Raw genomic sequence first — 288,358 nt, 5'->3', positions numbered from 1 at the left:
AGCACAAACCAAACAGGCTGAAAGGAATGTCTTTCACTCCACAATTAGTGGAGAAGTTTTCTGTTTCTAATGCTTGGTTTGAACAAGGGGAGCATTTTTGCCTCAGTTGTCGCTGTTAGTCATCTTGAAATTTCATGAGAAGTCAGCCTAATAATAAAGGTAATATCTACAGAATGTCAGAGATATGGATCCAATATTTTATTTGAATCATGTCTGAAACCCACCTATACCTGACTTTCTATTATATAAGATAAACATCTTTATTGTTAAAGCTAATTTGAGTTGAAGTCTCTCTCACATGCAGTCAAAAGCAACTTAACAGGTAAAAGGGAAGACTTTCAGTTCTAGGGGACGCCCTCTTGACCTTAAGCCAGTAATTTTATTGAAACCCCCACCATAGTGAGTAGGTCAATATTAGGCACATTAACAGGTATTTAATATGGTTAATGAGATCCAAATCTAAATCTTGAACATTTGAGGAAGTAGACTTTCTTTTCATTTCCCCGTAAATATTAACGACAATGTACCCAGTTCCAATCTCTATTGTCAATCATCTTGATGTGCCACAAAAGAATCTGCCTAGGTTAGCCATGAGAATGCTCTTGCATTCTCAGGAACACGCGTGAGAGACAGCCTCAGGTGTTCACTTTGAGATTCATTTCTGGGCTTGCCCCAATATCTTGCCTCCCAAGGACAGCTTCCCATCAATGACTGAGTTCCTAAGAGACATAAAACTCTTTTGTTAGTTGACTTTAGTTTAAAAACTTCCAAAAAACTTAGCTGAGCCTTCTTTCACCTGCACAGCTGTTAGGACACCTTTACTCACCCCCACTCTGTTTGCAGTACTGGGGTCTAATGGCTTTTCAGACACTCTCAGCTGACGCACTATTTGCTTTCACACAGGCACTTTTCACTTTTCACCTCTCCTCGCATGTTTAATCTCATCTTGCTGTCAGCTTCTAAGAACATCTGAACACTGCCTGAACAAAGTCATGAAATAGAGAGAGGAAAAAAGAAACTGGAACTAATTACATTGTTCAAATACTGAATTGGCCTGGCATGGTGGCTAACACCTATAATCCCAGCACTTTGGGAGGCCAAGGCAGGCAGATCATGAGGTTAGGAGTTCAAGGCCAGCCTGGCCAAGATGGTGAAACCCCATCTCTACTAAAAATACAAAAATTAGCCAAGCATGGTGGGAGGTGCCCGTAATCCCAGCTACTCAGGAGGCTGAGGCAGGAGAATCGCTTGAATGCAGGAGGCGGAGGTTACAGTGAGCCGAGATCGCACCACCGCACTCTAGCCTGGGTGACAGAGTGAGACTCCTTCTAAAAAAAAAAAAATTAAAATTAAAATAAATTTAAAAAAAAAACTAAATAAATACTTGGCTAAAGTCATATCTTCCCCAGGACTGTTGAATTACATAAGCCAATAAGTTCAATAGAAAGCTAATTCGAGTTTTCAGTACCTTGCAACAGGAAGTGTTCTAAATGATAGTTATGTCTCTAAACAACACTAGATCTAGTATATTTCAGAGTGAATTTTCACTGTATGTGAGATCAACATCCTGATGACAACTAGATTTTTAGTTTTGCAGGTCATGAAAGCCCAGAAACAACCATTTTTTGTTTTGTTTTGTTTTTTGAGATGGAGTCTCGCTCTGTCACCCAGGCTACAGTGCAGTGGCATGATCTCGGCTCACTGCAGCCTCTGCCTCCCGAGTTCAAGCAGTTCTCCTGCCTCAGCCTCCTGAACAGCTAGGATTACAGGCACCCACCACCACACCTGGCTCATTTTTGTATTTTCAGTAGAGACAGGTTTTCACCATGTTGGCCAGGCTGGTCTCAAACTCCTAACCTCAGGTGATCCACCCACCTCGGCCTCCCAAAGTGCTGGGATTACAGGCATGAGCCAACGCACCCGGCCAAAACAACCACATTTTTTTTTTATACTTTAAGTTCTACAGTACATGTGCACAACATGCAGGTTTGTTACATATGTATACATGTGCCATGTTGGTGTGATGCACCCATTAACTCATCATTTACATTAGGTATATCTCCTAATGCTATCCCTCCCCACTCCCGCCACCCCACGACAGGCCCCGGTGTATGGTGTTCCCCACCCTGTGTCCAAGTGTTCTCATTGTTCAGTTCCCACCTATGAGTGAGAACATGCATTGTTTGGTTTTCTGCCCTTGTGATAGTTTGCTCAGAATGATGGTTTCCAGCTTCATCCATGTCCCTACGAAGGACATGAACTCATCATTTTTTATGGCTGCATAGTATTCCATGGTGTATACATGCCACATTTTCTTGATCCAGTCTATCATGGATGGACATTTGGGTTAGTTCCAAGTCTTTGCTATTGTGAATAGTGCTGCAATAAACATATGTGTGCATGTGTCTTTATAGCAGCATGATTTATAATCCTTTGGGTATATACCCAGTAATGGGATCGCTGGGTCAAATGGTATTTCTAGTTCTAGATCCCTGAGGAATTGCCACACTGACTTCCACAATGGTTGAACTAGTTTACAGTCCCACCAACAGTGTGAAAGTGTTCCTATTTCTCCACATCCTCTCCAGCACCTGTTGTGAAACAACCACATTTTTAAAGGAAATCTTCACACAGGAAAATATAAGAGTCTTCACTTAAAATAAGACAAGACAATGGCCAAAATTATCTCTTCATTTTAAAGTTGTATGTCAAAGTTAAGAAGGGGCTGCAGTCTCTTCTTTGCATAACTCACAACAGTAAAGAAGGGGACTGGTCAGAGACAAGTATGGAGCTGCCCACTGAATTTTCGTGGGTCATGGACACAAACTTCAGAAATTAAGAAATCTGGGTGTGTTTGTCATTTGTTATGTTGCCAGGCATAAATGGTCCATTCACTAACTACATTAGAAAAATGACAAAGGTTCATATCATTAAATCCCTTCCTTTATATTGTAGCATCTCAATGTTTTAACAAAATTAGTTTAAAATGCACATGCACTAACTACATTAGAAAAATGACAAAGGTTCGTATCATTAAATGCCTTCCTTTATATAGTAACGTCTCAATGTTTTAAACAAAATTAGTTTAAAATGTACATACTGGCTCTTTCAAAGAAGTCCTGCTAGGAGATTAAATAATGTTTCCCATGAGGCTACTATTTTCTCAGAAAGGCTTTGAAGTTTTCTTCTTTGGGAAATGCCATCATAGCCTTTGACAAATTCTTTTTGACTACTGTTCATCTCAACAAATTTTCTACTGAGCTTGGAATCAGTTTATGAAAACAACCCAAATTTATTCAGCACCAACCAAGTTTTTTGAATGAGAAGATGATGAAGTTGGATAACACTATTTTTACTCAACAACTGAAAGGAGATTATGAAGAAGCTATGTGGGAGTATTTTTTTCCTTGTTATTTGAGTTGAGACATGAAGATTATATGGTTCCCATCCTTGAGGAAAAAAATTTCCTTTAATTGAAACAACAAATCAATTAAATTTCCTCCACAGTTTATCAGAATGCCAGCTTGCCATGAAAGATATATTTTTTTAATTTTTTTTGAAAGCTTTTTGGCTTTTAAGAATTCCCGAGGAAAACATATCTGTTTATAGGGTGGTGAAGACAAGTCATCTACTGAATTCTGATACTCTATCCAAGATAACATGGTGGGGAAGTGGGAAGTAGAGGGGATTAGCATAAAAAAGGAATTTGTTTGAAAGAAGATGGGAAAGTCTGTTTAAAAAAATAAAATAAATCTTATTTGAAGTTTCACAAAAGCTCCGCCCATGCTATAGGAAAAGAGTAGATTTTGAGTGCTCTGAGAAATGGGGAGAGAGTTCTTCCAAGTAACTATAAATAATAGAATTGATTAAAATTTACTTTTATTAACTTAGAAGATTTCTCTTGCTCTCTGCATTCAGAAATAAAGCTTCTTCTTATAAACCTTCTTTATACTACTGGTGATAATTGTACCTTTTAAATACCATACAACATAGGTTGCTTCAGACTTCATTCTCACAGCACATTACATATTTTCTGGGGCCTAGGGGAAACAAAGAATGATTTTTTTGTTGTGGTTTGCTTGTTTTTGACTGATAGAGAGCTATAAGCATTTTTCCCAGAACTTCCAAAATATTTTTCTAAGAATTTGTGCGGAATTTCTTTCTGAAAGTATAAGAGAGTCCTTAAAGATTGTACTATAGTGAGATTAAAAATATATATCTATGGCTAAATTGGACTTGGGTCCATTTGACATAAAATAAATACATGAGTAGATTTAAAGCATTTGGGCAGTGATTTTGGCTTTATTAGATAAATTTCACTTTCTGACAAGTACAAGCAGACTTATTCATTTGTATAGAGATTATTCTTCCCCACTAGAGTGAATCTCCAGCAGGAATTTAGCAGGGGGCCTTTGCTAACAAACTGAAGGACGTTGAGCTTTGTATGATCAGCCAGGAGCATGTGCAATAAGAAAAATGACTGAATGCTTTCCTTAGTCAAATAAAGAGAACTCTGTGCAGTAACTGAGAATTCCCCAAAAAAAGCACATTGATCAAAACCAAACAATGCTTCTCAGTATTTTAGTTATATTTCTAAAGTCAGAAAGAGTTCAAGTTTTTCACACTTTCTAATCCAACAAAAATTTGTTCCAGATGATCACATTTTTTAATTTCTTGCTCTTCAGATTGAATCTTAACTTTGTTCCTTTAGCCTTGATAATGCCAAGAAAGTCTACTTTCTGAATAAATAGAAGGCACAGCACATATATAAGTGGCATACACAAGGTTCCACTCAATTTGTAACAGATGTGAGAACAGAGTATATTTTCTGATTTTTCTTCCTGGGACTTGGTTCTAGCAACACCCTCCTTCTGGATGTTATTGCTAAAAGCCAAGCCCTGTATAAAAACGGAGTTTCTTTTTCAAATACATTCTTCTCTATGAAATATGGATTTCCCAGTTAGTGAATTCACTAGGTGTTCCTTTCAGATGAGAAAGAGATTCAGAGGACACAGATGGGTTGTGACCTTCCTTTATGTAGAAACAAAATCTATCAATGACTTCTGTCCACCCTCACTGTAGCAGAAAGAATTCTAAAATGACCCCAAAATGGTCCTTGCCCCTTCTTGTATAATTTATTCCTCTTGAATTTAGGTAGAAAACGTGATTATGTTATTGCCATGGGGAGTTATGTGTATGTTATTTTCTTAAGTATGGGCGTGTTATTATATTCTGTGGCACAGTTGACCTTATGATAGGGAAATTATCCAGATGGGTCTAACATAATCACCTGAGCCCCTTAAAAACAGTTTTCTCTGACAAGTTGCAAAAAAGAAAGTCAGAAAGATTAGAAGCATGAGAATTCAATGCATCTTCACTGGCATTAACAATGAAAGGGAACCACATAGAAAGGACTTAAGAATGGTCTGTAGATGAGAGCAACCCCTGACCAATAGTTAGAAAAAAAAAAATCAGGAACCTCAGTTCTAAAGCCACAAGAAACAAAATTCTGACAACATCTGAATGAGCTTGGAAGTGAATTATTCCTCAGATCCCCCAAATGAGAAAGTATCTTAGCTAAAGTTTTTATGACAGACTTATAAGACTCTAAGCAGATAATCCAACCATGTTCACCTGGACAGTAACCTAGAGAACTGTATAATAAAAAATGTCAATTTAACATGTTGTTAAATGTTAGCCAAAAAAAAAGTGTTGTTTTAAGCCACTAAGTTTGTGGCAATTTGTTATGTTGCAATAGAAACTTAATACACACAATCTATCAGAAACACTGAATTTTGCAACCATATACATACGTATATATACACACATATGTATATATATACGTATATATATACACATATATATATACACACATATGTATATATACGTATATATATACACACATGTATATATATGTATATATATACGTATATATACACACACATATATGTATATATGTATACGTATATATACATATGTATACATATATATTTTTCCATAATTTGACTCAAATAATTAGTAGAGAACTTGAAATAATTCAGAGAAAAAAAACTAGCAAATTATATGAGAGTCCAGATCCCACAGATCGAGAGAATTTGCACCATACTAAGTATTTTCTTTTAATATATGGCAAAATATTAATAAGTATATAGAATGTCTATCTCAAAAAAGTGCTTAAAACATATTGCTAATCATTTTCTAACATCCTCCATACAAGTCTTCGATATCGTATTTCAGAACCTTTGAATTCTTTTCCTTGTTTCTGATATCTAACTATTCAGCAGGAGTCTCCATTCATATGAAGAAATGCCCAGAGACCTTTATTAAGTCATCTTAATTTAAATTAACTGGTAAGAGGCAAGCTCTCAAATCTTGTCATTATCTCTGTTGGAAAGCCACTAAAGAAAATTTATTTTGCAATCTATGAACCAAACTTATTTCCAAATCCCAGCTGTAATTTTCACTGGCTCATGGGAAATTCATTCAAGAAGACAGAGCTATATTTCTATTTATTTGTTCATTTTCCAGTTAATTAATACACTTGATCATCAACCCACAAGTACAGTACTAGCTGTATTTCCACTGTGTGCCTTCCACAGAGTTAAATGAGATGGCCCATATCTTCCCTTCTATAATCCTATAGCAGCTCTCATTAACTTCTCTTTTATTTTTAATTCTGGTAAAATATACATAACATAAAATGTATCGTCTTAACCATTTTTAAGTGTACAGTTCAGTCATGTTAAGTACATTCTTTCACATTGCTATGCAGCCAATCTCCAGAATTCATTTCGTCTTGCAAAACTCAAACTCTATACCTGTTAAACAACTCTGTATTCCCTCCTCCCTGCAGTCCCTGGCTACCACCATTCTACTTTTTATCTCAATTATTTTGACTACTCTAGGTACTTTGTAGGAGGAGAATCATACATTATTGCCCTTTTTGTGATTGGCTTATTTCACTTAGCAATGTCCTCAAGATTCATATATGTTGTTACTTGTGTCAGAATTTCCTTTCTTTTTAAGGTTAAGATTTCATTGTATGTGCATATGCTTTATTTTGTTTATCCATTCATTCTTGAGTTGCTTTCACTTTTGTCTATTGTGAATAATGCTGCTCTGGACATGGTGCATAAATATCTTATTAACTTCTTAGCTGATATTATAAATAGCTGTTTATGTCTTGTCTCACGTGTTGTGATTTCCTTTGACATCTTGTTTAGTGTGTATTTCCAGGTTTTAACCCAGCACCTGTTCAATAAACATTTGTTGAAAAAATAAACATCAATTGTTATTGTAGGCAATGGGAATGAGGATATAAAAGAGAAGTTCATTTGCCTTCAAATAGTTCAGTCTCCAAGAACACACAGTGCAAGAAGTACATTATTACACGTGTGAGAGTGTAACTACAAACAGGATGTATAAAGGGGCACCTAACAATCAAGGAAATAATCAGAAATGGTGAACAGAGGCTGACCAAATAAAGGAAAGGAACATAAGCATTCTAAGAAGAGGAGACAGCAGGAGCAAGTGTGGGGAATCAAGACATAACTGAAACATTCATAAAAATATATATAGTTCACTATGTCAGGATGGAGGAGTTCACAGTGAGGGATGAAGGTAGAGAGATATGTAGAAGGTAGGTCATAAAAGTTTTAGTAGGCAATGTTGAGAAGCTTGGACCTTGTTCTTAGGATAATGGGGAGACAGTGAGAAACTTTTAGTTGGATATCCACATGAGAATGTTGTCTGGTACCCACAGTGCCAGGCTGCTCAAGTGACTGATGGTTGTGAATTCTGGCAAGAAAGAAGAGAAGCTAATCTGGCAGAAGGACAACTACCGTAAGTCAAGGCCAAGAAATATACAGAGACCCAGGCTACATGGCAGGAAAGGTCCGGGGTCTGACAGTTCAGCTCTCTTCAACACTGGGACTACCTCAAGGTCAAGACTATTTCTTAGGAACACTTCAGAAAGCAAAGAAAGATCCCAGTTTGTTCAGAATGAGGCGGGGACTCCGGCTCAAAAGAAGATAAACTCCTATTAACCAATCAACATCATTTTCAACAGAATTAGAAAGAACTCTTCTAAAATTCATATGGAACCAAAAAACAGCCCAAATAGCCAATCCAATCCTAAGCAAAAAGAACAAAGCCAGAGGTATAACGTTGCCAACTTCAAATTATACTGTGAGGCTACAGGAATTAAGACAGCATGGTACTGGTACGAAAATAGACACGTAGGTCAATGCAACAGACTAAAGAACCCAGAAATAAAGCCTACAATAATCTAATCTTAAACATAGTCAACAAAAATAAACAATGGAAAAATGACTCTCTATTTAATAAATGGTGCTAGAATAACTGGCCAGCCATATATAGAAGAATAAAACTGGACCCTTACATTTCAACATATACAAAAATTAACTGCAGCTGGATTAAAGATTTAAATGTAAGAACTCAAACTGTAAAAATACTAGAAGAAAATCTAGGAAATACTCTTCTCAACATCAGTCTTGGCAAAGAATTATGGCTAAGTCCTCAAATGCCAGCCGCAAAAACAAAAATTGAAAAGTGGGACCTAATTAAACAAAACAGCTTTTGCACAGCAAAAGAAACTATCAATAGAGTAAAGAGGCAACCTAAGGAATTGGAGAAAATATTCACAAACTGTGCACTCAACAAAGGTCTAATATCCAGAATCTATAAGAAACAAATTAACAAGCAAAAACCAAACAACCTCATTTTTAAAATGTGCAAAAGAACAGACACTTTCCAAAAGAAGATATACAAGTGGCCAAGACACATGAAAAAATGCTAATCATTGCTAATCATTAGAGAAATGCAAGTCAAAACTACAATGAGATACCATCTCACACCAGTCAGAATGGCTATTATTAAAAGGTCAGAAAAATTACAGATGTTGATGAGGCTGCAGACAAAAGGAAATGCTATACCTTATTGATGGGAATGTAAATTAGGTCAGCCTCTGTGGGAAGCAGTTTGGAGATTTCTCAAAGAACTTAAAACAGAACTACCATTCAACCCAGCAATCCCATTTCTGGGTCTATATACCCAAAAGAAAATGAATTATTCTACCAAAATGATAGATGCACTGATATGTTCATTGCAGCAGTATTCACAATAGCAGAGAAATGAAATCAACCTAGATGCCTATCATTGGCAGATTGGATAAAGAAAATGTTGTACATATACAGCATGGAATACTACACAGCCACAGAAAAGAACAAACTCATGTTGTCTGCAGCAATGTGGATGGTGCTGGAAGCCATTATCTTAATGAATTAATGCAGGAACATAAAATCAAATACTGTAGGTTCTCACTTACAAGTAGGAGCTAAACATTGAGAACACATAGACATAAATATAAGAGTAATGGACACTGGGGACTTCTGGAGGTGGCAGGGGGGTGTGGGTGAGGTCTGAGGTACTATCTATTGAGTACTGTGCTCACCGCCTGTGTGACAGGATTATCCATATCCCAAACCTGAGCATCATGTAGTGTGCCCATGTGACAGACCTGCACATAAACCCCCAAATCTAAAATATAAGTTCAAATTCTTTTTTAAAAAAGATTAAATTACTGCTGTTATTGGAACTGAAGGGAGTACAATGTGGATAGGGGTGATTTTTCACAGAAACAAAGTAGAACTCATTCACCAGAACATGGTCAGAACTGAATTCCTATCAAAGCTAGGAAATTTAGGAAACCCTGAATCAGGGTTATGTAAATCCTCTCTAAAGGTATTAGTGAGTTTCTGCTAGGTAACAAAGCATCTCAAAAGTTAGTGGCTTAAAACAATAACCATTTATTTAATTTAATTCTGAAGGTCAACAGCGTGTGTTCTCCTGCTGGTCTCACTATGTTCACTCCTGAGTCTGTGTCAGTTGCCAGTCTGAAAGCTATGCCTCTCGGGTTTGGTTGGCTTTTGGTTGGACCATGTGCCTCTCGTCATCCAAAAGGCTAGCTCATGCCTATTCTAATGGCAGCTCAGAATTTCAAGAGAGCCAGAAGAAGCATAAAGAGTCTCTTGACACTCAGGCTCAGAACTCAAACAATTTGTTTCCACCTTATAATGTCTAAAGAACTTAAACAAATGGACTAGTCAAAAGACTAGTCCAAATTCAAGGCATCAAAAAATAGACAACACCCTCTTGATAGAAGATGCTGCAAAGTTTTATTGCAAGGGCATGAAAGTAGGAAAGAGAATTTGTGGCCATTAAAAAAAAATCTTCCACATTAACTAAGATAAGGATTAATCCCAGATGTGCAAAGGAGAGTAGTTTTTAGGTGAGTATAGATGAAGACCAGAGAATCTGATGGTCTAGTCCAGACAATCCTTGCCTGCATCTTGGGCTAGACTAATCCAGAAATGCAGTAAGTAGCCAGCCATACAGTACTAACCGAAGGGGCATTTAGAGTCCTGTCTAGACCTAAGTGTAGTCTTCTTGGGCAACTTTAAAAAGATTTATGGGCTATAAATAAAATAGAGAGGACTTTTTAATTATCATCCTAAAAAAAGAGCCTGGAAGAAATGTGATACAGAAAGAAAAAGTTTGAAGTAGGGGAAAGAAGAACAGGGACGTGGGAAAAATATTATTCTAACCTTGATCCTCAAAGTGTAGTCCACCAGAACAGAAGCATCACAATACCTGGAAGCATATTAGAAATGCAGAAGCTCAGGCCCACCCCAGACCTCTTGAGACAGAATCTGCATTATAATCTGATCCCCAGATAATACATATGTATATTAAAGTTTGAAATGCACAGGTCTTATGGGATAGCTGACTAGATATTTTCAGTATCCACAATGTACCAAAAGGGCTCTGAGATTTTATTTAGTGTGAGTACATGCATTAGAGAGAGGACAGAGAGAGAGAGATGGAAATGTGGTTATAAAGCTACCAAAAGGAAAGCCAGCTGAATAGCAATGCCAAATGCCCCATTTTACTTAGCAATTTGCACTGATTCTTGATCAGACCACATATTAATTTACATATTGATTCAAATATTTGGTAGAGTAAAAAGGGCACTGGTTTTGAAGTTAAAAGATTGTATTAGACCATTCTTGCATTGCTATAAAGAAATACCTGAGGCTGGGTAATTCATAAGGAAACATGATTTAATTGGCTCACGGGTTTTTTTTTTTAATTTAATTGGCTCATGGTAATTCATAAGGAAACATGATTTAATTGGCTGTACAGGAAGCATGGTTCTGGCATCTGCTCAGCTTCTGGAGAGGCCTTGGGAGGCATACAATCATGGTGGAAGGTGAAGGGGGCAGCTGCAATTTCACATGGTGAGAGGGAGCAAGAGAAAAATGGGGGGTGTGGAAGGTGCCACATACTTTTAAAGAACCAGATCTCATGAGAACTCACTATCTTGAAGACAGAATCAAGGGGATGGTGCCAAACCATTCATGAGAAATCCACCTCCACCATCCAGTCACCTCCTATCGGGCCCCACCTCCAACACTAGGGATTACATTTCAACATGTGATTTCGGGGGACAAGTAACTAAACTATATCAAAGAGCTTATTCCAAATTCCAATTATATTGCTTACCAATTAGATTTTAATTTTCAAAGTCTTCACTTATACATTGAGCTGTATCCATCAGGGTTCACTGCAAAGAAACAGGAACCCCCTCTATGCTCTCAAATATAACTAGACTTGTGGGAAATATAATGATTGGTTCTTCACACCTTTAACATGATCTCCTCATTAGCAGATCATATAGGTTGCAACCTTGTGCTTTTCTCCAGGCATTCCTGGATCCATGGTGCTGACCCTTAACCAAACCTAAAAAGAATACACAAACAAATGATTAACATTGCTCTGTGCTAGAGTCCAAAATACACCAGAAGGAAGCCTGTGCAAACTTGTCAGGATTATTTACAGGAAATGTTTGATTTGGTGGTTTACATCTGATTTTGATTATATTATCTGAGTTTCTCTTATTCAGCATGATCAGACAGGTTTTAGCTATCGACCAATGGGATATTAAAATTCTTCTTCAGATGAAACTGGCTTCTTCGAAATTAAGGTCACTCACATGTATCTTGGTGATCCAAAGGCCAGGTTTATCCTGTGCAACTTGGCCCTCTCAATTATTTACTTATGCATTCTTTCTCTTGCTTCACTATACCATTCACCATTATTAAAGCCTTGCATCACTATATTCTGTAGAGGCTTATAAGTCTTCAATAATTTGAACACCTGTGATGAACACCATTATCATAACCTCTCCACAAATTATGCTTAGCTCTTGAGCTTGGCCATATGAGTTGCACTGTTCAATGAATGGTATGTAGATAAAAGTAACAATGTACCAGTTCTGAAACAAGAGTTTAAGAGCCCTTGCATATTCCTGTCTGTCCTTTTGTACTTCTGCCACTGCCATGAGAAGAATTCCTCTTCAGGTAGCTAGCTGCTGCCTCTTCCACAGAGACCCAAGATTGAACATACATGGAATGGAATTGCCCCAGCCAAGCCTAGCTGGATCAACAGCTTGAAGTGGAGCCACATTGCCAAATCCAGCCTAGGTCAGTCAACTCCTGACAATCTGCAGATCTACAAGAATAGGTGACTGTTGTTTTAAGCCCATGAATCTGTGGGCAGGATGGCTTGTTATGCAACATTTGTGAAGCAATGGCTAATTGGTACAAGTTCGATTAAGGAAATTAAATGTTTACAATTTGTTGGAAGGGCTGAGAAGTCTCTGAGCACTAAGGAATGTTCAAAGAAGATGCAAGCCAAAGATTAGGAAGCTGATGAATATCTAGATGTCAGAAAGCTTCAGGAAATTTCTCTATAGCCCAAAATCAGTCACTGATAGGAAAATAATGAGATTTATTGCTAAATAAAATTCAGTTCTGCTAAAGCTCATGAATGTTGGAGGAAAAACAGCTGCTGCCTCTCTTCCAACTTCCAAATCTTCTTTAACTGCAACTAACTGGCAAACCCTCCTGACAAGAGTTGGGAAAATGTAGTTCTTGGACTTCTAGTCCCTACACAATAGACACTGGAAGGTTATGGGAATAAATGTGGAGTGTGTGCCTTTTCCTGAAGAAGTGCTGTAATTATCTTCTCTATGCTGTTCTTGTAAGAATTTAATGGACTATATATACATACATATATAAACTGTTTATAATTTATAATTATGTAAATATAATAGAAGGTAAAAACAAAATGGCACCATTTAAATAGAACCTATCTTAAAACTGATATTCTCATTTTGCTAAATATTGTTTTAGTTTGGAAAGACCGGTTTTGGAGCATTTTGTTTGAGAGTAGAAGCCCTGGACAAATATGGACATAAGAACTAGAATAAAAAGAGAGTTAAATTGCTTGATTTGAGTAAAATAAAGCATATTTGTAATTTGATTCATATGAACTCAAAAAGAAGAAAGTTTTGTTTGTTTTTGTTTGCTTCAGAGTTTGGAGAAAATAAATATGTAAGAAAGGTGCAGTGAGTGGTGGGTGGAGAGAGAGAGAATGAGAGAGAGAACCTGAGTCCCGGTAGCCAGGCCTTTAAAAAGGAAACAACTAACTTTCTGGGAAGAAACTGAATGATGAAATTCAGAATGTCTGATATTGTTTTTGTTTCTTTTCTGTGCTTAAGTTCCTCCATTATCTACAAATCTTCAGCAAAAGATTTTTACACAATAGTCTTGTGTACACGCTACTTTAAGGCATGAAGGTGAAGAGGCACTTGAAGAGCAAAACAAAGTGGGACTGCAGACCTGAGAGGTAGGTGACAGACAGGAATCACCAACTGAGTTAGGAAGACGTATTTAAGACAAGTAATAGAAAACTACCAAGAAAAAGTAAGTGCTATCCTTAGAATCCTAAAGAGAGAGAGAGAGAGAGAGAAGGAGTTTGAGCTTTCCATTTTTGCATGACATGAAGCCTGAGTTATTTCATTTGGACATAAAAGAAAAGGAAGGCCCCAGGATACTGGAAGACTTGGGGATTATTAGACTACATAAGCTACTAGTCCATTTATGAATAATTAAAGAGAATAGATTTCAACAGATCAGAAGTGCTTGAGGATGAGCAGACTGTGTTTTATCCTTTATTTCCTATTATCAAATTACATAGAAAAGAAACAGGCAATAATTAATATTCAAGTAATATTTATCTTATTAACAATTTAGGCATAAAAAGTACCCCAAATATCAGAAAATATTTTAAATTTGTCCCATATAGTATCCAGGAGTAACATTAGAGATCTTGTCTCTTATAGATATTACCTTAAAAATAAAAAATAAAAGACCTAATTGCCTTAGAAACAGCTTAAACGGGGAATTGTGGATCTTTTAAGATTTCAGATCTTCAAGAACTGAAAAATGTATTTTTGTATAGGGAACAAGGGGAAGAAAGAAGGGCATTTTTAGCCTTCATTAAAAATCTAGGAAATATAGCCAGAGGGATGTGCTATAAGAATAATGACACATTGTGTTGTGACCCTAGATCTTTAGATAACAGAGTATAAAAGTCACAACTCATTCAACCCAAAGTGAAAAAGAATAATTCTTCACCTCAGTTTTGAATTTAAAAAATGTCTCGCTTGCTCTTTCCTGAACCAAGGGTAATTTCTTGGAAGCAGATAAAGCAGTTGGGTGATAGCCAGTTTTTCTCTGGCTTCCACTCATTGATATTAAAATTATATTTGGGTTTTGAGTGCACTTTGGGGTTCAAGAAATACTGGTTAGAAATAAAAGGACAAGAAGCCAGAGTGTTCTCAAAATGGATAATAAGTGTTCAAGGTAGAAAGGATATTTCAGGAGAGATCTTTGTCCCACTTATAGTCTGACTTCAATTCATCTTTGTAATTTTTAATAGCTCAATTCCAAATAAGTTTCTTAATGTCATTTCTTTTTTGCAGAGGAAATGAAACTTTCTCAGTTAAAAAACAAAGAAAAGGAAAATAAGCTGTTCAGTCTTCATCTAAGAGTTCCCACACACTGATTTCTCATCTTAGACATCCTCATTGTCTTCTACTGATAGCTGTGTTATTATTGCCCCTTAAAGTCATGAAGCACTATTTTATCTTTCTTCTTTGCCAGTGTCCAATATGCAGTAAGAACTCAAACAACTTCTGTTGCTCAAGATAATGGACTTTGTTCTATTGTATCATGACTTTCTGTCTTTTCTTACTCTCATCCTTCTGCCTATTAAAATGTCAAAATTTTCTAAGTCCAACATCTTGATCTTCTTTATTTCTCTTAATATACCTTAGTACCTCTGTACTAAAGAAGATGCGTTTCTATTTTAGGACCATAGTTTTATTAAAATATGCTAAAGAGAAGTATATGAAACAGTTTTTTCATCGTTGACCTCACTGTTTGGAGCAATTATGAGAGAAGGCAGAAAGAAAAAAACAGGTTATCAAAAAAGGAGCCAGACACTCAGATTTTAGGAGGAAAAATACTGAATGTCATCATTTTTTTCAAATATTGTTTTATTTAGCTGTCTATTGTACACCTATCTCAGCCAACTTGACAGTTTGTAATACCAAGTACTTCAGGGCAAATATCAGTGGCTTCTGGTGATTAGAAGAAAGAGGAATCTATGCATCTCCTTTCTCAGTAATCTCTTTGGCATATTATACTGAAAGCAAGTGTTAGAGCAAAGTCTGATGCACTTACAGACATTTATTAGCAAACAGACATAAAACAAGTATGTAACCTGTTCTTTTCTCCTCAGGCACTAAAAAATCTCTATCCATATGCATTCCAACAAGCCCACTGCATGAGACCCTCATTCTAAAGCTTATAACAAATTTACAAGAAAAAAACAAACAACCCCATCAAAAAGTGGGCAAAGGACATGAACAGACACTTCTCAAAAGAAGACATTTATGCAGCCAAAAAACACATGAAAAAATGCTCATCATCACTGGCCATCAGAGAAATACAAATCAAAACCACAATGAGATACCATCTCACACCAGTTAGAATGGCCATCATTAAAAAGTCAGGAAACAACAGGTGCTGGAGAGGATGTGGAGAAATAGGAACACTTTTACACTGTTGGTGGGACTGTAAACTAGTTCAACCATTGTGGAAGTCAGTGTGGCGATTCCTCAGGGATCTACAACTAGAAATACCATTTGACCCAGCCATCCCATTACTGGGTATATACCCAAAGGACTATAAATCATGCTGCTATAAAGACACATGGACATGTATGTTTATTGCGGCACTATTCACAATAGCAAAGACTTGGAACCAACTGAAATGTCCAACAACGATAGACTGGATTAAGAAAATGTGGCACATATACACCATGGAATACTATGCAGCCATAAAAAATGATGAGTTCATGTCCTTTGTAGGGACATGGATGAAACTAGAAACCATCATTCTCAGTAAACTATCGCAAGGACAAAAAACCAAACACCGCATGTTCTCACTCATAAGTGGGAATTGAACAATGAGAACTCATGGACACAGGAAGGGGAACATCACACTCCGGGGACTGTTGTGGGTTGGGGGGAGGGGGGAGGGACAGCATTAGGAGATATACCTAATGCTAAATGACGAGTTAATGGTTGCAGCAAACCAACATGGCGCATGGATACATATGTAACAAACCTGCACATTGTGCACATGTACCCTAAAACCTAAAGTACAATAATAAAAAAATAAAAAATAAAAATACAAAAAGCTTATACAATAATAACCTAATAGGCCATCCAACTTCTTTTGTGTCAGGCAACAGGAAAAGTGCAGGGTACACAATATCAAATTAATCTCTAGATCTGTAACACTACACCATAGGTGCTATGCACCTAGGTTTAATGAACTCTTATATCTACACCACAGAAGATGATGGTGCCTATATAATCGTTTTAGCCAATCGTGTATCCTGGACTTCACTCATTTAGCCAATGGAAAATTATTTCTAGCATTCCTATGCTAACCAGTGACTCCTGTAGAGAAGATTACTATAATATTTAAAGAATATATGAAATCATAACTGGAAAAGAATTACTGATTAAAGTCTTTCAAATCCTACTAGTATACTATAGTATATGCTATAATATATGTGATGTTATATATTAAAGTTAATATACTAAACAATTTATATTACACAATTTAAATGAGGTATTATGAAGTAAATTACCACATAAGCAATATAATAGTCTTGAATCTTAATCTGCCTTTGATCACCTTGAGATAGTAGCTATATTTTTTATTTGTTTCATATTCTGTCTGTGGAAGCACTGTTATTCATATATGGATTACAAACTATTTCTGTCTCAAAACACTTTTTTGGTAGTGGACATACAACAAAGTAACAAGACATGATAAATAAGGATGTAACAATTGGGCTGAGAAAGAACCAGAGCCTCTCAAGGGCCTACAACAAGGGTTCTTATAACAGCAATTTTGGTTCAATTAACAAGCTTTTCTTGGCAGTGAATATGGTCAACCTTCTCTTGACCCTCTTATATTACTTTATTTTTATGTTTTCATATTGCTTTATTATATCTGATTTTTTTGCATTTACTGTTTTAAGTAACTTTTGGAAAAGAGGAATTAATTATTTTAAAAATTGATTTTCTGTGAAGTGTCCTATAGGCAGAAACTGTGTATCTGGTTTCCCCGATGAAAACTTTGAGCTATTTCACCTGTTGTTATTAATACTTAGAATGTCCTTCTCTATGCTGGCAAACTGTGTACTTGTCATCTTTTGGTATACGTCCTCTGTGATCTTTTTCCAAATTAATACTTCTCAAATGTTTTCTTTTCCTACTCCTGAATCCCAAAGCCAAACTTCTATCTCCTATATGCATTTAGCTGTCTCCCTCAATAAATAATAAATGCCTCAAGGAAGGTGCATATTTATTATTTTTTGTTTTAATTTCACTATAGCAACAATACATACAAAAATGATATTGAAAGACATTATCTAAAAGTAATTCGTATTATTTTCTGGCTTTTTAAACAAAGGGTCTGAAATTCATCTTCATATTTATGAATGGTTCACACTATGCATACTTATTGAGCGATATAATAATAACTTATATTATTTTATATTTTATCTTAAAAATAAGGCAATTAGTTTGGCATTATTATGTTTGGAGAAGATAAAGCTTAAAAAGGATAAATAGTTTTCACCATGTCACAAAGACAATAAGTGATGGGTCCTTCATTCTAACTCAAGGCTATTTTACTCCAAGGCTCATATGCTTATACTGGACACTACACAGAAACAGAGAGTTTAATATTTGGACAAGTACAATTTGTTTCTTACATGACAGAAATTCAAAAGCACCAAATATAGTTCAAAGAAAACTTACAAAGAACAAAATTAAATATACTGGAGACAAAGAGTTAAGACATGATCAAGAATAACAAAAATGGAGGTAAAAAGCCCATGACCCTGCTATCTAAACAGTTATGTAACCATCGGTAAGATACTTAATCTTTGTGTTTCAATAATTTCACCTGTTCAATAAGGTAGCTGAACTAGATGAACTCTAAAACTCAAAACTTTTTATAACTCTGAAAGTCCACAGGATTTTTAAGAACCCAGCTCAAGTATAGAAAAAGAAAATGTTTCCTCAATGATTATTGTCAGTAACCATATAGATTTAACAAAATTATAATCAAGCTATCTTGGGATTTTTGTGTATATTTGTGTAATGGCAAACCTTGATGTTATTATCCAACCTATATTTATGATTTTTATGGTTTAGTTCCTTACTCTACACTCCTGCTGCGGGACAAACAAAATAAAGCTGAAGTTAAAAACACATAAATATTTGTCTTTGGTAACATTGATTTTCAAAAATAAGATAATATTCCTTAGAATTGCTGTGACTTGATAAGTTATCAAAAATATCCTCTTACAATGCTTTATCACACTCACTTAGGCTTTGAAATCTTAAAATAAATTTACACATACATAAACATTACATCAGAAAAGATTAAAAACTATTTTTCTTTCTGTGGAGTGATTCATATTCTGAAAAAATACATTTTATTCAGATCTAAAGAAAAAATACATGTTACTTTAAAGTTTAAAACCACTACAACAACTAAAATAATATCCTATGCTATAAATAATTATAGCTACAATCACAATAAATTGGTTTTATAAAAAGTAAACCCAAGTTTTAGTCAATAAGATCTCCAAAAATAATGTGTCTATCTTTTAGTGGATTATTATTTTAAGTCTTTAACTCTACCTGATATTCCTGGTTAAATAATTATTTCCCAATGAACAAGGATGTGTCAATAATATTTTTAAAATAATACCTACTTTCTTCCTGAATTTAAGAAAATTTATGTAGAGTTTTTAGTTTATTTCAAAAAACATATATTTAATGACCTGAGATGTATATTGTCAAAATGATAACACCATTTAAAGTGGAACTGAATAATACCTGAATTCAACATACAGGTGACATTTTATGCCTCATTAATATCATTGAGGGCTGGTTTTTAACAAAGATCTAGATGATGGCATTCTGAGTATGCTCATTACATTTTAACAACCATAATAAACTAGAAATAGGGTAAGAGAAGGCAAGCAGTACATTTTGAAGATATGACCAAGAAGTAAAAATGATATTCTTCAATTAAAGAAACACACAGATAAGTCTTGTTTTAAGGAGCTAAAGGTAAAAGCAAGAACTGGGTATGTTAGCAAAGTGTCTTTAAGATTATTGAAACTTTTTATATAGACATATATTGCCACTTATTCTTTCCCTTTCTCCTTCCTCCCTCTGATAAAAAAAAATCAGTCTCAACTAAAACATTAAAAGTTAAAGAAAAATATCAAGATTGGAAAACTGGTATCATCAAAATAAGTGCTCAAATCCCCTTTTAGATGGGTGGTAAAAGTAGTATGAATGTTGAAGAGCACTTTGACCAATGTTATCAATTAGAATTGGGGTTTTTTTAATGAAGCTAGTTTAATGCATACTATAAAACACCATCTCTGGCGAATGTTTTCAATCGAGTTTTCTTTTGTTAAGTCACTCAAACCAAGTGACCTATTATGAACATATTTTTTAAGCCATTTCTGTTTCAAGTTTGAAACTTTCAGAAGTTCTTTTATTTAATTTATGCTTGGTGTAAATTCTACAATAGATATCTGGAGTCTGATTCACAGATGACTGCTGAAGAGAGTGGAGGAACTCTGGAAGAGAAAAGGGTAGAAAAGGTATCCCCAAATTTTATCCACCCACATCTCTGACTGACCCCTGAACCACATACATGCAGGGTAAAGTCAATTCAATTTCACTAAAGGAAATGTTTTAAAAACAATATTGTAGTTGCTTGTCAAAAAAAATTCAGTTCAATCAAGATAATTACTTGAATCTATATTCATCAGAGAAAAATAACAGAAATCAGGAATTCTACAATTTAGCATTCATAATATTTAGAACACAGTCTAAAGTGGGGATGGTTAATGGGTACAAAAAGAATAGAAAGAATGAATAAGACCTAGTGTTTGATAGCACAACAGAGTGACTATAGTCAACAATAATTTAATTGTACATTTTACAATAATTAAAAGAATACAATCGGATTGTTTGTAATACAAAAGATAAATACTTGAGGGGATGGATAGCCCATTTACCATGATGTGATTATTAAACATTGCATGCCAATATCAAAGTATCTCATGTGCCACATAAAAATATACACCTACTATATACCTACAAAATTAAAAATTAAAAAAGATTATATTTAAATAAAGATATAAAAGGCCTGTACAATAAGAACTACAAAATATTGCAAAGGGTAATTAAGACTTAAATAAATGGAGAGATACACCATGTTCATTGGCTAAAGACTCACTACTAAGATGGCTTTTCTCTCCCATAATTTTTTCATAGATACAATGCAATCATAATCCTAGCAGGATTCTTTTATTTTTATTTTTTAAAATTTTAATTTTATAATGTTTAAATGAATTGATAAAATATTGCTAAAATGTTTATCAAAAAGCAAGGGTGTGGAGCCAAGATGGCCAAATAGGAACAGCTCCGGTCTACAGCTCCCAGTGTGACTGACACAGAAGATGGGTGATTTCTCCATTTCCGTTTGAGGTACCGCATTCATCTCACTAGGGAGTGCCAAACAGTGGGTGCAGGACAGTCGGTGCAGTGCACTGTGCACGAGCTAAAGCAGGGCTAGGCATCACCTCACTCGGGAAGCACAAGGGGTCAGGGAGTTCCCTTTCCTAGTCAAAAAAAGGGGTAACAGATGGCACCTGGAAAATCGGGTCAGTCCCACCCTAATACTACGCTTTTCCAACAGGCTTGGAAAACGGCACACCAGGAGATTGTGTCCCACACCTGGCTCAGAGGGTCCTATGCCCACGGAGTCTCGTTGATTGCTAGCACAGCAGCCTGAGATCAAACTGCAAGATGGCAGCGAGGCTGGGGGAGGGGTGCCCGCCATTGCCCAGGCTTGCTTAGGTAAACAAAGCAGCCAGGAAGTTCGAACTGGGTGGAGCCCACCACAGTTCAAGGATGCCTGCCTGCCTCTGTAGGCTCCACCTCTGGGGGCAGGGCACAGACAAACAAAAATTCAGCAGGAACCTCTGCAGACTTAAATGTCCCTGTCTGACAGCTTTGAAGAGAGCAGTGGTTCTCCCAGCACACAGCTGGAGATCTGAGAATGGACAGACTGCCTCCTAAAGTGGGTCCCTCACCCCCGAGCAGCCTAACTGGGAGGCACCCCACAGTAGGGACAGACTGACACCTCACTCGGCCGGGTACTCCTCTGAGACAAAACTTCCAGAGGAACGATCAGACAGCTGAATTTGTGGTCTCACGAAAATATGCTGTTCTGCAGCCACCGCTGCTGACACCCAGCCAAACAGGGTATGGAGTGGACCTCTAGCAAACTCCAACAGACCTGCAGCTGAGGGTCCTGTCTGGTAGAAGGAAAACTAACAAACAGAAAGGACATCCACACCAAAAACCCATCTGTACATCACCATCATCAATGACCAAAAGTAGATAAAACCACAAAGGTGGGGAAAAAACAGAGCAGAAAAACTGGAAACTCTAAAAAGCAGAGCACCTCTCCTCCTCCAAAGGAACGCAGTTCCTCACCAGCAACGGAACAAAGTTGGACAGAGAATGACTTAGACGAGATGAGAAGAAGGCTTCAGATGATCAAACTACTCCGAGCTATGGGAGGAAATTCAAAACAATAGGAAAGAAGTTAAAAACTTTGAAAAAAAATTAGACGAATGGATAACTAGAATAACCAATGAAGAGAAGGGCTTAAAGGAGCAGATGGAGCTGAAAGCCAAGTTTCGAGAACTACCTGAAGATTGCAGAAGCCTCGGCAGCCAATGCAATCAACCGGAAGAAAGGGTGTCAGTGATGGAAGATGAAATGAATGAAATGAAGAGAGAAGGGAAGTTTAGAGAAAAAAGAATAAAAAGGAACGAACAAAGCCTCCAAGAAATTTGGGACTATGTGAAAAGACCAAACCTACGTCTGATTGGTGTACCTGAAAATGATGGGGAGAATGGAACCAAGTTGGAAAACACACTGCAAGATATTATCCAGGAGAACTTCCCCAACCTAGCAAGGCAGGCCAACATTCAGATTCAGGAAATACAGAGAACGCCACGAAGATACTCCTCGAGAAGAGCAACTCCAAGACACATAATTGTCAGATTCACCAAAGTTGAAATGAAGGAAAAAATGTTAAGCATGGCCAGAGAGAAAGGTCGGGTTACCCACAAAGGGAAAACCATCAGACTAACAGCTGATCTCTCAACAGAAACTCTACAAGCCAGAAGAAAGTGGGGGCCGATATTCAACATTCTTAAAGAAAAGAATTTTCAACCCAGAATTTCATATCTAGCCAAACTAAGCTTCATAAGTGAAGGAGAAATAAAATACTTTACAGACAAGCAAACGCTGAGTGATTTTGTCACCACCAGGCCTGCCCTAAAAGAGCTCCTGAAGGAAGCACTAAACATGGAAAGGAACAACCGGTACCAGCCACTGCAAAAACATGCCGAATTCTAAAGACCATCAATGCTAGGAAGAAACTGCATCAACTAACGAGCAAAATAACCAACTAACATCATAATGACAGGATCAAATTCACACATAACAATATTAACTTTAAATGTAAATGGGCTAAATGCTCCAATTAAAAGACACAGACTGGCAAACTGGATAAGGAGTCAAGACCCATCAGTGTGCTGTATTCAGGAAACCCATCTCATGTGCAGAGACACACATAGACTCAAAATAAAAGGATGGAGGAAGATCTATCAAGCAAATGGAAAACAAAAAAAGGCAGGGGTTGCAATCCTAGTCTCTGATAAAATAGACTTTAAACCAACAAAGATCAAAAGAGACAAAGAAGGCCATTATATAATGGTAAAGGGATCAATTCAACAAGAACAGCTAACTACCCTAAATATATATGCACCCAACACAGGAGCACCCAGATTCATAAAGCAAGTCCTGAGTGACCTACAAAGGGACTTAAACTCCCACACAATAATAATGGGAGATTTTAACACCCCACTGTCAACATTAGACAGATCAATGAGACAGAAAGTTAACAAGGATACCAAGGAATTGAACTCAGCTCTGCACCAAGCAGACCTAATAGACATCTACAGAACTCTTCACCCCAAATCAACAGAATATACATTTTTTTCAGCACCACACCACACCTATTCCAAAATTGACCACATAGTTGGAAGTAAAGCACTCCTCAGCAAATGTAAAAGAAAAGAAATTATACCAAACTGTCTCTCAGACCACAGTGCAATCAAACTAGAACTCAGGATTAAGAAACTCACTCAAAACCACTCAACTACATGGAAACTGAACAACCTGCTCCTGAATGACTACTGGGTACATAATGAAATGAAGGCAGAAATAAAGATGCTCTTTGAAACCAACGAGAACAAAGACACAACATACCAGAATCTCTGGGACACATTCAAAGCAGTGTGTAGAGGGAAATTTATAGCAGTAAATGCCCACAAGAGAAAGCAGGAAAGATCCAAAATTGACACCCTAACATCACAATTAAAAGAACTAGAAAAGCAAGAGCAAACACATTTGAAAGCTAGCAGAAGGCTAGAAATAACTAAAATCAGAGCAGAACTGAAGGAAATAGAGACACAAAAAACCCTTCAAAAAATTAATGAATCCAGGAGCTGGTTTTTTGAAATGATCAACAAAATTGATAGACCCCTAGCAAGACTAATAAAGAAGAAAAGAGAGAAAAATCAAATAGATGCAATAAAAAATGAAAAAGGGGATACCACCACCGATCCCACAGAAATACAATCTACCATCAGAGCATACTAAAAACACCCCTACGCAAATAAACTAGAAAATCTAGAAGAAATGGATAAATTCCTCGACACATACACCCTCCCAAGACTAAACCAGGAAGAAGTTGAATCTCTGAATAGACCAATAACAGGTTCTGAAATTGTGGCAATAATCAATAGCTTACCAACCAAAAAGAGTCCAGGACCTGATGAATTCACAGCCGAATTCTACCAGAGGTACAAGGAGGAACTGGTACCATTCCTTCTGAAACTATTCCAATCGATAGAAAAAGAGGGAATCCTCCCTAACACATTCTATGAGGCCAGCATCGTCCTGATACCAAAGCCTGGCAGAGACACAACCAAAAAAGAGAATTTCAGACCAATATCCTGGATGAACATTGATGCAAAAATCCTCAATAAAATACTGGCAAACCGAATCCAGCAGCACATCAAACAGCTTATCCACCATGATCAAGTGGGCTTCATCCCTGGGATGCAAGGCTGGTTCAACATACACAAATCAATAAATGTAATCCAGCATATAAACAGAACCAAAGACAAAAACCACATGATTATCTCAATAGATGCAGAAAAGGCCTTGACAAAATTCAACCACCCTTCATGCTAAAAACCCTCAATAAATTAGGTACTGATGGGATGTATCTCAAAATAATAAGAGCTATCTATGACAAACCCACAGCCAGTATCATGCTGAATGGGCAAAAACTGGAAGTGTTCCCTTTGAAAACTGGCATAAGACAGGGATGCCCTCTCTCACCACTCCTATTCAACATAGTGTTGGAAGTTCTGGCCAAGGCAATCAGGCAGGAGAAGGAAATAAAGGGTATTCAATTAGGAAAAGAGGAAGTCAAATTGTCCCTGTTTGCAGATGACATGATTGTATATCTAGAAAACCCCATCGTCTCAGCCCAAAATCTCCTTAAGCTGATTAGCAACTTCAGCAAAGTCTCAGGATACAAAATCAATGTGCAAAAATCACAAGCATTCTTGTACACCAATCACAGACAAACAGAGAGCCAAATCATGAGTGAATTCCCATTCACAATTGCTTCAAAGAGAATAAAATACCTAGGAATCCAACTTACAAGGGATGTGAAGGACCTCTTCAAGGAGAACCACAAACCACTGCTCAATGAAATAAAAGAGGACACAAACAAATGGAAGAACATTCCATGCTCATGGGTTGGAAGAATCAATATCGTGAAAATGGCCATACTGCCCAAGGTAATTTAGAGATTCAATGCCATCCCCATCAAGCTACCAATGACTTTCTTCACAGAATTGGAAAAAACTACTTTAAAGTTCATATGGAACCAAAAAAGAGCCCGCATCACCAAGTCAATCCTAAGCCAAAAGAACAAAGCTGGAGGCATCACACTACCTGACTTCAAACCATACTACAAGGCTACAGTAACCAAAACAGCATGGTACTGGTACCACAACAGCGACCTAGGTCAATGGAAAGGAACAGAGCCCTTAGAAATAATGCTGGATATCTACAACTATCTGATCTTTGACAAACCTGACAAAACAAGCAATGGGGAAAGGATTCCCTATTTAATAAATGGTGCTGGGAAAACTGGCTAGCCATATGTAGAAGGCTGAAACTGGATCCCTTCCTTACACCTTATACAAAAATTAATTCAAGATGGATTAAAGACTTACATGTTAGACCTAAAACCATAAAAACCCTAGAAGAAAACCAAGGCAATACCATTCAGGACATAGGCATGGGCAAGGACTTCATGTGTAAAACACCAAAAGCAATGGCAACAAAAGCCAAAATTGACAAATGGGATCTAATTAAACTAAAGAGCTTCTGCACAGCAAAAGAAACTACCATCAGGGTGAACAGGCAACCTACAGAATGGGAGAAAATTTTTGCAACCTACTCATCCGACAAAGGGCTAATATCCAGAATCTACAATGAACTCAAACAAATTTACAAGAAAAAAAAACAAACAACCCCATCAAAAAGTGGGCAACGGACATGAACAGACACTTCTCAAAAGAAGACATTTATGCAGCCAAAAAACACATGAAAAAATGCTCATCATCACTGGCCATCAGAGAAATGCAAATCAAAACCACAATGAGATACCATCTCACACCAATTAGAATGGCCATCATTAAAATTCAGGAAACAACAGGTGCTGGAGAGGATGTGGAGAAATAGGAACATTTTTACACTGTTGGTGGGACTGTAAACTAGTTCAACCATTGTGGAAGTCAGTGTGGTGGTTCCTCAGGGATCTACAACTAGAAATACCATTTGACCCAGCCATCCCATTACTGGGTATATACCCAAAGGACTATAAATCATGCTGCTATAAAGACACATGCACACGTATGTTTATTGTGGCACTATTCACAATATCAAAGAGTTGGAACCAACCGAAATGTCCAACAACGATAGACTGGATTAAGAAAATGTGGCACATATACACCATGGAATACTATGCAGCCATAAAAAATGATGAGTTCATGTCCTTTGTAGGGACATGGATGAAACTGGAAAACATCATTCTCGGTAAACTATCGCAAGGACAAAAATCCAAACACTGCATGTTCTCACTCATAGATTGGAATTGAACAATGAGAACTCATGGACACAGGAAGGGGAACATCACACTCCAGGGACTGTTGTGGGGTGGGGGCATGGGGGAGGGACAGCATTAGGAGATATACCTAATGCTAAATGACGAGTTAATGGGTGCAGCAAACCAACATGGCACATGGATACATATGTAACAAACCTGCACATTGTGCACATGTACCCTAAAACCTAAAGTATAATAATAAAATAAAATAAATTAAAAAAAAATAAAAAAGAAAAATCAAAAATGCTAGAGTAGCCAAAACAATTTTGAAAAAAAAAAAAAAAGAATGAGTTTCAAGGACTTACTCTGCCTCATGTCAAGGCTTATCTTATCTTCAAAGATCTAGAGGTAGAAATATCATTTGACCCAGCAAACCCATTACTGGGTATATACCCAAAGGAATATAAATCAGTCTGTTATAAAGATACATGCACATATATGTTCATTGCAGCACTATTCACAATAGCAAAGACATGGAATCAACCCAAATGCCCATCAATGATAGACTGGATATAGAAAATTTGGTACCTATGCACCATGGAATACTATGCAGCCATAAAAAGAAATGAGATCATGTCCTTTGCAGGAACATGGATGAAGCTGGAAGCTATAATCCTCAGCAAACAAACGCTGGAACAGAAAAACAAAACCCATATGTTCTCACTTATATGTGGTAGCTGCATGATGAGAACACATAGATACATGGCAGTGAAAAACACATGCTGGGGCCTGTAAGGAGGGTCGGGGGAGGGAGAGTATCAGAAAGACTAGCTAACAGATGCTGGGCTTAATACCTAGGTGATGGGTTGATCTGCACAGCAAACCACCACGGCACACGTTTACCTATGTAACAAATCTGCACATCCTGCACATGTGTCCCAGAACTTAAAATAAAAGTTGATGAAAAAAAGAATCATGATATATCCATACTGTAGAATGTCTAACCACAAGACAAATAAATAAAATATTAAGGTAAGCAACACTATGAATGAACCTCAAATAAAAGCTAAGTCAAAAAAACATAAAATACTACATAATGAATCTAAATTTATACGAAATTATAGCAGACACAAACAGTAGGTGACAGAAAGCAGATCAACAGTTGCCCGAGGCCCAGTGCTGGTGGACAGGATCAACTACAAAGGAGCAGAAAGACAGTTTCTCAAGAGACAGAAATGTTCTGTATATTGTATATAATGCTAAATAGACAAATAATTTCAGAAGAGAAATAAAACTATTTAAAAAGCAAATGAAAATGCTAGAAATGAAAAGTACAATTTTCAAATTGAAAAGTGAACTCATCTGAGGGCATATCAAGACTAAATATGGCAGAAAAAAAGTGAAATTAAAGAGGGGTCAACAGAAATTACACACAAAATTTCTTTTAAATAAATGAAAAAAATGAAAGTGTCAGGATTTGGAGGACAGTATCAAATGGTGTAATAGATGAACAATTGGAGGCACAGAAGGAGAAGAGACAAAGAATGGGAAAAAATTAATATTTTTAAACACAACAGCCAAGAATTTTCCAAGATACAAAAGACAACAACCAACAGATTAGAAGATAGGCAAAACCAAAGCAGAATATATATATATATAATTTTAATACATATTCAATATATATTTGGACTAAACATACACATATATTTAAAAGGCTATTATCTAATTTAAAATAAATGTAGTAACACTATACTGTGGGGTTTATTACATGTAAGTAAATTATTTATTACATTTTATTAAATGTAAGTAAATATATGACAAGAACACAAAGAGCAGGAAGGGAGGAAATGAAATCATAAAGGTGTAAAGTTCTGACATTGTGAAGCACCTTAAATATTAGTTGAAAATACATGATAAGTTAAAGAAGTACATTTTATTGTCATAACCACAAAAATAATTCAAGGTTTAGGATCCATCTTTCATAATGTATACGTTGGAAATGTGACAAATCCCAGGCAAAACAAACCCAAATCCAAATATCAATTAACATTCTAAATCAGCCTTGGTTCACTGAATTTTATTAAAGCATATGAAAAAATCTGATTACTTTTTAAAAATTGACCATCTGCCAGGTACTAACTGAATGTCTAAATGTATTCTCTCATTTAATTTCCATGATTTCATAATAGAAAAAAAAAACTGAAGTACTGAAGTCACATAGCTAATTACTTGGCGATCCAGAATTCAGACCTAGGTAGTTTAATTTCAGCCCATGTGCTTTTAGTCACTGGTATGCAGTTTCCTAAGTCTATGTAACATTTTATTCCAAGAGAGAAAACTGGGTTAGCACAAGCATATTGCCTGGGCAAAACCATTATATTGGATAACTTTCATTATTTGTCTAATCAGGCACTAACCAAAGTTTGTTTACCATTTTTTTTTTTTTTTTTTTTTTTTTTGGTGAAAATCACTATATTTCCACAGTCAGAAATTTTTAAATTTTTTTTTTTTTTTTTAATTATACTTTAGGGTTTTAGGGTACATGTGCACAATGTGCAGGTTTGTTACATATGTATCCATGTGCCATGTTGATTTCCTGCACCCATTAACTCGTCATTTAGCATTAGGTGTATCTCCTAATGCTGTCCCTCCCCCTCCCCCCTCCCCCCACCCCACAACAGTCCCCGGAGTGTGATGTTCCCCTTCCTGTGTCCATGAGTTCTCATTGTTCAATTCCCACCTATGAGTGAGAACATGCGGTGTTTGGTTTTTTGTCCTTGCGATAGTTTACTGAGAATGATGTTTTCCAGTTTCATCCATGTCCCTACAAAGGACACGAACTCATCATTTTTTATGGCTGCATAGTATTCCATGGTGTATATGTGCCACATTTTCTTAATCCAGTCTATCGTTGTTGGACATTTGGGTTGGTTCCAACTCTTTGCTATTGTGAATAGTGCCGCAATAAACATACGTGTGCATGTGTCTTTATAGCAGCATGATTTATAGTCCTTTGGGTATATACCCAGTAATGGGATGGCTGGGTCAAATGGTATTTCTAGTTCGAGATCCCTGAGGAATCCAAAAAAGAGCCCGCATCGCCAAGTCAATCCTAAGCCAAAAGAACAAAGCTGGAGGCATCACGCTACCTGACTTTAAACTATACTACAAGGCTACAGTAACCAAAACAGCATGGTACTGGTACCACAACAGAGACATAGATCAATGGAACAGAACAGAGCCCTCAGAAATGATGCCGCATAGCTACAACTATCTGATCTTTGACAAACCTGACAAAAACAAGAAATGGGGAAAGGATTCCCTATTTAATAAATGGTGCTGGGAAAACTGGCTAGCCATATGTAGAAAGCTGAAACTGGATCCCTTCCTTACACCTTATACAAAAATTAATTCAAGATGGATTAAAGACTTATATGTTAGACCTAAAACCATTAAAATCCTACAAGAAAACCTAGGCAATACCATTCAGGACATAGGCGTGGGCAAGGACTTCATGTCTAAAACACCAAAAGCAATGGCAACAAAAGCCAAAATCGACAAATGGGATCTCATTAAACTAAAGAGCTTCTGCACAGCAAAAGAAACTATCATCAGAATGAACAGGCAACCTACAGAATGGGAGAAAATTTTTGCAACCTACTCATCTGACAAAGGGCTAATATCCAGAATCTACAATGAACTCAAACAAATTTACAAGAAAAAAACAAACAACCCCATCAAAAAGTGGGCAGAGGACATGAACAGACACTTCTCAAAAGAAGACATTTATGCAGCCAGAAAACACATGAAGAAATGCTCATCATCACTGGCCATCAGAGAAATGCAAATCAAAACCACAGTGAGATACCATCTCACACCAGTTAGAATGGCCATCATTAAAAAATCAGGAAACAACAGGTGCTGGAGAGGATGTGGAGAAATAGGAACACTTTTACACTGTTGGTGGGACTGTAAACTAGTTCAACCATTGTGGAAGTCAGTGTGGCGATTCCTCAGGGATCTCGAACTAGAAATACCGTTTGTTTACCATTTTAAAACTTGTATTTGAGTATATAACCCATATATCAATAAGCCCCTTCAGCCTGGGGGAAAGTGTAATCATATTAGCCATAATAAACAGTATTTCTGCTTTTTGTTCCTGCTCATTATTTCAAGCCCTCTAGCTCTTTCTAAGGCATGTTTTGGTATCTCCAGGGCATTTTTCACATGTGTTCACAGAGGTGACATTTGTCCCTTTATCCCTCCCCGAATGGGGAGCCCCTTGACTATGTATGCAGCAGAGGATCCTGCTGTCTAGGGTGCTGTGTGAGCCATCTCACTGCCGCCACTGCTCCTGGCACTTGCTGATGGCTATAGCCCAGATGGCCATATCAATGGCATAGTCCTTTAACATTCCTAAAGCCATGTGGGGGCCTGCTGTTCCTGGAACCGTCTATCTCTGCTGTATACTGGAAAGCTGGATGCCTGTTTCCCCCAAGGTCTAGAGGGTTCCTCTATTTAAGCTCAACTGACCACTGGAGTCAGGCCCTGTTATCCCAGCTCATAGCGCACTTTGCCTACAGTCTAACAGTAGTGATTCTACATATTATGGTATTAGTATATCACAAGCACAATAGACCTAGTTCCCACAGGCCCCTTGGTAGTGCTGAGGTATATTATTGCCAGGACACATGCACACACACACACACACACACACACAAACACACACACCAGGTTATAGAACCTTGATGTGGGCCGACCTCCTGGGCCCAGGAGCTGTTTGTAGGTAAAATAAATGCAAATGCAATCAATGCAAACAAAAAAAAAAAAGAAGGAATGGAGTCTTTGGGGAAAAGCAGTTGTTTCACGAAAATGCATTTCCTCACCGAAGAATCAAAAAGCATTTGACATGTTTGATCTGTAGATAAGAATATTGGCTAGCTCTTTAAATGCCTTGTTTGTCTACCTCTGCTGGAATCAAGTTTTATAAAATTCATTTTAGCTTTAATATAATTAGAATGATGTCTTTCTAATGCTCTTGTTTTAACAACATTAATTCAGTGACCAATTAGTGAAAAAAATAGCTTGGACTATGTTCTCCACTCCATTTCAGCTACTGAAATATTGAACTGAGGAGAGCAATCTCTTGTATCAGAATTCCCATCAATTGTCTTTCCAGCTGCCAGTGGGTATCATTAACTAAAATGCTTATATAGGATATAAGTAAAAAAAATTCATTTAAGTTCTGCTGAACACTTCCATTTTCATTTATTTCTACAATATAGGCCCTCTGTTCAATATTGGGTAGTCTTTAGTAAAAATTGAACAATAAGGAAAGCGACTTGCTTTTTCATGACAGCATCACATAAGTGAAGTCAGAATTCTAGGTTGGAGAGAAAAGAAGCCTAAGTAAACTGTGTCTTTCATTAGGGTAATCCTAAATTAGGGCTCGCATTAGACCACATATCAAAGAAAACACACTTAGAACCCTGCAAAGGGAAAAAAAAGCCCAGGTGCTATGATAGTCATCAGACAATTAATAAAGTCAGAAATTATTTTCTGTGCTATTAGCATTGCATGAAGGGTCACAGCAATGGAAGAACGCAATAAGAGTGCCTGATTTCTTTACTCTGTAAGAGGTGCCAATTAGAGATTTCCTTAAACCAAGTTCAGTTAGGCCAAGAGGGTTACAAAGTCATGCCAACTCAACATTTGATGCCTTGCTAACTTGGAACATTAACTGTGCCAATGGAATCAAAGAATGTGCTGTGACTTCTGACACTTTATGGTCTGTTTCATTAATCAGAGTTTAGTTCCAGAAAAAGTAGAAATCCTCTTTCTAGAATTGAAATGCTAACTGGCATTGAAGGAGAGAATGTCTTAAAACACCAGCAAGGCTGCTTGGAGATAAACTAGGCACTGTTAGTGGGACACGGTAGGAGCAAGACTAGCCTCACCAGCTGCATGGGAGCTAGATGAGGCCTACCGCTAGCAGGTTTCCCCCAGTTCCCTGGTGACAGAGGCAGCCATAATCCCCTCTGGAACATAACCCCATTGGCCCAAAAACCATCCCACCGCCCATCCTCCACAGTGGCTGCAGCAAGCCCTGCCCAGGGAGAGTCTGAGCTCAGACCTGCCTAACCTGCCCCTCCCTGATACCTGGTATTTCTCTACCTGCCCTGGTAGCCAATCACAAAAGACATAAACTGTTGGGAGCTTTATGGCCCCACCTATCAGCTGAGAAACCTGAATACTTATCCTGGCCAACTTAGGGCAAGCTTATATCCCCTTCTACTGTTATACCTGGCACTCTTTTAAAAATGCCACCTCCTGGCTGGAGGCCAACACACTCAGGACATTACAGCAACTCATAACACAATAATCCTGCTCCAAGGAAGGAGAAAACAACAGCTAATTCCACTGCCTTCAACATCCTGGCTAACCAGAGGTCCTGAATCTGTCTACATGACAACTTCACTGCTAGCATAACCAGCATTCTAGAAAGCCAGCACACTAAAAATACTTGCAACCAAGGACAGGACTCTCAGTCTACTTCACTCCCCTGCCACCTCCACCAGAGCAGGTGCTGATATCCATACCTGGGAGACCTGAAGATGGATCACATCACAGGACTCTTTGCAGACATTCCCCAGCACCAGCCTAGAGCCTGGTACCCCTGCTGGGTGTCTAGACCCAGAATAGCAATAATAATCACTGCAGTCCAGCTCTCACAAAGCCCCCTCCCTAGGGGAAGGGGGAGCACATCACATCAAGGGATCACCCCCTGGGATAATAAAATCTAAACAGCAGATTTTCTACTGAAATGGTCTACCCAAATGAGAAGGAATCAGAAATGTAATTCCGGTAATATGACAAAACAAGTTTCTATGACTCCCCTAAAAGATCACACTAGCTCCCCAGCAATGGATCCAAACCAAGAAGAATGGCTCTCAATGGATCCAAACCAAGAAGAAATCTCTGAATTGCCAGATAAAGAATTCAGAAGGTTGATTATTGAGCTGCTCAAGGAGAAATTCACACAAAGGTGAAAAGGAGAAACCATAGTAAGGTGAAAACCAACTTTGAAAAAAAAATTTTAAATACAGGATATGAATGAAAAATGCTCCAGGGAAATAGATATTATACAGAAAAAATAACCATAACTTCTGGAAATAAAAGACACACTTAGAAAAATTAAAAATGCACTGCAAAATGTCAACAACAGACTAGAACAAGTAGAAGAAAGAACTTCAGAGCTTGAAGACAAGGCTTTTAAATTAACCCAATCAGACCAAGACAAAGAAAAAATCAGAAAAATGAACAAAGCAGGGCTGGGCATGGTAGCTCATGCCTGTAATCCCAGCACTTTGGGAGGCCAAGGCAGGCGGATCACCTGAGGTCAGGAATTTGAGACCAGCCTGGTGAACATGGTGAAATCCCCCTATCAACTAAAAATTCAAAGAAAATAGCTAGGCGTGGTGTGGTGCATGCCTGTAGTCTCTATTTGAGAGGCTGAGGCAGAAGAATCACTTGAACCTGGGAGACAGATTGTAGTGAGCCGAGATCATACCACTGCACTCCAGCCTGGCCAACAGAGCAAGACTCCATCTCAACAACAACAACAAAAAAGAACAAAGCCTCCAAGAAAATTTGGGGTTAAGAGGCCAAACCTAAGAATAATTGCTATTCCTGAGGAAGAAGAGAAATCTAAAAGTTTAGAAAACTTATTTGAGGAAATACTCGAGGAAAGCTTCTTTGGCCTTGCTAGAGATCTAGACAATCCAAATACAAAAAGCTCAGAGAACACCTGGGACATTTATCACAAAAAAAGATCATCACACAGACACATAATCATCAGGTTATCTAAAGGTAAGATGAAGGAAAGAATCTTAAGAGCTGTGAGGCAAAAGCATCAGGTAACCTATAAAGGAAAACCTAGCAGATTAACAGCAGATTTCTCAGCAGAAATCCTACAAGCTAGAAGGGATTGGGGTCCTATCTTTAGCCTCCTCAAACAAAATAATTGCCAGTCAAGAATTTGTATCCAGCAAAACTAAACTTTAGAAATGAACAAAAAATACAGTCTTTTTCACACAAACATGCTGAGAGAATTTGCCACTACCAAACCAGCACTTTAAGAACTGCTAAAAGGAGTTCTAAATCTTGAAACAAAACCTCAAAATACACCAAAATAGAACCTCCTTAAAGCATAAACCCCATAGGGCCTATAAAAAAACAACACACTGGGAAAAAATCAAGGTATTCAGGCAGCAACTAGCACAATGAATAAAACAATACCTCACATCTCCATACTACCATTGAATGTAAATGGCCTAAATGCTCCACTTAAAAGATACAGAATGGCAGAATGGATAAAAATCCACCAAACAAGTATCTTATGTCTTAAAGAGACTCACTTTGAAGTGGGAAATTAAGAAAATAACAGAATAATAGCATAAGTAATAATAGTAAGAGAAATAACAATAGCTCATAGAATAAATTACTGTATTAACCAAGGCTGAAAAGAATTTAAGTAGCCCCCTCTAAGTTAAAGTTAGAAGAGAATATTAACTGCCTGTCCCAAGAAACATTAACCATACCTATCTTCCACATATTTTGTAGGCTCTGTAAACTCCTACTTCTTTCTTCCCTGCATAGCTGCAAGGTCACAAGACAGATAAGCATAAGCTGCAAACCAAGTTCTCACAGAGATGTAAGACATGTTGCCAAAGGGTCACAGCAGCCTTTTGTTCTCACTTCTGTAAGCCTGCTTCATGTAGTTCCCACCTCAAAATGGTTAAAAGGGACTCATTTTCTTTGTTCTGGGCTCAGCCTTTAGGACCCATGTCTGCTGGGCCAGTGTACACCTTAAAATAAACACCCTCCTGCACTGTGTCCGGTCTCCCTGCCTCCTTATGTCCCGCTTCAACCTAATGCATAAGGACTCACATAAACTTAAGGTAAAGTGGTAGAAAAAGATATTCCATGCAAATGGAAACCAAATGTGAGCAGGAATAGCTATTCTATCAGACAAAACAGATTTTAAAGCAACAACAGTACATTAATCCATTTTCACACTGCTAATAAAGACACACCCAAGCTGGGTAATCTACAAAGAAAAAGAGATTTAATGGACTCACAGTTCCACATGGCTGGGGAGGCCTTGCAATCATGGCGGAAGGTGAAAGGCACTTCTTTCATGGCAATGGCAAGACAGAAGGAGAGCCAAGTGAAAGGGGAAACCTCTTATAAAAACATCAGATCTTGTGAGACTTATTCACTACCATGAGAACAGTATGGGGGAAACCGCCCCCACGATTCAATTATCTCCCACCAGGTCCCTCCCACAACATGTGGGAATTATGGGAGCTACAATTCAAGATGAGATTTGGGTGAGGACACAGAGCCAAACAATATCAAATGGTTAAAAAAGACAAAGAGGGACATTATATAATGATAAAAGGATCAGTCCAACAGGAAAATATCACAAACCTAAATATATATGCACCTAATACTGGACCTCCCACATTTATAAAACAATTCTCATTAAACCTAAGAAATGAGATAGATGGCAACTCAATAATAGTGGGGGATTTCAATACTCTACTGACAGTACTAGACAGGTCATCAAGACAGAAAGTCCTGGCAGGGCACGGTAGCTCATGCCTGTAATCCCAGCACTTTGGGAGGCCGAGGCAGGCAGATCACAAGGTCAGGAGTTCGAGACTAGCCTGGTCAACATAGTGAAACCCCATCTCTACTAAAAATACAAAAATTAGCCGGACATGGTGGCATGCGCCTGTAGTCCCAGCTACTCGGGAAACTGAGGCTGGAGAATCACTTGAACCTAGGAGGAAGAGGTTGCAGTTAGCTGAGATCATGCCACTGCACTCCAGCCTGGGCAACAGAGCAAGAATCCACCTCATAAAAAAAATAAAATAAAATAAAGACAAAAAGTCAACAAAGAAACAATGGACTTACACTATACCCTAGAACAAATGGACATAACAGATATTTACAGGACATTCTACCCAACAACTGTAGAATACATATTCTTTTTATCAGCACTTGGAACACTCTCCAAGACAGACCATATGATAGGCCACAAAAAAAGTCTCAATAAATTTAAGAAAATCAAAATTATATCAAGTACCCCTCTCAGAACACAGTGGAATAAAACTGGAAATTAACTCCAAAAGGAACGCTCAAAACTTTACAAATACATGGAAATTAAGTAATCTGATCCTGAGTGATCATTGGATCAACAATGAAATCAAGATGGAAATTTAAAAATTTCTTGAATTGAACAATAATAGTGACACAACTTATCAAAACCTCTGGGATACAACAAAAGCAGTGCTAAGAAAAAAGTTCATAGCATTAAATGCCTACATCAAAAGTCTGAAAGAGCACAAACAGACAATCTAAGGTCACAACTCAAGGAACTAGAGAAACAAGAACAAACAAAACCAAACCCAGCAGAAGAGAAATAACAAAGATCAGAGGAGAACTAAATGAAATTGAAACAAACCAAAAAAATATGAATGATAAATGAAACAAAAGCTAGTTATTTGAAAAGATAAAATTGATAGACAATCTATTGTGTACCCATAGCTTAGCTCTCACCTATAAGTGAGAACACTTATTAGTTGCTGTGAAAGACATTATTTTCTTTTTTATGGCTAAGTAGTATTCCATGGTGTGTGTGTGTGTGTGTGTGTGTGTGTGTGTGTGTGTGTATACACACATTTTCTTTATCCACTCATCAATTGATGGGCTCTTGGGTTGGTCCCATATCTTTGCAATTGTGAGTTGTGCTACAGTGAACATACATGTGCAGGTGTCTTTTTGATATAATGGCTTTTTTTCCTTTGAGTAGATACCCAGAAGTGGGATTGCTGGACCGAAGGATAGAACTACTTTTAGTTCTTTCAGAAATCTCCATACTGTTTTCCACAGAGGTTGTACTGATTTACAGTCCCACCAGCAGTTACACTCACTGATATTCGACCATGAACTTGATTTATCTATTCCAAAAAAATTTTAAATAAAAATAAATAAGTAAAAAACAATTGACAGACAATTAGTGATATTAAACAAGAAAAGAAGAGAGAAGATCCAAATAAGCTCAATTAGAAATGAAACTGGAGATATTACAACAAATACCACTGAAATACAAAAGATCATTCAAGGCTACTATGAACACCTTTCCACATACAAACTAAAAAATCTGGAGGAGATGGATGAATTCCTGGAAATATATAATCCTCCTAGATTAAATCAGAAAGAAATAAAAACTCTAAACAGACCAATAACAAGTAGCAAGATTGAAACAGTAATTTTTTAAATGCCAACCAAAAAAAGTCCAGGATCAGATGGATTCACAGCTGAATTCTGTCAAGCATTCAAAGAAGAATTAGTACAATGTTACTGAAACTATTCCAAAAGAGAGAGAAAGAGGGAGGCCTCCCTAAATAATTCTATGAAGTCAGTATCACCCTAATACCAAAAACAGGAAAGGACATTAAAGAAAAAAAAGAAAGAAAGAAAACTGGCTGGGCGTGGTGGCTCACGCCTGTAATCTCAGCACTTTGGGAGGCGGAGGCGGGTGGATCACAAGGTCAGGAGATCGAGACCATCCTGGCTAACACGGTGAAACCCCATCTCTACTAAAAATACAAAAAATTAGCCAGGCGTGGTGGCGGGCACCTGTAGTCCCAGCTACTCAGGAGGTTGAGGCAGGAGAATGGTGTGAACCCGGGAGGCAGAGCTTGCAATGAGCCAAGATTACGCCACTGTACTCCAGCCTGGGCGACAGAGTGAGACTCTGTCTCAAAAAAAAAAAAAAAGAAAGAAAGAAAGAAAGAAAACTACAGACCAATATCTCTGATAAACATAGATGCAAAATCCTCAACACAATACTAGCTAACCGAATCTGACAATATATTAAAAAGATAATCCACCATGATCAAGTAGGTTTCATACCAGAGATTCAGGGATGGTTTAACATACACAAGTCAATGAATGAAATATATCACATAAACAGAATTAAAAACAAAAATTACATGATCATCTCGATAGATGCAAAAAAGCATTTGACAAAATCCAGCATCCCTTTATGATTAAAACCCTCAGCAAAACTGGCATAGAAGGGACATACCTCAAGGTACTAAAAGCCATCTATGACAAACCCACAACCAACATTATATTAAACGAAAAGTTGAAAGCATTCTCCCTGAGAACTGGAACAAGACAAATATGCCCATTTTCACCACTGCCATTCAACATTGTACTGGAAGTTCTAGACAAAGCAATCGACAAGAAAAAGAAATAAATGGTATCTAAATTGGTAAAGAAGAAGTCAAACTGTCACTGCTCACCAATGATATAATTGTATACCTAGAAAACCCTAAAGACTCAGCCGTAAAGCTCCTAGATCTGACAAATGAATTCAGTAAAGTGTCAGGATACAAAATCAATGTACACAAATCAGTAGCACTGCCATACCAACAATGACCAAGCTAAAATAAAATCAAGTACTCAACCTCTTTTACAACAGCTGCAAAAAATAGTAAAAAAATACTTAGGAATATACCTAAACAAGGAGGTGAAATATCTCTACAAGGAAAACTACAAAACACTGCTGAAAGAAATTACAGATGACACAAACAAATGGAAACACATCCCATGCTCATTGATGGATAGAATCAATATTGTGAAAATGACCATACTGCCAAAAGCAATCTACAAATTCAATGCAATTCCCATGAAAATACCATCATCACTCTTCACAGAACTTCAATTCCAAAATTTATATGGAACCAAAAAAGACCTCGCACAGCCAAAGCAAGACTAAGCAAAAAGAACAAATCTGGAGGCATCACATTACCCAACTTCAAACTATACTACAAGGCTACAGTAACCAAAACAGCATGGTACTAGTATAAAAGTAGGCACATAGACCAAGGAACATAATAGATAAAACAGAAATAAAGCCAAATACTTATAGCCAACTGATCTTTGACAAAGCAAACAAAAACATAAAGTGGGCAAAGGATACCTTATTAAACAAATGGTGCTGGGATAATTTGCAAGGCACATGTAGAAGAATGAAGCTGGATCCTCATATCTCACTTTATACAAAAGTCAACTCAAGATAGATCAAAGACTTAAATCTAAGACCTGAAACCACAAAAATTCTAGAAGATAACACTGGAAAAACTCTTCCAGATATTAGCTTAGACCAAGAGTTTATGACCAAAATCCCAAAAGCAAATGCAACAAAAACGAAGATAAATAGACGGGACCTAACTAAACTAAAATGCTTCCGCACCGCAAAAGAAATAATCAGCAGAGTAAACAGACATCCCACAGAGTGGGAGAAAATATTCACAAACTATGCATCCAACAAAGGACTAACATCCAGAATCCACAAGGAACTCAAACAAATCAGCAAGAAAAAAAAATCAAATAATCCCATCAAAAAGTGGGCTAAGGACATGAATAGACAATCCTCAAAAGAAGATACACAAATGGCCCACAAACATATGAAAAAATGCTCAGCATCACTAAGGATCAGGGAAATGCAAATTAAAACCACAATGAGATACCACCCTACTCCTCCAAGAATAGCCATAATTTAAAAATTTTTAAAAAACCAGATGTTGGTGTGGATGTGATAAAAAGGGAACACTTTTACATTGTTGGTAAGAATGCAAACTAGTTCAACCTCTAGGGAAAACAGTGTGGAGATTCCTTAAAGAACTAAAAGTAGAACTACCATTTGATCCAGCAATGCCACTACTGGGTATCTACCCTGAAGAAAAGAAGTCATTATATGAAAAAGACACCTACACATGCATGTTTATAGCAGCACAATTCACAATTGCAAAAATAGGGAACCAGCCTAAATGTCCATCAACCAAAAATAAAAAAAATGTGGTGTATATATACCATGGAATACTACTCAGCCATAAAAAGGAATGAAATAATGGCATTCACAGCAACCTGGATGAAGTTGGAGACCATTATTCTAAGTGAGGTATCTCAGGAATAGAAAAATCAAACATCTTATATTCTCACTTATAAGTGGGCACTAAGCTATGAGGACACAAAGGCATAAGGATGATATAATGGACTTTGGGGACTCGGGGGAAGGACAGGAAGGGGTAAGGAATAAAAGACTACACACTGGGTACAGTGTACACTGCTCAAGTTATGGGTGCACTGATATCTCAGAAATCACCACTAAAGAATTTTTCATGCAACCAAACACCACCTGTTCCCCCAAAAACTATTGAAAAATAAATAAATACATAAATATTTTAAAAGAGTTTCCATTAAAAAATAAAATAAAATTTATCCAATTCAATGTTAGAACAGGGACTGTCTTCATGAAATGGCAAAAAAAATCTATAATTAAGAATGACAGCTTGATAGATGAAATACTGCCCATGGTCAGGATCCATCACCCCATATTCTTTGCCTCCCTCTCCCTATGATCAAGTCCTTTAATTGCAGAGAATTTGAATAGGAAAAATTAAATGCATCTAGGATGAACCAAATTTAGCTATTTCAAATACCTTAAAAGGTGACTTTCAGACTTTATCCATCTGTAGTGAAATCTGAATACTTCAGATTTTTGGGAAAATTGTCTAAGATTGCACTTCTAATTAGTTGCTACATTATTTAATTTGGTGTTTTAGGGTTTTGCATTAAAAAAAGAAAGCAATGGCTTGTAGTTTTGCTTTCATGAGTAAGACAATTATATCATACCCCTCTCCTCTCCTATAATTCCCCTTCAAAGAAACCTAGGTCTTCTTTATTTTGTATTTCTGAAAGCCTCAAAAATAGACAAATAGTTTAACATTAATAGTAACATCACACGCTTTCTTTTTATTTCAATGTGGAATAGCATGTTGTCTTAATGGTTGCTAGAACTTCATACTTACAGAGTCTTAGACATAAGAAGAAAACTTTAAGTAACTAAATATTAAAGTATCTTGTTGGCAATTCCAATTTAAAAATGTTTTAATTTTTAATTATAATTTATGTCTGTATATACACGTGTGCACCACAGAAATTTTGGAAAATTTGTCATATGACAAAGAAACTAGCAATTGCTTTGCAATCTCACTATCCAGCTCACCATCCAGAAATAACCACTATTGACATTTTGGTACATATCCTACCCTATTTTCCTTCATTTTATTTATTTTCTCTGTATACAACAAGTTTCATCCTCTGCGTTGAGGTTAATATAATAGCATTTAAAGTAATAAGAATAGCTGTATTATGTTGCAGAAACAAAACCCCCAAATCCTAGTGATTGAGGATATTGAATCTTTACTTCTCTAGCATGCTAGAGGAACCATAGAAAACAGCAAGGGGTTGCCTCCTCCGAAAGGCTCTCCAAGAACACAGGCTGGAGAAAGCTTCATCACCCTTAGCTGTGTTGTCTGAACATGTGGCCACAGCAGTTGTCATGGTAGGAGAAGGAAGAATTGCTATCATGTATAAGCTTTTCACTGCCTCAGTCTGGAAGTAAAATATTGTTTCTGCTCTTGTGAATAGTCACATGGCCCCCCGGAGGCTGTTGGGAAAGCCCATGTGGAAAAGCACATGGAATACTCGGGGAGCAGCACTATTTTTTGCCACAGACATTTTTCACATCAGTGAACATTCCTCAAGTATATGATGTTTATTGTTAGGGAATGTGCCATTGTTTGTCCAATGTAAGTTTAAATTTACAATGTAAGAGCCATCATTCCCATCTGTAAGCAAAACCAAAAATAACCAACCAGGAATGACTCTGTGCCTCTTGTGAATGACAAACAAGTGGATATTTATTTAAGTCAGCCAAGTATTTCATGATAATACAAGAATCTGGGGAGGAAGGGGCTTGGTTTTCGCTTGAAGTGTAACAAACTACCAAAAACTTAATAGCTTAAAACAACACACATTTATTACATCACGGTTTCCTTGGGTTGGGAGTCTTGGTACACTTAACTAGATTCTGTGCTTCTCAGTCTCACTAACAGCAATCAAGGTGTTAGCTGAGGCTGTGTTCTCATCTGGGATCTACTGGGACAGATCCACTTCCAGTTTGCTGACAGATAGAAGTGAGGTCCCTGTGTTATTGCTGGCTGGTGTCCAGGGACCATCTCAGCTCCTGGTGGCCACCAGCAGTTCCTTGCCATGTGGGTCTCTCTAAAGGCCCTCAGAACAAGGAAGCTCACTTCTCCAGAGCCAGCAAGTGGTGTCTCTAGTCCGTCTGCTAAGAGGAAGACTTATATAGGGAGTGACATCCCATCACCTTTGCTGTATTCTATTGGTTAAAAGGAAGTCCGGAAAAAAAAAAAAACCACCAAGTCAGAGGTCCTGCCCACACTCCAGCAGCAGAAAGGGTTATACAAAGATATGACTCACTAGGGGTCACCTTAATGTATGTCCACTACAAGAAGCTATAGATACATTCATATAACTAAAAAAAAATATGCATCATACTCCCTTGGAAAGTCAAGGAAATGCCAACCTGAATGGATACACAGACATGGTAACTCTTTACTCTCTTGGAGAAACATCACAAGTTATGTTTCCTCTAATACTGTACCCATCTGAATGTGTGTACAGCCTCTCTCCTGCTCTAAATTGCAAGCAGCAACTTGGAAGCTTAACTGTAAATTAATTGTACCAGATGGCAGGTGCTGTCTGCCAGCTGCTGTTGTAGCAAAACTAAATACCCAATTTCAGTCTGAGAAATTATTTAATTGTCTCTATGTTAAATATGGTTCATTTATAGTTTGAGACATTTCCCAAACCCCAACCTCACCAAAAAAAAAAAACTAAGAATTGAGAAAATCTAGCGCACATAGAAGCCTAAAAGTTGTAACTTTTAAGAGGATAAAAATTCTTACTTTATCGTATGTATCCAAACGTGTTATTGATCTCTGAAAAGAGATATAAGCTCTCTTCATTAGGGAAACAGCTGAAGAGGACATCCTATGTTGAGAAATCACTTGGTGTCATCAGAAAACTATCTGTTCTATTTATGACCATTGTAGCCTCATTATCTGAAAGGTCAATAAGCATTTTTATGACCCTATCAACACAGTGTAGTAAAGCCTTTTTTCAGATTCTGAAATGTAGCTTTAATTTTACCATGTTTAAATGCAATTTTGGATAATCAGAAGTATTCATTCATTTTTTAGGAGCTTAAAATAATTTGAAAATTAAAGAGAAGGACTTGGAGAAATAATTTTCAAATGATATGAAAGGGAAATTAATCTTTGAATCTTCTGTCAAATTACTGGGCTATAACAGCTTGTATACAGTATTGCCTAAGGCCATGGGAGTAGCTATATAACTGTTCAGAATTGCTTCTAATCCACACCTTCACAGAATTGAAAAAACTTCACTGACATTTTGATAAGGAATATTACAAGCCAAAAAATAAGTTTTCCGCTGCCTTGCATCTATAATATGACTTTGTTTTTGTTTTAATGTTCTTAATTTTTTACTTTGAAAAAATTTCACACTCACATATAAGTTGTAAAAATAGTATAAAGAATTCCTGTATACCCTTCATAAACATTCCTCAAATATTAGCATCTTATATAACCATAGTATAATTATCAAATGAGAAAATAAATATTAATGCAATAATAATAGCTAATCTAACACAAAGACTTCATTCAAAGTTTTTCATTTGTCCCACTAATGCCCTCTTCTGTTCCAGGATCTAATCTAGATCCACCTTTACACTATGTGTCATGTCTCCTGTCGCTCCTCCAATATGAAACAAGTCCTCAGTTTTTCTTTATCTTTCATGACTTTCACACTTACGAATGATACTGGCCAGTTATTTTATAGAATATCCCTCAATATGAACTTGCCTGCCATTTCATTATTATTACATTCAGGTTATTCATTTTGGGTAAAATCTCACAAATGTGATGTTACCTATTCTTGTCATTGTCAGTAGATACTGTTCCATTATTGGTGACTTTGATCACTCATTTAAGGTTTTGTATTAGTTTTCAAAGGCTGATATAACAAAGTACCGCAGAGTGAGTGGCTTAAACAATAGAAATGTATTATCTCAGAGCTCTGGAAGCTAGACATCCAAGATCAAGGTGTTGGCAGGGTTGGCTCCTTCTGAGGGCTATCAAAAAGAACCTGTCCCATGCCTCTCCCCTAGGTTCCAATGGTTTGCTGGCTATCTTTGGTGCTCCTTGGCCTATAGAAGCATCACTCCAATCTTGCCTTCATTTTCGCATGCATTCTCCCTGTACATGCATGCATCCATGTCTAAATTTCCCTGTTTTTTAAGGACACCAATCAGATTAGATTAGGCGCCCATCCTACTCCAGTATGACTTCATCTCAACTAATTACATCTGCAATGACCCTATTTTCAAATAAGGTCACATTGTGAGATTCCGGTAGTTAAAAATTTAACGTACGAATTTAAGAAGGGGGAACATAATTCAACCTATTCCAGGTGGAGTCTGTCTGGTTTCTCCATCATAAAATTATTATGTTTACCTTGTAATTTATACATATGTTATAGGGAGAAAAATTGGGACAACATGGTCTCGATATTCTGTTTTCTGTCACATTTTCGGCCACTAATTTTAGCATCCATTGATGACTCTTGCTGAAACAATTATTAATGTCGTGTTTGCCAAATGAAAATTTCCTCTTCCCACTATTCTTTTATACTTATTATTTGGGATGTTACTATAAAGAAAAGCTTTGTTTTCACTCCCTTGACTTTTAAAAATTATTTATATCACTCTTGACTCGGATTCACATTTTATTCAATGGATTATAATCCATTATTATCACTACTTATTTTGTTGCTGATTTGGCCATTGAGATTGACTTCAAGTTGGCTCCTATATCCTTTAACGCAGGGGTCCCAACCTCCATGCCACGTACTCGTACCCACCCGTGGTCTCTTAGGAACTGGGCTGCACAGCAGGAGGCTAGTGGCTAGCAAGCAGGTGAAGCTGCATCTGTATTTACAACTGCTCCCCATTGCTCACATTATTACCTATGCTCCACCTCCTGTCAGATCAGCGACGGCATTAGATTTTCATAGGAGCACAAATCCTGTTGTAAACTGCATACACAAGGGATCTAGGTTGTGACCTCCTTAAGAGAATCTAATGCCTGATGATCTATTACTGTCTTCTATCACCCCCAGACGGGACCATCTAGTTGCAGGAAAAAAAGCTCAGGGCTCCCACTGATTCTACATTATAATGAGTTGTATAATTATTTCATTATATATTACAATGTAATAATAACAGAAATAAAGTGCACAATGAATGTAATGCACTTCAATCATCCCAAAACCTACACATACACCTTGTCCATGGAAAAAATGTTTTCCACAAAACTGGTCCCTGGGGCGAAAAAGGTTGGGGATCTCCACTTTAACATGTCTCCACCATTTTTTAGCACTTTTTTATTTTTTGGGACCAGAATATGTTCCAGATTAATCTTGTTCTTTCCTTATTCAAGCCCTAAAATCAACCATTTGTCCAAGGAGTTTTGGTTCCTTTCATTAGAGAGTGGTATTTAGAACCAAGAGCTGGGTGCTAACTGTTCATTTGTACTCGGGTTTTATTGCTTTAAGTCCTGCTCAGCCCATAGGCTAGGATATATATAAATGCATATACACACATACCCCAATATATTCCTATATCTATCTGCTTTAACATTTATCTTTATATCCAACTGTTTGAAAAGCCATCAGAGCATACCGATGCCTCAACTTCTAATCCAACACCACAGGGTTTATTTTGGACCTAACCTGCTTCCTTAATTTGTAACCCTTTTTCTGACAGTGAGAAACCTGAGTGAAAGGCAGCTCCACTGAAACCTGGGAGAAATTTTTCCCTTAAGTTAATCCTGTGCTCTTAATGCAATCTGTGCACATCAGAAAGCTTATCCACCATAATCAAGTGGGCTTCATCCCTGGGATGCAAGGCTGGTTCAACATACGCAAATCAATAAATGTAATCCAGCATATAAACAGAACCAAAGACAAAAACCACATGATTATTTCAATAGATGTACAAAAGGCCTTTGACAAAATTCAACAACCCTTCATGCTAAAAACTCTCAATAAATTAGGTATTGATGGGACATATCTCAAAATAATAAGAGCTATCTACGACAAACCCACAGCCAATATCATACTGAATGGGCAAAAACTGGAAGCATTCCCTCTGAAAACTGGCACAAGACAGGGATGCCCTCTCTCACTGCTCCTATTCAACATAGTGCTGGAAGTTCTGGCCAGAGCAATCAGGCAGGAGAAGGAAATAAAGGGTATTCAATTAGGAAAAGAGGTAGTCAAATCATCCCTGTTTGCAGATGACATGATTGTATATCTAGAAAACCCCATTGTCTCAGCCCAAAATCTCCTTAAGCTGATTAGCAACTTCAGCAAAGTCTCAGGATACAAAATCAATGTACAAAAATCACAAGCATTCTTGTACACCAATCACAGACAAACAGAGAGCCAAATCATGACTGAACTCCCATTCACAATTGCTTCAAAGAGGATAAAATACCTAGGAATCCAACTTACAAGGGATGTGAAGGACCTCTTCAAGGAGAACTACAAACCACTGCTCAATGAAATAAAAGAGGATACAAACACATGGAAGAACATTCCATGCTCATGGCTAGGAAGAATCAATATCGTGAAAATGGCCATACTGCCCAAGGTAATTTATAGATTCAATGCCATCCCCATCAAGCTACCAATGACTTTCTTCACAGAACTGGAAAAAACTACTTTAAAGTTCATATGGAACCAAAAAAGAGCCTGCATCGCCAAGTCAATCCTAAGCCAAAAGAACAAAGCTGGAGGCATCATGCTACCTGACTTCAAACTATACTACAAGGCTACAGTAACCAAAACAGCATGGTACTGGTACCACAACAGAGACATAGATCAATGGAACAGAACAGAGCCCTCAGAAATGATGCCGCATATCTACAACTATCTGATCTTTGACAAACCTGACAAAAACAAGCAATGAGTAAAGGATTCCCTATTTAATAAATGGTGCTGGGAAAACTGGCTAGCCATATGTAGAAAGCTGAAACTGGATCCCTTCCTTACACCTTATACAAAAATTAATTCAAGATGGATTAAAGACTTAAATGTTAGACCTAAAACCATTAAAATCCTACAAGAAAACCTAGGCAATACCATTCAGGACATAGGCGTGGGCAAGGACTTCATGTCTAAAACACCAAAAGCAATGGCAACAAAAGCCAACATTGACAAATGGGATCTAATTAAACTAAAGAGCTTCTGCACAGCAAAAGAAACTATCATCAGAGTGAACAGGCAACCTACAGAATGGGAGAAAATTTTTGCAACCTACTCATCTGACAAAGGGCTAATATCCAGAATCTACAATGAACTCAAACAAATTTACAAGAAAAAAACAAACAACCCCATCAAAAAGTGGGCAAAGGACATGAACAGACACTTCTCAAAAGAAGACATTTATGCAGCCAAAAAACACATGAAGAAATGCTCATCATCACTGGCCACCAGAGAAATGCAAATCAAAGCCACAATAAGATACCATCTCACACCAGTTAGAATGGCCATCATTAAAAAAGCAGGAAACAACAGGTGCTGGAGAGGATGTGGAGAAATAGGAACACTTTTACACTGTTGGTGGGACTGTAAACTAGTTCAACCATTGTGGAAGTCAGTGTGGCGATTCCTCAGGGATCTACAACTAGAAATACCATTTGACCCAGCCATCCCATTATTGGGTATATACCCAAAGGACTATAAATCATGCTGCTATAAAGACACATGCACACGTATGTTTATTGTGGCACTATTCACAATAGCAAAGAGTTGGAACCAACCCAAATATCCAACAACGATAGACTGGATTAAGAAAATGTGGCACATATACACCATGGAATACTATGCAGCCATAAAAAATGATGAGTTCATGTCCTTTGTAGGGACATGGATGAAACTGGAAAACATCATTCTCAGTAAACTATCGCAAGGACAAAAAACCAAACACTGCATGTTCTCACTCATAGGTGGGAATTGAACAATGAGAACTCATGGACACAGGAAGGGGAACATCACACTCCAGGGACTGTTGTGGGATTGGGGGAGGGGGAAGGGACAGCATTATGAGATATACCTAATGCTAAATGATGAGTTAATGGGTGCAGGAAATCAGCATGGCACATGGATACATATGTAACAAACCTGCACATTGTGCACATGTACCCTAAAACCTAAAGTATAATAAAAAAATAAAATAAAAATAAATAAAAATGCAATCTGTTGTGGTACTTCGCAAAGGTTTTTATTTCAAGACATATATAGCAAATGACAAAATTCAATATTATGCTGGTGTAAACTGGTGGTGATTTAGGGGAATATTTAGATGGTTTGATGCAAATTTATTCTATTTCTTTACATTATACAATTATAAGAAAAAAAGACTATTAGGGAAGATGTATAATATTAAATATGTATAAAACATTCAAGCAAATACTTCAAAAACTTTAATAACTTTGAGCTTGATTCTGCAAACACAAGTTTGGGGTTTGAAATGGCTATACACAGTCCATTATTTAGAATATTCTCTTCATATTCTGAATACTGTCTATAGATGAGAAACATTGTTTTATAAGACAGAGACAAAAATAAAACTAAACCTTCAATTCAACCTTAAGAAGTTACAATTGAATTTTTTAAATCTAATAGTTCTTCTTTTCATCCACTGACAAATATGGTGAAAATTATTGTGATAATGTGAATGGACACAGAATTCAATCAAACTTTTTTAAAATCAGGTATTTTAAAATATGGGGAAGCTTTAATTTACAAAATATATACTCACTGTCAGACTAGCCACTCCACAACTTAGTCAGCTTAACATCTCCAGAATGAGGCAGAAGACTGAAGAGTCTTGGAGGGCAAAGAAAAGTATCAAATACAATATTCTTAATGAATAAGAGTTAATTTTTTTTCCCAGGGACTCTCTAACTTATTCCACTTCTCCATATTGAAAAGAATCATCTAATAGTGGTTATAGATGGATTTACCCTTTTCCTTCCACTGAAGGCTATCCTTAATGAGGCCAGTGTGGATTATGGCAATCTACATGGTGTTTCTTGCTTTGACAAGTGTGGGATACACTATCTCTTGCTGGTTTCCCTAAACCCTGACCATTTATTTCTTGACATTCTTTTTTTTTTCTTTTTTTTTTTTTTTTTTTTTTTTTGAGACAGAGTCTCGCTCTGTTGCTCAGGCTGGAGTGCAGTGGCACAATCTCGGCTCACTGCAAGCTCCGGCTCACTGCAAGCTCCACCTCCCAGGTTCACGCCATTCTCCTGCCTCAGCCTCCTGAGTAGCTGGGATTACAGGCGCCCACCAGGGCGCCCAGCTAATTTTTTGTATTTTTTAGTAGAGATGGGGTTTCACCATGGTCTCGATCTCCTGACCTCGTGATCCACCTGCCTCGGCCTCCCAAAGTGCTGGGATTACAGGTGTAAGCCACCACGCCCAGCCGATATTCTCTTTATTTTTTAAAATAATTTTTATTTTTAATTTTTGTGGGTACACAGTAGGTGTATATATTGATGGGGTGCATGAGATATGAGATGTTTCATATCAGCATGCAATGTGTAATAATCACATAATGGAAAATGAGACATCCATCCCCTCAAGCGTTTATCTTTGTGTTACAAACAATCCAATTATACTCTTAGTTATTTTAAAATATGCAATTAAACTATTATTGGCTATAGTCAGCCTGTTGCACAATCAAATAGTAGGCCTTATTCATTCATTCTATTTTTTGTACCTATTAACCATCCCCACATCCTTCACCCCAACACCCACGTTCTTCCCACTACCCTTCCCAGCCTCTGGTAATCATCCTTCTACTCTCTATGTCCATGAGTTCAATTGTTCTGATTTTTAGATCCCACAAATAAGTGAGGACATGTGATGTTTGTCTTTCTGTTTCTGGCTTATTTCACTTAACACAATGACTTCCAGTTCCATCTATGTTGTTGCAAATGATGAAATCTCATTCTTTTCATGGCTGAATAGTAATTCCATTGTGTATAAGTACCACATTTTCTTTATTCATTTATCTGTTTGTGGACTCAGGTTGCTTCTAAATCTTGACTATTGTGAACATTGCTACAACAAATATGAAAGTGCAAATATTTCTTTGATACACGGATTTATTTTCTTTTGGGTATATACCCAGGTGTGAAATTGCTGGATTATATAGTAGCTCCATTTTTAGTTTTTTGAGGAACCTCCAAACTGTTCTCCATAGTGTTTGCACTAGTTTATATTCCCACCAACAGTGCATGAGGATTCTTTTTCTTTCCCATTCTCACCAGCATTAGTTATTGCCTCTCTTTTGGAAAAAGAAGCCATTTTAATTGAGGTGGAGATGATATCTCATTGTAGTTTTTGATCTGCATTTCTCTGATGATCAATTATGTTGAGTACCTTGCAATATATTTGTTTACCATTTACTTGTCTTCTTTTGAGGAATGTCTACTCAAATCTTTTGCCCATTTTTTGATCAGATTATTATATTTTCTTCTATAGAGTTGTTTGAGCTCCTCATATATTCTGATTATTAATCCCATTCAGATGGGTAGTTTGCAAATATTTTCTCCCATTCTTGGGTTGTCTCTTCACTTTAACTGTTTCCTTTGTTGTGTGGAAGCTTTTTAACTTGATGTGATCCCATTTGTTCATTTTTTGCTTTGGTTGCCTGTACTTATGGAGTATTACTCAAAAAATCTTTGCCCAGGTCAATGTCCTGAAGATTTTTCCCAAAGTTTTCTTGTAGTAGCTTCATAGCTCAGGGTCTTAGATTTAATTCTTTAATTTTCATTTGATTTTTGTATATTGTTAGAAGTAGGTGGTCTTCTTCTATTCTTATGCATATAGATATTGTTTTTCCAGAACCATTTATTGAAGAGACTTTATTAAACTACAATTACTCTGAGTGTGCCATCTATCATAATGTATTGAAGGTTCAGGAGAAATATTGGTCCGGTGAGCCTCTAGAGAGGGTTTCCACATGTGTGATGTCACTAAAGCTGCAGTTTGTATGGCTGAAGTATAGGACCACAAGGGTATGATTAGACTCCCTAGCAGGATTAGAGACATATACAAAAATCTGGACCTATAATAATTCATCTCCATGATGAAAAATACTATCTATTAGATGATATAGGGCCAGTCATCTATACTAATAAAAGACATAAAATACATTCTGCTCTACAAATGTAAGGAAGTATCATCTGCTAAGATTTTTCCCAGTAAAGCAATACGCAGGTAAGTAGTTTATAGTTTGTTTGTAGGAATCAGAATCCAAATAAGGTACACATTTCAAATCAGTTTGTTTCTTAATTTTCTTTTAATCTATAACTTACTCTCTTTCCTTCATTGAAATTAGTTTGTTGAAGAAACTGGGTTACTCCTTCTACAGTTTCCCAGAGTCTTAATCTTGATGATTATACCCACATTGCATAAGACAGTCCCCTATCATGTGTTTCCCACAAATTCGTAGCTAGATCTAGAGGAGTAATCATATTCAGGGTTGAACTTTGGCAAGAATATTTCACAGGTTATGCTGAGCACAATCATAAGGCATAAAATATCTGGTTGTTTCTCATTTTGCAAGTTAACCTCTGCTGATAATCCTTGATTACATTCATTACTTCATTAAGGTTTCCAAAATGGTGATGCTCTGAATCTATTGTTCCTTCTTCAGTTGTTAGCTGGAAACTTCTATATAGAGAAATGTTCTCTCATCAACTATTCGATTGTCCTGGTGTATTGATTTATAAATGAAAGGCAAGAGAAATGCTCAACTATTTCCCTTTATTTACCATTTTTGAAAATAATATATCATCTCTCTAGTATCCTCCAAATGTGACCAATGATTTTTAGTAGAATAAAAAACTCATGGTATTAGTCTTAGTGACGTTCAATCTATTTCATCTTTTGCCAGTGGAAGTCTCTTAATAATGGCTTCTGAGTCCTTTGATCATTTTCTCAGTTTTGTTTAGCAAGACATTCAAGGCTCATTTTATATACTAGACATTTCTCCAAACACCCCTGATTTCTTTCATAGGTGATGAAAGAACTCATGCAATAGGAGTGTGATATGATTTGGCTCTGTGTTTCCATCCAAATCTCATCTCAAATTGTAATTCCCATATCTTGAGAGAGAGACCTGATGGGAGGTGACTGGATCATGGGGGTGGTTTCCCCCATGCTGTTCTCATGACAGTGAGTTCTCAAGAAACCTGATGGTTTAAAAGTGTTTGGCAGTGCCCCCCCCCCCGCCACCCCACTGCCTCCTGCCACCATGTGGAGAAGGTCCTTACTTCTCCTTCATCTTCTACCATGACTGTCAGTTTCCTGGGGCTTCCCCAGCCATGCAGAACTGTGAGTCAATTAAACATTTGTTTCTTCATAAATTACCTAGTCTTGGATAGTTCTTTATAGCAGTGTGAAAATAGACAAAATACAGAAAATTGGTACCAGGAGTAAGATACTGATATAAAGATACCCTGAAAAATGTGAAGTAACTTTAGAACTAGGTAGTGGGCAGAGGTTAGAATAGTTTGAAGGGCCAGAAGAAGACATAAAGATGTGGGAAAGTTTGGAACTTCCTAGAGACTTAATAAATGATTGTGGCCAAAATGTTGATAGTGATATGGACAATAAGGCCAGGCTGAGGTAGTCTCAGACGGAGATGAGGAACTTATTAAAAACTGGAGCAAAAGTCACTCTTGTTATGCTCTAGCAAAGAGACTGGTGGCATTTTGCCCCTGCCCTACAGATCTGTGGAACTTTGAACTTGAGAGAGATAATTTGGGGTATCTGGCAGAAGATATTCCTAAGCAGCAGAGCATTCAAGATTTGACCTGGCTGTTTCTGAAAGCACACAGTCATATGCATTCACAAAGAGATGATTGGAAATTGGAACTTATGTTTACAAGGGAAGCAGAGCATACACATTTGGAAAATTTGCAGCTGTACCATGTGGTAGAAAAGAAAAACCCATTTTCTGGAAAGAAATTCAAGCCTGCTACAGAAATTTGCATAAGTAATGAGAAGCAGAATGTTAATAGCCAAGATAATGGAAAAAAATGTTTCCAGGACATTTCAGGGATCTTCACAGAAGCTCTTCCCTAACAGGCCCAGAGGACTATGAGGGAAAAATTGTTTCATGGGCCAAGGCCCCCCTGCTCTGTGTAACCTTGGGACAGGGCTCTGTTTTAAAGGGTGAAAATCCCAAGTCTTGTCAGCTTCCATGTTGTGTTGGGGCTGTGGGTGCACAGAAAACAAAATCTGAGGTTTGAGAGCCTCTGCCTAGATTTCATAGGATGTACAGAAATGCCTCCATGTCCAGGCAGAAGTCCACTGTAGAGGTCAAGCCCTCATGGAGAATGCCTGCTAGGGCAATGCAGAGGGGAAATGTGGGATTGGACCCTCCACACAGACTCCCTGCTGGGACACTCCCTAGTGGAACTATGAGAGGAAGGCCACAGTTGTCCAGACCCTGGAATGGTATATCCATTGACAGCTTGCACCGTGCATCTGGAAAAGCCACAGGCACTCAATGTCAGCCTGTGAAAGGAGGCTTGGGGGCTGTATCCTGCAGAGCCACAGAGGCAGAACTGCCCAACACCTTGGGAACCCATCTTTTGCATCACTGTCCCCTGGATGTGAGACATGGAGTCAAAGGAAATTATTGGAGAACTTTAAGATTTAATGAGTGCCTTGCCTGGTTTTGGACTTGCATGGGGCCTCTGACCACTTTGTTTTGGCCAATTTCTCCAGTTTGGAATGGGAACATTTACCCAATACCTGTACCCCCACTGTATCTTGGAAGTAACTAACTTGTCTTTTATTTTACAGGCTTATACGTGGAAGGGACTTGCCTTGTCTCAGGTGAGACTTTGGACTTAGACTTTTTAGTTAATGCTGCAATGAGTTAAGACTTTGAGGGACTGTTGGGAAGGCATGATTGGTTTTGAAATGTAAAAAGGATATGAGATTTGGGAGGGGCTAGGGGTGGAATGACATGTTTTGGCTCTGTGTCCTCACCAAATCTCATGTTGAATTGTAATCCCCATGTGGCAAGGGAGGGACATGGTGGGAGGTGATTGGATCATGGGTGCAGCTTCCCCCATGCTGTTCTCATGATAGTGGGTGAGTTCTTGTGAAATCTGACGGTTTAAAAGTATTTGGCAGTTCCCCCCGACCCTCTCTTGCCACCATGTGAAGAAGGTCCTTGCTTCCCCAACCTTCCACCATGAGTTAAGTTTCCTGAGGCCTCCCCAGCCATGCAGAACTGTGAGTCAATTAAATCTTTTTTCTTCATAAATTACCCAGTCTCAGGTAGTTCTTTATAGCAGTGTGAAAACTGAATAATACAGAGTGATCTTTGCTACAGTGTTGGCCATTGTTTTGGGGCCTTTTCATTAGATGAATTACCACTAATTTATCCACTTAGAGGTAAGTGGATGTTTGACTTTTGCTTTGTTTAGTCCAGTTTTTAAGATGAAATGTATTCTGAGTTCATACTAATACTTAAAATTCAAATTCAGAACTACAGGGTTTACTTAAATGCTGATATTACACCTGGATAGCTGATATGTTTTGGCTGTGTCCCCACCCAAATCTCATCTTGAATTATAACTCCCATAATTTCCACATGCTGTGATAGAGACACACTGAGAGATAACTGAATCATGAGGGTAGTTTCCCCCATACTGTTCTCATGGTAGTGAATAAGTGTCATGAGATCTGATTATTATATAAGGGATTTACCCTTTCACTTGGGTCTCATTCTCTCTTGTGTGCCACCACGTAAGACATGTCTTTCACCTTCCATCATGATTGTGAGGCCTTCTCAGCCACATGGAACTGTGAGTCCATTAAACCTCTTTTTCTTTATAAATTACCCAGTCTCAGGTATGTCTTTATCAGCAGCATGAAAACAAACTAATACAATAGTCTTTCTCCCAAACTAAAAATTATTGTTCTCCTGATTATTCATTCGGCTTATCCTAAAGTTTATATACAATGGCCTCAGAATAACAAAACCAAAACTATGCTAAATAGTGTGATTATAGAAAACAGTTTCTGGTGTTTTATAGTTCTTTGTCCCTGAGATGAACAATCAAATTATCATGTTTTAAGTAACTTGAAGTAATTAGTCCATATGGTTTTACCATTAACTCAACATTAAAATTATAATTTAAAAAAATAATAGTGATAAAAGTCAAGGTATAATTTTGTAATTATGTAATTCAGTTACAGTAAGTCCTCAAAACGTCAACAACAGTTTCTTGGAAATTGCAACTTTAAGCAAAATGACATATAACACAACCAATTTTACAACAGGCTAATTAATATAAACAAAAGTTCCTATGTCATACTTCTGGTCACAAAAAAACATTACCAAACTTCTAAATGAAGACCTAAAACACTTTTAATATTAAGCACTGCAATAAATGTGAGCTATACATTCATTGAAGAAAGATCAATAAAAACAAGTTAGATAATTATTTACTCAATTTTTGTTGATCCAGTAGTGAGTTTCTTAAATCAAGGAATAAATGTTTGCAAAGTGAAAATTCTAAGGAGCACCTCCTACCACCACACAGTTCAAAAACAACCACAAATATGGAGGGATTGATGAGCACTTTCATACCACATCATTTATTGTCATGCATTTGTGTGATTACTCTAGACTTTCTGAATTTTTATTTTACAATCTTTTATATTCATTCATTCATTGATTTCCCAACCCACTTAATCCATTTCAGGGTCTTAGGTGGCCAAACCTATCCCAACACCTTAGGGTGCAAGGTAGGAACCCACCCTGGACAGGATTCCATCCCATTGCAGAGCACTCACACACACCCATACTCATTCAGTCTGGACCATTTAGACAGGCTAGTTAACTGAATGGTCACATCTTTGGAATGTGGGAAGTAACGCGAGTACCTGGAGAAAACCCACACGTATGTGAATAGAACATGAAAACTCCACATAGACAGTGGCCTCAGCAGAGAAACAACTTTTCTCATCGATGTTAAAACAAACTGATGTTGAAGGAAACAATGTTATTCAAGGACCTTCTATAGAGTGATATAATTTTAAAATATATATATAATATATATTATATTATATATAATAGTGATATAATTTTTAAATATCACTTTAGAATTTAAAATAATGATACAATTAAAATTATACTTTACTAAAATAACCATAAAATATAAAAGTATAATTTTATTTTAGAATTACTTCCTTTCATTTTGTCTTGCCTAAAACTAATACTCCTTTTTCCAAACTCCCAGATTTTATAAGAAGTAGGCTCCGTTCATGTATTCAATCAGCTCTACCCTCAGGATGAACCCAAAAATAGTTCAGCTAAGTAGGATGCAGAAAATAACAATTTTAACAAACTTGAATCAGTTGTTCATGTTCACATTCCTAAAACTCAGTCTTTCTTCTATTTAAGATATTTAAATGGGATTTAATTTATATGCTGAGGCAAATTATAAGAACACACACTAATAATGAAGGGTACCTAGTGTCTCAAACATCCCAGTAAGGAATCTATTCTGAATGGAATGAGATATCTCCCTATATCCCCAGAGAGCAGAATCTGTTCAATAAAGTCTACATTAGGAGGTTGGAGTACTGTTCAGCAATTTAAATTTTCTGCCTTCGCCAGAATAATAGAATCAAATGACTGACAATTATTCAAATTATGTTAGCCACAAGGTATTTTCATTCTCAAGCCTTCAGTGGAAACTGGTAGAAATTCATCCTTCTATAGATAGAACCAAGCTTTTTTGTCTTTTTTACTCAGTTAATTGGGCTTTTGTTGTCAAGACAGAAACCTAAATAATTTGGCTTTCATCATCTTTAGAACAGCAAAATTCAGCTATTGAGAGTGATTGTGCTTTGAGAAAAAGTTAGGGATGAGGCAAATTATTTCTGAGGAAAATATACTCAAGAGGAATTTTGCCAAAGACAGGATTCTACATCTCCATCTCCTACAAACACATTATTCAAAACTTTGGGCAATTTATTTTATCATTTTCAGTATCTGTAAAATGGGGAGAAGCATTTTATTGGCAACCTTAATACATTTTTGAGATGCAAAATTGAGATCAAGAGTCTAAGTGAGTTTAATAATACTTGTCAGTGTCTCAGTGTTACTGAGATGCAGAATTCTCAATTCCTATTCCTGTCTAACTTGGGGGAAATTATTCAGCCAAGAGACAATTAGTAATGTAAGCAAAAGAGTCATTAAGAAGATAAGAGTACACTCCTAGAGAGGAGCAGGTTGACTAGGCTGGGAGCAGCAGCAGTAGCAGTAGCAGTGTTTATTTAAAAGGGCAGTATACTCTGAAGGATGAGACAGAGTAGGCTGTTGAAAGAGAATGAGTCAGCAGCCCTGAGAGTTCTACATAGGGTTTTTATGATGTCTGATTTTTTCCTTGAAGTTCCTGCCTCTGTCCTAAGTACCCACCTTTTTTGTCTGGTTTTCCCACTCCTGCCCTAAATCCCTGCTGCCTTCACCCCTGCCTAGTTCCCACCCAGGCTTTGTGGGACTCTTTCTCGCTATAAGTGGGTGTGCATATGTGGGCACAGTGTTGGATATGAATTCTACCTCATGGCTGCCTTGCTCATTACCCCCACCCCAGGAAGTTTGTACAGCAGTCAAATCTGTACTTACTGCACCTGCATATCTCTTAAGAATTTCTCCTTTGCCCTCTTTCCGTCCTTAGCATCACGGAGCTATCTACATTCTGACAGGTTAATTGCAGAGCAAGTGATTACTGGGCATCTTAAAGGGCATTCCTTCCTGCATAGGTATTTTCCCTCCTCCCTGCTCATATCTAGCAAGAATGTCTTGGGTGGTCTCTGGGATGAGATTTTCCAGACCTCCTTTTTTTCAGGTGCTCCCCATCCCTGCTCATGTCTAGCTATCCGCCTATTCTTAACATCGGGATTATGGACAATTAGATTATTTCTTAATTCTGTTACATGGTTGTGTCAAAGACAAACAAAGCCAAACACTAGTTAAAGTGGGAAGGGCAGATTTTAACCCGTAATATACCATCGCAATAGGGAAGAAGTCTAGGTGCGAACTAAACTCAACTTTGATTTGTACAGAGATGTTTTAAAGAGAGAATGAGGGACTAGAGAAGGTAGTAAACAGGAGCTCAGTAAACTTGGAGAGTTGACAAAATTGCAAGGGCTGGTCAGCGTAAATGCTGATCAGCCCAGCTATGTCTATTAAGTGGCAATTACGGAAGTTAAGGTTCTGTCCTCCCAAAGAGACTGGGAGACAGAGGCTCTATCCTTCCTGATGATTACATTTTAAAGGAATAGCTAGCAGGTCTTTCAGAAAGACAATCATGAGTTTTAGGAGATACATAAACATCTCAAAGGGACAAAGGAAAGATTTGCAGTTGTAAGCCCTTTTGAGTAAATGCTCTAAGAAAAGATGGTCAGAGAGACATCTTCAGCTGTCGGCTAGAACAAACAGCAAACTTTTGGCAGCCTTAAGTTTTCTCAGGGAGTCACTTTAAGGAGGGGTAGGATAAATCATTCCAGAGATGTGGATTTGAGCCGCTAGAAACAATGTTAGCTTTTTAAGTCTTGCAATGTGGTGGCAGGGGAGTGTATGAAATCATTTGTGCTGAGACTCTATGGTTCTTACAGAGAAAAATATAACAAATAAATGTGCACAAAATAAAAGGATTAATATGGTAAATATATAAAAAGTTCCCACAAGGTAATAACAAAAGTCTAAAGTCTAAGAAAAAAATGGGCAAAATGAACAGAAAATTCATAAAAGAAGAAATTGAGAAAAGGAAAGTCCCCTCAAAAGAGTTCAGAATTGTACGCATGGAGTAAAATAACCTTTTTATCTATTATATTGGCAAAAATGGAAAAAACAAAAACATCCAGAGCAGGTAAATGAGAGAAGGATGGTTACTATTCTGTGTTCATTGTTGGTAGCAATTTCAAATGTTCTATTTCAGGATATATTTTCTCAAATTGAAATATGTATATAAGTTTTAACACAGCAGTTTCAATTCTGGGAATTCATCTAGAAATAAAAATGCTGTGATGGAAATAGAATGAGTATTGAACAACGACTGTCATGGCAAACCCTTTAGAATAATTTAAATGTCCAAAATTAGAGAAAGCATTCAATAAAATAAAAGAATAAAACAATGCTACAGTTATTAGCCTGGAAGGACTGTTAAAGTTAAAATGTTAAGTTATAGAATATTTGCAGCATGAATCCATTTTTATTTTTAAAATTCTCAGTACTGTCCAGCCACGGTGGCTCATGCCTATAATCCCAACACTTTGGGAGGCCGAGGTGGACGGGTCACCTGAGGTCGGAAGTTTGAGACCAGCCCGACCAACATGGAGAAACCCCGTCTCTACTAAAAATACAAAATTAGCCGGGTATGGTGGCGCATGCCTGTAATCCCAGCTACTTGGGAGGCTGAGGCAGGAGAATGACTTCAACCCAGGAGGCAGAGGTTGTGGTGAGCTGCGATCACACCATTGCACTCCAGCCTGGGCAACAAGAGCAAAACTCCGTCTCAAAAATAAAATAAAATTGTCAGTGCTGTAACATGAATATATGATGATATGTGTGACTATGATAAGGAAATAGTAGCAATGTAAATAGTTGGGAGGGGGTTTATGTTCACTTCATTTTTGATACTTTATGCTTTATGAATTATGCAACAAGTATATATTACTTTAGTAATTCAAATGGCTAAGATTTTTTTAATATAAATGGTATTTCAGAAATTGTAAAAATAAAACTTAAAATTAAATAAAAAGCTAAAGGTAAATAGTGCAAAATTTTATACTTGTAAGATAAAGGACTTTATAAATATCATACTAAAATTGTGAATTTTCTTCCTCCTCTATTTTTGTTTTTTCTCTTTGACTTATCAGTCTCTTTGTTTATCTAAAAGCATATATTTCTTCTTCTTTAAATTTGTATATTTATTTCAATAAAGAAGGGGAAAGGGTTTGCCATGTAAAACTTGGCTTATAGTTTTTAAACATGAAAAGCATATGTTGTGTTTTCTCTGATTTTATAAAGTTCGTATTTTAGGGATATAGCTACAGCTTTTATTTTAGTAGGATAAGTAGCATTACCAGTGATTATTTTGAATAAATATTTAAAATAAGAAAAGAATAGCATGTAGATGACCTTCCAGAAACAGGCTGGACCTTCCATCACCCCACACAAAATTGATTCAATGGATCTACAATCAGTTGACTTTAAACAAAAAAGATAATCTTTGATATCTAGGTGGGCTTTATTTAATCAGTTAAAGCCCTTAAGAACAAAAACTGAGGCTTACTGAAGCAGAAATTCTGCCTCAAAATTGATGACACCACACACACACACCAGGAGTGTGCGAAGAGATTTATTACTCACATAATGAGGATTTCTAGAAAGAACAAGGCAGACCATCAAGCAGGTCTGACTGGAGTTATAGCAGAGAGGCACCTCTGCACAAGGATCTCTGCACAGGAAGGATGGGGCCATTCAGGATGCTAGTTTGTGTTAGCAGATGCTCCGAACGCCTGAAGATCTGCCTGAGGTTGGAGTGTAGAGGGCCTCCTTGCACCACAATCTATGCCCAGGAAGGGTATGGTGGCCCAGGCTCCCCCAGAAAAGTGGGTGCTCTGAATGCCTGCCTTTCTGCCTGGGGGTGGAGCAGAGTGGGCTCCATTGCACCATGATCTCAGGGGAATAAGCTGGGGCACCCAACAATAGCACACATAGACCAATTCCAGGTCACCAAGATGGCCTTGAGTGCAAGTCTCATTGCCCAGGAGAAACTGCAGCTGTACCAGCTCTCTTCCTGCCTCGGGCCTGTGACCAGGAAAAGCATAATTCTAGGGCATACTGCTGAGGCACTTTTCACAATTCTGGCTATGGAGGCCCCTACCCCACTCCAGAGCAAGCATTCCAATCTCTAACCCAAGACAAAAATACCTGCCCACCCATGCTGCCAGTTCGAAGAATGACTGAATTTTTATGCACCTGGATTAAAAATGGCATCCTGCTCTTGCTCCCAGGACTGGGAAAATGTCTGCAGCTTTTCCCAGTGTCTTTCTGTCTTAGCACCTCCAAGCCTCTGTCCACGTTAGCTCCAGGGCTTGATAAAAACAAAGTGCTCTTCCTTGGCCTGGCTTGCTTGGATCCCCAGTGGAAAGGTGAGTTGCAGAGGGAGGCCATTTACCTCTCTCATGTACTGGGGGCTTCTTCACTCACTTTTATCAGCCAGATGCCGTCATAGGGGCTGTTCACCTGTGTTCTCCTCTCCAGGATCTAGGATGCCCTTCATAATTGCAGTGGATTCCTGTTTCCCTACTTGAATTAATAACTTGTAGAGTTGATCTTTATGCATTATCTTGCTATTTCCAAGTGGCAAAGACATGCTAAAAAAGCCTCTAGTTTGCCATCTTGGGGGAAAAAGAAAAGAAAAAAAAACCCGATGGTATTTTGGCAATTGTTAATAGAAAACTAAAATTTAAATTTAAAACTAAATGTAAATATTGCAAAATTTTATCATTGTAAGGTGAAGGACTTTATAAATATTATACCAAAAATGTGATTTTTCTTCAACTTCTAAATATTCTGTTTTCATTTTTTCCCCGTTAGCTAATTACTACCTTTGTTCATTTAAAGGCATGTATTTCTTTTCTTTTTTCATTTTTATTTCTATTCCACTAATAAAGGAGGGTGGGGATTTTTGCCTTGAGAAACTTCGCTTATAATTTTTAAACCTAAAAAGGATATGCTGTGTTTCATTCAGTAGGATAAGCAGCATTACCAGTGATTATTTTCAGAATGAATTTTTAAGAAGCAAACATGTCATGTAGGTCACCTTACAGAAGCAGGCTGGACCCCCTCGCACTCACCCAAAATTAGTTCAGATGTCAAAATTAATGACACCACACACCCACCAGGAGGGTATGAAAAGATTTATTACTCACATAGTGAGAATTTCTGGGAAGAACAGTGCAGACCATCAAGCAGGTCTGAAAATGACATGAGGGAGCAAGGAGTGACAACTGGCTTTGGCTTTTATTGTGGTCAAGGGGTAGGGCTATAAATGAGGGTTCCTAGGCATGGATGACAGCTTATGTGGTTTGAACGTCCAACCCGCACCAAAGAAGGAAGCATCTGGGCGTTCTTATGAGCTTGCCCACATCTGAGGCAAAAGAGGAAGAGAGACGGGTGGGCTTGAAAGTCGTTAGTAATCAAACATCAAAATGGAGTCAGACTTCTTATTACAGACATAAAATCCAGTTGCCCATGGACATGATATTTAGAAAGCAGACTGAAGTGGCACCAGTGGAACACATTTTCTTCTGACCTAATGGTTTTAGCGGTTGTAGTAATTGAAAAATGAAAAATATATACCTTTTATAATATATAAAAATACATAAATATAAATAATTTCTGTATATGTAAATACATAGTTATATATACATATATAATAGTTATACAAACGTATACAGAGATTACTAAACAATGTGTTTTGTTAGGTATCCACATTTAGATAAATTGGCATTTCTTGGAGCCTAAAAAGATGTGCTAATGATAAAAAAAAATTGATTTGTTTAATTGAAATAAGCATTAGGTCAGATGGTGCTGCTCTTTAACGTTACATAGTACTAGCTTAGAAGATGATAGAGACAAATGAAAAGACCTGAAGGATATCTGCTATGTTTTATGTGTCAATTTGGCTAGGCTGCTTGTTACACAGTGATTTAATCAAACACTAATCTCTAGGTGTTGCTATGAAGATATTTTGTAGATGTAGTTGACATCTACAAACAGTTGACTTTAAGTAAAGAAGATTGTCCTTGATAATGTGAGTGGGTTGCATCTTGTCAGTTAAAGGCCTTGAGAACAGAAACAGAGGTTTCTGCCTCAACACTGCAACATCAACTCCTGCCCGAGTTTCCAGCCTGCCAGCCCGCCCTACAGATTTCAGACTTGCCAGTCCCTACAATCCTGTGAGACAATCCTTAAAATGCTTCTCTTCATAGGTAGGTAGGTAGGTAGATAGATGATAAATACATACACACATAATACATAGATCCTAGATATGCATCTCTATCCATCTATCCATCCCTATATCCTATTGGATCTCTTTCTCTGGAAAGCCCTGACTGATACATCATTATCATAATCTGGCTTCTTCTTGGGTCTACTCCCAGAAAGTTATTTCTTAACAGTCTGCATCTATTCTGCTTAGCATCTAATTTGGAAAAAAAAGAATTAACAACATACTGTCATTTAAGTTATTTTTGTCCCATTTCTGGGAGCCATAACACTTATCCAACATACTCACAACCCTCCTCATTTCTCTTATCCAAGAAAAGAAAAATCAACTAACAAAACATATATATTTTGGGGGGTTTCTGATTTCAATTTTTTATTTCAGTTTTTAATTCTATAATTAAAATATAGATATTATAGGTAGAACATCCCAAATCAAAAAATCTGAACTGCTTTACAATCTGAAACTTTTTGAGTGTTGACAGGACTTAAAAGAAATGTTCATTGGAGCATTTCAAATTCATATTTTCAGATTTGGAATACTCAATGCAAATATTCCAAAATCCAACATCCAGTTCTAGTCCCAAGCATTCTGGGTAAGGGATACTCAAGTTGTAATAAACATAATCATACCCAGAGAATGATGTGATAAACATCTATGTATTCTTCAAGTAGTCTTAACAAATGTTAACATTTTGCCATATTCTTTTCAGATATTTTCATTTTCGTTTTTATACATCACAGATAGAGTTGAAACCGGCCACGTTCACTCCCCTAATTCCATTGTGAAGCTCTTCCTCAGAGAAAACCACTATAACAAGTTGATGTTATTTATTTGCATATTTTAAACATTTATTACATAGCCATTGACCCATAAAAATCCATTATCATTGTTTTGCATGTTTTTAAAATAACATACATTATGTTTTATGGAAGCCAGAATGCCAAAATGGCCTTGTGACCTCTGACCTTGTGCAATCCTCTCTTGAGTAAGGACAGGGGCTGTGAATATAATAGGATACCATTTCCACGATTATGTTACATTATATGGGAAGGTAAAGGGATTTAGCAGACACAATTAATGTTCCTAATCAGTTAACTCTGAGTAAATAAAAAAGGAAATTATCCTGGATGACCTTTCAGAACCTCTCCCTTCTGTTGTCCTTGAAGAAGCAAGATGCCATGAGTTCCACAGAAAGCTGCAAGGAAATGAATTCTGCCAACAATTATGTCAGCTTGAATGAGGACCCTGAGGTTCAGATGAGACTCCAGACCCACCTGATATTCTGCACACAGCCTGTAAGACCTGAGCAGAGGGCCCAACTAAACCATGCCTGAGTTCATGGAAATTGTGAGACAATAAATATGGTATGCAGCAATATTGTGTCAGTTTCCTAGGGCTACTGTAACTAAGTACCACACACTGGGTGACTTAACCAACATTAATATATTGTCTCACAGTTCCTTGATATCAAGGTGCCAGTAGGGCCATGCTCCCTCTGAAACCTCTAGGCAAATCCTTCCTTGCTTCCTCCCACTTCTGGTGGTTTGCCCCCAGTCTTTGGTCTCTCCTTGGCTCCAATTCTTCATCTTTATGTAATATTCTCCCTGTGTCTCTGTCTTCACATGGCCGTCTTCTTATAAGGACACCAGCCATACCGGATGTGGGGCCCACCCTATGCCAGTCTGACTTCATCTTAGCTAACTACATGTGCGGCAACCCTATTTTCAAATGAAGTCACATTCTGAGGTACTGGAGATTAGGATTTCAACTTCTCTTTTCTGAGGGAGAAGGAGGGGGACACAGTCCAGTTTATAGTAAATATAAAATCAATACATGTGTTATTGCATTATTTGCATTTTTTAGTCAACATATGTTTTGGAGACTTAGCAATGAAGACACATGTAGTTCTCTTTCATTTATACAGAATTCCCTTAGAGGAATACCCAGGCTGAAGCATTAGAGAGACAACAGGAAATATGCACCGTGGTGTGTAGCCATTTCAAAAGCGATTTAGCAATTCCATACAGTTGAGGTGGCTGTTTGGATATATAGTTTGTATGCTTAATCTTTGGCCTGCTTGATCTAACACTGTTAATACATCTGATTATGCTCTCCGATTATGATTACGATTTTGTCAATCTCTCTTCTTAATTCAGTTGGTTTTCATTTTAGATTCTTCAAGGAAATGTTGATGGGTACATTAAAATTTATTCCCTTTTCTTGGTGGTTTTACCTTATATGTTTAACTAATGTTCTTTTTATTCCTATTAATTTTTTTAACCTCAAAATTTATTTTGTCAGTTATTTATATGAACCTTAGTTTTCTTTTGGATAGTATTGTCCTGGCATATTTTCTTCTTGTTCTATTCTATTAATTTGTTTTTAATTACATTTTCATAGTATCTTTTCAAAATAAAATATTACATGCATACAATAATATATTTATGCCAGTTATAAATAAAGTACAATAATATAGTTTACATCTAGGGACACAGCAACCAAACCAAAAATTGGAACACCACTAAAATGTACATCAGTCCGTGAGTTTCTTCACTATTCCAGATCCCTGCTAACCCCAGAAGTAATCATATTAGTGATGTTATTGATAAATCATATGACTTATTAGATTATATATACACATTATATATTAGGAATATATGATATATACTACATAACATATTGGTCTGTATATTACAAAAACTATATATATAAACTATTATATATGTATAACTAAATACTTATACTTCAAGTATATCACGTTTAGTTTTGCTTGCTTTTTTGCTTTATAAAAATCAACAAACATTATGTTTTTAATGTTTGTTTTTGGTGTTAAATACAGCTGTAATTCAAACATTTTAGTCTCTGTTTCATAATATTGCAGTTCATGAACACATAACTTTATTCACCATTCTTTTATCAATATTTTTGTTTCCATTTTAATTATAAACCAGGCTGTTACGGCTATTTCTTCCTTCCTTCCTCCCTTCCTTCCTTCATTGCCAAGTTCATTTGATATAATATTATGGCTATTCTTACAATGCACAAGAAGTTTCTAGAATGTACACTCAGAAAGGAAATTGCTGAGTCACAGGCCATGTGACTATTCAAACTTACATGATTAATGCCAACAACAAATTTTTACGCCTATCAAAAGCATATAAGCATTGTCATTGGCTCACAGCTTCTCCATCACTTGGCCTTGTCATTTCCTAATTGTAGTCAACTACATATGTAGAAAAAATGTCATTACATTTTTATTCTCTGCTTATTGATGAGAATTGGCAGCTTTTCTTATATTTATTAACCATTTGTTAAAATCTTCTGTGAAATGCTTATTCATGTCTTTCTATATTTTTCTATTAGATTATTTTTTTCTTAAGAAATTTTTGGAATTCTACATTTACATATTCTTGATAAGACACTATTATATATTTTGCAAGTTTCTTTTTAAAATTTGTGGCTCATCTTATTTTTCACTTTTTTTAACTTAAAGGTATTCGGTTTAGTTTTGAAAATTCCTTCCTGTCTTAGAATAATGCAGATTATCTCATATTTCATTCTAAAATACTAATATTTTGTTATCACATTTTATTATATCTGGAATTGATTTTTGTACATGGTGTGAAATTCAATGTTATTTCTATATAACCAATTGTGCTAGCAACTTTTATTGAATATTTCCTCCTTTCTCCACCGGACTACAATGGCAACTCTGTTACCTATCCAAATTGCATATAAGTCTGAGTCTCTTTCTAAGTTCTTTGTCTTTTTCACTTGGTCTATTTGTCTATTTCTGTGCCACTATCTTAATCATTATGACTTTAAAATGGGGCTTGATATTTGGTAAGGCAAGTCTTCTCCATCTTACTCTTTTAATTCTCAAGTATATTATTGGCCCTGTGCTCTTTTAAATACATTTTAGAATCAGCTTTTTAATTTTCACACACATAGGGAATTTGCTCGATTGTATAAAACCCACAGCTTTAGGGGAAATTAGCATCCTTACAATATTGAGTTTTCCTATTCGTGAATATAGTACATTATCTCTTTCAATTCAGTAATGCCAATTTTTTAAAATTTCCTTATACTCTTCTACATACATACTATTTACAGTGTTCATTAAAATTATCCCAATATAGCATATATAATTATATCTATATAGAGAGCTTTCTTAATAAATTTTGAATTTATAAATTACATGTTCAACCTGATTGTTGCTGGCAGGAATTCTAGGGACCATCTTAAAATTCTGCCTCCACAAGTTCTCTGTTCTCACCCCATTCATAGCTTTTCTAAACAGATCTATGCACAACGATAATTAAAGAGAGCAAATGCAAACATTTTCAGACCATAAAGTGAACTTTTTAAAAATAACCTATTGAAGTTTAGCTATAATGAAATAATCACTCACTAGAGCACAGTGTCTGTAGCTTTCTTAACTATTTGATCAGTCTTTGCTATTCCTCTACTAAGCCACTTACTCATCCCAGAAGAGTAGCTTCTGTTCTTCCACAACACTGGAAGTCTTCTACTCTGAATTTCAATTAAGTAAATATTATAAAATATGTGACATTAGGACAATGCCTCTGTCTTTAAAATAATAACAATATTTACTCATCTGTTTGGCAAGCATGCATATTGTGATCATGAATAAAGTATGAAAGAGTAAAGTGGAAATTAATTGATCTTTACCCTGTTTGTGTAACTGCAGTTATATCTGTTTTGCATCAAAAATAGAATCTTAAGTAAAATACAAAAGGAGAAAAATTGATTTGATTGTCACAGATACTAAAAAGCAAAGGGATAATATTCTATCAGGATTCAAGAACAGTGTTAGCCACTCAATTTTTAGAAGTTCTTCATCCCCTCTAATTCTCAATAGCTAGTAAGTGTCAGCATTAGATCTTAATTGGCAATCAGGACTTTAGTCCAGCAGGCACTGTTGAATTTAATCTGCAAGTGCTGACCTAATTTCCCAGACGTTTGGCAAGTATCATTGTCTTGCTGCTTTCTAGTATACATGGGCTATAACGAATGCTCCTTTAATTGCTGTCCTACGGCTTTGACTAACAGATTGCTTCTGCAAGAGCCCTGCAGGAGAAAAGCCAGCTTGAGAACTTAAGCTTCTACAATTTATAATAAAATTTATTATTCCACCATTAATCACAAGTGATTTCTGGTTTTGAATCTAAAATAGACCAGACATATCCATTTATTCTGTGGTTGTCATGCAGAACTGCAGTACAAATTATCCCGCATATCCTGCTCATGTGGTATTATCGAAGTCCTCATACTCATTACAAAGTTCTTTTGCCAGAGAAATTGTGAGGGTCAAAGATAATATCTTCTTGCCAGTTGTAGAAACTAACGACGTTTACACTCCATTCTTTTCTGCTGGGAAAGCAATGTGATGTAATTCTTTTTCTCCATATCCTTGCTACTCACAGTGTGTTATGTTATGGTCAGGGGACTCAGCATCATTGGCATCAACATGGGTCCCAATCCACATGTACTGAATCTGCATTGTAACGAGATCCCAGGTACTTCTCATGCACATGTAAGACTGAAAAGCATTGCTCAATGGACCAGGAAGCTATCAACCATCTCTGACTATAATTACAATTACTGCTGTAAAATAGTTATAATTATAATTATCAGATGTAATTGTTAATAATATGGCACTTTTTCTGAGGATCTATATCCTTTAAGATAAGGGCACACAGAGTGGGTGATTTCTTTAAAGGCTCAAACCTGGAGATTTTCAAGCGCTATTAAGCTTTGTTCTCCTTTCCCAGGGTTGGAGATAAGGAGCACTCCATCACCCAAGGCACGTAAAGGAGTGAATTTTCTGTAGTTTCTACTATAGTCATCTTTCTCCATATAATATTTTGCCTTGGTGTTGACCCTACAGCATCAGAGTAGATTCCTACACGACCGAGGTTTCATGGACTGCTTGGGGAAGAAAAGCAATCTTGAGCCAGTTTAGCCGGGCTGGGTCTAGAGAGTCTAGAAAGGATTGAGCGACTCACAGATCTTCCTGCCTTAGAAGGGGTGGATGTCACAGAGCCCGATGCCTGAATGCATACATGTTAACTAAAATTTCCCTTCCCAGAATCTGTAGTCCCTCCCCATCTCATTTTTCACTTCCTGCCTAGCAAAAGACCATTTTAAATTCACTATAATATCAGATATTTCTAGGCTTGACCACTTTCACTGAAGTACGTAAAATAAACCAATACGTAAAACAAAGTCTACTCTTTCCTAGCTCATTAGGGCCTTCCCACCTCAGGATAAGATCCCTTCTGTTACTTCCCTCCATCTCCCATCAAACCTACTCTGAATTTGCACATTCACGTTAATGAATACATGTAAAATAAATATCAGTGCCCTAAGCCAGTTGTTCTCAAACTTTAGCATCAGAGTCCCCTATATAGCTTCTTAAAACACAGATTACTGGGCCTCATCCACAGAATTTCTCATTCAGCAATGGGGCTACAAATTTTGTACTCCCAGGAAGTTTCCTGGTGATGCTGATACTACTGGTCTTGGCACCACACTCCAAGAATCAGTGTTATCAAAATGAAATTCCAGGCATTGGGAATAGAATTAGAAGTTGAAGACTGGCCAGGTGCTGCACAAATGTCACTTCTGTACATTAGGTTCACCTGGGCCTGCTCATGCCCGCTAGGTTAGCCAAGGTCCGCCAAGCCCAGGATTTACATAGCTAAAGCAGTGATGTGCAGAAACATCCTTCCTACAACTAGTCTCCTCAACCAGGCATCCCTTTGTCCAGCCACTTCATGCAAAGACAATAAATCACTTATACAAACACATTTCACAGATATGGAACCTAACAACCACTCTACTAAGTGTTTATGTTTGAAAGTGACATACAGATAATATGGCTTTCTGCTTTGGATTTTTAATGGGGAAGGCTGGCATACTAATGGCAGAAAATGGTTAGAGTTGAAATAGCACCACTGGTACATTGTTTGGTCTCTGAGACCCACACATTAAGCAACTATCAAAGAAAAGTGGAGTTTTTTTTCTTTACTAAGATGGGTAAGAAAACCATTTCTCCCTTTAGCAAAGAGAATGAAGAGGGATGATCTATTTTGCCATCTAAGATATGTATTTTGAACTATTATATATCAATTAAGTATGTGTTGTTTTCTGTAATAACATAAGAAATTACTGTGCTTAATATTGAGTAAAAATATACAAAGTTAAATGTTTTATATGAGCATGATAAGTGCAATATTTTCTGCATTCACTCAAAATACACTCATTTAACAATTATTTACTGAGTCTGGTATGTGTCAGGAAATGTGCACAGTTCAGAGACTACAGAGGTAATATGGTAATATTTTCTCATTTCTCAGTACTAGGATATTTCTTTTGCCAGAAATGCAGGAATACCTGAATTCACCCCTGCAAATCTTTCCTCCTTTACTGGGAAATCTAAGCAGTATGTTATTAATGGCAGTACAAATGCTTCAGAGACTGACTCCCAGTTAAAATTGCATTAGAATGTATGGGTTTATCCTAAAAGCATAAGCTAACTTCATTACTTTATCAACCATAGTCCTAGCAGGAAACTAGTATAAATACAAAAGGTTGAACTATATTGAATTAAGGGGCTATCTACATAAGTATGGACAAAGTTAAGGAAACAAGAGAAAGTGAAGCACCCAGGGAGGGACTAGCAACCATAGGAAGCTCCTGCCACTCATAGGCCTGATAGGCCAAGGGAAAGAATGGGTATTAGCAGAATTCAATGAGAACTAGAACTTTTTAAAAAGAGACTGACTGCAGTTGGAGGAAATTCAGCCAGTGCCCAAACTATGGCCAATCTGGCCAAATTGTCTTTGTTCCTACGAAGGCTGGAAGCAACCTCCTACCAGTGCTTCCCATTGAATAAACCCAACCAGAAGCCCAAGTGATAGGATTTGTAGAGTTGGCCTCCTGAAGCCTGTAGCAGGGCTGAGAATAGATAATTTACGCACTCAAGTCATCCTTCCTCCCCAGCTGTAAATTACGGGAATGGAAAATCCTGGAGTTCACATGGTATTTCCATAAATACCCATGAGGACAGAGAGAGAAAGATACCCTGGCCTCCAAAACACGGAGGCCAACTCCCTTTAACAATTCTGCTGCAATAGATGGGAGATATGTCACAACCAAATGGGCATCCTTCCCTGAGGAATCAAGTGCTATCTAAAACAGGAATGCACAATGCAGATGTGTATCACAGAGACCATGCTCAGTGTAAACCAAGGCTAATCAGTGGCTCGACTCCAACTAGAAATCCCTTCTCTTTTGCTGGAGAATATGTGAGCATAGGGCTACTGGAGTGATTAAGGTGAATTTGCTCCTCTTTTTGGGGATAAATGTAATTAGTAAGTGGGGCTTATTTATGTAAAATATATCAGTCTTTCAAAATCCAGGAAAAAAGTATGGCTATTTTTTTAAAAGCACATAGGTCAACATATGTGGTTTTTAAATTCTGCCTCAAAATGTTCCTGTCCTAAGCTTCTTTGGGAAATAAAACAAGAATCTGAGTTATAAAGTAGTTTTTTAAATGGTTCATGCGATATGATCACAAATTAGGCAAACATCTGCAGCAAGGATTCAGTGAACCAATTTTCAAAAATAAAATATTTTGAAAACAGCAGAACTAAGCTGGTCTATATACAGAATAACTAGGGGAAAATGTTCTTTTTCACAATGGGTTTTGATACACTGAAAACTCTCAGTTATGTATCACAACCAGTAAATGTAGTAATCAAGTATTGATGCAGCAGATCTGTCTGGTTCCAAAAGCTCACATCACACACTGTGGCCAGGGCCTCTCCCACCAGAAAGCTGGGCAAGTGCATGCCCCAGGGTGCTTTGCATGAGCACAGCCTTGCCCAGAGTTGTTAAATGAACCTCCAAAGTCAGACAACAAGTATGTGGCAGACCTGGGACTGGGACCCCAGGTTTTTAACTACATATCTGCTATGAGTAAAACTGAAAATTTTCTTGTGCCTTTCTTATCATTTGTTGTATAAATTTAAGAACCATGCAAAAAGAAATGTAGAAAATAAGTTCAGGTCATAAAAATATTACGGACATACATACATACAAAGCAAACAGGGTTTCGGAGTGTGTTTCTTCTCTTTTAAGGTTATTTAAAAAGTGATTATTTTCACCCAAATTAGGATTAATTAAACTATGGAATCATATTCATTTGCTCTTACCTGTTTTATACTCTGGGGTTCCTACTAATTTTTATTTTGAAAGGAGTTTGATTGCTAAAACAAGAATTTAGAGAGAAATGGGAGGGATAATGGCACAATCAAATCTGATATTTACAATCTGGAATCATGTGTGTAAATGATTAGTAGTTTGAAATAAATACAAAACACCCTATGATTATGAAACTGTAGGGGATATCCCAGGAATCTGAAAATACCAAGAATTTACAGCTTATTCTTTTTAACTTTCTAGTACAGCATTTACCTAGCAAGTGGTATCCAGTTAAAGTGTGAATCATATGCACCTGCGGACAGTTGTCTAAATGCCCGGAGTTCTCTGCTACACATGGGATTTTACAAGCATTCAGGTTACTGCCAAGAGAGGAACCAACAAAAACCTCAAAACCTAATAAGCAAGACTCATAAACACTTCAATGTTCTTTTCCCTAAGACCAAAGACCTGTTTGGGGAGTGCTGTTTGCTGATTAGTATCATTATGAGCTGTCAAGAGCTTTTCTCACCAGACTAATAATACCTCAGGTCCAGCATCTCTTTGTAAACTGCCAGGAAAACGGGCTCCTCAAATTCTTCTGTCAGAGAGCCACCCTCTGGAGCTCTGATTTCATTTCTGACACTGATTTATGCTTAATCTAGGCTGAGATTCTGCATTCGACTTGATGAAGACGCTGGCAATTATCTGTGCAAAAGGCAATAATTGTGAGAATTTTATCTTTGTGCAGTTTCTCACATCCCTGACTGTGCAAAGAGAATCCTACAGTTCTTCCCTAGTTCTGACATTTGTAATGCAGAAAATGGGAAAGATGAAGAAAGAGATAGAACTGTGGAGTGCAGAGAGCCGGGAGAGGGAGGAAAAAGGCTACATGTCATGGCTGAGCTCCCAAGCATGGGGGAGGAGAATTAACAGCAAGCATTCTGAAAGAGAGGCATCTTTCACAGCAGCCTCAGAAGGAGAGAGGCTATGAAGAGGAAAAGAGATTTCAGGAGGGGTTGCTGAAAATGAGACACCTTTAATATTCTTTCCTGATCCTCTTCCTCCTCCCATCCTCTACCCTCCGAAAGGCCCCATTGTGTGTTGTTCTCCTCTATGTGTCTATGTGTTCTCAATATTTAGCTCCCACTTATAAGTGAAGACAGGCAGTATTTGTTTGTTTTCCTGTGTTAGTTTGCTAAAGATAATGGCCTCCAGCTCCATCCATGTCCCTCCAAAGAGTATTATCTCATTCATTTTTTTTTTTTTTTTTTGAGACGGGGTTTCACTTCTTTTTGCCCAGGGTGGAATGCAGCAGCACAATCTCAGCTCACTGTAAACTCTGCCTCCCGGGTTCAAGTAATTCTCCTGCCTCACCTCCCAAGTAGCTGAGATTACAGGTGCCTGCCACCACACCCAGCTAATTTTGTGTTTTTAGTAGAGACTGGGTTTCACCATGTTGGCCAGGCTGGTCTCAAACTCCTGACCTCAGGTGATCTGCCTGCCTCAGCCTCCCAAAGCGCTGGGATCACAGGCGTGAGCCACTGAGCCTGGATGATCTCATTCTTTTTATGGCTGTATAGTATTCCATGGTATATATGTACCACGTTTTCTTTATTCAGTCTATCATTGATGGGCATTCAGGTTGATTCCATGTCTTTGCTATTGTGAACAGTGCTGCAAAGAACATATGTGTGCATGTGTCTTTATAATAGAATTACTTATATTCTTTTGGGTATATACCCAGTAATGGGATTGCTGGGTCAAATGATATTTCTGTCTTTAGGTCTTTGAGGAATCACCATACTGCCACAATGGTTGAATTAATTTACATAATAGAATATCAGCATTCCTTTTTCTCCACAACCTCACTTTTTTTTTTTTTTTTTTTTTTTTTTTTAGACAGAGTCTGACTCTGTCACTCATGCTGGACTGCAGTGGTGCAATCTCAGCTCACTGAAACCTCTGCCTCCTTGGTTCAAGTGATTCTCCTGTTACAGCCTCCCAAGTATCTGGGACTACAGGCATGCACAACCATGCCTGGCTAATTTTTGTATTTTTAGTAGATATGGGGTTTCACCATGTTGGCCAAGCTGGTCTCGAACTCCTGAGCTCAAGCAATCTACCCACCTCGGCCTTCCAAAGTGCTGGATTACAGGTGTGAGCTACCGTGCCTGGCCTGGACTTTTTAGTAATAGCCATTAGTAATATTACTTTTTAGTAATAGCCATCAAAACTGGAACCCTTCCTTAGACCACATACAAAAATAAAGTCAAGATGGATTCAAGACTTAAATGTAAAACCCCAAAATATAAAAATCCTGGAAGACAACGTAGGCAATACCATTTAAGACATTGGCACAAGCAAAGATTTCATGAGAAAGACACCAAAAGCAATTGCAAGAAAAGCAAAAATTAACAAATGGTATCTAATTAAAGTTAAGAGTTTCTGTACACAGCAAAGAAACTATCAACAGAGTAAACCTACAGAACGGGAGAAAAATTTTGTAAACTATGCATCCAACAAAGGTCTAATATCCAGCATATATAAGGAACTTAAACAAATTTACAAGAAAAAAAAAACAAAAAAGCGGGCAAAGGACAGGAACACTTTTCAAAAGATGACATACATGCAACCAATAATCATATTTTTAAAAAGCTCAGCATCACTGATCATTAGAGCAATGCAAACCTTTAATGTTCTTTAAAAGATGTGAGTAATGATGCATTTCCTTAAATGCAACACTGAAGCCAGGGCATAATCCTGATCAAAGATGATTTACTTTCTCATTGTGCAGAATATAAGGTGATGATCACTGTGCTTATATTAAACATTTCATTAGATTGTGTCTATGGAACAGCAAGCAGCAGACCTTAATCTTATTAATTTATTCCCAGTACAGCTGCAAAGATGGCAGGTAAAAAAGTGGGAAAGAAAAGAAGGAAGAAAGGAAGGAAGTTTTCTCAGCACCATTTACTAAAGAGACTGTCTTTCCCCACTGTATGTTTTTGGCACCTTTGTCAAAAATGAGTTCACTGTAGGTGTGTGGATTTACCTGTGGGGTCTCTATTCTGTTCCACTGATCTATGTGTCTGTTTTTATTCCAGTACCATGCTGTTTTGATTACCATAGCTCTGTAGTTTAATTTGAAGTCAGGTAACATAATTCCTCCAGTTTTGTTCTTTTTGCTTACGATAGCTTTGGCTATTCTGGGTCTTTTGTGGTTCCATATAAGTTTTAGGATTTTTTTTCTATTTATGCAAAGAATGCCATTGGTATTTTGATAGGGATTGCATTGAATCTGTAGACTGCTTTGGGTAGTATGGGCATTTTAACAATATTGATCCTTCCAATCCATGAACATAGAATATCTTTCCATTTTGTGGTGCTCTCTTCAATCTCTTTCATTAGTGTTTTATAGTTTTAATTGTAAACATCTGTCACTTCTTTGGTTAATTCCTAGGTATTTAATTGTATTTGTGGCTATTGTAAATGGAATTTTTATTTCTTCCAGATCTTAGAAGAAATGTTTTTAATTTCTCCCCATTCAGTATGATACTAGCTGTGGGTCTGTCATATATAGCTTTTATTATGTTGCAGTATGGTTCCTTCTATGTCCAGTGTTGAGGTTTTCACCATGAAAGGATGTTGAATTTTATCAAATGCTTTTTCAGCATCAATTGATGAAACCAATCGTATGGTTTCTGTGATCATAAGGTTTTTGTCCTTCTTTCTATTAATATAATGTATCACATTGATTGATTTGCATATACTGAACCATCTTTGCATCCCTGGGATAAATCCCACTTGGTAATAATACATTATCTTTTTAATGTATTACTGAATTCAGTTTGCTAATATTTTATTGAGGATTTTTGCATCAATATCCATCAGATATATTGGCCTGCAGTTTTCTTTTTTTGGATGTGTCATCGTCTGGTTTTGGTATCAGGGTAATACTGGCCTCAAAATGAGTTTGAAAGTATTCCCTCCTCCTATATTTTTCAGAACAGTTTGAGTAGAATTGGCATTAGTTCTTCTTTGAATGTTTGGTAGAATTCAGTAGTGAAGCCATCAGGTCCTGAGCTTTACTTTACTGGGACACATTTTATTACAGCTTTGGTGTCATGCTTGTCATTGTTTTTTTCAGGTTTTGGATTTCATGTTTCAATCTTCGTAGATTGTATAAGTCTAGGAATTTGTCCATTTCTTCTAGATTTTCCAATTTATTGGCATATAGTTGCTCATAGTAGCCACTAATGATCCTTTGAGTTTCTGCAGTATCAGTTGTATTGTCTCAGTTTTCATCTCTGATTTTATTTATTTGGGTCTTCTCTCTTTTTTTCTTAGTCTAGAGAAAATTTCTCTATTTTATCTTTTTTTAAGGAAACAACTTTTTATTTTGTTGATCTTTTGTATTGTTTTTATCATTTCAATTCCATTTATTTCTACTGTGATCTTTATTATTTCTTTTCTTCTGCTAATTTTGGGTTTGACTGGCTCTTGCTATTCTAATTCTTTAAGATGCATCATTAGGTTGTTTAATGAAGCTTTTCTCTTTTTTTGATGTAGACACTAATATCTATAAACCTCCCTCTTAGTAGCGCTTTTGCTGTATCCTGTAGGTTTGGGTATGTTGTGTTTTCATTTCATTTCTCTGAAGAAACTTTTTAATTTCCTCTTCAATTTCTTCATTGATCCATGAGTCACTCAGGAGTATATTGTTTAATTTCCATGTGTTTGTAGATTTTGCTCTTGTTACTGATTTCTAGTTTTATTCCAGATGCTTTATATTATTTCAATTTTTTGAATGTTTTAAGACTTCTTTTGTGATCTAACACATGCTATCCCTGAGAATGATCCATGTGCTAAGGGAAAGAATACATATTCTGCAGCTGTTGGATGAAACGTTCTGTAGATATCTATTGGGTCTATTTGGTCTATAGTGCAGATTAAGCCTGTTGTTTCTCTGTTGGTTTTCCATTGGAATGTTCTGTCCAATGATGGAAATGGGATATTGAAGCCACCAGCTCTTATTGTTTGGGCCCTATCTATCCCTTTAACTCTAATATGTTTTGTATACCTGGGTGCTCCAGTGTTAAGCGCATATATATATTTACAATTGTTATGTCCTCTTGCAGAATTGACCCCTTTATCACTATATAATGACCTTGTTTGTCTCTTTTCACAGTTTTTTGTCCGGAAATCTATTTTGCCTGATAAAAATATAGCTACTCCTGTTTTTTTTTTTTCATTCTCATTTGCATGGGATATCTTTTTTCCATTTCTTTACTTTCAGTCTATGTGTGTCTTTGTAGGTGAACTGTATTTCTTGTAGGCAGCAAACAGACATTAGGTCTTGTTTTCTTATGCGTTTAGCCAGACTGTCTTTTAATTGGAGAGTTTAGTCCATTTACATTCAATGTTATTATTGATAAGTAAGGACTTACTCCAGCTATTTTATTATTTGTTTTCTGGTTGTTTTGTGATCTTCTCTTTCTTCTTTCCTTCCTTCCTATCTTCATTTTAATGAAGGTGATTTTCTCTGGTGGTATGTTTTCATTTCTTGCTTTTTATTTATTGTATATTTGTTATTTTTTTATTTGAGGTTACCATGAGGCTTGCATATAATATCTTATAAGCCATTATTTAAAACTGATAACAACTTAATACTGATTGCATAAACAAGCAAGCAGAGGAAAAACTAATAAAAAATCTACACTCTAAATTCGTCCTGTCACTTTTTAACTTTTTGTTGTTTCTATTTATATCTTTTTGTACTACGTCTTGCAAAGTTGTTGTAGATATTATTTTTTATTGGTTCATCTTTTAGACTTTCTACTTAAGATACGAGTGGTTTACACAGCACAATTATAGTGTTATAATATTCTCTGTTTTTCTGCGTACTTACTATTACCAGTGAGTTTTGTACCTTCAGATGATTTCTTATTGCTCGTAAATGTCCTTTTCTTTCTAATTGAAGAATCCTCTTCAGCATTTCTTGCAGGACAGGTGTCAATGAAATCCATCAGCTTTTGTTTGTCTGAGAAAGTCTTTATTTCTCCTTCATGTTTGAAATAAAATTTTGCCATATATGCTACTGCAGCATAAAAGTATTTTCCTTCAGCACTTTAAATACGTCATGCACTCTTCCCTGGACTGTGAAGTTTCCACTAAGAAGTCTACTGCCAGATGTATTAGAGCTCCATTTTATGTTGTTTCTTTTCTCTTGCTGCTTTAGAACTGTGTGATGCAAAACACTTCCTTGGCTATTCTGGTTGATATGTTACTAGGTCACATGCTCCCCAGGACTACTGGCTCCAAGCTCAGCAGAGCACAAGCACTTGCCCAGGAATTGCAGTCCTTGTGGCTCAGACTACCTTTCGAGTTTATTTAGAATCCTAGAGCACTTTGGACTGCAGTGGTGAGACTTGCCAGAACTCAGCTTCCAACCACTGGGATGGGCAATTTCCCTCTGGCTAAGTTTAGTCTAAATGCTCCCTCTGTGGGCAATGGCTGAGTTCCTCCTGGTGTTGCTTTCCACTGTGACAGGGCAACACTGAGTTCCAACGCAAAGTCCCACAATCACAGCACTCTACCTCCCCCAAGCACACAGATTCTCTCTTCATGCCAGCTGGTTGCTGTCAGGGAATCAGGGAGGGGGTGGTATAGGCAATTCAAGACTGTCCTTCCTCTCCTCTCAGTGCTTCTTTCAGGGATATGAAATTAAAACCAGGTACTGTGATCACTCACCTGAGTTTTTATTCTTATGACGGTGCTTTTCTATAAGGATAGTTGTTTGATTTGGTGTTTCTACAAGGAGAATGATTGGTGGAGGTTTCTATTTGGCTATCTTGCTCTGTGCCTCCCTTCCAAAAGTTAATTTTTAAAGTTTAGAAGTTGATATAAATGTTGATATTATTTTAAAATTTATTATAGCCATAAGACACACTTATATGTACACTTTATTGAAATTAGCAGACCACCATCTCCGAAAAATATAATTTTTGTAAGTGTGCTATTATTTTTTGCCATCTTCACTATATATGTGCATGTATATGTACATACATATGTGTATATATGACTGTTGTGCATTTTCCAAATATGTGACTGTTGTGCATTTTCCAAAGATCATCATCATAGTTGCTTAAAGTTTTGCTTTTCTGGTATTCACTGGGCAAATTTAGTTTTGCCTGGAAAATTCCCAGGTCCTAGGCTGGGTGCTGCTTTTACTGCCCAGGAGCAAATTCTCCCTCCCTACTCTTTTCATTTATCATAATTTAAATATGCATGAGCCCAATTTTTACAAAATGAAGGGGAAGTACAATGTTTAAAATTGTTTAACTTCTTTATTTTTATTCACTTTTTTTTTTTTTTTGAGACAGAATCTCACTCTGTTGCCCAGGCTGGAGTGCAGTGGCACAATCTAGGCTCACTCCAACCTCCCGGGGTTCAAAGGATCCTCCCACCTCCACCTCCTAAGTATCTGGGACTACAGGTGCACACCACCAAGCCAGGATAATTTTTGTATTTTTTGTAGAGACTGAGTTCCACCATATCGCCCAGGCTGTCCTCAAACCCCTGGGCTTAGCGACCTGCCTGACTTGGCCTCCCAAAGTGCTGGCATTACAGGCCAACTGTGCCTGGGCTGCTTCCTTATTTAAAAAAAAAAAAAAAAAAAAAAAAAAAAACAGCAATATGTCCTAAATATCTTCCATGTTAGTACACAGAATTGTCTCATTCTGGTTAATGACTAAGTAGAATAGTTAACCAGTTCCCTGTTGTTGACTATTTTGCTTCTTTATATTTTCTTGTTATTACAAATAATGCTACAGTGAACATCTTTGCACCTATATTGTTTGCAAAGGATTCCCATATAATAAATTCTTGGTGTTGGGATACCAAGATCAGTTGGGATACTTTCAGTCACAACTAAACATGTTACATACAAAACAATATTAATTACTTACCTCTCTTTATAAGAAATTTGAAGGTGGTTCTAGATTATTTCAGTGCCTCAACTGGATCAGAATCCTGGATATGTGTCTCTGCAATTCTCTTGTCCTTCTCATGGTGTCAAGCTGGCTGTAGCAGGCATCTTACCCATGCACAGCAGCCTCCCAATCTGGAAGCAAGTAAGAGATGAGAGTGACAAAATGAGCTCTTTTTGTTGTGACATATGCTTTTTACCAGTAAAGAAGTCCCCAGCAGACACTCTCTTATCTCTCTTTGGGCAGAACTGGGTCTTGTGTCTAGTTCTACCTATAGAGAAGCTGGAAGAGATATGAGAGGCAGTCACAAGATTAGAGTTTAGAGTACTGGGAGTGGCCAACCAGCAGCTCAAGCTTACTGCCCGTGGTTGTGCAGTATACAATTCTAGGGGCACTGTTCATACCATGAGTATCATAAATTTCTGGTAAAGGCCATAAAATATCTTGAAGAAGGACCACTTTTTCTTGTCCACATAAAGTTCTCATGTTGTTAGAGTAGGCAGATAACTATACATGAACAGGACGGGGAGCCTCTGAGAAAAAGGGAGATCTGGAAAATCTCACACCCCAGAGACCACCCAAAACATGCGCGCTAGATAGGCGCAGAGAGGAAGGCAAATACCTATGCAAGAAGGAGCGCCCCTGAAGATACCCAGTATTGCTCACGCTGCAGTTAACCTGTCAGAAGGTAGCTAGCTGCGTGCTGCTAAGGAGGGAAAGAAGGCAAAGGAGAAATTCCTAAGTGATAACACAGGCCAGGCGCAGTGAGTATGGATGTGACCACTATACAGCCTTCCTGGGGTGGTGGGGATGAACAACACAGCCCTTAGGTAGAATTCATGCCTAACACCAGGCCGGCACATCAACTGACAGTAAGGGAGAATCCCACAACCCTGGGACGGGAACCAGGTAGGGAAAAGCAGGGATGCAAGGCAGAAGCAGAAAAACTAGACAAAGAGAAAAGTAGGAGACTTAAGACATAGGTGGGAACTTCAAGAAAGAGTCCATTATAATGAAATCCTCAACACAGAACTCGTGGGTCTGCTGGCTCATTCTCTTTCAGGAGCCCGCTCTACCTCGTCTTTCAGAGTGTACTGTCCCTTTAAATAAACACCACTACGCCTGGAAGGCTCTTTCCCTGCAGTGTCAGCCGCTCCTCTTTTGGAGTACACTCATTTTTTTTTCCACAATAAACACTTTGCTTCCTGTTTCTCTTCAATAAAGCCCTCTGCTATCTCTGAACTGTCTCTTGGCTGAAATCTTTCTCTCAAAACGACTAAGAACCCAGGATTACCAAACTTCTCAGTAACGATATGAGTTAGCAGTGGCCTCAGAGCAGCCTCTGCCACAAACTTTATGGATAATTCCAGACTGCCATCCTAAAATCTTAAAACCCTACCCACTACCCCAACAGCATATGAGACTATGAACTGTCTTCTCCATACAGCTGTCAGCATTGTTATCAATCTGTGAAAAAAAGTTTTAAATTACATACTTTTATTATTCACGAGGCACATATGTTCTTACATTAATTGGCTATGGGTGTTTCTTCTATGATTTGCCAATTTATATATTCTGATCCTCTACTCTTTGGGTTTCTATTTCAGCATTCCAGGGGACATCATTTATCCTGATTCCTATCTCCAGCCTTTTCTTTCAAGATTACATGACAATTATTTATTTATTTAAATTGCAAGTTGCTTTGAAAGGTAAACTGTTAAGTTTCTGAGAATAGTAAACTATTTGGCCATTTGTGGAATGAAATAGAGTTCCTAGAAAAGAGATGAGGTTAGGAGGAGAAAATAAACATGGGGGGAGGAAGCTTGAATATGTCCAACCTCCCCGCCGCCCCCATTCATCACCCCACAGTATCTGCCCCTTCTGAGCTAAATTGCTACTGGCAGCAGCCAGATATGGGTAGAGCCTCCGGTTCAGGTGGAGCTCGACAGACAGTAGATGCAAGAAGTTCTCCCCTCTGGACTTGATGAATCCTAGAGACAAGCATGTGAAAACCCAGAAAAGAAGACCAAAAGGCCGGGAATGCTGAGGAGAGCCTGTGTAGGCTTGATGCACGGACAAAGTGGTGGGGAAAGTTGGTTTCATCCTACGTCACGTGCCTGCTCTCCACAGAACCCGCAGAAGTGAGAAGAACAGATATTCCTTCTCTAGCTGACTCCAACAGGGAAAACCAAAGCCTTTTATCCAGGTCTCTATGCTTCTTCTAACCTCTGGAACTCAAGTCTTTCACCAGCAAAGTATCTTAATTAGATCCGTTTCTCCCAACTTTTGTCTTCCTTGCTGTAACTGAAATCTGCCATGTCCTTAATAATAAGATACACCCTGCAGCTCTTGGCCGGGCGCGGTGGCTCACGCTTGTAATCCCAGCACTTTGGGAGGCCGAGGCGGGCGGATCACGAGGTCAGGAGATCGAGACCATCCTGGCTAACACGGTGAAACCCCGTCTCTACTAAAAAAATACAAAAAAAAAAAATTAGCCGGGCATGGTGGCGGGCGCCTGTAGTCCCACTGTAGTCCCAGCTACTCGGAGAGGCTGAGGCAGGAGAATGGCGTGAACCCGGGAGACGGAGCTTGCAGTGAGCCGAGATTGCACCACTGCACTCCAGCCTGGGCGACAGAGCGAGACTCCGTCTCAAAAAAAAAAAAAAAAAAAAAAAAGATACACCCTGCAGCTCTCACAAAGGAAGCCCGCTTTCCTCTCACACCTCAGCTCCTGCGAGCTGCAATGGGAAATCTTTCTGAAACCTCAGTGATGCTTCTGGATCATTTCTCTTTCCTTCTCCCTCAAAAATCCAGCTCGATTCAAGCACATGCACCAGACTATGCTATTCCCTACCCCTCTTTTTGTCAACTACCGATTTTGTCTGTTTTGGCTTTTGCACTTGTCTCAATGGCTTCTTTTTTACCATCCTCCTGTTGTTATTCTTATGACTTGAGCATCCCCATGGAGGCTGTACGGAATCTCAAGCCTCCACCTATTGTTTTTAAGCTTAATCATCCATTTGCGGTCATACCTAGACCTCACCTTCACAAATAACTACACTTCCTCTCAAATCTTGATGTGGGCATCCCGTGAATGAGAAAGTCAGCTCCTCTGTCTTGACAGCACTACTCTTACAAAGTTATTGAAGGAAAGTTAGAGGCTCAACGAATGTTTCACAGGACAAACACCCTGACTTCTATCTTTTTTTTTTTTTTTTTTTTTGAGATGGAGTCTCACTCTTGTTGCTCAGGCTGGATTGCAATGGCATGATCTCGACTCACCTCAACCTCCGCCTTCTGGGTTCAAGCGATTCTCCTGCCCCAGCCTTCTGAGTAGCTGGGATTACAGGCATGCGCCACTACGCCCAGCTAATTTTGTATTTTTAGTAGAGACAGGGTTTCTCCATGTTGGTCAGGCTGGTCTCAAACTCCCGACCTCAGGTGATCCGCCCGCCTCGGCCTCCCAAAGTGCTAGGATTACAGGCATGAGCCACCGCGCCAGGCCCTTGACTTCTTTCAAATGTAATTTATTAGCACTTTTTCAAAACAGCTGTTTTGTACTTCAAGACTTTATCATTTCACCTCCCCTCTCCTGCTGAGAATCACTAGATTTCCTATACTCCTGCTTTTCCAAACACAAGCCAGTTCTCAGAGAAGATCAAAGTTATAATGGCACATATGGGAAAGTCAGGCGTGGTGGTTATGATCTGCAGGTGATGAGCGTGCCCCTGCTTTGTTGCTGCAAAGAAGTTGTTTAAAGTCCTATTCTGAAATTTTGAGATTCTTCAAATTTTTAATATTATTTTCTCTAGTGACCACTATTCCTGCAATTTTTAACTCCATTTTTACTCAAAGCCCTAGCATTAATGCCACTCTTTTGCTTTTGTTTATGCATTCTTCCTTACCCAGCTGAGATTTTATGGTTCATCACTATATTATCTTCTTCACATTCACTCCTAACTTTCTCTCCCTTCTCTATCTTACTTGGACTTTAAAAATCCACCCTGGTGAAATCCCAATAGCTGTGTGGTTCACCATAGCTGTACCCAAGCAACCGAACATGGCTGGAAAAAAAGATTTTCTCATCTTTTAGTGCATGACCACAAACCTCAAATAGACACGTAGCACTGATTTAGCAAGCCTAGTATATGATCCAAATGAGTTGAGTTTCCTTCTTTCTCAGATAATTTGAAAGCTTCTATCTTACCCTTCCTTTTTGTCTCACTCTTACTGATGCCTTGCTTCTAATTTCACTGAAAAAATAGTACTTACCAGACAACAACTGCATCATCTTCCCAAACCAAATTTAGCAACCTTCCTTTTGGTTATAACGGAAGAAAGACGCCTCACAAATTGGGGGGAATAAATGCCAGGTGGGTGGCTTCAGGAACTCTATTAGTGCTGACAGTGATTTCAGCTGTCTGCAGCACTAAAGGGGTGATTCCTGTAAGTATACTAGAAGAACCTGGAGGACAACTTTCAACTCAGTATCCCTTACAGATTATCAAAGGCTCAATTAGGAAAGAATTTAAAATGTAGGGGGGATTGCCTGGAGAATTTGCACCTGTGCTTGTATTCATCCAGCTACGTGAAAATCTATTCTTGAGTTAACCAGACCTGTGCAAAGTTTTGTGGCTAGCTGCACAATTACATCTGTCCACTTTCATAAAAACAAGCTTTGGTGCCTTACCACCAACATAAACTGAGTGATGTGACAAGAACATCTTCATAAAATTTTCTGCTATATTTACTCAAAGGAGGATTGGGGAGGCAGTGTTTACTTCCTGCAATTGTTTTAATGTGTTCTTTCATTTCTTCCATTATTTTTTCATTTCCACTGCATGATTGCACAGTACAAATGGTATAAAATCTCTTATTTTGAAAAGAAAAACCTTTCTTTGTCCACCCATTCCCCCACCAAATACTCCTTGATTTTTCTGCTCTATATAAAGCAAAAATCTTTAAAACAGTTTTTTCTACTTGCTGTTTTCCTCTCCATCTGTTCTTTTAAACTCTCCCCAATCAAAATTATGTCCACATACTTCCAATTCAAGTGTTCTTGTCAATGTCACCAGTGACTATAACTTCCACTTAACCAATACAATGGTCAATTCTGAAGGAAATCAAAACATTTTACCCCAACATATATTTCTGTGACATATGTTGAAATGGCTGCTGCAGGGCCAGCAGACTCAGGTGGGGGAAATTTGCATCTATAGTGAATCTCTCTTAGGACCAGCCAGGCCTTCCTGTTCTAGGCCATTTCTGGATCTAGAAAAGATTAACTGAGAATCCGGAAAGAAGCATTTACCATCTATTCTTTCTGAGGACTACTACCTATGAGGATTCATCTATATAACAAGGCCACCTATGCTAGCCAAGCCTCTTCCTTTCTCCCTCCCATGAAATGTCTTGCCATTGAAACCTGTTTGGGCCATGCTCTAATTCCCCATTCTTTCCAGAACCTTGAGATTCTATATGAGCTTCTTCACCTCCCCACAGAGGTGAGTCTTCATTCTGAAGTCTCCTGTGCATACAAATAAATTTGTATGCCTTTTCTCCTGTTAATCTATCTACCTCATATCAACAATTTTCAAATAACTTTGAGGGGGCCCAAGGGTCTTAGTTCTTAGTTTTCAACTTGCTCTATGGTTGCCCACTTCCTCCAAATTTTAAGTTGCCACAGGATCTCAGTCATAGGGCCCCTTCCCTTCACTATCCACATGCACTAATTTCCTTTGGCCCCATACTTTAAAGAGAATATACATATTGATGATTTCCAAATATATATCTCTAGCTTTGATCTCCCTTCTGACCTTCAAACTCAGGTAATCATCTGTCTCCATCACATGTCCACTTAGACGTCTAATCAGCATTTCCAACTTACTATCTCAAGCCTTTAAGAAGTTTCTTCCTTCCCAATTTTCCCCCATCTCCTGATCAATGGCATCTCTGTCTTCCAGAGGCTCAAGCCAAAATCTTTAGGTCATCCCGGACACTTCTCTTTCTCATCTATGCCACTCCCAATTTCTTGGCTCTATATACAAAGAATATTCAGAATCCAACCACCTTGCCTGCTACTCTTTGATCTAAGCCAATATGTCCTCTTGTCAGATTATTTTTCTAGAACCATAACTGATCTGCCTGTTTGCACTTACTCCCTTAAGTATAATCTCAACACAGCAGCCAAGGTGATCCTTTTAGAGTATAAGTTAGATCATATCATTTCCTTATCTCACCCTTCCAAATGGCTTTTTATGTAATTCAGAACAAACTCTTTCACTCTCCTTCTGTACATCCTCACTGGTCTTATTACTGTTCAAAGTACACACCAGGCAAGGCCGGGCGCAGTGGCTCACGCTTGTAATCCCAGCATTTTGGGAGGCCGAGGCAGGCGGATCACAAGGTCAGGAGATCGAGACCACGGTGAAACCCCATCTCCACTAAAAATACAAAAAAATTAGCCAGGCAAGGTGGCGGGCGCCTGTGGTCCCAGCTACTAGGAGAGGCTGAGGCAGGAGAATGGCATGAACCCGGGAGGCGGAGCTTGCAGTGAGCAGAGATTGCGCCACTGCACTCCAGCCTGGGTGACAAAGCGAGACTCTGTCTCAAAAAAAAAAAAACAAAAAAACAAAGTACACACCAGGCATGCTCTTACCTCAAGGCCTTTGTACTTGCTTTTTCCTTGGACTGGAAAGATTTTTGCCTTAAAAACCACATAACTTAATCCCTCATGTTTTTCAGCATGGGTTGAAAACCTGTTATATCATCAGAGAAACCTTCGCTAACTACCAGTTTGTTATCTACCCATCCTCCTCTCTCCCACTTCTCTGCCTTTCTATTTATTTATTTATTTATTTGAGACAGAGTATTGTTCTGTTGCCCAGGCTGGAGTGCAGTGTTGCAATCTCGGCTCACTGCAACCTCCGCCTCCTGGGTTCAAGTGATTCTCCCGCCTCAGCCTCCCTAGTAGCTGGGATTACCGGCACGCACCACTATGTTTGGCTAATTTTTGTATTTTTAGTACAGACGGGGTTTCACCATGTTGGCCAGGCTGGTCTTGAACTCCTGACCTCAAGTGATCCACCTGCCCTGGCCTCCCAAAGTGCTGGGATTACAGGCGTGAGCCACCGCGCCCAGTCCCTTTCTTTTTTCTTCATAGGCTTATCACCATTTGACACACACAAACTTTTTTTATCTGCTGCTTTGTAATAGAATATAAACTTCATGAGAACAGAAACTCCTTGCTTTTGTTCACTGTCGTATCCCCAACATGCAAAACAGTGCTTGACATATAGTAGTCACTTAAATATATTTTGGGAATGAATGAATCACATAGTATCCCTTTATAAGCACCCAAGAGAGAAATTTTTCTGTGTACACACATTAGCATCACTCTTCCCATTGGCTTCTAGCATTAGAAAGTCAAATTTGGGGTCTGCCTTCAACCTCAATCCCAATTTCATCCCTCCTTTTTATTTTCTTTTATGTCATGACTTTTCCATTAACTTTCTAATTAACTTTCTTTTTACTTTATAATTTTGTAATATTAATTTTTGTTACCTCCCTTAATTCCATCCATCAGATTTATAAAAGATCAGCAAGCATGTAACATGTTTTATGGTTAACAAATGAGAGAACCATTAAAATATGTCCATTTTTATTTTGTGATATGCAGAATTCCAAGAGAACTCTTCAAATCACTCATAAGATCCCTTTAAAAACCTTCCAAAAAGTTTTTAAAATAATGAAATTAGAGTTAACTTATGTAATTTGGTTTATTTCTGCAAAGATCATGGAAAGACCACTTTTAGGGCAGTGTATCTAAACCCTATAGCAATATTAAATTCCATAAATGATCATTTTTCATTAGCTGGAATAATTGCTAATGGTCTCCTATTAGTATTTTCTGCTAATATATTTTAATAATGTCAGAGACTCGACTGGCTTCCTTGCTCCTCAGCTTGCACATGGCCTCTTGTGGGACTTCACCTTGTGGTTGTGTGAGTCAATACTCTTCAATAAACTCCCCTTCATATATACATCTATCCTATTTGTCCTGTTCCTCTAGAGAACCCTGACTAATTCAGCCCCCAAGATTCCCACCTACTATTGTCCTCACCCAGTATAATCCCCTCCCTTTGAGTGTAGGTAGAATCTCTGATCATGATGGGATTTCACTCCCATTACTAGGTTAGTAATCAGTTGACTTTCAAGTAATAAAATGGGAGATTATCCTGGGTGGGTATCATCTAATCAGAAAAGCCCTTCAAAGAAGGTGAAGTGCCAGAAAGATGCTCTCCTTCTGACCTCTAAGAAGAAGTAAGCTTCACTGAGCTTTAAAGCTGCAAGGAAATATATACTTCCACATGAACATGGAAGAGGGCTCAATCTCCAGATAAGAATCCAGGCCCTCCTGCAACACCTTGATTGCAGCCTTGTGAGATGCCCTAAGGCAGAGAACCCAGTTAAGCCATAACTGGATTCCTGATTCTCAGAAACTATGAGATAATGAATGTGTATTTTTTTGTTTGGTTTGGTTTGGTTTGGTTTGGTTTTTGAGATGGAGTCTCACTCTGTCGCCCAGGCTGGAGTGCAGTGGCACAATCTCAGCTCACTGCAAGCTCCGCCTCCCAGGTTCATGCCATTCTCCTGCCTCAGCCTCCTGAGTAGTTGGGACTACAGGCACCCGACACCATGCCCAGCTAATTTTTTTGTATTTTTAGTAGAGATGGAGTTTACCATGTTAGCCAAGATGGTCTCAATCTCCTGACCTCGTGATCCGCCTGCCTCAGCCTCCCAAAGTGTTGGGATTACAGGCGTAAGCCTCTGTGCCCAGCCATGAATGTATATTGTTTTAATTCCCTAAATTTGTGATAATTTGCTATGAAACAATTGAAATCTAATACATGTGTTGAATTTGAATGTTAATTTGATAAGTGCAGCAGCCTAAAGACAAAGTTAAAATTTTTAACAGGTTATGGTTAGATAAGGGAAAAATAATTAGTATTGTGATAAAAAGTAATTTAAAGTTTAGATCAGCTATTGAATGGCATTCTATATATTTTCTGACTATTGAAAAGGCAAAATAAAAATCATTGGCATATTTCCATTTTAAATTTTTAAATAATTTTTAAATGCTCACAGCAGGTAAAATATTTTAAAAGCCAATTAATAAATCACAATGTCTCTAATGAATTAGTATAGCAATAAACTCATTTCTAAATGAATTCGAACACATCATAGATTTTATTGAATATTGAGAAACTAAATACAATAATTATAATAATTTTGTAAAATAGGGTGTCAGGGTAGATACATTTTTCCAGAACTAAAAAAAAAAAAAAAAAAAAAAAAAATAGCTATTTTTGCTAGTAGGAATTCTCTTTTGGTAGAATCTATATTCAGATTCTTACCTGGTGGAGGGTCAACCCAAAATGGCAGGCTTGTCAGACTGAATGAATTACAATCCTAGCTCTGATTTAAAGATTATAACTTTTAACAGGTCTCCCTTCCAACAGAGTTAGTTTTAGAATCAAGTAATTATGCATAATTCTGTGCACGTGACAGACATTACACCATATAAAAGCTTTCACTCTCTAGAGGGCTAGAGTCAGTTAGGATCAACAAGGAAGTTAAATTTGACAGGCTTCCTAGATTCCAGCTGTGACCTAATCACAGGTATTTTTAAGGGTCCAGCTCTCACATTTCTTAAAATAGTTCTAAGAAATGTCTCCTGCTGAATACATTCATTTTAAGACAGGCTAAGAACCAATGACACACAAAGAAAATTCTAGAGAAGAGACTAGTTATAAAATAGAACTATGACTCTGACTTTCCCATTTTAAATTTCCCTTCTTACCTTTGCTCCTTTCCTGTCTTCATCGTGGATATTTATGATTTGCATGTGAAAATAGTTCTTTATCATTCATTCCCAAGTATATACAGGTACGTGTGTTTTGCAACACTTCATATACTTGTGATTATTTAATTTACTTATCATCCATCTTCTCTTCTCCAGGGCTCAGCCAGGTCTGCATCTGTAGTATCTGCCACAGTTTCCCCAGTGCCAAGCACAACACCCAGCACAGAGGAAATACTGTATAAAGACTGGTTTATAGACTAGTCTTTTTTGTTTGTTTGTTTTGTTTTTGAGGCGGAGTTTTTGCTTTTGTTGCCCAGGCTGGAGTGCAATGGCACGATCTCAGCTCACCGCAACTCCGCCTCCTGGGTTCAAGCGATTCTCCTGCCTCAGCCTCCGGAATAGCTGGGGTTACAGGCATGCGCCACCACGCCCGGCTAATTTTGCATTTTTAGTAGAGACGGCGTTTCTCCATGTTGGTCAGGCTGGTCTCAAACTCCCGACCTCAGGTGATCCGCCCGCCTTGGCCTCCCAAAGTGTAGACTAGTCTTTAAGTACTGTTTTTATAAGGTTTGGTTTTCCATTCAGCCTTTCCTCTGATTTCATCTCCATAAAAAATATCGGGTCGGGTGCAGTGGTTCACACCTGTAATCTCAGCACTTTGGGAGGCCCAGGCGGGCGGATCACGAGGTCAGGAGATGGAGACCATCCTGGCTAACACGGTGAAACCCTGTCTCTACTAAAAATACAAAAATCAGCCGGGCGTGGTCCTGAGCGCCTGTAGTCCCAGGTACTCCAGAGGCTGAGGCAGGAGTAAACCCGGGAGGCGGAGCTTGCAGTGAGCCGAGATGCCGCCACTGCTCTCCAGCCTGGGAGACAGAGGGAGACTCCATCTCAAGAAAGCAAGCGAGCAAGGGAGGGAGGAAGGAAGGAAGGAAGGGAGACAGACAGACAGACAGACAGACAGACAGAGAAAAGGAAAGAAAGAGAGAGAGACAGACAGAAAGAAAGAAAAGAAAGAGATCAGCAAATGAGAAGAAGCATAACAGTGATTTCCACCGGAACTCAAATTTTTCTAAGAGAGTAGTTCTTTAACTAGGACCATTTTCTTTAAAATACTAATTCCCAGGTCCTATTAATCAAAATATCTTTGAGAGAGGTGGAGATTGAGATATAAGCAACAGAATTTTTTAAGCCCCAGATGATTTAGCTAGCATTGAGGACTACAGCTCTAAGCTGTGTTTCCCAAACTTTAACGTGCCTAGAATCACCTGGGGTGATGATTAAAAAGTCACATTTCCTAGTCTCATTGTTTAGCGCTAGATCAGATAAATATTTCAGTTCTCCTCTCCCTCCACACCTTTGCCATGTAAGTATGTGGTACCTTTCCACTGTAAATGGGGCATAATCCCCCACTCCCTGATTTCTTTTGAGCCACATGACCTGGCCTGCTTTGGCTCATAGGATGTTACCAGATGTGGCAGAGGCACAGGCTTGAAAAGCACTTGTGTGATCAACTCTGCACACTGGCACCTCTGCTATTACTGAAACTGCCTTTGCAAAAAATCATAACAGTGGGAAAATTATGACAGTGAAAGAGATCTGATCTAACCAATCTTCATCTTGCCTTTAAACTCCAAACTGCCCTTGGTCATTCCTGGGCTTGGGCCAAGCTAACTGTAAGAGAAATTTAATGTATAGTTTAAATGATAACAGCTGTACCCCAAAATTAAGCCACCTTTGTAAAACTAATGAAAGATCACCAGTTTAGGAGAATGACAGGAGCTGGAATTCTGCTAAGATGTAGGCGCAAATGATTACCAGGCATTACCCCAGATGTCACAGGATTTGCAACTTACTCCCAATTACTCCTGCAGATAACATCACTATTGTAGAACCCAAGATTGGCCTTTTGAAATGTCTTTTCAAGTTTTTGCATTTCTGATGACTGACTAGCCCCACTCAGGCCCAAGACTCTTGACTCAACTAGTTCTGTGGCCCCCACCCAGAAGTGGACTCAGTTCACAAGGACCATTCTTCACGCCCCTATGATTGCATTCCCAAACATCAGCAACACTCATTTCTTTGCTTGCCAAACTATCCCTGAAAAACCCTGGCCTCTTAATTTCCAGAGAGATTGATTTGAGTAATAAACTCCAGTCTCCCGTTCAGCCAGCTGTGTGAATGAAACTCTTTCTCTATTGCGCTTCTCCTGTCTTGATAAATCAGTTCTATCCAGGCAGCAGGCAAGATGAACCCATTGGGCAGTTACATTACCATAAGAACAACATGCCTGGTTTAGCGAGCTGGCCTCAGGAGAAGAATGGGACACTGGAGCAGAACCAAGTTAATCCAGCCAAACCCAACCTTAATCAGCCACATCTCTTCCACCCCCGAACCCAGTGAGTGATAAAGCCCAGCCAAGTCATCAGAGCTGCCAGCCAGTTAGCTTAGATCAGATGGGCCCTGTCAACCTGCAGATATGTAAGCAAAATGCTGCCTGAAATTTATTGTCCATTTGTAATGTAAGTAATAGATAATCAACATAATCTACACAAGAAACTCTGATTTGGTGACTACTTTCGACTGGTTTTCTTTGTTTATGATTGATAGAAAGCTAACCCAAACTCACTTAAAAATAAAAGAAAATGTTCTGAATTACAAAATGAATAAAAAAGGGAGTCAACACAGCTCCAGGAATGACAGATTCCAAGTATTTAGATGGTACTGTAGAAAATTTGACTCTCCAACAGAGATGCAGCTGGAGGCTGTCATCCTAAGTGAATTAACACAAACAGAAAACCAAATACCACCTGTTCTCACTTATAAATGGGAGCTAAACATTGGGTGCTTGTGGACACAAAGATGGCAACAATAGAAACTGAGTACTATTATGGGGGGAGGAAAGAAGGAAAACAAGGGTTGAAAAGCTAACTATTTGAGTACTATGCTCAGTATCTGGGTGATGGGATAAATCATAACCCAAACTTCAGCATCATGCAATATACCCAGGTAACAAGTCTGCACAGATACCCCCTGAATCTAAAATAAAGGTTGAAATTATTAGAAAGAAAGAAAGAAGAAAGAAAGAAAGAAAGAAAAGAAAGAAAGAAAGAAAGAAAGAAAGAAAGAAAGAAAGAAAGAAAGAAAGAAAGAAAGAGGAAAGAAAAATAAATCTCTCTGCACCTCTCTGTGTTGGCTTTCTTCTCATGGAGCATCTCTATAAGTGATGAAAAAGATGGCCACCAGGAGCTCCAGGTTTGAATTCTACCAAATATGCCATGCTAGGGAAAAGAAAATACTACTTTCAACAGAGTTTTAAGAGAAGTCCAAATGCTGTAATTTTCACTGGTTCTGAATCACCTAACAATTTCAGAACTGATTATTACAACTCTGATTAACCAGGCTAGTGTATCATGCCCATTCCTTAACCTGGTGTGGCATTATTCAAAACAAGCCACATGGACTGAGTGTAGGAGGGCTGGTTTTGCAAAAAAAAAAAAAGGAAAGAAAAAAAAATCTAGGTGCTGTTACTGAAAGAAGAAATAAATGCTGAGCAGCCAAACATAAGGGGTCCACAGCAGTAAGTCTTAAGTCTTGGTTGGGGATAGCACACCAGGTAGTTCTACTTTGTGGAACTCCAGGAGCATATTTTTAAAGATCATTATATAATGGATAGGATCCTCCTACTTTTAGGAATACTCAGAAGAGGCATGATGTAGCCAGTTTAAAAAAAAAATCACAAACTGTTTTATATGCCGAATTCATTAAGAAATCTTGGGAGTAATGATTAAAGATTTCAATCTAACTCCTGGGATTTTACAATTCAGGTGTTGGGATGCTCTAAATTCTTATTTCTTGGTCATGTCTTAGGCTTTAGAGAGTTTATGTTTGTTTGTTTGTTGTTTTGTTTTTGCTTTGTCTTTTTTTTATTTGTTTTTGATTAGTTTTCATGGACAGAGAGAGGATGGAGAGCCTCTTTATTATCCTGACCACTAACATGTAGTTTTGCTACATTTGGTAGGGCAGCTTCTTTCTCTCTGCTTGACTCAGAATAACCACAAGTTGAAAATCAAGCACTAATGCCATTTAGAATGGAATTTCTATTGTAAGATCCGTGGGTTGAAATCCTGGAGTCACAAGCCTAACATACTAGTTCATTTCTTCATTCACTGGAGAGACTAGTTCTTCTGTTTCAATAAAAGGGTAAAACAAAAAAGAAGCAAAGAATAAACAACTCTCAGGTTAGATTAAATTCAATTAATAAATGGCTTCTCCACAGCAAACCCACGTTGCCCAGCAACAGCATTCACTTCCCTCCAGTTCTATTTTCTTCAATTCAAACCTAGACACCAACCTAACTTTCTTCCTATCAAATGTCACTCAATCAAACCTTCTCTTGAATTGTACTTTTAAGTAGATGATGTCTCATTTAAGATTCAATAAAACAGAAAATTTTGAAACAATTTTTATGATGCTTTTTAAAACAAAAAATGAGACAATATAAATAGCAGTGATTCACCTAAAGTTATTATTCTCTAGAGCAATGACACAGTGTTTCATCAAAAGTCCTCATAACAGTTGAGTGGAACTAATCAGTGCTATATTCATTGTCATAACTGATAGGCAGCTGGGGCTATGGGACATGTACAAACTGCCAGACTCATGATTTATCTCTACTGTTGCATATTATTGATCAAAAGAGAATCGTGGAGTCGACTCAGATTTGAGGGAAAGGGATTACACAAGGCTCAATTAACAGGAGTCAATACATAGTCATTTTCAAAAATATGGAACAGTAGACATATAGCAGTTACTATTCCATAGCAATTCTGAAACCTAAATGGACATATGTCACTAATGCCTCTAATGGACCCCTGTTATGCTACCTAAGAGTGGTTTTTCATGTTTCTTTGCTTGACCCTTGGCTCCTGGCTTTGAACTCTGAGTTATTCTTCCTTTTCCATAAAAGATGGCCCATACTTCCAACTAAGTAACAGTCTGTCTACATTTCTTCCTGACAGTTGAGGTTCCAGAGGCCTCTGTTACTTTGCACCCATTAAGGTGATTCCTTGTGTTATAAAGTTCTAAGGATTCTGACAAATGGATAGTGTTATTTGTCCACCATTAAAATACCATACAGAATAGTTTCACCATCCCAACAAATCTCCCATGCCTCACCTATTTAATCCTGCCTACTCCACACACCCCTGGCAACCACGGATTTGCTTATTTTGTCTCCATGATTTTATCTTTTCTAGAATGCCATATATATGGAATCCTTTTCAAACTTTTTTTTTACTTAGCAATATGTACTTTTTTACTTAGCAACATGCACTTAATATGCATTTAAGAATTTATCATAATTTTACATGACTTGATAGCTCATTCATTTTTGGAATGACTAGTATTTCATTATAGGATATACCACAGTTTGGTTATCCACTCATCTACTGAATGAAATCTTGATTGATTCCGGTTTTTGATGATTATCATGAAGTTTCTATAAACATCCACATGCAGGTTTTGTGTGAATGTAGGTTTTTCAGATTATTAGGGTAAATAGGAGCACAATTGTTAAATCATATGGCAACACAAAGTTTAGCTTTGTAAAAACTGCCAACTCTCTTGCAAAGCAGCTAAAACATTTTGCACTCCCACCCACCAGCAATAAAAGACAGTTCCCATTGCTCTGCATCCTCACATGCAATTGATATTATCATGCTTCTTACATTTTAGCCATTCTAATAGGTGTAGAATTGTATATCATTGTTGTTTTAATTTTTATTTCCCTATTAACAAGTAATGTTGAACATCTTTTCATATGCTTACTTGCCATCTATATATCTTCTTTGGAGAGGTGTCTTTTCAGAACATTTTCCCATTTAAAAAATTGGATTTTTTATTTTTATGTTGTCAAGTTTAAGAGTTTGTTGTAAATTTTGGATACAAGTCCTTCAGCAGATATGAGTTTTAGAAGTATTTTTTTTCCTGTCTGAGTTAAAAGAGAACTACATGAATGTCAGCAAAAATGATGAAATAGGAAGCCCTGGAGTCCTCTTTCCCCCATGAACACACCATGGAATCTTGTTCAATAATGAAACACAGATTCCTTTGGTGAAAAATCCAGAAACTGCTTGAGTGGCTCCCATACCCTAAGCAAGTGTGAAACCAGCCACATTGAATCCAGTAGGGAAATTTGAGATAGCTGCTCACCATAATTCCTATGCTCTCCTGAGCAAAATATGATCAGGAAAAAACTCCCAAAATCCCTGCTTCACTCTGAGAAGGGAAAGAGACCATACATCAAACACTGCAACTTCCCTGCGTATTCTTCAGAAGACTGGCTTTGGCTTGTGTTTCTTGGAGTGCTGACAGGAACTGACATACTCTAGCTGCCTGGTGACTGGTGATATCAGAGATCGTAGTTTGAGCAGACAATCACCATAGCCTATACCCCCAGGCACATAGAGCAAGCAAACAAAAAGGTACACCTCCCAGCTTTCCCCTGAAGGGAGAAAGAGTTGGATCACACATTCATTGCTCCAACTTTTCCAGCAGGTGCACAAAGGGCTTACTTCTGTATTACCTGTTTTGGAGTACTGATGTATCCAGCATACTCTAGCCAGCTGGGGTCCAGTGAGATTAGAGATGGTGGCTCAAGCTAGCAGTAATAATATTCCCTCCCCATAGCTCAGCACATAGTAAGTGGTTTAAAAATCTCAGCTCTCAACTTTTTCCTGGAGAGAGAAGGAGACGGTCTATGTAAACATCCCAAATTTTCCAGGAGCTGTCTGAGGAACTGGCTTCAGTCTCACTTGGCTGGACACACTGATGGGACCCAACATACCTTTGACTCCTGGGAGATGCTAAGAACAAAGAGCAAGTTGAACTAACATGAAGATACAAACATCCCCAGGATCTCTGGTTGGGTTGCTTGGTGACTTCTCCTATACAAGTCCAGTTCATAAAGACTGGGAGAAGTCATAAAGAGTGTGTATTAGAGATACATCTAATGTGCAGATAACAACACAAAGAATCAAAGAAAATGAAGAAATAGAAAATTATTTCCCCAAAAAAGGAACAAAATAAATCTTCTGAAACCAACCCCAATGAAATGGAAATATGTAATTCATCATATAGAGAATTCAAAATAATGGCCATAAAGATGCTCAAAGAGATCATAAGAGCAATGCATGAACAAAGTAAAAATCTTAATAAAGAGAAAATAGTTTTAAATATCAAAAATCTTGGAAATAAAGAATACAATAACTTAATAAAAAAATTTACTAGAGGGGGTTCAACAGCAGACTAGAACGAGCAGAATAAAAAAATCAGTGAGACTGAAGACAGCTTATTGGAAATTATCCAGTCAGAGAAGCAAAAAGAAAAAAAGGATTTGAAAGTATAAATAAATCTCAATGGGCTTATGGGACACCATTAGGTGGATCAATATATGCATTTAGGGACACCCAGAAGTAAAAGGTATGGGGGAAAGATTGTATTTAAATAAATAATAGCTGAAAATTCTCCAAATGTGAGGGGGGTGGGGAATGTACATCCAGATCCAGGAGGCCCAATATATCTTATATAAGAAGAAGCCAAAGAAATCCACACCAAGACACATTATATCAGATTGTCAAAAGTCAGACAAAGAGAGAATTTTGAAACCAGCAAATAAAAAATGATTTGTCACATATAAGGAAATATCAGTAAGACTATTAGTGGATTTCTCACAAAACTTTGCAAGCCAGAAGACAGTGAAATGATATTTTTCAAATGCTGAAAGAAAAAACTGCCAACGAACTGTCCTTCAAAATGAAAGAGATACTTTCCCAAACAAAATCTGGGGGAGGTCATCACCACTAGACATAAATGGATAAAAGATGATCTGAATGGCCGGGTATGGTGGCTCATGCCTGTAATCCCAGCACTTTGGGAGGCCAAGGCAGGCAGATCATGAGGTCAGGAGTTCGAGACCAGCCTGGCCAACGTGGTGGAACCCCGTCTCTACTAAAAAATACAAAAATTAGACGGGTGTGATGGTGGGCACCTGTAATCCCAGTTACTCAGGAGGCTGAGACAGGAGAATTGCTTGAACCCAGGAGGCGGAGGTTGCGATGAGCCAAGATCTCACCACTGCACTCTAGCCTGGGCAACAGAGCAAGACACAAGACTCTGTCTAAAAAAAAAAAAAAAAAAAAAAAAAAACAAACACGATCTGGGCCAGGCACAGTGGCTCACACCTGTAATCCCAGGACTTTGGGAGGGCAAGACACGTGGATCACGAGGTCAGGAGATCGAGACCATCTCCTGGCCAACATGGTGAAACTGTGTCTCTACTAAAAACAAAAATTAGTTGGGTGTGGTGGTGGGTGCCTGTAATTCCAGCTACTAGGGAGGCTGAGCCAGGAGAATCGCTTGAACCCGGAAGGTGGAGAATGCAGTGAGCCGAGATTGCGCGACTGTACTCTAGCCTGGTGACAGAGCAAGACTCTATCTAGGAAAGAAGAAAGGAAAGAAAGAGAGGAGAGGAGAGGGGAGGGGAGGGGAGGGGTGGGGAGGGGAGGGGAGGGGTGGGGGGGGAGGGGGGGGGGGGGAGGGGAGGGGTGGGGGGGAGGGGAGGGGTGGGGAGAGGAGGGGTGGGGTGGGGAGGGGAGGGGCGGGGAGGGGCGGGGCGGGGAGAGGAGAGGAGGAGAGGAGGAAAGGCAGAAAAAGAAAGAAAGAAAGAAGGAAGGAAGGAAGGAAGAAGGAAGGAAGAAGAAAGAAAGAAGAAAGAAAGAAAGAAAGAAAGAAAGAAAGAAAGAAAGAAGAAAGAAAGAAAGAGAAAGAGAAAGAAAGAAGAAAGAAAGAAAGAAAGAAAGAAAGAAAGAAAGAAAGAAAGAAAGAAAGAAAGAAAGAAAGAGAGAAAGAGGAAGGAAGGAAGGAAGGAAGGAAGGAAGGAAGGAAGGAAGGAAGGAAGGGAAGGAAGGAATCTGTACATACAATGAAATATTACTCAGCCTTAAAAAATAGAGAAATCCTGCATTATGTGACAACATGGATGGACCTAGAGGACATTATGCTAAGGGAAATAAGGGAAATAAGCTATTTACAGAAAGACAAATACTGTATGATCTCACATATGTGAAACCTAAAATAGTTAAACTCGTAGAAGCAGAGAGTAGAATGGTGGTTGCCAGTGGCTGGTGGAGAGGGAAAATTGGAAGTTGCTATTTAAAGATATAAGGTTTCATTTATGCATAATGAATGAGTTTTAGAGATTTGCTGTACAATATTATACATATAGTTAACATTACTGTACTGTACATTTAAAATTTGTTAAATATAAAAATATGTTAAATTTAAAACACAACAGAAGAAGGCAATTATAAACACTAGTTTATAAGCCTAAATGTTAAAGATATAGTGGGTATAAAATTAGTAGCATAAGTGCGGAGGAAATTGAGCTATAATTGAGCAAACATTTTATATATTATTGAAATAAAGTTGATGTTAAACTGAGCTAGATTGTTTTAAGTTGGGATTTTAATTATAACCACCATAGCAATCACCTAGGAAATAACTAAAAATATATATAGTAAAAGAAACAACAAGGGGACTCAATGAAATACAAATCCTCTGTATAATACCGAAAAAGGCAAAAATAGAGAAACATTGGAACAATGAAGATATAAGACATATAGAAAACAAATAGCACAATGGCAGACATGAATCCTGCCTACTGCATGTATGATGGTGGTCCCATAAGATTATAATATCTTTTTACTGTGCCATTTCTATGTTTATGTTTAGATAGACAAATACCTACCATTGTGTTATAATTGCCTACAGTATTCAGTAGAGGAACAGGCTGTACAGGTTTATAACCTAGGAGCAATAGGCTATACCATACAACCTAGGTGTGCAGTATGCTATACCATCTAGTTTTGTGTGAGTATGCTCTATGATATTCACACAAGGACGATTGCCTAATAATGCATTTCTCAGAATATATTGTTGTCAGTTGATGCATAACTGCATGTTACCTTGTGTTGAAAGACAGTATGGTACAGTGTTTAACCGCACATTTTATGAATTTAGACTGGTTTGTATTCTTCTGGCTGTGTGTTATAGGGAAGGATTATTGACCTCTCTGTTCCTCATTTTTTCTAATCAGTAAAACAAAAATAATGATAATACCTATTTCATGGGGTTGTTGAATTTAGAAAGTTAAATTTGAAAACTTTGAACAGAGACTGACATACAGTATGCCCTTAATAAAAGTTTTCTACTCCTACTTACCTATTATTAAGCCCTGAATTAGGGTTCTTCAGAGAAATACACACACACACACACACACACACACACACACACACACCCCACACATCTGAAGAGACTTATTATAAGGAATTATAAGGAATTGGGTCACTTGATTATGGAGGCTAAGTCCCAAGATCTGCAGGGTGAGTTAATAAGTAGGAAATGCAGGGAAGCCAGTGATGTAGCTCCAGTCTGAAGGTTAGGAGGCTTGAAATTGAGGAAGCGCCAATGTTTCAGTTCGTCCGAAGGAAGGAAGAATTATCTCGTACTCTGTGGAAAGGTCAGCTTCTTTGCGCTATTCGAGACTTCAGTTGATTGGATGAGGCCCACTCACATTAGAGAGGACAATCAGCTTTACTCCAATCTCTCTGATTAAAATATTAATCTCACCCAAAACACCCTCACAGAAACACCTGGAATAATGTTTGACCAAATATATGGGCACCCCATAGCCAGTCAAGTTGAAATATACAATTAACCATCACAAGACTTTAGACTGACCTTTACTTTGAACAAAAATAGAACTACTCCTCCACTTACCAGAGAGACTTCTCCCCAGTCACTCTGCTGAGGTTTCTTTCCTGTTAGTAGACAACTTTTTTATAGGATCTCTTTGATTTCTGCACAGCTTACAAGCAGAGGCACTGGCATTTTGTTCTAGGATATCTTTTCAAAGATTCTGCATGGCAAACAGCCTTGGAAGATTAAATAATGTCTCCATCTGGACCACAGGGCTGATATGCCTACTGTTTGTTATAAAAGATTTGAGCTGGGCCAGGCTCAGTGGTGCACGCCTGTAATCCCAGCACTTTGGGAGGCCGAGGTGGGTGGATCACCTGGGGTCAGGAGTTCGAGACCAGCCTGACTAACATGGTAAGACCCCATCTCTACTAAATAAAAAAAAAAAAATTAGCCGACTGTGGTGGCACATGCCTGTGATCCCAGCTACTCGGGAGGCTGAGGCAGGAGAATCGCTTGAATCCAGGAGGCGGAGGTTGCAGTGAGCCAAGATCGCCCCATTGCACCCCAGCCTGGGCAACAAGAGTGAAACTCCATCTCAAAGAAAAAAAAAGATGTGAGCTTAGGCTCAGGGTTCTCCTCCTGTGATGCAACCTCCTGGTATGCAGGCATTCATCTGGGCTCATATACATCACCCCTGTGGGGCTTGGGGCTTGGGGCTTGGGGCTTGGAGGCAAGGGGAGCTGATGCAAATATTTTGATATCATAATAATAAAGTCCTTTGTCTCTGACTCCTGTTTATGATAGCAGCCGTGAAACTGGCAGGCTACCTTGTTAGCTTGCAAGTAGGATAAAATCGCATCTTTCACAGTTTTTTAAATTCTTTTTTTAAAAATTTAGATTCTCACTGTTTTTCCCATCCCCTACAACCATGGAATATGACTACCCACATTAGTGAATCACCCCTTCTGAAGTAGATTTTCGTTTTCTTAAACTATGTACTTTTACAGGCACCATCTTATCCCTCTGGGGTCACTGATGATCTATGTCTACTAACTTAGTGTTATGTAAGTTCTGAGCCAATTCCAGACTTGAATAGAAGGATGTAGCAACTTCAGGCCATTATATAAACATTTATTTAAATCATATTTTAACCATTTAAATATTCAGAGGAAAAGAACTTTGCTCCTTTTAGAAACGACTAACCCTTCCAAAAACTAGCTAGATATTATAAAAAAGATGTTTTTATCGTACATGAAAGATAAAAAGGAATAAAAATATAATTATTTACTTTGTAAGTATAAACAATAAGTGCTGAATAAGAGAAAATCATCATGAGGACACTGGTATATTGCAATGATGACCCTAACTCTTCATACCCACTGTCTTTCATATTCACTCCAGTTGCCATATGACTTTGTAGTTCCTCTTGCTAAACAGGCTAAACATACTCCTTGAGTGTGTTCTGTCCTTATGCCTTTCTATGACCTTGTCTATTCATGATTATAAATATTGGGTCAATAAATCATTAGTCTAGATTTGAACTATTTATGTTACTCAAAAACACAAAGATTCCAAAGCCCTTGTCTTCAAGAATCTATGTTACACAGTGTGAAACTTTCCCTGGGCTCTTAGAATAATGCATTTCCCTTTCTTTTTTTTCTTCCCTGAAGGAAACAAAGCACAGAGAACTTTGACTCAAATTTTGATTCACATAGTGAATTGATCAATGAGAAATCATTACCTTTGGCATAGAAACTCACTGGTTATGTAGGTATCAAACACTTAAGAGGTAAAATGGATATCAATGTCCTGGGATATGCAGCCTGGCTTACTGTCCTAGATAATAAGTAATAACTGCATCTCTGCTTTGTAAGGAAGTATAAATAATAAAAGAAAATCAAATGTATCCAAAAAAGTAATTTCTAAAAATCCACTGATGGAGATAATAGCATTGTTGATTTCAAAATTGGCCCATAAGTATTTCCTCTCTGCTGTATCCAAACTCCAGTGTAAATGAATAACCTTGACCAACCCCTTTTATAAAAAGTTTATGATATTTACTAGCAGAAAGTCCCAATCTACAAAATGTCTTTTAGACACCTAGATTGTTTCATGTACATAAACCTACAATTTTTGGATTCATGGAGTCTGTCTGGTTGGAGAATGAGGTAGCCATGTAAGCTGTGTGATTAATGAAGTATAGAATGGAGGCTCTCCAAAGCAGAATATCTCTTTTTGGGAACAATATTTCTGTATACGTTTCTCAAGAATTCTAAAATCGAAACAGGTAAAGCAGAAAAAAGAGGACACTGGGGGTACTGAGTCTTATGGTTTCAGGATCCTCTAGGAAATAAACATTTCATCAATGCCCAACCAGTTAATTATTATAAAATTTGATATTGGGTAAGGTGACCTTTCATATGACTTTTCTTTGACAATTAACATGTCATATTGACATGCAAAACAATTTAAGAAATACAAAATAATGAAATATAAGTTTCAGCACTACTCAAAGTATCATGTAAACATGTCTCGAGGTCCACCAGGAAAAAGTTACACCTTTCCTCTCTCTTTGGGGGATGCAGCCAGTTAAAACTTTCCTTTTCCAGTTTTATAAATTTTGATTGCATATAACATGAAAATAATTAGTGACAAAAACGACAACATAAATCAAGGGAAAACATTCTACATCACATTTGGTAGTGGTCTAACAGAAATTGTGTTTGATCAACACAAAATTAACTAACAGGGTTTTTAAATTATCATCATTGTAAAGCATGTAATTAATGTCAGTGAGTAATTGCAATTTTATCTAATGTAAACAACATGTAAGATAGCGAGGTACTTTATGAGTAACAGAGGTCAATGGTAGAGAGAGATTTAGATTTAAAGCCTTTGAGATGATAAAACGTAAGATTAAATTAAATGCCGAAAGGGTCCAGTATTTTGGTATTTTAATTACTGGTAAATACTTATGTTTGTAAAAAGCAACAGCGTCTTAGTTTTTCAAAATATATTTTGTTTGGGAGAAAAACTAAAGGTAATACAAAAAAATTCCCTCTAGATTGGTAATCAAGAGACCTGGAGATTTTATTCCTGGCTCAGCTGCACACAAAATGTATGTTCTTAGATGGGTTGTTGCCTTAAATTGGGTTCCCCCAGAATCAAACCCTGAGAAAAGTAATTGCAGGCAAATTGTTTATTAGAGGGGATCAGGAAGCACTTCTATGGGTGGGGAAGTGTGATAGGGAAGGGAAGGAAGACAACAGGGGGGGCGTTATTAAGCAGGTTACTCCCCTGGGCAAATGGGGTCAATCCTGCTGAGGAATTTTGGTAGACTGTGTAGAACACACCTTGGAGTTTATTCTACCAGGCAGGTGAAGAAGCTGGGGTATGTATTCACCAGCTTCTGTCTTTGCTTAAGTCCTGCTCCTGGGGTGAGTTTACTCCCCAGCACTCCCAGCAGCCAGAAAAAGCCTGCAAGCAAACAATTGCAGGCGCCTCCAGCTGGAAGCCATGTGATTACCGTGCACAGGAAAGGGGACTCCAGAGGAGACATAGGCAGGCAACTGACAGCCTCTGCTACAGGTTTTTTACTTCTGTGGTCAGTTTCCTCACCTGTAATGTAGTAATGGTATTTCTGAGTGTACCTACCTTTTAGTTAATGTGAGGATAAATATGATGCATGCAAAAGACGTTTATAAAGTTTTGACCTGAAATTCACATTAAATAGCATGTGCAATATTAATAAAAAACAGCTAGATAATTCCTAGATCTCTTTCATGTTTGCATTATATGATTCATTGCTTTTCCCATAAACTCCAGACAGCTGGGACTGGTATAACCTGAAGAATAATACAAACTAAATTGAAAAGGTACGTATATGATTCTTACTGATAGGGTTTTAAATTTTATATTAGGAATCCATCTTTTACATGTGACATCTGGAAACATTTAACTGCTACATCCCGGCCAAATGGAAGCTATCTATATGTTTGTGATTTATTCCCATCATTTTAAACAAAAAAAAATTTGTTTAATCTGTATCAAAGAGATTGGTATCTAGAGTTGCCTTTCTATTGCTTATGTGACATTTAATAATTATCTGGAAATACATTATTTATTCCTAATCAGAACATTTTCATCTCTACCACAGATATTTGCAGTCTCCCTGAATTTTGACACATAGTTTTTTGGTAAGTAACCTACCTTATAATATACCTATCGTGTCAGCAACTGACGGAGAAGTTTTAGGATTCTGAATCTCTAGGCAAACACGCTGAAAATTAGGGTTTAGTCATGGCAGTTTTAGCTTCTTTTCTATCAAAATAGACTATTTTTATTTATTTAAATAAACAAGAAGACAAAATATATATTATTGTTGCATGTATTTGCTTTTACCTCTAACTTTAAGTAGAAGTGATGGCTCCTTTGCCATTTTCCTGTTACATTTTTATTTTTTACTTTCTTAAAGTGCTTTGGATTTTTTTTCATATTCAGAAATATACAAAATTAATTATAAGAATTACTTGTCTTTGGTATGAGTTGCCAATATTCACTTTTTGCTTCATCATCGATCATGCAGTGCAGTTTTTTTTTGTAATAGAGATAATTAACCTTTACTTTGAGTTGTTTTGGCTTTTATATCAGTTAGAAAGGCGTTTTTTACCTTGAATAATAAAAACAATTCCCCACATGCTTTAACTTTTTAAATAATTATTTGATCAATTTTGACTTTATTCTAGTATAATGTATGACACAGGAATCCTGTGTTTGCATTGTTACCCAGAGTCATAGTTTTAAAGTTTGGTCCTTTTTGTTCTGTGGTTGAATACACAATTATTCATGTAAAAGTAACACAGTAAAAGGGATGCTGTTTTCACGGCCTTCATGTCTCCCATCTTTGCTTCAACAGTGTTATGATTATGAAACCTATGCAATTAATCATTAGTATTAACACAGCCATCTTTTACCATTTTCTAGTCATTCATTTTCACTGAATACTAAGGTGAAATAAACTAAAACGTTCAAAACCATTGCTTCAACAGTAGTACTATAATGCCGGCACGCTTAATTATTCTCAGGCAGATGCAACTCTAATTCTAAAAGTACATAGGAAAGTGTTTCAAATGAACTATAAGTACAATAAAACAAAACTCTGGAATTCTGTTAAATATAAGTAATTCCTCCACATCAGAGAGAAATGAATTTCCCAGATTTCTTTGAAGTCGACACATCTCAGGCAAATCTAATGATTGAATAAAGATAATTCTTACACTGCCCAAAGTATCTGTGTGTTGGGAATTTCTTGCTTCCTACTAAGCTTGCTTCGTTTCTACTTCCCTCTGTGTTACTTCTCCCAGTTCTTATATCTAGATAGCAACTCTACGGATGCCTCTGAACATTGTTTTTGGGATATACAGTCTCCATATTAAATGTAGGATTTGAAGTTCTGAGATGACTCACACGTCTTTAATTCCACATTGAGATGGGCTTCACCATTTCTCCCCTGACCCTATAAAAGAAGCTTTTCTGGGGAATTTAAACTTTAGCCTAGATGATAACAGATAAAATCCGGAAATAGTCCTACCAAACCCGAGAGAGAAAAGGGAGAAGCAGAGACAGTCTCGACCACCATTTTGTCTTCCAGTCAGAAATAGAGTCAAAGTTTTTGACTCAGCTCCTTCTCATATTGGTTCCACATTCTCTAAAACACTCATCTTTTTCCAAGTTTCCTTCTGAACAATCACCTCTACTTGAATTGAACTAGTGAGTTTGTATTAAATTTAATCTTTCTCTTCAAAAAATTAATGAATGGAAAAATAAACATAAAGAAATAAACTGTCACTATATGTGGGCATTGTAAGAAATTGTCCATGGAGATGTATTACAACATCTTGGTGAGACAGTTTTTATAAGAGAATAGTCATAGAAATACAGCCAAATTTCCAATACAACATGTTTTTGAAAATCTGATCATCAGTGTGATGGCTAATATTAGGTGTCAACTTGATTGGATTGAAGGATGCCTAGATAGCTGGTACTGTTTCTAGGTATGTCTGTGAAGGTGTTGCCAGAGGAGATCAACATTTGAGTCAGTGGACTGGGAGAGGAAGATTCACCCTCAATGTGAGTGTGCACCATCCAATTGGCTGCCAGCTCAGCTGCAAGAAAGCAGGCAGAAGAAAGTGAGATGAGCTGGCTTGCTGAGTCTTCTGGCTTTCTTCTTTGTCCCGTGCTGGATGCTTCCCACCCTTGGTCATCAGACTCCAGGTTCTTCAGCTTCTGGACTCTTGGACTTACACCAGTGGTTTTCCAGGGGCTCTCAGGCCTTCAGCCACAGACTGAAGGCTCTACTATCAGCTTCCCTGCTTTTGAGGCTTTTAAACTCTGACTGAGCCACAATTGGCTTCCTTCTTCCTCAGCTTGCAGACAGCATATCATGGGAATTCACCTTGTAATTGTGTGAGTCAGCTCTCCTCAATAAACTCCCCTTCATATAAACATATGCCCTATTAGTTTTATCCCTCTGGAGAACCCTGACTAATAATCCAGAAATAATTAATAGTGTTAAATATTTACATGGAGGAATAAACTGTCCAAAATGTTTTCCATTAGTTCTCCACTAATTGCAGAGTTAACAGACTAGAAAATTTACCTCTGCTTCTTACGTGAGGTCATTGAATGTATTAAGTTGGTGCAAAGGTAATTGCAGTTTTTGTAGTTAAAAGTAAGGCAAAAACCGCAGTTACTTTTGCATCAACCTAATATTTAGGAATAGTGTTGAAACTATGCCCAAAAGAGTTAAACACACCAACGACTAACAGAAATTCTTGAGTTTGCAAGATGATAGATAAGAAAAGAAACAACTTGCAAAAACACTGAAATTGTGTCTGCTTGTAAGATAACACAACTAGCTAAAATTGGTTGCAATCAATATGGCCAACTAGATTCTGCACAGAACCAGCTTGCTGACATCACAACCCGAATTTGCACTGCATGTTTCATACTAACTCCTCCCCAAATTTGCACATGTTATCCATGAGGTAGTGTGAAGAGATAACTGAGCATGCCCAAGAATTTTCCAGACCTCCCTTTCGTTCCACCAAACACCTATTAATCACAGATTCCACCACCTGAATCTTGTCTAATCAAATTACTTCCTTAAAGACAGCACAGGGAATAAATTTGAGCTGGATTCCTGTCTCCTTGTTGGCCAGCTTTCAATAAAAGGATTTATTTTTCCCAAAAATCCTGGTGTCATAGTATTGGCTTCTAGCACATGTGGCAACAAGCTGGTTAGGCTCTGTAACAATGTAGGGATAGGAGTTTGTTCGTAGCTGATAACAAAACATTACTTCAACTACTTACATTTTCTTTCACACAGAATGTTGATGAGTTTCATAAGAAATGACTCTCGCATGGGGAAGGATGAATTCTTCTGTTACTAAGGAGATTGAAACCAAATCTCAGAGATCACAACCAGATCTCAGATGGCAAAGAACATTTAGAAACACACCCAACCCAACACTTCACAAGCATAGCTTTAAAAATTTTGAGCATCACATCCTCCAGAGCAGATTTTCAATGTGAATTTTACTGTGGACCAGCAATGTTTCTACACCCTCTACCTCAGACCTCAAGAATGAGGAAAAGATGGAAGGAGAAAAACTGAGAAGAGTCGTAACATCTATATCTAAAAGGGAGTTGCAAGAGGAAGCACAACAAAAAATATGACTTTAAGACACATGCACTTGCATGTTCATTGCAACATTTATTCGTAATAGCAAAGACATGGAATCAACCTAAATGCCCATCAATGATAGACTGAATAAAGAAAATGTGGCAAATATACACCTTGGAATACAATGCAGCCAATAAAAAAATGAGGTTATGTCTTTTGCAGATACATGAATGGATTTTGTGGCCATTATCCTCAGCTAACACAGGAACATAAAACCAAATACTGCATGTTCTACAAGTGGGAGCTAAATGATGAGAACACATGGACACATACAGGGGAACAACACGTCTGGGACCTATCAGAGGGTAGAAGGTGAGAGAAGGGAGAAAATCAGAAAAAATTCCTAAGGGTATAAGGCTTAATACCTGGGTGATGAAATAATCTGTACAAACCCCCATGACACAAGTTTACCTGTGTAGCAAACCTGCACATGCACCCCCGAACTTAAAATAAAAGGTTTTTTAAAAGGAAAAATGCTAGAACTAAGGAAATCCAAATAAAGTATGGACTTCAGTTAATTAGGAAAAAGTAAAAGAAGCTACAAGACCTAAAAAAAGGGCTGACTACAAATGTGTGTTAAAATACATGGTCTGTGAAAGTCTTGAAGAACCTCCAACCTCCCATGTAAACATCTCTAAAATCAAAATTTGTGGTATCTGGCTTCACATCTCAAATGATCCCTCGGATTTGAGTTCCTGGTCTTTATTCTGCTCCCAGCCTAGACAATGTACCTTCAATACTTCTCTCTTGGAATGTTTGTGGACTCCTCCTAGCCCCCAACATCATGGGAAGAGGTCCACTTCCCGGTAGCTGGGTTTCCTTCCAGACACCTACACGTGGCTCAGCTCCCATCAAAAAGGAGAGAGATCAGGCAATTAACCCCATTTAACAAAGGAGAAAATAGGTTTGTGAGAGGTTAAGTAATTTTCCCACTGATGTTCTCTTTTTTTTTTTTGAGATGGAGTCTTGCTCTGTCGCCCAGGCTGGAGTGCAGTGACGCGATCTCAGTTCACTGCAAGCTCCACCTCCCGGGTTCATGCTATTCTCCTGCCTCAGCTTCCTGAGTAGCTGGGACTACAGGCACACACCACCATGCCCAGCCAATTCTGTTTTTGTATTTTTAGTAGAGATGGGGCTTCACTGTGTTAGCTAGGATGGTCTCGATCTCCTGACCTCGTGATTCGCCTGCCTCGGCCTCCCAAAATGCTGGGATTACAGGCGTGAGCCACCGCGCCTGGCCAATGTTCTAATTTTTTTTTACCTGTAATTGGAAAGATTTTGAAATGGTTGATATTAAAAAATGAGAAAAATTGAATTCAAATAGAACATGCCTTCTCAACTAGAGCAATATTGCCCCCCAAGGAAGTAAGATCAGTTCTTTTGGTGGGGACAGGGCAGCAAATCTTGCTAGGTTTGTAACTTACCCAGGAAAATATTATTCTTTAGTATTCAATTATCTTATTAGGTAAAAGGTAAACTTAAATTAAATTTTTTCTCTATATGGGGCTGATAATTTAAAAAAAACAGGCTGAGAAACACTGATACAGGATAATAATTTGCTAAATACAATATTTAATCTGTGTACAATATAGTTAACTAGATACCAATACTTACAAATGATATTGACTTTAAATCCTGCATCATTAAGGATTACCTGGCTGAAGAATTTGTCTTAATACTCTTTTTTACGATTATATAATTTTGCTGGTCTGCTTCTATAATCTTTGATGTTCTTTGATCATCCGCACAGTTGATCATTGCAGTTTTTATTAGGGAATTTATGAATGACAGAAAAATCTCAGTTTTTGCTTATGACACTGCTTTAAGTTCTAATTTGCATAATAGGAATGACATTTTTCTTTGTGCATTCCTGAAGCTTATTCTCTCTCTCTCCCACTTGCTCACTCACTCTTGCTCTCACTCTCTCGCTCTTTCCCTCTCTGCCCCTTCTGACTGCTGGCTTTGTTTTTTGAAACATATACTTCTGGTGTATGTGGCAGTTTTCAGCTTTAATTCAGTTTTCAAAATGCTCTTCCATTAGGCAGAGCTGTAGATGCCATAATAGCCTCTCTGTCAGACTGTTAGACCAGCTTTCCCTACGGTTGCTGATTCATTCCTGACCATTTTACACTTACTTCTTTGTAGGCTACACCTACTGTTGAATTGGTTTTGAATTTTAAACTTTTAGGTTTAAAATTTTTAATAAACAGTTGTTTTTTGGAAGTGACTTCTGAAAGGGACAAAAAAAAAACCCCAGCTGTTCTTAAACCTGAAATAAGTTTCGCCCAAACTTACTAAAATCACTTTAAAGTGACTTTAAAGTGGGGATGAATTTGGAGGTCTAGATGTGGCTGATTTTACTGACTTTTTAAGCGAAGAACCATTTTTCTAACTCTCTGATTTAAATCAGTCATCCATCTCTTTGTATCATAGCAATTTTATTTAAAGTTCATGAAATAAATATTTCACAAAGATATTGTGCATTTTTCCTATTTCTTGAGAAAGTGGGAACACAGTAAGCAAAACACACAAAAAGATGTTTAAATTGTAACCTTTGATTTGGGGGAAACAATTTTTAAAAACTCAATTCTGAGAAGACATATTTTCATTAAGTATAAAGAGTAAGAGGACTGTAGAAACAACTTAGTCCCATAAGTCTTATCATTGTTTTTGCAACTTCACCCAAAAGAAACAATTAGATTTATTAGATGTAACATTAATTGTACCAAGTTTTATAACACCTTCTAATTCATTTAATAAGGGTTGTTTTATACCTACTATAACATATTTTGTATTTTAGGGACCATTTTTTTTCCTTTTCAACTTTTGTTTTAGAATCAAGGGGTACATGTGCAGGTTTGTTACAGAAGTATTTCTCACGATGCTGAGGTTTGGGGTATGGCTGAACTTGTCACCCAGGTAGTGAGCATAGTACCCAATAGGTAGTTTTTCAACCCTTGCCCCCCTTCCTCTCTCCCTCCTCCATTTTTTTTTTTTTTTTTTTGAGACAGAGTCTCGCTCTGTCACCCAGGCTGGAGTGCTGTGGCGTGATCTTGGCTCACTGCAACCTCCACCTTTTGGATTCACGCCATTCTCCTGCCTCAACCTCCTGAGTAGCTGGGACTACAGGCGCCCGCCACCACACCCAGCTAATTTTTTGTATTTTTTAGTAGATACGGGGTTTCACCATGTTAGCCAGGATGGTCTTGATTTCCTGACATCGTGATCCACCCGCCTCGGCCTCCCGAAGTGCTGGGATTACAGGCGTGAGCCACTGCGCCTGGCCTCCTCTCTCCCTCCTCTACTAGACCCCAGTATTGGTTGTTCCCATCTTTATGTCCATGTGGACCTGATGTTTAGCTCCCACTTACATGTGAGAACATATGGTATTTGGTTTTTTGTTCTTGCATTAATTTGTTTAGGATAATAGCCTCCAGCTGCATCCATGTTGCTGCAAAGGACATTTCATTCATTTTTACGGATACATAGTATTCCACAGTGATATGGTTTGGCTGTGTCCCCACCCAAATCTCATCGTGAATTATAGTTTGCATAATCCCCACATGTTGTGAGAGGGATCCAGTGGGAGGTAATTAAATCATTGGGGTAGATTTTTCCCTTGCTGTTCTCATGATAGTGAATAAGTCACATGAGATCTGATGGTTTTATAGAGGGTAGTTCCCCTGCACACAGTCTCTTGCCTGCTGCCATGTAAGACAAATACCTTTGCTCTTCCTTTGCCTTCTGCCATGATTGTAAGGCCTCCCCAGCCATGCTTAGCAGTGAGTTAATTAAACCTCTTTCCTTTACAAATTACCCAGTGTTGGTTATGTCTACATTAGCAGCATGAGAATAGACTAATACAGTAAATTGGTACCAGTAGAGTGGGGTGCTGCTATAAAGATAACTGAAATTATGGAAGCAACTGTGGAACTGGGTAACAGATAGAGGTTGGAAAAGTTTAGAGGACTCAGAAGAAGAGAGGAAAATGTGGGAAAGTTTAGAACTTCCTAAAGACTTGTTGAATGAATTGACCAAAATGCTGATAGTGATATGGACAATAAGATCCAGGCTGAGGTGTTCTCAGATGGAGATGAGGAACTTGTTGGCAACTGGAGTAAAGGTCACTCTTGCTATGCAAATAGACAGGCAGCATTTTTTCCCCTACCCTAGAGATCTGTGGAACTTTGAACTTGAGAGAGAGAATGTGAAATTGGAACTTATGTTTAAAAGGGAAGCAGAGCATAAAAGTTTGGAAAATTTACAGCCTGACAATGTTATAGAAAAGAAAAACCCATTTTATGGGGAGAAATTCAAGCCAGCTGCATAAAATTTGCATAAATAACGAGGTGCCAAATGCTAATCACTCAGACAATGGTGAAAACATCTCCAGGGCATGTCAGAGAACTTTGAGGCAGCCCCTGCAATCACCGGCCTGCCTGCTCATAGTCCTAGGAGGAAAAAATGCTTTCGTGGGCTCGGCCCAGGGCCCCCCTGCTGTGTGAAGCCTATGGCCTTGGTGCCCTGCATCCCAGCCACTCCAGCTGTAGCTAAAAGGGGCCAAGGTACAGCTCCAGCCATGGCTTCAGAGGTTGCAAGCCCCAGCCTTTGGCAACTTCCACATGGTGTTGGGCCTGTGGGTGCACAGAAGTCAAAAATTGAAGTTTTGGAACCTCTGCCTAGATTTCAAAGGATGTATGGAAACACCTGGAGGTCTAGGCAGATGTGTGCTGCAGGGGTGGAGCCCTCATGGAGAATCTCTGCTAGGGCAGTATGGAAGGGAAATATGGGGTCAGAGCCCCCACACAGAATCCCCACTGGGGACTGCCTAGTGGACCTGTGAGAAGAGGGCCACCATCTTCCACACCCCAGAATGATAGATCCACCAACGGCTTGCACAGTGCACCTGGAAAAGGTGCAGAAACTCAACACTAACCCATGAAAGTAGCCAGGAAGGAGGCTTTACCCTGCAAAGCCACAGGGGTGGAGCTGCCCAAGACCATGGGAACCCACCTCTTGCATCAGTGTGACCTGTATGTGAGACCTGGAGTCAAAGGAGATTATTTTGGAGCTTTAAAATTTGACTGCCCCACTGGATTTCAGACTTGCATGGGCTCTGTAGCCCCCTTTGTTTTGGCCAATTTCTCCCATTTGGAATGGCTGTATTTACCCAAAGCCTGTACTCTCATTGTAGGTAGGAAGTAGTTAACTTGCTTTTGATTTTACAGGCTCATAGACAGAGGGACTTGCCTTGTCTCAGATAAGACTTTGGACTGTGGACTTTTGAATTAATGCTGAAGTGAGTTAAGACTTTGGAGGACTGTTGGGAAGGCATGCTTTGTTTTGAAGTACGAGGACATGAGATTTAGGAGGGGCCAGGAGTGAAATGCTGTGGTTTGGCTTTGTCCCCACCCAAATCTCATCTTGAATTGTAGCTCCCATAATCCCCATGTGTCATGGGAGGGACGTGTTGTGAGGTAATTAAATCACGGGTATGGGTTTTTCCCATGCTGTTCTTGTGATAGTGAATGATTCTCACAAGATCTGATGGTTTTATAAAGGGTAGTTTCCCTGCACATGCTCTCTTGCCTGCCACCATGTAAGATGCCTTTGCTCCTCCTTTGTCTTCTGTCACGATTGTGAGGCATTCTCAGCCATGCTTAACTGTGAGTCAATTAAATCTCTTTCCTTTACAAGTTACCCAGTCTCAGACATGTCTTTATTAGCAGTGTGAGAACGAACTAATACACACAGTGTATATGTACTGCATGTCCTTTATTCAATCCACCATTGATGGGCCCTTGTGTTTATTCCATGGTTTTGCTATTGTGAATAGGGGTGCATGTGTTCTTTTGGTAGAATGATTTATTTTCCACTGGGTGTATACCTAGTGATGAGATTGCAGAGTCAAGTGTTAGTTCAACTTTTGGTTCTCTAAGAAATCTCCAAACCACTCTCTATAGTGGATGGGCTAATTTACATTCTCACCAACAGTATATAAGTGAGGGGCAACAAATTTAAACATAACTTTCTATAGGGTATTCATAATTTTTGGACGAAAATAATCCAGACTAGCATGAAATAAATAAAAGGAAGATAACTTGATTCAAAAAAGAATTTGGATGCCTAAATGCAGTAAATAAATAACAAATAGCAACTGCAAATGGGAAATAAAGGTGGTATAAAAATGAAAGCAAGTATCAAAATAATTTTTTGGTCATATTTAGAATACAAGCATATCTTGGAGATATTGCAGATTTGATTCCAGACCACCAAAATAAAGTGAATATTGCAACAAGTGAGTCACATGAATTTTCTGGTTTCCCAGTGCATACAAAAGTTACATTTACACTATACTGTAATCTATTATGTATACAATACTATGTATAAAAAATGTACATGCCTTATTTTAAAAATACTTCATTGCTAAAACATGCTAACAATTATCTGAGCCCTGAATGATTCATAATCTTTTCGCTGGTGGAGGGTCTTGTCTCAATGCTAATGGTTGCTGACCGATTGGGGGTAGTTGCTAAAGATTGGGGTGGCTGTGGCAATTTCTTAAAATGAGACAACAATGAAATCTGCTGCATGCATTGAATCTTCCTTTCACAAAAGATTTCTCGGAGCAGGCAATGTTTTTTGATAGAATTTTACTCACAGTAGAATCTATTTCAAAACTGGAGTCAACCCTTTCAAAGCCTGCCACTATTTTGACAACTAAGTTTATGTAATATTCTAAATCCTTTGCTGTCACTTTAACAACATCCACAACATCTTTACCAGCAGTTAGTTTCTCAAGAAATCACTTTCTTTGCTGATCCACAAGAAGCAACTCCTTATACGTTCAAGTTTTTTATCATGAGATTGCTGCAATTCAGTCACGTATTTAGGCTCCCCTTCTAATTATAGTTCTCTTGCTATTTTCATTCCATCTGCAGTTACATCCTCCACTGAAGTCTTGAACTCCTCAAGGTCATCTATGAGGGTAGGAATAAATTTCTTCCAAACTCCTTTTAATGTTGGTATTTGACCTCCTCCTATGAATCGTTAAAGTTCTTAATACATCTAGAATGGTGAGTCCTTTCTAGAAGGTTTTGAATTTACCCAGATCTATCAAAATAATCTCTGTTTATGGCATCTATAGCCTTACAAAATATATATATATCTGAATTAAGACTTGAAAGTCAAAAATTACTCCTTGATCCTTGGGCTACAGAATGGATGTAGCAGGCATGAAAACAACATTCATCTTCTTGTACATCTCCATCAGATGTACTCTTGAATGACTAGGTGCATTGTCAATGAGCAGTAATATTTCAAAAGACATCTTTTGGGCAGGAGGTTTCAACGGTGGGCTGAAAATATTCAGTAAACCATACTGCCAAAAGATGTACTGTCATCCAGGCTTTGTTGTTCCATTTATAGAGCACAGACAGAGTAGATTCAGCATAATTCTTTACGGTCCTAGGATTTTTGGAATAGCAAATGTCCACTGGCTTCAACTTAAAGTCACCAGCTACATTAGCCCCTAACAAGAGACTCAGCCTATTTTTTGAAGCTTTGAAATCACTCATTAATTTCTCTGGATCTGTGAAATCTTCGATGGCATCTTCTTACAACACAAGACTGTTTCATCTACACTGAAAATTTGTTATTTAATGTAGCCACTTTCATCAATGATCTTAGCTAGTTCTTCCAGATAATTTGCTGCAGCTTCTCCATCAGCACTTGCTGCTTCACCTTTCACTTTTATGTTATGGATGTGGCTTCTTTCCTTTAACCTCACGAACCAACCTCTCTGCTGGCTTCAAACTTTTTTTTGGCAGCTTCTTCACCTCTCTTAGCCTTCATTGAATTAAAGAGAGTTAGGGCCTCACTCTGGATTAGGCTTTGGCTTAAGGGAATACTGTAGCTGGTTTCATCTTTTATCCAGACCACTAAAACTTTCCCAATATCAGCCATAAAACTGTTTCACTTTCTTATCATTTGGGTGTTCACTGGAGTAGCAATTTAATTTCCTTTAAGAACTTTTCTTTTGCATTTACAACTTGGCTAACTGTTACAAGAGGCCTAGCTTTCATCCTATCTTGGCTTTCAACATGCCTTTTTCACTAAGCTTACTTGTTTCTAGCTTTTTATTTAAAGTGAGAGATGTGCAACCCTTCCTTTTACTTGAACACTTGAGAGGCCATTGTAGGGTTATTGAATGACCTATTGTCAATATTGTCATGCCTCAGGAAAGGCGGAGGCCAGAGGAGAGGGAGAGAGATAGGGGAATGGCTAGTCAGTGGAGCAGTGAGAACATGCATATTTGTTGATTAAGTTGACTGTCTTCTAAGCATGTGGTTCATAGCACCCCAAAACAATTACAATGGTAACATCAAAGATAATTGATCACAAATTATTATGAAAGATGTAATAATGATGAAAAAGTTTGAAATATTGGGAGAATTACCAAAATATGACACGAGACATGAAGTGAGCACATACTGTTGGAAAAATGGTGCTGATAGACTTGCTCAATGCAGGATTACCACAAATCTTCGATTTGTAAGAAAAACACAATATATGTGAAGCATAATAAAGTCAGGAACAATAAAAGGAAGTGTGCCTGTACTCATGACCTTTCACTCTCTAATTCACATAACACCAAGGGAACTATTTATTTGGAAATGTCATTGTTAATTTAATTCATATAGAAGTTTGAGTCACACAACTAGAAAAAAATATAAATACCTTACATTCTAAATATTTTCATTTGTTTTTTAGCAATGATATTCTTAGACTTTCACACCAATGCCATGAAAACTACCTTGAAATATATATGCTTGAGACAATAAACCCAAAAATATATTTCCTCAAATTCTTATTTTAAGGAAAAAAATTAGTTTTCTTCTGCTTTAGTTGGTAGATGGCATGCTCTAAAACATAAAATCTGAAACTTTTTGGTTTCAGATTTTACACTCTGATTTTACCTTTTACACTCTTAAAAATCAGGAACCCAAAGGAATGTTTACTCTGTGTCAGTTATATCCATCAATACTTACCAGATTTGAAATTAATACTGTGGCATCTAGAAATATTTACTTATAAATCATTATACAATAAAATAGTATTTATTTATAAATTATTATACAATAAAAATAGTATATATTATGTACGATATACATAATACAAACATTGTATTAAAATGACTATATTTTTAAAAGAAAACCAGTTGTCTTAACATTTTGGAAACAGCTACTTCATGTTGTGCTTAACAAAAGACAGTTGGATTCTTATAACTTTGGTATCCAATTTGTTGTGATGTGTTGTTTTTGGTGGAGGTATATGAAGAAAATCTGGCCTCACCCAGATATATAGTTGGATAAAAGAGAACCTTGTAAACTATGTGAAAGTGCCTTAGGGACACCCTAGTGGTCCTAGGAACACCCTAAGAAGAGCCTGAGGCAGGCCAGCTGAAACGGAGGAATTACCCTAGTTTACAAAATAAGAGAATGTTTTCTACACCTGTAGTTCTGAGTAACCATTAAAAATTCTTGTTAGCAGGACAAGTTGTGTTTCTAACAGCAAAATTGGAGGCCCTGTATTTGCTCACTTTGTCGTGTTAGTTGGGGGCAACTTTTGCATAATTCCTTTGAGTGAAGTGTCTGCTGAAAGAGTGAAATGACTAACTGCAACATGTGCTTTCAAGTTTCACTAACTTTCACAGAAATGGAAAGCAATGTGTTGCATCTGTGTAAAGAGATATTGAAGAGGAGAAAAGTGCACAGAAACAAAATAACCCATGGGAAAAAAAAATCACCTATAAATGGAGTTATGGAACAATTTTGCTTATTAGGGAAAGTGCATTTAGCAATATAATAAAATACTGTAGTAGATTTATACTAAAACATAGTTATTTTCAGTCTTCATAATATCACAATTTCCTCTTTGTAATGTGATTTCTGCTGAGAGTGATATAATGAACAGAATCATCCCTAAGCATTCTATCCCTAGTTCAGAGGAAGAAAAAAATCAAAATCTTGACATATGCTTAGAAAAAGGAGCATTAAAAGCCTTCATCCACGTGCACTATTTTCATGAGAGGCTTTCCACTTTTTTCCTACTTTAAAATCTCTTCCTTCCTCGATTTAGCAAACATTTTATAATAAATATCTACTTCATTTAAAAATGTGAGGCTTTTGAGAGATGAAAGATACATTTAGACTTCCTTCATTTTTATAATAAAATAGTACTTAGAAGAGTAACATCAAAATCAAAAATTATTGTTAATACATACAGAACACTTTTATTAACATGTACACACAAGCATACATACAAACACCTCTACCTCAATCTTATTAATCCATCTACAAAATACTATTATATTCAAATTGACAACAGTCAAAGACAAAGGGAAACCAAGCTTATCCTCACTCCCTTGAACCTAATATCGAACATTATCCCTTGGCTTCAAAATGGAATTTTGATGGCCCCGTGTTCTATGAAGTGGTGTCAGAGGGTTTGTCAGTAAATTTTCAAAAGGAAATTGTTTTTTCTACATATTGACATCAAAAGAAGAGATTCATTGCTTCAACAGAAAAAGTATTCGTTATATGTGCTAATAACATGACATTCATACTCTAAAGCTTATTGATTGCAGCAGCAGCCAGTCTGGAGTGGCCGCTGCCATCATGCAAGCTGCAGCAGGGAGGCACAGCCAGGGCTGCACACTCTGTGGAGCCAGTGACAAGTGGGAGGCCTGCCCCTTATGAGTTGCTGGGGCGGGAGTTCCCCGGGTGCAGCCACAGCTGCCCAAGTCATGGCTGTGGACCCGGGTCTCCTGCTCCATGGAGCAGGTAGGAGCCCCGCTCCCTACACAACTGCAGCTGCCCAAATTGCAGCTTCAAACCCAGGCATCCCTGAACTCTTGGGGGCCTGGGAAGGCCCTCCCTGCCCTCACCGGCTCAGAAATGTCATGCCACTGCACTCCAGCCTGGGTGACAGAGCGAGACTCTGTCTCAAATAAAAAAAAAAAAGAAAGAAAAGAAAAGAAATGCCTGCTCCCACTGCCTTGCTTTTCCCTGATGTCAGCACCTACTCAGATCTTAGAGCAAAGTTGGGACTGAGCCCAGGTGCTGTCACAGACCAGCAGGGTATGCACACATTCAGGGCAGTGCTGACACACCAGCCCTCTGTCACCTCAGCTCCCTCCAGACTTTGGCCATGGATGAGCATGGGCGGGAAGCCAAGGGGGATGGAGGGCAACTCAGCACTGGCCTGCAGGTGCTCCTTGGCACAAACAGCCTGGGTGCCATGAATGGCAGCCAGAGGCAGACAGACTCCTGAGCAGAAAAGGGCAGGTCTCTGGTGAGGCCCCACCTTTAGGGCAGGCACCATCAACCTTGTGATGCCTTTTCTGGCCTGCCCATGGTTGCCCATGAACCAATCAGCATGCACTTCCTCCCATAAAAGCCCTGGACTCAGCCAGAGCTCAGCAGATGTGGGGATGACCAGCTGCAGAAAGGAGGTACCCACTCCAGGGCCTTCTCTCTCCTGAGAGCAGCAGATGTCAGGATGACTAGCTTCAAAGAGGAGCTACCCACTCCAGGGCCTCCTCTCTGCTGAGAGCTGCAGACATTGGAATGACCAGCTGCAGAGAGGAGCTACCATCTCTGCTAGGAGATGAACTCATGATGGGACACCCTGGCTGAGGAAAGGAGCTGCCCCCTGTGGGTTTCCACTGAGCTGTTCTAATGCTCAATAAAGCTCCTCTTCATCTGGCCCACCCTCCGCTTCTCTGCGTACCTCATTTTTCCTGGTCACAGGACAAGAACTCAGGAACCACCCAATGGCAAGCCTGAAAGAGCTGTAACACAAACAGGGCGGAGACATGCCCCTTGCTTGCCATGTTATGGGCAAAGAGAAGGAAAAAATAATTGCAGCCATTTGGGGGTCCCAGACCTGGGAGCTCCCCAAGCCAAGGCTGTGACTCTCTCTTTGGGGCCCTGGGGTTCCTGGCATCTCCAAGCTTCCGGGTGCCACCGTGTTCCCCAGTGCCAGTCATGAAAGCTGTATGTGGGGCACCTGGTCCAGCCACAGCCTCACGGAGCCGGCACCCATGCTGACACCTGGAGCTGCCCACCCCACTGCAGCAGCCAGCATGTCTGTGTGCAGCGGCCGGGCTGCACACTCACTCACACACCCCTCGCTGTTCCACGCCTGACCCACCCTTTGCAGGCATGGGAACCAGGCCGGTAGCATGAGCCAAGCTCAGCCTGCCAGGCCAAGCAGGTGAAATGAGCCCAGCAGGCCTCCGCAAAACTCGGGCAAAGACACCACCAGCCACAGAGGTTTCCAGCCAGAATCCCAAAGATCCCATAACATTATCATTGATCTTTTTTATCAAGAAATATTCTAATAAACTGTGTTTTATAAATTCTGATTTAAAGCAACCAACTATATTTGACAAAGTGTTCAATTATTATTCATCTATGGAGCGGTGGGGCAATCTAAAAACTAGGCAAATGACTATATCAGGGCAAACAAATATTTAAAACCTCCAGTATGATTGTGCAGTCACTTACTGCCTGGCAGAGGCAATGTCCTTTGTTGCTGCCCAGAGGCATACCGACTGTGCTGCAAAAAAACTCCCGCTCTGCGCTCCTGAAGGACTCTTTTTATTTTGTCCAGCAGTTTCTCACCCAGTAACTGTTAGTGAATATCCAGGCAGGAAGTCGAAGTCTCCCATATGTCGTAACATGACACTAAAACTTAACTAGAAAATACACTGCTAAGTTTGTTATTTTCTCAAATTGTTTTCCAAATGAAAAGATTAAGTATTATCCAGATAAAATATTTCACACATAAATATTTCGGATGGAAAGTTTGAATGTGGGCTCACTTGTTTTAAAATGGAATACCTTGCAACCTTATGAAGGCCACCTGGCAGGCTTGCTCCAGGGCTGGAGTAGGACAAGTTGTGTGGCTTTCAGCCCTGTGTAGATTCTATTTAAATGAGAACAGTTCCTTCATTGCCTAGGTTAATTCCAGTTGAACAATTTGCAATTATAGCAAATTAATCATCAATATGAATATTATCAAACCTTATGGATAATAAAATTTAAATCCTCCCTGTTTACACTGTGGGCATGAATTCTATTATGGTAAAGTAGGTTTACAGTGACAACACATACAAAGCGCTAAGCAGCTAGCTAGCATAAGACCTTTCCCCAATAACTAGTACTATTTACTTGCACGATTGATTTGCTTTATAGATAGGATCCAATGGTATTATTATAAATATTGATGTAAAAGGAGGCGATATTTTCTATCTCAGCAACAACTCCACTAAGCCTTGTGTTTTTATGTCTAGTATAGAACTCTGAACCCAGCAAGAATTCAATAGAACTGATTAATGCAGGATGAAAATATTGTCTTCCACTTCAATACTGATAGGCTATTCGATTTAGGGACTCTCTGAAATAGGCACTCATCAGTCACATCTTTAACATTTAAATACATTTCATATTTTATTCCCCATTCATCTCAGGCACTTCATTTTACCAAGTTTTGATCATATTCTTGAATGAAGGGACAACACAAAGAGGAATAACTTACCAGTCCTCATAACATCCTTATCATTCTGATTCATTGCTCTGATTCAGGGAAAAATGACTATTTTTTGTAGATTCTTAATGTCACTGTTTGTGAATATGTGCATGTATTCCAGTATCCTGCTTTAATTTTAATTTTTTTATATTTAACAGCATCTTCAAAAGACATTAATTTAACATTATGCACATTTATCTGATGAGGATATATCATTTCCCAATATAAGATCATGATAACATGCTCTAGGTGCTTGAGATTATTAAATCTATGAAGAAATTTTAAAAACTATTCACTGTTATTATGAAAATATTCTGACTGGTTGTGACAGCTCTTTAATTAATTTGAATGTATTTCTGCATTAATTAGGCTTTTGGTTCAATTTTCAATTAAATCACTACATATTTACCCTGCCTATTTCATTGACACTAAATTTGATAAATAATATACAACTTCATTATCTATATCCATAACTTCTACCAATTTCATTCACAAATGCATAAAAGCATATAAAAATGTATACACACACACCTATACCTACACACACATGCACACATGCATACAAACACAACAAAAATGAGGAAGAAGGAAATGGTTTATGCCTGTTTCCTTTGTGTCTGAGTTTAGCACTTACTAATTTAGGGTCATGGCCTCCTTCCATTACTATAATGATTATGTGTTCTTTTATATAACTCATAACAAGTACATGGACTTTGAATATGAGACCTCACTAGATATGAAGAGTAAAATGATGTTCCTTGACATGTCTCAAAACCTCTTAATCACCAAGTTCCTAACATATTGAAATCACCGTTCAGTTTTAATACATAATATACCTACTTCAATGTGAATTATAAATAATTTGCGCCTATATTTGTTCACCTTCAAATTCTAAATGCATTAGGACAACATTCAAGTCTTCACTTTCATGTAGCTTAAGAGACCTTCTAACTTACTAATCACCGTAGGTGAGTGTCTTTACAAAAAGAAAAAAAAAACCTGCCTTATCTTGCCTGTTATCTCTGAGAAGAGGTTGTGTGAGAGATTAGTATAGATCATGTTGTAAAATATTTTCTTGAGTTGCAATTCCAAGTCTCACTATATTCATTTCCTCTCTTCAACTAGTTTTCATTAGGATGTTTAAAGAATATGCTTTATTGTTTACTCAGCCATTTTCACTACTTTCTCTTCAAGAGAATTGTGGTTGTAAAAATGTTACCATGGTTACACATGGCTCAGAAATCAGTTGGTTGTGTTTGTTTTTTTAAACTTTCTATACACCAAATAATGATAGGATTGAAGTTTACAAAATGGATGGATCCTTACATCTCAGGACTTTCAGGCAATTAATGTTTCTCTACAAAATTCACGCAACTCCTCACTGTTTATTTAACTTTAGCAGAAGTTTCCTATTTGACAATGCTTACCCCACATCCTACTTCTTTCAAAAAGCCATTCCCAATGACCAGAAACCTATCTCTCCCTTGTCCCCTTTAGAACTATTTCTGCTCATTATTTCTCAGGTGTAAGCCACTGTACTATCCTTATAGGAAGCACCTGGAATGGTTAAGTGAACCAGTTCCTAGGTTTCACCCCAGACCTAATAAATCAGAATCTTTATGGTGGAATATGGTAATTAAATATTTAACATCCCAGATACTTAATATGCACACTAAGTCTGGGAGGCTGAGGCGGGCTGATATCTTGAAGCCAGGAGTTTGAGACCAGCCTGACTAACATGGCAAAACCCCGTCTCTACTAAAAATACAAAAATTAGCCAGGTATGGTGGAGCAGCACCTGTAATCCCAGCTACGCGGGAGGCTGAGGCACGAGAATAGCTTGAACTTGGGAGGTGGAGGTTAGAGTGAGCCGAGATCACACCACTGCACTCCAGCCTCAGCGACAGAGGGACAGTATGTCTCCAAAAAAAAAAAAAAAAAAAAAAGTGGCTCACACCTGTAATCCCAGCACTTTGGGAGGCCAAGGCGGGCGGATCACGAGGTCAGCAGATGGAGACCATCCTGGCTAACACGGTGAAACCCCGTCTCTACTAAAAATACAAAAAAAAATTAGCCTGGCGTGGTGGTGGGCACCTGTAGTCCCAGCTACTTGGGAGGCTGGGGCCGGAGGATGGCGTGAAACCGGGAGGTGGAGCTTGCAGTGAGCCAAGATCGTGCCACTGCACTCCAGCCTGGGTAACAGAGCAAGACTCTGTCTCAAAAAAAAAAAAAACAAACTTGTTTTTTTATTGTACACTTTCAAATCATTCTATATGTCATAAATATAGAATGTCTATATGTCATAAATCTCACAATATATTATTGTTTGCTTTAAATAGTGAAATATCTTTTAAAGGAATCTTATATGTACATTTTTTTTTGAGACAGAGTCTCACTCTGTTGCCCAGGCTGGAGTGCAGTGGTGCTGTCTCAGCTCACTGCAATCTCTGCCTCCTGGGATCAAGTGATTTTGTACCTCATCCTCCTGAGTAACTGGAACTATAGGCATGTGCCACCATGCCCAGCTAATTTTTTTGTATTTTTACAGAGACAGGGTTTCAACATGTTGCCCAGGCTGGTCTTGAACTCTTGAGCTCAAGAAATCCACACACCTCGGCCTCCCAAAGTGCTAGGATTACATGCGTGAGCTACTGTGCCAGGCCTTATATGTACAATTTTAACAAATGTATGCTACTGTGTAACCTATACCTTTATGATGAAATAAAACATTTCCATGTCCTCAGAAAATTCTCTCATATCAATTTCAATCTCCCCTCTCCCAGAATTTGGTTCTGGATTTGATTTTAATTTTTTCTGTGGTTTATATTAGTATATGTACCACCTGAGGTAGTTTCTCCTGTGGATACCTGAGATAAAAGCCACTCCAACTCTTTCTAAGAATATGTCCGTGGCTTTTCCCTGGCTGACAGGAAAAGCTGTTTTCATTCAAAATCAAATTTTAATTAAGAACTCAACCATCTCAGCAGATGTGTTGGATTTGGGTGCAAATTGAGTGTGACTTACTGCCTTTCAAAAAATTTTACTACACCTGCTTCCTTAATCATTTCCAGCTGATAATTACATGGATTATTGAATAACAGATGGGTGTATCTTAAGGTTAAAAGCATCTTATGTAAGATACACAAAACTCTCACTGACAGTGCTAATAATGGGTGCTTCAATGACTAATATTAAAATATTGTAGTGCTAACCATACAAATGCTGATATAACTCTATATTAACTATAATTAACTCTTTAACAACAGCAGAATATACATTCTCTTCAAGTGGATGTGGAAGATGAGCAAAGATAGACCATATAATAATGTTCCATAAAACAAGTCTCAATAAATTTAAAACAATGGAAGTAGTTCAAAATATGTTCACTGATCACAATAAAATTAAATTGGAAACAAACAACAGAAACATATCTGAAAAGTCCCCCAAGTATTTGGAAATTAAACAGTACACTTTTAAAACATATATTTAGGGGATACGAGTCCAGGTCCCTTACATGCACATATTACATAGTAGTGAGGACCGGGCTTTTATTGTACCTGTGACCTGCATAGTGAACATTGTTGAACAGTACACTTTTGTCAAAGAGAAATCACAAGGGAAATTAGAAAATAGTTTGAAAAGAATAAAAATGAAACATGACATATCAAAATATCTGCAATGCTAATAAGCAGTGCTTTAAAACTTCGTAATTTTAAATGCTTATCTTTAAAAAATTTATTTTTATAATTATTGTGATATAATAGTTGTACATATTTACAGGGGCATGTGATATTTTGATATAAGTATACAATATGTAATGATCAAATCAGGGTAACTGGGATATCCATGACCTCAAGCATTTATCATTTCTTTTTGTTAGGAACATTACAATTCCACTGTGTTAGTTATTTTGAAATATACAATGAATTATTATTAGATATAGTCACCCTATTGTGATACCAAACCCTAGATCTTATTCCTTCAATCTAACTATATTTTTGTACCCATTAACCAATTTCTCTAAACTCATAAAGATAGAAAGAGTAATGATAACCAAAGGCTGGCAAACGTAGTGGTGAAGGGGTAGATGCTTAATTTAAATGCTTAATTTTGAAAAACAGAAAGTTCTAAAATGAATGATTTAAGTTTCCACTTTATAAAGCTATAAAAATAGGAGGAAATAAGCACAAAATAGAAAGAATAAAATAATAAAGAATAGAAATCAATGAAATGAAAAATGTTCAAACAATAAGAAAATCAAAGAAATTAAAAGCTAATTCTTTGAAAGGGTTGAAAATTTTCATAAACCTTTAGCTGGACTGAATAAAAAATAAAAAATTAGCAATATAAAGAATGAAAAAAAGAACATAACTACAGGCATTAAAAAGATAATTAGGGGCAGTGTGTGTTGGCTCATGCCTATAATCCCAGCACTTTGGGAGGCTGAGGCCTGTGGATCACCTGAGGTCAGAAGTTCGAGACCAGCCTGGCCAACATAGTGAAACCCTGTCTCTACTAAAAATACAAGAATTAGCCAGGCCTGGTGGTGCACGTCTGTAGTCTCAGCTACTTGAAGGCTGAGGCAGGAGAATCACTTGAACCCGGGAGGTAGAGGTTGCAGTGAACGGAGATTGCCAATGCACTCCAGTCTGAGTGAAAGAGAGAGACTCCATCTCAAATAAAAAAAATAAGATAACTAGGAAAATATTGTGAATAACATTACACTAGTAAATTTGCCATCTTAGATTAAGAAACACTTTAACAGACACAAATAATCAAAACTGAATCAAAAAGAAGTAAAAAAGCCAAATAACCCCATATCAAATTTTTAAATAACTGACTTCAAAATTTAAAGCATTTTCACTATGAGAACTCTATATACAGAGGCTAAACATGTAAGGAAGAAATACCAAACCTACACAAATTACATCAAAAACAGAGAAAAAAGACAGACTTCCTAACTCGTTTTATGAGACCAATATTGCCATGATACCAAAACTAGACAAAGATATCACAAGAGATGAATGGATAAAGAAAATATGATATATGTATACACAATGGAATACTATTCAGCCACAAAACTCCTGTCATTTGTAGCAATATGGATGGAACTGGAGGACATTGTTAAGTGAAATCAGCCAGGAATAGAAAGTTAAACACCACATGTTCTGTTATATATGGAAGCCAAAAAAAGTTAATCTTGTAGAAGCAAAAAGTAGAACAGAGGCTACTAGAGGCAGGGAAGAGTAGGAGAAGGGGAGGGATGGTCAGAGATTTGCTGAAGGATACAAAATTACAGCTAGATAGGAGGAATAAGTTCTAGTGTTCCATAGCACTGTAGGATGACTATAGTTAACAATAGTATGTATTTTCAAATAGCTAGAAGAAGGATATTGAATATTTCCAACACAAAGAAATAATAAATGTTTGAGATGACAGATATGTTAATTACCCTGATCTGATCACTGTACATTATATGTATTGCAACATCCCTATGTACCCTATAAGTGTGTACAAATATGTGTCAAAAAATGTTTTTAAAAAGAAATGAAAGCTGGATGAAAAAATGAAATAAGCAATTCAAAAAAAGACTTTATAAGAACACAAGACTCTAATCCTCAAGAATTTAGATGCTAACATCCTTAAGAGCAAGAAATAAAAATGATAATATACCAGGGGCTGGCAAGATGGCTGAATAGGAGCAGCTCTGGTCTGCAGCTCCCAGCGAGATCAATGCAGAAGGCGGGTGATTTCTGCATTTCCAACTGAGGTACCTGGCTCATCTCATTAGGACTGATTAGACAGGGGGTGCAACCCACGAAGGGTGAGCCAAAGAAGGGTAGGGCACCGCCTCACCCAGGAAGCGCAAGGGGTTGGGGAACTCCCTCCCCCAGCCAAGGGAAGCCATGAGAAATTATACCATGAGGAACAGTGGATTCCAGCCCAGAAACTATGCTTTTCCCATGGTCTTCGCAACCTGCAGACCAGGAGATTCCCTCAGGTGCCTACACCGGCAGGGCCCTGGGTTTCAAGCACAAAAACTGGGCAGCTGTTTGGGCATACAGCAAGCTAGTTGCAGGAGTTTTTTTTCATACTCCAGTGGCTCTTGGAATGCCAGCGAGACAGAACCGTTTGCTCCCCTGGAAAGGGGGCTGAAGCCAGGGAGCCAAGTGATCTAGCTCAGCAGATCCCTCCCCAACAAAGCCCAGCAAGCTAAGATCCACTGGCTTGAAATTCTCAGTGCCAGCACAGCAGTCTGATGTTGACTTGGGATGCTGGAGCTTTGTGGGGGAGGGGCGTTTGCCTTTACTGAGGCTTGAGTAGGTGGTTTTCCCCTCACAGTGTAAATAATGCCACCAGCAGGAAGTTTGAACTGGGCAGAGCCCACCACAGCTCCACAAAGCCGCTGTAGCCAGACTGCCTCTCTAGATTCCTCCTCTGTGGGCAGGGCATCTCTGAAAGAAAGGCAGCAGCCCTAGTCAGAGGGTTATAGATAAAACTCCCATCTCCCTGGGACAGAGCACCTGAAGGAAGGAACAGCTGTGGGTGAAGCTTCAGCAGACTTAAACGTTCCTGACTGCAGGCTCTGAAGAGAGCAGCATATCTCCCAACATAGCGCTCGAGCTCTGCTATGGGACAGACTGCCTCAGGTGGATCCCTGACCCCCATGCCTGCTGACTGGGAGACATCTCCCAGCAGGGGTCTACAGACACCTCATACAGGAGAGCTCTGGTTGGCATCTGGCAGGTGCCCCTCTGGGATGAAGCTTCCAGAGGAAGGAACAGGCAGCAATCTTTGCTGTTCTGCAGCCTTGGCTGGTGATACCCAGGCAAACAGAGTCTGAAGTGTACCTCCAGCAAACTCCAGAAGCCCTGCAGCAGAGGGGCCTGACTATTAGAAGGAAAACTAACAAACAGAAAGGAATAGCATCGACATCAACAAAAAGGACATCCACACAAAAACCTCATCCAAAGGTCACCAACATCAAAGAACAAAGGTAGATAAATCCACAAAGATGAAGAAAAACCAGTGCAAAAAGGCTGAAAATTCCAAAAACCAGAACACCTCTTCTCCTGCAAAAGATCACAACTCCTCACCAGCAAGGGAACAAAACTGAATGGAGAGTGAGTCTGACAAATTGTAAGAAGAAGGCTTCAGAAGGTAGGTAATAACAAACTCCTCCGAGCTAAAGAAGCAAGTTCTAACCCAATGCAAGGAAGATAAGAACCTTGAAAAAAGGTGAGACGAATTGCTAACTAGAATAACCAGTTTAGACAAGAAGATAAATGACCTGATGGAGCTAAAAAACACAGCACGAGAATTTCATGAAGTATACGCAAGTATGAATAGCCAAATCGATCAAGCAGAAGAAAGAATATCAGAGATTGAAGATCAACTTAATGAAATAAAGCATGAAGACAAGATTAGAGAGAAAAAGAATAAAAAGGAATAAACAAAGCCTCCAAGAAATATGGGACTATGTGAAAAGACCAAACCTACATTTGATTGGTGTACCTGAAAGTGACGGGGAGAATGGAACTAAGTTGGAAAACACTCTTCAGGATATCATCCAGGAAAACTTCCCCAACCTAGAAACACAGGCCAACATTCAAATTCAGGAAATACAGAGAACACCATTAAGACATTCCTCGAGAAGAGCAACCCCAAGACACATACTCATCAGATTCACCAAGGTTGAAATGAAGGAAAAAATGTTAAAGGCAGCCAGAGAGAAAGATTGTGTTACCCACAAAGGGTAGCCCATCAGACCAATGGTGGATCTCTCTGCAGAAACCCTACAAGCCAGAAGAGAATGGGGGCCAATATTCAACATTCTTAAAGAAAAGAATTTTCAACCAAGAATTTCATATCCAGCCAAACTAAGCTTCATAAGTGAAGGAGAAATAAAATCCTTTACAGACAAGCAAATGCTGAGAGATTTTGTCACCACCAGGCCTGCCTTACAAGAGCGCCTGAAGGAAGCACTAAATACAGAAAGGAAAAACCAGTACCAGCCACTGAAATAACATACCAAATTGTAAAGACCATCAACGCTATGAAGAAACTGCATAAACTCACAGGCAAAATAACCAGCTAGCATCATAACGACAGGATCAAATTCACACATAACAATATTAACCTTAAATGTAAACAGGCTAAATGCCCCAATTAAAAGACACAGACTGGAAAATTGGATAAACAGCCAAGACCCATCAGTGTGCTATATTCAGGAGACCCATCGCACGTGCAAAGATACACATAGGCTCAAAATAAATGGATGGAGAAATATTCACCAAGCAAATGGAAAGCAAAAAAAGGAAAAAAAAGCAAGGGTTGCAATCCTAGTCTCTGATAAAACAGACTTTAAGCCAACAAAGATCAAAAAAGACAAAGAAGGGCATTACATAATGGTAAAGGGATCAATGCAACAAGAAGAGCTAACTATCCTAAATATATATGCACCCAATACAGGAGCACCCATATTCATAAAGCAAGTTCTTAGAGACCCACAAAGAAACTTAGACTCCCACACAATAATAGTGGGAGACTTTAACACCCCACTGTCAATATTACATAGATCAATGAGACAGAAAACTAACACGGATAGTCAGGATTTCAACTCAGCTATGGACCAAGCAGACCTAATAGACATCTATAGAACTCTCCACCACAAATCAACAGAATATACATTCTTCTCAGCACCACGTTACACTTATTCTAAAATCGACCATATGATGGAAATAAATCACTCCTCAGCAAATGGAAAAGAATGGAAATCATAACAAATAGTATCTCGGGACACAGTGCAATCAAATTAAAACTCAGGATTAAGAACCTCACTCAAAACTGCACAACTACATGGAAACTGAACATCCTGCACCTGAGTGACTACTGGGTAAATAATGAAATTAAGGCAGAAATAATTTCTTTCAAACCAGTGAGAAAAAAGACACAATGTACCAGAATCTCTGGGACACAGCTAAAGCAGTGTTTAGACAGAAATTTACAGCACTAAATGCCCACAGGAGAATGCAGGAAAGATCTAAAATTGACATCCTAACATCACAATTAAAAGAACTAGAGAAGCAAGAGCAAACAAATTCAAAAGCTAGCAGAAGACAGGAAATAACTAAGATCAGAGCAGAACTGAAGGAGATAGAGACACAAAAAACCTGTCAAGAAATCAATGGAACCAGGAGGTGGTTTTTTGAAAAGATTAGCAAAATACATAGACTGCTAGCCAGAGTAATAAAGAAGAAAAGAGTGAAGAATCAAATAGACACAATAATAAATGATGAAGAGGATGTCACCACAGATCCCACAGAAATACAAACTATCATCAGAGGATACTAGAAAAAAACAAACAACCCCATCAAAAAGTGGGCAAAGGATATGAACAGACACTTCTCAAAAGAAGACATTTATGCAGCCAAAAGACACATGAAAACATGCTCATCATCACTGGCCACCAGAGAAATGCAAATCAAAACCACAATGGGATACCATCTCACACCAGTTAGAATGGCGATCATGAAAAAGTCAGGAAACAACATGTGCTGGAGAGGATGTGGAGAAATAGGAACACTTTTACACTGTTGGTGGGAATGTAAACTAGTTCAACCATTGTGGAAGTCAGTGTGGCGATTCCTCAGGGTTCTCGAACTAGAAATATCATTTGACCCAGCAATCCCATTAGTGGGTATATACCCAAAGGATTATAAATCATGCTGCTATAAAGACACATGCATACATATGTTTACTGCGGCACTATTCACAATAGCAAAGACTTGGAACCAACCCAAATGTCCAACAATGATAGACTGGATTAAGAAAATGTGGCACATATACACCATGGAATACTATGCGGCCATAAAAAATGATGAGTTCATGTCCTTTGTAGGGACATGGATGAAGCTGGAAACCATCATTCTCAGCAAACTATCACAAGGACAAAAAGCCAAACACCGCATGTTCTCACTCATAGGTGGGAATTGAACAATGAGAACACATGGACACAGGAAGGGGAACATCACACACTGGGGCCTGTTGTGAGGTGTGGGGAGGGGGGAGGGATAGCATTAGGAGATATACCTAATGTTAAATGACGAGTTTATGGGTGCAGCACACCAACATGGCACATGTATACATATGTAACAAATGTGCATGTTGTGCACATGTACCCTAAAACTTAAAGTATAATAAAAAAAAAGCCCAAACACCAGAAAAAAAAAACCTCTATGCAAACAAACTAGAAAATCTAGAAGAAATGGATAAATTCCTGGACAAATACACCCTCCCAAGACTAAACCAGAAAGAGGATGAATCCATGAATAGACCAATAACAAGTTCTGAAATTGAGGCAGTGATTAATAGCCTACCAACCAAAAAAAGTCCAGGACCAGATGGATTCACAGCCGAATTCTACCAGAGGTACAAAGAGGAGCTGGTACTATTCTTTCTGAAACTATTCCAAAAAATAGAAAAAGACAGACTCCTCCCTAACACATTTTATGAGGCCAGCATCACCCTGATACCAAAACCTGGCAGAGACCCAACAAAAAAAAAAATTTCAGGCCAATATCCCTGATGAACACCGACGTGAAAATCCTCAATAAAATACTGGCAAACCGAATCCAGCAGCACATCAAAAAGTTTATCCACCACAATCAATTCAGCTTCATCCTTGGGATGCAAGGCTGGTTCAACATACGGAAATCAATAAATGTAATTCATCACATAAACAGAACCAATGACAAAAATCACAATTGCCTCAATAAATGCAGAAAAGGCCTTCAATAAAATTCAATAGCCCTTCATGCTAAAAACTCTCAATAAACTAGATATTGATGGAACATATATCAAAATAGTAAGAGCTATTTATGACAAACCCACAGCCAAAATCATACTGAATGGGCAGAAGCTGGAAGCATTCCCTTTGAAAACCAGCACAAGACAAAGATACCCTCTCTCACCACTCCTATTCAACATAGTATTGGAAGTTCTGGCTAGGGCAATCAGGCAGGGGAAATAAATAAATGTTATTCAAATAGGAAAAGAGGAAGTCAAATTGTCTCTGTTTGCAGATAACATGATTTTATACTTAGAAACCCCATCGTCTCAGCCCAAAAATTCCTTAAGCTGATAAGCAACTTCAGCAAAGTCTCAGGATACAAAATCAATGTGCAAAAATCACAAGCATTCCTATCCAGCAATAATAGACAGAGAGTGAAATCATGAGTGAACTCCATTCACAATTGCTACAAAGAGAATAAAATACCTAGGAATACAACTTACAAGGGATGTGAAGGACCTCTTCAAAGACAACTACAAACCACTGCTCAAGGAAATAAGAGAGGACACAAACAAATGGAAAAACATTCCATGCTCATGGATAGGAAGAATCAATATCGTGAAAATGACCATACTGCCTAAAGTAATTTATAGATTCAGTGCTATGCCCATCAAGCTACCACTGACTTTCTTCACAGAGTTAGAAAAAACTACTTTAAATTTCATACGGAACCAATAAAGAGCCCATATAGACAAGACAATCCTAGGCAAAAAGAACAAAGCTGGAGGCATCACGCTACCTGACTTCAAACTATACTACAAAGCTACAGTAACCAAAACAGCATGGTACTGGTACCAAAACAGATATATAGACCAATGGAACAGAACAGAGGTCTCAGAAATGGTGCCACACATCTACAATCATCTGATCTTTGACAAACCTGATATAAACAATGGGGAAAGGATTCCCTATTTACTAAATGGTGTTGGGAAAACTGGCTAGCCATACACAGAAAACTGAAAGTGGACCCCTTCCTTATACAAAAATTAACTCAAAATGGATTAATGACTTAAATATAATACCTAAAACCATAAAAACCCTAGAAGAAAACCTAGGCAATACCATTCAGGACATAGGCATGGGCAAAGACTTCAAGACTAAAACACCAAAAGCAAAGGCAAGAAAAGCCAAAATTAACAAATAGGTTCTAACTAAAGAGCTTCTGCACAGCAGAAGCTAGCAAAGATGCTCTGATGGTAGCAAAGGAACTACCATCAGAGTGAACAGGCAACCTACAGAATGGGAGAAAATTTTTGCAATCTATCCATCTGACAAAGGGCTAATATCCAGAATCTACAAAAAACTTGAACAAATTTACAAGAAAAAAACAACCCCATCAAAAAGTGGGCAAAGGATATGAACAGACACACTTCTCAAAAGAAGACATTTATTCGACCAACAACACATGAAAAAAACCCATCATCACTGATCATTAGAGAAATGTGAATCAAAACCACAATGAGATACCATCTCATGCCAGTTAGAATGGCAATCATTAAAAAGTCAGGAAACAACAGATGCTGGAGAGGATATGGAAAAATAAGAAAGCTTTTACGCTGTTGGTGGGAGTGTAAATTAGTTCAACCATTGTGGAAGACAGTGTGGCAATTCCTCAAGGATCTAGAACCAGAAATACCATTTGACCCAGCAATCCCAGTACTGGGTATATACTCAAAGTATTGTAAATCATTCTCCTATAAAGACACATGTACACATATGTTTATTATAGCACTGTTCACAATAGCAAAGACTTGGAACCAACCCAAATGCCCATCAATGATAGACTGGATAAAGAAAATTTGGCACATATACACCATGGAATACTACGCAGCCATAAAAAAGGAGGAGTTCATGTCCTTTGCAGGGACATGGATGAAGCTGGAAACCATCATTCTCAGCAAACTAACACAGGAACAGAAAACCAAACACCACATGTTCTCACTCATAAGTGGGAGTTGAACAATGAGAACACATGGACACAGGGAGAGGAACATCACACACTGGGGCCTGTCAGGGAGTGGGGGCCCAGGGCAGGGACAGCATTAGGAGAAATACCTAATATAGATGATGGGTTGGTGGGTGCTGCAAACCACCATGGCACATGTATGCCTACATAACAAACCTACACATTCGGCACATGTATCCCAGAACTTAAAGTATAATAAAAAATAATAATAATAATAAAAATGATAATATACCATGACCAAAAAAAGTTTTCTTAGTGGTTTAACATCAAGGAACCAATTAACATAATTCACCAATTCACCATTTTGTTGAATAAAATATATGTCTATATATGATCTACATCTCAATAGATGCAGAAAAAAATATATTTGACAAAATGTAATATCTATTCCTGATAAAAACTCTCAGCAAACTAGAAGAAAATTTTCTAATTCTGACAAAGGGAATCTATGAAAAACCCACAGCTCACACCATGTTCAATGGTGAAGGAATGATTCCTTTCTAAGACTGAGAAAAAGGCAAAGATGTCTACTCTCACCACATCTACTCAACATTATTCTTGAAGTCCTAGCTATGGCAATTAGGCAAGAAAAGGGAAGAAAATACATACATATTAGAAAGAACAAAGTCAAACTGTCATTATTCACAGCTGACATGACTATGTAGAAAGACTCCTTTATTTGTTAATGATATCTCAATAAAGCTGGAAAAAATTATGTAAAAATTATAACTCTCAGTGTGTATAGTAAGGTTGCGGAATACTAGGTTAACATTCCAAAATCAAAATATTTCTACAAAGTAGCAATAAACACTTGGAAATTCAAATTTTTTAATGTCACTTACAATAGCATCAAAAAGCATGTAATTGGCTAGGCGCAGTGGCTCACACCTGTAATCACAGCACTTTGGGAAGCTGAGGTGAGTGGATCACCTGAGGTCAGGAGTTCAAGACCAGCCTGGCCAACATGGTGAAACCCCATCTCTACCAAAAATACAAAATATTAGCGTGGTGGCAGGCACCTGTAATCCCTGCTACTCAGGAGGCTGAGGCAGGAGAATCACTTGAACCTGGGAGGTGGAGGTTGCAGTGAGCCAAGATTGCACCACTGCACTCCAGCCTGGGAGGCAGAGTGAGAATCTGTCAAAAAAAAAAAAAAAAAAGCATGTCATACTTAGGGATTAATTTTACAAAATGTATGTGAGATCCATGCACAGAAAACTACAAAATATTGCTGAGTGAAATCAAAGAATATGTAAATACATGGAGAGATTTAATACATTGGTGGAGCAGAAGACTTAATATTATTAAGACACCAGTTCTACCCAAATTAATCTATAGATTTAATACTATTCCAATCAAAATCTTAGCAGTCTTTCTTGCAGAGGTTGAAAGTTGATCCTAAAACTTACAGAGAAATGCAAAGGACTAAGAATAGCCAAAGTAATTTTGAAAAAGAACAAAACTGGAGGAACAAAACTCTTGCCTGGTTTTTAAAATGTATTATAAAGCTTAAAATAAAACTTATTTTTGGCATAAAGGTAGATATATAGATTCATGAAACAGAATAGAGAGTACATAAATAAACCCACAACAGCATAGTCAATTAATTTTAAACAATGCTGCCCAGGTAATTTCAATGGACAAAAGAATAGTCTTTTTCAATAAATAGTGCTGTAACAACTGAATATCTACATAGGAAAAAATAAGCACTGAACAATTCCTCATATCATATACAAATATAAACTCAAAATGAATTGTAATTCTTAACATAAACCCTAACACTCTTAGAAGAAAGCATAAGAGAAAACCCTTGACTTTGGGATAGAAAAAGATCTCGGGCCATAGAAACAATTAATCAAAAAAAATTGACAAATTGTACTTCATCAAAATTTTGAAGTTCAGCTGTTAAAAAGGCATCATTTAGAAAATAAAAAGATTAGTACAGAGAAAATATTCACAAAACCACAAAACGTATTTCTAAAAATAAATTGTATCCAGAAATATTAAGAATTTATACAACTCAACAATTAAAGGACAAATAACCTAATAAGATGAAAAAATAAATATACCTTTTGTATATCTTCATAGAAGAAGATATATGAATGGCCAATAAGCACAAAAAAGGATAAAATCATTAGTCATCGTAGAAATTCTAATTAAAACTACATTGATATATCACTGTGTTGCAACTCAAACCAACATCTCTTGATTTTGAAAATGCCAAGGTAGCCATTTCCACTATAGAGAGTAGGGCAACAATCTTAGCCACAAGTTCCCCTTCAGGAAGATACTGAACATGGGGAGGGAAGGCAGCTTTGAGGTTGCAACTGGCTATCAGCAGCAGCTTCTCAGCTAGATGCAGAGCCATGTCTTCAGTGAACTCCTCATGCTACCTCATATCCATTAAGAGGCCCTCCTTCCACTGGTCCTAGAGATGGATACCACCTGTGTCATCCCCAGTGACCAGAACATTCTCATCCACCAGCAGAGAGTTGTTGATGGGGGCACTAGAGACACAAATGCAGAAATTCTTGAAGCATCTTCCTCCCAGTGGGGACCTCCCATTCCTTATCCCTCACCTCTATGCACATACACATAACTGGCTCCCCTTACCCACAAGAAAAAGAAAAAAAATTAAAATCACATGTTAATTTAATAGACAATCAATTGTTGACAAAGATGTGGAACAACTTAATTTTCATATGTTGCTAATATGAGTATAATATAACACAACCAACACTACTAAGTAGTTCTTTATATAGTTAAACATACACTTAAACATACCACCTAGCAATTCCACTCCTAAGTATTCACTCAAAAGAAATAAAAACATATGTTCACACAAAGACTTGCTCCTAAGTGTTTTTACCAGCATTAGTTATAATGACTGACAGCTGGAAACAACTCATGTCAATCAACAGGAAATTAATTTTGAAAAAATTATTGTATATCCATGCAACAGAATGGAATACTATACAACAATAAATGTAATATGGTGTGGGTCTGTGTCCCTGCCCAAATCTCATGTTGAATTTTAATCACCAATGCTGAAGGTAGGGCCTGGTGGGAGGTGATTGGATCAAGTGGGCAGAGTTCTCATGAATGGTTTAGCACCATCCCCTTGGTACTGTCCTCGCCATCATGAGTGAGTTCTCATGAGATCTGGTTGTTTAAAAGTGTGTGGCACCTCCCCCTTTTCTCTGTCTTGCTGCTCTGGCCATGTGATGTGCTTGCTCCCCCTTTGCCTTCCACCATGATTGTAAGTTTGCTGAGGCCTCCCAGAAGCTGAGCAAATGCCAGCATCATGCTTCCTGATAGCCTGCAGAACCATGAGCCAATTAAAATCTCTTTTCTTTATAAATTACCCAGCTCAGGTATTTTTTATAGCAATGCAAGAATGGCCTAATACAGAAAATTGGTACTGGGAGTGGGGCATTACTATAACGATACCTGAAAATGTGGAAGCAACCTTGAAACTGGGTAATGGGCAGACATTGGAAGAGTTTGAAGGGATCAGAAGAAGACAGGAAGATTTGAAACTTCCTACAGACTTGTTGAATAGTTGTGAGCCAAATGTTGAGAATGATAGAGACAGATGGCCAGACTAATGAGGTCTCAGGTGGAGATGAGGAAGTTATTGGGAACTGCAGCAAAGGTCATGTGTGTTATGCCTTAGTAAAGAATGTGGCTGCATGTGTCCCTGCCCTATGAATCTGTAGGACTTTGAACTTGAGAGTGATGTTTTCGGGTATCTGGCAGAAGAAATTTCTAAGCAGCAAAGTGCTCAAGAAGCAGCCTGGTTGTTTCTAACAACCTATGCCCATATATAGGAGCAAAGAAATGACCTAAAGTTGGAACTTATATTTAAAGGGGAAGCAAAACATAAAAGTTTGAAAAATTTGCAGCCTGGCCATGTGATAAAAAAGAAAAGCTCATTTTCAGGGTAGGAATTCAAGCAGGCTGCAGAAATTTGCATAAGTAAAAAGATGCCAAGTGCTAATAGTTAAACCAATGGGGAAAAGACCTGAAAGGCATTTCAGAAACCTTTGGGGCAGCGCCTCCCATCACAGGCTTGGAGGCCTAGGAGGGAAGAATGGCCTGCTTCCCTCATTGGCCAGGTCCATGGCCTGCTGCCCTGCAGAGCCTTGAAACACTGCTTCCTGTATCTCTGCCACTACAGCACCAGCCATGGCTCAAACAGACTTAGGTACAGCTCTGGCAGCTGCTCCAGAGGAAGCAAGCCATGAGCCTTGGCAGCTTCCCCATGACACTAGGCCTGCAGGTGCACAGAGTACAAGAGTTACGGCTTAGGGGCCTCCACCTAGATTTCAGAGGATGTATGGAAAAGCCCGGAAGTCTAGGCAGAAGCCTACTGTAGGAATGGACTTGCCCAAAGCCTTGGGAGCCCACCCCTTGCCTCAGAATGCCCTGGATGTGGGACATGGAGTCAAAGGAGATTATTTTGAAGCTTTAAGATTTGATGACCGCCCTACTAGGTTTCAAACTTGCATGTGGACTGTAGGACCTTTCTTTTGGCCAAATTCTCCCTTTTGGAACAAGCATATATAATGCCTATAACTTCTTGCATCTTGGAAGTAACTAACTTGTTTTTAATTTTACAGGCCCATGTGCAGAAGGAACTAGCTTTGTCTCAGATGAGACTTTGGACTTTTGAGTTAATGCTGGAAGGAGTTAAGACTTTGGGGATTATTGGGAAGGTATAACTGGATTTTTAAATGAGAAGGACATGAGATTTGGGAGGGGCCAGAAGCAGAATAATATGGTTTGAATCTGTGTCTTTTGCCAAAGCTCATGTTGAATGAGGTGGGGCCTGGTGGGAGGTGATTGGATCATGGGGGCAGAGTTCTCATTAATGGGTTAGCACCATCCCCTCAGTGCTGCTCTCATGATTGTAAGTGAGTAGGTTATCATGAGATCTGGTTGCTTAAAAGTGTATAGCACCTCCCCCTTCTCTCACTCTTGCTGCTCTGGCCATGTAATGTGCTGGCTCCTCCTTCGCCTTCTACCACTATTGTAAGTTTCCTGAGGCCTCCGCAGAACCCAAGCAGATGATACATCATGCTTTCTGTACAGTCTGTGGAACCACGGGCCAACTAAACCTCTTTGCTTTATAAATTACCCAGTCTCAGGTATTTCTTTATAGCAATGTGAGAACATCCTAATACAAAATGGAACAAAGTACTGATACCTTAACGATGTGGATGATTTTCAAATACATTATGCTGAACAAAAGAAATAAGCATGGCATGGAATTATATTCATGTGACGAACTCAATGATTACCCAGTTGCAGTGAGGAGGGAGTATTGACTGCAAATAAGCTTTTGGGGATGATAAATCTTAATAATTGTGACCATGGTACATAGGAATATGCTTTCATCAAAACTCACTGTACTTGAAAATAGGCACATTTTTACTAAATGTTAGCATTTTTTAATGGAATCACTAGGAAACCTGGCATGAAAATGTGAGTTTTCAGATTTCTTCTCAGTTTAGTTTACAATAGTATAAAGACAAACCATTTTAAATTAAATTATGTTACAATCACAATGGAATCATTTGGAGACAGTAACAAGTTAATCACAAAGAAAATAGATTGCACTGGTTCAGCAGTGGCTTAGGAAGGAGTTTTACATCACCCAGTCCTTTCTCCTCCTGTTAGCATTTCTCCCAACTGTGTTACAGGTAGAGGCATTTGATTATAGAGGCAAAGTTCATGTTTAAAGTGGTATTGGTAAGTTATGCAACAAAATGGCACATACAGTTTATCTTTGTTTTTCTTGTCTTCCTATTTTGACATATTTTTTCATATTTACACAAATTCAGTACACACTGAATTTTAGCTTATGTTTCATAATTTACATGACTGAATGTATATGTTATATTTCATGCATAATTGCCTTTTAGAAACTTACATACTATTTATTTCTTTTGAACATCATGGCTTTTTATTGTGATCCCTATGTTCATTACATGCTCCTCATTTCTCATGCTATTCTATTAGAATAAAGAATAAAGGAGGTGGCATTTAATTGAAAGAACTATTTATTAAATACATTTAGATGCATCAATATAAAATTCATACTTGGATGTCTATATATGGATTGCTACATGATGACATTAGAAACCTAAGGAAAAATAAATATTAAATGAGGGAAAGTAAGGCGAAGTTAATTAAATTTGTATTCATTTTCCTGCTTGGGCAATGGTTAGGATTGGTGTGAAATACTTGTCTCACCATTCTGAATGACAAAATAAAATGAATTTTGATATATCCAAGCTTTCAAACATTTTCACTATTTGGAACTGTTCCACAATTGCTCATTTTGCTTTCAAACACTATTTTCATAATTATAAAATTACGCATGTTGATAGTACAGTGTCAATCTTGCTTCAGTGACTTGCATAAAATAATCATTAATAAATATTTGCCAGTGGAAGATTGAAAATTATCTTGTTTATCTCTCTCATCGATTTTCTAGTATTCTGTCTGATATTCATATAAGAAGTTTCTTCTAACGGACTGATAAAAATTTAAGGCTATTTCTCCTGGATTTCCTAATTGAGAAGGCAGATATGTGTGCATGTGCAAATTTCTCTAGTTGTTTCTTACCATCTATCTGCTAGCCTGGCTTTAAGTTTCTTTAAAAAACTTATAGAAAATCTCAAACATATAATCTTCATTAACATCATTAGAATAGTCTTTAGATTCTCTATAGAATTCCCAAATTTATTGTTGCAAACTTGAGACTATCCTAGAAGATGTATATATAAAAAGTTATATTGATGAGCATGCGTGTGCTAAGACCACCAGCAACTATGACAACGAATAATATATCAAATTTGATGACATTTCTGCAATTTGGTAGCAAATAAACATTAGCAATTTAAAAAACTACTTACAACCCAGCAAGTGGGAGCTCAATTTTAAGGAAAGAGGTTTAGGTCTGAGAAGGTCCCATGAAAAATGTAATGGGATGCGCAGTGGGAGTGATAGTCCTTCGTGGAATTGGTGAGGAATGTGAGGAGATGAATTTCAAGTTTGGAACACTAAGAAGACATCACAGAACTGGGAAGTTCGTGAGATTCTAGAAGTTGTAAGTGAGAAGAACTTCAAATACTATGAGATCTTCTAGAATAAGAATTCTGAGTTATTCACCCCTTTATTTGCTGTACCTATCACAGAACCTGGCACATAAACAGCATAACTTTTAGTTGAATGATTACTATGTGAATGAAGCAGGAATCCATCCTCATCACCAACCCATAATTGGTTTAAAAGAGAGGGTAAAATGTGTTCACAAGACAGTCATGTGAAGCTCACCTCTCCAGTCATATCTTTTTCTTGCTCATTCTCTTCAAATAATACTGATTTTCATTATGTTTTTAGAATATCCAAAGCTGTTTCATGCAGAAGAAGTTTCCACTTATTGTGCCATCTGCCTCAAATATATTTCCATAGCTAGTTTTGTTTTCCATTTTTTGTGTCTCAACTCAGAAGCAACATCCTCAGGAAGAAGCCTTCCCTCAGTTATGGTATCTTAAGCATTTCTTCCAGCATTACCCTCAATCACATCACCCTATTAATTCTCTTCACAGCAGTCAATGCAATCTGAAATTATTAGTTCTGTATGATAACAGATTCAGGCACATGTCTTAACACTCAGCCCAGCAGGGAAAAGTCTCTTCCCCAGAAGCCCAATCTATTTCCCCTAGATTATGGCCTCATTGCCAGCATTTTATTTCTTTACTGTTAGTACCGTCTTTTCCCAAAGAATACAACCATCTTGAGAATAAAGATCCTATCTATCTTGTTCACTGCTTTAATCTCAGCTTCTTGAACACAGCCTGGCACATGCTACATGCTTGTTGAATAAAATAAACTTCTAAATAAAATGTGACATACTTATATATCAAAATCCTTTCAGTTGAAAATGACAGAAAAACTTTGGCAAAAAAAAGTTTATTGGTTTCATCATTAAAAAGTTTATATGTGAGAAGGAGGAATTCGTACCTCACACAATGTCACCAGGATGCACACATCAGCTTTGCCTAGCTTGGGCTGGCTCTACTGCCAAGCTCTGTATGATGACAGATTCAGCCACATGTCTTAACACTCAATCCACTAGGGAAGAGATCTCTTCCCCAGGAGCCCAAGCTATCTTCTCTTGATTATGGCCTCATTGCCAACCCAATAATTGTCCAGAGGGAAGGGATAAGCTGCTTGACTAAAGTGTAACAGGTCCCACCTAGGACTTAAACGTGGAGCCGATCTCACCTAAATCACCTGCCTGAACATTAGGGAAAAGTGGTTTCCTAAAATAAATTTGTTGCATTAATACTAGGAGAAGGAACTGATGCTGAGAAGCAAACAAAAATGTCTTCTACAGTATGTCTTCTAATCCTTTAATTGCCATCAGTCACAGTTTGAATAAGACCTATGTTTTATTTAAATGTTATTTAGCCTTACACAGTTGTTATATTTTTATCAGAGTTAAAAAAAAACAGAAAGGAGTGCAGAGGGTCTGTTATTTAATATCCTTTTATTGTTATGGATATTTCTACAGCTCCTAATGGCTGGTTACTACTCTGCCTGAATGTCTCCAAACACAGGAGAGCAGCACCTCTATCAAGGCTCATTCCTCCCTTTAACAGCCTTAAATTAGTAAACTGTGACTCTTTTCTTTGAGCCTATTAGATAATGTTTAGGAAAGTCTCAGTGGTATAGCCAGCAGAGCTCTAGAGAAATAGGCTGCTCAGCAGGCAGGGTGGTTCACTGCTGGGGCTAGGGATTTGCTGGAGCCATGATATAGAATCTCCCTTCAGAGGTAATGTCTTCACCTTTCCTTCAGGTCTCATCCTCGGCTACTTTAACTTAAAGAGCTCTAATAGCCCAGTTTTCATTAAAAAGTGGAGCTTTTCTTTATTGATTAAGAAAGTATTTTCTGCAAAAGCTACTTTATTGCTCTCTGCCTCAATTACCTCATCTGTTAAATAGGGATAATAGTATTTATCTCAGAAAGTTGTCATAAGAATTTTGTATGTATGTATATGTGTGTATACATATATATATACTCAAGAAATATGTATAATTAGAATATTCTCTGTATGTGTTAACTAGTATTACAAACTGACTTACCCAGGCAGTTGCAGTCACAGATATTGTGTGGAAAAGTAAGAATTGTGTTGTTTCAAAAGTAAGCAATATTTCCAAATAGATCACACATGGTGAGTGCTAGTAATTCCAAATATTGTTTTAGTAGAGCTATTTCTTCTAAAATTAATAAATTAATTGACTTTCTGAATCACGGTTTTTGTACTAAATAGGCCTACTATCTGATAAGACCAGATAGCAGAACCTCCACTGGCAAATTTGTCTGATAATAGATAATCAGGCTAGGCTAGGAATTTAGTCATAAATGGCATCATACAAATGTATGATTAAATTCTAAAAAACCATCTGGAGAAGGTGAGCAGAGCCTAGTAAAGGCACAGTTCTTGTTAGTGTTGCAGCTGTTCTCTTTACTTGAGTGGTCTACTGGCCAGAAGCAGCACAGGTGCAGTTTGGCCACAATTCACATGTACTATGTGTGTGACAGGAATGTTGGAATTATTAGATAGGAAATGTAAAAATAAATGATTAATATGCTTTGGGATCTAATGGAAGAAGTAGACAGCATGGAAGAACAGGTGGACCGTGTAAGCACAGAGATGGATATCCTAAGAAAGAACCAAAAGAAATGCTAGAGATCAAAAACACTGTAATAGAAATAAAGAACGTCTTTGATGGGCTCATTTGTACACTGGATAAAGAAGGAATCTCTGAGCTTGAGGATATAGTGATAGGAAACTTTAAAACTGAAAAGGAAAGAGAACAAAATGTGGGGGAAAAAGAGAACACAATGTTCAAGAACTGTGGGATAACTACAAAATCTGTAAAATACACATAATGGGGATACCAGAAGGAGGAGAAAAATAGAGAAATATTTGAAACAATAATTATTGGGAATTTTTCCGAAATTAAAATCAGACACCAAACCACAGATCCAGGAAGTTCATAAAACACAAAGCAAGATAAATTCTAAGAAAAAAAGAAACCTCTACCTAGGCATAACATTTTCAACCTATAGAAAATCAAAGATAAAAGAAAAGTCCTGAAAGAAGCTGGCAGGGAGAAAACATTTTACCTGTAGTGGAGCAAAGATAAGAATTAGATCCAACATTTCCTCAGAAGCCATGGAAGCAAGAGGAGAATGCAATAAAATATTTAGTGTTAAGAAGAAAAAACCCACCAACCTAGAATTCTGCATTAATCAAAAGAAAGTGGGAGTAGCTATATTAATTTCAGACAAAGCAAACTTCTAAGCAAAAAAGTGATCAGGGATAAAAAGGGACCATTACATAATAATAAAGAGGTCAATTCTCCAAGAACACAAAACAATCCTCAACATGTATGTGCCTAACAACTGAGCACTAAAATATGTGAAGCAAAAACTAATAAACTTGCAGGAAGAAATAGACTAATTCACTATTATGGCTGACAACATTAACACCCCTCTATTACAAATGAACAGATCTAGCAGGCAGAAAATCAGTAAAGATGTGGTTGAATTCCACAACAACATCAATCAACTAGATATAATTGACAAGTGTAGATTACTTCATCCAACCATAGCAGAATATACATTCTTCTCAACCTCACATGGAATATTCCACAAGAGAGACCAACATTTTGGGTCATAAAATACACCTTCACAAATGTAAAATAACAGAAATCATGCAATGTCTGCTCTCAGACCATAATAAAATTAAACTAGAAATCAATGGCAGAAGTATAACTAGAAAATCCCCAAATACGTGAAGATTAAAAGCAATACACTTCTAAATAACACACGGGTTAAGAAGAAATCTCAAAATAAATTAAAAAGTATTTTGAACTAAATAAGAATGAAAGCACAATTTATCAAAATTTGTGAAATGTAGCAAGAGCCGCACATAGAAGGAGACTTATAGCATCAAGTGCATATATTAGGAAAGAATAAAGATCTATAATCTACTGTCTAAGCTTCCATTTCAGAAAACTACAAAAAGAAGAGTGAATTAAATCCAAAATAACCAGAAGAAAAGAAATAAGATTGGTAGTTTGATAAGAATAGCATTGAATATATAAATTGCTTTGGGCAGTATGGTCATTTTAACAATATTGATTCCTCCTATCCATGAGCATGGAATGTGTTTACATTTGTTTGTGTAGCCTTTGATTTCTTTCAGCAGTGTTTTATAATTCTTGTTGTAGAGATCTTTCACCTTCTTGCTTAGCTGTATTCCTAGGTATTTTATTCTTTAGGTGGCTATCATAAATGGGATTGTGTTCTTGATGTGGCTCTCAGCTTAGATGTCATTGGTGCATAAAAATGCTACTCATCTTTGTGCATTGATTGTGGATTATCACCAAAGCAATCCTAAGCAAAAAGAACAAAGTGAGAAGCATCATACTACCTGATTTCAAAATATGCTACAAGGCTGCAGTAATCAAAACAGCATGGTACTGGAACAAAAACAGACACATAGACCAAGGGAACAAGACGGAGAACCCAGAAATAAAGCTGCATACCCAAAACCACTTGATCTTCAACAAAGTTGACAAAAACAAGCAATGGGGAAAGGTGTCCCTATTCAATAAATGGTTCTGGGATAACCATTTAGCCATATGCAGAAAATTAAAGCTGAACCCCTACTTTTCACCATATTAAAAAAAAAAAGCTCAAAATGGATTAAATGTAAGACCTCAAACTATAAAAACCCAGAAGAAAACCTAGGAGATACCAGTCTGGATGTTGGCTTTAGCAAAGATTTTATTACTAACTCCCCCCAAAAAATTGCAACAACAACAAAAAAACTGACAAGTGGGGTCTAATTAAACTAAAGAGCTTCTGCACAGCAAAAGAAGCTATCAACAGAGTAAACAGACAACATACAGAATGGGAGAAAATATTCAAACTATGCATCCAACAAAGGTCTGATATCTAGAATCTGCAAGGAACTTAATTCAATAAGCAAAAACAAATAACCCTATTTTAAAATAAGCAAAGGACATGAACAGACATTTTTCAAAAGAAGACATACATGCACCCAACAAACGTATGAAAAAGCACTCGTCACCACTAATTATTAAGGAAATGCAAACCAAAACCACAATTAGATACCATTTCATGCCAGTCAGAATGGCTACTATGAAAAAGTCAAAAAACAACGGATGTTGGCAAGATTGTGGAAAAAGGAAACAATTATACACTGTTGGTGGGAATGTAAATTACTTCAGCTTCTGTGGAAAACAGTGTAGAGATTTCTCAAATAACTTAAAACAGAACTACCATTCAAACCTGCAATCCCACTACTGGATATATATCCAAAGAAAAATAAATCATTCTACCAAAAAGACAAATGGACTCATATGTTCATCACAACACTATTCATAATAGCAAAGATATGGACTCAACCTAGATGTCCATTAATGTTGGACTGGATTTTTAAAATGTGGTAAATATGTGCCATGGAACACTATGTAGGCATAAAAAGGAAGGAAATAATGTCCTTGCAGCAACATGGATGCAGCTACAGGCCATTATCGTAAGTGAATTAATGCAGAAACAGAAAACCAAATACCACACGTTCTTACTTACAAGTGAGAAAGCAAGAGGTAAGCACTGAATACACGTGGACACAAAGATGGGAATAATACACACTGGGACTCCTTGATGAGGGAGAGAGGGAGTGGAAAATGGGCTGAAAAACTACCTATCAGATACCATGCTCACTACCTGGGTGACTGGATCATTTGCACAGCAAACGTCAGCAAAATACAATTTACACATGTAATAAACTTGCACATGTACCCACCCCGAGTCTAAAATAAAACGAAAAAGAAAAAATAAATTTTAACATCTATTTAATGTAAAAAAAAAAGAAAAGAAATAATAAAAATTAGAGCAGAAATCAAAGCAATTGAAAATAGGAAATCAGTCTGACAAAAACAAGCAATGGGGAAAGTATTCCCTGTTTAATAAATGCTGCTGGGAGAACTGGCTAGCCATATGCAGAAAATTGAAACTGGACCCCTTCCTTACATCTTATACAAATATTAACTTGAGGTGGATTAAAGACTTAAATGTAAAACCCAAAGCTATAAAAACTCTAAAAGAAAATCTAGGCAATACCATTGAGGACATAGTCAAGGACAAAGATTTTATTTAAAAAAAAAAATCAAAAGCAAGTGCAACAAAAGCAAAAATTGACAAATAGAATCTAATTAAACTAAAGAGCTTCTGCACAGCAAAGAAACTATCATCAGAGCAAACAGGCAACCTACAGAATTGGAGAAAATTTTTGCAATCTATCCATCTGGCAGTGGCTCATGCCTATAATCCCAACACTTTGGGAGGCCAAGACAGGTGGATCTCTTGAGGTCAGGAGTTCGAGACCACCCTGGCCAACATGGTGAAACCCTGTCTCTACTAAAACTACAAAAATTAGCCAGGTATGGTGATGGGTGCCTGTAATCCCAGCCACTCGGGAGGCTGAGACAGAGAATTGCTTGAACCCAGGAAGCAGAGGTTGCAGTGAGCTGAGATCGCACCACTGCACTCCAGCCTGGGTGACAGAGCAAGACCCTGGCTCAAAAAAAAATAAAAAGTCTAATATCCAGAATATACAAGGAACTTAAACAAATTTACAAGAAAAAAAAAAACAACCCCATTAAAAAGTGGGCAAAGGACATTAATAGGCACTTCTCAAAAGAAGACATTTATGTGGCTAACAAACATAAAAAAAAAAGCTCAACATCACTGGTCATTACAGAAATGCAAATCAAAACCACAATGAGGTACCATTTCATCCCAGTCAGAATGGCGATTATTAAAAAGTCAAGAAACAACAGTTGCTGGTGAGGCTGTAGAGAAATAGGAATGCTTTTACACTGTTGGTGGGAACATAAATTAGTTCAACCATTGTAGAAGATATTGTGGCAATTCCTCAAAGGCCTAGAACCAGAAATACCATTTGACCCAGCAATTCCATTACTGGGTATATATTGAAAGGAATAGAAATCACCCTAAGATAAAGATACATGCATGCATATGTTCATTGCAGCACTATTCACAATAGCAAAGATGTGGAATCAACTCAAATGCCCATCAATGATAGACTGGATAAATAAAATGTGGTACATATACCCCATGGAATACTATGCAGTTATAAAAATGAATGAGATCATATCCTTTGCAGAGACCTGGATGGAGCTGGAAGCCATTATCCTCAGCAAACTAACGCAGCAACAGAAAACCAAACACCTCATGTTCTTACTTATAAGTGGGAGCTGAACAATGTGAACACATAGACACAGGGAGGGGACAACACACACTGGGGTCTGTCAGGGCTGTGAGGGGGAGGGAGAGCATCAGGAAAAATAGCTAGTGCCTGCGGGGCTTACTACCTAGGTAATGGGCTGATCTGTGCAGCAAATTACTATGGCACACATTTACCTATGTAACAAACTTGAACATTCTGCACATGTACTCTGAAACTTAAAAAAAATAAACAAATAATAGTTTTAAAAAAGGAAAAAGGAACTCAATAGAGAAAATCAGTGAAACCAAAAGCTAATTCTTTAAAAAGATCAATAAAGTCTATGAGCCTCTAGCCGGGCTAAGAAAACAAATTACCAATATCAGAAATGAAAGAGGGAACATCATTATAGGTCTCGTGCCCATTAAAAAGATAATAAAGTAACAACTCTATGCCCACAAATTTGATAACCTAGATAAAATACACCAATTCCTTGACAGGCACAACCTGCCCAAACTCACACAAGAAGAAATAGACTATTCGAATAGGCCTATAATCTATTTAAAAAATTGAATCAATAATGAATAACTTTCCAAAACAGAAAGGACACAGCCCAGACGGGTTCACTGGTGAATTATACCAAACAATTAAGGAAGAAATTATGCCAATTCTCTACAATCTCTTTCAGTAGATAAAAGCAGAGGAAATACTTCCCAACTCATTTTATGAGGCTGTCATAACCCAAATACCAAAACCAGACAAAGACATTATAAGAAAAGAAAACTACAGATCACTATGTCTCATGAACATTTATGCAAAAATTCCCAACAAAATAGTGGCAAATCAAATCCAACAATATATAAAAAGAATCATAAGTCACAACTGAATGAGATTTATCCCAAGTATTTAAGGCTGGTTTAGTATTCAAAAATCAGTTAATGTAATCCATCACATCAACAGGCTAAAGAAGAAAAAGCACGTGATTATATCAATAGATGCAGAAAATTCAAACACAAAATTCAATACCAATTTCAAAATAAGGAACCCTCAGTAAAGTAGAAATAGAGAAGAACTTCCTTAACTTGATTTTTTAAAAATATACCAAAAAAACCTATAGTAATATTGCACTTAGTGGTGAGAAACTTGAAGTTTTCCCACTAAGACTGGTCAAGGTAAGGAACGATGACCTTCTCACTGCTGCTTTTCAACATCGTATTGGAAGTCCTAAGTAATGAATTAAGACATTAAAAAGAAATAAAATGTATACCAATTGGAAAGAATTAATAAAACTATCTTTGTCCACAGATAACATGATTGTCTACGTAGAAAATCTTAAAGAATTAACCAAAAAAAAAAAAACCTGCAACTAATAAGTGGTTATAGTAAGGTTGTGGGATACAAGGTAAAAGTCAATTGCATTTCTATATGCCAACGATAAATAAGTGGAATTTGAAATTTAAAACATAATGACATTTACATAAGCATCAAAAGAACTGTAAAGCTCCCAGAACATAACATAAAAGAAAACCTTGACAACCTTGGGTATGGTGATGACTTTTTAGATATGGAACCAAACACATGGTCAATAAAAGAAATAATTGATAAGCTGGACTTCATTAAAATTGAAAATGTCTACTCTATGAAAGACATTGTCCACAGAATGAAAAGATAAATCACAGACTGAGAGAAAATATTTGCAAAAGACGCATCTGATAAAGGGCTTTTATCCAAGATATACCGAGAACTCTTAAAAGTCAACAATAAGAAAATAAACACCCCAATTAAATAATGGGCCAAAGACCTTAACAGAAACCTCACCAAAAAGTATACAAATGGCAAATAAGCATGTGAAAAGATGCTCCACATCATATGTTGCTAGGGAAATGCAAATTAAAATAACAGTGAGATACCAATAAACCATGCTCTGTATGATACTGCAGTGGTGGAATATATCATTACACATTTGTCAAACCCCATAGAATGTACAATACCAAGAGTGAACCCTAATGTAAACTGTGGACTTTGGGTGATAATGATGGCTTAATGTAAGGACATCTACTTTTAAAAATGTACCACTCTGGTGGAGGATATTGACAATGAGAGGCCATGCATCTGTGGGGACAGGGATGTATGGGCTATCTCTGTACCTTCCTCTCAAAGTTGCTGCAAACCTGAAACTGTTCTAAAAAAAATGAAGTCTTTAAAATTTTTTTTAAAAAACTGTTACTTAGACCTGTCAGGGATTCCTCACCACCTTTACTGGCATAGTAGGGTATAAAAGCCCTTCCCAATCTTCTTCTCCCCTGCCTCTCCAGCCTTGTTGCTTATGTCTCCTCCTTCCCAGATCACATTTCGTCATGAAACCTTTGCAGTTCCCCAAACGTACTAAATTATCCCACACTTTTGTAGCTTCCCATCTAAATTTCAACTACCTGGAACGTCTTCCCCACTTCTCTGCCTGCTCATTTCTTATCTCTTTTAGGGATTCCACTTTACCTCCCCCAGGAAGTCTTCCTTTTACTCCATATCTAAACCAATTTCCCCTCCTTTGCACCCTCATAACTGTCTTCTCTCATAACAATTTTTAAATTCAACTGTGAGCATTGCAAAGGTATGGAATCAACCTAAATGCCCATCGACCTACGAATGGATGAAAAGTGTGGTATATATACCCACCATGGAATACACTCAGTCATAAAAAAGAATGAAATAATGTCTTTTGCAGCAACTTGAATGAACTGGAGGCTATTGTCCTGAATGAAGTAACTCAGGAATGGAAAACCAAATAATGTTCTCACTTATAAGTGGGAGCTAAGCTATGTGTATGCAAAGGCATACAGAGTGATATAATGAACACTGGAGACTCAGAAAGGGGGAGGGAAGGAGGGGCTTGGGAGAGGATAAACTACCTATTGGGTACAATGTACACTGGGTGTCCCCAACCCCCATGCGGACTAATACCAGTTCACGGCCTGTTAGGAACTAGCCCTCACAGCAGGAGATGAGCAGCTGGCAAGCGAGCAAAATTTCATCCGTATTTACAGCCACTCCCCATGGCTTACGTTACTGCCTGAGCTCCACTTCCTGTCAGAACAGCGGCAGCATTACATTTCATGGGAGCGCAAACCCTACTGTGAACTGTGCATTCGAGGGATCTAGGTTGTACGCTCATTACGAAAATCGAATGCCTGATAATCTGTCACTGTTTCCCATCAACCCCAGATGGGTCTAGTTGCAGGAAAAAAAGGCTCAGGGCTTCCCTGATTCTACATTATGGTGAGTTGTATAATTATTTCACTATATATTACGACGTAATAATAATAGACTGAAGTGAATAAATGTAATGTGCTTGAATCATCCTGAAGCCATCCCCCCACCCCTGACTCTAGTCAATGGAAAAAAATGTCTTCCACAAAACCGTTCCCTGATGCCAAAAATGTTGGGGACCACTGATGTACACTATTTGGGTAATGGGTACACTAAAAGCCCAGATTTCACCACTATACAATTCATCCATGTAACCAAAAACCACTTGTATCCCTAAAGCTACTGAAATTTTTTTTAATTTAAATAAATAAATAAATTCAACTGTGAGCTTCTTGAGAGCAGTTGAATTTATAAATCAGAGAGCAGTCTGTTATTTCTGTGTCTTAAACTTACAGTTTTTAGTCAGAGTTCAATAGGTGTTGATTAAACGAAAGAATAAATTGACATACCCCTGTTGCTCAGTTGGCAGTTTCAAAAATCATAAACATACAGCCTAACACTCTACAAAGAATAAATTCTCCACCTTACTTACCTCCAACTCTAATCAATAAATGTGTATGTGTATGAAAATTATAATGAGAGGACAATGGGATTATTGTAACTTTTATTTACAAAGAAAATAATGTAAAATAGATTGCATGATAGAAACTGATAACTTCACAAAAGAGCAATTGTCAAACAGGAAATCTGCAGAGAGGTGCTTGTGATATGCTTGATGATATTACAAATATTACAACAAATACAAAAAAATTATAGGAGCTGAACTCTAAATATGACATTTTACCAACTACTTTTCTGTGTAATAGAAATTCAGCTAGAATAAAAATGGCATTCAAAAGATCTGGAATGTGGGAGGTGGCAATGAAGCTTTACCAAAAATAATTGTGATGAAGGGAAGATTCCTAAAGTTAAGGCCACAGACTACACTTTCAGAGTTTATCATTTTTCCTCAAGGGCCTCAAAACCCTTACATTTAAATAAAACATTGCTAAATTCATCTAAGATATAACATCATGCAGACAAATTAAAACTGGAAAATTTATAGTGTAGTTACTGAATTTGAAAGAGGCAGAAGGCTTGGTATGGGAACAGCTAAAAATAAGTATTTAACCTTTTCAGATAAAAACATTCAGTAATTTTTAGTTATTCTCAAATGTAGAATAGATATTGTATATATTTATTAACTAAAGAATCTTGGTGTGTGATTTTTGTGACATGTCAGCCCAATCATATCAAATATTTGATATGGAAAAACTCAAGTGGATCTGGACTATAGTATTCACGATTATTTACTAAATTTATTCCTAAACTGCTAAAATGAGATTTTTAAAAATAAACTTCTTATTTTGGAATAGTTTTAGATTCATAGAAAAGTTGCAAATATAGTACAGTTTTTTATATACCTGACCTCTAGTTTCCTTCATGGTTAACATTTTACATTACCATTATACTTTTGGCACATTGCTAACAATTAAACTCCAGGCTTCATTTGGGTATACCAGTTTTGACATTAATCTCTGCTTTCTGTCCCATCACTCCCCTAAAGTAACAAATGTACTAAGTCTAACATTTAGTTGTCATGTGTTGCCAGTCTCCTCTGACCTATGACAGCTTCTGAATCCGTCCTTTTTTTTTTTTTTTTTTTTTTTTTTTTTTGAGATGGAGTCTCACTCCATCACCCAGGCTGGAATGCAGTGGTGAGATCTCGGCTCACTGCAACCTCCACCTCCCAGGTTCAAGCGATTCTCCTGCCTCAGCCTCCTGAGTAGCTAGGATTACAGACACCCACTACCACGCCCAGCTAGTTTTTGTATTTTTAGTAGAGATAGGGTTTCACTATGTTGGTCAGGCTGGTTTCGAACTCCTAACCTCATGATCTGCCCACCTTGGCCTCCCAAAGTGCTGGGATTACAGGCGTGAGCCACCATGCCCAGCCATCTATTCCCTTTTTTCCTGACCCTGACAGTCTTCAGGAGTACTAATCAAGCATCCTCAATATAAGTATGACCAACTGTCCCTCAATCTAAGTTTGTTTGGGTTTTTTGTTTTGTGTGTGGTGTGTGTGTGTGTGTGTGTGTGTGTGTGTGTGTGTGTTTCATTATTAAACCAGAATAAAATAAGACTTTTTTTTTTAAGGGAAATACCACTTGTTTAAATAGTCCTATGTTAAGAAGTCATTTTACGTGGGAAAAAAAAAAAGCTGTGAAAACCTTCTTGCTTTATTCTGCTCATAATCAGACCCCAAAACTAGATCCAACAAGATTAAATCAGGCATTGCAGTTTTTGAGGTACATGCAGATTTTAAGGACTTCTTATGACTTAGTAAGGCATTCTTTCCAAGTTACTCTGCCTTTGAAAATGTTAGATGCCCTGCCAGCCAATTGGAATGGAGCTGGAAAAGAGTGCCTCCAGTGCCCCTGAAATTAAGCTGAACTGGTGGTGCTTGGCTTTTGCCTGCTCTGGCATTTTTCTGAGGCACAGATTTCTGTTGCCATGCTCTGGAGAGGTCAAGCAGGGCAAATGCTGGAAATATCTTTGGTCAGCAAGAATCTACTGTATGTCCTAGAGATGGGAAAAAATGTGTGCAAATGACACCTTTATGTACTAATCTTGTTTTTGTATTTCACCATTTAAATCATTAATCAAATAAACCATATAAGCTCCCAAAATAAAATGTAGTTTTATAGAGATTAGGTGTCTAAACAGGAATGGAATTTAAATGTTAATAGTATTAAAATAAGAGTCAGTAAGGGATAAAAATGTTAGCCCATTTTCCCTGGCTTCTGCACCATTTATAGATATTCCATTGCCTTGGGTAGTTATTATAATAGTGAATAAATGGAAACCTACATAAAAGCTGTCTTTAAATGTGATACAGATGAGTAATTTAAAGATAAAGTTGTTCAAAGTTATTTTTACAATACGTGGGCAAATTTCCATGGTCTTATGACGCAGTTTAAGAACAGAATTTAGATTTTTATATCTAGTTATACATTTTGGATGGGGTTGAAAGGAGAATTTAGATTTAGTGGTTACTTTTTATTCTTATAGTCACAAAATACTGGGAGATAAGAATGTTTATATCTAAAACTATAATTATGTAATTATTGATTTTCACATTCCCATAATTATTAGTATATCATCAAAATAGTTCAAATGAATACTTATTTTCTTAATGATTTGGCTTATTATTACACTTGTCATAAAGAAAGTAAAGACCACATAGGTGGGAGAATGATCAGGGGTCTTGGAGTCAAACAGAACTGGGTTCAAATCCCGACTCAGACACTTTAATCTGCAACAAGTCATCTAGCCTCTCTAATTGTTTCTACACTTTTGAAATGGGGATAATGACACCATTGTGTGTTACAATCATTATAAGATAAAATATACCCAAAATACTATGCTCAGTTTCTAAAATAAAGCAAGTTACATTAATTTTCTATTTTATTCCTAAACAACCACAGGGAAGCCAATTTTTTAGCCTAGCACTTCTCTGGATGCACAGTAAGAGATTTACTGAACAATTGATTCCCTGTGTGTCTTAGGGAGAGGGCCTGAGACTTGAATAGGCAGAGCCAGTCTAAAGAGAGAAGAAAACTGCTATCCATCCCATAAAATAAGATGTTTTAAACTCTTTAGAAAAGATGACAATGTCTTCCACAGGTAAGTACCTCAGAGTGATGATTTAGAAAGTGAATTTTTTTTATTATTATTATACTTTAAGTTCTAGGGTACATGTGCACAACGTGCAGGTTTGTTACCTATGTATACATGTGCCATGTTGGTGTGATGCACCCATTAACTTGTCATTTACATTAGCTATATCTCCTAATGCTATCCCTCCCCCCTCCCCCCCACCCCATGACAGGCCCCAGAGTGTGATGTTCCCCTTCCTGTGTCCAAGTGTTCTCATTGTTCAATTCCCACCTATGAGTGAGAACATGCGGTGTTTGGTTTTTTGTTCTTGTGATAGTTTGCTGAGAATGATGGTTTCCAGATTCATCCATATAGAAAAAAATACAATTGACAAGAAAATAAAAAGCTAAAGTATTGAATCTAGGGATTTAAAAAAAGAATCTTTGAATAGCGTGGTTGGTATCTACATTACGAATACAGAAATGGTAATGGGTTTCCCTCTTAACAGGCTCATTTAAACAGAGTAACTGTTGATATGTCAAGCTATAATTAAATTCCATTATACCTAAGGATATTTGGTTGCTTGATTTCATTAGTAAAAATGATAAACTGTATAGATATCATTCCTCAGCAATATTTTAGAAAATGATTGCTTGGTTGTATATAAGTGCATCATCTAGATCAGAGGACACAGAACAGCTAGAGTTACGTTTTATTCTGACAGTCACAAAATACTGCCCAGTGCCCACCTGGCCATAGTGGAGCTCTTGACCTGTCTGAATAGCTAGCCATCAGTCAAAACCAGCTCATGGTTGTCTCATTAAATCCTCGGGTATTTTTATAAGTCAGGAAGTGTAATTTATGAGAAATAGCTGAAATTTTAAATGTTGGCAAGTAAACATTTTCAAACCCCTTGGCACAGCAAATAAAATATAAGTATGAACCAAATTTAGCTCATGAGCCAGTAGTTTGCACCTTTGGATCTACATCAGCCAATCCTCAATAACTGTCCAATATTTTACAAGAAAAATCAACAGACTGGCATAACTTATTGTCTGTGTGGTCTAATTGGATGCAGACATTATCAAAACCTAGAAGGAAAAATGCCTGTGCACAAAGATTAAGCCAGGCACAGTGGAGTACGCCTGTAGTCCCAGCTACGTGGGAGGCTGAGGTGGAAATCCCTTGAGCTCAGGAGTTTGAAACCAGCCTGGGCAGCATTGCAAAACCTCATCTTTGAGAGAGAGATTAAGAGCCCTAGCAACTAAGTTTTTTGTTCCTTGAGAAAATAGATTACACCTTGTTCTTTTTTGTGGGTCAGCACTTAACATAGGATCTGTTCCATAATAGACTCTAAGTAAATGTTTGTTGAATTAACAAATAAATAAGCTTTAAGAAAAATCTTGGTAACTCTGAGGGCTTTGTTATACTTGTTAATGTAAAGAAATATTCTGTCTTCAAAGGCATCAAGAAAATAGAAGAAAAGGAATAGTGGTGTAGCCTTAGAATTTGGAGTTGGCTTGAAAAGTAAGAACTCTGTGTTTTCTGTATTATCAAAATATATCTATTCTAGTAATTCTATAACACTGCAGTGACTAATGAGAGCTTTTATAATATAAAGGGGTAAAATGAGATTTAACTTAAAACAAGAACCTAACAAGAACCCAAACCAAGTATTTGTATGGAAATTTTATATTACAAAGTGACTTCAACATGTTATTTTGCCTTAACACAGAACATCGCTCTGAGCTAGACAGATACTGTGTTCATTTTAAATATGGAAAAATTGAACTATATAGGAAGGTAAGTGATTTTATAACGCCTTGCATAAAATTAGCAATAGAACTTAATCTCTGCCTCAGCTCATGATGGTTCTCTCCTAACAGGGAGGTACCATTGGGAACTAACAATATAGAATTGAATCAGGTGAATTACATATGCACAATGGCACCTTCGTAAACAGAAAGGGTGGGAATGGCCTCTGCTATGGCACAGAAGAGGAAGGAAAGAAAAAGCATGGAAGGGAAGTGTAATATTTTTCAAGAGGGTTTGTCGATATTGGAGCACCTTATTCATCATGAAACTACTTGCCTATTGGTTAAGTCATTCAGCAAAATGACATAAATCAGCCTGATCCATATCATTTTATCTGGAAACATACTGTTCTGTGATTTTTTTTATTTCCTAGGTGTATGTCTTCTCCACTTGGTGGAAATTTTATAAGGATCAGAAGCTAAAACATACTACAGTGCAAGACTCCAAAGCACTCTCTATTCAGAATTCATTGAATTCTTTTTTTTTTTTTTTTTTTGAGACAGAGTCTCACTCTGTTGCCCAGGCTGGAGTGCCATGGCACAATCTCAGCTTACTGCAATCTCTGCCTCCCAGGTTCAAGTGATTCTCCTGCCTCAGCCTCCCAAGTAGCTGGGACTATAGGCATGTGCCACCACACCTGGCTAATTTTTTGTATTTTTAGTAGAGACAGGGTTTCACCATATTAGCCAGGATGGTCTTGATCTCTTGACCTCGTGATCCACCCACCTCAGCCTCCCAAAGTGCTGGGATTACAGGCGTGAGCCACCGCGCCCAGCCTTATTGAATTTTTGATGGGTTAATAGGCTACATATATACTGGTGACAATACAACATAATGATTAAGAACATGGGACTTAAAGTCAATAGAGCTGTCAATGACCAGCTGTGTGACTTTGGGCAAGTTAACTCCACCTCCACGAGTCACACTGCCATCTGTAAAAGGGGTGACAGTAATAAGACTTACTCCAGAAATTATAGTGAGAATTAAATAAATGAATGCTTGTAAGAACCTAGTAGCATGCCTGCTGATACATAATATGCCCTCAATACATGTTTCCAAACCTACAACATACTGAAATTTCAAGTTGAGTAAAGTACAAATGCTAAATGTTGATATGTATACATTTGGAGAAGGGAAGTTTGGTGTTTCTCAGAAATAAAGTGAGATGTTGAAAGAAAAATTTTAAAAAGTGATCCAAAATGTATTTTTAAAACACATTTTTAATTGATCCCACATGCCAAGTACAATGTAGTAATAGCTCAAATAAGAAAAGGATATAGATGCAGTGTGATTTGCTATCAAAATAAATTACAAACAAAATCAATTTGCAGACACAAGCTCACTAACTGAGGAAATCTTTCTACAAGACATGGTTTACAAAGAAGAAAGAGTGAAGACCTGAGGTCTGGCTGGTCACAAAGAGGACATTCAAAAGAAGGGATGTGTGAAATATTCTTTTTTGAGAAATTTTCCTTGTTCCCAGAAACACGTGTAATTGTTATAAATGCATTATTTTATCAATGTCCAGCCAACTAATTTTCCAGCAAGTACTTGTTCTTAGATCTTTTATCTTCCCATATTTTTTTTAGATCCTAATTGCTCCTATGCACAGGCAAAATAAATGCAATGATAGAAGTACATTAAAGTAACAAATAAGAGAATACTAGTTTCTAAAAGGAAAATGATACACACTAAATGATCATCATTATATTTAGGGTGATATATATGAGAGAAAGCTACAGCCAAGCAATTGCATCTTTTTTCTACCCAAAGGAGCAGAAAAAAATGAACAATCACAGAGCAAATACCATACATTAATTTAGAGGAAAACTTGATGCCAATAGAAGGTAATAAACCACTCCATTGACACTTGCCTTTTCATGTCTTTAGTATTTACAGGAGCCAATTCATGGAGCCTAAAAACTTTTATTAAGTAACACCTTAACTCTGAATTTTTAGCCTTTGAACATAGGGAATATCAGCCAAACCCTCTCACACAACCAGCCATTGGACCAGCCCATGAAAGTCAGCCACAAGTGTCCATTCAGAGAACATCTTCAGTTTCTCCTTGGCATCCTTCAGTGTCTGGGTTAGATTCCATAGGCCTGGAAGACTTCTCCATCAGAATATCATCTCCCTGCCTCCCACTATCTTCCTTGGTCTCCTCATGGAAAGAGTGTGGCAGGCAGTCCTGCTCTGAGTTACTCCAGACATAGCCAGGTAAAGTGATGTGGCTGTCAGGCTGTCTGCTGGCAATCTTGGCAGCTTTGCCAGAGATAAGCACCATGCGTGTGCTGGCCGCCACCTGTGACTGGCTGCTGGTGCTGTGCGTCACGGTGGTGAGCACTGAGCCGCATCTGCGGCTGCCACATGGCGGTGTCCTTTTCCAGTCCACGGAGAGATTCCACCGACTCCACATCTTCTTCACCTCTGCCTGAACCTAAGCCATGAGAAACATGTTGTGCATGAGAAATCCTAAAGGAGACCCTGCAGCCTTGTTACAAGGATGTTTGCCTTGATTTCAATGACAGCAACAATCATTGATTGAGGTTCCTCTACGTGCCAGGGACTTTATCTATGTATTTTCTCTCAACCTCAGAAAACTTTTGAGATAGGTGTTAGTTTTGGAGGTGAGCAAATCGAAGCTTAAAGAGAGGTAAAGGGACTTGTCCAAGATCAGAATTTAAATAGAAGCTTAAATGCAGCCAATAGAAATATCTGACATGTGGGAGAGGAAAAAAGGAGATTCTGGGTTGGAAGAGAAACTCAAGATAAACAGTGCCAGTGAGAACTTCAGAACTCTCGCTTGGCACATGACAGGCCCATTGGAACCCCTGCACTGAGACCTGCCCAAACTCAAGCATGGTTCTAGCAGCACAAGGTGGCATCCCTAGGATGATCTCAGCCATTGATAGTGCCTGCCTGAGAAAGCTCAGTGCTGCCAGGAGAATTTACTATTTGCTCTAGCCAGCACACACCTGATGATAGGCCCATGACTCCCCTTTCTTAGGGCATTTACTAAAAAGGGCTCACAATTGTAAATATGCAGCTCTTCTAACTCAGAAGCATCTCTGTCAAGGACCTGAGAGCCATCCCTTCAAAATATAAAAATCAAGAGGGATAAGGCCTCTTGTCTCCCAGTCTCTGTGGGAAGATAGAATTCTATCTTAAATAACTGCCTGCTTGCTAGCACAGCTGGCCTAAACGTGTTTATACTGACCAAATATTTTTTCACTTCTTTGACTCTACTGAGCCCTTACACTCCACCTCCCTCATTCTCCCTTTAAAATGCCCAAATCACCTCTGTGTGAAGTGGAATCAGGCTCAGCTCTTTCCCCTACTGTCAGTAGTTACTGAATAAAATCTGTTTTCACCACTTAAATTGCTGATGTCTTTGGCACCAGCTGAGGCTGAGGAATGGCATAGAAGGTACTCAATCTGAAATGTAACTGTCATGCTATCAATCTACATCGGCAGCCTGAAGGAGTCAGAGTGAGAAAAGAAGGCTCGTGGATAGAAAATCAGGCACTGCAAATGCATTCTTAATAGGGTGGGGCTCTTATTTCCATTCCTACTACTGAAGATCCATTTCTACTTCAATTGCCACTTTTCAAAAGAAAGTATATTTGGAAGTTCCATGGGAAGCAGTGGAAACCTGGTATGCTGATGTCACCTGAAACAACAAACTTCTATCTGTTCATCTTGGCAAAAAAAATCAACACCTGACTGACAGAGCAGAAGCACCATCATCTTGGACAAACACCACCACTTTAAGTCCAGCTCCCTTTCTAACCTCATGCATTTTGAGGAAATCACTTCCCTTCTAACAACAAGCAGCCAGAAAGAGCAGACAGTAAAACACTGATAAGACAGCTCGGGCACAGAGGAAGTGGAGAAAGTCTCCTGGGTAACCACCAAACTTCACAGTCTACAATGGACCCCAGTAAAACAGTGGGTCCTAATAAGCACATTCCTTTCCCTTTAGGTGCACCGAGATACGGAAGCTAAAAGCAGACTCGGGGGGCAGGGGGTAGGATGGGCTGTGCCTGCAGCTGCAGGAAGATGTATGGGAAAAGACACAAAAATTCTCCCTCCCAGATAAGCAAGACAAAGAGACACAAAAGCAGTCCAAGCCTGTGATAAGCTCTCCCGCCCTGAACCCTTAAAAACTCTTAGTCTGTAAGACAGAAGGCTCTCTGACCTAACTTGGCCAGAAGCCCCTCCCAGGTTTATTCTCCAAAATAAACCCATCTTTGACTGTTGAGTGCTTTTTGGGTTTCTTCTTCTTTCTTTAACTCTTAAACTGACCTACTTACCCCTCCTGCAAAATAAGGTAAGAACAATACAAAAGTAAGTCAGGAAATTAATTTAAGCTCTTTCTGCAAGCACTGGACTAGCATGCCACAATGTCCAAACCCTAAACATGGTCAGAAGCATCAGCTGGTCTACCACAATAAAAGTATCCATGCACTTCTGCGGCCTGCAGCAAGTTTAAAGTTTGAGAGAAGAAACACGGCAGCTCATCCAACAGCAGGGCATATTAAAAGTTACAAGGTAAAATGTACTATTATCTAGTGTAGTTACTTCTCTCCAGCCAACTCCTAAATGAACTGAAATTGTCCCATCATCATCTTATAGTTCAAAAAACATCAAAATATTTGAATGAATTTGTCCCAAGGAAACTTTTATTTGAGTTTTGTACAGAACTTGAAATGGAATAGAAGTTTAACTGGAATATGATGTTCACTGTCCATCCAAGTGTCGGTTTGTATTCCAACAAGTTGCTTTTTAATATCAGAGTGTACAGATGAGTTCACATTTAAAAGTGCTAGAAGAGGAAGACTTTAGGTTATTTACACTAATTCTTTCTTTTCCAAAATAATTTATGATTAAAATTATTGTAATAATCATAACCCGTTCCATCCTGGAAATCCTGGAAATTCTAAAGAGATTCAGGATACATTGTGATGGCCATTTACAAGCTGAAGTGAGACCTGTCCAAGGTTCCTACAAACCTACCTCTCCATTGCAGTAGCAGTAGATGATAGACACAAAGAAACCCTGCAGACAAAAGAGAAAGTTAGCCCACTGCCAACTCACGAAACTCACAGCACTAAAGCATCTTGTGCCAAAATGTGTACGTCCAAAAATTGTTTTTTATGATTCCTTCAGAGAATTACATACAAATTATTCTCTCCTAGTGTTTCCAAATCCTTATGTTTACATTAAATTTGTTTGACGTCTTTCCTTGGTGTCAGCTGAACCAAATAAGTCACTAAATAAAACACTCCAAGATACATAAGGAATAGGTTTCTATCCTATTAGTTTCATTTATGTTGTGACCCATGGATCACATGATACCTATCCTCTGCTTGGTAAGAGGAAGTTATAAGCTGTAAATGCTGAAAACTACAAACATAAAGTATCATATGGTAAGAATACAAAGAAACCTTTTATTTCATTCATTCAAAAATATTTATTGAGCTTATGCACTGTGGTAGCTGTTCAGCATGACAAGGGCAGGGATAAACAATGTAAACAAAAGAGACAAGTTCCCTGTTCTAGAAAGGAAGAGACATGGATAAAATATAAACAAATAGCACATGAGAAAAGTGCAAAATGATAAGGGTTATGCAAGAAAAGAAATGAGTGATTTTAAAAAGAGTAATGTAGTGGATATCTTAGATGAGCAACTCAACGAAGTATCTCTGAGAGTGATATTCAAGTGGGTTTGAGTGACAAGAACAAGTAGCCAGCTGTGTAAATATTTGGGGGAAAAGCAGTCCAGGCAAAGGGAGTACAAGTGTGAGCCCTGGAGGCAGAGGTGAACTTAAGCAACAGAACGTATGGAAGCAATACTGTGCCCTAACTTAATGAGCTACATGGAGGCTGGTATGATACAGGGTGAGAGGCAGACAGGCTCCACGACATGCAGGGCTGTGTATGCCAAACAATGGTATGTGAGTTTTAGTCTGACTGCAACTGGAAAGCTTCAGGTATTTCTGGCAAGTATATGACATGATCAAATGTATATTCTTAAGATTCTCCAGACTATGATATGTGGACTAGCAAATGAGTAAGCAGGACGAAGAGTAATCCATGTGAGAGATGATGGTAATTACAGCTTTAAATGAGATAAAATGTGTGCCAGCAACTTCTTCCTCAGTTTTGTCTCCCCTCCCCACTCCTTTTTGCTCTTTCCTGCCTTCACCTTCTTTTACTTTTATTTATCTTCCATACACACAAGCAGAGGTCCTCATTCTTATAGGTGTTACATATTTTACAAGATGTTTCCTTATCTCTCTGCCCAGGCTTTTTTGCGTGAGGAACAGCTCCAGAACTGCTCCTGCTGTGAGCAGAGGATTAACCTGACCTCTATAGGACAGAAAAGCACAGGCACTATAGAATATTGACCTTTCTGCCACCCCCGACTCCCCGGACAGGTGCATCAAAGCCAGAGAGAGGGCAGAGAAAAAGGTTGCAAGGGACCAAAAAAAAAAAAAAAACTGCAAATTACAAGAATCAGATGACTAGGCAGCACCCTTTACCTGAAAGGAGTTGAAGAAGAGCTCACAGTGCATGCGGATCTCCCACCCAAGCCCAGTGAAGGAGTGAGGCAGGCATACGAACACGATGTAATGCACTCCAAAGACCAGGACCAGGACCAGTGTCGATTTGGCCAGTTTCCTAAAGGAGAACAGCAAGCCTTTTCATTCATTAACTAGAGTGCCTTTCAGTAGAGACAGCGTGCTGGAGGAAAAAAAAAAAACTTAGCAGAGCTAATGGGGGTGGGGCTGACCCTTTCTTTTTATCTTTTCTTGAGACAGGGTTTCACTCTATCTGTCTCCCAGGCTGGCGTACAGTGGTGTGATCACAGCTTACTGCAGCATCGACCTCCTGAGCTCAAGCAATCCTCCTGTCTTAGCCTTCCAAGTAGCTGTGACTACAGGTCCTTGCCACCATGCCTATTTTTTTAATTTTTTTGTAGAGACAGGGTCTCACCATGTTGCCCAGGCTTGGGCTGACCTTTCTCTATCTCTTTGGATCCCACTGCTTCTACTAGTTTTTTCCCTTCCCTCCTCTTTCTGTCACTTACATACTAAATCAGGTAGTTTATTCTCACTCCCTATAATTGCTAGCCCCTAAATCTCTCCAGTCTTATTTCTACTCTTCTCGCTTAAAGGAATCTATTTACATAAAGTTGTAAAATGCCTTTTTTCTGTCCTAAGTTTCCTTTAACTTCTATATTTGAGACTTAAAGAAGTATTACTTCCATCCAGATTAACTGCCTTTACTTTCATAGAAGTAGTTTAGCTTATTTTGTTCATTTTAAAATCAATTACTCCCTTTTTTCCTCTTACATTTGTATCTCCATTTTTCACTGATGATGCTTATTTTGGGAGACATTTTATATTTTTCTATGAGCCATATGTGGTCAGTTCATCTTGCCTTCTCTGAATATTCTCTGCCAAATACTCTGTCTCAAAGTGCCTTTAGGTCTATTTTGTCTGTTTTTTTTGGCAAACCAAGTAGTTTGATATAGTTTCATCATTCTCCTTAACTGCCTCTTTCTACAAGTTTTCTTAAGTATTTGGAAGAATTCCAGGCTTTCCAATATGATGGTTATTCTAAGTGGGCCTCCATGATCCCCCCTCCTGCTATTTATGCCCCTGTTTTATCCTTTCCTTCTAATGCAGGCAAGACCTGGAACTTGTGTCTAACCAGTAGATTATAGCAAAGATGACAGCGTCCCACTTCTGAGATTACATTGCTTAAGGCTGTAACTTTCATCTCACTAGTAGACTGGCTCTCTTGCTTGGTTTGATGAAGCAAGCCACCATGTTGTGAGCTGCTATACTGAGAGGCCCATGTGGCAAGGAAAGGTGGCATCTGGACAACAGCCAGCAAGTAACTGAATCCTACCAACAATCACATGAACTTAGAAGTAGATTCTTCCCCAGTCCAACCTTAAAATAAGACCACAGCCCCAGCTGACAAATCAATTGCAGCCTGGTAAGAGATCCTGAAGCAGGGGATCCATACCCAGATTTCTGACCTACAGAAACTGAGAAATAGCAAGGGAGTTGTTTTAAGCCACTAGGTTTGTGGTCATTCCTTTTGCAGCAATAGATAGCTAGCACCCTCAAGCATACTATTTTCTGGGAGATTTTCCTGGAGTGGGTGAGGTTATACTTTTTATCCAAGAAATTGCCAAATCTGACTTCTTCTTTCATACTTATTGCAAATATCTCCCTTTCTCTGTGAATTATTTACACTCTAATAATCTCAAACAATTGACCCTCTTCCTTTCTCACTAGTCTTTCCTCCAGCTGCTTTATTTGTTTATCTGTTTTTCTTCTTGGAAGTAAGCTGTGTGAGTGAGTAGAGATCACGCTAGACTAAGGCTACAGAGATCTTGATTCAGGTTCCATACTTGATATTAACTACCTATGTGAGTGTGATTTAGTTTTATCTCCAAAATGAGGAAATAGGGCCTAGAAGTCCATATGAGCTATAATATTCTCAGGCTTTACTGGGAATCGTCTTCCATGTACATACACTTTCCTATCATAACCCTCTTGACAATAGGAGCTAAAATGTCCCATAAAATCATGTTGAAATCATATTGAAATGCCTAATGTAGATGTACATGGAGTTGTACATTTCCTCCACCTTATTGTCCTCTGCCTGTCTTATCTCTCACTAGTGCCTGAACCATCTGCTCCACCCACTCATCCTCACATTCAGAGCTTCCCTGCAGCCTATGGGCTTTCTCCTATGCTGCTCCTGGTCCTCACACCTCATACTTTGAGTTACCTACAGCCTATTCAATATGAAGATTCTACCTTAAATCTGTTCCATGTGAGGCAAGATCCCTGATAAACAGTGGGTTCCTCTGACCTAACCAGTCTTTTCAACTGTCAGGGCTCCCTGGGATGTGTTTGTTCTCCTGAATCCTGATGGTGAGTGCCCTCTTTCCATCACTGCCTATGTGGGCAGGACACTGAGTGCCTTCATGGCATTTTAGTTCAGCCTAATCAGATAAAAGGGGACAGAATTAACTCACTTGCAAAACCTTGAAAGAAGTCTTGTCTAACATCACTCTGAAACAAAAATTATATTTCCTCCTTTAAGATGAAAGGGTAAATCCTCCCAGAGACTGTTCTCAAAATCAAGCTACTGATTTTTCCTACTGTGTATGACTAGGAGCCCAAAATTAAGTTAAAAAAAAAAATACACCAGTGTAGCACATTGTGAAATTATCACAAATGTAAACATTGGGGACAGTTTGGTTCAATGCAGAATAAGGAAAAGTTGCTTTAGGCAACCAAAATGTAGTAGGTATCCTGCAGGCTCAGCCATCTGGGTTTTCTCCCTCTTTTTCTAGGACTAAGCTCTTTTATAACTCCATGGAGATAGAAGTTAGTTTATTAAAAACAGGTAGTAATTATATTCATTTTCTATTGTATAACAAACTAGTATGAATTTAGTGGTTTAAAACAATACTCATTTGTTCTCTCTCAGTTTCTATAGGCTAGGAGTCCAGGCACATACCCTGGGCCCCTGGCCCACAGTCTCTCAAGGCTAAAATTAAAGTGTTGGCTGCATTCTTATCTGGGCCTCAGGGTTCATTTCTAAGTTCATTCAGGTTGCTTGAAAAATCTCAGATTCTTGCAGTTGCGGGGCTATTTGTTGGCTGTCAACCAGCGGTCACTCAATACCAGCAGGCTTTTCTCAGGTTCTAGCTACAGGCCCTCACAACACGTCAGATTGCTTCCTCAAAGCCAGTAGGAGAATCTCTCTCCAAGCTCACAGGATAGAATCTTATATAACACATCATAATCACAGGAATGACTATCCTAACATCTTTGTCATATAAAGTAAACTAACCAATGGAAAGGCTACCCCATCACAGGTCTTACCCACACTCAAGGTGAAGGGTATTGGGGGAGCAGGATTTTACAAGGCTTATACACCCACAGGCAGGAATCTTGGGGGCCAATATAGAAATATGCCTACCACAGTAATGCAAATAATTCCTGCCCATAGAAATACAAATTCTGTCCAGTGGAATGTAACTAATTATAGCCCTGTGAATATTGATGAGCTTTGCTAGTTTGCATATGCCAGGCAAATGTGTACATGGGTCATGGGTCTGGCTGTTCACTTAAAATGGACTTTTACTCTCTATTCAAATCATGTAGCAATCCTGGGCACTGATTTTTTTCAGCATCCATATGGTCACCCATGCACATTGTACATTTTTATACCCTGGCTCTCTGAAAATGCACAGCTGTCTAATAAGATGGTTCAGGGATGTACCAACTGATAGCGGTCTTCTGGTTTGCTGGAAACATGGTGTGCACTGTGTCCAAGGGCAAAGCCATGAGAGGAATGCAAAGAAGTCAGGTGGTTTTAGGACTCAGTGTCCTGTTTAGAAAATAGATTCCTAATTCTGTGCTCTCTCTCCCTAGGTGATGTCTCTCCAGGTGAGCAGCTCTAGAAAATCTCTGATTTTCTTTTAAGAATCAATCTAGCTTTAAAAAACCACTATTGCTCTTAAGCCTTTCTTGATTGATCCCCATGGCCTTGAATTAATCCTTCCCTCTTTTCTGTATACATAGCACTTTGTACGGGCATCTCTGTTGGTACTTTCCCCATTTTATTTAATTAAATCAATCATAATATCTATCTCTCCCACTCTCTCTGTCTCTACCCATCCCCACCTAAATTGGGGGTTCAAGAAGGGCACTCAGCAAATGACGCTACTGGCCATTAAGCACCATGCTCCTGTTACATCCCATGCTGGTTGCTTCATTTTATTCTAACAACCATGGGAGAGAGCTACTATTATCCCATTGCCAAGAGAGGATAGAGGCTCACAGAGAGAAAGTATCCATTCAATGTGATGCAGTAAGTGATGGATGCAGCCTTAAAACCTCTCCTCTTTACTCTCGTGCTATGTAATAAATACTGGTTGGATTTATTATAAAAATAATAAACATTAAATATGAGTTTTGTCTGACATTAAATGGGGAGTGAAATTAGTCAAAACATTCAAGTATTCTTTTTCACTGAATCTTGCATTTTTTCATATCTGTTTTTCCAGGCCTGGCAATCTCTTCTTGCTTTATGAAGTAATTGAGTTGTAATTTAAAAGGAAAAAAATGTATTATCCATGTTATTAAATCTAATAGATGATTGAATTTTATTCACACAATTTTGTTTTAGGGTAAATGATTGTAAACTATAGTTATACACTATGCCACCATTGAGGGAAACTGGTTAAAGGATATATGGAATCTCTCTGTGTTATTTTTGCAACTGTATGTGAATCTACAATTATCTCAAGATAAAAAGTTATTTTAAGAACTGATTCATTAACTCATTTCCATTTTAAACCACCATGACAACTAAGGGATTTTATGTACTTTTCAGAAGTCTTTCTTATTTGTGTGTGAGCACACATTCACCTGGAGAGATTATCTCAGCTCTGAAAGGTGTTTTCAGTTTTTCATAGTAGTATGCATGGAAACATGCTCTGTAACTGTTTTAGATGCCACCATTTGGAAATTTTATATTGTTTTATTTTAGCAAGAATATTTGAACATTTGTTAGACAAAGGTGATAACAGAATGGAAGATAAGTTTAAAGGTACAAAAATTAGCTGATATAAATTTAAATACTCAACCCTCATTGTAGGAATGTCACTGAGACAGGGACACAGATTTAATTTTCCTAAGCCTATTTAAAAAGTGAGATGCTATTTAAACTTGAAAATCTAAGGCCTCAGAAACAGAATATGGAACTGAATTCTCAAATTGGTGTCAAGCAGGTTCCCACATTTTTCTCTGAAAAAAGAGTCACTCTTCACTACATTTTTATCTGTGACTTAACTTTGGACATAATTAAGGATATTAAATATGTTTCAGCCATTAAAAAAATGTATTTGGCTGAAAAATACTTTTTCTGACTTCTATTAGTCTAAACTGTTCTAATTAACAATTTCGTACTTGAAATCTTCTGGGCACCAGATTATTTCAAAGTTATTCTGAATTCTGAGTAGTTGATTATTTCAATCCTTGATAAATTATTCTCTTCAATTATTCTGGGAAATAATCCTCCATGAATTAATTCAAAATATTGTCTATTCCATCCATTTTTAAAGATAGTCCACACTTTGTTACCTCCAAAATTTACTTTACTAAAAGTATTAGTTCATGTCATTCAGAACTATAGAAATAAGCAGCTTTGTTCAGAACTAGAGAAGTAAGTAGCTTCTAAACACCACTACACTCTTCCACTTTATGAAGAAGAGTGAAAAGTTATTTACATTTTTTATTATTCTATCCTTTGGCCTATGTCTTCTCAGATGGGATGTGACATGAGAGACAAGCTATATTAGTATAGCATAGACCTTTCACCGTAAACTCATGCACAATGTATAATACTACCACTGACAGCATATTAAAAATAACTGGCACTAGCAGCTGCTGATTTGTTAATACTGTGCATCCTATGGGCATAGGATACTGTGAATCCTGCAGGTCATACCTGTAGTCTTTGCCGCTCAACAGTAAATACTACCTGTAGGGAGACCCCCTGAAACTATTGCTACGGAATAAAAGATGAAATGTTCCTGATTATTGTAAATACAAAGTTGCATGCAGGATTGTGTAAAGATAACGCCAGGTTGGACTGCCAGAATGAGCCAACAGCACGTGATGTGCTTCCCCCTGCAGAGAGCCTATGAATGGACGTGCAGTCAGGGAGGTTTCACATCACCAAGATTCCTATCCCAGAAAAGCAGATGTTCATAGCTCTGGGAGTGGAATGCGACCCTTGCAGAGAGCCTATAAATGGACGCATGAGGGGCACCTGTCCATTTGGATAAGATAGGGCTATAAACGCCCTCATCTTGCCACGGCTCTTCTAGGCCTCTTTAGGGTTAAGGCATACTCCCTTCTGAGAATTTCTGGTCTAACCAATTGTCTAGCTTCACGTCCTGTTTCTATGGATTGTTTGTAACCAGCTTTTGCTGCAACTGTTACTGCTGATTAATATCTTTTTAATCATAGGTTATGGAAAGACTGTGTTTCTGTTTTAAGGCTCTGTTAGAAATTACTGATGCACACACTATATTGTAAATTCTTATCTCTGCATGCTGTACTTCTGCATACAGATGTTATGTTGAAGAATTACTTCATCCCCATGTGACCATCTCACCTCATAATCAAATGACCCTAAATCCCTCACTAATCTACCCCCACCCTCACTAACCTTAATAATAAATACTGGTATATCCAGTGCATTGTTGGCACTGTGGGACCAGAAGGCGGTGACCCCCCTGGACCCAGCTTTCACTATCTTGTGTGTGTCTATTATTTCTCGACCTGCCGATCCGCCTGGGAACAAAGAGAGAGACCCGTTGCATTGCAGGCTGCTGGCCAGATCCCGCAATAACTACCTAAATGGTGGAGAGGACTAAATCAACGAGGACTTATGGAAGATTTGTGAGAGATCAAAATGCTGACGATGATGTTTTTCCTTTGTGTCTGAGATAGCATTTCATAACAATCTGAGACAGAAATAAATAGTTAACTGGAGATTATAAAGGCAAATCCACATCTACCTGATTACTAGATGTATGTGTCCAGTTGGATAGATGCCCCTAATATTCAAAATTTCCAAAATGATCATTATGTGAAATGCACACAACCTTAAGATAGTTTGATAATAATCACGAACACTTGATTTGTCCTTTTCTTCATGAAAGGCTGAAGAATGGACCTCTCTCAATCAATACATTTGCATATTTAGTGAGAGACAATTTGATGTAAAGATTAGAAACAATACAGCAAATCCACTTGATCTTTTCAGTTATGACATATTTGTAGAATGCAAATAAAATTGTCTGCCAAGATCATCAAGATATTTTCTGGGAGTTCATATATAATTGATGGGAACATCCCAATCTGCTAAAAACAGATTTTAAAATATACTTAGAATTTAAGCACAAGGGGTAGCTTTTGGGGTTACTTATGTTTTCTTAATACATATATGCTTTTCTGATAAATCACACAATAAATATACATTCATAAACTTAATCTCTTAAAGATATTTCAAATCTCTTTATATCTGTTCTTTACTTGAAACAGTAACCAAAGGCAGGACACGGTGGCTCATACCTGTAACCCCAGCATTTTGGGAGGCCAAGGCAGGTGGATCACCTGAGGTCAGGAGTTTGAGACCAGCCTGGCCAACAGGGCAAAACCTTGTCTCTACTAAAAATACAAAAATTAACTGGGCATGATGGCACACACCTGTAATCCCAGCTACTCGGGAGGCTGAGGCATGAGAATTGCTTGTACCCGGGAGGCGGAGGTTGCAGTGAGCCGAGATTGTACCATTGCACTCCAACCTGGGCAACAGAGCAAGACTCTGTCTCAAAAAAAAAAAGGAAAGAAATAGTAACCAAAATATTTCCTCTGATGGATGCCTGCCCTGAAATTACCTGTATTGCTTCCTTGTATCATGCCCAACTGCATTGGTCTCCCAGATTTTGGTAGCTAGAACTCTAACCGTATTCAGAAACAGGATAAAATTCAGCTGAAAAAGAAGGTTAAAAAGATTACAAAGAATTATTGTTAGTCTTCAAGATTTTTATAAACATTTACATAAATTGAAGTTTTTTCCATTCAAATAAGAAAAATTACCCATTTCATAAATGTGAACAGGGGAACCTGAGATCAGATATTGGAAGGCTAGTGATTCTCGATTCACCCTCATGAAAACACAAAGAAATATAAAGTTTCAACAACACTGAAAGTACCAGAGGATGATCTGCTCGGATCCACAGGAGCTTTCTAAACTGAAGTTTAGATGAAACCCTTTGGCAAACTGGCAGGACAAACGGTAATAGTTATTATATAAATGTAATCAACTGTCCTCTTTAAAATGAATTCCCAGCTACGTCTCTACTTTACAGAGAGGAATAATAGAGCTATTTTGGGGATTCTCTCTGTCTATGATGTATGAAAAGTATTAGGTGAAGGTGATATGAGGTGTTTTTTTTTTAACAGGAAGTAAGATGCTATATAAGAAAAGGCTCCCAGTGTACTTAATGAGATTGATTTTTTAAATGTTATAAGTGTGAATACCACTAGGGATAATCAAGTTCTGGCTTTTAAAAGGGGAGGGACAGGAGTGTTGAAAGAATAAGCCCCTTTCTGTCTGAGGACCTCAAGGATCAGTGAAGACATTCCAGATGAAGAATATGTCTCCAGGTCTGGGGTCATAAGGGGATGGAGGCCTGAAACTCTGGGTCCCTCCATTCAGGGAGATGTCTTCTTTCCAGAAAGTGCTAGTGCTTAGGAATAATGGAAATGTAGATTGCCAACAGTAGGCACTTGTCCCTGCCAGAGCAGGGGCAGAAGAGAAAGCCATCAAGTCCTGCAGTCCTGGGGATAGCTTGTCTGGCAGAGTCCTCAATCATTTCTAGAAGTTAGAGAATTTTGGTTATCAGAGGATTTGTGTGTCTCAGTCCCAAACTCAGCTGACTGTATCAGCCCTGAACACCCCACCAAACTCTCTGCTATCCAACCACTGACAACCCTGTGAGCACCTCTCAACAATCACAACTTTCTACAAGAACTGAGGGCTAGGTCTTGAGCCCGACACCTGGGCAAAAGACAAAGTTGTGCTGTGAGCTGATGAAAAGAAAGGGATGTTTCCAGGCTGATAATAGCTGCCATTTATTGAACATTTTCTAATTTAAAACCTTACATGAACATGGAGGAGACCCTTTAATTTTTTTACATCCATTTGTTATGGATGAAGAAACTTTAGCTCAAAGAGATTAACTGTTTTAACCTGGAATATCCACCAATCGGCTAGAATTTGAACCAGGTCTATGTGAGTCTGTATTGTGAATCCTTAACCACCATCTGATACCTTCTGTTCAGGAGGACAAAAAGATGCAAAATGTGAGAGTTGAGGATTTCCATCTTCACCCACTACAACTCGCAGCTCTCAGACAGATTTTGTTTTAATAAGGTGAAAAGCTACTTGAGTACTGCTCAGCTCACTGAGAAAGAAGCACGTGAGTGCTACTTTCTGAATGACAAGATTTATTTCATGCCCCATTAATTCTTGTCTCTCTAAGGCAATAGCCCCCGGCAATATGATGTAGCTGAGGTGAAGATATTGGGGAGTGATGCGTGGAACTGCTGGGTGAAGGACTAAGTGCTAGGAGCTGAAGCTGGAAGAGCTGTGGGGCAATACCAGCTGGATTGCCATTTGTCATGCCTTATCCCAGAAAAGGAAGAAGTATAGATGGCTTCTGATGAGCCAACCTTAAGCTTCACCTTATTAAAAGGCACAGGACCAAGCACTCTGTCCTTTAGTAGACTACACTAAATAAATCTGCACCCCCCACCCCCAGAAAATTGACTAAAGGAAATACATGCCAATCAGTCCATCCATTTAATAACTGAGAAGATATGTTCAAGGCCAACCAAATTGATTATGGAAAGAATTAAGAATTTTAAAATATTAAGACTGAGTAAAACTTGATGTCTTAAAAGATAATTAACAAAACACACACAGGACATATATACACACATATTGATACATGCAACAACAGCTGGATGAAATTCTAAATAATTATTCTGAATAATTTAGGAAAATATAGATTATGGGTTAATTAGAAACTAAGTTACTGACTACTAGCTATGGTAAATGAATTGACTCGGTCTCACAGCAGCTCTATGAGACAGGCATTTTCTTGTTCCCATTTCACAGATGAGGAACCTGAGGCACAGATTCCACATATTTTGCCCAGCCACACAGCTAGCAAGTGGCAGGGCCTTAATGCAGCCCATGCGGCCTGGATCCACACTGTACACCCTTAACCACTGCACTATAGTGTCCCTAAAATAGAGTTGAGTTAATAGTAGACCGAGATGGAGACAGAAATTTAAGAGCAGGATGGATTAACAAAAGATTATAAGGAATCTAAAATATAACCAAGTTTTAAAATCAATATTAGAACAAAAAACAGTAGATCTGACAAAGTAAGAAAATGAATTTGGCAATTTAGGAGACACTTGAAGAATCCTCCCAAAGGGAGGGAAAAAGAACAAAGACTTGAGAGTTTGAGAAAGGGCGTTCGAGTGAGGATGTGGCCAGGGATGTAAGAGAGGAAATTGCTACACTTTTGGCTTTGATGATGGAGGAAGGGACCAAGAGTCATGGAATGCCAGTGGCCTCTAGAAGCTGAAAAAGGTAAGGATTCCCCCCAGCACCTCCAGAAGGAAGGCAGCTCTGCCGACACCCCGATTTTAGGACTTCTGACACCCAGAACTGTAAGAGAACAAATGCATGTTATTTTAAGCCACTAAAGAAAGAAACGAAGAAGAACAAATACTGGTGTGAGGAGGTATATGAGGTATAAGATGCCTATCTGGAGGATGTGGCAGATTACTTCTCTTTCTGGAGAAAAGATAACAACAAATAGAATGAATCAATAAAAACATAACAGAAGAAAAATCTTGCACTAAAGGAAGACTTGAGTCTGCAAATGGGAAGGTTATATTTTATACCAGGCAAAAGAAATAAAAGAGAATAAGACAAAGAGGAAGTTTCTGGTGAGATTTTAGTAGTAGAAGTACTAGTAGTAGTAGAAGTAGCAATAGTAGTAGTAATTTTTTTAAATTAAGACATAATTCTAAGAAAAAAATCATTAAAAGTTTCTTGCATATTTCATGTAAACTTCCTGTAGGGAAAATTTTGCTTGAAGCAAACTACAGACAAAACAAAGCAAAGAAATTTAAAAAAAGAGAGAAGGCTTAGAATAACATGACCTTTAATAAACATTAAAGCCAATAACACATAGAATGAATTTTTTGTAAATATGGTTTTAAAATAATGCAAATATAGAAATCAAATTATTCTGCAATTAAAGATTCATTTTTTTAATTCCAATAGTTTCGGGGTAGAGGGAGTTTTTTGTTACATTGCTACGTTCTTTAATGGTGATTTCTGAGATTTCAGTGCACCCATCACCTGAGCAGTGTACACTGTACCCAATACGTAGTCTGCAATTAATGATTTAAATAAATGTAAAGATTTGTTCAGAGTGAACCACAGATGAACTAAAACAAAACATTTCAGCCATGGAAGCGCTGGCTGCTCAGTCTGTCCTGTCTTGAGACTTGGTTCCTGGAGTTTTCTTTGCCTGGATCCTTTACTCTCTCCACTCACTCGCTCTTCCTAGGTCGGTTCTCAGGGTTCAGGCTGAATGTCACTTATTCTCAGAAGCATTTTTCATGTTTAAATGTTAGTCTCACTCACTAAGCTTTAGCTGTGGGAGAAGAAATTGGTGTCTATCTTCCCCTCTACTCTCTCCTCTCCATTGCCTCACACAGGGCCTGCAACGTTCTTGGTGTTTAATCAAGATTTGTCCAATGAGAGTGAATAAATAGGCGAATGAGATATGTGCGCTGTAAACACTACTTATATTGAGGTAAATCAGCACATCCCCCTTCAATGTAGAATTTTCACTTCTAGGCATAACTCGCAAAAATGTAATCATAGAAAGAAGTCAAAATTTAGGCATAGAAAAGGTAACTTGCAGTGAGCAGACTTTCTCTGCAGCATCTCCAGGGATAGGAGCCTACTGCTCAGCATCCTGTGCCCAGGTGGGAAGATCCTGACTAATTATGGGGTTCTTCAATAGACCCACTTGTCTAACAGACCTAGGGTCACATCATCCACCCCAGCCTCCCACAGCAATAAGGTTCTCCCTCACTCCTTTGCTTTATATCTTAACATGTTTAGAATCAGGGCAGCCAAGAGGGATGCTATGTGTTAGTTTCCCTCAGAGACACTCTAAATACATCATATCTGCTCACCCCACATATTGGCTTATTTTTCAATATCACAAACATAAGAATTTTTTTGCACTGCTTATTTGCATATTGGTACTAAATGCTGAACTTTTACATAACAGGTAATAAACTCCCTGGTCTCTATCAAATACTATAATTTGATTATCTGTATCACAAATATAAAGACAAAATATATAGTTCATTTCTAATCAGTTGGAATTCAATTTATAACTTGGAGACAGTTTCTATGGCAAATGTTAGAGCTTTAATTTCATTTAAGGTTATATTTCTAACTGATTTAGAAAAGAAAAGGAGTTCTGAAGGGGAGATTTTTCTCTGGGGAAAAATCAATTTGGTATTTATAATTGTGTCAATGATCAGAGATTAAATTCTATCCACTTTTCTTAAAATTCCTTCCTTCCCAGTCAACCCTTGTTTTTGGTGACTGCACCTCTCCCTGCAACTGGGAGAAAATGAATCACTCACCCAAGAGCAGCTGAGAAGCATGTACCTTGTTTGTCCCTTTCTTTTCATATTTTGAAAAGTGCACTAGATATAATATTTTTAAAACTTATCACCTAAAACATTTCCTAAAGGCCTTTATTAGAAATACCATCTTATTCCTTCTGCCAGAGCTCCTTAAGATACCCTGTGACAGGTATGCAAAACAAAACATTTATTTAAAAAAAAATTAGCTCAGTATTTAATGCACTCTATGTAGTACGCAGCTTCCTCAGGAGTCACCTACTTGCTTAGTCATTCAATGTCATTCAATATTCAAATTTGATCATTACTGATAAAATGAGCAAACCCATGAAAAACACCACAAACTGTTTATTGACCAGAAAGATTAGTTCTTAGCTTGGATACACAATGATGATGTGAGACATGGCGAAACAAACATCTAAAAGTAAGTAAATATATGCCAATAAAAAGTGACCTGAAAAAGAAATAATCACCACTGCCCCATATATTCCTTATACCCATCAACATCTCTAATGCAAATCACAAGGTGTCAGTTACATTAGTTCTCTGGAGGGTTATTTAAAGGTCAAAATGTCTGCAATAATGTTGTCAGATAAACACTGGACAAGATATCCCCAAAATGCTTCTCAACTTGAACATTCTTTGATTCTATGAATTATTTTTATGGAGTTGCCAGAAAAGGAACTACTGCCTGAACTACTGCAAAAAAATAAGCATATGACTTCTAAAGTCTCAATGAGTGACAGACCCTAATTCCCTAATAGGTTTTATGGTTTGTTTGTTTTTTTAATGCCAGTTAAGGGTTGCTTTAAACACTGAGTTTAGGATTTTCTCTTTTATTACTCCTATTCTATAAGCATAGCTTAGACGTATGTACTATAAGAAATGTGACCCTGGAAGAAATTTCTATTATTCAAAGATAAAAGATATGTCATTAAATTAGTTATACATTTACATTTTATGACAATATTTACCTTTTCTTGGTTCTTAAAAAAAAAAAGTTCTCCTTATTGCACATTCACATTTTAATTCAGCTAAGATGAATCAACTCATTATAAAGGAAAATATTTTGAGACTTTACAGCATCTCCAAAGAAATGGATTTAAATCAATGGAATATGTGGGACTAACTCTCATCAAATAGCAAAAACCATGGATTGCCATCACGCTCACTGCCCAAGCTCACCAGCTGCTGCAGCACTGATCTCCTTCCATTACTCACATCAGCAGCTGACAGTTATTTATGGTTGTTACCATTTTAATAAAACTCTTTAATTCCTGTCTCTTTCTTGGAAGGTTGCATCAAGGGTACAGTCTCTCATACAGATGTCAGAATCAATCAAATAGGACTATGCACTTAAAGGTGAATAGTATCTCTCTTAGACATTTGCGTCTCCAAGCTAGTTCATCTTATCCATCCATCATAATACCTCTAGAGTTTTCTTTTTAAAACTCAAATCTGACCCACTTACTAACCTGCTTAAAATATTTTGATGTCTCATCACAATTTTAAGGAAAATTCCAACATGCTTTAGCATGACATGTGAGTCCACTCCCATCAAACTTCACAGCCTGATCTCCTGCATATTCTGCAGATGCATTGTTCCTTCCAGCCATAGAAAACATAACATGCCCACTTGGCATGGGCTAATCTCTAAGCCAGGAAAACCCTTCTCTGTGCTTTACCTATTAAGTGATTTAGGTAAGTGATTTCTACTCTTCCTTCATACTTTTAGTTCAAATCTCACGTTCTTGTTGTTTCCTTTATTAAGCCCTCCAGACAGAGTTTGGTGCTGTCTCTTCCCTATTCTGAACTTCACGATGGCGTCAGACAGACTTGGATAAGCTTATATCACTACTACATGAACCACCATTTCTGTTACTACACCTCTACTATTACCATGCTACCACTAGTAGTAGTATTACTAGTATTACTACCTGTATTATAGGCTACTATTTACTCAATGCCTTTCATAGGTTATACTAAGCCCTTTAATAATCTTACATAGTCCTCCTAATAACCCTATGAAGTAGATATTAGAATATCCAATTTCCTTTTTAGAAAACTTCATTTTAAAAGGGGCTAAATCATAGTACAGTCAGCAACTGGTAAGAGTTCACACAGGATTCATACACTTGTTCACACAATTACCAACCCTATAATAAAAACTATTATGAGTTGCACCTCCTCCACTAATGACCTGTATGACCTTGGATATGAGTTTGACTGCTTGTAGACTAGTAAAGTTAGTAAGACTCAACAAAATCTAAGATACCCCCAGCTCCAAAACCCTATAATTCTAAGTCAAATATTTCTCTGTGTGCCAGTATTGCCAGTCATAAAATTGAAACAATAATATGGATATATTTATGTCAGTTAACTATGAAGAAAACTATATTTTAAATGATTGTAAGGTACCTACATGTAGCATGCTTATCAAATAATCTTATGATCCACTATAAGTAATATCATTAAATATATATTTATATTTTCATTCAGTCAATATTTCCTAGGCACCAATAAAGGACAGGCATTCTAGAAAAATAAAAGAATAGATCATCCCTCCCCATGAGGAGCACACAGGGAAGACAGAGCTAGTAAATAAAATGCAATATGGTACACTTCTAAAGTGTCTGATCACATGAAACACAACTAGCCTCCCACAACCATGTGAACGCCCACTGCTTACACTGGCCAGGACTTTTGTGTAATTTCAGGTTTCATTGTTAAAGGAATTTGTCCAATCCAGTGTTCTCCAAATAAGTCATTTAGGGTGCCATCATCGTGATTTTGCCATATTGATATTATTTACCTACTATTGTCTACTTCATATCTTTCTTCAATCAACTTTCATTAAATTATTAAAATTCATATTTCATACCATTAAACATAAATAAAGAACCAGTAGAAGCTTTTATAAATAAGAGACAACTGTGAAGTACATATGATGGAAACAAAAAGCCTTATGAAATGTTATCTAGATTGGGTTGCCTGTCATACCTCCGCCTACCCCCAAAGAAAGACACCACACATGTGAGTGTTGTTCAAGACCAGGACCAAAATAAAACTTTCTCCTTGATGTGTTCAGAAGGGTTGGAAAGTGATCAATATTCATATATGATTCAATATTGCTTAATGACCTTGCATATACCACCTAAGTCATCTCATGCACCAGGGTATGTGCCCCTACATAAGGAAACACTGCTCTAGCTTAAATCCTATTGCAAGAAAGAGCAAAAACTGTGGGCTCTGGCATGGCATTGCCTGGGTTTGACCTTGGCTTCAGCATTTTCTAAATGTATAACCTCAGGCAAGTTATATAACCTTTCTTGAACCCAAACTGGGAATAATAAAAATACCTACTTAAAAGTTATTTGAGGATTAATGCAAAAAAAAAGACTCTGAAATATGCTTGAAACAAAAACGGACTCAAATATTTATTCATCAGATGATTAATAAAATATAGATTAACTTTGTTAAGAGACAAAGGAAGACTGTATTAGTCCATTTACATGCTGCTGATAAAGACATACCCGAGACTGAAAAGAAAAAAAAAAGGTTTAATGGACTTACAGTTCCATGTGGCTAGGGATGTCTCACAATCATAACAGAAAGTGAAAGGCACATCTCACATGGCAGCAGACAAGAGAAGAGAGCTTGTGCAGGGAAACTTCCCCTTATATAATCATCAGATCTCATGAGACTTATTCATTATCATGAGAATGGCTCAGGAAAGTGACCCCATGATTCAATTACCTCCCACTGGGTCCCTCCCACAACATGTGGGAATTCAAGATGAGATTTGGAGGTGAGGAACTTGTTGGGAACTGGAGTAAAGGTGACTCTTGTTATCTTTTATCAAAGAGACTGGTGGCATTTTGTCCCTGCCTTAGAGATTTTTGGAACTTTGAACTGGAGGGAAATGATTTAGGTATCATTCCACTACTGGACCCTCCCAAATCTCATATCCTCAAATTTCAAAAGCAATCACACCTTCCCAACAGTCCCCCAAAGTCTTAACTCATTTCAGCAACAGCTCAAAGTCCACATTCCAAAGTCTCATCCAAAACAAGGCAAGTCCCTTCTGCCTATGAGCCTGTAAAATCAAAATCAAGTTAGTTACTTCCTAGATACAATGAGGGTACAGGCATTGGGCAAATACAGCCATTCCAAATAGGAGAAATTGGCCAAAACAAAGGAGCTACAGGGCCCATGCAAGTCTGAAATTCACCAAAGTAGTTGAATTTTAAAGCTCCAAAATGACATCCTTTGACTCTATGTCTCACATCCAGGTCACGCTGATGAAAGAGGCAAGCTCCAATGGCCTTGGGCAGCTCTGCCCCTTTGGCTTTGCAGGGTATAGCACCCCTCCTGGCTTCTTTCACAAGCTGGCATTAAGTGTCTGCAGCTTTTCCAGGCACATGGTGCAAGCTGTCGGTGGAGCTACCATTCTGGGGTCTGGAGGACAGTGGCCCTCTTCTCACAGCTCCACTAGGCAATGCCCCAGTAGGGACTCTGTGTGACAGCTCCATCCCCACATTTCCCTTCCGCACTGCCCTGGCAGAGGTTCTCCATGAGGGCCTTGCCCTTGCAGCAAACTTCTGCCTGGACATCCAAGCATTTCCATACATTTTCTGAAATTTAGGCAGGTGTTTCCAAACCTCAGTTTTTGACTTCTATACACTTACAGGCTCAACACCACATGGAAGCTGCCAAGGCTTGGTGCTTGCACCCTCTGAAGCCATGGCCAGAGCTCTACATTGGCCCCTTTCAGCCATGGCTGGAGCAGCTGGGATACAGGGCACCAAGTCCCTAGGCTGCACACAGCACAGGGACCTTGGTCCCAGCCCACAAAACCACTTTTTCCTCCTAAACCTCCAGGCCTGTGATGGAAGGGGTTGCTGTGAAGACAACCTCTGATATGCCCTGGAGACATTTTCTCCATTGTCTTGGGGATTAACATTTGACTTCTTGTTACTAATACAAATTTCTGTAGCCAGCTTCAACTTCTCCTCAGAAAATGGGATTCTCTTTTTTATTGCATTGTCAGGCTGCAAATTTTCCAAACTTTTATGCTCTGTTTCCCTTTTAAAACTAAATGCCTTTAACAGCACCCAAGTCACCTCTTTAATGCTTTGCGGCTTAGAAATTTCTTCTGCCAGATACCTAAATCATTTGCCTCCAATTCAAAGTTCCAAAAATCTCTAGGGCAGGAACAAAATGGCACTAGTCTCTTTGATAAAAGATAACAAGAATCACCTTTGCTCCAGTTCCCAACAAGTTCCTCACCTCCATCTGAGACCACCTTAGCCTGGATTTCATTGTCCACATCATTATCAGCATTTTGATCAAAGCCATTCAACAAGTCTCTAGGGAGTTCCAAACTTTCCCACATTTTCCTGTTCCAACCTCTGCCTGTTACCCAGTTCCAAAGTCACTTAAACATTTTCAGGTATCTTCTCAGCAGCGCCCCACTCTACTGGTACCAATTTAGTGTATTAGTCTGTTTTCATGCTGCTGATAAAGGCATACCTGAGAATGGGAATTAAAAAAAGGTTTAATGGACTTACAGTTCCACATGGCTGGGGATGCCTCAAATCATGACAGAAGATGAAAGGGCACTTCTCACATGGTGGCAGACAAGAGAAGAGAGCTTGTGCAAGGAAACTCCCCCTTATATAATCATCAGATCTCATAACACATTCACGATCATGAGAACAGCACAAGAAAGACCTGCCCCCATGATTCAATTACCTCCCACAGATCCCTCCCACAACACATGGGAATTCAAGATGAGATTTGGGTGCAGACATAGCCAAACCGTATCAAAACATTTTGGTAAAGATAAAATTTGAGCAGAGCCTAGAAAGATAGTTTGATCATCTATCAATGGATGCTGGATGAAAGGATGGGTGAATGGGGAGAGTAATACAGCATGAAGGAAATACTTACATAAAGACAAATACCACAGTTCATCCTTTTCTTTTCCCTAACCTGTAAATTCAAGATCTCACGTTTCTGCTAGTACCATATAACTGTCCACACCATAATACTGGCATTCTCAAGGCCCTCTCATAAGTACCCAAGAGTAAGTCTGCTCAATATCCCAATCTGTATTTTTATGTCTCTGGTTTTATTTTGTTTCAGCTATTACAGTGCCTCTTGGTTGACATCAGTGCAAATGCAGGTGTTCGTGTCTCAGTCAGTGCCCCCAGCTTGGTCAGAATGTACTGAATCAACCAATCTCACCTTTCCCACTTCTTCCAGGCCAGCTGTCCTGCCTGCAGCATCTCCTGCTCTTCAGGCTGAGCATCCCTATGCCTTCTCATGATGCTTCAGGAGGCCCAGAACCAAAACAAAGCATCATGCTCTGTTGTTAATTAGGAAATATTTCTCTTATATTTTTATCTTACACGGAAGAATTAAAACATCATCCTCAAATCAACACCAAGACGACACAGGTGTCTGATAAATGATTACATTTGGGGATATTTATTTTCAGAACAAAATTTAGTATTTTCCAATGACTCTAGTTCTCTTAAACATAATTTTAACACACTTTAACAAAACAGAAAACAACAATGCTATAATTATAGATCCTACAATTCCAAAATTAAGTGATTCCTTCCAAACTTATACTGCAGTCTATGGTTATCTCTAAAAATCAGTTATCTTGACATGACTTCTCCTGACTGCTCATACTTAACAAATTCCTTTACTCTCTTAAATTTAGTTTACTTCATATATTGCTTAGAAATTCTGACCATAATTTATCTAATTTTACTCCTAGGTATACAAACATCAAATTAATAGAATCTACAGTATTATAATAGCCAAAGACAGAATTAAGTAACGGATCTAATTTGTATTTTAAATTCTGAGCAAATAGTTTCTTTGTCAGCATATATGATGCATATATTTACATAAAACCATGCCACATGCAATGCATGACTAAAAAACAACTTTATATCCTAAAGTTAACCTATTTTTAAAACTATGCACACAGCTATATAAATGGAAAGATTTTTCCCATAAATTCAAGACACAGTTTGACAGGTTTTAGAAAGCAAGTGAAAAGAATGTAGCCACAAAATGCATGTTAAAGTCTGTTTCATCACACTAGTCATGTGACCTATAACTGGGTGAGCTGTAGTTTTCTCCTCTAGAAATTGAAAAGATTGCATAAAATGAACTCACAAGTTCTTCAATTTTACTTGCTTTGTGCTCTTACTTTGCCTGTTTCCTCTTCCCAGTTCCCCATGATTTCTATTTTATATGCATGTTTTGTTTTTCCAACAAGTATTTATTGAGTGGTCATTCTGTGCCAGGAAACTAGCTAAGCTCTAAGTATCATAAGTTTAGAAAAAAAAAATGGTTCTTGTTTACATAAACCTTGCAGTTCGGTGGACAAGATGGACATTCAACAATGAAAGACAGGATATACTGTGATGTTGAAAAGAAAAAGCCTTTCTGTGCCCTGTAGATTATGATTGGTAATCTAATTTAGATTGGAGAGCATCAAGGTCACAAAGAAAAAGTAGTATTTCAAATGAGGCACAGAAGGAAGTACATTTCAACCTTCGAAAAGTACAGTGGGGCATGTAGAACAGCCCTGAGAAAAACAGAGGCGGACAAGGTCAAGCAACTGACTGGAAAACAACATAGCCAGGGTGTGGCATGTAAAGAGGCACAAGCACGAGTGAGGCATCTTTGCTGGATTATCAGAGATGTTAGACTTTATTATAAGTGCATGGAGTTCATTGGGTAGGGACATTGATCCTGAAGTCAGAACCCAGCTCCATCACTTAATATTGGGTATTCTTGGGCAGTTTCCTTATTTAGAGTTATTGGTCGGATTAGATACATTGATATACATAGAACATTTAAAACACTGCTTAGTACGTTGTAAGAACTATGTCGTGTTTGTTGTTGTTATTATCTTCATCCTGCCTGGCTTCACCAGACAGAACAACTCAGAAGAAGGAGCACGACACTCTGCACACATGGAGGTTAAGTTCTGGGCTTATTTCTCCCTTTACAGACACGTTCTAAAGTAAAATGAGGGATGTAGGCTTCATGGTCCCTAAGAATGTGGGCCTGAAATCCCAGGAGGAAAATATATAGGAGAGTTTTGCTGGAAATCACTGCAAGAGCATTTCATTATCAGATTAGCCTAGAGATGTCAGCTGCCGCATAGGAGACGGTGTAAGGCCAAATACAAATTTAAAAATAAGAGGCTTCATTCTCCCTGTTGAAAATGGGGGAAGAGATTTCACTTTCCTCCTTTTTCCTAGAGCATTTACCTTAGAAAACTTGTGTGTACTTTCTCATGTCTTTGAAATGTTTATAAATCCTTTTGAAGATTAGATAGGCCTTTGGTCAGCTTTATGGCCCAGGAATGCCTTTCGCAAGGACCTAGGAACCATCTTTTTGAAATGCTAACATCAAGAGAGATAGCATCCCTATCTCTTGGTTTTTGTAGGGTAGAAGCTTAACTTCTGTAGGCACCTATCTTGAAGTTGCAGAACTTCCTCCTGCCATAAAGAAATGACAAGCTTGTTTTTCCTCCAATAAAGCTACTTAGCCACAACAGGTGGTCACCCCAATTACCAGGTAAAATTAGGATGAATCATGTGTAGCATATAGTATTGTCAAGTCCCTCTTACTTGAGAACTAGTTGTTGTGTCTCTTGAAAACGTGTATATAATGCGTTGTAACTGCTTGGCTATAAAAAGGAGTGAGATTTCTTTCTCTTTGCAATCTCTTAGCAGATTGTGTGTAACGCACACCACATTCTGGTTGAATAACTTAATACTAAAAGTGTTTTTCTTCTGTATTACCTTTGTGGAGAAGATTTTTAGGTTAGGAGAAGATTTTTGTATTAAATTATATTTCCCCAATAGTAGAAAGCTAGGGGGAAAAAAAAAGAAAAGAAAGAAAAGAAAAGAAAACTTGCTCCCACCATTATAACAAACAAATGCTGGATAATCTGACAAAAATTTTTTTAACTTTTTAAAATGCATCAGAGAACAAAGTTACAGGATGACCAATTAACTCGAAATTTAAGGAAAGTCTGACATCTCCAAGGAGGATGGAATGTAAGCACTTGCTTCCCTGGGGCAGATGCCAAAAGCTAGCTGATAAGAAGAATTTGGCTGAAATGTCGAAAAATTGTACAAACAACGAACTATCCAAAAAAATTAAGAGCAAAATCAATTTACAATAACAACAAAAAGAATAAAATACTTAGAAATAAGTACCAAAAGCACAGGCAAGAAAAACAAAAATTAACAAGCAGGATTGCATTAAACTAAAATGCCTCTGCACAGCAAAGGAAACAATCAATAGAGTGAAAAGGCAACCTGTGAAATGGTAGAAAATATTTGCAATATTTATGTATTTAATGTATTCAATAAAAATTAATGTATTCAATAAGGGGCTAATATCCAAATTATATAAGGAACTCAGACAACTGAATACCAAGAAACAACCCAATTTAAAAATGGGCAAAGGAGCTGAATAGACGTTTCTCAAAAGAAGACATACAGCTCTAGCTCACCAAGCCCAAGTGGGGTGAGTTAGGAGGTCTCTATGCCATGCAGATTGCCCTCAAAGCAACCTACAAAAAAACTACAAAGGCCAGTGTGCCATCTACTGGAGGGGTGAAGAAACTTCACCGTTAACAGGCTGGATACCAAGGCACTTGGTGAAATTAGATGTTATCAGAAGTCCACTGAATGCCTAATCCATAAACCTTCCTCCCAGCATCTGGTGCAAGAAACTGCTAAGGACTTCAAAACAGATCAGCACATCCAGAGCACAGCTGCTGTTGCTTTGCAGGAAACAAGTGAGATCTATCAGGTTGGCCTTTCTGGAGACACCAAGGTGTGTGCAATCCAGGCCAAATGTGTAACAATTACGCCAAAAGACATCCATGCTGCATTCATGGAGAACTTGCTTTACAATCCACTATGATGGGAAACATTTCATTCTCAAAGAAAAAAAGTAAAAAGCTCTTCTTCCTCTTATTGGTATTTCTGAGCGTTAGATTCCCCCTGCAGCCACCCCCATGGAGTCAAAAGGCACCTAAGTAAATGACTGTGAGTGAAAAAATAGGGAATAGAAATCAGGTATTGGCAGTTTTTCCATTTTCGTTTTTGTGTGAATTTGTAATATAAATGCATGGAAACAAAGTATTAATGCACACCAAATGTTTCAGCTGAACAAGTTTCAGCAGTTCACCTTTACAGCAGTTATAAATAGACCTGTTAAATTTTTCTGAACAATGCCAGCATTTGGATTTTTTATAAAACAAATTTCTTGACAGTAACTAACTGGTGTTTGTAGCACTTTTATCATACAGTAAATTCCATCCATTCACTATACTTTTCTGAATAATCCTACAGGCAAGTACATGTTTTTAATGTTGTTTTTGCACTGTTCCTGTCAGTTTGCTACCAAAATGCATTAAACTACTTAAAAAAAAAAAAAAAAAAAAGGAGTTGGCCCCACGGTGGCTCATGCCTATAATTCCAGCACTTCGGGAGGCCGAGGCGGGTGGATCACCGAGGTCAGGAGTTTGAGACCAGCCTGGCCAACATGGTGAAATCACGTCTCTACTAAAAATACAAAAATACGCTGGGCATGGTGGCACGTGCCTGTAATCTCAGCTACTCGGGAGTCTGAGACAGGAGAATCACTCGAACCCGGGAGGCAGAGGTTGCAGTGAGCTGAGATCGCGCCACTGCTCTCCAGCCTGGGTGACAGAGTGAGATTCCATCTCAAAAAAACAGACTTACAAATAGCCAACAAGTGTGTGAAATTAGTATCATCACTAATTAGCAGAGAAATCCAAATCAAAACCACAAGCTATCACCTCATACCTGTTAGAATGGCTTCATGTGGCTGGGCATGGTGGCTCCCACCTGTAATCCCAGCACTATGGGAGGCAGAGGCGAGTGGATTGCTTGAGCCCAGGAGTTTGAGACCAGCCTGGGCAACATGGCAAAATCACATCTCTACAAAAAATACAAAAATTAGCCAGGCATGGTGGCACATGCCTGTAGTCCTAGTTACTCAGGAGGCTGAGGCAGGAGGATCACTTGAGCCCAGGAGATCAAGGCTACAGTGAGCCATGATTGCACCACTGCACTCCAGCCTGGGTGACAGAGTGAGATGGTGTCTCAAAAAAACAAACAAAGAATAGCTTAATGGCTGTTGGTAGTTCAAAAAGACAAAAGATAAACGTTAGCTAGGATGTGGAGAGAAAAAAAATGTGTACCTTGTTAGTATGAATGTGAGTAGGTACAGTCATTATGGGAAAAAAAATTAGGGGTTTTGTTTTGTTGCCCAGGCTGGTCTTGAACCCCTGGCCTCAAGCAAGCCTCCTGCCTATGCCTAGCAAAGCACTGGGATTACAGGCATAAGCCACCATGCCCAGTCTATTCCCATTTTATAGACGGCAAAAGTGGACCCTGGGTTTTTAAAACTTGCCCAAGCCTAGCCTGCCCAGTAAAATTTCAGCCTGCACATTCAACAGAAGGGCAGGCCTGGGATGTTAACAAAGACAGCCTGGCCCAGAATCTATGCTGTAACTACTGTGACACATTTGGCATCACTCCCAAGAAAGGGCAGACCTCCTTGGTCCTTCATACTGTGTCCATGTGCATCTCAAACGGGCTGGACAGACAAATCATGCACTGGTGTGGCAGAGCTTTCCCCGTCTTTACATCTTCACGCAGACCTGGAGAGAAGAGACCTCGGGTGCCCGTCAGGTTCACCACAGGGGCGCTAACTTACTGTCTCCTTGGTTTGCCGGCAAGTCACAGGGAAGATCATAGAATGTACTTAGGAAGAGGTTTCTTTTTCATCAAATATTTATTGCATTTAATAACAGGACCTCACATAGGAAGAAAGCGAAAGTGAAAATAACATTATGTTATACTTTTCTCACCTCGTGTTTTATTGTGTTTGAATAGAAGGTGAATCATGGAATGGTTTACCTGGAAAATTACAAAAGTGAGAGCTTAATAACTTTTTCAAAACGTAAATATTGATTTCTCGATTATAAAGTAAAGCCTTCTGATACCCCTAAAATGGAGAATACTAAAATTTTAACAAAAGGTTAAAAATAAGCTCTACTCCTACCAACAAGAGTTAATAATTATACCATTTTGGGTAGATAACGTTACAGCCTTTTAAAAAATAGTCACACCAATGGTATGCCAGGTTTTATGGGATATAAGGAGAGCGGACATTCTGCAATCAGAAGTGCCTATGCACAAACAGAGTAGCAATCATGGTGTCATCCTAGGGGACCATGGAGTCTGGGAAGCCAGATCATCCCTGGGAGTCCCCTCAGGTCTGAACGGCCACTTACTGATATACAAGGTACACTGTCTTAGCCTTATTGCTGTCCAGAAACCAACATTATTTTTATGACGTTATGGAGACATTTTTTAAGTTAATGTGTTGCAGGGAGTAGGAGAAATCTACCTGGAGTGTGGGCAAGTTATTAACATGTGAAAAGTAAAAATGATAATAGCTAATGCTTATAACGCTATGTGCCAGCCACTGTTCCTAATGCAGCCCAATGATTAACTCTCGTAATCTACACTATTATTCCCATCTTACAGATGGCAAAAGGGGAGTGTGAGTTTAAATAACTTGCCCAAGGCCAGCCTGTACCATAAAATTTCAGCCTGCACACTCAACAAAAGGGCAGACCTGGGATTCTAACGAAGGCAGTCTCGCCCAGAGCCTCTGCTGTAACCACTGTGACACTGTCAAGTGGTCAGAAATGGGCTGTCTGCAGAGGTTGTCCATAAGCTGGGACCTGAAGGAAGAATGGACAAGCAGGAGGAACAGTACGTCAGGCATACAGAACAGCACAGGCAAAGGACCTGAGGTGGGAACAGTGTAGCATGTTCAGGGAACTAAAGAAAGCCATTGTGTGGAGCTGAGGCAGCAGGAGGGAGAAGATGAGGTGACATGAGATGGGGGAGGAAGAAGGGACCAGGTCATGGAAATGAGGAGAATGTGCATGCCAAGTGTGAAAGGACAGAGCTCAGAATTCCACGCCCTAACTCTCTCAGACCCATGTCCTTTCCACTTCACATCACTGTGGCTTAAACCCCCACCCAGCAGACACCCACAGTGGTTACCCACTGCCAGCTTCAACAAAGCCCTGAGATCTTTCCAAATGAAAAACCTGATTCCTTCACTTTCCAATGTCTAAACCTTTGGTTGTCACCCCTTGCAGGATTAGGTGTCAATTCTTTAGTGAGACTTAGAAGCCCCTTCAGAGTCTGGCCCAGCTTCCTTTTCAGCTTCAGCTCTGGACACAATTCCACACCCACAATCAACCTTGGCACAGACCATTGGAATGTTCTCGTACCACTTGCCAACCTGTGATGAATAAATTTCCCCCATTAATCACTGCCACCTTTGCTCATGATTTTGTGTTTATTATTTATTTCTAATGCAGATATTAAATTAGTTTTTTTCCAAATGTTAATCATGCTTACAAAGCTCTGGTCTTTGGCATTCTAAGTGAAATAATCACTGTCCTTGGAATCCAGGTTTTAAAACATATCAACTTGGGTTCACTATGTATAATCCAAACTCCTGGATTTCCAGGATTTCTGTGTGTGCTTCAAGTTGATCCTCTGAACTGGTGCCACTGGCAATCTAACTACCTGGTGTTACACATCACACAATTATCCACACAGGCCTTCCACATTCTTATTCCCAGGAGGGTCAAATCTCTCTCCTAGGAGCTCTATATTCTTGAGGTGTATCTTCTTGTCTCTTGAGGTATTCCCCTCTTTTGAATTGAAGACTATACCTTGGAGCTTTTCATTATAATTCTATTTTTTCTTTCCTTTAGTTTTCCACTTGCTTTTTTAGTTTTTCTCTTTCATAACTCAGCCTTCTCTAAATTATTGATTAAATAAGTGAATTATTTAGTTCAAATCCAATTCTTGACATTTTATGAAAACTTTCAGATACACTAGTAGATTGTGAGTAAGTTAAGAACCTTCAAGGGAATTGTGATAACACTAAATTATAATAATGAAACAAAAAGGTAACTCTTAGTGAACAGAAAGATATTCTTGAGTCTCAGCTGTGATTTCTGAGGTTAAATCAACTTCATAATATAGGAAAAGTACTTCAGAATTCTTAGCTTAGAACTGTCATAATTTTAGCTCAAGAAGATGAAAATGGCCTTCTACATTAATTTTCTTCAAAGTATATTGAGTGTGCCATCACTTCTATTTCTCCTTCACAATGGCGAATCTTCTAGCTTTTAATCACCTAGCTTTACTGTTTCACATTGCAAGTTACAAATCTCAGAAAATAAATTTTTCATCCATGTTGATGATATGAGTGAGTTAGATCTGTAAACAAACTATAAAGCTTTGGATAAAAATCAGTCATTTCCATGGAAAATGCCCTAGGATTTCCTTTTCTCCACTGTCCTTTGCTTCAATTCCTGATAATTTTACAAGGATCTCTTGGATTGCAATAGGTCCTTCCTTTTCATCAAATGTAAAATCAGACTTAATCGTTATATAATCATTATATTAAAATGTGGGTAAAATTAAGAGCATTAATTAACTCTTATTGGTCAGTCTCAGTACAAGACACTGAAGGCAAAGAAAAAGTAATAAGATATAGATTGTTCCCTTAAAAAGATAATAGTAAGATATGGAGAAACAAACACACAGAGGAGGAACTAGAAAGGAAGAAATTAAAAGGCTTGAAACTGTAAATAAGGATTAAATACCAATGAGTGAAAGGGAAATCTGAGCAGTTAATTTTTATCTTTAAGTTCACTGACGTCTCTCAGGGATATAGTTACAGATCTAGGATTGTTTATCACTAAATTAATATAGCAGCATTTCATTTACATTAAAAATTAAAATTACAGGTGTTTATACATTTAAGCCATGCATTCATCCATAATCGATTTTTGAGCTTCTCCTAGGATATATGACATTGGGACCAATTTGTTAATAGGATGGCTTAGCAAGGATACAAAATAGCTTCTCTAAACGTGTTCTGTATTTTATTTCCCCTCTCTAAACATTTATTTCAATGGGCTTCTAAACTGAAGACTCCTTTTGATCTCTCCTATTTTCTTTATGCATTTTTCCTATGAGGTAAATAAGCTTTTATCTGATTCTTTGGATGAGGTTACAATACCTTAACTACATTAATAACTGCCCTTCTGACAAAGTAGGTGATACATTGTCCAAAAGAAAACAAGAAGAATATGAAACTGGGAAACAAAGAAAAACATCAAAATTAGTTAATAATCAAGTTGCTACATTGTTTTCTAATTTAACATTTATTATCAAGATAGTAATTGTTTTTTTAAATGCTCATAGTATGTATTACATACATGGACACCAGGAAAACACAAGGTGGTATAATCTCTTTAACAAGCCTAAAGAAGCTGATGCCTTAAAGTCTTCAAAGAAGATCAAGAGTAAACATTTTGATAAGTTTTATTAGATACAAAGAAGTGCGTGATTTTGTTTTCCTTTGCAACACAGATGCAATGTGCACTGGAAATATTATAGGCAGATAAGGTCCAGTGCAACATGCATTGTGGTCTTTCTCCCTATTACTAGGTTAGTGAAAAAGTAATTGTGTTTTTTGCCATTACTTTCAATTCTAATATTCTATCTAATACCTATTAGATAGAATTATGTGGGATATTTCTTGGTATAGGATGCACTTAACTCCTTGGGGGAAGTATGCCAAATAAAAGCTTTAGGGAATACTTTATACATCATATTACCATTCTTCTCTCTCAGTAATTTCTCTGCTTTCCTGCTATTCCACATTTTCCTCCCTGCCACACCGACCTACTACCAGGTGGTCAGAATGTTAAAGTGGTAAAATAATATAATGGATGAAAAGGAGACATAGGGCCTTCCAACTCCCTAAACATATAAATGCTCATAGATATTTTGAAGTCTCAGAATTGACCCCAAGTGTTAGCTGATTAAAGGAAGGCTTTCTGCATGGATCTCAGTGTCAGTCACAATAAGGGTCTGATCTCTGTTCCAGACTCTCCCAATAGATGTTGCTGTACATGTGAGTTTCTGAAATCTATTGTAGAATGCACTGACAGACACACTTTCTCTGGGTTTTAGCAGCAGGTTAATTTCTCATCTCTTTTTTAACTATATAAACTTTTAAACTTACCCCAATAGCTGCTAAGATTGGTGCTTGATAAATCCACTTGAAGTCTCCAGCACTAAGTTCCCAGCACCTGAGACATTGAAAAAAAAGCTGTCATGAATAAATTGGCAAAGCAAATGGGTAGTATTAAGTAGAATTTTAAGTTTTACCAAAAACTCCAACCCCACACTTCCAATTAAGAAACAAATAGACAAAGAAATCTTATCTTAAAACACCCAAGCCAGTGGGGGGAAAAAGTGTAACAGGTATTGATTTTCATATTATTAGCTACCCCTTGAAGATGAGTAGAGAATTATAAATATTACTGAATTACTTTTATTGTGATGAGAGTCAACCATGTTTCCAGAGCCACAAAAGGTAATAGTCTTCTAAATGTCATACAATTGATACTTCACTTTTACTATTATTAGAATGAGCCATGATAATTTAAATTCACTGATAGAGAAAGTTCTCTCTCACAGACATTACAGCAATTCTATTTTACTTCAAAAATTGTAGAATCCTTACAATAATGCAAGTTATTCTTATCCATAGAAATGCAATAGAAAATGAATGCAAACTATTCTTGTCCAAAGAAATGAAAATTAGCTGTGATGTTCAGTGGAATGTGATTAGTATCCTGTAAGTATTGAGTAGTTTTTGCATTTATTTGTAAATTTTTGGTATTTATTGTACTGAATGTAAATGTGGTTCTTTAGATTTCTCCTTGGAATCAATCATAACATCTTAGTAGTTCTCTCATTAATTAACAAGGTTAAAATATATCTAGACAAATGCAAATCAAAACCACAATGAGATATCATCTCACACCAGTTAGAATGGCGATTACTAAAAAGTCAAGAAATAACAGATGCTGGTGAGGTTACAGAGAAAAGGGAACCCTTATACGGTGTTGGTGGGAGTGTAAATTAGTTCAACCACTGTGGAAAGCAGTATGGCGATTCCTCAAAGAGCTAAAAGAAGAACTACCATTCAACCCAGCAATCCCATTACTGGGCATATACCCAGAGGAATATAAAGCATTCTACCGTAAAGACACATGTATACAAATGTTCATTGCAGCACTGTTCACAATAGCAAAGACATGGAATCAATCTCAATGCCCATCAATGACAGATGGAATAAAGAAAATGTGGTACATGTATACCATGGAATATTATGCAACCACAAAAAAAAAAACAAGATCATGTCTTTTGCAGGAACATGGATGGAGCTGGAGGCTGTCATCCTTAGCAAACTAACACAGGAACAGAAAACCAAATACCACATGTTCTCACTTATAAGTGGAAACTAAATGATAAGAATTTGTGAAGACAAAGAAGGAAGCAACAGACCCTGGGGTCTACTTGAGGGGGGAAGGTAGGAGGAGGGAGAAAAGCAGAAAAGATAACTATTGGGTACTGGGCTTAATACCTGGATGATGTAATATTATGTACAATAAACCTCTGTGACACATGTTTATCTATGGAACAAACTTTCACATGTACCCCCAAACCTAAAATAAAAATTTTTTAAAAAATCTTTGACAGGTGTTCATTTTCTATTTGTATAAGATCCATGACCTTATCTAAATTTTAAAAAGTTTGTTTTTAACAGTACTTAATTTAAAAATTATATAATTTGCCTTTTTTTTATATTTGGTGCTTCCCTTCCACCCTAACTTGAGTTTAAGTTCTACATGGGCAGAGATCACTGTTGTTTTTGTGTTCTGATATATTGCAAGTCTTAGAACAGTATGTAGGTAGTCAATAAATATCTATTGGATTGAATAGACATCAATTGAATTCAAATTAAGTTTTACTCATGCTCACCCAATCTGGTTTGTACTAGTAAAGATCTTACACTGGAATAAATAGTACAGAAATAAGAAACTAGTGCCACTTGGCACTTTAACATAACACTTGAAACAGTCTTTTTTAACTAAAGACACATAAATAAAAGTCTTCAGTTTCTTTCTCTTTTCACAAAACCCAGTATTGATTGTGGCAATGGTAAATAATATAAAGAAATTTGTGGGATATGATGATAATTTTTTAATTCTAGATAATAAAGTTATCACAAAGTTACTTTTTATTAATGAGCAAGCTATAGATAATAAAATACCATTTTGACTTTTCCTTAAGGGTAAAACATTTTCAGTACATACTAAGAACTACATTTTTTTAAAGTTTAACTTTTACATATAGGCAATATGTTCTCATTTTGAAAATCAAACTATATAAAAAGACAGCCACTGAGATGTCTCAGTCCTCCCCGTGTTCCTGTCTGCCTCTGCCCCCATCCCTCTCCTTACAGATAACATCTTTTATCACCTTATTGTGTATGCTTCCCATGTTTATGCATACGCAAATACAAAGGTTATATTCTTACTTTCCTCTGTCATACAAAAATGTCATGTATGCACTATTCTGCAATTTGCTTTTTCCTTTTAAAAGTGTATTTTTTATTTCTTTGCATATCCGTACCAACAGAGCTCAGCAGCTCCGCATTCCACTAGGAGAATATACCACAGCCAAATCAACCAGAACCTTACACTTAGAATGCCAAAGACCAGAGCTTTGTAAGCATGATTAACATTTGGAAAAAAACTAATTTAATATCTGCATTAGAAATAAATAATAAACACAAAATCATGAGCAAAGGTGGTAGTGATTAATGGGGGAAATTTATTCATCACAGGTTGGCAAGTGGTACGAGAACATTCCAATGGTCTGTGCCAAGGTTGAGTGTGGGTGTGGAATTGTGTCCAGAGCTGAAGCTGAAAAGGAGGCTGGGCCAGACTCTGAAGGGGCTTCTAAGTCTCACTAAAGAATTGACACCTAATCCTGCAAGGGGTGACAACCAAAGGTTTAGACATTGGAAAGTGAAGGAATCAGGTTTTTCATTTGGAAAGATCAGAGAGGTTAGGTTGTACATCTGCTGTTCCAGAACCAAGAAGTAGCAGAACAAGCCTATAAGACACCTGTACCTGAGCTCCTTCTCAGCACACTCCCATTTAGTGCCAGGTACTATGCTAAGTGTTCATAATAATGTATTAATGTCATTTATATATTATTATCTCTGCTTGATACACGAGAAACTGATACACAAAGAGATCATGTGTTTTGGGTCCGTTGGTCCCTAATCGAGCAAAGCAGTTAAATCAAGATTTGAACTCAGGTCTGTCAAAATATAAAGAAAGGATTCTTTACTATTTAATGCAAATGTACCCTTTACACTTAAATGGTTATTTAAATGTATTAGGTGTACCATGATACATTAAAATGTATTCTTAAAAATGATACATTTTAAAAGATTTACAGCATTGTTGCCCTGTACTTTAAAATGATGTATTAAATTAGCTCCATGCTACCTGGAAGAACTTAATGACTCACAGTTAGAGATAAATTCCACTTCTAATGTGTGTTCATTATTTTAAAATATTTAATTCTGCTATAGAAGATATGATAACAAATGGGATGGATGAAACCCACAGTTTGCATTAAATATAGATAAGGATGAGTTAGTAGACCACATGTGTGTTAAACACAGGTACTAAAGACACATGAGGCAACTGGGCTCTAAACATTCATAATATACTAAATATACAAGAGCCACAAACAATCCCTGATACACAGGAAGTTCTTAATATTTTTGAGGGCATCATCAGCCACTGATTGATGGAACTCCTTCCCACATGTCCTTTTCCCAAGGGCCACAAATAAACCCAGAACTTCTCTGCAGGCTAATTAGGAAACTACAACTGTGGCCAGTGTACTTGCCCCTCCATCTCTATGAGAAAGTATGTGTCACTGGCCCAGGGCACCAGATTGTGTCTGTAGTTCCCCTTCCTGCCACCTTATCCCAGGTCCTCATAACCACACCATCCTCAGGGAAAGTTGATGTGGCAGAGAGAGAGAGAGAGTATGAATGCTGCCTATCCTAGGAATCAGGTAGTGTGGTTCTTCAACCTGCTTGCACTAAATCCTAAGTGGATTCTCTTACCCATCTCTTTCCACTTGCTTCTCACACTATATTTTAAATTTGTTTCATAATCTATGGAGGTCAGGCACCTTCATCTAGTCTGCAAGTGTTTCTGCTCTATGACTTCTGGAATACACAGCTTGCTGGTAATGTGTTGGAAGCTATCATCGCATCAAGGTAATTTTCCTTGTGGCATCCCTAAAGAGCAATGGCATCAAGAACAGTAGCGAGTGTGAATTCTGAGCAGGAAGCCTGAGTCTTGAGAACATCTGAGGTTCTCTCTTTTCCTCTGCCTTTTCACTCACCTCGCATCAGCCAGGGTTGCTCGTGCCACAGCCCATGCTGCAACAAATGCTGCTGGAAACCCTGCAATCAGAAAATGATTCAGAGACTAGATTTATTTTAAGATTAAGGGGTTTTTTTCCTCAAATTCAGCATACATACATAATATACTATTAGCAGTTCAGAGAGAAAAATAGACATGAAAATTTCTGATATGTGAACAAGAAAAGTCCACTTAATTTTTAATCATGTCAGTTTGAGAAATTAGCAAGGATATTGATGTTATTTGTTCCTCTAGTCTGAAGATAAAAACTGGCCTAATTTTCATTTGAGGGGTGTAGGGAAAAGCCATATTTGGAGAAGAGTGAAGTTCCTAGGGTCGGAAGTAAGCAATGGTTGGCATTTGACTTTGACTCTTGTCACGCTGACCATCACATGCTCTCAAGGAGTGAAGCAACAACAGGGACTCCTGAAAAGCTGAGAGATGCTGTTGTTTTAAAAACTTAGAATTTTTTCATCCTAAAAGTGGAAGGTATACCGAGGCAAGTTATAAAAATCAGGAAGTTTTAACCAGTTTAGTCTCTTCTTTTAGTTCATATTGGCACAAGACAGAAGCATTTTCATGCATTAATAGAAAAGGGTGACCACTATATTTGTCTGATGATTTGAGTGCAAGATATTTGTCCTTCATAAGTGCTAAACACCTTCTGGGCTTGTAACATCAAATCCATTATACCGACTTTCTTTTGCCCCCCAGTAAAAGTTCACTGTCCAGCTCATGTTGTATTTGATTAAACTCTGACATCACACACACAAAAAAATCATGAACCATAACTTTTACGGAATACTGCAGTAGGGGACTGAAAGACTTAAGAGATGACTTTTCATTATGTGGCCTTTATGAAAGAGGTTTAAATAAAGGATATACAGAAACCATAAGGAAAACATTTTAGACTCTAGGAAGCACCTTACAAAAGGGGAAAACAAAATTTTGGTCTAGCCAAGAACATTTTTTATCAAGCATAATTTTAAATTCTTTACCTTTAAAAAAAATTTGTAGTTTTTTTTATATTCTTAGCAACAAAGTGAACAAAGAAATAGGCTTAGAAAAAGAAAATTTTCAGAAAAAGATGAAAATGATGATATGCACAATAATGTCTTTGGTCTCCTTGGTGACCATCTAACTTAAGTTCAGCCTGCCTATACCACTACTGAATTTTATGATTCTACATTCCAATTTTATTTCTTGTTTCTATAGTATTCTTTTTTAAATCTGCTCAAATTCTGTATTCTAGGAATTTTTTGTCAAAATAAACCTAGCTAATTCTGGTTATTTCTTAGGTTCCATTTGCATATTCTATCTATCTATCTATCACATTTCTCCATTAATCATTTATTGTCTATTTATGTGTCAAAGATTGTTCTAAATGACATAAATAATGAACAAATAAACAAATCCCTGTTTTCTAAAACTTATATTCTGGAGAAGCAGTCAAAATTAACAAAGCAACTTCAGTTGCTTTTGGTTATGAATTGGCGCTATGAAGGATAAATAAAAGTTATACTATGTAATTGGGAGGGGACAGCTGCTTCTGGTAGGATGATTAGATATAAATCCACCATAGAGCCTGGCATAGATCCTACCATATGGCCTGACATAGATCCCTCTGCTGTTCTATCTTGGTTATCTTCAAAAAGTGTCTGCCTGTCTTTCCTCAATTTTCACATTTTATCATTCTTATATCTGCATCTTCTACTTCCTTTACATTCTTCTGATCAGGTACTTCCTGAATGCTGTTCTATACAATATTTATTAATGGTGGTTGAATTGGCATTATGTTTTAGATGATAATTATATCAAATATCGTACACAGGCACTATGTCTTCATGGAATTGCTTTTCTCATCTGCTTAGAGAATCTTATGCATAAGACTAGCATAGAGACTACCACGGAAGAATAAAGAACAGAAAACTACTTTGGGATCCTTTAAGGATTTTTGATCACCAGTCTTAATATGAATTGTTACATAATTTAGAACACAGAAATAAAGGCAAAAATACTTGACACGTAAATGTTGTTTTAAATTTAAATGTTAAATTAAGTAAATTTAATATAAATTTAAATGTGATCCAATATGTGCATTTACTGAACGTTGAGTTATTTATTTTCTTTTTTTTTGAGACGGATTCTTGCTCTGTCACCCAGGCTGGAGTGCAGTGGCGTGATCCCGGCTCACTGCAAGCTCCGCCTCCCGGGTTCACACCATTCTCCTGCCTCAGCCTCCCCAGCAGCTGGGACTACAGGCGCACACTGCCATGCCTGGCTAATTTTCTTGTATTTTTAGTAAAGACGGGGTTTCACCACGTTAGCCAGGATGGTCTCGATCTCCTGACCTCGTGATCCGCCCGCCTCAGCCTCCCAAAGTGGAGTTATTTTCATAAGGCATGTCAATACAAAATAAATAAGTTTTATGAAGACAAAACTTTAAATTAACTTTAAAATAACTACAAATTTAAAATGTTGAATATGATACATATGATCACAACAAGAAAACAAACAAAATAACCTAAAGGGTCAGAGTGCATGCATCTTGTGTGGGAGACTTTAACACATGTCTCTGTGTTTAAACACTTACTGCCAAGTGGATGATCAAAAAATGTTTGCTAGATTAAGATATTTTACGAAGGGAATAAAATGGGAGTGTGGGACTGTCTCCTGATTATTTTCAGGGAACATATTGTGTGAAAATATTCTATGTAAGATGGTATTACTAGGATAGGTGCTTTTATATGATGATATGTACATACTGGTGTTTCATCTGACAGTTGAAAATTAAGGATGGCTGCTAATATAGAAATAAATTAACATATTTAGTAACAATAAAAAACAAGAGATACCTTTTACATACAGAATTAAAATAGAGGAAAATGTGTAGCTGAAATAAAATGGAACTAAGAATAAAGCACCTTATTTATGGGAAAACTGAGACAAGGATAGGGAAAATAACAATGCTTGGTTGAAAGAAAAGAAACAGTTATCACTAGTATTCACCTTTATTCTCTATACATCTTGTTTTATAATAAAAAATGTAAGAACAGTTATTTTAAGTATTTGCCCTTAATTTAGTAAAGGTCAGATATGACATCTATTCTTCTTCAGATTGTCGTTTCCTTTCCTTCCGATTGATTGATTGATTGATTGATTGATTTTGAGACAGAGTCTCACTCTGTCGCCCAGGCTAGAGTGCAGTGGCACGATCTCGGCTCACTGCCAGCTCCACCTCCTGGGTTCACGCCATTCTCCTGCCTCAGCCTCCTGAGTAGCTGGGACTACAGGCGCCCACCACCACACCTGGCTAATTTTTTGTATTTTTAGTAGAGACAGGATTTCACCGTGTTAGCCAGGATGGTCTCAGTCTCCTGACCTCGTGATCCACCCGCCTCGGCCTCCCAAAGTGCTGGGATTACAGGCGTGAGCCACTGCACCCGGTATCCTTCCAATTTATTTTTAAGAATCATCACAATCAGATTGCGCACAGTCGCTCACACCTGTAATCCCAGCACTTTGAGAGGCCGAGGCAGGAGGATTGCTTGAGGCCAGGGGTTCAAGACCAGCCTGGGCAACATAACAAGACCACATCTCTAACAAATAATAAGAAATAAAATAATAAAACATTTAAAAAGAAAAGGATCATCACGATCAATGTAAGTGTAACTCCACACATCACTACAATGTGACTAACAGAGTTCTGAGTATTTATCTAGCTGAAAAGAGCTTAAAGTTATAAACATTTGGGTCCAAATGAGTAACAAAGGAATTTAAGCAAGTTCTCTGCTCTAACAAAGTGAGTAAATCACATCATTGGAAGTAAGTATAAAATTGGACTCGCTCTCAATTATTCTAGCAAAGTATCCTGCAAAGCATATATAATGTTTTTGATCATTTAGAAAATGAATTTAGAAAAATGAGTCAGATATATAAATAACGTTTTTAAATCAGTCTGTCAGTGTTGAGATAAGAGAAAGACAATCCATAAATCAAACAGATTTTGATATGTACTTCATTCAATGATAGCTGAGTTTTAGGAGCAGACAGAGAATCTTAAAAGAATACTACTATTATTTTCATTATATATGCCCTAGACCAGAGTGTATTTTTAAAGAATGGAAATGCAAAGAGAGAGTCAGAAGACAGACTAGCTATAGAACCATAATTCCATAAAGAATAGTTATTACTCTTTTGACTTGTGGCTAATTAAGTGAGGAAAATATGGCATGTAAAATGCTTTCACAGACAGTTTCCATGAAAAGTCGACTAGTTTTCATGTGTGTTCTCAAACTATTTCATGAAATGAAGATTTCTATTGTAGTTGTCATTTCCATGCCTAAACTTTTGTGGACAAATTAATAAAAGCTGTAAAGGAAGGTAAGAAACCATACTCGCATAGAAGCTCACTAGCACCTTAGCTTTTCTTTATTCTCTTTTTCATAGAAAGATTTATGTTTTCTGAGATTCAGTGGGACAAACTCCTAACTGTAAGGAGAGACAGACTGAGTGACAAAGCCCAAATAAAGAGTTAATAAGGAGGCTTGCACCAGGTAGCTATCAAGGCATAAATAAAGAGAAAAAAAGAATTTATTAAAAATGTGAGCAATGATGAAGAAATTTGAAAAATAAAATATAACCCAAATAAACAAACGTCTACACTCATTATTGAATTTTCTATCAACACCTTTTCCAACTCCTAATAATTATGTGGGTTCACAGATATAATTTTGATTTGAAGGAAGGCAAACTACCACAAATTGTCAAGAAAATTTCCAAAGGATCCTAAAAAAGCAAAATATTATCTTTTTTATTTTCAGTAACTGCTAGTCAAAGATAAGAAGCAGCCTTAAAACAGATGAGCTGTCTACAAATATACAACTTTAATTGTGATGATTATTTCATAATAAATAAGTTTAACAGTAAATTGATTTTCTTTATCTTCTTAAAGGTTATTAATTAGCTAGCAGAAAGTTCAGCATTCTTTACTTCACATTTCAGTTGTTAAGAAAAAAAGTTAAGGCAAAATAGGCAAAGGCATATTCTTATTTTGGAGAGGATAAAAACCTTCAAATTTAGTCGTGAGCTACTTAGTGAGTTTTTTTCCTATGCTGAGCACCTCCTAATTTAAATATTAAAATAGCAGTTGAGATCTGCAACTGTTAATCTCCAACCTCTTCTCAATTTTCACCACATATGAGTTTTAATTTCCCTTAATTTTTAACAAGCAATTTCTTTTCTCCATGTCATGTTGAGTCAGTGTCTAATCCAGTAATCCCCCTTGTACTGCTAAATCATTTTTGAAATGAGAACTGAATACTTTTTTAATTACTTATGCCAAAAGTAATTTGAATAATTTCCTTCTAAAACACGTGGTAAGTCCACATAATTAGTTTGTAATTTGTATTTGTTAAATACAGTCAGGATGGTCCTACAAATTCATTTCTGGCATTCTCATCATATGACCTAGAAATACAAACCAAAAATATATCATCATGGCTTAGAAATTCAAAAATAAAAAGTTGTAAGATGAAATTATTGATAAAGCAGAACACTGACATTTAGTTGTACATGTGTATGGCTTCCAATGAGTTCTATTTCCTCCAAAGAATCCTCTCAAGAATCTGGCCTAAGAATACTAGCCACAAATAACTTTAAAAGTTCGTCACCACTGGGAGAATTATAGACTTGATCTTTATTATTTTTGTCTAAGAATAGAACAATAAAAGAAAGGGAGATAAAAAATAAGAATGGGAGGGATTGTTTCAGGAAAATGGCTGTAGGGATGCTAATGATGGGCATGATAGAATGTCATCAAATGCATCATCCAGTTTGAAAAGAACAGAGATATAAATGCCTTACCCCAGCCTATCAAGATGAAGCCCCACAGGTATTTGGTGTCCGAAAAGAAAGCCACAAAGATGAGATTATGCAGGTAGAGACCTTCTACCAAGATCCAATAATAGTTTGTAGCCAGGAAGTAAATAAACATCACAACAGCAATCTTGCACCCGATCTATTACAAATAAACCAGAATTGCATCATATTAGAACTCTTTGTTGTACTGGATGCCAACATTAGACCAATAAAAAACAAGTCTTCAGTTTCTTTTTCAGGCTAATATGTCTCCTTTACACAGTAAAGTCAAAACTGTCGAGAGGCCAAAACAGTTATTTTAATGCATCATTTTTGAAGACTGTGGACTTGATTCTATTTTTAAAATAAGTTTTTTTCTTTAAGAAGTTACCAAAAAAAATCACCTTTTCTCAATTTTTTCACTTTATAAAAATAATACACGACCATCACAGAAAATTAGGAACATATGGAAAAGCATAAAGAAGAAAATGTTGCCCATATTTCTAGCTTGAATTTATTTTATTTTGGTCTTTTTATGCAGCTATTGCTGCAAAACAAGCTGCCCCCAAAGTCAGTGACTTACAACAATAAACATTTAACGTATCTTATAAATCTGTGGATGGGCTGGGTAGTTCGGCTGATCTGGGCTAGGCTTGTCTCGGCTAGGCTCACTCATTAGAGGTCTACTCTCAGCTGGTACACTGTTGCTTCCACTTCCTTCTGTTGGGGAAAGCAAATCACAGTGCCAGCCCAGAATCAGAATCAGCAGGGACTATAAAGTTACAGGGCAAAGGCACAGATCCAGACAGGGTATTAATTCACACCATCAAGACAATCAATCTACTATACCTAATTTCAGATATATTGCTTCAATGATCTAATTGAGTAAATTATTGGATCAATCTATTTACTACCACCAGGACATTCAAGAGCAGAATCAAGTAACATAAAATTTTATATTGGAACAAGTCTTTCCTTGAGTATTCAATAAAGGGACTAAATATCATGGGCTTTTAAATTGCAAGCTTCTGGCTTTGCTGATGGGTTTTTTACTTTCGAAAGTGGTGAGCCCCATGACAGTTGCTGTGGTGCCTACAGCAAATACCATTCCAATCTTGTGCATTTTGCAGTTTCCATTCCAGAATATTCTTGAGGAAAAAAACCAAGAACTTTTAATAAAATGATTGATTAGACATGAAAGGACAGAATTAAGGGAGAAAACATCACTATACAAATTGATAATCCATTTTAGTTAGTTCAGAGATAAGTAAAAGCAAGTTAACATGTTTAGTGGACTGTAAAATTGTACTTATTTGTAATATTATACAAATTAGTAATGAGAGAAAATGGTGAAAACACTTACATATTGTGATTTGTCCACAGAAGGTGCTTCAATGGAATTTTGTGGGTCATCCTGCATTATTAAGGACTCCAGCTCCTTTACTCCTATGTGAGCGTGGACTACTCTGTCTTTGACAAAGATGCTTGTAGCTCTCAGCATGAAAGACACAAATAAGTGCATGTGGATATAGTTCCTAGTGCAATGCAATCGTCTATGGAGAGAAATATTCGGTATTTAAATTTGGATAAAATTAAAAATGGGGGAAACACCCAGGGCGACTGCTGCCACCACGAACCAGCCTGCTCCCCTCCAGCAGGGACTGGTTCGAGACTCCACACAAATTCCAAAATCTGCAGATACTCAAGTCCTTTATATGATATAGTGCAGTATTTGCACATAACCTATGCACATCATCTTGTTACTTCAAATCATCTCTAGATTACTTATAATACCAAATACAATGTGAATGATATGCAAGTAGATGTTATACTGTATTGTTTAGAGAAAAATGACCCAAAAAATAAGTATGTAAATGTTCAGTACAAACACAACCAGACTTTTTTTTTCTGAGTATTTTCCATCCACAGTCTGTTGAATCTGGGGATGTGAAATCCCGTTATATGAAGGGCTGACTGAATTGGTGCTCAAAATTTTGTAATGATTTAGATTAAGTTGAATGGAATTGGACACATGTTAAAGTGCATAAAAAATAAACCATAACAAAAGCAATAAATACTGTTTCTTTATGTGCTGATATCCAATAATTTGGGAGATTATTTAAGATGAATTTTTGTCCAGTAGCACCAAAATCACTTGGGAACTCATTCAACTCGATGCTGTCTCACTTTGCAACAAATATACTGCGATACATATCTATTGGCTTAAAGGTTTCATACTACTTTGATGCTTTAAGTTTTTAAACAAAGAACCCTGAATTTGTCATGAAAAATTAATTGTCAAATAATATAATAACATTAGGCTGAATTAAAAACTTGCATTTGAGGAAAACATTTGGAAAATACTGTGAGACCTCTATGTCTTCTCTGGATAGGAAAGAGAATGTGTCCCTTCATGGGGAAAGTGATGGGCATCACTCACCTGAAGTAACCAATGATGAGAATAGCCACAGCCAAGGCACCAAAAGAGATGGAGTAGCCAACAGTATACATTACATAGAGGCGTTCAAAGAATTCTTGCTGCAAGGGAAGAGACGCTCATGTATGATATGGGGCTATTTTACCAATAAGCTGGCAAAGAAATAGTATGTCATTTTTGGAATCTTATTTCTAATTCCCTTTAACTTTTTTGAGCCGTAATTTGCATGCAATAAAATGTAGAGATCTGGAGTGAGCATTTTGATAGGTTTTGACAAACCAAGTTCATTTGTGTCCCTTGCTAGTCAAAAAAACACCCGCCATCCACCCCAAGGAAATCACTGCTCCAATATCTGTCACCACAAATTAGCTTTCTCTGTTCACATACTTCATATACTTCTTGACTATTCTTAGACTTCTTAGGATTACATGTTACAGTATACACTTTTTTTGTCAACATACTGTTTTTTATATTCATCGATATCGTTACATGTATAAATGGTTCATTCCTTTTCAATTATTTTATTTTAAAATAATTATATATTCAAAAGAAGTAGAAAATAGTGTAAGAAATGCCCCAGCTTCCCTTCACCCAGTATTCTCCAAAGCTTACATCTTACGTAATTTTACTAAAATATCAAAACCAGAAATTTAATATTGATGCAACACGCATATTTATAGTTCTATGTCATTTGATCATATGTACATTTTTGTAACCATTACTGTAATCAAGTACAGAACGATTTCACCAGCACAAAGTTCTCCTTGTTCTGTCCCTTTATAGTGACACCTCCTCCTCTCCACCATCCCAAACACCTGGCAACCCTTAATCTGTTTTCCATCTCCATAATTTTGTCATTTCATAAATGTCATATAAGTAGAATTATATAGTATGGGATCTTTTAAGATTGGACAATGGTGTAGAAATGTGATTGGACAAAAAGGATGTAATCGAATACTAACAGACTAAATGGGGAAACCCAGCAAGGGTTTTCCATGTTTCAATCAGGCTAATCCAATGAAGCCTCCATAAAAGGGCCAAGAAAATGGGATATAAAGAGCTGCTAGACAGATGAATTTACGGAGGCTTGCAGGAAGGTGAACAAGAACTCATTCATTTACCAGAAGGGTGGTGCACCCCACCTCCACCGGAACAGAAGCTCCTGCGCTTCAGACTCTTCCAGACTTCACCCTATATGTCTCTTCACCTGGCTGTTTATTTGTATCCTTTAAAATATCCTTTATAATAATATATAGTAACCATAAATGTTTCTCTGAGTTTTGTGAGCTGCTCTAGCAAATTAATCGAGCCTAAAGAGGGGTTCGTGGGAACCCCAACTTGAAGGTGGTTAGTCAGAAGTTCCAGGGGCCTGGTCTTGCGATTGGCTGCTGCCTTGCGCTCAGTGAGAACTATGCATCTCTAGGGGGTTTGTCTCAGCTTCCCTGCCCTTCTCCTGGCCTGTGGGCTGCATCAGTCATGCAGTTAGTGAGGGCCCCACGTGCCTCAAGGGATGCCTCTCAGCTCCTCTGTCCTGATACATGCCTTCAGCCAACTGCTGCCTTTCACTCTGTGAGAGCCCTGTGCACATCTCAAGGAATTTCTCTGAGCCCTCTGCCTGCCCCAGCCTTTGGCATACTTCCCGCATGCACTCGGTGAAGACCTCATGGCAAAGAATTGCCTGGTGGATCATAGCTCACTAAGACTAGGGCTTACTCCTTGGAATTCTAAGCCTTTATGCCAGCCCTTGTCTGCTATTGGTATAAAAGCTTGTCTCTTTTCTCTTTGTCCCCTTCAATAGCCTGTTTTCTCCCCTTCTACTGTGGTCCTAGGGATACAAGCAGCTATGAGTCTCTTCTCTCATAGGAAGGGCTTGCCCATTTCTGGAATTTAGTTCATTTAGATTTCTTGGCATCCTCAACTCATTTTTACAAGTTATTAATTTTGCATCTAACCCAACTTATTGTTGCAACTGCCTACAATCTGACTGGAAGCAGGAAGACTTTGCCTCATTTCTTTTAAAAAATATTATTTACTACTTATTATTTTCTCTTAATAAAATAGTAAAACTTTTCATAGAAAATATTTGAATAGGCCGGGCGCGGTGGCTCACGCTTGTAATCCCAGCACTTTGGGAGGACGAGGCGGGCGGATCACGAGGTCAGGAGATCGAGACCATGGTGAAACCCCGTCTCTACTAAAAATACAAAAAAATTAGTCAGGCGTGGTGGCGGGCGCCTGTAGTCCCAGCTACTCGGAGAGGCTGAGGCAGGAGAATGGCTTGAACCCGGGAGGCGGAGCTTGCAGTGAGCCGAGATTGCGCCACTGCACTCCAGCCTGAGCGACAGAGCGAGACTCCGTCTCAAAAAAAAAAAAAAGAAAAAAGAAAAAAAGAAAATACTTGAATAATGTGTAAAACATAAAAGAGAGGAGGAAAAAAAAATCTTACAAATTCTAACCAATCAGAAAGAAACACTGTTAGTACTTCATATACTTCACATATTTCTTGAAGTTGTTGTTGTTATTATTTTAAGAGATGGCATCTCCCTATGTTGCCCAGGCTGATCTTGAACTCCCGGCCCAGTCTCCCAAGTAGCTGCAACTACAGACACAGGCCACCATGCCCAGCTAGTACTTCATCAATTTCATTTCATTCTATGTCTGTGAAGCATTGCCTATTATTTTAAGCATCTGCATTCTCAATTTATATACAAGTTTAGTCCTGAATTTTTTTGTGTGACAAAATAATTGCCCAAGGCTGCAAACTCTTTATAAAATTTACATGCATATATTTGCGCTTATTTAACGAGTTCATCAGAAATTTAAACTCGTTGAAACATTCATTATAATAATTATTTGTTCAATGAACATTTTTTTCCATTCAGTTCCCCCATTCTAAATCCTTATGCTCGATTTTAGAAGTAAATTTATAAGATCAAAAATATTATTCCTTTGAAGTTTTTAGATATATACTGCTAAATGGCTTTCCAAAAGTACATCTAGCCTTTGGATAGGAGATGTATTATATGGTAGTTTCTACGGTATGCTGCTGTTTTAAATAACACACTCTAAAAAATTTAATAATCTTGTGACTTATCATTAGAATTCCTTCCCTTTTTTAACTAAAATAATTACCTCATTTTGCCAAGCCAATTATATAAAAATTCAGAGAAAAAAATAGTGCTCAAAAATATCTTAGTTTTGTTTTCCTGATAAAAATGTGGCATTTATTCTAAATGTACACTTTTTTAGTTTTTTGCTTTTCCTTCCTTATAAAAAAATTTTATTAACTATTAATAATTTATATCTCACAAATAAGTAATATTGTTTTGCCCTACTGTGTGAAAAAATTCAGGAGATATCTAGTTTTCTTATTAGACATTTTTTTCTTGGGTTTTTCTAAATTATTACTTAAAGGTTGCAAACAATAGAAAACATTCTTTGTGTTTTTAATTAAGGAGGTAAATTATACTAACACAATTCTTCAAATTTTCTATTAACTTTTAAATCATTTTACATAAACTAGCATATATATTGAGTACATCAACCATCTTTAGTTATTTTTATTCTTAAAATACACAGTAACCACAGAAAATGGTTATAAGATTAGAGTTCAGTATAAATAAAACCATGATTTAATTTAATGGCCATTAACAGCTCTGAAAGGTTTGCATTTTTCATCATGTAATGCAAAAATGAAGATAATCACAGAGTACACTAAGTATCAGTGAATGTTTATTTCTATCGATGAGACTGAAATTCTTTTGAAGCATTGTAGCTTAACTGAATGTTGATGTTAGTTCCATTGTAGAGTACCTAACAATCTCCTCATATTGACTTATTTTATCTAAGAAGCTTTTCAACAATTAAACAGATAACTGAAAGTCTTTCTGCCAATTCCTAAGGAACTCATTAAGGTAGAAAGTTAAGACAGGAAGTTCTATTAATGCAAAATCAAAGAAACCTTCAACTCACTACTTCTCTTGCTGCTGTTCTCTCCCCCACCTCCCCAAAACATCACCAGACATAAAGAAATATGTCAAAAATTCGAAGGGTTTATGTATGATGGACTATTCTCAGGGTTTTCATAAAGCTAATTTATCACATTAACTCTTAGCATCATATGCATATATCATCATGCATTTTTGCTCACGAGATCTAAGTGATATAAATTTAAACACGACTTTTAAACCAACTTTTATAACTTAAAAGTAACTCTCTAGAATATCCCAAAGTTTACATATGATTTCTATATTGGAAACAGCACTGATGTGAAATTAGGACATAAGGGCTCTATTTTAAACCCTCTTGCCACCAAGCTATGTCACTTTGACCAACACCTAATCTCCGGTTCTCAGTTGACTCACATCTCTGAAATTAATATATTGTGCTAGAAGATTTATATGATGCCCCTTGCTCCCCTTTAATCCTAAAACTCTAACCTTTTATACACTAATGAGATCATCTATTGGTAAATCTTATGAGGTGGAAAATACACCTCTAAAATGCAAAGGTCCTTCTGGAATATACAGATGAGATGTAGCCATTCATAGGTAACTAAGGAGAAATCATGAATCATGTTACTAACTAACTATTGGGATTTTTATTCATAATATAGCATAATATAATGCAATGTAAACAATGTAATCCAACATAACAAACATAACACACACACAGGTGTAAGTACGGATGTATGTATCTCAGCCAGGTAGCTCTAGCCTATAGAAAATACCAGAATGATTGATATGCATCTGAAAAGATTGCAACATTGCTTTTATCTTTTATGATCCTTGTGTCGTGGAATAAGAGGGTTTTTATATATAATGGTTGGCAATTGAGAATTGCATTAAAACATGATTCTGCTTTCCCTTAGGAATTCACAAATAGAAAAATTCCATTACCTTTCCTATGCTGATATCTGGCTGCAGAAAGCGAAGGCAGTCTGAATAATTGGCCCATGTTTTATTTAAGCTGTGCATAAAATCCCATGTTCCATTGGGGTTACAGTGTCGGAAAGCAACTCCTGTAAAGACATGAAAGATGCTGAGATCGCTCAGTTCCCTTAGAATCTATTACCAAGAAAATGGACAAGTGAATGTTTGTTTTAAATTAATCATTTCAGAAAAATTCAATACCTTTATGGTTGAAGTCATAAATATAAGGAGGGCATGGAACAGCCGATATTTTCCCCACTGTTCCTCTGGGCCAACAAATGAGTCCATCCCATTCAGGGAAACAATTACCTTCTAATGAGAAAAAAAATTAAAGCAAATAAACAAAGAAAAATGTAGTTGGAACCAGAGAACAAATGCATTCAAAAAACAAAATTTTAGGTCATTGTCTATAGCAAAATTAAAACAAATTGGTAGTTTTTGAAACCAGATAGAATAGACACGATGCAAATGTCCCAAAATTCATCTGTGTGGCTTCATCAAAGGCTCATTCATAGGAACATTTGCTTTGCATACATCAAAAATATTCAAATTATTCCAGCATACTAATTATGGTAGCTATAGCAATTAATTTATAAGAAACATTGGAAATCATTGTGAACCACTTCTGTGGTAAAGTTTTTCTGACCACCATAGTTGTAACTACATTTTTACACTAAATTCTTGAAAACTGTTTTTAAAGATCATAACACCTGAAGCAGCGCACTTCACTGGTGAGCCCCAAGACTCAGGTTTATCTTTTTACCAGTACTTTTCCTTGAGTCTAACATTCATCTCAAACAACATTCTCATGAACTCTACTCTTCTCAAGATGAATCCAGAACTTCATCACTTCTCACAATATCTACTGCCACCACGATAGTCCAAGCCACTTCATCTCCAACCTGAATGAGTGCAACAGTCTATGACTGGCCCTCCTGATTCCAACATTTCTTTCTGCAGGACAGTTCTCTGGGTGGCATTGGATGAACCCAATTCTCTCTGCCCCTTTTTCTTGTAGTTCTCAAGAATAACTACAAAATGTGCTGGGAATGCAACATGCTGAGATAAGGGGTGAGGAACTGCCTGGAACAGTCCAGACTCAGTTCCAAGCCCTCCTAGAAACAGGATGTCTCCAGACATTAGCCCAGTGCACTCTGTATTCCCTGAGGTATATAACCAGCATTGGGCTGTTGTATGGGGTCCTTCTGCTGTGGTGCACGCAGGTCATGAGCAGTTGAGATTCCATCCAGCCCAGGCAGCTTTCCCGAACCGTGGGGCACCAGTTATCAATGACTTCTAGGCTTCTGTTGTTCCTTGCTGCCTACCTGTGAGTAATAAACCCATTTCATATAACTCATGCTCTGGGTATTCTGCCTCACTGGACTCAGACAAGTTGGTAACTAGTGCACAGTAAACCTGCTTCACACTTTCTTTCCTTTATTTTTGACACAATAGCCCCAAATCCTCCAACAGCTCCCCATCTCAAAACGTAAGTTTTTATAATGCCTGAAGTGCACACGGGATCTGCCCTCTCACCCAGACAGACTTATTCCCTTACCTCCTTCATATTTTCACTCAAATGTCAACTTCTGAGTAAACACGCTTATCTAAAATTGCATCCCAAAATCTTCCTTATACCTTTTCCTGCTGTATTTTTCACCTGAGTTCTCATCACCTTCCAATATTGGGTGTTATTTTATTATTATATTCCTAAGTCACAGGATTTAAGAAACTTGAGGTTTTTGCCTGTTTTGTCTCAAGCTTTAGCCACATTCCGGGAATGCACCTGGCACTTGGTGGAGGATTAACAAATATTCAGTGTCAACTCTCTGTGCTCTTGCAAGACTCCTTTCAATTAGTGATGAACTGAACTTCCAAGAAGACAGCCTGTCAGCCAAATTATACCCCAACTTCTCAAAAAGAGATGCCTTCAATGACTGCTGTATTAGTTTTCCATCGCTACTGTAACAGATTACCACAAACTTCACAGCTTAAAATAACAGAAATTTGTTTTTTCACTATTTCTGTAGGTCAATAGTCTGTTGGACTCAGCTGTTTCTCTCCTTGTAGACCCGTGAGGCCAAAATCAAGGGCTGGGCAGGGCTGCATTCCTCTCTGGAGGCTCTGAGGGAGGATCTGTCTCCTTGTTCATTTGGGTGGTTGGGAGAATTCAGCTCCTTGCAGACGTAGAACCAAGGTCCCCATTTCTTTGCTGTCAGCTGTCAGCTGAGAGCTGTTCCCAACTTCCAGAAGCTGCTTGCTTTCCTTGGCTCATGGCCCCCTTCTTCCATCTTCAAAGTCGGCAAGGCAGGTTGAGTCCTTCTCACATGTTTAATCTCTCCTCCTCTCTCATTTTCTGCTTCATCTCTGATTCTTTTGCCTTCCTCTTCCACTTTAAAGGGCCCGTATGATCACATGGAACCCACTCAGACAATCCAGAATAAGCTCCCTCATTTTAAGGTCCATAACCTTAATTCCATCTGCAAAGTCCTTTCTGCCGTGTGACACAGCATACACAGGCACAACAGCAGGTATTAGGGCATGGACATCCTTGGAGGGCCATCGTTCTGCCACCACAAGTACTACCCATTATAGCTCTCTCAATTTTTTAGTTACCAGTTACACTAACTGTGCTGAGGATTTTTGTTCTAGCTAATGTTCATTTTGTCAAGTTGTTTGCTTAGTTTTGAACAGTCAGCATAACAGAACCTTACAGAAACACTGATCTCTACAGAAAAATAAATTCAGTTATGAACCTGAAATTAACTTCTTAGCATCCACCATATCACACAGAAACAAATACTTGATTTGCTTTGTGCATTGCCGAAGCAATAAGAAAAGAAAATGTCTTTCCAAAAACATGTTTCTTAGAAAAAGCCTTGCTTTGCTTACATAATAAAAGCCCGAGCTTTACATATCACAGGCAAGGAAGGAGCCCATCCCACTGGCCCCTGCTTCTGGTGCACAGCTCCACCTGCCTCTTTCCACCATTATCTGCTTTGTTGTTTGTATGTTTTCCCTTTTCATTTATACAGAATGTAATGACTCCACCTCTCCCAACAACTCTACCTTTGCCCTCAACAGTATATCTTGATATCTTTCAATTCACCTTTTCATTAACAAGTCACATGTCTTTATATATCTGAACTGTCCAGTCGATATGTGCCCAGTATCTATTGTGTAATTACATAAATTGGACCTGGACACACATTCTTATTTCTCGGTAACTAGATATCCCTCCAAAATGTATGCTGCAATGTCATGTGCTGTTTTCTAGCAAAAGCCAATGGCCAGTTTATTCTATAATTATATAGTTTTTAAATTGCCATGGAAATTTTTTTTCCTCATGCTCTAAAAGGGACAGTTTTCTCATTCCCTACAAGATACTGCCTCACACATGCTGCCCAATTTTTAGAAAACTGACACTCTCCCAAAATACTTCTGTAGATCATGCTTATTTTTTTGGTTGCTCTTTGACAAAGAGAATGGTAAATGTTCACAGAAGGTTGAACAAAATTGAAGAAGCCATGAATCTCACATAGAAAAGAGAGATTTTTTTTTTCTTTTTGAGACAGAGTCTCACTCTGGAGTTAGTGGCACCATCTCAGCTCACTGCAACCTCCGCCTCCCAAGTTCAAGCAATTTTCCTGTCTCAGCCTCCCGAGTAGCTGGGACTACAGGCACCCGCCACTATGACGGTATTGTATTTTTAGTAGAGATGGGGTTTCACCATATTGGTCAGGCTGGTCTTGAACTCCTGACCTCAGGTGATCCGCCCGCCTCGGCCTCGCAAAGTGTTGGGATTACAGGCATGAGCCACTGTGCCTGGCCAAAAATAGAGATCTTAACTAGCATTCTCTCCTTGATCAGATTGCCATCCAATGTGAGTAAATACTTTCATTATTTGGCAAGGACCTAATTAATTGACTAATGGCTCCCCATCTCTCTTTATAAATTAGCACCATTAATTATAACTGTAATTATTTTTGTGTGCCAGGACAAACTAATTATGAGTGAAGCTTGTCAAACCATGACATTTACACAGAACAATCTAAAATTTGGAGAACGTTTTTCTCTTTTCAAACAAAATGTGACCACACTTGAAATAATATTTTGGATCAATAATATTTTGGTCTTTGTTTTTTAAGTACTTGAATAGTTTTATAGCCGAATATTTGCAGTTATATATCCTTTTCTCTCTTTCATAAACATTAGGAAAACTTTTATGTTCTTATGTCCTTTTATTAAAAAAATCTTTCATAAATAAAACAGAAAATCATATACTCATAACCTAGAATTGACAGCTGCTAATATTTTGCAAGTTAATCTAATTTATTTTTTGCTACAGATTTTTAAAGTAAAGTATAGACAGTCTGACAGCTCACTCCTAAATATTTTGATATGCATCTCTTGATTTTAGAAGAATGTAAAAATGAAAATTCCTGAAATTAGCTAGTGAATTCAAAATGTCATTCTAGTGTTTTACAATTTTAAAGAGCACTTGAGTCAATTTATATATAATTAGACATTTTAATTGAAAGGTAAACCAAAGTTTGACCACATTTAATTCTGTCTTATTTGCATAGAAAAAGATCTCCACGCAAATAAGGATCTCGAAGAAAGTGTTTTTTTTCTTTTAGTATTTATTCATCTACATGCTTCACATCATCCACATCTTCACAAATTTTAGATGTGACCTAAGTTTACTACCAGTTAATTTATTCTTTTATGTATAATTCATATGGTGTGTGACTGATGCACACTTGCTTATCTTGGCCCATCCTATTTCCTTTTTTGAAATGTCTTTGTGATGGTTAATATTAGGGTCAACTTGATTGGATTGAAAGATGCCTAGATAGTTGGCAAAGTATTGTTTCTGGGTGTGCCTGTGAGGGTGGTGCCAGAGGAGACTGACATTTGAGTTAGTGGACTGGGAGATCAAGACCCATCCTCAGTGAGGGTAGGCACCCTCCAGTTGGCTAGAACAAAGCAGGGGGAAGAAGGTGGGATAAGCTGGCTTGCTGAGTTTTCATCTTTCCCCTGTGCTGGATGCTTCCATCCATTTCTCCTGCCCTTGGACATCAGACTCCAGGTTCTTTGGCCTTTGGACTCTTGGACTTACACCAGTGGTTTGCTGGGGGCTCTCAGGTCTTTGGCCACGGACTGAAGGCTTCCCTGTTTTTGAGGCTCTTGGACTTAACTGAGCCACTATTGTCTTCTTTCTTCCCCAGCTTGCAGGTGGCCTATCATGGGACTTCACCCTGTGATCATGTGAGCCAATTCTTTCTAATAAACTGCCTTTCACGTATACGTATATCCTATTAGTTCTGTTCCTCTGGAGAACTTTGACTAATACAGTCGTATTTTCCCCTCATCACATCTAATTCCTACTTCTTTACTTTTAAGATGAGATCATTATTCTTCCAGGAAGCCTTCCCTGATTAATTAAGATTCATCTTCAGTGGTTCTATAGTTGTTAAAATACCTCTGTTGTTAAAATCATACACCATCCTGAAAGATGCCTGCCTTCCTTATTAAGCCGTTAACCCCACAGAGAAAAGACAGAAACTTATTCATACTTTTCAGAGCTTACTCTGGGCACATAATAATATTTGTTGAACTGTTAAAGGGACACTGACGATGATAATGTTGGCCTAGGTGATCTCTGAAATATCTTCTAGCTCAACAGTTTATAAGATTTCATAGAAAACAGCTTACTCAGCCATCATAGATAATAATGCTTTCAAATTTTTTCATGATGATGTATCTCCTTGTTAGTAGATTTCCATATCTAAGATATTAGGATCAGCATTCTTTAGAAGTTGCATGAGTGATTCCCTTTTCAGACACTATTAGACTAGCCATTCAGAAAGCTTCCTCTTAGTACAAGATACCTACAAAGGCTACATTAATGTAAAAGCCTTCTTTCTTTAAATATGGCTTAGCTGGCTGTAAAGTAAAGGAATAAATTGTAAGCCAGAAATACAGGAGCAGCAAGCTCTACATTTGGAGTTTACCTTAGAGGCTTCTATTGACCTGTTTACTTAGAGTTTTGGTGGTGTTCAGGTAACAAAAGAAGAGCCTGAGGCCTGATGGGGTGGAGAAATTGAACAGGAGACCCCTCTAGAAAGTCAGTATCCCCAAAAGATGACACTTCTCCCACTAAGTGGGTGGGCAAGAAATAAAACCATCCTTCAGAAAGAGATTGGTTTGTGTCATTCTTGGCTACATTTGGAGTTGGAATAGAAAACAGTGGAGGGGAAATTCTTCTCTAAACATTTCTAACCACAAGCCCATATTTATGTGTGATCTAAATTTAGTTTAAATTGGACTTAGGTCAATAATTCATCTAGGCACCTTGCAGTTGCAAACACAAATTTTCTCTAAAGAAAATGTTCTTTAAACAAGAACCTCATGAGTTGCTCATCACAAATCATTAGACACACAAGGAAATAAGCCACCATGTGTGGTGGTCAGCACTGACCAGCAGTCTATAGATATTACAATTATCATATGCAGCATATAAAGCATGTATAGGAAAAAAAGAAGAAATTTGAAAGAATATTGAAGGAGCAAGAGACTATCAAAATTGAATATGAAGACTTCAGAAAATAAAAATATAATCAAAATTTACTAATGGATGGATTGAACAGTTGTTAGACAAAGCTGAACAAAGAGCTGGCAAACTGGAAAATATATTCGAAGAAATTACCAAAATAGCAGTAAAGAAAGAAAGAAAAGGAAAATACATAAGACATCGATACACAAAGAGTAGTATGAATAGGTCCCATATTTGTCTTCTTAAAGTTCCAGAGGGAGATAAGAGAGAGGATAAAGGAAAGCAAAATTTCAGAGGCAAAATAACTAAAATATTCCAATCACCAAATAAAAATACAGATGCTCAGATTCAGGAAATCCAATGAATCTATACCTAGATACAGAGTGAAACTGCAGAATATCAATGTTAAAGAGTTCTTAAAGAGAGCCAGACAGAGGCCGGGCATGGTGGCTCATGCCTGTAATCCCAGCACTTTGGGAGGCAGAGGCAGGCAGATCACGAAGTCGGGAGATCGAGACCATCCTGGCTAACATGGTGAAACCCCGTCTCTACTAAAAAAATAAAAAATACAAAAATACAAAAAAATTAGCCGGGCGTGGTGGCAGGTGCCTGTAGTCCCAGCTACTCGGGAGGCTGAGGCAGGAGAATGGTGTGAACCCGGGAGGCAGAGCTTGCAGTGAGCTGAGATTATGCCACTACACTCCAGCCTGGGTGACAGAGCGAGACTCCTTCTCAAAAAAAAAAAAAAAAAAAAAAAAAAAAGCCAGACAGAAAAAGCTAATCATCAACAAAGGCTGAGAATTGATTTGTCAATAATAACAATGGAAGCTAGAAAAAAAAAAAAAACAGTATCTTTAGGTGATAAAAGTAAATAATTTTTAACCAAGGATCATATGTCCAGAAAAAGTATCTTTCAAGGTTGACACCAAAATAAAGACACTTTCCAACAGACAAAAACTGAGATCACTATAAACATATTCTAATATAAAGATTCAAAAATATATAAATAAAGGACATTTTATTCAAAGAAGAAAAATTATAACATAAAATTAAGGTAGAACTAAAAAGCATATAATTTGGAAGCAATTAAAGTATCTCAAACTGTGTTTATTATTTGGAAAAAGGAAGCGAATGATAAACTTTAAACTTTCTGAAATTAAATATATGTGAAAAATTTCTAGGATAACCACTAAAAGAATTAAATATAACATATATCTTCCATACTAGTTGGGGGTAGCAGGGGATGAAATAAAATGAGAAAAAGGTCTCAATCAATCCAGAAGAGAGTTGGAACTGGGGACGTGGAAGGGCAGAGGAAGAGCTGGTGAAATAGAAAGCCCACATGAGATTTTAGAATTAAACTCAAATATTGTATATTAGTAACTACAATTAATGTAATTGAGCTAAATTCGTCAGTTAATAGACAAAGATTATCAGAATGGATAATGAGAAAAACTCTATGTGTGTCCTGTTTGTAAAAGATACTCCTGAAATGTAAATATACAGAAAAGTTTAATAAAAGAATGAGGAAATATGAGTTGTTATTTAATGGGTACAGAGTGTCAATTTAGATGGAAAATTTCTGGAGATTGATTGCACAACAATGCGAATATACTTAACACTACTGAGCAGTACAACGAAAAAATTTTAACGCTAAATTTAATGCTATGTATATTTTATCACAATTAAAACATTTTTAAAGGATTCGAAAAGATATACAAGGCAGATACTAACCAAGAAAGAAGGAAACTAGTGTTGTTAAATTTTTTTTAATATAGTAATTTTAAATTGTACATATTTTTTAAATATAAAGGACAAGTATCCTAGAGATAAAGAGGGCTACTGCATATCTACAAAAGGTTTAATTCACCAGGAAATCTAATATTTCTAAACTTAAATAACCTCCTAACATATTTTCAAAATATATGAAGTAAAAATATCCAATGAATTTTTCAATGAAAAGTTGAAAAATTCATCATCATAGTAGCATATTTTAAGATATATATATCTCAGAAAATAATAGGTCAAGCACATTTAAAAAATCATTATGGATGCAGAATATATGAACCACACAACTAACAAGCTTAATCTAGTGGACACTATAAAACATTGTACTCAGAAACTAGAGGGCATACATACCTTTGAAGACCACATGGAAAATTATCAAAATTGACAAGAATATAAGATATTAAGTCTCAACACTTTTTTTTTTTTTTGAGACAGAGAGTCGCTCTGTCGCCCAGGCTGGAGTTGTATGGCGCGATTTTGGCTCACCACAACCTCCACCTCCTGGGTTCAAGCGATTCTCCTGCCTCAGCCTCCCGAGTAGCTGGGATTACAGGCAGGCGCCATCATGCCCAGCTAATTTTTGCATTTTTAGTAGAGACAGGGTTTCACCATTTTGGCCAGACTGGTCTGGAGCTCCCAACCTCAGGTGATCCGCCCACCTCGGCCTCCCAAAGTTCTGGGATTACAGGCGTGAGCCACCATGCCCGGCCGTCCCAACACATTTTTAAAACTCAGTATCATGCAGACCACATTCTCTGATCATAAACAATTGAGAAATCAGTCACAATTATTTATTGGCATTTAGAGAAGTATGAAGTAGATTTTGAACTGCATATTTTATAATAGAGGCAATGTCCACAGGGACAGAGCCTACTCCTCCAAGCATACTGCATGGTCAAGGGCAAATCTGTATGCATGCTCTCTACAGGCAGACAAACCCTGAAGAAAGGACTAAGCGATAGGCTGATGTGCACATGCCCAATTGCTATTCTCATACTCACTATCAGGCAAGTCACTTTTTCCACAGGGAAGGAAAAGCATGTGGGGTAGAGATGAAAAGAGTGTTGTTATTCTGCTGCACACCCCTCCACATGGAAATGTGGATTGACTGATAAGGATCTCCCTAACACTAAAGAAGGAGGGAAATGTGCAATCTTTATGAGAACGGATAGGAGGCAGAAGGAGAGCCAATTTTCTTGGCATCTTTACCTCCCTCCTGGAGTTGAGCTGTGATGTTGAGTTCACATTGTACTTTCGCTTTCAGCACAAGGACAATCTGCTCCTCTATAGTAATGGTGCCATCAGAATCCAGCTGTAGAAATGAACAAAATACAAACATTTTCATCATGTTTTTTCAAGCCAGATACAAGCTTTCATTATTTCACCTTCTAATCTAATTGAAAATGAGTTTTGATATCAAGCTATTTGAAATAGTCCTTTATCTGAATCAAAATTCAAAATCCATCAATGTGTAAGATTTTAGAATAATTTTACTTTTACCTGATTAGCCTTTTAAAAAATCCCATACCATAAGAAGTGAGAAATTTTTAATATAGCTAGGTAATTATATTAGAGATAATAGGCTATGAAAAAAATAAAATAGAGATATTATACTAAGAAAAAATATTTTAAAATAAAATAATTATATTAGAGATAATATACTACAAAAAATAGAAATAATATACAAAAAAATATACAATTTCCTGCAATATTATCTTCCATCTAACATGATACAATTTATTTACTACCAAGAGTGGTTGGTTCCAGAGGAACAGAACCTTAAAGAAGGAACCATCTGTATTTATCACCTATAGCTGTGTAACAAAACATCCCAAAATACTGTTGTGGTTTAAAATAACAAACATTAATTTGTTTCACAGTTTGGGAGATGCTTAGCTGGGTATTATTTTCTAAGATATTTATAGCACAAAGAGAATCTCAGTGAATAGTCAGATATATAGCTTTGGAGATTTCTGGATTATATTCATAGCTCAATGTCCATATTTACTTTAACAATTTTTTTTAGGAAATGAGAGAATAAGCAAAAACTAATTTTGGGGGTTGAAATACATACCAGAATTTATCTATCAATATAATACAACACAGATTCTGAGTTATAAGTAGATACACTGAAAGTGAGCCTAAAATCTCACATATCAAAAAGAGAGAATGAACTGGAAACACACGAGTCTCTGAGTGGGCATGGCAGGAAAAATTGACTCGTTCCCATTCGTTCTCTAGAAACAGTCAGGCACAACTGAAGTTTTTTGTTTTGTTTTGTTTTTTTCCTGGCCGGTTTTTTCAGTTAAACCGTTACTTCCTTTTACTTCAATCCTAAAAAACATTGTGTAAATTGTGACCAAATTTCAGAACTATACATTTGATTCAGAGAAATTTGTCTACAATTATCAAACGTGAATATTTCAAATCATCCCTTGTACCATTTTTACTTGAAGATATTCTTTTTTATTTCTTTCTGTGTATAATGCAGCCTTTTTATAGGGATAAACTTTTCCGGAAACTATGCATCTTATAAACTACAGCTTCTAAAGATATTTTGTTCTAAAACATCTGGTCAGTTTAGCCAGGAGCAAGTATGATCAGAATGTGCTAAATCACAATCTGTTAAATTGATCTTTAGTCATTGTATTAGTCCATTCTCACACTGCTATGAAGAAATACCCAAGACTGGGTAACAAAAGAGATTTGATTGACTCACAGTTCCACATTGCTGGGGAAGCCTCAAGAAACTTACAATCATGGCAGAAGGCAAAGGAGAAGGAGGCACCTTCTTCACTGGGCAGCAGGACGAAGTGAGTGCAAGCAGAGGAAATGCCAGATGTTTACAAAACCACAAGATCTCATGAGACTCACTCGCTATCAGAACAGCATGGGGGAAACCACCCCCATGATCTGATTACCTCTCCTGCTTCCACCCTTGACATGTGGGGATTATGGGGATTACAATTCAGGATGAGATTTCGGGTGGGGAACACAGCCAAACCAAATCAGTCATTTCCAGTAAAAGCAAATAAGTACTTGTTTTTTATATTGCTTTCTTTTATTCCTTTGTTATAGATACAAGCACTCTTTAACATAGAATGACATTAAAATGATAGTGTACTTCAAACAGAAGAGCAGTTTACATTTTCAATGTCTAGTTCTCCAAAAGCAACAATTGCACCCAAAACAAAATGTTACATTTAGAAAAATAGATGTTAGTAATTTTTCCTGGACAAGTGATCATTTATGATTTGAAATAAAATGTTAAATTCCAATCTGTCACATATTTGATAGCTAAGAGAAGCCCTAATTTGGTAATTTGTACTTTATTAAAAGCCCTTAAAGTTGTAAATATAGATACCAATTTTAATGTCAAGATATGAAAATCTTCATAATTAACCCAATATTCACATTTATTCAATTTTTAAGTAACCATAAATCCATAAGTTAGCTTAATTTAAGAGGTATTCTGGAACTTCCAGCATGATGGAGTTGATGTGCTTTCCCCAATTCCTCTCAGTAAATATAAACAAAAGCCCTACACATTACATATAAAATGGATATAACAATATTCTAAAAGGCAGAGAGAAGATAGCAGAGCAGGCTACAGGTCCTGGAAAACAACATGGTGGTAAATTCCCTGGGTTTTCTTTCTGCCTCATACATCCCCAACTTGGAGTAAAAGAAGCTGGAAACCCTGGAATATCAATAGGCACAGGCAGAAAAATTTAAGTCTCAAGAGAAGCCTGCTCTCTAGCCAAGGAAGAAAAAGACAGCCTGGGAAAACACCACAGAAAAAGCTGCAGCCCACAACTGGGGCTTAGCCTGGGAGGGTTCCTGGCTCTGACCAGGGAAGAATTCAAAGACAAGCTGGTGGTGTTTGACAGCAACTTTTACTGAAGTGACAGTATACAGCAGCAGCAGAGGTACTGTTCCTTGCAGAGCAGGGCTAGGCAGTCTGCCCAGAGTAGCAGCTCAGAGGCAGTTCTGCAGTCATATTTATACACACTTATATGCAAATTAAGAGGTAGATTATATAGCAATTTCTTTAAAAAGGGTGGTAACTTCTGGGTCACTGGGTCATTGCTGTGGAAAGGGGTGGTAACTTTCAGCATTGCCATGGCAATGGTAAACTGGCATGGAACACTGGAGGATGTGTCTTATGGAAAGCTGCTTCCACCATTTCCCTCTTTTAGCTAGTCCTCAGTTTGGTCTGGTCTCTGAGACCCGCCTCCTACCTCAATATCTCAAGGGTTCAGCTTTTTACTCCATCTCATTACATGTGATTTGCAAGTCATAAATCATTGCCTCCACGATGATGTACTCTCCTTAAAATCATAAAAATTATAATTTTTAAGAAGTATTCAATCTTATGTAATTATTTTGTTCTGCTTGATCTTGATTTGCGGCTTCATGAACCCATTAGTTTTTTCGTTAGAGTTTTAAAAATTTTTATTTAGTCCATTGATCTCAATGGCTACAACAGGTCTCACCTGGTTTCCCAGTGGTCTTTTGATTTGCTTAGTTTCTTGGCCTCAGGCTTGGCCTCTTGGTTCAAAATCATTCTACAAAATAAATTTGTTATGCTCCTATTGGTTTTACTTTGTATTATTTCCTTTAAACTTTGGACCTAACTGTGTCATGCCCCAATTATATAGAAACAACACTTCTGATAGAATAATGCTGGGCCAGTGCTTCAAATGATAACCAACACTTATGGAACCAACAAAATTGAACTTAACAGTGGACTCCGGGAAGATTTAGCCTGAGAGCCACTTTCTCCAGGTCAGGCTTGTTGCTCAAATGTGGCTGAAACTGTTTTGATACTGATTCCTAGTCGCCAATCACTTCTTCCCAATGTGAGACCAGACCAACAATCCAGGACAGGTGTATCTCAGCACCAAGGGACAATTAAAACCAACCCACAGGAGAGTCGATCAGTGATGCTTTCAGAGAAACGTGGAAGTTGTAAGATCCAAACTAGAGTAACTTGTGTCAAGCCTTGGCAAGTGGAACAGGGCAGACCCATGAAGGCAGGGCTCTCACACATGATTTGCTGGATAACGGGAACTATCGCAAGAAATTTTCCCAAACCACAGTTTACTACATGGACAGCTTACACAAGAACAGCTAGCAACACAAGGACAGCTAACCACTTATACAAGAACACTGCCTGACATGCTGTCTCACAAACCCAACCCAAAATGACAAGGGACCCCTACAACCTCCCAGAATGGTTTAAGAGCAAAGTAAAGAACTAAAACATTCCCTCTCACTGGCCTGAAACAAAGGCTTCTGGACACCCCACCATTTCTTCACAATCTGCATATGAGAAGCCTGGACTTCCACCCCTCCTGACAGTAACACAGTGTCCCTCTACTTCTCTGCTGGAGGAGGGTCAGAGAAGACCTAGTGGAGAGTCACCCTCGCAGTAACAAGGCTACTCCCATTGTGGTGTCAGTGGAGGCCACATGAGGAGCAGAACTCATACCCCCACCCATTAGGACCATGGAGCAGCCCATCATAGGTGTCAGTGATAGCTGACGGAGGAATCAAAACTTCTACTTCTATGAGCAGTAATAAGGTGACAATCCCACTTCCCCAATTATATTAGTACCAGATAAAGTAGAGCAAACAAAATTACCAGAGGCTAAAAGAGGGACATTATACAATAATACAAGGGTCACTCCACCAAGAAAACATGGCCCTAAAAAATGTGTATGCATCAAAAAAACAGAGCTGCAAAATATGTGAAGCAAAAACTGATAGAACTGAAAGAAGAGATAAACAAATCCACAATTACAGTTGGAAACTTCAACCCCCTTTCTCAACAACTGATAGAACAACTAGACAGAAAATCAGCAAGGATATAGAATTCAACAATGCCATCAACCAACAGGATCTAATAGACATTTACTGAACACTTCACCCAGCAATGGAGAATACACTTTCTTTCCAAATACATACAGAGCAAATACCAAGGTAGACCATATCCTGAATCATAAAACAAATCTCAACAATTTTAAAAGAATTGCAAGCATACAGAGTTCTCAGATCACAATGTTCTCAGACCACAATGGAATCAAACTGGAAATCAATAACAAAAAGATAACAAAACTCTCCAAACACTTACAAACTAAACACACTTCTAAACAATCCATGGGTCAAAAAGAAAATCTCAAGGGAAATCAAAAGTACATTGAACTGAATGAAAATACAAAAACAACATATCAAAATTTGTGGGACAGACCTAAAGCAGTGCTAAGAGAAATGCACAGCACTAAATACATCCATTAGAAAAGAAGAAAAGTTTTGCAACAATAATATAATCTCCCACCTCGAGAACCTAGAAAAAGAAGAACAAAATAAAACCAAAGCAAGTAGGAAGAAGGACATCATAAAGATAAGAGGAGAAATCAATGAAATTGAAACAGAAGAACAAAATGCAGACTGTCAGTGAAACAAAGAGCTGGTGATTTAAAATTACCAATAATATTGACAAGCTTCTAGAAAGCCAACCAAGATAAAAAAGGAAGAATACACAAATTAAACTATAGAAATGAAAAAGAGATAGTGGTTGCCAGGAGTTGAGGAGTGGGAAGTGCAAAGGAAGGGGGTTTGGCTATCAAGAACACCAGAATGGATCCTTCTGGGAAGAAAATGTTCTGTATCTTGATGGTTATCAATGTTATTATCTTGGTTGTGATATTTTACTGTAGTTTCATAAGATGTTATCTTACAAGGGATAAGGGGGGAAACTGGGTAAAGGATACACATGTTCTCTCTCATTAGTTCTTCCAACTGCATGTGAATTTACAATTATCACCAAAAAGATCATTTTTTAAAAAAAGCAGCATTCTTCTCTCACTTAAAAAAACCACAAAATATTACCTCATTCTAGTAAATGAGAATTTACCACAGGTGATCATAAAAAAGGTATATAAAAATGTTTTAGATATCATTATTTTATAATTTTACAAAAATATATCTTTCCTAAAGTGAAGTCTACTTAATGAATATAATGTTCTCTTGGAAAGTTATTATAACATTTATATATTAAGTTTTACTTGAATTTCAAAAGGATCCCAAGGATATGTTTTGTTAAAAATGAATTCCCTTCTAGGTTAGTGTGGTGGTTAATTTCATGTAGCAACTTCGGTGGGCCATGGGTGCCCAGATTACATTTGTTTCCAGTGTGTCTGTGTGTCTGTTTTCATCCAAGATTAACATTTGAATCAGTAGACTCAGCAAAGCAGATTGCCCTCCCACAGTGCAATTGGGCCTCATCTAATTTGTTGAAGGTGTCAATTGCACAAAAGGCAGAGGAAGAAGGAATTTGCACCCTTTTTTTCCCTTCCTGGCAACATTTCATCTCATCTTCTCTAGCCCTCAAAGTGAGATTTATGCCATCAGCTCCCCTGGTTCTCCGACCTTCAGACTTGGACTGAATTATACCACTAGCTTTCCTGGATCTTCAGCTTGCTTACTGCAAATCCTAGTACTTCTCAGCCTCCATATTGTGTAAATCACTTCCTCACAATAAATCTCTTTGTATATATATCCCACTGGTTCTGTTCCCTGAAGAACTCTAATACAGCTAGCCATTCTATTTTCCATAGTCTGAGAGAAAACTGAGCTGGTCTATAAGAAGGAATTTTGCTTGGAATTCAGAGTTTCTCATATACTCCAGTGTGAATGGGCCAAGTAACAAATCAATTTTATGAACTCTCTACTCCATGTTTTCCCACAGGCCTCAAAAAAGTTCATATGAACTTATAATTATTTTATTTTCCTTTTCTTAAATGCCAATGTCACTCTCACGAATGTGATTCCCTTGAGAGTAGCTGAAGCTTTTATGTTCTAAAGGAGGTTTAACAATTCTGGGAAGTGAGGCGCGCCTCTGCCCGGCCGCCCCGTCTGGGAAGTGAGGAGCGCCTCTGCCCGGCCGCCACCCCGTCTAGGAAGTGAGGAGCGTCTCTGCCCAGCTGCCCCGTCTGGGAAGTGAGGAGCACCTCTGCCTGGCCACCCCGTCTGGGATGTGGGGAGCGCCTCTGCCCGGCCGCCCCATCCGGGAGGTCTACCACAGAGGCCAGAAGCAATGTGGGGGCTGGACGTGGTGGCTCACGCCTGTAGTCCCAGTACTCTGGGAGGCCGAGGCGGGTTGATCACTTGAGGCTAGGAGTTCGAGACCAGCCTGGCCAACATGGCGAAACATATGAAAAATACAACTGACAAACCAACCAACCAACCAAGTGACAACAAAACAGGTCTACCCTGGAGTCATACTCTAATTTTTTCTATTTTCCTCCCTTTCTGATCCTTTATCCCACTTTCTTTTTCTTCCTCTTCCTTCTCCTTCTTCTTTGTCAAATAGAGGATTGAGTTATTATCATTGATCCATACAAAGTCCCTCTCTCATTTATTTTCTTTAATTCCCACCGCCCATTTCTATTCCCCATCTTCCCATGTGCAAACTTCCTAATATGTTTGATATGCATCTTTTTGTTTGTATGTACTTTTAGAAAATGTTTATTGTTTTGTGTGCAAAAATAATAATAAAAAACATTTTACTCTAAAAAAAACAATGAAAACATGTTTTTAATTACTTAGAATGTATTGTCTGTAATATTGCTTTAAAATAAAGGAATCTGTTATAATAAACATTATAGTTTTGAGAAAAATATTATTGAATCATCTACCTTTAAATTATGAACCATGAAACTTTTTGTTTAGTCCTTTTTTAATTCAACATAAAAAAAGAAAAACAGATAAGATATACAGCATAAATATATACACAAGCACACACAAGGAAGCATGCATACTCACACAGACACTACACACACACAGACACACACACACAATATGAAAATGTCTTGGCTTCTTAAGTTTTTAATCCTTTCATATAATGAACTCTAATTCAAGCTAAATCTGAAGATCAGTTGATTTTGCACATTTGGCTACAAATTCTAAAAATTCCCATGACCCCGTTCATGCAAGAAGCAAATTGAAAATGATTTAAGAAAAACATGTATCTATCTGTGGTGTGGCTCATACACAGTTAAATGAAAACATTAAGAATGCGATCACATTGAGCTGTCATCCTTCAAAGCTATTACTCATCCTTTTCTCTTATATTTTAATTAACTACACGTGAATTTATTATAGATATTTGTAGAGCTCCAATTATACTTAGAAAAAAAGCACGGTTAAATTTTTAAGAGTCATATAATGATTACAGAGACAAAGAACCGATTAGCAGTTGCCAGGTGTTGCGGGGAAGGGAGAAGTAAGTGGTTGTGGCTATGAAAGGATTCCTATGCTGGAACTATTCTATATTTTCACTGTGTTGGTGATCACATGCAACTCTACATGTGATAAAACTGCATAAACTAAATAGATGTGCACACACACAAATAAGTACGTATAAAACCAATGGAATCTGCATAAGACAGAGGGATTATATCAATGTCAATTTCCTGATTGTAATATTATACTATAGTACTGAAAGATGTTACCACTGAGAGAAACTACATGAAAGGTATTTAGTATCTGTATTATTTCTTACACTGCATGCGAATCTATAATTCTCTCAAAATACAGATTTTTAAAAATTCATCTGCTAAAGTTTTTAAGGAATTGTTTAGTTTAATGACTATAACCATGAAAAACACCAATTAAATTTTAAGTTAATTATAAATTAAGTGCAATATAGTATTTTGAGATAAAGTAAGGTCAAATATATTAAGACTACTTCATTAGCAAAAAAAAAATTGAGTGCAAAAGAAATCATGCATTAGGTAGTCCCTCACAACTTACATAGGCTCCTGAAAATATGAGACATTCCCTTTATCATCCTTTGATAAGTATATGGTATATTTCTTCATTTATTTAATGTTTATATTTTTAAGACTTAGTGAAGCTTTCTTTTTTGTCATATAGGTTCAGCATAATCTATTCATTTCTAGTTATTTTATTTTGATCGCTATTACTAATAGGACATTTTTATTATGCTAAGTGGTAGTTTTTTTACACATAAGGAAGCTATTTTATTTCCTATTTTTAATGTCATTCTTAGTGACATTACTGAACTCTTTTTAGTTTTAATAGTTTCTAGTAAATTCTTGTGGCTTTCTTATAAAAGTATTGCTAACATCTGCAAATAACAGAATCAACAGAATAAAGCCAAAATTGTTCATAAGGTATTTGTATTTTAACATAGAGTTAAAATTGATTTTTCATGTTTTGCAATGATAAGCAAGACTGATCTACTTCTGCAATATTTTGCCTTTGTTTCTGCCTCAAGAGATGGTTGACTTGCACAGTTACTCCTGGATTTTCTATTTAGCTTTTCTTATTTTATCCAGCTTATTCTAATGATGTTCTCCTCCTGTTAGACCATAGATTCCCACCTTTGTAGCCGGGCATGGTGGCATGTGCCTGTAATCCCAGCTACTCAGGAGGCTGAGGCAGGAGAATCGCTTTAACCCCGGAGGAGGTTGCAGTGAGCCAAGATTGTGCCATTGCACTCCAGCCTGGGCGAGAGGGTGAGACACCATCTCAAAAAAAAAAAAGATTCCCACCTTTGAACAGTACTTCTCTCTTAACAAGTACTTGTGTTTTTATGACCAGCTTTATTGTAACAAACAGACCTGGAATTTTTCAAATAAATAAATCCATGTCTTTTCAACCCCATTTCTTGCAAATGAACTAGATTGCCTCCAAGAGAAAAAACATCTAGCCACACCTCAGTTACAAATTTTGGCATAGGAATTTTCTCCCTCTTCTTTCTTTATACACATGCCTAGTTACTCGGCTTCCAGGATTATAGCAAAAAAGGCTAATTTTACAATGTATGTAAAATGGATCCTTAATGCATTTTGAGAGATAAATAATGAAATCTAGGAAGGACATTTTGGCAGCTTTAACAAATTTCCTGAAACTAATATGAGATTCATCCATCATTACTGAATTATAAACCCCTTCTAAAAAAAAAGTACCAAAGATCAAGAGACTCTTGTTAGACCTAAAACTAAACTCTTGTTGTCTTCATCCCTTCTTTCTTTTCCAGTCTTCATTGAGAGGTACATTGCATTAGTCAAGGTTCTCTAGAGGAACAGAACTAATGGAATAGATATATATATAAAGGGGAGTTTATTAAGTATTAACGCATCAATCACAAGGTTCCACAATAGGCCATCTGCAGGCTGAGGAGCAAGGAGAGCCAGTCCGAGTTCCAAAACTGAAGAACTTGGAGTCCAGTTTTCAAGGGCAGGAAGCATCCAGCACGGGAGAAAGATGTAGGCTGGAAGGCTAGGCCAGTCTCTCTTTTCACGTATTTCTGCCTGTTTATATTCCAGCCATGCTGGCAGCTGATTAAATTGTGACCACCCAGCTTAAGGGTGGGTCTGCCTTTCCCAGCCCACTGACTCAAATGTCAATCTCCTTGGGCAACACCCTCACAGACACACACAGGATCAATACTTTGTATCCTTCAATCCAATCAAGTTGACCATCAGCATTAACCATCACATACAGAACGGCAGATAGCTTGAAAAAGTAGTTCACCTAATTTCAACGTTTTAACCCTGAGCTCAGAAATATCATAGTAAGCTTTATCATGGCTAAGCCATAGTAGGGCAAGTCAAAGTATGCGGCTTCTATATCTGACAAAACTTTAAAGAACTGATGATAATTAAGTTCGTAAGGGTGAACAAAGTTGGCCATTGACATTATTGGTTCAATGACACACGATATATTCAAATATTTCCTACAAAGTGCTTGCAGATAAATAATACAATAAATAACCATTGATTTTAAATGCTTTATATTTTCATGAGCTTTTGATTGGTCTTCCACACAAAGGCTTAACACCATCATTTTTAACACGTCTTAGCACACTCCATTTCAGGTTGAACTAAATTAGTCATTTTCTCAAATTCTTTGAAAATGTTCTCCCACGCAGACTATTTTTCAAGGCAAACTCTTCAGTAAACCAAACTCAGCACTGATTCCTCAAATAAACAACTGATTAATATCAGTAACAAATGTTATTACTGATATTACTCATCAAGGGCCAAGGAAAACCCCTTAAAATCATTTGCTTTGTTTTTTAATTGATTATTGATGTTGCTACAACATCCTCAACTCTATTCTTTTCAAAAGGTAAGTAGTTTTAAACTAGTTATTTTCTCTAGACACATTTCTTGCCTACTACAATCAAACATGATTTAACCCATTTATTAGTTCACCATTGGTAAATGGCTTTCCTTGCTTAGCTAACAAATGAGAACCTTACTTTGAACTTTACTTTTATTGCAGCCTCATTTTTTAAAAGAAGTTATGTGATGAGATATCTCATCTTAAATTTTCTAATTTTTCTGACTGAATGCTGTGCTATCAGCTGGGAATATTGTAATGATTGCTTAATCTGGAAATGTCAACATATATTGTATTCTATTAGCACAGCTCTGGTGTCACTGAATAATAAACACAATGCTTTTCCATTTTATTTGATAGCAAAAAATATCCACATACACTGTGCCTTTAGAAGCAGAATATTTAGTCCATTTTTCTCTTCTTATTTTGACGTTATGGGTGCTCCCTGGTAGTGAAAAAAGCAAAGTGAAAATGTAGAGCAATACCTGTAGCACTTGAAATGTGTCAAGTTATGACTGAGTCACTGCAATTCAGAATGCACCAAACAGCCATGCGAAGCGGTAGTAGGTGAATGAATGTGGCTGTGTTCAAATAAAATTTTATGAACACTGAAATTTTAATTTTATTTAATCTTCACATCTACAAAATATTATCCTTTTAAAATACAGTAAAATCCCCTTTTAAATGTTTTAAATCTTAGAATAGTTTTAGATTTACAGAAAAAAATAGTTATATAAGATAGTACAGAGTTCCCATAAACACTCAGTTTCCCCTTATTAAAATCTTATATTAGTAGCTATATTTGTTATAATTAATGAGTCAATATTGATATATTGTTATTCACTAAGTTGATACTTTATTCAGATTTTCTTAGTTTTTACCTAATGTCCTTTGTCTGTTCTGGGGTCTCATCAAGACACCACATCACATTTAGTTGTCATGTCTCCTTAGGTTCATCTAGGTTGTGATAGTTTCTCAGGCTTTCCTCATTTTTAATTATCTTAATAGTTTGAGGAACACTAGTCATTTTGTATAATGTCCCACAGTTGGGTTTTTTTTTTTATCGTTTTCTCATTATGGAACTGGGCCAATATGTTTTGAAAAGGAAGACCACAGAGGTAAAGTGCCACTCACCTAACAAGAGTGCAAGCTATCAACATGACTTCACTCTTAATGTTAACCTAGATTCTTCTGATTTTTATCCAATGACTTAAAAATGTGAAAATCATTCTTAGCTTATGAGGCATAGAAAAACAGATGATGGAACGAATTTGGATAACAGACGATAGTTTGCCCATTTTTGTTCTAGTGGATAAAAATTTTGGAATAAAGTTTGAGAACTCAGGATATATCAACCCAAAATTACCTATTCTAATAGCTATTCTAATAGAAAAAAAAACTGAAAAAAAATTCGCTTTCCTCATTAGCTGACAAAGGACTCAAAAGATAACCAGAAAAAGAAATAGTACAATGGTTATTGCTTTTCTTGAACTTGGGGGAATACTATGAGGAATGTAACCATGTAGAGTATATTATATCTATACATGGACAAGACTGAATACAAAAATATCACTAACTACTATTGTCACCATATATATTAAGAAAATGGGCTATGGAGCAAATGTTACCTCCACTTTTAGTTGCCTTTTGACAGAGCAGGAGCACTGTCATCTTGGACAAACACCACCATTTTAAGTTCTAGCTCCCTTTCTAACCTCATGCATTTCAAGGAAATCACTTCTCTTCTAAACAAGCAACCAGAAAGAGCAGACAGTAAAACAAAGATAAGACATCTCAGGCACAGAAGGAGAGGGAAAGTCTCTTGAGTAACCACCAAACTTCACACTCATACAATGAACCAAAGTAAAACAGTGAGCCCTAATAAGCATATTCCTTTCCCATTATGTGCACTAAGATAGGGAAGCTAAAAGACATGGGGGATATGCCTGCAGCTGCAGGAAGATGTATGGGAACAAACACAAAAACTCTCCCTCCCAGACAAGCAAGACAAAGAGGCACAGGAGCAGTCCAAGGCTGTGATAAGCCCTCCCGCCCTGAACCCTTAAATACTCTTAGTCTGTAAGAGAGCATGCTCCTGACCAAAATTGGCCAGAAGTCCCTCTCAGGTTTATTCTCCAAAATAAACCTGTCTTTGACTGTTCAGCCAGTTTTTGTGTTTCTTTTTTCCTTTTTCAACCCTTACAGCTTTTAGTTGTGACATTATTCAAGGTAGCTAATTAGGTAATACAGATAAATAAATGGTTTTCAGCAACACATAGAAAACTTCAAGAATGTAAAAATAACACATGTTCCATTTAGTCAATATTTTACATTCCATATGTTAAAAATGTTCAAAAATATAAAAATATTGGTTAATGCAGGAATAATTAAGTGTTCTTACACTATTGAAATCATAACAGAGCTCAAATTCCATCTTGAAGTAACTCACTTTATAGTTCCTGAGCACAGAATCTTTTTTACATTTTCATTCCTTAAAGCCTAATTTTTCTTTCTGTACATCAGTGACACTTGATAGTGTCAAATGCTGTCTCTGGTAAGGTTGGCTCTTGGAGTTTCTGTAATCATGACTTCTATGTAGCTGTGTCTGAAATTGCTAGAGTGGCATCACATGGGGAGCACACACCATGATAATAACACTCCAAGATGAAAGGAGGACCACTTTCTCAAGATTCAAGTGCTGGCTCTCTGTCATTTGGAATATAATTTAATGAGTTCAAATTGCCAGTCTTCTACATTGTTTATAAACATTCTGTGTGTGTGTGGGGGGGGTGGTCACTTTTTAAACAAATAAAGATGAAATAACTACATCTGTGTATATATTTTATATGAGCAAATAAGTTATGGAGGAAGAGGTGGAAGATACACAGTATTATCTGAGTGGGATTGAGAGGAGATGGGGCAGTAGTGAGAGAGAAAAAGAATGAGTATATAAGACAGGAAAATAGTCATAGGAAAATGGGCAAAAAGTGGATTGTATAATGTCAAGTGAAAATATATATAAAATTTCATTTATGACATAATTGAAAGTATGTATTAATTGAATAGGCACATAGACAAAGACTAAATAGAAATGTGGGTAGTTTCTGCTTTTGATCCCTGTTATATGTATATAGTAAAAACATTCTTTTTAAAGCTAGCACTGTTGCTAACCTGAAAAAATCTGAATCTCTGGTATGCTGGAACTCTAAACCTTATACTCTTGACATATGATAAAATGAGACCCAGAATTTTGCCACTTATCTGTGGCCACCCAGCTAATTTATAGTAAAACATGGACTACAGCCAGGTGTCCCATCTCCCAGTACAGTGTCCTCACACAGCACTACCTCTGCCTTTCAAGGCTATTCTATGGCAGCTCTACTCAGTGATGGAGTTCATTTCATGGGGAAATGAAATCAGCCAATGATTATCACTCTAGAAATAGTGCTGACCTGTTTTTGAACATGACAAATCATCAGGAAGATTGTTTCCTGCCATCAACTGGCAACAAGAATCTGAGATTACAGAAAACAGGCTGAAGGCCAAATTATAGATCTACACATAATAGCAACAGTGGCCAATGTTCTATTCATTTCTAACTAGTGTCACTCCCTCTAGGCAACACATCTGTCATGCAGCACAGCTGTGTGATCCTGGGAGACCATAACAACTGGGAAAAGTAAAGTGGTAATATCCATTAGCAAGAAGGAAACAAATTTTGCGCAAAAGCAATGAGGAAGTTAGATATTGATCAAGTACTTATATTAATAAATGTAATATTATAACAGCTATCAGTGTTATGAAGAAAATGTCCAATTGCTATCAGAAAAAATGTGGGTTCTGAAGGGGAAGCCGTAAGAAATAAAATGAAGAGAAAACAGCCTCACAAAATCCTCACACACATACACACCCCATTTAAAAGCCTTCAGGAGTTCTCACTAATGCTTAGAAATAATCTTAATCTAGTAATCATTCCATTAAAAATAACTTGACTGATCTGCTAATAAAAGAAGAGGAAAGAGCTGACATCTTTTGTTATCAGGAACTTTTAAGCTTTTTGTTTGTATATTTTTAAATTCAAGACTCACATTCTATGAGTAGATGTCACTATAATGCTTATTCTATGAGTAAGTCCTATTTTACAGTGGAGCCAGTGGAGACAACCAAGAGATGAAATTAACTGCCTAAAGTCACATGGCTGTTTAAAAATTTAATGAATAACCCAGAGAAAAGACGAAAACAAAACAGAGGGGGAAAGAAAGGACAAGATGGGTTCCAGTAGATGACAAAACCAACTGAAGTTCAAGACAGGAAAATAAGTGAGATGCATGAATGCCTGTTGAAAATATTTTATTTTGTCACAAAGAATTGAGGAAGTTCTGGGAATATGAAACCTACTCTCTGTGCATTGGCAAGAAAGAGCCACACCTGGGACCCTTCCATCTCACTGCCTCTGGTCTACCAGGGCTGAAGAGACTACTTACAATTAATGCAGCCACCAAGAAGCCCATTTCTCAGGGATTTAAGACTTCCTTATAACTAGAAGACAAATGGAAACAGTCCTGGTTGTCAACAGAAAAGAATGAGAACAAACCAACTCTCTTATCTTTAACTACAATAGTGTTTGTCGCAATAAACACAGTATAGAGATAATCAACTGTCGAGTTTCCATTTCATTCTGCCAAAGACAGTCCCTAGTTTCCACTTTGGAGAAGCTGCCTATATTCTAGGACTTGGCATGACCTCAGCTCACTGCAACCTCTGCCTCCAGGGTTCAAGCAATTCTCCCACCTAAGCTTCCCAAGTAGCTGGAACTACAGGCGTGTGCCACCACACCCAGCTAATTTTTGTATTTTTAGTAGAGACGGTGTTTCACCATGTTGGCCAGGCTGGTCTCGAACTCCTGACCTCTAGTGATCTGCCCGCCTCAGCCTCCCAAAGTGCTGGGATTACAGGCATGAGCCATTGCACCTGACTGTCCTCGTTCTTAACTCCACCAGTAATAGTTTTGACAGTTCTGTTTATTATCACCACAATTTGCAATTAACACATGCGTTGAGATGCAGAGTGTAGGCCTACTTGATTTCTTGATTTATCCCATTTTATCTCTATACCCCACTCCTACTTCTCTACCTCCCATATACAAGCATTTATGTGAGACACACACACACATAGACAATCTTTTATCTGAATATGTTCATAAAACATATATTACTGTTTTATGTGCATGTATTTTAATGTATGTAAATGACATCACACCATATATCCTATTGTTTCTGTGTCACATGTTATCCTGTTTTTACAATCTTGTCCATGCTGATTTGTGCACATTTAAGCCATTGCTTTTTATTGCTGCACAATACCCCATTATAAACACCCAGATTGTCCCTAATTCTCTAACACCACAGAATTATTGCAAGGATCATTATAGACCTGGGTGAGAAATTCCCTGGGATAGAGACTCGGGGCAGAGATTGCTGGGACAGAGGACATGTGTATACATAATGTCACCAAGCAGTGCCCAGCTGGTCTCCACAATGAGGGTACCAAAAGCCAGAGTATAAATCATGGCTGCTTCTGTGAGTTGACTATATTATCTAACATCTCATAGCCCCATTTTCTCATTTATAAAAATGTGAACAATTACAGTGCCCATCTCATAAAGTTACTGTGATAATTAAATGAGAGAATCAAGTACTTAGCACCGTATTTGGTACTTGGCAAGTAGGATCACTGATTACCATTTTTCCACACCCAGAAAGAGATTTCTGATTTTCTAGTAAGCTCTGAATCTTCATACTGGAAGGTCAACAGTAGGAATTCTAAGACCTGGCAATTTTTTCACAGCATGAGACTCCTCTGATGGGCAACCTTTGCCCCAAGGTTCTCCACTGACTTGGACAAAATTTTGTCAGATTCGCTTGCCGGTCTGAGGTTACCCCTGTCCAATCCTTCTCCCTCTCCATTTCAACTTTCACAAGCATTACCTCCTCCCCTAATAAACCTCTGGCACCCCAATTCCATCCCACAGTCTGTGACCAGGAAGATCCACTAACACAGTAAAGAAAATACTGAACATGTTTATATAGTGGTCCTTATTACCACGTGATAATCTGACTACAGAAAATGCATTGCTGGGCTCTGTAATGATGTATGAATGCATGGGTTTTGAACTGTGCATTGAAACAAAAGTATATCTTTACCAACCAGAAACCACAGAGACCCTTAAAACAATTGATGAGCACTGGTCTATATCATCTATTTTGTGGTGTGATCCAATGTTTACTGAATACTAAATATACTCTACACAAGCTCATTCTGCCTGGGTGAGTTCCCTTTGGTATTCTTTCAATATAATTTTTTTGAAATATCTGTGTTAGCTAGCAATATATTCATCATTAACTGGGTACTCTAAAAAAATTAATAAAGCCAGGCTCATTTTTCATAAATACCTTGTCTCTCATACTTAAGCTAATAATATCGGCATTTGATATTTGAAGTAAATAATACCCAGAATGTATTTAGTCTCTATTATACTCCAGGTTAACTAATGGAATTTCAGAGTAAAGAATTACTGTAACCTAAAGTAATAAGCCAAGACTTATAGAATTAAAATAATCTTAGACCAATATGACTCTTTTGAAGATGAAGAAACTGAAGGTCAGAAAATGTATCAGTTTGTCAATGTAAATCACTTGAATTTAACCTCCAGATTTTGTTTAAAATGTCAAAAATTTGGCAAATGTAATATAATACCACACACTTATTTTATGCAATTCATAATCTATAGATATAAATGGAAATCCGTGTAAAGCAATGATTCTCAACCAGGAGTGATTTTGCCTTCCAAAGTATGTATAGCAACATCTAGAGACATTTTTGGTTGTCTCAGTTACAGGGAGGGGTGCTACTGGCATCTAGTGGATAGAAGAGACAGGGATGGCGCTAAATACCCTGCAATATACAGGACAACACACCCACCCCCACCAAAACAAAGAATTATTATATATGGCACAAAATGTCAATAATGCCAAGGTTGGGAAACCTTGGTTTAAAGTTATAGAAAAAGTATTCAGTGTCCTGATTGTTTTATTGAAAGCAAAAGAAAATATTCTGCCCACAAACCCATGGTGATTTATTTATTATTTATTTATTTATTTCTCTCTCTCTCTCTCTCTTTCTTTCCTTTCTTTTCTTTCTTTTCTTTCTTTCCTTCTTTCAAGACAGGGTCTCACTTTGTTGCCAGGCTGGAGTGCAGTGGCATGATATAGCTCAGAGCAGCCCCAAACTCCTGGGATCAAGAGATCCTCCCATCTCCCAAAGGTCTGGGATTACAGGCATGAGACACCACACCAAGCCTTTTTTTTTTTCTTATTGTACTAAATAATACCTCCCCATTTCCTTATAAAAAGTAATCTAGAACACTAAATAAAATAAATGTTTAGAGTTCAGTTGCCTCTTGTATACAAGAAGATGCCATCTTTTAGCATATTATCCAAATATCTTATGAGATAAAAATGTAGGAAGTATAGTAGAGATTATACCAGAGTTCTATAATGGTCATGGAAATTTATCACCAAATTTTTTTCCACGCATTCATATTCCTTCTAGTAACTTGATGAATTTTTTCAGGTTTAAGTGTACCTTACTTTCAGCTATCCATTGCTAATATTATTAGTCAATGTATGACACACAAATTGTTTAGTTTATTAACAAAATTTATTTATTAACAAAATAAATCTACACGGAACATATTGGTCATGTTAAGTAAAGCCCACTTTTAGCGTGGCACCTAGCCTAGAAATCCCCTGTAAGTTTTCATGTCTCTGGTTATGACTTTAACAGATAGGTTTTTAAAACTGCACTTTCAGAATAATTGAAATTTAAACTAGTCAACTGAAAGCCGAGAACATACTAGTAAGTTTAGATAGCATCAATACATAAATCACTGCTTTAAATTCTCACTGTGAAATATTTTTTTATTGGGCCTTCATTTGACGGTCTAGGTGCACCCCCTACCGAACCGGAGAGAAATACCTTGATTCGGTTTAAATTCACAGGGCTCTAGAACTGCATAACATCCACCACTACACGCATCTCTCTAGCTCATCTGAAAAGCTGACTGTAAACCCTACATTTGATTTGACTCAAAAAAAAAAAAGTGCGTATGAATTGTATCTTGCCCATTAAAGAGGTTTCATTGTAAAAGATCTCCCAGAAAATCTCTAAATGATATTAGCAGTACAAAAGTGACAGCCACCGCTTAACATTAAATATAAACTGTATTTTGGTATTTTTATTCTGTCTCCTAACTTGAATGTATGTGATTCTGCATCACAGACAGCCAATTATTCTTTCAGATAGTGGTCACAATCGATCCTGTAAGTTTAAATTCTCAAAAGCGATGGTAAATTACCAGCAGACAAAAGTCATTTCGATTAATTAAATGGGGACCACGGAGTTTAAGAGTAAGAAAAGTTCCTTCACCTTCCCAGCCTCACACACCTGATCCACGACTCCGCTGTTAGGAAATATCCCCTTACTTTGCGGATGCCAGGATGCTGCTCTGAACAGTGCCGGCCCCAGGACATCACTCCACTAAAGCAGATCTTTGAAGCTCCACTAATTGCCTGCCAGCACCTGCCGGGTACGCCTCGGTGCGTGCCGGGGCGTGTGTGGACGTGTGAACATGAATGAGCTCTCGCGCGCACCTGGCCTCCGTGTCGCTAAAGCTGAGTCCCCGCCGGAGGCTCCGCGAAAACAGGTGTCGCGGAGCACGGGCTCTTACCTGAGCTCTGGCCAGAAGGCAGCTGCCGAGCATCAGCCAACCCCAGACGTGGAGCGACGCCCCCAGCCCGGCCATGTCCAGAACGGCTGTAGGAAGAAGCAGGGACCTTCCTCCAGAGCCCGGAAGAAGCTTCCAAGTCGCCAACTTGGCTGGCCCGGGACAAACTTGTGGCCAGTAATGACGCGCAGCTGGGGTGGCCGGGCCCGGGCCACCGGCCGAGGGTGCTTGGGGTCTTGTCGCCGGAGCTACGCGCTTCTCAGAGCCCGCGTCCTGCTGCGCCGCGGCGCGAGGTTGGTCTTGTCTTCCGGAGAGACTGGCCCGAGTCCTGGACTTGACTCGCAGCCCCGCGCCGCCTGCGGCGGGAAGGGGGCGGCTCCCGCGCCAGGCGGATCCCGGTGCGCGCCGCGCGGCTGCGCTCGCGCTCCTCCTCGAAGTCACTGGGTCCCGCAGCCCAGGGGGCGGATGGCAAAGGATCCCACGTCTCTGCTGCCGCCACCCCTGATTCGCAATGTTTCTGCTTCCCTCCACTCCGTCCAGGGTTCCAGGGCCCTGTCTCTAGGGGCGCCCTGGGTCTTCGGGGAGTGATCCAGAAGTTTCCTCCTGTCCTGCCTGCGCTGACCATCGGCCCCGAGGACAGCGACAAGATGGCTAAAGGCTCCCGAGGCCAGGTGGGCCCTGCGTCTGGGCTGTTCGCTGGACAGTCCTAAAGCCCTCTAAAATGCTCTGATTCATTTTCTCCTAACCATTATAATAATACTGTGTGTGTGTTAAGTAGAAATAATGTATATATTTCTTGTGGGTCAAAAGTTCTTCGTGTGGTATTGTGCTTTGAATCCTGGCATTAAAAAAAGACAACTAATATTCTTTTTTTTTTTTAGTTTATTTTTAAGTTTGACTATTTTAGACATTCATTGGCCAATTGTATTACATCCTTTTAAAATCTCTTGTTCTTGCCTCTTGAAGGAAGAAAGCCTTTGAATTCTGGCTCTGCCACGTGCTAGCTGCATAACCCTGAGCCAATTACATACTGGCCTCTCTTTGTCTTAATCTCCTCAATTGTAAGATGGGAGAAATGAGAGAACCTCCTTTAATCAGCTCTGGATGCTATAACAAAATACCATAAACTGGGTGGCTTATTAACAACAGAGATTTATTTCTCACAGTCTGGAGGCTGGGAAGTCCAAGATCAAGGTGCTGGCAGATTCAGTGTCTGATAAAAGCCCACTTCCTCATTGACCACTGCTGTCTTCTCATTGCAACCTCACATGGCAGAAGGGATGAGGGATTTTTCCGAGGTCTCTTTTATGAGGGCACTAATCTCAGAGCCCTCATGACCAAATCACCTCTCAAAGTCCCTGCCTAGTAAGCCATCACCTTAAGGACTAGAACGTCAACATATGTATTTTGGGGGAACATAAACATTCAGCCCACTGCTGTCCCTCAAAATTTTGTTGGAAAAGTTAAGTGAGTAAACAAACATAAAGTCCAAGGAAATGCTCAATAAGTATTAGCTACTATCATTAGCATTGTTTGGTGATGATGAATATTATTATTATTATTGTGATCATAGTCTGTGAATGGACAAAGGGCTGTGGTAAGTTTGAGTATTCCCTATTTACGTAGAAAAGCACTGTCTATATTTACAATATAAAATATTTTTCTGACATAAATACCAAAATGTTTTTCAACTTTGTTTTTGGCCTAATTTATAATATCTTGATCAGTGCAGAGGGTTTTTTTAATTTATGTGTCTAAATCTAGCAATCTTTTCTAATTTCTTCCTTAGCTTTTTATGCGAGAAAGGAATTGCATACTAAAAATTTAGAAAATCTTTTCATCAGATCTTTTTTCTAGTTCTTTTCTACCATCTCATAATTTTACATTTAATGTTTTAAAGTATCAATTTTTTAAGTAATGTAACAATTTCTCCAAGTACCTAACCAGTTAATGCAACGTCACTTATTAAAGAATCCATCTTTTTAATGGGAAAGATATTTTGAAGGGAGGTGGAGGACAAATTTTGCTAATGCCTCTGAAATCACAACTTTAGCTCCATGTAAGGCTGCTCTGATAGAAGAGGCTTAGAAATCAAAGTAGGGTTTGCAATTGATTAAATAGAGCAGCTCTCCAGTTTATCCAGGGTGGAATACCATTCATGAACCTCAGATGTGAAACACCTCCATCAAATTGTTGGCAATCTTTCCTCTGAGTGCCTGACTGTTACATTTGGAAAGCTGAAGAACTTAGGCCTCTGAAGCTCAGTCCTGAGGGCTTTCTTACTGAACTCAGGAAGTAGGCAGATAACAACAGGGAAGTCTGGCCATTCAAACACGGGTACTTCTCGGGGTACATCTGAAGAGAAAAGGTACTCCCCAAGGCGAGGGTTTTTGTCTTGACTCCAAACTGATGTGCAGTGGCTCATGTGCAAGTGTCTTTCTCTCTGTTTAATTAGGAAAGGTTGTTATTACTAATAACAACTTGCCTCATAAGGCCCATGTAACAATTAAATGAGATAATGACAATGTCAAAGAAACTTTATCAGCTGTACAGTTATGCAAATAACAGTAAGCTTGGTATTTGCAAAATACTTTCATATACACTATTACATTCCACTTATAATTATTAATATGCAAAGCTATTATGGAAATACTCAGTGATTAATTTGTAGCTTAAGGGAAAATAATGAAAAGGAAGCAATCGCCAATCTTAAAGTTTCCCTACTGAGGATTAAAGAAAATTATTAACAAATTCAAGGCCCACCTCAGTCAAGGTAAAGCCTGAAGAAAATTAAGAAGTTGGACAATTATGTGCTTGGCACCATGCCATTTCCTCTCTCTTAAATCTACACTGCCCTACTTGTTAAATTACCAATGTTCTGCCTTTGTTTCTCAAATAATTAGATGAGAACTTTCTTCTCAGTAGCCAGCTAACACCAACTCAAGCTTGTCCTCCTAAGACTTAATGTTCTTCTTCTTTCTGATCTCCCCTTACACTCTCTGACTGTAGAGGTTTTAAAATATGTCCCCAAAACTCTTGGACACACACTTTTCATTGAGAGGTGAGGGTCTATGTCTCCTTCCCATGATTATGGGCTCTATGACTGCTTGACCTATAGAATATAGTGGAAATAAACTCCGGCCTTAAGAAACTGGCAGCTTCTACTTCTAGGCTCTAGGACTTCCTTTCAGTCTTAGAATTTAGCCACCATGCTGTGAGGAAGTCTGAGACGCCCATAGAGAAGCCCAGTGCAGGCAACTGAAGATCTCAGGTCTCAATCCTAACCACTGTTCCAGGCAACAACCAGTGGCAACTCATCAGCCCTGTGAGTGAGCCATGTTGGAACTGAATCCTCTAACCCAAGCTGAGCTGCCTCAGTTGATACCAATTTAAGCAGAGAAGAGCCCTGTCCAAATTACAGATTTCTGAGCTATGTAAGTGGTTGTACTTACTTTAAGTCATTAAGTTTGGGGGTAGCTTGCTACACACCAGTAATAACTGAACACCATCCTGTCATCGAACTCCCGTGCTTGCAGTGTGAAATCTAGCTGCTAGCATCTGATGTGAGAGCAACGTGATTTCATTAATTGTTAGATCACTTAGCACCAGGATTTAATCCTGTCCAAATGCTAACTGGACAAATAGCCCCTTCTGCTTTTTGTACCTCCATTTTGTCTTTCTAAAATTAAATGGCTTTCTCAGAGTTGACACACTCTTCTGTCAAGAATTTAGGAGAGCTGTAAGTCTTCTCTAGAAATCCCATAGGATTTTAGTATGTGAAAAAATCATTTAACTTCTTCCCAATACTTAAATCATTCCTACATATGTATAGCATATTTCCTCAATAAAAACAATTCTAATCATGAAAATCTTACTGCATCCATGGAAAACATCTGACTGAACTAGACAATATCATGGATTAAATGGCTATAATTTTCTGGCTATAACGATAGCTCATATTTTTAACATATTACCAATTTCTTTCATAAATCTGCATTCTGCAAAATATTTGCATCCAGCAAAATATCCTGATTCCCCAAACAAGCCTTAGAGATACATAAACTAAGATATCCATTTTAGTGGTAGTACCCATTTAGATGAGGAAACTATAACTCAGAAAGAAGCTAAATGATGTGCAGAAGGACACACGGCAGCCAGTGAAGACTTCAGCTTAGGTCTTCTGTTTCCACATTTATCACTTTTTCTACTATTCTATCGTGCCCCTATAGAATGCGCTTTATCATTTCCATAGAACTTCACAGATGTACTAAGCACCTTCTCATTCATTTTCTCATTTCCCCCACAGAGATAACTTCCCAGTAGAATTACATTTTTAATCCTTGTTAAACCAAAGGATCACGCAACATTACAGGCAGTATGACATATCTATGAGCAATTTATGTTGAGTCTTTCAGCACACGAAGGCATATGCTCCCAAGAATGTACCAAATACCACAAGAAAGAGAAATTTCACCTAGATAAGTAACAACCCTTTAATCTGGAGATGGATTAGGAAAGAACATTGAAAATGTCAATTTAGTTGTTTCTTTATCACTTAAAATAAGTACAAGAAGCCTTGAAAAATAAAATTCGATTAAGGACTTTTTAAGATGTAGGGAGCTATGACATTTTGTTAGCAATTTATACTAGGTACTTTCTAGACAAGAAAGATCACTGTAAAAAGTAAATATTGATAAAAACAAAAAAAATGGAACATACTGGTTTTCCCCTGAAGAATTTATATGACAAAGCAAAATATCAACATGGACAAAATAATGTAATATAAAAGTAGCTATAGGCTGCAGAGGGAGGGACTGATTACTTTGAGGCTAAGGTTACTTGAAGAAGTCTTCCAGGATAGTGAGAAAATCTGCAAAGCTTCTCAGAAGCTATGACAAAGGGAAAGGGCATTTTTAAGTGTTTTGAATGGCAAAAGCACACCAAGAAACTGGGTGAGTTATATAATGTGCAAAAACAGGAAGAAAACTGCCTCGTTGGTAAAAATGGGAAAGTGAGGAGGAGTAGCAGGAACTGGGGGTCCCTCAAAGCCTGGCTAAGACATGGCATTGCAATGGTATGGTAGCCAGTCATGTGCCACCAAATGGCTGTGATACAAAAACGTTTTTGTAGGAAAAAGTGTTCTGTTGGCTTTTGTAGAACAGGTGCAGTGGAGAGGAACCAGGGAGCTGTGTAAGGGGACAACCTGTAATAACAACAACACACTGTGGCTAGGGTCTCTTAGGCACCAGAGCTTCAAGGAGAATGATCCTGTCCTGTTCCCAGTGCACTCCCAGAGCCTTGAAGACATCAGAAGTCCTCTAAGCCCTGTGTGGTGAGAGAGGATTTCCAGAGGAGTCATCAGAACTGAGTGTGATGAAGGGCTGCGTGTGACCCAATGGAGGATGCTGAAGAGGGCATTCGAAGCAAAGAAGAACATGTGCAAAGCAGGAGACGTGCAGAACAGGAGGGATTCTAAAACAGCAGGTGTGCCCCAGAGGAAGAAGGGCAGCTGCAAACCCTGAGGAGGAAAAGGATTAAGTTTTTAAAAATACACAGGAAGGAATAAGAAGGAGAGATACCATAAAGAAAATATTAACAGGACCTGATCACTGAGCGGTTTGGAAGGTAAAAGGAATGACGGGGCAAAAAAAAAGAAAGAAACCTTTTTGCAAGTCTCGGAGGCCAAAAGAACAAGACTAGTGTTGATAGTAGTGGGAAGGCAGCAGGAAAGGCCACTGTTTTTACAGGGGACAGATGCTAATCCTAACTCTCCTCATGTTCCATTCCAGGTAACATTGGAACATACAGGTGGCAGGTAGGGGACAATTTGAAGACTTTTGAAAAGAATGTGAAATTGGAGAGTGGGGCTCAGGTAAGTGCTGAAAACAGATTTGGGAATAGTTCCCATACAGATGGAAGGAGAGACTGCGACTCAATGTTTATGGGAATATGAATGATTTCCTCATAGGATTCATACACATACATCCAATATTTCTGAGCATGGCATAATCCTATTGTATACCTCCTTCTGATGTGTAGAATACAACCAATGAATTCGCATAATGATCATAAGCTACGTCTACTGACTCTCATGTATCATACCCAGTTGGTTTCTATTCTAGAACTATGAGGTCAGTACTTGTCAAATGTATATTGAGATCTACTATGAAATTTGCTTTTATTCTCTCCACAAACAGAGCTTTTATGTTTGTGCAATAAAAGTTCAAGAGATACATATACATCTGGTTAAATACTTACTAAGACATCAAGTATAATGTTTATTAGTTGAATATAATGCACACAACTCACATTTCCAATAAAATATACATATGCTTTGGAAATTAAAGAGACTATTTTAGCAATTATATAGTGAACTCTTGCTGACCTAATTTGCAAAATATTTAGATAAAATTAAGTTATTGTCTGATTCATCCATGTCTAAAATGATTTTCCCCACATTAAAGTAAATTAATGAGATCTTTATAAAAGGTTATAGATAGTGCCACAAACCTAATACCAAAATAACCACTAATATAATCTACTCTGAACCATCCCTTAGTGATCCGGATGTTGCCATTTTTACTAGGATACCAGGTTAAACTGGACATCTGAAAAAGACATTCTAATGAGAAATTCAAATAGCTCTTGCTACCCCTGGAAATATAAGAATACTCCACCAAAGGACATATCCTTTCATTGTAGGCAGTCCCCAAAGAGAGGTGCTGATGACTAATTTAATGACTGGGCAGATATTTATGCTGAGTGTGTCTCAGGATATTATAACAATATATTACAGGAGAAAAGGTCTATCAAAGTCAATTCTACCACTTACATTTTGAAGAATTTAGACATTACTATTTAGAATTCATATTTTATTTTGTTTTCAATAAATAAGTACTCTACTAGCCTCAGGACATATAACCACTACAATATAATATTTTAGTAAGGTATAAACAGAAGCGTTTTCTGAAAAACAAAATAGGTCAAATCACTGAAAGAACTAACTTTTTTAAGTTTTAAGAAGAGTTTAATTTTCCAGGTGCTATAACTGGAGACCTACTGAAATAAAGTTTTACTTTCCATAGGGTTATTAATGAAGGTTTAAGGCCCCAGAGACAGGGTGAGTATCAATAAAAAGGGCTGAAAGGACATCAGCATAGAGGTTCATAGCTCCACACTACATGGTGGGAAGGAAAAGGTGAACAGCAGGTATGAACTTTTCTCTATCAGAAAGGAAAGAAAAACCTCAAATAAATCTCTTGGTAAACATGCTGTGTTAGAAGTCCCCAAAACCACCACCATCATGCTTAATGATTTGCTAGAAGGACTCATAGGACTCAGAAGATGTTATCTCATGGTTATGATTCCTCAGAGTGAAAGGATACAGATTAAATTCAACATAGGGAAATGTCACATAAGATGATGTTCAGGCAGAACTAGGAACAAACTTCCAGGAGTCTTCTCCCAGTGGAGTCACACAGATGCACGTAATTCTCCCAGCAATGATGTATGACACCTTGTGCAAAGTGTTGCCAACTAGGGAAGCTTATCTGAGTCCTGGTGTGTAGGGTTTTTAATCACCTACTCAGAACCCAGCCCCACCATAACTCTGCCACAAGCAAAAACAGGCATTCACAGATCACATTGTTAGCATAAACTACCTGGTCAAACTAGTACAGCATAGCCCAAGGCTGCAGATATACAAACCACTCTTATCCAGCAGATTATGCGGAGGACTTAGAGCTCATCTCCCAGAAACCAGCCAAGGGCCAGTCCTGAGGATTGGCCTTTCTTGGAAACGTGCAGGGTTTGAGCAACCCAGACCTACTGAGTTAACCCTTCCCTGCACACATGTGAATAACCAAATTTTCCAGTAAACCCACTAAGTATTACTAGGAATGGAAAGATAATGGAGAGTATAAAATATTTTTAGGAGCACACATCTTGATTGTGTGTATAAATAAACTTAGAATTCACAGGTTTATGGGTGATATGGGAAACTAAGAGATGATTATGTAAACAGTAAGGTATGAAGAAGAGACATTGCATAACTGGAATTATTCCCTTTGTTTGAACAATGTCTCTGCACAAATTGCTTATAAAGAAACTTGTCTGTTAAATCTAAAACTTATCCTACTGCATGAGAATAGGGTTATTTTGGAAATCTGTGCCAAATGGTCTCAGACTTCTCCAAGAAAAGACTGTTTTATTTGTGCCTGGTGTTTGCCCGGTCCTTTGAATTCTGAGTCAAGTTTGGGACTGGTTAAGAGATGGAATTCAAGAGAGTCTAATTTTATAATTCCAGTATATGTGTTGTCACAAGAGATACAGACAACTCTTTTCTGCCTTAAGATTCAAACAGCACAAAATCGAGATAGTAAATAAATTAATTAGTAATACAATAACTTATGGAAAGAGAGAAATCACTTTAAACAGTTTTAAGGGAATTGATCTAATTACATTCCCCAAACCACATCCAGACACCTCATATAAAGCTCTAAAATGATTATCTAAGTAAAATACAATGCCCCTAAAGAAGCTTTTCATTTTGAACACAAGAGCGTGATTGTCTTTCTTCTATACCTTTGCAGTTTCTTGGTCTAAGGACACACATCTAATTATCTACCAAATCACCAAGATCATCAGAAATAATTGGAAGATTGACAGTAGCTACTACAAAAAATAAACACTTCCAACCAACCATTACCATAAACTCATAGAAACTTTTTGTTCCATTTCTTGCATGAGACGTTTGACTTCCATGGCCATTCTGGCATCAGATCCTTAAAAAGAATGCCAAGGAGTGATAAATGTGACTCTATTTATATGTTAAAAATTAAGTAAACCACCATTTCACTAATTATAATGAGGATATATCTGCTCTGGAACTTAGACTACTTCATTCTGAGACAAAAGAAACTTTTTTTTAATGAAATGCCTAGGGTGACAAATTCAGTCTTTTCCATGACTTCTGTGGCTTAAAGAATATTAATATCAAAGACCCAATGAATTAATTTTCAATTATTTGATTTTAGTTTTAAGTTTCATGAATAAATTGCTTTCTAGTAATCATTATGTTATAGGAGTTATTAAAAAATTATTTTAGGCAGATAAAGAAGAAAAGGGGTCCTTGGGAAGTTTATTTTTCTTTTAAAGCAGCTCCGGAAATGTTTCTTGCCTAGCAGAAAAACCCTGGCTCTTAGACCCTGGCAGGCAAGCTTTGATATGCAAATGCAGGCCATTAGAAACTAGGTCCACCAAACATGGCGATTCCTGCCATCTTCTTGTGCCCACATGTGCCTGGCAAGATGGCCACCCCACATATCCCCACATGTGTAGAACATCATGGCGCCCTTCATTTGCATATTAAAAGGCTAGGGTGGGAGGGCCAGTTTTTTCACCAGCTACTTGAATGACATACCTGGTCAAACCAATCCTCTGGGCACTATGCCAGTAAGACACCACCTCCTCCAGCCTCCTCATATAAATGGCTGTTTTTCACCACACTCAGGGTTCCCTCTTTCAGCTTAGAGCCCCCCCACCTCTATCTCTGTACAGAGGGAGCCTCTTCCTTCTTTCTTGCCTATTACAATTCTCTACTCCCTAAAGCCACTCCACATGTGTCTGTGTTGTTTTATTCAAACCGGCGCAAGACCAAGGACCCTGGTGTTCCTCCAGTCATCGAAGCCATATCATTTTGGTGCATTGGCCAGGAATCCAAGGTACAGCATTCATCAGAGTGGCAAGTATGGGAGTAAGCTTAAAATCTGTTCTGTCATTCCAAGGTGCTCTTGGCCTCTTTTTTTTTTTTTTAATTCTACTTTAAGTTCTAGGGTACATGTGCGCATCATGCAGGTTTGTTACATATTTATACATGTGCCATGTTGGTTTGCTGTACCCATCAACTCATCATTTACATTAGGTATTTCTCCTAATGCTATCCCTCTCCCAGCCCCCCACCCCCTAACAGGCCCCAGCGTGTGATATTCCCCGCCTTGTGTCCAAGTGTTCTCATTGTTCAATTCCCACTTATGAGTGAGAACATGCAGTGTTTGGTTTTCTGTCCTTGTGATAGTTTGCTGAGAATGATGGTTTCCAGCTTCATCCATGTCCCTGCAAAGGACATGAACGCATCCTTTTTTATAGCTGCATAGTATTCCATGGTGTATATGTGCCACATTTTCTTAATCCAGTCTATCATTGTTGGACATTTGGGTTGGTTCCGAGTCTTTGCTATTGTGAATAATGCCACAATAAACACACATGTGCATGTGTCTTTATAGTAGCACGATTTATAATCCTTCAGGTATATACCCTGTAATGGGATCACTGGGTCAAATGGTATTTCTAGTCCTAGATCCCTGAGGAATCGCCACACTGTCTTCCACAATGGTTGAACTAGTTTACATTCCCACCAACAGTGTAAAAGTGTTCCTATTTCTCCACATCCTCTCCAGCACCTGTTGTTTCCTGACTTTTTAATGATGGCCATTCTAACTGGTGTGAGATGGTATCTCACTGTGGTTTTGATTTGCATTTCTCTGATGACCAGTGATGATGAGCATTTTTTCATGTGTCTGTTGGGTGCATAAATGTCTTCTTTTGAGAAGCGTCCATTCATATACTTTGCCCACTTTTTGATGGGGTTGTTTGTTTTTTTCTTGTAAGTTTGTTTAAGTTCTTTGTAGATTCTGGATATTAGCCCTTTGTCAGATGGGCAGATTGCAAAAATTTTCTCCCATTCTGTAGGTTGCCTGTTCACTCTGATGGTAGTTTCTTTTACTGTGCAGAAGCTCTTTAGTTTAATTAGATCCTGTTTGTCAATTTTGCCTTTTGTTGCAATTGTTTTTGGTGTTTTAGTCATGAAGTCCTTGCCCATGCCTATGTCCTGAATGGTATTGCCTAGGTTTTCTTCTAGGGTTTTTATGGTTTTAGGTCTAACATTTAAGTCTTTAATCCATCCTGAATTAATTTTTGTATAAGGTGTAAGGAAGGGATCTAGTTTCAGCTTTCTACATATGGCTAGCCAGTTTTCCCAGCACCATTTATTAAACAGGGAATCCTTTCCCTATTTCTTGTTTTTGTCAGGTTTGTCAAAGATCAGATGGTTGTAGATGTGTGATGTTATTTCTGAGGGCTCTGTTCTGTTCCATTGGTCTATATCTCTGTTTTGGTACCAGTACCATGCTGTTTTGGTTACTGTAGCCTTGTAGTATAGTTTGAAGTCAGGTAGCATGATGCCTCCAGCTTTGTTCTTTTGGCTTTGGATTGTCTTGGCTATATGGGCTCTTTTTTGGTTCCATATGAACTTTAAAGTAGTTTTTTCCAACTCTGTGAAGAAAGTCATTGGTAGCATGATGGGGAAGGCATTGAATCTATAAATTACCTTGGGCAGTATGGCCATTTTCACGATATTGATTCTTCCTATCCATGAGCATGGAATGTTCTTCCATTTGTTTGTGTCCTCTTTTATTTCATTGAGCAGTGGTTTGTAGTTCTCCTTGAAGAGGTCCTTCACATCCCTTGTAAGTTGGATTCCTAGGTATTTTATTCTCTTTGTAGCAATTGTGAATGGGGTTCACTAATGATTTGGCTCTCTGTTATTGGTGTGTAGGAATGCTTATGATTCTTGCACATTGATTTTGTATCCTGAGACTGCTGAAGTTGCTTATCGGCTTAAGCAGATTTTGGGCTGAGATGATGGGATTTTCTAAATATACAATCATGTCATCTGCAAACAGGGAGAATTTGACTTTCTCTGTTCCTAATTGAATACACTTTTTTTTCTTTCTCTTGCTTGATTGCCCTGGTCTTGGCCTCTGTTTTAAAAAAAATAAATCAGTGGGCATCCACCAAATGGGTACACATGCTTAGCATTGATTGCTTGGATGTGAGGCTTGCTGGTGAAAACATGGAGAACCCCACAGTACCCCAGCATCATTGGGAATGTTGGCCATGTTTTGAAACAGCTTCTTTTCACAGGGAGACCTTGCCATCACGCGAGTTTGGGAAAAGTCCAGAGGTAACTGAGAATTTCTGGCCAGGGCACACCCTGGCATGATTCGAAGGCCTCTGAACTGGACCCAGCCTCTGACAGTCCATTCTGGGTGTTGGCAGAGAATCCTCAGCTATCCTGTTGCAAAACTCTCCTTCCTTTTCTATCCACAGTCTCATACTCTTTCTCTTTGTGAAATGTGCAGGGATTTGCAGAGCCTAGAAAAGTAATCCTGTTAGGCAAGATCGGGAAAATATCGTTGCAATCTTCTAGGAACAGAGTTCTTCCCTTTCCCCGGTGGTGAGGTTTCTTGCTACCACATCGCTGGTGAGCACACAGTATTTCTAAGCCAACACCACCACCTAGTGGAAATAGAAATCCTCTGCATGAGGCACTTTTTTTTTTTTTTTTCACAGCAATACCGCAGCTTCCTTTTGCACCATTAGGAATCAGACTTGGCCGGGCGCGGTGGCTCATGCCTGTAATCACAGCCCTTTGGGAGGCCAAGGCGATCTCACTAGGTCAGGAGATCGAGACCATCCCCGTTAACACGATGAAACCCCATCTCTACTAAAAATACAAAAAATTAGCCAGGCATGGTGGTGGGCGCATGTAGTCCCAGCTACTCAGGAGGCTGAGGCAGGAGAATAGCTTGAACCCGGGAGGCGGAGCTTGCAGTGAGCTGAGATCGTGCCACTGCACTCCAGCCTGGGCAACAGAGCGAGACTCCATCTCAAAAAAAAAAAAAGAAAAGAAAAGAAATCAGACTCCAGGCCTCTTCTGGGAACAGGAAAGTTCTGCCTTTAGCAGTTAGGAGTAAGATGTCTTCTGCAGCCAAATTTTAGTCTAGTTATTCTCCCATCAGCAGGAAAATGGCCATTCAGTTCCTATGTTCCTTTAAGGCACCTATTCTGTCTCTGATTAAGACAGTACTTAATTAATAAGTACTTAATAATAGTATTAATTAATAATTAACTTTAATTACTTAAATAATTTAATTACTTACATAAAATTAATAATTTTAAGTCCAGAAGTTAACTGGAACCATTTTTCTAAGGGTAAATGCTTTAGCATGGGCCATAATAGCAGGATATAGAGTTCAATCTAGCACGCCCCCTCCCTTAAAGGGGCCTTGCTCAATTACGTAGTTTTTCTTGAGATCCATTTGTTTTTAGGGAGGCACACAGGTCACACAAGTCTAGGAGGTCAAAGGGAAATAAAAGGCAGAGGACCAAGGCTGCTTAGGGAAGCGTGACTAGGCCCAAAAGTCTAGTTTCTCTGGTGCCATGGCTTGGAGGGTCATGCCTGCAGTCATGGGTGGCACATTCAAATGGGTGCCAGGATCCAGGAACCAGGGAGAGAAAATAATTGCGGGGGGACACCCCCTACTGTTTTCTTCTCTATCCTGGATCACATACTGAAAGGAAGGAGACTAAAAGAACACTTTTATTCTCACTTCTCTTTCTAGATGAGTAACAGATTGTCTTCAACATGCACCCCCATGGGGTATATTTTAAAGCACTGAGACTCCTTCGGCCCTGAGACTTTGAAGAAAAAGCACCTCATATTCTATTGCACAAGGGCATGGCCTTCTTACTATCTTGGGGACAGGCAAACCTGGCCTGCTGGTGGGGAGCCTTGATTTTAGTATTATCCAAAAGTTAAAATTTTTCTGCAAACAGAAGGCAAATGGACTGAGGTCGCATATGTACAGGCTTTCTTTGCCCTGCAAGACAACTCAGACCTCTACAAGTTCTGTAAAATCAACCCAGTTCTTTTAGCAGCCACAACAGGCAAGCCCACAGGGAATAGTTCCCCAGAGCTAAAGCAGGTTCCAGAGGAGCAATCCGAGACAGCTGTTGAATGTCCCAACCCTTCCAGTCCCCTTCCAATCACACCATCCACTCCTCCAGCTCTCCCAGCTCCAGTATATCCTACTCTCCCCCCTTCACTCTTACCTCTGCAGGAAATGCCTGATGGGAGTGGTGCCATAAGGGTTCAAGATCCCTTCTCATTACAAGACCTTAAGCAAATAAAGGGAGACTTAGGCCAATTTTCTGATGACCCCGATAGATATATAGAAATTTTCCAAAATTTAACTCAGGTGTTTGATCTCACATGGAGGGATGTTATGTTGCTGCTAAGTCAGACCCTCACTGCAGCTGAAAAGCAGACAGTTCTGCAGGTAGCAGAAAAATACGGAGATGAGCAACATGCCTCCTATAGCAGACCCAGGAGAAAAAGAGGAGAGAGGGAAGGTGAGGAAGAGGTGGAAACTCCATTCCACTAGGAAGAGAAGCAGTTCCAGTAGACAACCCTGATTGGAATCCCAATAACTCAGGAGATGAATGGAAAAGGAAGCCCTTTTTCTAATATAGAAGGCCTATGGAAGACCAGGGCCAACCCTTTCAATTACTCTAAACTGTCCATGCTAGACCAAAGATGAGATGAGGATCCCACAGCTTTATGGAAAGGCTGAAAAAGGCACTAATAAAACATACCTCTTTATCCCCTGATTCAGTTGAGGGATAGCTCATCCTGAAGGACAAGTTTATCACACAGGCATCTCCCCACATTAGAAGGAAGCTACAGAAGCAAGTTGTAGGACCGGAGAGCACCCTAGAAAACCTCCTGAGAATAGCCACTTTAGTCTTTTACAATAGGGATCAGGAAGAGGCCCGAGAAAAGGAGAGGAAATACAAGAGAACAGAGGCTCTAGTAGCAGTGTTGCAAGCTTGTAAAGCCCAGAATCCCCAAGGTGCATCCACTAGCTGTTATCAATGTGGCCAGCCAGGGCATTTTAAGAAGGAATGCCCGGGCAGCAATACGAAGCTTCCTTGACCCTGTCCACCCTGTGGTGGAAACTGCTGAAGACGGGTCTTTCCCTGGAGGCAGAGGTCACTGGGTTCAGAACCGGTCTCAGAGATGGTCCAGCAGGATTGATGGGTCCCGGGGCTCAAATCCCCCCATTCCAGCAGCTCAGACTGCCATTACAGCACGGGAGCCCCGGGTGATTCTGGAAATTGAAGGAAGGAAGGTAGATCTTCTTCTGGATACTGGAGCCAGTCTCTCTCTTCTCCTCTGTAATCCAGGCCTTCCCTCTTCCCTTAGCATGACCGTAAGGGGTGTCTCAGGAAAAACTCTAACCTGATATTTACCTTTAACCCATAGCTGCAGGTTGGGGGCTTACTATTTACACATGCCTTTCTAATCAGGCCTAAAAGTCCCACTCCTTTATTAGGTAGAGATATTCTAGCTCGCATGGAAGCCAGTATCCTTATAGTCCCAGGACAAACTCTTTGTCTCCCCCAGTGTAAGTTAACATTAATCCAGAAGTGTGAGCAACTCAAGGAAGAATAGGTTGAGCTATAACTGCTAGGCCCATCCAAATCTATCTTAAGGATCCCACTTCTTTTCCTAACCAGAGAGAGTATCCCTTAAGGCCAGAGGCTAGGAAAGGGCTAGAAGCCATTATTAATAACCTAAAGATGCGGGGGCCTCCTCAAACCCTGTAATAGCCCCTGCAACACCCCAATATTAGGAGTGCAGAAACCCAATGGGGAATGGAGAATAGTTCAGGACCTTCACCTCATTAATAAAGCTGTAGTTCCAATCCATCCAGTGGTCCCTAATCCCTATACCCTGTTAACTCAAATACCTGAGGGAACTAAATGGTTTACAGTCCTAGATTTAAAAGATGCGTTTTTCTGCATACTGTTACCTCCTGACTCTCAATATCTGTTTGCCTTTGAAGATCCCTCCGGCCAGACCACCCAGTTAACATGGATGGTTTTCCCTTAGGGATTTTGAGATAGTCCTCGTCTGTTTGGACAGGCACTGTCACAAGACCTCTCTGAGTTCTCTCATACTCAAGTTAGGGTCTTGCAGTATGTGGATTATATACTGCTCTGTGCCCCAACTGAGGAAGCTTCTCAGGAAGGCACTGAAGCTCTTCTCAACTTCTTATCTAGCAGAGGATATAAGGTTTCAAAACCCAAGGCCCAGCGCTGCAAAACCTTAGTGAAGTACCTAGGCTTAGTGTTGTCTGAGGGGACCAGAGCATTAGGGAAAGAGTGGATTAAGCCTATCTCCGCCTTCTCCCTCCCCAAAACTCTCAAGCAACTAAGAGTATTTGGGGGCATTACAGGATTTTGTAAACTGTGGATACCTGGATGTGGTGAAATAGCCCATCCATTATATAATCTCATAAAAAAAACTCAGGGAGCTAAAACTCATCTTTTAACCTGGGAACCTGAAGCTCAGAAGGCCTTTGACCAGCTAAAGCAAGCTTTGCTCAAGGCAGCAGCTCTCAGCCTTCCTGTAGGGGAGTCCTTCAATCTGTATGTATCAGAAAGAAAGGGGATGGCCCTGGAAATTTTAATACAGGCCCAAGGACCAGCTCAACAGCCAGTGGGTTATCTATCAAGAGACACCTCAGAAAATTATCCCAAGAAACTCACCTTCCTTGGGTCACTCTTCTTCCTATGGCCTTACTAGAAATAAAAAATACCCCTTCAAAATTAGGTCTTAGCCCTTTTAAGATGCTGTATGGATGGCCTTTCCTTACCAATGATTTTCTATTAAATCGAGAAACCTCTAAGCTAGTTAAGCATGTAACTTCTCTGGCTCACTTCCAATTAGCACAATTCATGAAAGCCCAACCCCAGGAAATTGGACCACTCTATTTAACCCAGGAGATTTGGTACAGGTAAAGGCTCTCCTTTCCCTGCCTCCCTCCCTAAGCCCAAACTGAGAAGGGCCTTACACTGTTCTTCTTTCAACTCCCTCAGGAATAAAAGTTATAGGAATCAAATTCTGGATACATCACACTCAAGTCAAAGCCTTGCAGAGCTAAGAGACCAAAGCCCAAAGGAGTGACCTGAATATCTGTGAAAAAAATAGATCTTAAGCTGAAAATCACAAAAGATAAGTAACTGAGTAAGAACTACTCACCGTACTCAGTCTCACCCCTCCCTCATCAAATACTTTTTGTCATTTCTACCTTCCCTTTGAGCCAAATATTAAAACTTCTTTTTGATGGAAATTATTTACTACGCCACCCTTGCAGAAATTGTTATACTCACTCTACTATTTGCAGTAGAACTATATACTGTAGCACCCTCAGGGTGGAATATCAGACAGAGAATCTCAATTACTGCAGCATTTTGCTTAATTATTATCCGATAGCAGGAATAATGGTTACTAACAGAAAATAAACATGAGTGTTTTACTATCACTAAGTCTATTAGGACTTTTTATCAGACTTAGTAATACATCACACCCTTTTGCTCCTACAATATCCACCATGGCCCATTTGTACAAGATTAATTGTTGGGTCTGTCCTAAGTAGTTCACTCAATTCAATGACACTGAGGAATCTTACAGTGACCTGGAACTCATCGTCTTGGGGTTCCCTTTATTGGCTTTACCTTTAACCCTTAAAGACATACCAGGCATAAATGGGACATGGTATGGGAGCACTTTCAACTGGGTGACTAACTCCTCTCAGGAGAACACTCCACCCCCAGTGGCAAAGAACACTCTCTCCAAACATAAGCTTCACACACTCAGGCTGGGAAAAGTTGACCAAGTAATAGCAAATGTCTCCCTCTGCTTTAAAAGTAGCAGGAAAGGACCACACTTGGGAGATCTCAGATATTGTAACATCACACTTGTAATTGCTGATAGTTCAAAAATTTGAGGAGAAGGGTGCAACAAGCATCATCTAAAAGGATCAGAAGCTCTAGTGGGGGGCTTTCAGAATCTAGCCTCTCCTGGTTGGAAGTCCCAATGGGAGTGGCATGCTCTAAATAACCATCTTGACTATAATGTAAAAAATAACACAGGGGCCTCTCTCCAAACATGCTCCCTCATGGAACTCGAGACCCTTCTATAACATTTGCTAACAGTAGCAGCTTACTTTCCAACAAACATCCATTAAACACCTACTATGTGCCAGATGCTTTTCTAGGTTGTAGTAAAACAGTAGTTTAGAAAACAAACAACCCCCCCCACCCCCGCAAAAAAAGAAAAAACGAAAAAGAAGTCTATCTTCAAAGATCTTTAGTTTTTGCTCATTAATTTGTGATAAAAATTAAACATTTGTGAGAAAACATCACAAATGTGTGATAAAACATCAATGTTTGGCACACTATGTTAAAGGTAATGAAAGGATCAGCTTGTTCATGATTCATTACTTCCCCTCATGGGTCATACATAGCCTAGACATAGGGAAGGTACTATTCCAGTGTCTACAATTGAAAACAACTGGCAAACTAACGTGAGCTAACTTCTGTTTATAGGCTAGAAATTAAAAGATTCATTTAATGATTTGTCCTCCAGTGCTTCTGTTATCTTTTGGCATTTATGAGTTAATAAGCTGCTATGGTTTCTGCAAATATAACTGGCAGTAATCCACAATTGATTGAGTTAATTAAGCATAACAATTGTGAAGACCTAAGACTAATGAGAAGGAAGAATTTTAATGAAATGATGTATAAGGCCATAGAGCTGCACCAAGGAGTATAGACAATCTGGAAATTTTTCCTCAATAGAGTGTGTGTGTGTGTGTGTGTGTGTTTCCCTTTAATGTATCATCATTCTGTAAAATATGGCATATTCCTAATGCTCAGAGTAATGGAAAATATGTTGTTAGAAACTTAGTTTTTTTCCTATAGCTTGACTGTGTAATACTCTCTGATGCTTAAATTCAGATATAATGAAAACATCTTCACAATATGAACACCCTCTTATTGCTAATTAGAATCTCTTGATAATAAGAAGGGGCACTGATGCTGATGCTAAGGTTACATTGTTTTCTACGTATGTGCTATGCTTTGATGAGTCCGGCTACAGGATATTTGCTGCTTACATCCATGAGTGCTTACTGAGTGCCAGACCCTGGATTAGTGTTCTCTCCCCTGGTGTAAGCACTAGCTAAAAATAGCCTTTAAACTTCCTGGGGATAGAATTATAATCAAACATCAGGAGAAGCAGAAGTTCAAGGATATGGGCAGTGAATTTGCATGTCTCATATCCTAGTAGTTTGGCCATAGTCCTTGACAGTTTTCTTTCTAAAGTTGTACTTATTTCCCCAGTTCTACTCAACCTTACAGTGATTCTTATCTCAACATGTTTATTCTAGAGTAATCACTATTACATTGTGTTTCAAACCACACAACTCACAAAGACATATTTTATGCAAAGATAGAAGGCTTCAGGGGTTACAATATCTCTGTACCAACACAGAGTACAAGGATAGGGAGATAAATATTACCTAATAGGTTATTCTCAAGTCTTGATGGAATGGGACACAGGTATGAACATGACAGAAGAAAAAGATGTCATTGTAGTGTTGAAGGATAATGTGGAATGTCACCGAAGGTTAGACCTTTTTGGAGGTATCTGTGGAATTATAGCTTTGTTGGTGTTGGGATCGATGCCATTGAAGCATGAAGTTTTTTTGTTTTGTTTTGTTTTTTTGTTTTTTGTTTTTTTGAGAAGGAGTCTTGCTCTGTCACCCAGGCTGGAGTGCAGTGGCGCGATCTCGATTCACTGCAAGCTCCGCCTCCTGGGTTCATTCCATTCTCCTGCCTCAGCCTCCTGAGTAGCTGGGGCTACAGGTGCCCACCACCACGCCTGGCTAATTTTTTGTATTTTTAGTAGAGACGGGGTTTCACCATGTTAGCCAGGATGGTCGTGATCTCCTGACCTCGTGATCTGCCCACATCGGCCTCCCAAAGCGCTGGGATTACAGGCGTGAGCCACCGCGCCCGGCTGAAGCGTGAAGTTTTAAGCCATTGCTAGTTAATGTATTATTCCATCCACAACTGTTTAGCCTAACTCCTCAAGGAAGAATGGTCCAATGTTTACAGACTAGCACTGAGAGGGGGAGCCCTGCACCCAAATCTAGGTTCTGCCACTGGCAGCATCATCTGTGATCCTGGAATAAGATATTTAACATGAGAGCATCCGTTTCCTGATCTTTGTATAAAAAGGAGTTGTTGTAATGATGTGATCAGTGAGTGAGACATACATGTCTCTGCGCTTCAAAGAATAATCACCTAAAGATTACAACATTGTGACATCCTCTAGCTATACTAGTTTGATGGTATAATAGAGAAGCAAAATCACCTGAATGTTATTTTGCCTCAATTATTTTCATAATGGAAAATGATCATCTAATTGGAAAAAACAGAGTCACATTTTTAAAGGAGGGTTAACTTCTAATGTAGTTAAATGGCTCTTTTTTTTCAGAAACACTAGGAATTTTTCCTAAAGGAATCAAAGCAACAAAGTCTGAAGCTTCAGTGATTAGGCATTTGGGGACAAAAAGTATAGTATGATGGAGACATTTAGGAGAGTGTGTCTTTTGTGAGTGCAAAGTTTTAAGTCAGTAACTGCCTGTTCATGTCATGTGATGTGATTTCATTTGATGTGGATGCCTGTATGTGCATTTAGGGAAATAAGACTGTTTATTTATGATTTAATACCTCCATGTTTTACCCATACAATCTAAGGTACCCTAGACTCTCCCTGGAGCTTATCTGTAAAACAAAATATATGTTCTTTCTATCTCATGGATTGTTTATTGAAAAATAAAATTTAATACTGTATATAAAATTGTTTTTAAAATGTATAAAGCACTATCTCTGCACACATACAATTATGGGGTGATAGTAACAATGATCCAGAGCTCAAAAAGCAGAGAACATTTAGCCAAATATTATCCCTTTGTATATGAAAGTTTAAAAATTAAAAAGTAAAAAAGAATCATAGAAAAGATAAAAATAGATTACAAATTGTCATTAAACTTAAAATGCTGCTCATTAATGATCTTTCATATATAAAATATAAATTCTTGAGATTTTCTACCTTACCTGTTATGAGCTAAATATTTGTCTTCTCCACCCCAAATGATTCACATGTTAAAGACCTAATTCCCAGTGTGATGGTATTTGGAGATAGTAGCATTTGGAAGTAATTAGGTCATGGCGGATAGAACTCTCATCATGGGATTAGTGCCCTTAAGCACTTTCTCCCTTCCCTCCCTCCGTTCCTCCTACACTATGTGAGAATACAGCGAGAAATCTGTGATTTGCAAACCATGAGGAGCTGCAAAAGAGGAAGACTGCTCTCACCAGAAACTAATCTTGACCTTGGACTTCCCAGACTCCAGAACTGTGAGAAACAAATGTCTGCTGTTTAAGCCACACAGTCTATGGTATTTTGTTACAACAACCCAGCCTGACTATTATGCATATTAGCAGGTTCTGTCTGTATCACACACACACACGCACACACACACAAGCATATACATTGATTGATTGCAGTGTGCCAGGTATTGTGCTAAGAGCTCCACATATTTATGCCTTATAACTCAGTTAGGTATTGACACAGATACAGTCAAGATACAGTATGCAAGATATGTGAAACACAGATGCAGTTATACAGCTGTACTGAATCTACATCAATACCATATATATAGCGATCTGCTTCATCATCTGTGCCTATCTACATCCAAGTCCATCCATCACAGCACAAACACAGAGTGACAGATGTACACACGTATCAATGAGAGTTATGTGAGATATCTCCTCAGAGCTTAAAATGATGTCAAGAACATGAGTATGATGATGAGCACAAGTCTAAATCTGACTTTCTCTAGAATAAGGTTATTGGGACACTGTCTTGAGCCAGATATATGGAATGAATTAAAGATTTGATGATTTGAATATATTCTAGAACGTTCTGTATCTGAAGAGATGGAGGAAACTCAAGAGTAGAGAACAGTAATTTAGCTGCTTAAAACTATTGCCAACAGAATATGGTGATGATGAATGCCCAGATTTGTGGATCTCTGAGTCAGAATAGGGGTGAACAATATCTTCATATGTTTTAATTGAGGAGGGATGCTTTGGTTAATATGAAAATGCTCTTTGAAGTTTTTGCTCAATTGACCTAGTACTAATTTTGACAATAAATTCTCTTTCAAAGTTGGTTTTCTTATCTTCTGTGTTTTATTCTGTGTCTAAGTCTTCACAGGTCCTTTACAAGTTAGGAGTGGCCACATCAAGGCTGAAAGCCAGATTCTATTTCAAATCCAGAGCCCTACAAATACATTTGACTTAAGAGATTGTCTGGTAATACGTCATTGAAAATTAGAGAATGGACCACTACAAAAAAGATGACAGTCCAGGATAGAATTGCAGCATTTTCATGACTTTACATTGCCCCGATACCTCTGAACCAGGTCAAGCCTTCTCCTAGATGACCACAAATCTTTGTGCAGCAAAGTCTAGAAGTGGAAATGCTTGGTCAAAGCCTAAGAACATTTTTAGAATTTCTATTATGCACACCAGTGGCCAGGAAAGGTGTGTTGATTTGCAATCCTATCCATAAAATTTACATAATAATTGTTAAAGTATTAATTTGACAAGCAACAAGGGTATTATTATTCTAATTTGCATTTCTTTGAATATTAGTGAAGGGAAGATTTTGATGTGTTTACTGACCACACTTACTGCTCACTTTTTAAATAACTTGTTCGTGTCCTTTACTCAAAAGGCCATTTTTTAAATCATCATAGCTCACTATAATTAAATTTAAAAACACAGTTTCTTGGAACAGATCATTTCCCTGTATATTTTAAAGAAAGGTACTACAAAAAGGTATTAGCACTATCAGGTAGTAAATGTAACTTGGAGAATAAGAAGTACAAAGAAAATTCTTCCATCCATTTTCTTAAAGCACAGGGCTTTTATTTCTGTTCTAAGAAGGGAGTGGTAGAAAAGAGAAGTGTTTTTCAAATGTTTGTGCTATTTTTGCTTTGGCTTTTTTATTCTAAGCATTGAAACAGAATCAGTTTGTTGTGTATGACTTAAGAGATCGTCTGGTAATATGTGGTTGAAAATTAGAGAATGGACTGCTGCAAAAAGATGAGAGCCCGGGATAGAATTGCAGCACTTCCGTGACTTTACATCCCTCTGATACCTCTGAACCAGGTCAGGCCTTCCCTAGATGACCACAGATCTTTATGCAGCAAAGTCTAGAAGTGGAAATGCTTGCTCAAAACATACGAACATTTTAATTTCTCCTTTTGAAGTTATCACCCGAATGTGTAATTTTTTTATGAGACTATGTGCCTTTTTCATTTAAATAACAGTTAGTCTATCTAATAGAAAAAAAATTCTCAAAAGAAAACTGTGTATGTTTAAAGAAACTAGCATTCAGCTGCAGCATTGAATTGACAATCTTTTTTACACTAAATTCTTATCAAGGGACCCATTCCTTGAGGGAGAGGTAATAGAATGATAAGGTGTTTGGGGTTTACCAATCCTGCATATCAAGATCAGGCTAAGAACAGCTTTCATTATGTTTCTTCTCAAATCTTCAGAGCCTCTAGTTAGCACTCCTCAAACTGGATATCACGATCCTTCATACTTTCATGCATTTCTCCACACTGTCTTCCCCTATTCTTACAGGCTTTTCAGACACAAACACTCAATTCTCCTGAAATCCACTGGCATAACTTCTTGATGTGAGATGTCCTCCCCGTCTCTCTCCACCAATCCAAACCCTCACCAATCCTCACCTTCAACCAAAAACCTGCTCTAACCAGTTCAGCCTACACTGACCTCACTTTGCTAAACTGCTATTGCACTTGTTTTCTGTGCCACACATGGTATTGCTTAGTCACATGCTCTCTTGTTTGAGTATTTAGCAGTTTTTCACATGGACGTCTTCTCTTCCAAGTTAAATATTAGGCAGAAACATTTATCCCCTATTCCTAACTTCTACACAAAGGGTCGTAACTAGAGAAAGCTTCATCTTTCCTCATGCCCCCATCCTCCATTCACTCCTCCCAGACTGTTCTCTTCATCATGGCAAACACTCCTGTTAACGGTTCTCTTCATCATGGCAAACAGACACTCAGCATGGAGATCTGTCTTGACCAGAGCATGCAGATTCCCACTGATGCTCATTGTGGTTTTGGAATTATACCCGAGTCTCAGCAGGGAAGTGATATTCAACTGTGTTCATTGTGAATCATCAATGCCAGCCCTCACACTCATGCATTATGTTTAAGTTCAACTATTGGCTGGTAATCGATATGTACCTCATGCATTACTTTAATAAAATTTATTTCTAGATTATTCCCTAGGATCATTTACAAGACAGAAGAGATTTAGATAAATAGCCAAGTGTCTCTTTGCTGCATAATATGGCCAGAATCAATCAAACTTTGGAGAACTGTTGGAGTTATGATTGAATGTTCCATGAGTTTTCAAGAAGCTTATTTAAACATTTAAGCATGTCTGCCTTTTGCAACAATTCTACTAGAAAATTTAAGGAATTCTTTACATCTTCTAAAGTGCCTTGGAGTCCCTGACAATATTGTTATTTCTCAATTGGCCGTATATGCCACTCCCCTAAATCTCTGCCTTGTAGCTACATATGAGCTGTTGAGCAGAGACACGAGATACACTGTTATTTCGCATCCAGGCCCCTTAACAAATTTCTGCCCACAGGACCAACTGGTATATTCTGAACAAATAATAAAAGGAAATTCATCCTTACTTTAGATCCAAGTTACATTTAAAAAAGAAAGAAAAATATTTAGCACCTTACAGCCTCTAACGACCTCCCTTGAAGTAGTTTTCCCACTGATGAATTTCTAGATAACATAACAGTTTTACTAATATAAAAGGCTTAGTATAGAAATTGAGGGATTGGGCTATGGCTAGATCTGCCCACTAAGACAGAAAAAGTGAACTGATTCGTGCACAGGTGCATTTCCTGGAATAGACTAATAATGCAAATGATGTCCCCCAAAGGGACAGCTGTGGGAAGACAGAGCAAGGAACTTGGAGTGGGATCAATGCTGAAGGCCCAGCTTTATGAACCAGGGCACACTAGCAGCATGCAGTGTGCCTCAGAGAATATCACAATGTGCTGGTCAATGCCAGGCTAATAAACTCTAAGTTGAGTTGGCAGCTGGGGTGACAGGGACAGCCACACAGGAGTCCATAAATACAGAGTAACACCAAAACTTCCCTGGAATAGCTTAGCTTAAGTTCTTCCTGAAGTCTCTGATAGTTCAGTAACTAGAGCAGAAAAGGGCCCAAAAGCAGATGAATCTACCAATTTATTTTTGAGGAGCAGGGAGGATCAGACTCAGAAATGAGGTGGGATAGGAAAAGCAAAACTTTCTGACGCATGTTTTCTGTGTACCTGCTCCCTCCACACCTTCCATGTATTACCTAGGCAATTCCTACGCTGACAGATCAGGACGCTATTATTAGATTCTCTTAGGTTGTAGACATATAGCATCAAAATTGCTAGTGTTTTTCCTCTTTTCTAAAACATCACTTATGGTAGAACCATTATGGAAAATAGTTTGACAGTTTCTCTTCATTTTAAGTATACAGAGTATTCACCATATGATCTAGCAATTCCACTCCTGTATATTTACCCAAGAGATATGAAAACCTATTTCCACACAAAGACATATATGTGAATGCTCATAGAATAGCTAAAAACTAGGAACTCCCAAATATCCATAAATGTGTATGGATAAACACACTGGATATATCTACACAACGTAATATACTACTTAACAATTTAGAAACTACTAATAAAATAAATAAATAAAAACTACTGATAATGCAACAATATGGATGAACCTCAAAAGCATTATGCTAATTGGAAGAAGCCAGACTCAAACGCTATGTATTAATTCTCCTTGACTGTGGATACCACTCCCCTAAATCTCTGCCTTGTAGCTACACGTGAGCTTTTGAGCAGAAACACTAGATACACCTTTATTTCCCACCTTTATTCACATCCATGCTCTTTAACAAATTCCTGCCCAGGAATCAAATGTGCAGATATGATTCCCTTTATATGATATCTGTTTGCAAGACTGAAATCCCTGTTATCTTGCTGGGATTAGTTTAGTTCAGCCCAAGATAATCTCTCTTTTGATTAACTGAAAGTCAACTGATTAGAGCAAGTCACTGTCACTCAAGGGGCAGGGTATTGATTGTACAAGGATGTGGGTCGTTTGAGAGTCATTTTAGGAGTCCACCTGACAAATAATTACTATAAAAGGTTTCTATTGTTGTATTACTCTTTCAGATGCAGCAGTGTAGGTGTAATTAGTAAGTGCAACTTATTCAAAATTTATTTACATGCTGGACATCGTGGCTCAGGTCTATAATCCCAGCTACTCCAGAGTGTGAGGCAGGAGGATCACTTGAGCCCAAGAGTTAGAGGCTACAGTGACCTATGATTGTGCCACTGCACTCCAGCCTGGGTGACAGAGCAGGACCCTGTGTCTAGAAATAAAAATTTAAGTAAAGAATAGTTATTTTGTGTTTTTAAAATGATAAGCTTAATGAAAAAGGTTACATATTGTATTACTATCAATTATGACAATATGCTAATTTCCAATAAATGTTTAAAATGAGAAATAATAAACACTGAAGATACCTGCAAAGTTCAAGTAGACTTTTTTTTAACTGGATATGATACATCCAGAGGAAAAAGGAAAACAGCATTCACATGCTGAAATAGGTTCTTTACATATATTTCATCACTTTAGAGATGAAGAGACTGGGGCTCTGAGGGGCTGAAAAGCTTTCCTAAAATCAGAGCCAGTAAGTGGTGGTCCCAAAAATAAAAGTTTTAAAATATATAACATATGCGAAAAGAAAGTGAGACAGATTGTGTGATATATCTCAAAGAGTGCAGGACTCTATCCAAAGATTTGGGTGTACTAAGAAAATTTGCATTAGGTCCTCAATTTTTTGACCTTCATTCTCTTGGGGTTCAAGAGGAATCGGAGCATCCATTTTCTCACCAATATGCAGAACTAATGAAGACATATACACAATGATGTAGCAGATGGAGGTCAGCATGTCACCTTCCTTACTGACAAAGTCACTACTGGAGAGGTGGCTTAGGTCTACCAGCTAATAGTCCCTACCTGATGAACAGGCCTTGAGGCAGTCCACACAGGGGAATGCTAGTGCTCTAGGACAGACACACTCCACAACACCTGGGTGAAGAGCAGAAAGAGACCTACATCTGTGGCCTTTTATCCAGTGAGTTCCATACGCTACAGAAATGTGGCCAATGGCTGCACCTACCCGGCAGGCAACTCACTCCATTACCAAGGAGAACAGTATGGATCAGGGCAAGAGGCCAGGGGTACTTAGAGAAAGTCTTTGTTCAAATAGGAAGGGGGGTGATAATTTAAGCAGGCAAGACATTGTATGGTATACAGAGAATCTACTGATCTTATTTCCAACAAAATATGGAGTATTTTTCTCTCAATTATGAGGATAAAATTCCTGACATACATGACTTACAGGGTTTTTATAAAGCCCAAGACAAGGGAAGAAAATGTATTACTAAACTGTAAATATCACTATTAATTCAGATACCATCATAATTCACATACAAGCATCTTGTGAATTTAAAGTTTATGTCCTGCCACTTGGGGCTGCTTCCTCTGCTACATAGCTTTCCTTAGTAAGTTCCTATTCAATATGACAAATTATACAAACTCTCATATGGAATGGAAACTCACTAAGAATAATTGACATGTTAAATGGGAAATAGCTAAGGAAAATAACATTTACTGGGAAGCTCCTCTGTGCCAGGGAAACATGACATGTTATTCATTGACCTCATGGCTGTCCTTAGGCATTAGAGAATTCCTTGGCTGCTGGGGTCATGCCCATGTTCACACAGCCAGTGAGAATGAAATTGGAAAATGCAGATGCCACTGGATAATTGATTTGGGATGATTCTGAGCCTTTGAATTTTTCTATCCTGGAGATTAGGAATCAGGAATGCTTTGTGTAACACACCTTCACAAAGGGTCTCTCTGTTTTGTTTTTTGTTTTTTTTTTTTTGTTTTTGAGACAGAGTCTCACTGTGTCACCCAGGCTGGAGTGCAGTGGCACAATCTTGGCTCACTGCAACCTCCACCTCCCAGGTTCAAGTGATTCTCGTGCCTCAGCCTCCCAAGTAGCTGGGATTACAGGTGCACACTACCACGCCCAGCTAATTTCTGTATTTTTAGTAGAGATAGGGTTTCACCATGTTAGCCAGGCTGGTCTCAAACTCCTGACCTCAAGTGATCCACCCACCTGGGCCTCCGAAAGTGCTAGGATTACAAGAATGAGCCACCGTGCCAGAGCCCAAGGGTCTCTTTAAGATCGATTTTTAATTATTAAAACCCAAATGTGTTAAGCTTCATTGCTTTGCCTTTTTGATGACTTTGAATGTAGCAAATATCTTTCCAATGACCAAAAGGCAGTTCCATTTTTATTTTTTTATCACTGCAGTTGATTACCTGCAGAAATACAGGCTGAATTAATTATTAAGTATTTCACTTGTTCCAGGAACTCTTTCTTTGTAAATCATTAGAGAACTAACTATGACACTCTGACGCTCAGTTGCGTAAATGTACATTTACCCTGACTCTTTTGTGTCCCACAATATCCAACATTTCAACAAAGAACACTATCTACTTACTTTATTAATATACATTTTCTTCCCATGAACACTTCCAGAAACCAGCTGCTGCCCAAATAAAATTATTAAGTCCCAGCCAAATGTGTCAAATATGATTATTTGTTAGAGACTAAGTGATAATGGTGGTATGAACTGCAGAGTCACACTTTGAAAACTGCCCAAGAAACTGTATGATGTGCAGAGAACATGTGTTTCACTAGCTATCTTTAGTTTTCAACTGCGTCTTCAGTTACCACCGTGTACTGAAGTACCACGCGCTGTGCTGGTCAGAGTATATGCACTTTCTCTAATCTTCACAACCACCCTGCAGTGTAACTATCATTATCCCCATATCTAACACAATTAAACCGAGGCTCCATGAAGGTAAATTACTTGCCCAATGTATAACCCAGGTGCACTGTCCTCCTCTTGCCTACCGCCTGAGTCCATTCAGGCTGCTATAACAAAAATACCTTAGACTGGGTTACTTAAACAACAAACATTTATTTCTTGCAGTTCAGGAGACTGGGAAGTCTGAGATCAAGTTGCTTGTAGATTCGGTTATGTAGTGAGGGCCTGCTTCCTGGTTCACAGACAGCTGTCTTCTCGCTGTGTCCTCATAGGGTAGAAAAGGGTGAAAGAGCTCTCTGGGGTCTTGTTTATAAAGGCATTAAATTTATTCAGGAGGGCTCTACCCTCCTGAACTAATTATCTCCCAAAGGCTCCATACTTCCTAATACTATCACTCTGAGGGCTAAGATTTCAACCTATGGGTTTTGGGAGGAACTACAGAAGGCAATCATCTATCAATCTTACCTTACATACTTGAAAGAGGCATTTTTAATTGAAGAGGATAGGAGTGGGAGCACATAAGGGGGCAGATAAAAGAGGGAGTGACGAGCTGCAGAGAATGGAGCCCATATATAGGAATATGTCCAAGGCATGTGCTTAACATTACAAGATCAAGAAATAAAATGATGTGTCATTGGGTAGAAGCTGGATTTTGATAGATGATTTGGATGTGTGCTTTCTTTTTTCTTACTCTTATTACTTAATTGTGTGGGCTAGGAAGCAAGTTCAAAAATAATAGCTAAAACCTTGTGAGTACTCTTAAAAATCAATTTACATAATGTAAATAAACTTCTGCTAATCAATTCATGTGGTAACATAAAATTTTAACTTTAAAAAAGGACTAGTTTTACAAAAATATTTCATCTTCAATCAAAGCCTATTTGATGAAAATCACACATTTGCCAACCCAGATGTTATTTATATATAAAAACACACATAAAAGTGCAACAGTAGGTATTTTAATTTAAATAGGAACTATTTGATAACCTATAACAATGTAGATAAGAAAGTTCCTTCTCAAGTTTCCCTGGTTCATTTCCTTTGTAATACTTTGTAAAGTGCTAGTTTACATTTAAAAAGCCTGGGATTTCAACCAATACAGTTTAACACTATATTATCTTGGCAAAAATGCTATAATTACTGACTGAAAAAACACAGAAATAACATGAGGCTAAATGTTAATGGTATGGTAAACTGGCATGCTGTTACACTGTGTGAAATGGCAGTGAAGCATTTATTAATTCTTTTAGAATTGTTAGTGCCTAAATAAAAGGCCATGCCCGGGTTACCTGATGGGCATTTTTATGTGTGTGTGGGAAAGAAAGGAAAGTCTGAAACCTATTTGGGCTTCATGAAGAGCTAGAAAACTCTTCCCTATTCATGAGAGGATGGGAACTCAGAATGCTAAAGAAGTGCTGGAGACATGGGCATTTTGTCTTCCTCTCCAGAGCCAGCTCTCTCTTACTCCCTACTCTGCTGAGCACACCACTCTCATGACCCAGCTTCCCTGTCAGTTCCTCCCTCTAGTCTCTGGTTATACACACAGAACCTGCTTCTACTGCCTTCTCTGGAAATCAAAATGACCAAGAAAGAGAATCTGATTGGATTCATCGGCATCATCCAACATGGAGCCTTTCTGTTCAAATCACATCACATCACATCACCTCACAGGCTGCTGGGCTCTGGTACATCTAGACTATGCAGAGTTGCTTTGGGGATAAGAAAGTGTTGGATCACACAGAAGAAACTGCTTCTGGCCACTTTATTCTAAAGGGAAAACAGCCATGTCAAGTTCCTTGTCTTGCCTCTAGTTCAACTATAAAAAGAAATGTTAGCAGAGTCAAAAATGAGTAAAGATAGGTCACTGCCTTCACAGAGCAGACAGTTTCAAATATTAATAATGGGCTTTGAGTGGAATGACATTTAGGTGTCTTCACAAGAGTTTTACATTGTCCTTCTACCTTAGCTAATAGAGCCTTCTTCTCTGAGCTGTACAGCATGTTCCCTTCTCAGGGTACTTGAAATTAAGTGTTCAAGCTAAACTTTCTTCTTCTCCTTGAGGTTCATGGGGGGATTCATTACTTTACAAAGAGACTGCATCAAGTTTACATGTTAAAAAGAAAACATCTTGGTCTCAGATGGCTTATAAAATAGATAGTAGAAACCAAAGATTTTTGCAACCAACATAACTCTCTGAAATTAAAAAAGTAAAAACAAATCTCATCTCTAAATTCACTTAAATATCCTTCAAATAAATCAACTAATTTTTGTCATGTTGCTAATTAAATATTCTCTGAGAATGTTTACCTGTGTCAACAAAATAGACCTCATCAGTCTTCACCTCACATTTTATGATTATTTTACATCCAGTGCCACCACTAAACTGCAAGCTCCTTGAGGCTAGGAGTCGTGTCTTTCATCTTTGCAGCACTGGATCTAGCCAAGAATACGTGTTCAATGAATGTTTTTTGATTGAATGAGTGAAGGTCTTTCCTGGATTTAGTTGCTTTTAAAAATAAATGTCATTTGGGCCGGGCGTGGCTCACGCTTGTAATCCCAGCACTTTGTGGGGCTGAGGCAGGCAGATCACCTGAGGTCAGGAGTTCGAGACCAGCCTGGCCAAGATGGTGAAACCCCATCTCTACTAAAAAAATACAAAACTTAGCCAGGTGTGGTTGAGGGTGCCTGTAATCCTAGCTACTCAGGAGGCTGGGGCAGGAGAGTCGCTTGAACCTGGGAGGTGGTGGTTGCAGTGAGCCGAGATCATGCCATTGTACTCCAGCTGGGCGACAAAAATGAAACTCCGTCTCAAAATAAATAATGTCGTTTGAATTCTAAACAGTAATCGATGTGCATTTAGGCTATTAGATTTCAAACAAGTGCAAAACCAAAGATGACCTTCACAGGAGCAATCATTGAGGAGTAGAAGGCAGACTGCAATGAGTAAGCAGAGTTAATGTGAGGTAGCAGTGAATGTGGTGTACAACTTCTCAAAGTTCTATAACAGAGTAACTAAAACAGAAGTTAAAGGCATAGGAAAAACAAGGGGTACTTTTTGGAGATAGAGTCAGCCAAAGACAGGAGAGTGATGGATCAAGAGTAAAAAAGAACCATCGGAAATGGCAGTATATTCTCTTTCACTTGTCTGTCTTCTAAATTTAGAACAGTTGGTTCTTTGAATTGAAGAAATGTGAAAGTATTTTGATAGTCCAAAAAAAAAAAAGGCAAAAAAGACCCTCCCACTTAATGTCATTAAAATCAAAGTCTTTAAGATGAGGCTATTCCTATATGCAGTATAGGCACTTATTTTTACAAACAGCCTTGAATCTACTATTTCAATGACATAGGGACAAAAATACATAAAGCATATGAAGTGTATTTGCTTTCAAATAAAAAGCTGTTAGTGCTACTTTCATTTGGAAAAAAGCAAGTATATTCTGGAATAGAATATATTAAACTATTTCTAACTTAAACCTCCACCTCAAAACTACAAATTCTGAGATGTAACAAAGTATTGTCAAAGAATAACACAGAAGACATTTAGGGCTCAGATAAAGATGTTTGGGATTGAGCTCCCTTAGTCCCAGTGGTCCTTCCAGAGTTTCCTCTGCTCCAGATTAAAATGTGGAAATTTTAGAATTAAGTACCTCCCAGCCCTCTAGTGGCCACTGCTCACCACTGCAATTTAATTTTGGATCATCTTGACTCCAGCAATCTCCCTGCAAATACCCTCTTCCTCCAACAGTATGAGCAGGGACAATTGTTACAGCACCTTGCTAAGTGCCATATAAGAGCAGACAGTGTCCTAAAGGTGAGAATTCATCAAGTTAAAAATTTCCTCCACTCTGGCACACATATTTTGGTAAATCTGAAATTTTTTCAATGCAACAAGCAGCAAATGACAATCAAGGCGGGCCAAATTCAAGACAACTAACTCCAAGGATGCACTAAGGGACATTACTACAGCAATATTATCTCTTCATAGCTTTTATTTTTCAGTTTAACAAACCAAAAAAAAAAGATTTACAAAAAGAAAAAAATTGTTTCAATAGGTGAAAACATCAGAAATAATTCCTAGGCTAGCAACTACTCATTTACTCATATATCTCACTTTATGGCTTAACTGTTTCAAGACACTTCACTTGGCTCTCTACTTATTTTTCTTCTCTTTTGTTTTAGCCAAAGACATCAGAATACATGTTATAGAACATAAGTTTTCATTTATTTATTTATTTATTTATTTGAGATGGGGTCTCACTCTGTCACCCATGCTGGAGTGCGGTGGTGTGAGCTTTGCTCACTGCAGCCTCCACATCCCGGGCTCAAGCGATCCTCCCACCTCAGCTTCCCGAGTAGCTGGAACTACAGGCATGTGCCATCACGCCTGGCTAATTTTTTGTATTTGTGGTGGAGACGGGGTTTTGCCATGTTGCCCAGACTGGTTTCAAACTCCTGAGCTCGGGCGATCCACCTGCCTCAGCCTCCCAAAGTGCTGGGATTACAGGCATGAGCCACCGCGCCCAGCCAGAACATGTTTTCTTTTGGGTATAAATTGGGGATGGGAACATTGTTCCTAATTTCATCATTAATACAATTCTTTGTGTACTCTTTTCCTTTATGTACCTATAATGGACAAAAGTTGTAACTATTGCCTAGAGTAAGCATTTTCCCTGCATTTCAAATATCTTTTTTAGTTGACATGCCCTAGTTTATACAACCACTCCCTCTTATTATATTAGGTATTTGTTTGTAGTGTTTTGCTACTATAAATAGTACATTACTTAACAATTCTAAAAATGTACCTACTTGTGAACATTTTAATTAAGTGAATGCCAAAAAGCTGATCAAGCTTAGGGTATATTACAAAGTATTCTGGACAAGATAACTACTTATATGTCCTAACGTACACTTCCATGGCCTAGAATAGACTTAAACTGTAATAAACTTGCCCAAAACCAAGGTCCCATCCATCCCAGGATGATGAAGCTTGACCAAGCATCCTTTCTGGAAAATATTATTTAATCTTTCAAATGACAATCTCTTAAATCAATCAAGTGATGTATTACATGAGATAATCTAACAGTGCTTATCACATATAAACACTTAATAAATGTCAACTACCCATGCCTGTAATCCCAGCACCTTGAGAGGCCGAGGCGGGTGAATCACAAGGTTATGAATTCGAGACTAGTCTGGCCAACATGGTGAAACCCCATCTCTACTAAAAATACAAAAAATTAGCTGGGAGTAGTGGTGGGCACCTGTAATCCCAGCTATTCGGGAGGCTGAGGCAGGAGAATCGCTTGAACCTGGGAGGCGGAGGTTGCAGTGAGCCGAGATCGCACCACTGCACTCCAGCCCAGGCAACAGAGTGAGACTCCATCTCAATCAATCAATCAATTAATGTCAACTATTGAGATTTTTCCATCTTGCATTTCTTCAACATTAGTGGTGAACCAAAAAGGAAACAAGGAAAGTTTGGAAGCAAAACTGACATCTTGTCCTATCCCATTATAAGTATGTCATATCACAACACACAGTGAGTGGCAAAAAACTAATACTTTGCAACCTATGATGACTCAGAGTCATCTCATCCAGTGAAAGTCCCCTAAATCAATTAAACTTTGAGCATTTCCTCCTGAAAGTTACTGCAACCCTAACAATATTATGCCCGACCACAATCTCTACGGATATACCATAAAAGCACTATAAGCTTGGTCATGTTGGGAGGAAAACATTTCATCTGTCAACTTAGATATGAGTGGTCTCGGGCCTGCGAATTAGTTGAAAATACATTAACAGGAGAAAAGTTTATTCTCCATGCCTGAGGGAGCGCTCTGTAAGGAGTCACTTCCCAAACAGCCAGTGGTAAGGGTATATATACAAAATGAGGCTTCAGTGAGAAAGTATAAAAGGTTCTGATAAGACTCATTTACACAACTTTATTTTTTAATGTCACATTTGTAAACATCTGTCACCTCGCTGTCTGGAAACTCCCTCAGAAGGAGTTGATGATAGCAGAACTCTTGGACAGCTCTGCTTTCGGTCAGATAAGGCTGCTTTCCGCAGCGATTGTTTGTTCAAATGTTTTCAGTTTAAAGTAATCTTTATGCCTTTCTGGTGGTGATGTGGTTTGGATATTGGATATTTGTCCCCTCCAAATGTCATGTTGAAATACGATCCCCAAGTTGGAGGTGGGGCCTACTGGGAAGTGTTTGGGTGATGAGGCAGATCCTTCATGAATGGCTTAGTGCCATCCCCATGGTGATGAGTGAGTTCTGGCTCTGGTACTTCACATGACAGCTGGTTGTTTAAAGAGCCTGGCACCCCCAGACCCTCTCTCTTGCTCCCTCTCTCACCATGTAAGATGCATGCTCCCCCTTCACCTTCAGCTATGATTGTAAGCTCCCTGAAGCCCTCACCAGAAGCTGAGCACATGCTGATGCCATGCCTATACACCCTGCAGAACTGTGAGCCTATTAAGCCTCTTTTCTTTATAATTTCCCAGCCTCCAGGTATCTCTTCATAGTAATACAAATGAACTAACACAGGCGGGTATAAATTGGGGATAGGAGGTGTGTTGTTCATTCCTTCATTTCCCCCATTTGAAACTTCACATGAAGTTTCACAAAGATTTGGATTATTTCCTATGTAGAAAAGATTCACATTAGGTGTTGGGAGGTAAGAGATCTGCAAAATGAAAGAAGAACATAGATTACAACGGAAAAATATCTGAACACATTGGTCCATATTCTGTTGAACCAGTCTCCCAGTCATGGGAATAGGTCAGTTCAGTTAATTGGACTATGCCTTATTTACCTAATGTAGAATGTTGACCTTTTTTTTTTTTGAGACAGAGTCTCATTCTGTCGCCCAGGCTGGGGTGCAGTGGTGTGATCTCTGCTCACTGCAAGCTCCACCTCCTGGGTTCACACCATTCTCCTGCCTCAGCCTCCCAAGCAGCTGGGACTACAGGTGCCCGCCACCATGCCTGGCTAATTTTTTGTATTTTTAGTAGAGACGGGGTTTCACCGTGTTAGCCAGGATGGTCTCGATCTCCTGACCTCGTGATCTGCCCACCTCAGCCTCCGAAAGTGCTGGGATTACAGGCGTGAGCCACCACGCCTGGCCAACCTTTCTTTTTAAATGATATAGATTAGACACAATTTTTCCTTTCTAAATTATATAGAAGTAGCATTGTTGCCAGTGATTGTACAAGCTCCTCTCCGCTGGGCAGTCAGCATATCTAGGACACAATTTTGGAGTACAACAGAGGCTACACTGCTAACTTGTCAATGGCAGGCTTCCTAGTCTGTATAGTGGCACCAGATGCTTGTTCATTACTTTGGAATGCTTAGGATTGTTCTTTCTACATCATACATTGCCAGGCTTTGGAAAAGCGTTCTCATTACTGAGAACTTAGGGTTGCAATACATAAGTGGGTTGGCTATGATGTCTCATCAGGTGCATCTACATGGCATTAATTTATATATAAAAGAACCCCAGTTGTAATGTGGCTAGCATTCAAAGTGGGATATCTGGTAAGGGAAGGCACCAGATATCCAAGTTCACATTTCTCTGACCACTTAGGTGGGAACCTTTTATATATCTTTTTTTTATATAAAAGTGAGACCAGGCCAGGCACAGTGGCTCACGCTTGTAATCCCAGCACTTTGGGAGGCCAAGGCTGGCGGATCACTTGAGGTCAAGAGTTTGAGACCAGCCTGGCCAACATGGAGAAATCCTGTCTCTACTAAAACTACAAAAATAAGCCGGGCATGGTGGTGGGCACCTGTACACCCAGCTACTCGGGAGGCTGAGGCAGGAGAATCGCTTGAATCGGGAGGTGGAGGCTGCAGTGAGCTGAGATTGTGCCACTGCACTCCAGCCTGGGTAACAGAGTGAGATTCCTTCTAAAAAAAAAAAAAAGAGAGAGAGACCAGTGTTGTTTACAGACAAGGTCATAGTGGTGGAACCTGTGAACAACCAAGTTGGAATTCTGTGTCTTTCACTGCCCTTATCATCAATCATGTTGGCATCTGCACATCTTCACTTCCAATGTGCTTCTGTTAGGCCATGAGGGTAAAACATGTTGTGAAACACCTGGCAGAGAAACCCTTTAACTTAGCCTTGGTTACTATAGAAATATACTTTATTTATTGACCAAGTTAAGGTCTATCCATCCAACTGTAGTCATGGGTGCTGGTCAAGCCAACTAGGGGAACACTTGAGCTATTCCATATCCCACTACTTTTTCCTACAAACCAGGAATATGATCCTGTAATCTGACATTCACTCACATTGAAATACTTAGTTATAATCCAAGTAACAACGACAGTGGAGGGTTGTTTAGTGCCATCTGTGAAGCCAAATCACAGAATTTGATTGCAATACATTTTTAAAATGTTACCCAGAAAAGGTCCAGTACTGTATCTATTTTCAATGTAGAGAGATTTCCTTCCAATAGTCTTACTTGGGTAAAGCACTGACCTTGAGCTTCCATGGAGGCTTCCCAGTGCCAAATTAATCTACCAGAGAGGAGACAGAGTGACTTCGTCTTCCTGCTTATGGATACCATATGCTTTTATATATCCATTGTCCAGAATGGGTTCACCAGGTATATTTACATTGGTACGAACAAAAAGTCTTCTGCATTATGTAGATGTTAACCTAACCAGTAACCAGATTAACTATTTAAGGTGGCCAGGTTTTGAAAGATTGGAACAAGCAGGTGTTGGAGTAGTGCCAGAATTGTCAAAAAACAAAAACAAAAAACAGTTAAGGGTTAGTTGAGGCAAGATCCACTTTGAAATGGATACCAATGCAGAGGAACAGCATGGAGAACAGAGGTGAATGGTGGGGCAGTATAAGAATGCTTGCTTTGTCAATTAGGATGGCAGCTAAGTCTATTGCATATAAGCATGGAGGAATGCCTGATGCTAATTAACATGAGAAAGGTACTGTGGGACATATCTAGGTTGACATGAGAAATGTGTTATGGGACAAAAAGATGTCCTAAGATACCCACAACAATCCCATCATTTTCACAGTCATATAGGTAAAAAGGATTGTCAAAGTTGGGTAGTCGAAGGGCTGGGGTGTGGACAATGCTTCCAAGGAGGCTGGTGCCTCAGAGTACCAGGTAAAGTGCTCTGTGGTTGTATCTAAGAGGACAGCATATAAAGATTAGACATGGGCAGCAAAATTGGGAATCCATTGGCAATAGCCAGTTGCTCCTAAAAATTCACGTAATCGTTTATCTTTGAGAGATAATGAATAAAATTGATTCAAGGCATTTTGGGACGAGTTTTTGAGTACCCTAAAATATTTTATGGCCTAAGTAGGTAACAATTTTTTGTACCCGTTGCCATTTGGACCTGGAAGATTTATAATCTTAGTCAGTCAGTACCTTCAGGTGAGTAAGGGAGTCCAGAAGAGCACCCTGTTTGCTTTGGTTGCAAAGTAGGAGGTCATCAACATATTGGAAACAAAGGGAACCTTGAGTGATTCTCATAGAGTCTAATTTGACTTTGAGAACTTAGAAAAATATTAAGAGGTATTCACAATATCTTGGAGGTATGCAAGTCCATGTTAACTGTTTCTTCTTAAATTTGAGGCTGGGCACAGTGGCTCATGCCTGTAATCCTAGCACTTTGGGAGGCCGAGGCAGGCAGATCACCTGAGGTCAGGAGTTCAAGACCAGCCTGGCCAATATTGTGAAAACCCATCTCTACTAAAAACACAAAAAATAGCCAGAAATCGCTTGAATCTGGGAGGCAGAGGTTGCAGTGCCACTGCACTTCAGCCTGGGTGACAGTGAGACTCTGTCTCAAAAAAAAGAAAGAGAAAAAAAGAAAAACTTTAGCTGAATTAAATTTGAAGGAGTGAGGCTAAGCACAGTGGCTCACACCTGTAATCTCAGCACTTTGGGAGGCTGAGGTCAGGAGTTCGAGACCAGCCTGGCCAACATGGCGAAACCCTGTCTCTCCTAAAAATACAAAAATCAGCTGGGCGTGGTGGCACGTGCCTGTAATCTCAGCTACTCAGGAGGCTGAGGCAGGAGAATCGCTTCAACCCAGGAGGCAGAGGCTGCAGTGAGCAGAGACTGCACCATTGCACTCCAACCTGGGCAACAAGGGTGAAACTCCATCTCGAAAAAAAAAAAAAAATTAAAGAAGTTTAATTGAGCCATGAATGATTCACAAATCAGGTAGCCTCCTGAGCCAGAATAGGCTCTGAGATTCTAGCACAGCCACGCTATGGAAGATGATTTATGGACAGAAAAAGGAAAGTGACATACAGAAAACAGAAGTGAGGTACAGAAACAGTCGGCTTGGTTACAGCTGAGCATTTGCCTTATTTGAATACAGTTCAAACAGTTGGCTATATTTGATTGGCCAAAACTTGGTAAATGGCACAAGTGTAAGCTACGGTCTGGTTATATCTCCACTTGTTACAGTTCACGATGTACAGAAAAACCTTTAAGCCAAACTTAAAATATGTAAGAAAGCAGCTTTAGGCTAAACTTTATTTAACAAGAGTAAGTGTGAATCAAGGTACAATGGTATCAAGAAGAAAGCTGAGCCGAAGTCCTTACCTCAATGCAGTACACCACATTAACAGAATAAACCAGGCTGCACAAGCAGGGATTGAGGTAAGGATGATGGCTGGGCTAAGAATTATGGGATGGTGAGGAATGACATAGGAGTTTATGGCTATTAGATCTTGTACAAATTGAAAAGTATGATTACTTCCTGAATCAAATTTCCCTTCTTTCTTTACTAGCAAGACAAGGGTATTGCAAGGTGAGAAGGTAAAAATAAGGACACCCCATTATAAAAGGGGGGCCTATTATAGGTTCAATTCCTAATTCTGCATCTCCAGATAGGAGGTACTGAGCTACAGATAAGAAAGGATTATAAGAGAAGACTATGAACTATACCAACAAACTGGATGACCTATAAGAAATGGATAAATTTCTAGAAACACCAAACCTGCCAAGACTGAATCATGAAGAAATAGAAGATATAAACAGACCCATAACTAGTAAGGAAATTGAGTTGGTAATTAAAAACTTCCCAACAAAGAAAAGCCCAGGACTAGAAGACTTCACTGAAGAATTCTACCAAATATTGAAGAATTAACACTGGCCAGATGTGGTGGCTCATGCCTGTAATCCCAGAAATTTGGGAGACTGAGGTGAGAGGTTCACTTGAGCCTAGGAGTCTGAGACCAGCCTGGGCAACACAGCAAGACCTTGTCTCTGTGAAAAAAAATATATATATATATTTATATATTTTTATATATTATATATATATATAAATTAGCTGTGTATGGTGGCACGTGCTTATAGTCCCAGCTACTCAGGAGGCTGAAGCAGAATTGCTTGAGCCCAGGAGTTAGAGGCTGCAGTGAGCTATGATTGTGCTGCTGCACTCCAGCCTGGGTGACAGTGAGACCCTGTCTCCAAAAAAAAAAAAGAATTTACATCAATCCCCCAAAAACTGAAGAGAAAGGAATACTTCCAAGGTCATTCTTTGAGGGGCAGCATTAGTGTAATATCAAAGCTAGGCAAAAATACTACAAGAAAAAATAAATAATTACCCAATATGTCTGATGAACGTAGTCAAAAAAATACTAGCAAAATAAATTCAACAGCACACTCAAAAGATCATTCACCATGATCAAGTGGGATTTATCCTTGGGATGCGAGGATGGTTCAACATATGAAAATCAATGCAGTACACCACATTAACAGAATAAAGGACAAAACCCACATGACCATCTCCACTGATGCAGGAAAAGCATTTGGCAAAATTCAATATCCTTTCACACACAAAAAAAAAAAAGAAAAGAAAAGAAAAAAAAAACACTCAAAAGTGGAAAGAGAAGGAAATTACCTGCACATAATAAAGGCTGTTTGGGAAAAGTCCACAGCTAATGGCATACTCAGTGAAAAACTGGAAGCTTTTCCTCTAAGATTAAGAACAAGGCAAAAATGTCTGTTCTGGACACTTCTATTCAACAGAGTATTGGAACTCCTGTCCAAAGCAATTAGACAAGAAAAAGCAATAAAAGGCATCCAAATTGGGAAGAAAGAAGTAAAAATTTCTCTGTTTGTAGATGGCATGATCTTATATGCAGAAAACCCTAAAGATTCCACCAAAAAAAAAAAACAGGTTAGAACAAACTTAAAAATTCAGTAAAGTTACCAGATACAAAATCAACACACACACAAAAAAAATCAGTTACATTTCTATACACAAATAGTGAACACATCTGAAAAAATTAAGAAAATGATTCCCTTTGCAATGGCATCAAAAAGAAAACAATTCTTAGAAATTGACTAAGGAAGTAAAAAACTTATATAATGAAAACTATAAAATATTACTGAAAGAAATCAAAGAAGAGATAAATAAATAGAAACATCTCATGTTCATGGATTAGACTTAATATTATTAAGATGTTAATACTACTCAAAACAGTCTACAGATTCAATTCAATCCTTATCAAAATTCCAACAGCATTTGTTGCAGAAATAGAAGAATTCATCCTAAAACTGATATGGAATCTCAAAGGGACCTAAGAGTCAAACAATTTTGAAAAAGAAGAATAAAACAGTGTGGTACTGGAATAAAGACAGATATACAAATCAATAGAACAGAATAAAGAGCCCAGAAATAAACTCATGTACATATGGCCAACTGACCTCCAAGAAGAGCTCCAACAGCACTAAATGGGAAAAGGACAGTCTGGTCAACAAATGATGCTTGGAAAACTGGATGTTTACATGCAAAACAATGAAGCTGGACCTTTTTCTTACACCACGTACAAAAATTAACTCAAAATGGATTAAAGACTTAAACCAAAGACCCAAAGCAATAAAACTTCTAGAAGAAAACATAGAAAAAAATCTTCAGGACATTGAATGTGGATATGACACATTCCACATTCTTGGATATGACACCAAAATCACAGGCAACCAAAAAAAATGGACAAATGGGACTGCATCAAACATAAAAACTTCTGTTCATCAAAGGACACAATAGTGAAAAGGCAACCTACAGAATGAGGGAAAATGTTTTGCAAATCATATCTGATAAGATGTTAGCATCCATAATATATAAAGAACTCCTACAATTCAACAACAAAACAATCAAATTACTCTATTTTTTAAAATGGCCAAAGCAACAAAAACAAAAATTGACAAGTAGTACCTAACTAAACTAAAGAGCTTCCGCATAGCAAAAGAAACTATCAACAGAGTAAACAACCTATGGAATAGGAGAAAATATTCACAAACTATGCATCTGACAAAGGTCTAATATCCATAATCTACACGAAACTTAAATTTACAAGCAAAAAACAAACAAGCCCATTAAAAAGTGGGCAAACGACATGAGCAGACACTTCTCAAAAGAACACACATGCGGCCAACAAGCATTTGAAAAAATGCTCTACATCACTAATCATCAGAGAAATGCAAGTCAAAACCACAGAGAGATACAATCTCATATGACTCAGAATGGCTATCATTAAAAGGTCAAAAAATAACAGATGTTAGTAAGGTTGTGGAGAAAAGGAAACACTTAGACACTGCTGGTGGGAATGTAAGTTAGTTCAGCCACTGGGGAAAGAGGTTTAGAGATTTCTTAAAGAACTTAAAAGTGAATTAATCATTCGACCTAGCAACCCCATTACTGGGTATATACCCAAAGAAATGTAAATTGTTCTTCCACAAAGACACATGCACACATATGTTCATCATAGCACTATTCACAATATCAAAGACATGGAATCAACCTAGATGCCCATCAGCAGTGGACTGGATAAAGAAAATGTGGTACATATACACCACAGAATACTACGCAGCTATAAAGAAGAACGAAATCATGTCCTTTGCAGCAACATGGATGCTGCTGGAGGCCATCATTCTAAGCAAGTTAATGCAAGAACAGAAAACCAAATACCACATTTTCTCACTTATAAGTGGGAGCTAAACATTGACTACACACAGACGCTAAGAAGGGAACAATAAACACTGGGGCCTACTTCAGGGTGGAGGGTGGGAGAAGGGGGAGGGTCAAAAAACTACCTATCAGGTACTATGCTCATTTACCTAGGCAACCAAATAATCTGTACACCAAACCCCCATGACACACAATTTATCCATGTAACAAACCTGCACATGTACCCCCAAACCTTAAAATAAAAGTTGGAAGGAAAAAAAATAGACAAAAGACTTGAATAGACATTTTTTCCAAAGATGATATATAAATGACCAACAAGCATACGGAAGGATGCTCAACACCAGAAATCATCAGAGATGTGCAAATCAGAACCACAGTGACATGTCACCTCACACTCATTAGGTCAGCCATTAAACACACACACACACACACACACTAGTAAGTGTTGGTATTGGTGTAGAGAAATTGAAACCCTGTGCACTCTTGGTGAGATTATAAAATGGTGCAACCACTATGGAAAACAGTATAGAATTTCCTCAAAAAATTAAAAGTAGAACCACCAAATCATCCAGCAATCCACTTCTGGGTATTTACCCAAAAGAACTCAAAGCAGAGTCTCAAAGAAGTATTTGCATACCCATGGTTACAGCAGCATTACTCATGATAGCCAAAAGGTGGAAGCAACCTGTATCAGTCAGAATTCTCCAAAGAAACAGACATATATATGATATCTATGCATCTATGATATAGATATGTCTATATAGATATCATGAGACATCTATATATAGATGATTAGATATATAGAGATGATATAGATACATAGATACCATATATGAGACATCTACATATAGAGACATTGATATATATATGAGACATCTATTTATCTATGGGATTGATATATAGATATCATATCTATATGAAATATAGATACATAAGAGGAGATTTATTATGGGAATTAGCTCACATGATTATGGAGGTCAAGAAGTCCCACAATATGCTGTATGCAAGCTACAGAACTAGGAAAGTTCATGCTGTAATTCGATTCAAGTCCAAAGAGAATCAGGGAAACATAGAGTGAAACCCCAGTCTGAGTCCAAAAGCCTAAGAACCAGGGAAGCCACTGGTATAACTTCTGGAGTCTGAAGGCCTGAGAACCAGAAGCTCTGATGCCTGATGGCAGAAGATGGATGTCCCAGCTCAAGGGCACAGGGGTGGTGGGGAGATGACTGGTCCTTTCTCCACCTTTTTGTTTTGTTCTGGCCCATCCACATTGATGAGGGCAGATCTTTATTCAGCCTGCCTATTCAAATGCTAATCTTTTCTGGAAACAGCCTCACTAACATACCCAGAAATAATGTTTTACCAGCTGTCTGGGCAACCCTTTGCCCCGTCAAGTTGACACATAATTAAACATCACACAACTCAAACATTTGAAGAAAAATGGATGGATAAACAAAATGTGGCATATACATACAAACGAATAGTCTTCATCCTTTTTGTTAAAAAAAAAAAAAAAAGGAAATCCTGACACGTGCTACATGAATGAACCTTAAGAAATCATGCTAAGTGATGTAACCAAGCAAGAAAAGACAAAAACTTATGAACCCCTTTATATGAGGTAATATAAGCAGTCAAATTCATAGAAACAGAAACAGTAGTTACCTGGAGCTTGGGAGTAGGCGGAAAGAGGAGTTATTTAGTTTTGCAAGATGAAAAAGTTGTGGAGATCTGTTTCACAACAACACAATTATACTTAACACTACCGGATTTTACAATTAAAAAATGGTTAAGATGGTAAAATTGCATTATGCATTTTTTACTTCAAAAAACCAGAGCACTGGTTGGGTGCGTCCTGCCCAGAGTCTGCAGCTGGGGTACTCTGAAAAGGAGAGCAACTACAGCCTCCCACAGCTGACTGCAGGAACCCATTGCTGCCAAACCTGGAGCAAGGGCCGCACCCAGATGGCCACCATCTGCCTCAACAACCACGAAGCTGTAAGAGTGGGGCCAAGTGGGCCAAGGTGCCCGAGCTCAAGGAGCACAGGGGGCAGGTAACAGGCATCAACTGGGCCTCCAAGAGTAACCTCATCGTGACCTGTGGCACAGGCCACAAGGCCTCTGTGTGGACGCTGACAGGCCGGGCGGGTAAACCCGCACCCACTGCCTGCTGTGTGTGCTGGGCCCACAGGACAAGTTTGCTGTGGGCGTCAGCTGTGTGTCATCACCATCTGTTATTTCCAGCGGGAGAATAACTGGTGGGTGTGCAAGTACATCAAGAAGCCCATTGGCTCCACTGTCCTCAGCCTGGACTGGCATCCCAGCAACGTGCTCCTGGCTGACGCCCCCTGCGACATCAAGCACGGGATCCTCGGTATACATCAAGTGCGTGGAGGAGCGGCCGGCACCTCCACCACGGGACTCCAACATACCCTTTGGGGTGCTAATGTCTGAGGCCAGCGGTAGGTGCGGCTGGGTGCTCGGGTTGGCTCCTCAGCCAGCGGGTGCCTCACGCCCTGGGTCAGCCACGACAGCACTGCGTGCCTGGCTGATGCCAACAAGAGGAGGGCCTTGCAACCCTGACCCCCACGTTCACCACAGAAGGCAGCCTGGTGGCAGCAGGCGACGACTGCTTCCGGGTGCTGTTTTACCCTGGCGCTTGGTGGGTGGCTGGATGGACAAAGCCAGGTAGAGCGGGCAGCGCGGCTTGCGGCCCGCCAGACTCGAGAGCCCCGAGCGAGCGGGAGGGCGGCAGGGCCCCGGGAGCGGCCTCCACCCGCCGCACAAGCACAGTCTCAGCCAGGTCTGGCCCAGAGCCACGGTTCTGCGCCCCAGGCATGCCCAGCGCCTGAGCGAGGACCTCAAGACCAAGTAATCTGCGAGGAGTACGCTGCCCTCATCCCAGCTGCCAGGGAAGGGGCCCCGAGGGGCTCGGGGAGGCCGCCGCTCCGGGTGTGGCGAAAGTTCCTAGGCACCAGCAGGAGACCCTGTAGGGGCTGCTCACGCAGAAGGCGGAAGAACAAGTGGGGCGCTCTTCTTACCTGTTCAAGGAACCTGTGCCTTTTTCTTGAAGAAATGCTTTCATTTATCGTAGAAAAAGAAGAGAAAAGAAAAAGCACTATGCTGATGACAAACTGCTTCGAAGCATAAAAATGTCATTTTGGAGGGAAAAAAATCATTTTTAAAAACTCTCCGTTTTTTAAAATATTAACCCAGGAATTTTATCAGATAATTTCTCTCCGACTCAAGAAACCTGTGGGTGGATGGGGACTGGAGAGCGGGCTGCCTCCCAAGCCACATCCGCTCCTCCCGCCCAGCACGAGAACATAGAGGCAGCGACTGGGCGCCCCGCAGATCTGCCACCTTCCGGTCTCCCCGCGCAGCTGGCCACCAGCCCAGCCACCTGCCCAGCCACCTCTCAGGCACGCTCTACCCAGCCACCCTCGCCTTCCCCTGCATGAACCCAGGCAGGGGGCGGGCCTCCCGGCTTCGTGCCCACAGGTGTGAGTTCCTGTGGGAGGGAAGCTTCCCCTCACGTAGGGCACCTGTGGTCCCCTGGAGCACGGAGGCACTGGCAGCGGAGAGCCCTGCCCACCCACAAACTCAGCCAATCGCAAATGGAAGAGGGCGGGACTTCCTTTAGTGCCCTATCAGAAGAAAGAAGGGGAATGCTGCTTGCCCAATATTGGCTGAAATGAACTGTGGGTTTACCTTAAGTTACGGACTCTCCAGTGGTTAAACAACCAGGAAGAGAATGAACAGAATGAACAGAAAGCGACACTGCTAGGCCAGGTGAGGCAGAATAGTCTGGAGGCAGGGAACCTAAGGCCGATTCACACTGACTTTCTAGAACTAAATCAAAAGGAAAACCCCAACTTTCTACATCTAAGTAACAAAAGGACTGGAATACTCCGTTTGCAAGCACGCTCCTC

At 38.2% G+C, this 288,358-nt stretch overlaps 1 protein-coding gene across 4 annotated transcripts; it reads right to left on the bottom strand.

The window, feature by feature from the left end:
- Window positions 1–160,394: 160,394 nt before the first annotated feature.
- Window positions 160,395–288,012, bottom strand: PTH2R (parathyroid hormone 2 receptor). 4 transcript variants are annotated; one of them, XM_030803443.1, is made up of 14 exons: window positions 287,468–288,012; window positions 233,180–233,246; window positions 221,852–221,954; window positions 212,497–212,607; window positions 212,263–212,384; window positions 207,368–207,465; window positions 206,291–206,480; window positions 204,934–205,087; window positions 199,049–199,109; window positions 194,784–194,850; window positions 173,705–173,799; window positions 165,738–165,876; window positions 164,209–164,250; window positions 160,395–161,629 (listed from the first exon to the last, which is right to left on the bottom strand). In XM_030803443.1, the coding sequence occupies exons 5-14, from the start codon at window positions 212,338–212,340 to the stop codon at window positions 161,234–161,236; spliced, it is 1,320 nt and encodes a 439-aa protein (XP_030659303.1). In that variant the 5' UTR covers window positions 212,341–212,384; window positions 212,497–212,607; window positions 221,852–221,954; window positions 233,180–233,246; window positions 287,468–288,012; the 3' UTR covers window positions 160,395–161,233. The 4 variants fall into 4 exon arrangements, with proteins under 4 accessions (XP_030659303.1, XP_030659302.1, XP_003254060.1 ...); XM_030803442.1 differs by lacking the exon at window positions 233,180–233,246; XM_003254012.2 differs by lacking the exons at window positions 233,180–233,246; window positions 287,468–288,012 and adding an exon at window positions 241,590–241,664.
- Window positions 288,013–288,358: the final 346 nt, after the last annotated feature.

This window comes from Nomascus leucogenys, chromosome 22a (genome assembly GCF_006542625.1).
Source record: "Nomascus leucogenys isolate Asia chromosome 22a, Asia_NLE_v1, whole genome shotgun sequence".
NCBI classification, from domain to species: Eukaryota; Metazoa; Chordata; class Mammalia; order Primates; family Hylobatidae; genus Nomascus; species Nomascus leucogenys.
Note: the sequence above shows the minus strand (reverse complement) of the source record. Positions and strands in the feature narration are given on the sequence as shown.

What these genes read in the sequence shown, in the direction of transcription:
- PTH2R (XM_003254012.2), bottom strand. Translation starts at nt 241,664, where the DNA reads ATGGCCGGGCTGGGGGCGTCGCTCCACGTCTGGGGTTGGCTGATGCTC. An exon ending in CTGTGGACAAATCACAATAT is followed by an intron (nt 205,088 to 206,290) that starts GTAAGTGTTTTC and finishes TATTTGTAATAG; the next exon opens with ATCGGGTGCAAGATTGCTGT. An exon ending in GATACAAGGAAGCAATACAG is followed by an intron (nt 165,877 to 173,704) that starts GTAATTTCAGGG and finishes GTTCTCCTTTAG; the next exon opens with GAAACTGGCCAAATCGACAC.